At 42.3% G+C, this 256,843-nt stretch overlaps 5 protein-coding genes and 2 long non-coding RNA genes across 12 annotated transcripts; 4 read left to right on the top strand and 3 right to left on the bottom strand.

Moving 5' to 3' along the window:
* Positions 1-21,177: 21,177 nt before the first annotated feature.
* On the bottom strand, positions 21,178-60,525 carry RNF8 (ring finger protein 8). Of its 3 annotated transcripts, XM_060189727.1 has the most exons (10): positions 60,248-60,525; positions 54,363-54,491; positions 44,784-45,527; positions 39,093-39,155; positions 35,442-35,531; positions 34,132-34,239; positions 31,274-31,309; positions 29,623-29,827; positions 28,441-28,485; positions 21,178-22,630 (listed from the first exon to the last, which is right to left on the bottom strand). In XM_060189727.1, the coding sequence occupies exons 1-10, from the start codon at positions 60,356-60,358 to the stop codon at positions 22,614-22,616; spliced, it is 1,548 nt and encodes a 515-aa protein (XP_060045710.1). In that variant the 5' UTR covers positions 60,359-60,525; the 3' UTR covers positions 21,178-22,613. The 3 variants fall into 3 exon arrangements, with proteins under 3 accessions (XP_060045710.1, XP_016041369.1, XP_060045711.1); XM_016185883.2 differs by lacking the exon at positions 28,441-28,485 and having other exon boundaries at positions 60,248-60,524; XM_060189728.1 differs by lacking the exon at positions 31,274-31,309 and having other exon boundaries at positions 60,248-60,524.
* Positions 60,526-60,574: 49 nt separating this feature from the next.
* LOC132538083 (uncharacterized) lies at positions 60,575-75,755 on the top strand. The gene is made up of 3 exons (XR_009549491.1): positions 60,575-60,814; positions 66,782-66,891; positions 75,508-75,755. It is a non-coding gene; the product is annotated as an uncharacterized LOC132538083 (long non-coding RNA).
* Positions 75,756-76,395: 640 nt separating this feature from the next.
* On the bottom strand, positions 76,396-147,803 carry TBC1D22B (TBC1 domain family member 22B). Of its 2 annotated transcripts, XM_007517813.3 has the most exons (13): positions 147,585-147,798; positions 132,532-132,588; positions 121,401-121,708; positions 117,503-117,682; positions 116,909-116,979; positions 115,395-115,523; positions 112,247-112,312; positions 108,914-109,028; positions 97,663-97,769; positions 96,906-96,981; positions 94,008-94,135; positions 93,495-93,590; positions 76,396-78,463 (listed from the first exon to the last, which is right to left on the bottom strand). In XM_007517813.3, the coding sequence occupies exons 1-13, from the start codon at positions 147,638-147,640 to the stop codon at positions 78,335-78,337; spliced, it is 1,518 nt and encodes a 505-aa protein (XP_007517875.1). In that variant the 5' UTR covers positions 147,641-147,798; the 3' UTR covers positions 76,396-78,334. The 2 variants fall into 2 exon arrangements, with proteins under 2 accessions (XP_007517875.1, XP_060045712.1); XM_060189729.1 differs by lacking the exon at positions 121,401-121,708 and having other exon boundaries at positions 147,585-147,803.
* Positions 147,804-148,279: 476 nt separating this feature from the next.
* Positions 148,280-185,287, top strand: TMEM217 (transmembrane protein 217). Of its 2 annotated transcripts, XM_007517832.2 has the most exons (3): positions 148,280-148,369; positions 178,302-178,912; positions 185,216-185,287. In XM_007517832.2, the coding sequence occupies exon 2, from the start codon at positions 178,313-178,315 to the stop codon at positions 178,907-178,909; it is 597 nt and encodes a 198-aa protein (XP_007517894.1). In that variant the 5' UTR covers positions 148,280-148,369; positions 178,302-178,312; the 3' UTR covers positions 178,910-178,912; positions 185,216-185,287. The 2 variants fall into 2 exon arrangements, with proteins under 2 accessions (XP_007517894.1, XP_060045716.1); XM_060189733.1 differs by lacking the exon at positions 185,216-185,287 and having other exon boundaries at positions 178,302-179,362.
* On the top strand, positions 185,224-189,627 carry TMEM217B (transmembrane protein 217B). Its single transcript, XM_060189734.1, has 2 exons — positions 185,224-185,342; positions 188,687-189,627. The coding sequence occupies exon 2, from the start codon at positions 188,714-188,716 to the stop codon at positions 189,266-189,268; it is 555 nt and encodes a 184-aa protein (XP_060045717.1). The 5' UTR covers positions 185,224-185,342; positions 188,687-188,713; the 3' UTR covers positions 189,269-189,627.
* A 43,252-nt stretch (positions 189,628-232,879) lies between these two features.
* Positions 232,880-238,162, bottom strand: PIM1 (Pim-1 proto-oncogene, serine/threonine kinase). 2 transcript variants are annotated; one of them, XM_007517814.2, is made up of 6 exons: positions 237,645-238,162; positions 237,436-237,542; positions 237,267-237,317; positions 236,798-237,164; positions 235,101-235,277; positions 232,880-234,395 (listed from the first exon to the last, which is right to left on the bottom strand). In XM_007517814.2, the coding sequence occupies exons 1-6, from the start codon at positions 237,724-237,726 to the stop codon at positions 234,238-234,240; spliced, it is 942 nt and encodes a 313-aa protein (XP_007517876.1). In that variant the 5' UTR covers positions 237,727-238,162; the 3' UTR covers positions 232,880-234,237. The 2 variants fall into 2 exon arrangements, with proteins under 2 accessions (XP_007517876.1, XP_060045704.1); XM_060189721.1 differs by having other exon boundaries at positions 234,242-234,395; positions 235,223-235,277; positions 237,645-238,160.
* Positions 238,163-238,460: 298 nt separating this feature from the next.
* On the top strand, positions 238,461-239,705 carry LOC132538080 (uncharacterized). Its single transcript, XR_009549490.1, has 2 exons — positions 238,461-239,095; positions 239,254-239,705. It is a non-coding gene; the product is annotated as an uncharacterized LOC132538080 (long non-coding RNA).
* Positions 239,706-256,843: the final 17,138 nt, after the last annotated feature.

Raw genomic sequence — 256,843 nt, 5'->3', positions numbered from 1 at the left:
AGCCTAGCCTGGTTTTCTCTCAGTTTCTTAAGCATGCCTTGTGTCTTACAGATTCGTCTCCAGGGGGCCGGGCGGTAGCACAGCGGGTTAAGCACACCTGGTGCAAAGCAGAAGAACCTGCGGAGGGATGCGGGTTTGAGGCACGCCCCCCCCCCCCCCACCTACAGGGTAGTCACTTCATAAGCAGTGAAGCAGGTCTGCAGGTGTCTATCTTTCTCTTCCCCTCTCTGTCTTCCTCTCCACTCTCCATTTTTGTCTATGCAACAACAACGACAACAATAATAGTAACGACAACAATAATAGTAACGACAACACCAATAATGAGCCCCAGCAATAACCCTGGAGGCAAAAAAAAAAAAAAAGATTCATCTCCTGCCAGGATCACTCTTTCCCCATCTTTGCTTGGCCAATGCCCATATATACATAAACTCCTATTAAGTACTTTGATTTTGAAATCTTGAATTCCCAGGCTCTGAGCTCCTATAATTTTGTGCTCTTCCATTATCCAAATACAACAATGCTGTTGTTTACACATCACCAGCCCCACTCAGTTGTAAACTCTGTTTAGGGAAAATTATGTTTGCATTAAATTTCAATGTAGTTTACTATTTAATACAGTGAGTGGTAGTAGATACTCAGTTACCATTTATTGAATCTGTGAAAATATGGAAGATGAATGAAAATTAAGTGATATACCCAAAGTCAAAGAGCTAGGTAATCGAAAGTGAGCATTACAACCCAAGCTTCTTTGGTTCAAAATCTGAGTAGAAACCTGAAGCCTATTATAATGTTATGTGTCAAAAACAAAAACAAAAAAGTAAAATAAAGGGGGGGAGAAATTTTCAAAAGAAGATAAAAAAAAAGAATGACTTTACAAACTTGGAATAGACAAGGATTTTTCAATATTTATTTATTTATTTTATTTTACCAGAATACTGCTCAGCTCTGATTTATGATGGTGCTCAGGATTGAGCTTGGAATAATCAGAGAGTCGTACTTGAAAGGCTTTTTGCCTAAACATTATGCTTTCTCCACAACCCACAGGATATCTTTTCTCCTCTCTCTCTCTCTGTCTCTCTCTCTTCTTCAAGGGTTATTGCTGGGACTCAGTGCTGGCACTACAAATCCACTGCTGTTGGTGGATATTTTTTCCATTTTATTGGATAGGACAGAGAGAAATGAGGGGGAAGGAGAGAGACAGAGAGAGGAAGATAAACACCTGCTTCACAACTTGTGAAACATCCCCACCCCTACAGGTGGGGAGCTGGGGGCTCAAGCCTGGATCCTTGTGCAGGTCACTGCACTTAGAACTATGTACACACTTAACGGGGTATGCCACTGCCTGCCCCTTTTCTCTTTCTTTCTTTCTTTCTTTCTTTCTTTCTTTCTTTCTTTCTTTCTTTCTTTCTTTCTTTCTTTCTTTCTTTCTTTCTTACCAGAGCATTGTTCAGCTCTGGCTTATGGTGGTGTGGGGGATTGAACCTGAAACTTTGGAGCCTCAGACATGAGAATTACCATTATGCTATCTACCCTCCGCCCATGCCTGGCCCCTTTTCTTTAAGATTTATTTACTCACTTATTTATGAGAAAGAGAGAAAGGGAGGTAACCAGAACATCACTCTAGCACATATGAAGCTGGGGATCAAACTCAGGACCTCATGCTTGAAAATCCAACACATTATCCAGTGTGCCATCTGCTGGTACATGACAAAGTCCTTTCTAAAATAGCTGCTAAAAAAAAATAGACTTCACCGGGAGTCGGGCAGTAGACCAGCAGGTGAAGCGCACGTGGCGCCAAGCGCAAGAACCAGCGTAAGGATCCTGGTTTGAGCCCCCTGCTCCCCACTTGCAGGGGAGTCGCTTCACAGGCCGGGAAGCAGGTCTGCAGGTGTCTGTCTTTCTCTCCCCCCTCTGTCTTCCCCTCCTCTCTCCATTTCTCTCTGTCCTATCCAATGACAGCAACAACAACAACAAAAGGGCAACAAAAGGGAAAATAAATTAAAAAAAAAAAAAACTTCACCTGCACCCAGGGAGGTGGCTCAATGAGCAGAGCAGATTCTTAGCATAAATGAAACCCCAGGCTCAATCCCTAGTTTCATATATGAAAAACAGTGTTGTAGTCTCTCTCTCTCTCATAAACGTGTGTATGCTCATTTAATTTTTTATTTTTTTTTAATTTTTAAAATTTTATTTATTTGATAGGACAGAGAAATTGAGAGGGTAAGAGAGAAAGAGAGACATCTTAGCACTACTTCACTGCTTGTGAAACTTCCTTCCTGCAGGTGAAGACTGGGGCCTTGAACCAGGGCCCTTATTCACGATAATGTGCACTCAATCAGGTGTGCCACCACCCAGCCCCATGTCTTTCTTTTGAGCACTGCTCAGCTCTGGCTTATGGTGGTGTGGGGGACTGAACCTGGGACTTTGGAGCCTCAGGCAAGAGAGTCTCTTTGCATAACCATTATGCTATCTACCTCCGCCCCATGTTATTTTAAAATATTATTTATTTATTTTATTTTTTGAGAGAGAGAGACAGAGGGAAAGCACAGAGAGATACCAGAACACTGCTCAGCTCTGGCTTATGATAGCACTAGGGATTAAACCTAGGACCTCAGAGCCTCCGACATGAAAGTATTTTGCATACCATTATGCTGTCTCCCTAGCCTTCCAAGTTCTTTTTAATTTTTAAAGAATTACAAGAAATCATGCCTAAGAGTTACGAGAAAAGTTGAGAGTAATATCTCACAAAATAGAGAACATCAAATTTAAAAGTAGATTTTTTTTTTTTACTTTTTTTTTCAGTGAGCCAGATAGCCACTCACACATGCAGTCTCGCTGTTCCTGAGTTGCTTTTTCATTCTGAGACAGAGCAGTGGGGGTGGAGGAAAGACATCATAGCACCAAATTTTTTTCCAGTGTCATGGCACCTCCAATGTGGTACCAGTGCTAAAATCTGCCCACACACATGGCAAGGTACATCTAGGTGAAATCATCCATTATTTGTTTTTCTCCTACTTATTTTTAGTTTGCATGATCCCCTTGAGTTTCTTACATTTTTTTCTGCAAATAACAAAATGTTATTGGGGGATGGGGAATATTGGAGATCAAATACACAGATGGAATTTCTCACCACTAAGACCTCTATATACTTTTTAATTTTTTAATATTTATTTATTTTCCCTTTTGCTGCCCTTGTTGTTTTTCATTGTTGTTGTAGTTATTATTGTTGTTGATACTGATGTTGTTGTTGGATAGGACAGAGAGAAATGGAGAGAGGAGGGAAAGACAGAGGGGGAGAGAAAGACACCTGCACATCTAATTCACCGCTTTTGAAGCAACTCCCCTACAAATGGGGAGCCGGCGGCTTGAACCTGGATCCTTATTCTGGTCCTTGCGCTTTGTGCCACGTATGCTTAACCCGCTGCGCTACTGCCTGATTCCCGACCTCTATATTTTTATATTTTTGTAGCTGGACATTACTCTGTTATGCTATGGCTAGAATTTTGTCTACCCCGAAAATGTATGTGTGTGTGTGTATATATATATATATATATATATATATATGTTGAAGGTCTAGCAGTTCCACACAAAATATATCTAAATAAAAGATCACCGAGGAGGAAGAAGAGAAGGAGGAGATGATCAGAGGCACAAAGCAATTAAACTGGCAAATATAAAAGGAGAGTCATCTATAAAGGAAATCCCATAAGCTAATTTCTCTGAAGAAAAGCTAAAAGGTGGGAGGGGGGGTGACGGTGTGGGGTGATGGTGTGGGGTGACGTCAGCAGCACACCAGGTTAAGAGCATATATTATGAAGCTCAGGGACCTGGGTTCAAGCCCCCTCTCCCCACCTCCAGGGGGAACACTTCATGGGCGGTGAAGCAGGTCTGCAGTGTCTGTCTTTCTCTCTTCCTCTCTGTCTTCCCCTCCTCTCTCCATTTCTCTCTATCCTATCCAACAACAACAGCAATGACAACAATAACAGCAATAACAACAACAAGGGCAACAAAAATGGGGGAAAGAGAGAGAGATGGGAAAAAACACCTGCATGCTTGTGAAGCTTCCCCCTTGCATGTGGAGACTGGGGCCTTGAAGCTCAATCCTCAAGTATAGTATCCTCAAGTAGGTGCACCCTGCCTGGCCCCCAGTTTTGTATTTTTTTTAAATTTTTATTTATTTTGGGTAGAGACAGAGAGAAGTTGTGGTCCAGCAGGTAGTGCAGTAGGTATAACACTGGACTTTCAAGCGTGAGGTCCTGAGTTCAATCTCATTAATAAATAAATAAAATGTAAAGAGAGAAAAGTTAAGAGGGAAGGAGGAGCATCAGACATGATGTTTGCATAGCCATTATGCTATCTCCCCCACCCTCATGACAAGTTTATCTTCAGTATATTCTTCCTAGGAGACTTTACTCTCCATCATGACCCAATCATTGCCAACTCACATCTCACCTCTGAACTCTTGGGTGTATGCTGAGAAGCCATAAAGCCCCTGTGAGTGGGACCATGTTGTCTATGCCAGACCAGAGGGTGCCTGATTTCCTGATGTAGGGAGCAATTTCATAAGGTCACTTGAGAGGGACATTTCTTTGTGTCACAAATGTCAGCCACAAACCTTGTAAAGTACACATCACCCATGAATTTTTCTGCAACAATATTTGAGAGGTTTTGAATCAACAGCTCTTCTGAAACAGCACTTAAAGTCTCCCTGCTAGCAATTATTATTATTTTTTTTTATCTTTTTGATATACTGCTGTATCCGGTTGGCTAGAATTTTGTTCAATATTTTCGCTTCTATGTTCATCAGAGATATTGGTCTGTAGTTTTCTTTTTTGGTTGTGTCCCTGTCTGCTTTTGGTATCAGGGTGATGTTGGTTTCATAGAAGCTGGCAGGGAGTATTCCAGTGTCTTCAATCTTCTGGAAGACTTTTAAAAGTAGAGGTGTTAGTTCTTCTTTGAAAGTTTTGTAGAATTCATTTGTAAAACCATCTGGTCCAGGACTTTTATTTTTGGGAAGATTTTTGATAACTGTTTCAATTTCATTAGCTGTGATGGGCCTGTTCATATTATCCACTTCCTCTTTACTTAGTTTTGGAAGTTGGTAGGTATCTAGGAAATCATTCATTTCTTCCAGGTTCTCTAACTTGGTGGCATATAGTTGTTCATAGAAGCCTCGCATGATATGTTGAATTTCTGCGGTGTCTGTTGTGATATCTCCTCTTTCATTTACTATCCGATTTATTTGGGTCTTCTCCCTTTTTTGTTTTGTGAGTCTGGCTAAAGGTTTGTCGATTTTGTTTACTCTTTCGAAGAACCAACATTTACTTTCATTGATCTTTTGTATGGTTTTCCTATTCTCAATGTTATTTATTTCTGCCCTAACTTTAGTAATTTCTGTCCTTCTGGTTGCTTTAGGGTTCCTTTGTTGTTCTTCTTCTAGGTCTTTAAGATGTGCAATCAGGCTGTTTATTTGTGCCTTTTTTTGTTTCCTAATGTGTGCTTGTATAGATATGAACTTCCCTCTTAGGACTGCTTTAGCTGTGTCCCAAATATTTTGATAGCTTGTGTCTTCATTTTCATTGAACTCTCGAAACATTTTGATTTCTTCCTTGATTTCCTCTTTGACCCAGAAGTTGTTAAGAAGTGTACTGTTGAGCTTCCACATTTTGGGACTGTTACTAATCTTTTGTTGATTGTTAAGTGTTAGTTTAATTCCACTGTGGTCTGAGAAGATGCTTGGGATGATTTCAGTGCTCTTGAATAGGCTGATGCTGTCTTTGTGGCCTAACATATGGTCTATCCTTGAGAATGATCCATGTGGATTTGAGTAAAATGTGTATTCCAGTTTCTTGGGATGAATGACCCTGAAAATGTCCAATAGTTCTAGTTTATCTATCTCTTCATTTAGCTCCATTATGTCTTTACTGATTTTCTTCCTGGATGATCTGTCAAGTTGAGATAGTGGGGTGTTGAAGTCCCCTACTATGATTGTGTTACTGTTAATATATTGCTGTAGCTCTTTCAGTAGAAGTTTGATGTATTTAGATGGCTTCTCATTGGGTGCATAGATATTAATAATTGTTAAGTCCTCTTGATTGACTGATCCTCTGAGCATTAAGTAGTGTCCATTCCTATCTTTTTTTAATCTTATGTATTTTAAAGTCTATCATGTCAGATATGAGAATAGCTGTTCCTGCCCTTTTTTGTGGGCCATTGGCTTGAATGATAGTTTTCCATCCTTTCACTTTAAGTCTGTGTTTGTCTTGTTGCGTTAGGTGAGTTTCCTGTAGACAACATATTGTTGGGTTGTGTTTTCTGATCTATCTTCCTACTCTGTGTCTTTTAATAGGTGAATTCAGGCCATTCACATTTATTGATATCAAAGATTGAAGATATTTTAACGCATTCTTGTAGAGTTTTAGAGTGTTTTGATATATGTTCTATTTGTGGTGGTCTGGTTGTTTATAGGAAACCTTTCAGAACTTCTTTCAAGGCAGGCTTGGTGATGGTTGCTTCCTTCAACTGTTGCTTGTCTGAGAAGGTTTTGATGCTTCCATCTAGTCTGAATGACAGTCTAGCAGGATATAGTATTCTTGGCTGAAAGCCTTTCTCATTGAGCACTCGATAGATATCTTGCCATTCTCTTCTGGCCTGTAGTGTTTGTATGGAGAAGTCTGCTGCTAATCTTATGGGTTTTCCTTTGTAGGTGACTCTTTGTTTTTCTCTTGCAGCCTTGAGGATCCTTTCTTTATCCTTATTCCTTTCCAATCTAAGTATGACATGTCTTGGTGTCTTTAGGTCTGGGTTAATTCTGTTTGGGACCCTCTGGGCTTCTTGAATCTTTATGTCTTTGGTGTTGTCTAGACTAGAGAAATTTTCAGCTATTATGGCCTGGAGAACGCTTTCTTCCTCCCCTTCTCTTTCTTCCTCTGGTAAGCCAATAATGCGTATATTGTTTCTTTTTTTTTTTTTTCTTTTTTTTCTTTTTTTTTTTTTTTTGCTTGTCTCGGGACTCCTGATTATTTTACTGTGCAAATAGTGCTAACAATGATTTGAAAGCAAGACTAATCTTCGTTCCAGCTATATTCTGCAGTTTTAGCTTTGTCCTTCTACCTAATTTGTTAAACTACCAACACTGAATAAGAACTCCCTAAATCATCAGTGAGTCACAAAACAAGCTGATATTCAAAAGCTAGAGAACTATCTCAAGCACTCTTAACTAAAAGGCTCAGGGAATCTGCTATCTGTCTAGTGGTTTTTAGCTAACATCGGAGTAATTAACCATCATGTGCTTTTGTTCGTCCCCTACAAAATAAGTCTTTGTTGATTGTTGAAGGTCTTATAAGATAGGCTTGTTTCCAATGAAAGTAAAGCTTTCAAATCCATTTTCAAACTTTAAAATGAGTTTCTTCCTACACATTTCTCGTCAGAACAGAAAAAAGGGTCTTACTCCCCCATACCTAGAGAAAAGGCAGCAGGATTTTGCAATTGGCTATAACTAAAAGTCAAAGTACAAATTTTTTTTTTCGCGCCTCGCGCCATGTGCGCTTAACCTGCTGCACTAACACCCGCCCTCCCCCCACTAACAATGTTTTTTTTTTTTTTTATTTAAGAAAGGATTAATTAACAAAACCATAGTGTAGGAGGGGTACAACTCCACACAATTCCCACCGCCCAATCTCCATATCCCACCCCCTCCCCCGATAGCTTTCCCATTCTCTATCCCTCTGGGAGCATGGACCCAGGGTCATTGAGGGTTGCAGAAGGTAGAAGGTCTGGCTTCTGTAATTCCTTCCTCGCTGAACATGGGCGTTGACTGGTCGGTCCAGACTCCCAGTCTGCCTCTCTCTTTCCCTAGTAGGATGGGTCTCTGGGGAAGCTGAGCTCCAGGACACATTGGTGGTGTCTTCAATCCAGGGAAGTCTGGCCGGCATCCTGATGACACCTGGAACCTGGTGACTGAAAAGAGAGTTAACATACAAAGCCAAACAAATTGTTGAGCAATCATGGACCCAAAGCTTGGAAAAGTGGAGAGGAAGTATTAGGGAGGTACTCACTGCAAACTCTAGTATACTTCTGCTTTCTTACTTTGGTGCCATACTCCAAACTCAGTCATTTTCTGCTTTGCGTTTCTACTTCTTTTTTTTTTTTTTTTTTACATGCATAACGTTCCCCAGATTCCCATTTAGCAATACAACCCCCACTATTTCATTCATCATTTTTCATGGACCTGTATTCTCCCCACCCACCCACCCACCCCAGAGTCTTTTACTTTGGTGTAATACTCCAATTCCATTTCAGGTTCGACTTGTGTTTTCTTTTCTAATCTTGTTTTTCAACTTCGGCCTGAGAGTGAGATCATCCCATATTCATCCTTCTGTTTCTGACTTATTTCACTCAACATGATTTTTTCAAGGTCCATCCAAGATCGGCTGAAAACGGTGAAGTCACCATTTTTTACAGCTGAGTAGTATTCCATTGTGTATATATACCACAACTTGCTCAGCCACTCATCTGTTGTTGGACACCTGGGTTGCTTCCAGGTTTTGGCTATTACAAATTGTGCTGCCAAGAACATATGTGTACACAGATCTTTTTGGATGGATGTGTTGGGTTCCTTAGGATATATCCCCAGGAGGGGAATTGCAGGGTCATAGGGTAGGTCCATTTCTAGCCTTCTGAGAGTTCTCCAGACTGTTCTCCACAGAGGTTGGACCAATTGACATTCCCACCAGCAGTGCAGGAGGGTTCCTTTGACCCCACATCCTCTCCAGCATTTGCTGCTGTTACCTTTTCTGATGTGTGACATTCTCACAGGAGTGAAGTGATATCTCATTGTTGTCTTGATTTGCATTTCTCTGACAATCAGAGACTTGGAGCATTTTTTCATGTGTTTCTTGGCCTTTTGGATCTCTTCTGTGGTGAATATTCTGTCCAATTCCTCCCCCCATTTTTGGATGGGGTTATTTGTTGTCTTGTTGTTGAGTCTGGTAAGCTCTTTATATATGTTGGTTATTAAACTCTTATCTGATGTATGGCATGTAAAGATCTTCTCCCATTCTGTGAGGGGTCTCTTGATTTGGGTAGTGATTTCTTTTGCTATGAAGAAGGTTTTTAATTTGATGTAGTCCCATAGGTTTATACTTGCCTTAGTCTTCCTTGTAATTGGATTCGTTTCATTGAAAATGTCTTTAAAATTTATGCGGAAAAAAGTTCTTCCAATATTTTCCTCTAAGTATCTGATAGTTTCTGGTCTAACATCCAAGTCCTTGATCCACTTGGAATTTACTTTTGTATTTGGTGAAATACAGTGATTCAGCTTCATTCTTCTGCATGTTTCAACCCATTGTTTCCAACACCATTTGTTGAAGAGACTCTGCTTTCCCCATGTAATAGTCTGGGCCCCTTTGTCAAAGATTAGATGTCCATAGGTGTGGGGCCTCATTTCTGGGCTCTCAATTCTATTCCACTGGTCAGTGTGTCTGTTCATGTTCCAGTACCAAGCAGTTTTGATGACAATGGCCCTATAATATAGTTTGAGATCTGGCAGTGTGATGCCTCCAGTTCTGTTCTTTTTTCTCAAGATTGTTTTGGCAATTCTAGGTCTTTTCTGGTTCCAGATAAACATTTGTAGCATTTGTTCTATTCTCCTAAAAAATGTGCTTGGGATCTTGATGGGGATAGCATTAAATTTGTAGATGGCTCTGGGTAATATATTCATTTTGATGATGTTAGTTCTTCCAACCCATGAGCATGGAATATCTTTCCACTTCTTTGTGTCTTTTTCAATTTCTTTGAGTAGTGACTCATAATTTTCAGTATACAAGTCTTTCACTTCTTTGGTTAGGTTTATTCCTAGATATTTTATTGTTTTTGTTGCTATATAAAAAGGAACTGATTTCTGGATTTCAATTTCTTCTAACTTAGTGTTTGCATAGAGGAATGCCACTGACTTTTGAATGTTAATTTTATAGCCTGACACATTACTGTATTGCCTGATGATTTCCAAAAGCTTCTTGCTAGATTCCTTAGGTTTTTCCATGTATACTATCATGTCATCTGCAAATAAGGAGAGTTTGACTTCTTCTCTTCCAATCTGTATGCCTTTAATTCCTTGCTCCTGCCTGATTGCTATGGCAAGAACTTCCAACACTATGTTGAATAGTAATGGTGATAGTGGGCAGCCCTGTCTAGTACCTGATCTGAGGGGAAATGCTTCCAGTTTTTCACCATTGAGTATGATGTTGGCTGTAGGTTTGCTATATATAGACTCCACTATCTTCAGGAATTTTCCATCTATTCCTATTTTTTGTAGTGTTTTGATCATAAAGGGATGTTGTATTTTGTCAAAGGCTTTCTCTGCATCTATTGATATGACCATGTGGTTTTTGGTCTTGCTTTTGTTGATGTGGTGGATCACATTGATTGATTTACGTATATTAAACCAACCTTGCATGCCTGGGATAAACCCCACTTGGTCATGATGAACAATCTTTTTGATATACTGCTGTATCCGGTTGGCTAGAATTTTGTTCAATATTTTCGCATCTATGTTCATCAGAGATATTGGTCTGTAGTTTTCTTTTTTGGTTGTGTCCCTGTCTGCTTTTGGTATCAGGGTGATGTTGGCTTCATAGAAGCTGGCAGGGAGTATTCCAGTGTCTTCAATCTTCTGGAAGACTTTTAAAAGTAGAGGTATTAGTTCTTCTTTGAAAGTTTTGTAGAATTCATTTGTAAAACCATCTGGTCCAGGACTTTTATTTTTGGGGAGATTTTTGATAACTGTTTCAATTTCATTAGCTGTGATGGGCCTGTTCATATTATCCACTTCCTCTTTACTTAGTTTTGGAAGTTGGTAGGTATCTAGGAAATCATTCATTTCTTCCAGGTTCTCTAACTTGGTGGCATATAGTTGTTCATAGAAGCCTCGCATGATATGTTGAATTTCTGCAGTGTCTGTTGTGATATCTCCTCTTTCATTTACTATCCGATTTATTTGGGTCTTCTCCCTTTTTTGTTTTGTGAGTCTGGCTAAAGGTTTGTCGATTTTGTTTACTCTTTCGAAGAACCAACATTTACTTTCATTGATCTTTTGTATGGTTTTCCTATTCTCAATGTTATTTATTTCTGCCCTAACTTTAGTAATTTCTGTCCTTCTGGTTGCTTTAGGGTTCCTTTGTTGTTCTTCTTCTAGGTCTTTAAGATGTGCAATCAGGCTGTTTATTTGTGCCTTTTTTTGTTTCCTAATGTGTGCTTGTATAGATATGAACTTCCCTCTTAGGACTGCTTTAGCTGTGTCCCAAATATTTTGATAGCTTGTGTCTTCATTTTCATTGAACTCTCGAAACATTTTGATTTCTTCTTTGATTTCCTCTTTGACCCAGAAGTTGTTAAGAAGTGTACTGTTGAGCTTCCACATTTTGGCCCTGTTATTAATCTTTTGTTGATTGTTAAGTGTTAGTTTAATTCCACTGTGGTCTGAGAAGATGCTTGGGATGATTTCAGTGCTCTTGAATAGGCTGATGCTGTCTTTGTGGCCTAACATATGGTCTATCCTTGAGAATGATCCATGTGGATTTGAGTAAAATGTGTATTCCAGTTTCTTGGGATGAATGACTCTGAAAATGTCCAATAGTTCTAGTTTATCTATCTCTTCATTTAGCTCCCTTATGTCTTTACTGATTTTCTTCCTGGATGATCTGTCAAGTTGAGATAGTGGGGTGTTGAAGTCCCCTACTATGATTGTGTTACTGTTAATATATTGCTGTAGCTCTTTCAGTAGAAGTTTGATGTATTTAGATGGCTTCTCATTGGGTGCATAGATATTAATAATTGTTAAGTCCTCTTGATTGACTGATCCTCTGAGCATTAAGTAGTGTCCATTCCTATCTTTTTTAATCTTATGTATTTTAAAGTCTATCATGTCAGATATGAGAATAGCTGTTCCTGCCCTTTTTTGTGGGCCATTGGCTTGAATGATAGTTTTCCATCCTTTCACTTTAAGTCTGTGTTTGTCTTGTTGCGTTAGGTGAGTTTCCTGTAGACAACATATTGTTGGGTTGTGTTTTCTGATCTATCTTCCTACTCTGTGTCTTTTAATAGGTGAATTCAGGCCATTCACATTTATTGATATCAAAGATTGAAGATATTTTAACGCATTCTTGTAGAGTTTTAGAGTGTTTTGATATATGTTCTATTTGTGGTGGTCTGGTTGTTTATAGGAAACCTTTCAGAACTTCTTTCAAGGCAGGCTTGGTGATGGTTGCTTCCTTCAACTGTTGCTTGTCTGAGAAGGTTTTGATGCTTCCATCTAGTCTGAATGACAATCTAGCAGGATATAGTATTCTTGGCTGAAAGCCTTTCTCATTGAGCACTCGATAGATATCTTGCCATTCTCTTCTGGCCTGTAGTGTTTGTATGGAGAAGTCTGCTGCTAATCTTATGGGTTTTCCTTTGTAGGTGACTCTTTGTTTTTCTCTTGCAGCCTTGAGGATCCTTTCTTTATCCTTATTCCTTTCCAATCTAAGTATGACATGTCTTGGTGTCTTTAGGTCTGGGTTAATTCTGTTTGGGACCCTCTGGGCTTCTTGAATCTTTATGTCTTTGGTGTTGTCTAGACTAGAGAAATTTTCAGCTATTATGGCCTGGAGAACGCTTTCTTCCTCCCCTTCTCTTTCTTCCTCTGGTAAGCCAATAATGCGTATATTGTTTCTTTTGAAGTCATCCCATAGGACTCTGTTGTTGTTTTCAGCATCTCTTAATCTCTTTTTGAGATCTCTTACTTCTTCTTTAGTTGTCTCTAATTCATCCTCAATCTTGCTAATTCTGTCTTCAGCCTCATAGATTCTATTCTCTCTGCCCTCTACTGCTTTCTGGGGTTCATCTATTTTGTTGCCCTGCTCTGATACTGTTTTAGCTTGTTCAGCTAGTTGCCTTCTTAGCTCAGCAATTTCAGCTTTCAGCTCTCTAATAACCATGAGATTATTAGAATTTTCTTCCATATTCTCATTTGTTGTTCCTGCAGTTCTGATTACAATTTTTTCAAATTCTTTACTCACTCCTGTTATTATTTCCTTAGCTAATGTTTGGATGTTGAACTCGTTGTTTTGTGCTTCGCCCTCTGGAGGACTTTTAGCTGGACTCTTGTCCTGGTTCGAGTCTCCATTATTTTTTCTTGTTGTTTTAACCATTTTATATAAGTTAACAGTTTTTTCAATCCCTGAGTTGGAGTTCAGTGGTGTAAAAGCCTTTTTTTTCCCCTGTAGGCTATGGTAGCCTGAGGGCTTTTAAACTATCAATAGGCTTCTTGGCTTAATCAATGACTCCTGACCAAGAGATAAAGCAGGGTGTGGCAGAGATAATCCAGTGGTTATGCAAAGAGACTTTCACAGCCCTTCAGCTATGCCACCGAGGTATAGGTCTTCTCCTGAGTTTCCCGGTTAGATCTCTGTGCCCTGGTGTCCCTCCCTGTTGCTGCTCCAGATTCTGAGGGTAGTAGCAATGGAGACTCAGAGTTGTACTTGGTGAATCTCTGGGGAGTCCTTTCCTCCCTTCAGCTGTCCCCTTGTTGGTGGAGTATACTGGAGGTGGTGTCTCCACTGACAAACTGCCGAACTGTTAGCAGTCACTTAATCTCTCCTTAGGCCCCTCTCTCCTCTCTGTCACCAGCCACGCGTGTTTGTACTCACGGGTGATTTACTGGGTTTCTGTAGTCATTCTAGTCCTGTCTTGTTTCGGTCCGGGTGGTCTCCTTTGGTATTCCTAGTTGATCCGGGAGAGGAGAGGAGAGGAGAGGGATGCTAGCAATTATTGACAACCAATTTAGTGGATGTTGGAGTGAACTGTGGATCCTGATAGCATGTGGCACACTTAACCAAGTGTGACAGTTGGCCTTTGGGCACTGTCAAAGAGCAAAATTTCCAGTCCACCTAGTGACAGTTGGACACCTTAAAATTAGCCATCTGGGGCTACTTTAGTGACTCCTAATCATTGCTAAGGAAGATGATATCTAAAAGAATAGAAGGAAAAATTAAATTGTGTGTGGACAGTTAGCATTCATAGGTAGTACACAGCCATTCTGTGCAAATTCCTCTCCCCCTCCCCTTCCCTTCACTCACCTCCCTTCTTCTCTCCTCCCCTCCCCTCTCCTCCTCTCTCCATAGCATCTTCAAACTCAGCAATCACCAAACAGCTGGGATACTCAACAATTGCTCAGTATCTTCTCAGTTTTCCTTTTCCTGAGTTATTTCCGTGAACACTGTCACAGTCACTGTCCAAGGGCAAAAAACCTTAACTCCAGGCTTTCCTTTACCCCCATATCCAGTCAGCTGTCTTGATCATATATACATGCTTAAAAATATCTGTGAAAGTAGGACACCAAAGTAAAAACCCTGATGTGAGGGTAAGGGTGGATATTCGGCTTCCTGGGGTGGGTGGGATGGGACACAGTCTTTTGGTGGTGGGAATGCTGTTTACATTTACTCCTATTAATTTGTAGTCATATAAATCACTATTTAATTAATATGAGAGGGGAAAAATTGATTGTATGTCTCAAACTTTTTAAAGCACAGACTGAGTCTTTTTAATACATAGGCTGAGTTTTTGATACATTGACTCTCTCAAGAGCCTAGACCAGGAAGAACAGAGGCAACTGGTGGCACAGCTATATACAAATAATGTCAAAGGGCATAAATTATGATGATGTTGGGCATTATACAGCAAATCCTAACAAAGGGATTTTTCAAAGTTAACCCAATTACCAAATAATGTGATGATAACAATAACTATCTATTGTGTTCTTGAACCCTAAGACAGCAGAAACCTCACATTTCCACTATAGAGCCTATATTTCCCCCAGTCCTGGAACCTTAGGGTGGGGCTCACTTTCCTGCATGCTTCTCTCAATTCATACCAAATAATATTGCATCCGCTGATCCCAACCTAGTCAATGGAACGAGTACCACCTCTATTCCCCCTGCGAGGACTTCTTGTTCCTTTTCAATCCTACCAATACCAATGAACTCTTTTTTTTTTTTCCTTCCTTTCAATATCATAAAGACAGAGGAAGAGAGAGAAAGACAGCATTGATCCACTAGTGAAGCTTCCCTTGTCATGGTGTTCCCATGAGGTGCCCAGTAACTTGAACCCATGTCTTAGTCCCCTGCAAAGTGAGCTGTACTGGGTGAGCTATCTCCCAGTCCCTAGGTCCTACATATGTTAAGGAGACTACAGCAGTCTAGGAGGGGGTGCAGCAGTTAAAGCATTGAACTTGCATGCATGAGCTCCTGAGTTTGATCTCTAGCACTGCACATACCAGAGTGATGCTCTGATTCTGTCTCATTAATGACTAAATCAATCTTTTTTAAAAAATGCGGGGGGGGGGGTCAGGCTGTAGTGCAGCGGGTTAAGTGCACATGGCATGAAACTTGTCGACTGGGGTAAGGATCCTGGTTTGAGCCCCTGGCTCACCACCTGCCGGGGGTGGGGGTGGGGTCACTTCACAAGCAGTGAAGCAGGTCTGCAGGTGTCTATCTTTCTCTCCCCCTGTCTTCCTCTCCTTTCTCCATTTCTCTCTGTCCTATCTGGCAACAACAACATCAATAACAACAACAATAATAACCACAACAGTGATAAAAACAAGGGCAACAAAAAAGGAAAATAAATAAATAAATAAAATATTTTTTAAAACGTGATTCCAAAAAAAAAAAATGCAATTCCAGGTAAGGGACAGTTCCTTCCCTTATTTCCTACAGCAATTAAGAATTAACTGGAGGGGCCGGGTGGTGGTGCACCTGGTTGAGAACATGTGTTACAGTGCACAAGGACCCAGGTTCGAGTCCCTAGTCCCCACATGCAGGGGGAAGCTTCATGAGTGGTGAAGCAGGGCTACAGGTGTCTCTCTTCCTCTCTATCTTCCCCTTCCCTCTTGATTTCTGACTGTCTCTATCCAATAATAAATAAATATAATTTAAAAAAATCTAAAAAAAAATTAACTGGGGAGTTGGACAGTAGCACAGCGGGTTAAGTGTCCATGGCGCAAAGCGCAAGGACCGGCGTAAGGATCCCGGTTCGAGCCCCTGGCTAACCACCTGCAGGCGAGTCGCTTCACAGGCGGTTAAGCAGGTCTGCAGGTGTCTATTTTTCTCTCCTCCTCTCTCCATTTCTTTCTGTCCTATCTAGCAACAACGACATTAATAACAACAACAATAAAACAACAAGGGCAACAAAAGGGAATAAATAAATATTTTTTTAAAAGAATTAACTGTAGGGTAAATTAAAGGCCAGGGGAATGAGTTTATGAAGCAAACACTCCTGTTTTTAGGTTAACCCTAGAAAGAAAATGAGCAGATTCTATGCAAAGACAGGTTAGAAAAAGTACATTTACCTCGTATGGTCATTCACAAAGAGGAAAAGGCAACAAGAGAAGGGCTGGAGAGAACAAGGAGATTTAGGTCATTCTACAAAAGCAGCAGCCTCCAGTCAGAGAAACAGAAGACTGGTATCCAGTTATCCCAACCAAAGGGCAAAGTCCCCCACCCCGGCAGTCTGATTGCTGTGATGAACAGGCCTGGAAGAGAGTGAGCCCTTTCTAAGCTAATGTAATCAGATGGATATGGAACACCTGCCACTCACTGCAAAAACTAGCTGGCTGAATTCATCTGCGTAATAAAGCCAGACTCTGAAACAAACCCTCTTTACACAGCTTCTCAGAGCCCTGTTGTAGAGAACATACCTTTAATTAGAGCCAGACTGCACAGTGGTGCTGCTCAGCTAGACTGTGGTTTGGCCCTGCAAGGCAGAAAAGTTACCATGTCTTTTTCTAGGCAAGCAAAAATGTGGATGATGTTTGATATCAGGTAGTTCTTCAGGGAAAGAACATACTGTAGCTCAGAGAAATAATGCAAAAGTTTGTTAATTTTTCATTTCTTTGCATCTATTTTAAAAATAGAACATTGAGGGTTTTTTTTTTTTATTTTGTTTTGTTTGTTTGTTTGTTTTTGCCTCTAGGGTCCTTGGCACCTGCATTGCTCCTGGAGGCCATCTTTTTCCATTTTTATTGTTGTTGTTGGATATGTCAGAGAAAAATTAAGAGAAGAGAAAGACAGTGGGGGGAGAGGAAGATAGAGACCTGCAGACCTGCTTCACCCCTTGTGAAGCGACCCCCCTGCTGGTGGGAAGCCAGGGACTGGAACCAGGGTCCTTGAGCCAGTTCTTGCGCTTTGTACTATGTGCAATTAATCGGTTGCACAACTGCCCAGCCCCCCCTTTTTTTTTTTAGTTTTTTTCCCCTATTCTTTTAAAAAATTTTTTTCTTAATATTTATTTATTCCCTTTTGTTGCCCTTTTTTATTGTTGTAGTTATTATTGTTATTGATGTCATCATTGTTGGATAGGACAGAAAGAAATAGAGAGAGGAGGGGAAGGCAGAGGGGGAGAGAAAGATAGACACCTGCAGACCTGCCCGGGGCTGAAACAGGGATCCTTACTCTGGTCCTTGCGCTTTGTGCCATGTGCACTTAACCCGCTGTGCTACTGCCCTACTCCCCAATTTTTTAAAAGAGCAGCAGTAACTAATTATGTAGACCTCACGATAACATAGTACAGATATTCTAGAAAAGAAACAGGCTCAAAGAAGCTGAGTAACAGGCCCAACATAACAGAGTTATAAAGGACACAGCTAGGCTTCAAACACAGCTGGTCCAATTTAAAAAACATTTTTCTGGGAGTCAGGCGGTAGAGCAGCGGGTTAAGTGCATGTGGCACAAAGTGCAAGGACCAGAGTAAGGATCCATGTTCGAGGCCCCGGCTCCCCACCTGCAGGGGCGTTGCTTCACAAGCGGTGAAGCAGGTCTGCAGGTGTCTTTCTCTCCCCGTCTCCCCTCTGTCCTACCCAACAACAACATCAATGGCAACAATAGCAATAACAACAAAAAGGGCAACAAAATGGGAAAAAATGGCCTCCAGGAGCAGTGGATTTGTAGTATAGGCACTGAGCCCCAGCAATAACCCTGGAAGCAAAAAAAAAAAAAAAAAAACTAGAAAAACATAAAAAATTATTTATTCCCTTTTGTTGCCCTTGTTTTCTTGTTGTAGCTATTATTGTTGATGTTGTTATTGGTTATGACAGAGAAAAATGGAGAGAGGAAGGGAAGACAGAAAAGGGGAGAGAAGCGACTCCCCTGCAGGTGGGGAGCCAGGGGCTCAAACCAGGATCCTTCTGCTGGTTCTTGCACTTTGCACCACCTGTGCTTAACCCACTTCACTACAGCCTGACTCGTAGAAAAACATTTTCTAAAGTCTATATTGAAAGTGCCCCACCACTCCTCCCAAAATGCTACCAGTTCTGGTGATGCTGGGGATTGAACCTGGGTCCTCAAGACCCTCAGGCATGAGAAGCTTTTGAATGATAATTATGCTATCTCCCTGAGAGGGGGAGGTGGTATTTTTTAATTTTTTTATATTTATTTATTTTCCCTTTTGTTGCCCTTTTTTATTATTGTTGTAGTTATTATTGTTATTGATGTTGTTGTTGTTAGATAGGACAGAGAGAAATAGGGAGAGGAGGGGAAGACAGAGAGGAGGAAAGATAGACGCCTGCAGACCTGCTGGGGAGTCAGAGGCTCAAATCGGGATCCTTAAACCGGTCCTTGTGCTTGGCACCACGTGGGCTTAACCTGCTATGCTACCACCCTGCTATGCTACCATCTGGGAGGTGATATTCTGAAAGGGGAGAGCAAGTCACTCTGTCTGGTAGCCAAACACAAGAATGGTCCGTCTGAGCTCAGTCTCTATAAATGGCTTTCAGACTTTGGAGTTCTAATGTTTTCCTTTCAGAATTTTCCCTCTGGTGGTGTCTATACAAGGGTGTTTTACAGCTATAGTTTTAGAAGTGGGATGCACTTCCCCCAGGGAGGTAGCTAGCAGATAAAGCTTCGGACTCGCAAGCACAAGGTTCAAAGTTCAATCAAGGCATTGCATGTGCCAGAGAGATGCTCTGGTTCTCCCTTCTCCTCTATACCATATTCTTAAGGGGGGGGGGGGAATTGGAGTATTGGGGAGACAACATAATGGTTATGCAAAAGACCTTCATACTTGAGGCAACAGAGGTCCCAAGTTCAATTCCTACCACCTCCATAAGCCACAGCTGAACAGTGCTCTGTATCTTTCTCATTAAGTATTTTTTTTAAGTGGCATGTACTGGTTCCCAACATGGCAACCATTTGACCCTTTGGGACAGTGGTCATCCAACTCCTCTTGAGTGACATATGGCTCTTATCAACACTGGAGTTGGGAGTTACAAGATGAGTGGATATATATATATATATATATATATATATATATATATTAGGTCATAAAAATTACACAGCTCACACTCTATGTTCCCTAGCACCCAACATAACTTGTAGAGAACTTGACTACTATTTTAACCTCTTTGGTTTTAATTGGAACTACCAATAGTGGATTTCCAGATTATCCTTCTTCACTTACTTATCACTTTATAGGCTCTGCATACTTGCTACTTGTTTTACAAATCATACATATATATCCTGAGTGTTTTTTTTAAAAGATTTTATTTAATGAGAAAGATAGGAAGAGAGAGAAAGAACTAGACATCACTCTGGCACATGTGCTGCTGGGGATCAAACTCAGGACCTCCTGCTTGAGTCCAAAGCTTTATCACTGCACCAACTCCCAGACCACACTCTTGAGGTTTTTGTTTTTTTTTTTCGTATTTACTTCCTTTTGTTGCCCTTGTTTTATTGTTATTGTCGTCATTGTTGGATAGGTCATAGAGAAATGGAGAGAGGAGGGGAAGACAGGGGAAAGATAATTACGTGCTGACCTGCTTCACTGCCTGTGAAGTGACCCCCCCCCCACAGACGGGGAGCCGAGGGCTCGAACCAGGATCCTTACTCAGGTCCTTGCATTTTATGCCACCTGCGCTTAACCCGCTGCCCGACTCGCTTTTGAGTGTTTTTAAAGACTTTTCTTCTACCTCTTCATACTTTCATTATTTTTGTCTGTTTTTTTAAGAGCACTGATGAACTCTGGCTGATAGTGGTATAGAGAATTTAACCCGGGGCATCTAGTCACTCAGACATAAAAGTCTCTTTACTGGAGGTCCCGCGTGAGCGCAGCGGGTTAAACGCACATGGCGCAAAGCACGAGGATCCCGGTTCGAGCTTGCAGCTACCCACCTGCAGGGGGCTCACTTCACAAGCAGTGAAGCAGGTCTGCAGGTGTCTATCTTTCCCCACCCCTCTCCATTTCTGTCCTATCTGGCAACAAAGACATCAATAACAACAATAACCACAATGATAAAACAAGGGCAACAAAAAGGAAAATATTTTTTAAAGTCTCTTTTACCTATTTTGCTATCTCTCCAGCCCATATTATTTCTTTTTAATGAAAGAGAGATATAGAGGGAGTTAAGTGGTGGTGCACTGGGTTAAACACACATAGTACAAAGAGCAAGGACTTACACAAGTATCCTGGTTTGAGTCCCTGGCTCCTCACCTGCAGGGGGATTGCTTCACAAGTGGTGAAGCAGGTCTGCAGGTGTCTTTCTCTCCCCCTCTCTTCCTCACCCCTCAATTTCTCTGTTCTACCCAATAAAATGGGGGGAAATAAAAGGCGTCCAGGCACAGTGCCAGCACCAAGCTCCAGTGATAACCCTGGAGGCAAAATAAAATAAGTAAGAGAAACCAGAACATAGCTTAACCCTGACTTATGGTGGTGCTGGGGATTGCACCTTGGACACTTGAGCCTTAGTTTTGAAAGTCCTTTGCATAACCATTATGCTGTCTCCCTAGTCCAACAATAAGTGAGTGTATGCATGTGTTATTTTCTTTTGAATTAAAAAAAATATTTTTAAGATTTTTTATTCCCTTTTATTTCCCCCCATTTTATTGGGTAGAACAGAACACAACAGCCTTAAAGCTTCCTCCAGTGCAGTGAAGGCCAGACTCAAAACTGAGGCACATGCATGGCAAAGCAAGCACATTATCCAGCTGAACTATTTTGCTGACCCATATAACAGATGTATGTATGTATGTATATATATATTTTTTTTTTTCCAGTGTCACTTTATTGAGGAAATGTTCATTTACAGGATTGTTGCCGTCACAAGACTACATTTCCACATTCCTTCAAGAAAGCAAGCAGTACACTTCATCATTCAGGTCCAACAAATATTTTTAGTTTTATTTTTAAATATTTATTTATTTATGAGAAAGATCCAAAGAGAAAGAAGCAAACATCACTCTGGTACATGTCTTGACAGGGATTGACTCAGGACTTCATACTTGAGAGTCCAATGCTTTATTAACAGTACCACCTCCCAGACCACTAAAGTTGGTTTTGTTCCTTTGGTTTTTAATGCTTAACTTACATCTTCCTTGATTACACCATTTTTCAGTCAGTGATCTTATGAGAAAGATGAGATGATTAGGGACTCCAGAATCCCAGGATTCACAGGACAATCAACATAGGAAAAAAGTTTAATCCTCATAAAATTGACATAATAATTTGCAATCCGTTATGAAAACATGTGGGGTACAAAGAACAAATGATCAAAACAAAATAAGAAAGCTCCCTGTATGAAGTAAAAAGGGAGATTAAAACATTTTTCTGTCAGGAAGCTAATCACTAAATGACATGATGCAGTCTCCCAATCCTTGTGGAGAGTCCCTAGTTCTCAATAAAATTCTTCAACTTATCTATACCCATTACTGGCTACAATGAACAACAGAAGTTTTTCTAAGCTTCTAGCTATCAAACATCAAGTTATCTTTCTTTCTGTTTAAAAAAGGAAAGGCAGCCAAAAGAGAGATAATTTATTACTATTATTTTAAAGTATACCAAGCTCTCAAGAAACCACTGTTTGTGCCTTCTGACATTGAGTTAAACAGATTTGGGACTCAGCCTGTCCTGAAAATAGCTAAGCAGAGACCCACCTCTGGAATGAAAAAGAAACACAACAGTAGGAGGTTATGAGCTCATAAAAGAGCTCATCTGCTATGGCCATGATCTTGGTTGATACTGACTTGAGTTTATCTCCTGATACAGTTACTTTCTTGGTTGTAATTTATGAGCTGCCAGTGTTTGCTTGTGAGACTATCTGGGAGCTGGAAGGGAAGAAAGATAAACACAGCAAAACCCAGCTGAGAAACCAATAGGTTTCACATTTTATTTCCAGAAATTACATCTTGTTTCACATAGAGGTATGTCATTCTCTCAGACTGAGGCTACCTTAGTTTCAGGGGCAGCCACAAGTGTACACCTAACCTGTCTGAAACAAATGTTGCCAGAGATGCTTCTACCGTACCAAAACAGTAACAGTAACAACAAAATTAAAAGGCAGAACAGAACCCAGCTGACATGTAGTGATGTAGTCTATTGAGTACCCGATGTGGTCACCATGGTGAGCGCTGGTGGTGCTTCAGACAGTGGTGGCAGCAGGGCCGGCCAACATCAACGGTCGTGGTGGAGAGTTCCCTCACTGGTCTCTGCCCCACATGGCTGTAGTCCATGTTCTGTCCCAGAGCAGTCCAAGACCAGTCTAGAGTCCTTTGCTCTCATCGCCAAGCAGTCTTTTCAAATGCTCTTGTTATTCAGGACAGTCTCTTTGCTTTGGAGAGAAAAGAAAGAAATAGAAAGTGGTACCTGTCTTTCCCTATAAGGCCTCCCTGCTGCAACCCTCAGTCTCTTCCCCAAAGAGAACTGGAAAAAGAAACAAGTTAGATGACATCACTATGCTCAAGGCTTAATCCCCATTTCTCCCAGAATAAAAATCAAAGCTAAAGTCCCCCCAAACACCTGTTAGGCTCCACCAACTGCCCCCTCCTCAACCTCCTAGTTTTACCTCCTACCCTGCTCCCCACTGCTCACTCCACTCTAGCCATACTGCTTCCAACCTCTGAACATGCTTTCCACTCCCCTTCCTATTCCCTCTGCCTGGGACACTTATTCCCAGTTGGTAGTATCAACACTGCCTTCAGAACTTTACACAGATAAATCACCTTTGGTGGTGCCTCCTTGACTTCCTTCTCAGGAATGGCCAGTGCTCTTATTCGATCTCATCATTCCCTGACCTTTTCATCTTTGCTTCTCTCTTTTTCTCTCTCTGATCAGAGGACTGCTCAGCTCTGGCGATCGTAGTACAGTCCTGCCTACAAGTTCTGTGCATGGTCACTGTGCATCCCCAGTCCACATCTTTATTTTGTCACAGCACTGACTAACTCTAACCTCTAAGATTTACACTAAACACATACATGCACATGTATGTGCAGAAGAAATTCTTGACCAAATTTCCTTACCTACTACCCCATAGCATACTTTTCTCTCTGTAATCAGAAGATGTACCATTTGTCTGTTTGCTTTTGCTAGAGCACTGCTCAGCACTGGCTCATGGTGGTGTAAGGAATTACTAAACCTGGGACTTTGGAGCCTCAGGCATGAGAGTCTCTTTGCATAACCACTATGCTATCTACCCCTCCTATTTATTATGTATGTATGCATGTATGTATGACTCCAGGGTTAGTGATGGGGCTTGGTGCCTGCACTATGAATCCACTGCTCCTGGAGGCCATTTTTTCCCTTTTGTTGCCCTTGTTGTTTATCGTTGTTGTTATTATTGCTGTCACTGGATATGACAGAAAGAAATCGAGAAAGGAAGGGAAGACAGAGGGGGAAAGACTGTGTAGTGTAGATAAGAGTGTTTAGCAGTGAGGTTGGAAAAGTGAATAGGACTGGTCATGGGGGAATGATTTAATTTATAGAAAGTTATAGAACTTACAGAAAATTATTTGAAGTTGGGTTTTTTTTGTTTTGTTTTGTGAAGCGACCCCCCCCCCCCAGCAAATGGGGAGTTGGGGGCTCAAACCGGGATCCTTATGCCAGTCCTTGCGCTTCATGCCATGTGTGCTTATCCTCCTGTGCTACTGCCCAGCCCCCTATTTGCTTATTTTTATTATTACTGTGACACAGGGGTCTCACACATGTAATTCCGCTGCTCCTGGGTTTTCTTTCTTTTAATTTCAGATAGAGAGGGAGAGAGACTGGAAAGACACCACAGCACCACTGCACTGTCTGTGGAGCTCCTCCAGTACTGCCCACTGTACTCCCATGTGGCTGATTTCTGAAACCAGGTTCTCATACATGGTAAGGCCTGTGTTCTATTAGGTGAGCTATCTCCCCACGTTTTATTTTAAAAAAATATTTATTTATTTGAGAGAGAGAGAGAACACAATCATCACACTAGCACATGTGATGCTGAGGATCAAACTTGAACTTCATGCTTTTAAGTCCAAAGCTGTAGTCACTGCACCTACCACATTCTCCACTTGTTTTAAAAATGAATTCTGGGTGGGGGAGATAGCATAATGGTTATACAAAAGATTTTCATGCCTTAGGCTCTGAAGTTACAGGTTAAAGCCCCAGTACCACTGTAAGCCAGGGCTGTGCAATGCTCTGGTAAAAAATAAATAAAAATAAAATAAAATGAATTCTTCTGTCTGTATTCTGCATTCCCTTTTCTCTTGTTTTCCAAAGAACTGTGCCCTATTCACTATCCTGACTTCCCAGCATCTCCTTCTCTACAAGCTCCTTTCAATCAGCAACTAAACATAATAATTGTCATTAAAAAAAACAACTCTTTAAGATCTTATCTATTCCTTCATTAAATTCTCCAATTTCCTGCAAACTGGCTCTTGAACCCATGTATCACCCAAGCATGTACTAGCAGTTATCACATACACAAACACACACCCACACCCACACTCTCTCTCCAGAGAACAGTTTTCTTTCTTTCTTTTTTTTTTTTTTTCTTACTATTTAATTCTTCTAGTGGCATTTCACACTGTGACTTTTCACTTTTTTCACCTTATGGTCATTCATAAACACATTTACTGATGATCCATTGAACATTCTTCTAGAATGTTTAATGCACATAAACCTAGAATATGAATACCACACAGAGTAAGACAAAATTCCTTCCCTCAAGGAATTTATAAGTCTATGGGACTCACTGACAAACATCTCAATTTGTCAAGTGCTTTGAAACAAAGTAGGTAAATGTCTTAAATATTATGAGACCAATGTGGTTCAAAGCACATAATTCTGATGTCTTTTACTGCCTGATTCACTTTCCCCTCCATTTCCATGTCCCTCTACAGTCATTCCTCTTCTGCTGCCCATTTTGTAAAGGTTGATGTTTTCGGGGGGAGGCTTTGACAACAGCCTCTTAGCAAACACAATGGCTCATCCACTTACAGAGTTTGCGGTTCTCAAATCTGGCATATTATTTCAAGCCAGTCTTCTGGATTCCAGATTTATCTACTCAAAATCACCTACTGAGCAGCTCCAGTGATGCTCTCAAATGTTTTCAACACACTTCTCCTAGGAAACTGAACATCTCCCCTTAGAAAGAGTTTCTTGGGAGTCGGGCTGTAGCGCAGTGGGTTAAGCGCAGGTGGCGCAAAGCACAAGGACCAGCATAAGGATCCCGGTTCGAACCCCGGCTCCCCACCTGCAGGGGAGTCGCTTCACAGGCGGTGAAGCAGGTCTGCAGGTGTCTATCTTTCTCTCCTCCTCTCTGTCTTCCCCTCCTCTCTCCATTTCTCTCTGTCCTATCCAACAACAACAACAATAATAACTACAACAATAAAACAACAAGGGCAACAAAAGGGAATAAATAAATAAAATAAATATTATAAAAAATTTTTTTAAAAAGTTTCTTATTTTTTTAGTGAATACTTTCATTTGTCCAGCTGCCCTTCACATAAACCTCGGAATGATCATCTTCAACTTTGCATTCCTTACAGCAAATCAGTTGCACAAAGCTGGAGATTTATGTCTGGACAACCACTTAAATTCATTAACTTTCCCTACCCCTGCTGCTACTTCTTTGGTCTGATTACCATTGTCATTGGTTAGTGTTGTCTCTTCTTGTTCCTACCACCATTTATTCCCTTCACTGGAACCCTATTAACTTACCCAGAAATATATGAAGCAAAACACTCACGTTTACTTAAAAAGGGGTGTAGCTGGGCCGGGTGGTGGAGTACCAGGTTGCGTGCACATGCTACAATGCGGAAGGACCCAGGTTCAAGCCCCAGGTCCCCACCTGCAGTGGAAAAGCTTTGAGAGTGGTGAAGCAGTGTTGCAGGTGTCTCTTTCTCCCTATCACCCCCTTCCCTCTTGACTGCTGGCTGTCTTTATCCAATAAGTAAATATATATATATATATATATATATATATATATATATATATATATATTTTTTAAAGGGAGGGATATAGCTTTTTGTATGAGGCTCTGGGTTTAATCCCTGACAACACACAAACAAAAATCCAACTTTAATTTTCTATAAGTTCCATAACTTTCTATAAGTTAAATCATCCCCCATGTCCAGTCCTATTCACTTTTCCAGCCTCACTGCTGAACACTCTCTACACTACACAGTCTGGTTACACTATGCTTCTGGCTCTTTCACCTACAAAATATGCCCACATCCCCATCTCCCCTTGACCCTTAACCACGCAACCTCCCTTTTTTTCTCCATTGAAATTCCTTCTATAAGGTAACCTTGGGTTCTCTTTTCCTCTTCTCTCTCTCATTATAAATAAATGGAAGGGAGTCGGGCAGTAGCACAGCGGATTAAATGCAGGTGGCGCAAAGCTCAAGGACCGACGTAAGGTTCCTGGTTCGAGCCCCTGGCTCCCCACATGCAGGGGAGTTGCTTCACAGGCAGTGAAGCAGGTCTGCAGGTGTCTATCTTTCTCTCCCCCTGTCTTTCCCTCCTCTCTCCATTTCTGTCTTATCCAACAACAACATCATCAATAACTACAACAATAAAACAACAAGGGCAACAAAAGGGAATAAATAAATATCAATAAATAAATAAATAAAAGAGAAAAGATGGGGAGAGAGAAAGGGACCCTGGATTGAAAAATAATTATTATAAGGGACCAACATGATTTAAAAAAATTGCTTATTATCTTTATTTATTAGATTAGATTTATTACATTGAGGCAGCCAGATATTGAGAGGGAAGGGGGGGACAGAGAGGGAGGGAGACAGAGAGACACCTGCAGTACTGCTTCACCACTTGTGAAGCTTTCCCCCTGTAGGTGGGGACCAGGGGCTCAAACCTGGGTCCTTGCACACTGTAACATGTGCGCTCAACCAAGTGTATCACCACTGGGTTCCCAAAATGATTTTTATATAATTTGTACTTTTTTTCTGAGCACAACCTAAAGATTCAGGGAAAACAAAAACTGAGAATGTTAATACTCTTTGCCAATCAACATCTAATGAGAACAGAATAAACAAAGGAGGGAAGCAATTGACAGAAGACTTTGTTCCTGTACCTCACCAGCTCCCAAGAGATCATCTACAGGGAATGTAAAAATAAATTCACTCATTCAGAAGCCTCATGCCAATATTCCAGAAACTCACAATTACTCATGCAACAATCACCGACTTAACGTTCCAAATCATCTCTAAGACAGGACCTGACATCCTAACACTCTGCTCCTCCTCTTCTCCTCCTCCATATAATCAGACTCCACAGAGTTTAAAAGGGATCAGTGACTAATCAAGAGGTATTTCTCCTCCCATGAGGATATGGATCCTCATGACAACAACCAGCCAGGGCAGAAGAGGGGCTGCTCTCAGTGAGGTCAGAATCCCTTGCTGCCACAGGCAGACAGGTCTCTCTCCCTGAACCTGTGATAAGAGCAACCTTACCCAGAAGGAAAATGGTTCTGCCCACAGTTATCTATAGCTTGCCAACCCTACTTCCCAGGTTCTAAATTTGGTCCTTTTAAAATTCCCATGCACTGGGGATTAGCCCAGCTTTCAACTAGCAAGGAAGGTCGGTATGTGAGCTGAGATTCTTCTCAAATCCCTACACTGCAGCCCAGTGAAGCTGCTGATGGCTCTGGCACATATTTTTCTAAATTGGGTCTCAAAACCTTCTCTCTGTCTCTAGGGAAAACCTCAAAGCTGCAATCACCGTGATAAGTGCAGAAACTGAGACTCGTGCCAGAACTGGTCATAGCCAATGAATGCAATAGGGAGGCTGATTCAGTTTACTGTGTAAGCTCCTGGTATTCCCAAAAAGGCAGAACAGGCACCCACTTTAGCCACTGGGGAGGAGAGGGAATTTTGATACTATTTACTCTGTAGAATTAACTCTGTGTGAGGGGGATTCAGAGGTGAGTTTAGGACATGGGGTTCTTCTTGCCCTTTCCAGTGCAGCATGACATCATCTACTATCATTGTGAGGAGGAACCTAGTCAGTAGGTTGGGTGAGCAAAGTCCATGGGTGTCTCCATTTCCACAGAGACCCAGCTCAAGAGATCATTCTAAATGTTTTTCCAAGTTCACTGTTCTTCTAAGAAAGGAAAAAAGGAAGAAAGCAGTACGCATTTACAAACCCTCTAATCTTGGCTGCCATTGTGTTGCTCTGGCACCAAATGGATCTGTTGAGGAAATGAAAGAGGTGTTTTGCTTGTGTTGATTCTCCTGCTTGAAAAGTTATTCTCCTGTGCAGCCTTTTTAAAAAAATGGTTATAGTTATTATTGTTATTGATGTCGTCGTTGGGTAGGACAGAGAGAAATGGAGAGAGGAGGGGAAGACAGAGAGAGGGAGAGAAAGATAGACACCTGCAGACCTGCTTTGCTTGTGAAGCGACTCCCCTGCAGGTGGGGAGTGGGGGTGGGGTGGGGTGGGGTGGGGAGCCCGAACCAGGATCCTTATGCCGGTCCTTGCACTTCACACCACATGCACTTAACCCACTGTGCTACCACCCAACTCCCTAACCTACCCTTACTAATCAATTTTCTTGTATTTTGCTGCAGAACACATCCTTTCCCCACAAAAGATATTCAAGTCCCAAGTGGCTATATTCTGTCGTCAACAGAGTGAGTCCAAAGTATAAAGAAATCACTTAATTAAATGAGCAAATATTCAGTATGGAAGTGTGGTTTATTATGAAAACCTACCCATTCCTACCCCAATCTCTTAATCCAAATTTTCTCAGACTGGGAGATCTGTTGGTAAATATACTAGGATCACTAAAGATGGGACTAAAATTATCTCTTTGACCCAACATTATGTCCACATTGATAATTGTGTTGTGAGTTATAAACAGAACCTGTATGTATGAGTTTTTTTTTTCCAGTCTCCAAGTTATGATTTTTGACATGTACTCATTCTATTAATTAATTCTATACACACCCAATCCAAGGTTTCTGCCACTCCTAGACAGCAACTAAGCTGTCTTGAACACAGTACCATCTAGTGGCCAGTACAGCAAACTGTATAACCACATGCTTTCTGATTATATTTTTTATTAAAATCCCACCATCCCCACTCTCGCAACCAACATATATTTAAGCCTCCCAACTATGCTCCTCCTGCTCAAATAAGTGACTTAAATTTCTCACCTCTTCTTCAAAACACACATTGCTTTTAATTCCTTTTATTTCTACCTATTTCTTCCATCTCTTCCTTACCTCAAGAGTTATTTATCCAACTTTCCCCCTAACCAAAAATCTATGCCAAAATCTACACAGTCTCTGTTGAAGAGATTCACTTTCTTTGTTACATCACTCACCTTTTCGTTCCCTAATGAGACCAATTCGTCGTTCTTTCACTTCTGAGCTTAGATTACCCACCATTTTATCAATGCAGTTGTCCAGGACTAATGAGTGGGTTTTGGACTTAATATCCTTCCTACAAATGGGGCATTCTATCTTCCGCTTCATCCATTCATTGATACAGTAGGAGCAGAAACTGTGGGCACAGTTCAAGGTGACAGCCTACAAAGGGAATAAAAACACACACACACACACATATATATATATCAGAACTGCCATGCTTACTTTGCTATGAGCAAGGACAAGAGTTGATCTCCATGACCAAATAAAAAGCTAAGTGTGCTCTCCAGAGCCCTCCCCCCACTAGGGAAAGATAGAAACAGGATGGGAGTATGGATCGACCTGCCAACACCCATGTCCAGTGGAGAAGCAATTACAGAAGCCTGACTTTGCACCTTCTGCACCCCACAATGATCCTGGGTCCATACTCTCAGAGGGATAAAGAACAGGAAAGCTTCCAATGGAGGGGATGGATACAGAACTCTGGCAGTGAGAATTGTGTGGAACTGTACCCTTCTTATCCTATGGTCTTATTGATCACTATTAAGTCAATAAAAATAAATAAATAAATAGCTATCTATTTATTTTTCTTTCCTATCTGGAAAGGCTACAAAGGGTATTAGAATAGTTCTTTTTTAAAAATGATTTTTATTTATTTAGACAGAGACAGCCAGAAATTAAGAGAGGAGTGGGAGATAAAGAGGGAGAGAGACAGAGAGACGCCTGCAGCCCTGATTCACCACTTGCGAAGCTTTCCCCCTACAGGCAGGGACCGGGAGCTTGAACCCAGGTCCTTGGGCATTGTATCATGTGCGTTCAGCCAGGTGTGCCACCACCTGGCCCCTTTAGAATAGTTTTGGAGGATGGGAAATTACAAGATTCATGTTGTGATTTTCTTTTTTTTTTTCTTCCTCCTCCAGGGTTATTGCTGGGCTCAGTGCCTGCACCATGAATCCACCGCTCCTGGAGGCCATTTTTTTTCCCCCTTTTGTTGCCCTTGTTGTAGCTTCGCTGTGGTTATTATTATTGCCCTTGTTGACACAATTCGTTGTTGGATAGGACAGAGAGAAATGGAGAGAGGAGGGGAAGACAGAGAAGGGGAGAGAAAGATAGACACCTGCAGACCTGCTTCACCGCCTGTGAAGCGACTCCCCTGCAGGTGGGGAGCCGGGGGCTCGAACCGGGATCCTTACTCCGGTCCCTGTGCTTTGCGCCACATGCGCTTAACCCACTGCACCACCGCCCGACCCCCGTGATTTTCTTTAAGTTAAATTTAGAGACTTGGATCTCAGGAAAGCTGATTTATTTGTTTTCTTCTACCAACTCAGAGCACACTGCAAATAGGATTATCATTCAGACAAATGTAACTGGATACAAGTAAGACTAAAGTAAGACTAAGTATATAAACCAAATATATCACAAATTCTTATGAAAAACAAATATGGTTCAAGAGGAGGAATGGCAGGTAAAGTGTAGAACTTGGTTGAATGCATGAAGCCTTATGTTCAATTCCTGGCACTGTATATGATGATGTAGTGCTCTGATTTGTCTCTTTCCTTTAATGGTGAATTAGAACCTCAATTTTAATATACAAAAATGAGCACTTACTGAATATTCAGTATATACAATGGTAAGAAGCATCATCTATAAAAAAAGGAAATGTAAAAGACAACTTAAACCTGGGAAAGGGCTAAAAATAGAAAATGCAATAGGTTTACTAATAGTACCTGAGCTCCTAAATAAATAAGTTTACTAAAGTCATAGGCCCCTTGGAATATACCTAAAATAGATTTCCTAGCTTCTTCACACATGAAGTCCCTTAGTTCCATCTGTCATACTCTTATCTTTAGGTTCCTAATTATTAAACACCTGGTCCTGCTTTATTATCTTACCACTTTTGTTTTTAATTTAATTTTATTTTATTGCCACTAAGGTTATTGCTGGGGCTCAGTGCCTGCACCATGAATCCACTGCTCCTGGAGGCCATTTCCCCCCCCTTTTGTTGCCCTTGTTGTTGTAGTCTTGCTGTGTTTATTATTGTTGTTGATGTTGTTCGTTGTTGGATAGGACAGAAAGAAATCGAGAGAGGAGGGGAAGACAGAGAGGGAGAGAGAAAGACAGACACCTGCAGACCTGGTTCACCGCCTGTGAAGTGACTCCCTTGCAGGTGGGAAGCCGGAGGCTCGAACCGGGACCCTTCCGCCAGTCCTTGCGCTTTGTGCCACATGTTTAACCCGCTGTGCCACCACCCGACCCCTTATCTTACCACTTTTAAGCCACCAAGTTATAGATGCTACCATGATGCTATCCTGGCCTCCCAGGGCAGACAACCTCACCAAGGTGTTCTGGAACCCCATCTCCCCAGAGCCCTAACCCACTAGGAAAAGATAGAAACAGGCTGGGGGTATGGATCAACCTGTCAATGCCCATGTCTAGTGAGAAGCATTACAGAAGGCAGACCATCCACCTTCTGCACCCCATAAAGAATTTCGATCCATACTCTCAGAGGGATAAAGAATATGGAATCAGTGGAGGGTAGATAGTATAATGGTTATGTAAACAGACTCTTATGCCTGAGGCTCCAAAGTCCCAGGTTCAATCCCCCACACTACCACCGTAAGCCAGAGCTTAATAGTGCTCTGGTTAAAAAAAAAGGGGGTATGGTCAGGCAGTAGCACAGCAGGTTAAGTACACGTGGTGCAAAGCGCAAGGACCTGCGTAAGGATCCTGGTTCGAGCCCTCGGCTCCCCACCTGCAGGGGAGTCACTTCACAGGCGGTGAAGCAGGTCTGCAAGTGTCTGTCTTTCTCTCCCCCTCTGTCTTCCCCTCCTCTCTCCATTTCTCTCTGTCCTATCCAACAACGGAATGGCATCAACAATAACAATAATAACCACAACAAGGCTACAACAAAGGCAACAAAAAGGGGAAAAATGGCCTCCAGGAGCAGTGGATTCATGGTGCAGGCACTGAGCCCCAGCAATAATCCTGGAGGCAAAAAAAAAAAAAAAAGGGAATCTTCCAATGGAGGGGATGGGATACATAACTCTGGTGGTGGTAATTACATGGAATTGTACCCCTCTCATCCTACAATCTTGTTAATCATTATTAAATCACCAATAAAAAAATAATAAGACACACACACACACCTCCCTACCTACCAAAGCATTGCTCAGCTCTGGCTTATGGTGGTATGGGGGATAGAAGCTGTGACTTCAGAGCCTCAGACATGTCTTTTTATAATCATTATACTGTCTCCCCATCCCACAAATGTATGTATGTATGTATGTATGTATGTATGTATGTATGTATTTACTTATTTTACTAGAGTACTGCTCAGCTCTGGCTTACAGCAGTGCCAGGGACTGGACCTCAGAATTCAGAACCTTGAGTATGAAAATATTTTAATAACCATTATGCTATCTTCTCCACCCTATCACCTATTTTGTTATTTTTATTTATATCTTCTAAAATACAACTTTTTTCTTGGGATCAAATGTCTTTATTCTTGCTTTTAGGACAGCAATGAAAAATAAGACAGAAATTGTACGTATTTTCAAGTAACAATTTGAGCTCAGAAAGCTAACTAGGAGATATATTTACTAAATGAAATAAATTCATATGAACAGGACTGAAATCTGTCTGATCAAATGAAAACCTCTTGCCAGGGAGACTGGGCAGTGGTTCCAACCAGTTGAACCCACACTCTACCATGTACAAGGACCCAGGTTCAAGCCCTTCTCACTCTCCTAGTCTCCACCTGCATGAGGAAACAGTGAAGCAGTGCTACAAGTATCTTTTCCCTCTAAATCCCCCCTCTCAATTTCTCAATGTCCTATTAAATTAAATAATAGGTAACAAACCAACGGACAAAAAACACCTCTTGCCAAGACTGACTTCAAAAGGTGACCAGTAGAAAAGATCAAGCAGAAGGCTATAAAAAGTTGCTTGTCTCTTATGTATTTTTGTAGATGCTCCAGATTGGTTAACCATACAGCTGTCGTTTATAAAGTATTGGAGATTGAACCTGGGATGTTCTATAGGCTGTACTATACTCACTCTCAGTACTATGCTCAGAGTAGAAAATAGCCTTACAGAATAGCTTCCCCCACCCCATACTTTGAAAATATAATGCTTTTTGGCTGCTGTACTCCCACCAATGAAGAGATAAAGGCTTTATGGCAGCTCAAAACGTTAATTATAACCTATAAAATTCAAGAACAAATAAAATAAAAAGCAAGGTGATGAAAGAGAAAGACTGCAAAAACATAGGTGGGGGAGGAAGCATTTATGGTTATGTAAAAACACAGGAAAAATGGCAACATCTAGAGGTCACTTTGAAGTCAAACAATTGATTTCTGAAAGAAAAATCAGGATGTTTTCCCATAGGAGAGGCAATCTATATAGATATCCCAGATTCTGGACATGGTTGGGAAAGTAAAAAGGCTTGATTCACTGTTCATAATTACCTCAATGAAGTATTCTGAGCAAATAATACACTGGAGTTCATTCTCTAGCACGTCATTCATATGGCTAAGAACTTCTTCCTTCTGTGCTTGTACCTTTTCCTTTTCTTCCTGCAAAAATATATACAATCCTACCTGTCATTTGAGAGAACCAAGAAGAATGCAAAACAGGGCAGGGATCAGGGTTAATTGTCTAGACTATCATTCAGAAGGAGTCTAAATTAAAAATTCATTCTGGCACAGCAATTTAAGAACTAAAGGCTTTCCTTAGGGATTACTGTTTCTCAGTATTGCTCCATAATACAGGGCACTGTCTCCCATCTTTTCTCTCCCCACTTTTTCATTATTTGCATGAGTTTCTATTTCCTTCCCCAAAATTAGTCAAATGCAAGAAACTGATGATGGCACATTAGCCCAATCACCCCAAACCAGACTGAGATATATCCAATAGCTAACTATAGTTCAAACATAATATAAAATCTTTACAAGCAACTAAGAACTCACTGGACAAGAAAGACATGAAGAACAGTCCACAGAGTCAGGAAGCGTGAATTAATTTAGATGGTTCCTTGTAGTCTTTGCAACTGCCTTTTCTATAAAATAAGGATAATTCCTATATCCCCTGGAGGTTTAGAGACAGTTTCCTGAAATACCTCTAGTTCCAAGCCCTATAATGCTTGCCCATTTCCACTCCCGCTGACTTCCACTCCTGGGAGACACATGGGGTGGGGGGAGTACTAAAGGGAGGTTGAGGTCTAAGGCCCTATGGTAGAGTAGGCTGCAAGTTTGGTAGAAGGTAAAATGTATTGCTACCTATCTTGTGGAAATATGGAAATACACCCTCATGATGTTGATATACAATCCTGTATATCAACATCCCCTCAATAAAGTGATGCTGAAAACAAAAAATTAAATATTAAGTATTATTCTACTGGTGTGGAAAATAATTTCATAAATACTCTGGCATGAACTATTTTTATTTTTACTGTATCACACTTTGACCTATGCTAGTGAAACACTATGAAGGAGCATCTGCCACAGACAATCCTAACATATATGTAACAGAAGACAAAACACAGACTAAAGGACTAGATTGCAGGATGTGTTATATTCCCAACACTGCACTTCTGAATGAGAGAAGGAAATAAAGGTTGTGTTACACAGAACCTTCCACGGCCTGAGTAATTTTACAGATTATTTTCCCTGAGGTTGGGAATAGTCATCATTTCTCTATTTATCATAGCAACCCTTGCAATGCTGAAAATGCTGAGTTGCAAGTACTAAATTCTAAACCTTCATCTTCTTTCTAGTACCTTGGTCTGTTCCAGTTCTTTGTTTTTGGCTTGAATGATTGCTTCAAAGTCCTTCTTGCTACGATTTAGCTCTTCCATTAGAACACGATGCTGTAAAAAGATAGCAGAATCATACTTTCAAGAATATACTGAACTGTTCTTTTTAGATATCTACACGGTCCACTTCCTCCCTGCCGTAGTTTTGGTTGAGGGAATCAATGAATTCCCAATTTCAAAATGTCTTAGTTCCTATATAATCACTCCACTTAACTGCTGCACCCCTACTCTTCACCCCAGAAGAGATATATAAGGGAGATCAGCAAAGCCATTAATACTTCTGGAACTAACCCAACCTCACTGGTAATCCAAGTCAACTGAAGAACTTGCACTGCTTCTAGAGTCTAAGTTTGTAAGTTTGGCTTAGGGTCTAGCAATGTGTATTTTTTTAAAAGTTACCTAAGTGATTCTGCAACAAATGCTTAAAAATCAGTAATTCTGAAGTTACCAAGCATGGGGAGCAGCTTTTAAGAAAAAAAAACACAAGGGCAACAAAATGGGAAAAATGGCCTCCAGAAGCAGTGGATTCATAGTGTAGGCAGGAAAAAAAAAAAAAAAAGAAAGAAAGAAAGAACCAGGAGGGCCGGGCAATGATATACTCAGTTAAGCACACATAGTACTATGCACAGGGACTGGCACAAGGATCCAGGTTCGAGCTCCTGCTCCAAGAAGGTCTGCAAGTATCTTTCTCCTCGGTTTTCCCCCTCCTCTCAATTTCTCTCTGTCCTATGAATAAAAACATAAATAAAAATAAAAAAGGAATAAAATGGACACCAGGAGCAGTGGATTTATAGTGCCTGCACTGAACCCCAGTGATAACCCTGAAGACAAAAATAAAAAATAAAAAAAGATTATATATATATAAATAATCAGGAGATGGCTGGATGGTGGCTCACCACTATGTGCAAAGACTCGAGTTTGAGCCCCTGCTCCCTATCTGCAGGGGGAATGCTTCAGGAACAGTGAAGCAGGTCTGCAGGCTGTCTATCTTTCTCCTTCTCTATATCCTCTTACTCTCTCAATTTCTCTCTGCCCTATCAAATATAATAGAAGGAAGGAAGGAAATATGGAAGGAAGAAGTCAGAGAAGGAGAAGAAAGAGAAATGGAAATCAGGAAAACTGGCTGATATTTTTTCTTTTGTTTTGTGCTGGGAATGAAACCCAAGGTCTCATACATTTGAAGGCATACCCGCAGCTAGAGAACCATTTTTATGAAATAAAATACATTTCAAAAGGGAAAATTAAAAAAAAAAAAAGGGCAACAATAAATATAATAAATATAAATTTTTTAAAAAAAATCTTTAAAAAAATACATTTAACCTACTTATCCTACAAATCACATATTCAAAAGGCAGTATATAAAAGAAAACAACTTCAAGGGCCAGTTAGTGGTGTACCAGGTTGAACACACACATTATAGTGTGTGTTCAACACCAGGTTCAAGCCCTTGGTCTCCCCCTTATAGGAGGGATGTTTCACAACCAGTTAAACCGTGCTACAGGTGCCTCTCTTTTCCTCTACCTTTCCCTTCCCTCTTAATTTCTCTCTGTCTCTATTCAAAGTAAGTTTATTAAAAAAAAAAAAAAAAAAAAAAAAAGAAGCTTCAGAGAGACCACCATAGTGGAACCAAACCAATTACAGTTACAACTGAGAAAATGGTTAAGTCACCCATACATATTGTTACAGAGACAGGATCTAAAAGTACCCCTATCTTAAGACTAAGGAATGGAGAGTGGCCAAGGACCCCAAGCTACCTAACACTGTGCTTTCCTGCCTGTCTCAGGAGTTGGTGAGAGTTGTGGATGCTGGTTAGCCAATGATTCCTTAAAGATTTCTAAGTACACGAATGTTACTATTTCTAGTTTCTTTTTTTCTTGTTTGTCTGTCTGCCTGTCTCTATTTCTAGTTAATTTCAAAACAATATATGGAATATTAATTTCAAAATGTTCTAGAAAATCATTTTTACGCCTGAGACGTTAAGGTTCCAGGGTTTATTTATTTTTATATTTTCCCCTTTATTGCCCTCATTTTTATTGTTTGCTGTTGTTATTATTGTTGTTGTTATTGCTGTCATTGTTGTTTGATAGGACAGAGAGAAATCAAGAGAGGACGGGAAGATAGAAGGGAAGAAAGACACCTGCAGACCTTCTTCACCTCTTGTGAAGCAACACTCCTGTAGGTGGGGAGCTGGGGGCTAGAGCCGGGATCCTATGCCAGTTCTTGCGCTTTGTGCCATGTGCGCTTAACCTGATGCTCTACTGCCCAGTCCCAAGATTCTAGGTTTGATCTCCTGCACAACCATAAGCAGAGCAAGACCAAGGAAGGGGGGGAAAAAAGGATAAATTCTGAACAAATTCTAATGGGATCAGTCACTTCTCAAAGAGCTCTGAGCCACTGTACTTACCTTCTGACTAAACTTGGATGAAACTACTAAGCATAACACATAAAGGAGACAAAACAGGTTTTAAAAATATAAAAAGACTTCTATGGGCTGGGTGATGGCTCAATCAATTGAGCGTATGTGTGACAGTGTGCAAGGACCCAAGTTCAAGCTCCCGGTCACCACCTATGGTGGGGAAGCTTCACAATCAGTGAAACAAGTACTGCAGGTGTTTCTATTTCCCCGTCTATCTATCCCTTCACCTTGGTTTATGTCTCTATCCAATAAATGGAAAAAACAAACATACATACATATATGACTTCTAAAAACACTCAGATAAGTGAGGTAGTCAAGTGAGTAAATTACAGGCAAACTTGTAAGAGAATTTTACTTCTATCAGCTTTCACCTGTCTGTTAAGTCAATATGTATAAACTATTAAACTACATATTCTCGGGGGCTGGGCGGTAGTGCAGTGGGTTCAGCACACATGGCACAGAGCACAAGGACTGGCTAAGGATCCTGGTTCCATCCCCCAGCCTTTACCTGCAGGGGGAGGGCTGCTTCACAAGTGGTGAAGGAGGTCTGCAGGTATATATCTTTTCTTCCCCATCTCTGTCTTCCCCTCCTCTCTCGATTTCTCTGTCCTATCCAACAACAACAGCAATAACAACAATAACAATAACAGCAAAATAGCAGTGGATTCGTAGTGCAGACACTGAGCCCCAGTGATAACCCTGCAGGCAAACACAACAAAACAAACAATAACAAAAAACTACATATTCTCACTTTGACCAAGACCACTTAACTGGAATATTATTGAATGATTTTTCTGGATGGCTTCAGCTCAGGAATGGTGAGGTGATTATGGCCAATGCAGGTCCTGATGGCCAAGCCACAGCTTGAATGTTCCTTCTGTAGCCCTCACCTTTTTGGAAGTGCAGCCACTTCCCCTAGAGAGTTTCCTAATTGCTAATAGTTCTATTCCTTCTTCACCAGAGCACCTTCTGTTCAAATGAAGATGTCAGTTTTCATGCTGAGGTCTGGCATGTCTGTGAGGCTCCAAATCTCCAACCTTATGGTGTTAGCAGCTGCCACCTGCTCTGTCTACAGACTGGAGGTATCAGAGAAATGTGGGCTAAGCAGCACAGGAAGCCAGTGTCCACACTAAACTGGGTGGCCCTTCCCAACTCTGCAACCGACTTTAATTTCAATACAGTGACAAGAGATAAATTACCTCCTGCAGGGCTTGGGCCAGCTGTTGTTTCAGATCCTCTTCTCCTTGCTCTTTCTCCAAATCCTGCAAAACAAAATGGAATAATTCCCTCTAAGAGGAGAAAAAATGAACAAAATCCAGCATCAAGCAGAGCAGACAGGCTAGCATGAGCATCTGGAAAACAACAGGGGACAGGAAACAGGTAGAAAATCTCCCATTTCACTCCAAACTACTGGCAGTAAGGGATGTGAGCAGGTAACAGCTCAAATACTACACATCTCAGGGTGGTCACCTTCAATTCACTATTTGAGTTGCTATGGAGAAACTTTGGGCTAATATTCCAAGTCTTCTTCACTGACTGAAGCCGCAACTCAAGTTCACAAAAGGACGCAAACTGAGAGCTGCTGAGCAATCAAAAACTTAAAACTCGACTATAATTCCCCAAGCTGGCATGAGGAAACATCATGCTTCTTCCCTTGCCTCTTATCACTGAGTCTGCATTATCATGTTCAGCCCATAAACTCCTCCTCTACCTCCATTCTGATGTGAATGTCTTTTATATAAATATTATGCAATATCCAATACCTTCTTTTTAAAATATTTATTTATTCCCTTTTCTTGCCCTTGTTTTATTGTTGTCATCATTGTTGGACAGGACAGAGAGAAATGGAGAGAGGAGGGGAAGACAGAGAGGGGGAAAGAAAGAAAGTTGCTTCACCTGTGAAGCAACTCCCCTGCAGGTTGGGAGCTGGGGGCTCAAACCGGGATCCTTACCAGTCCTTGTGCTTTGCGCCACATGCACTTAACCTGCTGTGCTACTGCCTGATTCCCATCCAATATCTTCTATAAGAAATCTCTAGGCCCCGAAAACACAAGTAGAACCTGAAATGTAATTGGCATATTGCACCAAAGTAAAAGACTCTGGGAGAATACAGGTCCAAGAAGGATGACAGAGGACCTAGTGGGGGTTGTATTGTTAAATGGGAAACTGGGGAATGTTATGCATGTACAAACTATTGTATTTACTGTTGAATGTAAAATATTAATTCCCCAATAAAGAAATAAATTTAAAAAAAAAAAAGAAATCTCTAGGCCCTTTCCACCTTTAAAATGTGTCTACTAGTAGAGGAGATAGCATAATTGTTATGCAAAAAGACTCTTAAGCCTGAATTTCCAAAGTTCTATCCTGCACACCACCAAAAACAAGAGCTAAGCGGTCCTCTGGTGGAAAGAAAAAAACAAACAAACAAAAAGACTGTCTACACCTTTAATATGCCAAGTAGAATTCTCTTATTTAAATATATTTTACTTAAAATCATTCTGATAAGGGTGGGGAGGTAATATAATAACTATGCAATGAAACTCTCATGCCTCCAAAGTCGCAGGTTTAATCCCCCAATTATCAGAAGCCAAAACTGAGCAGTGCTCTGGCAAAAATAAAAACAAAATAAACAAACAAAAAACAAAAAATACTAACTGTTCTGACTGGGCTAGCAAAATAACTTATTTGGCTAGTTTGTTGCTTTGCCATGTATGTAACTGAAATTTGAGCACAGCCCCTACCAAATAGAAGGAAGTTTTTGGTGCTGAGGTTTCTCCTTCCCCTGCCTCTCTGTATTCCGGTTTGTTTGTTTGTTTGCCTCCAGGGTTATCACTGGGGCTCTGTAAGCACTATGAATTCACTGCTCCTGGAGGCCATTTCCCCCATTTTGTTGCCTTTGTTGTGGTTGTTATTGTTGCTACAGCTGTTGCTGCTGCTGGATAGGACAGAGAGAAATCAAGAAAGCGAGAGAAGAGGGGAAGACAGAGAAGAGGAGAGAAAACTAGATACCTGCAGACCTGCTTCACTGCTTGCAAAGCAACTCCCCTGCAGGTGGGGAGGGGGCTCAAACCGGAAGCCTTACAACAGTCCTTGCGCCAGCCCTTGAGGTTTGTGCCACGTGTGCTTAAACCACTGTGCTACCGCCTAACCCCCCCCCCCGCCCCCGCCTCTCTGTATTCTAAAAACTCAGCCCAGAGTGGAGAAGTCCTGGAGATGGCAACAACAGCAACACCCTATTCTGACTATATTATGTGTATAATACATCTATATGTTTGCAAAATTTTTGACTACCTCACTATTTTCAGATACAGGTCCAAGAAGGATGACAGAGGACCGAAAGGGGGTTGTACTGTTATATGGAAAACTGAGAAATGTTATACATGTACAAACTATTGTATTTACTGTTGAATGTAAAACATTAATTCCCCAATAAAGAAATTAAAAAAAAGAACTATTTTCAGTTAGTGTTTTGTGTTCAAAAATTAGAGATTTAATCTTATATATGACTTTTATATATAGTTTTTAACAGAGATGCTTAAGAAAAGTTGTTATGGATCATTTGCTCATCTTAAAAATGAGACAAGGTGAGAAAGAAAACCTTAAATAAAAGTCTTATTATGCAGGAAAAAAAATCTTTTCTCATGATACATTTCACAGTAGTAGAAACCATTTATTGAGTATCTGAATAACTATTCAAACTCTAAGTTAGAGTTAGGCAATGTAGGTGCTCAAGAAAACCCATGTGAAGCACCATGATTAAGGATAGGATCAATTCTCAGGACTTGGTGGCAGGGAGAAATACAGTTAACAAAGAACCTGATGCATTTTACTTTAAGCATTTTATATGTGACCTTTTCATATTTGGAAATGTGTTCTCTGGGAGTCGGGCGGTATCGCAGCGGGTTAAGCACATGTGGTGCAAAGTGCAAGGAACGGCATAAGGATCCCAGTTCAAGCCCACGGCTCCCCACCTGCAGGGGAATCGCTTCACAGGTAGTGAAGCAGGTCTGCAGGTGTCTGTTTTTCTCTCCCCCTCTGTCTTCCCTTCCTCTCTCCATTTCTCTCTGTCCTATCCAAAAACAATGACATCAATAACAATAATGACTACAACAATAAAACAACAAGGGCAACAAGGAGTAAGTATTAAAAAAAATTGACTTCAGAAAAAATAGTCTAGGGCGGTAGTGCAGCGGGTGAAGCGCAGGACCAGTGAAAGGATCCTGGTTCGAAACCCCAGCTCCCCACCTGCAGGGGAGTCGCTTCACAAGCAGTGAAACATGTCTGCAAGTGTCTATCTTTCTCTCCCCCTCTGTCTTCCCTTCCTCTCTCCATTTCTCTCTGTCCTATCCAACAATGACAACATCAATAACAACATCAATAACGACAACAATAATAAAAAACAAGGGCAACAAAAGGGAATAAATAAATACATAAATAAATAAATTTTTTAAAAAATAGTTTCTCTGGTGGTCTGAGGGTAGCACAGTGGATAAACCTTTGAACTCTCAAGCATAAGGTCCTGAGTTTGACTCCAAGAATTTTGCATGTGCCAGAATAATGCTTGCACTACCCCCAACCCAAATCCTGCTTCATTAATAAGTAAGCTGCTTTTTAATTTTTTTTAACTTGTTCTGTCTTTCTTTACCATTTTGGCATGCAAAAAGATTTTATTGCTATATCTTGATGCATGCTCAGAGCAACCAAATATTACAGTAACTCTTGTTCTTGTATACGTTAGCCTTTAAAGAGGTCTGCTACGGTGGAGGTACCATCCACAAACTATATAGAGTTATGCCTTCCTTTATTAATTTCAGGAAGTAGTCCAGACTAGGTAAGGAAAGCAAAAAATACGGGGGTCGGGTGGTAGCACAGCAGGTTAAGCGCACATGGCGCAAAGCACAAGGACTGGCGCAAGTATCCTGGTTCGAGTTCCTGGCTCCCCACCTGCAGGGGAGTCACTTCACAGGCAGTGAAGCAGCAGGTCGGGGGGGGGGGGGGGAAAGCAAAAACATACACATAAGCAAGTAACATATTCCCAAAAGACATATTTATATTTAACCCATAACCTTTGCTAATACTACCAGTTCAGGAGGGAGGTTGAGAGTAGAATAAAATTTATAAACTGCTTAGAAGTAAGTTAATGCTGTTCCTCTCCCTGAGCAAAGTAAACAAAAGTTTGGTTTATTCACTTCAATCCTGATTGGTTCTTTTTAGTTCTAAGTCAACAGTGGGGAATTCTTGACATTCAATATTACCTGAGCAAGAAGGTAGAAGTAAAATGTGTGGGTCTTGCCTGATGGGAACTGACATTTTGAGCAGGGACCAGGATGAGCTCTAGCTTGGAAGCTTGTGTAAGAGTTCATCATTTAAACAAATGACTCAGGGGTGGGTACATATTTGGTGTTACTGAGACATAGCTAACACTGTCATTATTTTGCCTTTCTGTTAAAGTCACTAGAGAAGCTGGCTTATTACTCAACCTAACAATTAGGTCATGGTGTACCTGTGCCCTCCCATGCTGACTGCTCAGGACAGAAGCAAAAATGTTTTCTTTTTCTTTCTTCTTCTTCTTAACACACACACACACAAACACATTTTTTTTTTTTTGCCTCCAGGGTTATCACTTGGGCTTGGTGTCAGCACTGCAAATCCACTGTTCCTGGAGGCCATGTTTCCCACTTTTGTTGCCCTTGTTGTACTTGTTATTGTCATAGTCGTTGTTGTTGGATAGGACAGAGAGAAATCGAGAGAGGACAGGAAGAAAGAGAGGAGGAGAGAAAGATAGACACCTGCAGACCTGCTTCACCGCTTGCGAGGCAACCCCCTGCAGGTAGGGAGCTGAGGGCTCAAACCCAGAACCTTGTGCAACAGCCCAGCTCCTTTTTTTTTTTTTTTTTTTTTTTAAATTAGAGAGACCAGAGCACTTCTTAGGCTCTGGCTTATGTTGGTGCTAGGGACTGAACCTCAGGTATGAGAGTCTTCTGCATAACCATTGCGTAGTCTCCTCAGCCCATAAATACATTTTTTTCCCTAGTCTCCCACCTTCCTAGGTTAGCTATAAGAGTAACTAACCAACACAGTTAACAAGTTGCCAGTTAGAATAAGGAGGAGTAACTGAACCATACTTGCCTTGGGATTAATTGATTTGGCTTTGATCAGAATAAAGATACCTCCTCACTTACAGGGGGTAGCTTCACAAGCGGTAAAGCATGTCTGCAAGTGTCTTTCTTTCCCCCCTCTCTACCTCTCCATCTCTCTCAATTTTTCTCTGTCCTATCCAGTAAGATGGGGGAAAAAATGGCCACCAAGAACAGTGGATTCAAGCCCCAACGATAACCCTGGAGACAAAAAAAGAAAGATAGCTCGTAAGGACAAGTATTAGCTTTGGCTTTGGGGCATCTTGACCTTCATCTAACCTCTTTCTGAATACAGATCAGTTTTGAGATGCCTCAGCTAGATATTCTGAGATCAATTATATCCAGGCTGGCTCTGCTAGTCACCTTACCACATTTTGGCACCTCAACTCTAACTCTAGATCTGATCATCAGGCTGAAGCCTTAATATTGTACTCAATTTTTCTCTCTCTTACTTTCAAAGATCAATTTATAAATTCATGAGAGAGAGAGACACCAAAGGATCTCCAGCACATGCAGTGCCAGGGATCAAACTTGAGACCTCATGCTTAAGAAGAGTCCATTGCTTTTCCAATGTGCCACCTCCCATGCTGCTCAACCTCCTTTACTTAAAAGTAAAAAAATTTTTGTTCCCTTTCTGTCCTGTCACTGGTGCTCAGCATTTTGTCCCTGACTCAAGAGAGCTCTGGTCAGAAACCCACAAAGGTCCTCCCCACCCCTGAGAAGCAGTCTTAGACTGTCCCTCCTGTGTGATACCTGGAGATGTTTTTCCTCTTCCTGGAAAGTTTTTTCCAGCTGCTTCACTCTGGCCAGCTGCTGGGCCTGCTCTGTACACAGTTGAGACTGTAAGTCCTGCAGCTCCTGTTCCATTTTCACAATTTTCTTTGAGTTCCCTTTTTCGGTCTGCTTTTTCACATTCTGAACAGCTACCTGCTTTTCTTGCATCTGTGTTTTCAGCTTCCGAATCCTGGACATGGTAACCTTAAAGATCTCTAAGCTGTTCTTGTTCTGAGATGCTATAGGCTTTGAAGCTTTCTGATTCCTAAAATGGCTAACAACTATTGTGGAGCCAGAGTAAGGATGAGCCCCTGTGGTCTTCTCGCTTGGTTCAAGAGAAGTCAACTTAGGATCCATATATTCAAAAGGTTGACTGGTCACTTTGCTGTTCCTGTGTGACTTCACTGGTGGACTGGGTTCACAACACAATTTATTGATTTTGACTTTCAAGTTTGAGGGGTCTTCTGCACCAGGACACTCTAATTCATCTAAATTAAATTTCCTTTTAGTTTTTAAGCCCTTGTTTTTCTCCATCATCTGGTCATTCTTTGGGGCAAGACACGGGCATATTCTCTCCCAATCTTCTTCAGTTACATCATACTCATACTCTGCGTTCTCTTTGTTTTCCAGAGGCACCCCGAGCTGGATATGGTCTCCCTTGTGGATAGAGTAGACCTTTAAAGGTTCTAAGCGTTCTCTATTCAGCCAAACACCATTCAGACTCTGGGAAAAAGGAAAGAAAGATAAAATAAGCTTCATGATTTTCCCCCACTTAATGGATTTCTCTCCGGCTGCTGCAAAATCTGCCTTTTCAGAAAGGAATACCCTTAAAAACAAACAGAAAAAACAGTTGCATAAGCAATCATCCTTACAAACAGCACTATGGTTTTATTATTATTACTTTGCTTTCAGAGTTATCCCTGGGACTCGGTGCCTACACTACAAATCCACTGTTCCTAGAGGCCATTTTTCCCATTTTTGTTGCCACTGTTGTTGTTGGATAGGACAGAGAGAAATCAAGAGAGGTGGGGAAGACAGAAAGGGGGAGAGATAAATACCTGCAGACCTGTTTCACTGTTAGTGAAGCGACCCCCTTCTCCCCACAGGTGGGGAGCCAGGGGCTTGAACTGGGATCCTTGTGCAGGTTCTTATACTTCAAGCCATGTGTGTTTAACCCACTGGGCTACTGCCCGGACCCCATTATGGTTTTATTTTTAATCTACTGTTCACATTCATGCCTCTATAGACAACTGCCTAAGAGGCAGAAATCATCTTGCTACATTCAGATAAATGTAATAGCATTATAAAAATCTGAAACTGAGGAGGTCAGGCGGTGGTGCAGTGGGTTAAGTGCACGTGGTGCAAAGCGCAAGGACTGACTAAGGATCCCGGTTCGAGCCCCCGGCTCCCCACCTGCAGGGGAGTCGCTTCACAGGCGGTGAAGCAGGTCTGCAGGTGTCTATTTTTCTCTCCCCCTCTGTCTTCCCCTCCTTTCTCCATTTCTCTCTGTCCTATCCAACAACGAACAACATCAACAATGGTAATAATAATAACCACAACGAGCCTACAACAACAAGAGCAACAAAAGGGGGAAAAAATGGCCTCCAGGAGCGGTGAATTCATGGTGCAGGCACCGAGCCCAGCAATAACCCTGGAGGGAAAAAAAAATCTGAAACTGAGTGAATCCTACTAACCTAAACTGGGGACAATGGTCTAGGACTGGAAAAACTGCCATGAATGAGGAAGCAGCACTTAGTGAAGAGGCTTGGCCAGGAAAGTCACTCAAGCAGTTTATGGATATGGCCCTTGAAACTTGTTGAATGAGCAAAACAATTCTGAGTACTTAAAAACAAAGAAGTGGGGAGTCAGGCGGTAGTGCAGCTGGATAAGCACAAGTGGTGTGAAGCGCAAGGACTGGTGGAAGGATCCTGGTTCAAGCCCTCGGCTCCCCACCTGCAGGGGTGTCACTTCACAGGTGGTGAAGCAGGTCTGCAGGTGTTTATCTTTCTCTCTCCCTCTCTCTCTATTTCTCTCTGTCCTATCTAACAACATTAACAATTACAACAACAATAAAAAAAAAAAAAAAACAAGGGCAACAAAAGGGAAAATAAATAAATAAATATTTAAAAAGTCAAAAAACAAAAACCAAAAAAAAAAAGAGAGAAGAAATGGGGCCAGGCAGTGGCATACCCAGTTGAGTGTACATGTTATTATTATGCACAAGATCCTAGGTTTAAGCACCTGCAGGGGGAACACTTGACAAGCGTGAAGCAGATCTGATGTTGTCTCTCTATCTCCCTATCCCCTCTTTATCTCTGTCCTGTCATATAAAAAAAAAAAAAGGAAAGAAAGAAGGGAGGGAAGGAGGGAAAGAGGGAGGGAAGGAGGAAGGGAGGGAGGGTGAGCCGGGCAGTGGCACACCTGGTTAAATGCACACAGTACTAAGCACAAGGATCTGAGTTTGTGTTCCCCATTCTCAACCTGTAGCAGGGATGTTTCACAAGTGTTAACACAGGCTCTGCATGTGTCTGTCTATCTTTCTCTCTCTCTCTCTATCTCCCCTGTCCTCTCAATTTCTCTCTATCCTATCAAATAAAATGGAAAAAAAAAAAGGGGGGGATGGCTGCCAGGAGCAGTGGATTTGCAGTGCTAGCGCCAAGCTTGGCGATAACCCTGGTGCAAAAACCAAAACAAACAAAAAACTAAACAAACAAAAAAAGAAGTCCCTATACCTTGCACTGGGATCAAACTACAGGTGAGATGTAAGCAAATTAATAGCACCAGAGGTCCATGGGCAATGCAGCAGAGAGGTTGTTAACAGGTGAAGCTCTAGACTGACTGGACAGACTGGTTCACAGATGGACTGCAAAACACCTCGTGCTTATTCCGCATGACAGTTTATTTGACCAGTGTCCCATTTTTGTCCATAAGATAGAGACAAAGTACTTACCTCATACAGTTCCTACTTGGAATAAAATATACATGTACAACACTTAGCACAATTACTCACACAATCAATGCTCAGCATATACTTTTATGGTTGCAATCAAACCACAGCTAAAAGCATGGACTCTGCCGAGGTTTATGTGGCTCCATCACTCTGCGATCCCCCCTCCCAGCCACCCCCACCCCCTTTTTGATCATCACCCCTGCCTCATGCATATGTTCAGTTTTACTATTCTAGACCGAGTATACCAAGTACAAAAGGAGAAGCTATGAACACAACGGTTAGCAGCCAGCTGAGGGAAGGAAAGTGTGAGGGTATATGTAAACAAGTATGGGATGATAGAGCATAGTCTGTAAGTACAAATGAGCGTCATGTACAGCTGGGTTAAATAAGAGATGCTAAATGAAAATGATGGGCTCTAAAACAGACCTGAAGCAAATGTAGGACTTTGAAATGCAGGAATCTGAAGAGACAGCGAGCATTTAAATCTTATCAAGAATTTAATTTGGGGGGAGAGGTCAGAGATGAAACATATTTGAATTGGTACTAAAATTTTACTTTTTTTTTTTTTTTTTTTGCTAACTACAACTACCTAATTTCAGCTACAAAACAAGGCCTGAGCAATTCAATGTAAGGGATAAGGGATTTGGTCACAGGGCACAGAAGGAATAGAGATAGGATCTCAGCTCTAGTTGGTATTGGGTCCTTGTTCCTGGTTTTATATTACTTGGCTCAAGCAGGGGAAAAGAAGAGAGAGACGTACATGGATACATACAGACAGGTGGGCTTTAATGTATTTTCTTGCAGAGTCAGAGAGCTATTCCAAGGTAAAGTACCAGCATCGGTATGTGCATGGCACAGGTTTAGATCCTAACACCACATGAGCACTACTATGGCACTGAAGGAAGGTTTGGTGCTATGGTGTCTCTTCTTTTCTGAATTAAAAAAAAAAAAAAAAAAAAGGCCCAGAGCAGTGAGTTCACACAGGTGAAAGGCCCTGGATCCACCATCACCAAACACACACACACAACTCTCTCTCTCTGTCTCTCCCCCCTCCCTCTCCCTCTCCTTGAGATTTGGGCCTAACCTGGTTTACCTGGCCAGTCTCTCAACCTTTCAGCCTAAGAAAGAATGAAGAGTAAAGAAATCTGCTGACTTCTGAAACAAGGGGAGAAATGGAGTGTAGTAAATTTTGGATTATGGGGAGTCGGGTGGTAGCACAGCAGGTTAAACAGACGGGGCACAAAGTGCAAGGGCAGGTGGACTGCAGGGGAGTCGCTTCACAGGCGGTGAAGCAGGTCTGCAGGTGACTATCTTTCTCTCTCCCTCTCTGACTTCCCTCCCCTCTTCATTTCTCTGTCCTATCCAACAACAACAACAACAAAACAACAAGGGCAATGAAAGAGAATAAATAAATATTTTTACAAAATCTAAAGAAAAAAATTTTGGATTATGTATAGGAAAAAGGTCTCAAGGAAAGTAATATGACACAGGAAATCACCTAATGCCAATGTATAGATATTGAACATATTTTATCTAAGGTAAAGATAAAACTAAACAAAGATGCAACCTGGGAGGTGATGCAAATGGCTAAAATAAAACCAGCAAATATGAAGTACCAAGTTCAACCCCCAGCACTGCATGTGTCAGTGTGTGATGTTCTGATTCTCTCGCTCTCTCCTTTCTCTTTATTAAAAATAAATAAATCTTTTAAAAATTAAATAAATAAGGGTATAGGGCCTAGAAGGTACACAGTGGATTAAGCACTGGACTCTCAAGCCTGAGGCCCTAAGTTTGATCCCCTGTATTCCATATGCCAAAGTGATGCTCTGGTTCTCGTTCTCTCTCTCCCCTCTACTTAGTGTTAAATAAAATCTTAAAAGGGGAAGGGAGCAGGTGGTGGCATACCTGGTTGAGCACATAAGTTATAATGTGCAAGGACCTAGGTTCAAGTCCTTGTTCCCCACCTGCAGAGGGCAAGTTTCATGAGCAGTGCCTCTCTCTCTCCATTTCTATCTCTTCCTTCCCTCTTGATTTCTTTCTCTACCCAATAAATAAAATATGAAAACAAAGGAGGGAGAATAGAGGAGGAGAGAAGGAGGAGTGAAAGAAAGGGAGAAGGAGGTGGGAGGGAGGAGGAGGAGGAGGAGGAGGAGGAGGAGGAAGGGAGTAGTGGTTATAGAAGCAGTTCAAGGTTAGAAAACGAAGAATCCTTAGAAGCTACAGCAAACTTTCAAGACATACTGCAGCCCTCCACTAGTTCTTTTGCATTGACTCGTCTCCTTCAAAACCCTTCAGGACTAAAAAAACTCAAAATTTTCTCAACAAACTTTATCCTTGGATCTCTCTGTTTACCCATTTGTCACATTCTGGCGACACCTATTGGTATAATTTGAACCACAGTCCTGAGCTAGGTCTGTTAACAAGGTAACTATAGAAAAAGACGAAAATCTCATGGTTATTCAAAAGAACAATTGAGTACTACCCAGAATATGATCTCAAATGAAAAAACTCAGATTCTGTTCTGGCATTTCTTTGATATAGGTTCACATAAATCACCCATCTAAACAATGTCAGTGCAGTAAAGTGATAATTATCAAAGAAAAAGTCTGCTAGATGCTTCTTAGCTATCAATATGTGTGTATGTGTGTGTGTGTGGGGGGGGGGGGGCAGTTACTTCACCTTGACATCTCTCCAGCATTTTCAACCAGTTGTTGAGGACAATGCAAACTCAAAGCCAAAAAAATCAGTTTTCCTAATGATTTATGTTCTTCAGTGGTTCTCAACCTTATTTAGTGAAATCACCCAAAAGATGTTTAAAATAAACAACAGAGGTGGAAGGAAGATTTAAGCAACAGACTTTCATGCCTGAGGCACCAGAGGTTCCAGGTTCAATCCTCACCACCACCTAAATCAAAGCTAAGCAGTGCTCTGAGTAAACAAATGAAAAAGCAATACCTGAGTCAAACTCAAATCGAATTAATCTCAGGTGGGGGGTTAGACATTAGGGTTTTTTAAGGGAGTGGAGAGAATACACATATGAGCAACGTTCTGGCATATGAGATGCTGGGAATTGGAATTAACCAAATTCAGGATAGTCTTTTGTTATGTTAATAAGACAACATCTGGAATGGCCCCTACCTCACCCTAAGGGTAGGGGCTCATTGTCAGGATAACCTGTCTAATGGAGGAGGATAGGACCACCCCTCAACCTGCATGATGAATCCACTGCTGTGGGAGAAGGGCTGGAAGTGGAACTGATCATCAATAACCAGTGATTTAATCAGTCATAACCAGTGAAACAAAGTCTCCAGAAGGCCCCCAGAAGGTCCTGGTTCAAAAAGCTTCAAAGCTGTTGTAGATAGAAAGTGGCGAGCCTGATAATTTAGGAGTTCTGCACCCCTTTCCTGTACTGTGTTCTATCTATCTCTTCTAGAATCCAGATGTTCATCATATGTCCTATCATAATCTTTTAAAAATAACCTGCTAGGGTCAACAAAACAGCTCATTTTGATAGTGTGACATTCTGTCAGGTGCACAACCCAGATTCAAGTCCAGCTTCCACTGTACTGAAGGAAGCTTTGGTGCTATGGTCTCTTTCTCTCTGCCTCTGTCTCTATCTAAAATAATAATAACAATAATAGAAGCTGGCAGGCTGGGGAGGTAGCATAATGGTTATGCAAAACAACTTTCATGCTCAAGGCTCTGAGTTCCCTGATTCAATCTCCGGCACCACCATACAACAGAACTGAGCAGTATTCTGGTAAAAAATAAAACAAAATAAAATTAAAGTGAAATAAAATAAAATAAGGGGCAGGGCAGTAGTGTACCCAGTTAAGCACATGCATTACCATGCTGTGAGGACTGGGTTTAAGCCCCTGCTTCTCACCTACAGGGAAGAAGCTTCATGAGCAGTAAAGCAGGGCTGCAGGTTTCTTTTTCCCTCTCCCTCCCTCTCTATTCTTCCTCCCCTCTTAATTTCTATCTGTCCTAAAGAAAAGAAAGAAAGAAAGAAAGAAAGAAAGAGAAAAAAAGAAAAGCCAACAAGTGTTGTTTTCGACGGGTTATGTTGTTTTCGCCGGGCTGGCTTCACGGGCGGGTAACAGACGACCCGGGATTCATGGCTGGGTCGTAGGCAGTATCTCTTTATTCATGCAGGACATAGCACAATCTAAGACGAGCTAAGTTAAACTCAAAGTACAGTACTGTAAAACTCACAATGCTGTCTTTATATATACTTGCGAAGTAGGGTGGAAACAGGATGTGACATAGAGAGGGTGGAGAGAAAAGTGACTGGTGAAAATCAGAGTGTGACAAAGAGGGGGCAGATTAGGGGAGAATCCTATCACTGAACCACAAATGCCCTGGAGGGAGGGTGGAACTTGTTAACAGTGGTTATGTAAATAGAATGAAGTGGTTATGTAAATAGAATAGTGTTAAGCAGGGGGGATTTAAACCAAATGAAACAGAAGGGGTCTCATGCATACCAACAAACAAGAGCAGTGGATTCATCATTCAGGCACCGAGCAACCCTGGTGGCAATATAAATAAATATATAAATAAATTATTAAACTAAGAACAGCTCCCTAAATTCTATAAGTTGTTGTATCTAACAGAATCTGAAGGTAGGAAGGTTATGGGAACCTCTGGTTTATAGTCAGTTGGTCAGAGTACAACCAAGATTTAACACTGTCATTTGAAGTCCAAGGAAAAGGTCCTTGGAAACTCTATAATCTACAGCTGGCTAGTTAGGGCATAAATATCAACCTGGGCATGTGATGCGTGTATAAAGTGGTGGGTGGTACTTTTTATTTATAAAAAAGAAACACTGGCTAAACCATAGAATAAGAGGGGTAAAACTTCACACAATTCCCACCACCAGAACTCCATATCCCATTCCCTCCCCTGATAGCTTTCCTGTTCTTTAACCCTCTGGGAGTATGGACCCAAGGTCATTGTGGGATGCAGAAAGTTAAAGGTCTGGCTTCTAGGGACTGAGTTCTTTACCCATGGAATCTGATACTATCTCTAGGTATATAGTATTAGAATAAAGTTAAGCCAACAGAGCATTATTTGGTGGTGCTGTAGGAAGCCAGCCCTACCTGCATATAGGAATTTGTCCTAGAACCATTTTAACACCATTTCTTCTAACATGCATCTTTAAAATCCTTTCAACCAGAGCAATGTGAAATACTGCCTAAAGACATTTCATAATTCCTAACCCATAACTGCTTAGGTCTGAATTTCTTTCATGGGGCCGAGTGGTGGCATACCTGGTTGAGCGCACGTATTACAATGCACAAAGACCCAGGTTTGAGCCCCCGGCCCCCACCTGCAGCGGGAAAACTTCACAAGTGGTGATGCAGGGCTGCAGATGTCTAGCTTTCTCTTTCTCTTCCCCTCTCTGTCTTCCCCTCCTCTCTCCATTTCTCTCTGTCCTATCCAACAACGACAACAATAAAACAACAAGGGTAACAAAAGGGAATAAATAAATATTTTTTAAAAATAATTTTTTAATTAAAAATGAATCTCTTATCTCATAGTCTACATACTCATTATATTCCTGGGATATATATATTTCTAATCACTGGGTTTTATACATTACTTTAACTCCCAAAGTATTTACACCAGACCAGTTGAATCTAAATCTGTTTCAAGGAGAAAAACCCAATCAAAGGAACTCTTCTTCAGGAAAGCAATATGTAAAATATGATAAAAAGAGGGATTGCATGGAAAGTTCCTTAGCTCTGACAAAAGGAATGCGGAAGGGAATGAACTCAGGACAGTCACCTAGTCTCTCCCTCCTCCCCACAGCCTTCTGTGTACTCCAGAACCTTCAGCAGATTCCCAACGCCTCAGAACATTTAATTCACAGAGTCAGATGCCCCAATAATAAGACTGATTTCTATTACATGATCTATGGTCAGAATTAAAGTATTCCTTTCAAAGTAACTAACTTCAAATCACTGAAATTATTTTGGTCTGGGGGGAGGGTAGATAGCAAAAATGTTATGCAGAGACACTCTCATGCCTAGGGCTCCAAAGTCCCAGGTTCAATCCCCAGTAGAGACATCATAAGCCTGAGCTGAGCAGTGCTCTGGTGGGAAAAAAAAGTTCGGCCTTTTTTTTTTTTTTTTGGTCACCAGGGTTACTGCTGAGGTTAGGTGCCTGCACATGACTCCATCACTCCTGGGGGCTGTATTTTCTTATTTATTTAAAAAATTATAATAGAGATAGAAACGAGAGAGAGAGAGAGAGAGAGAGAAATAGGTAGATAGAGATAGATAGAGAGAGAGAGATGGAGCACTACTCCACTCCAGAGGGGAAGCTTTATGAGTGGGAACCAGAATTTAAACCCTGGTCCTCAAGCATGGTCACTTATGTGCTTTACTGGTTGTACCACCAATCACCCCTTATTTTGATTTATTGAATCTCTGGCAGCATACAGAAATGATACAGAAATGGCTGTTTCTGAGGAAGATAATGGGATGACTAGGGGAGAAGGTACAATTTTGTACCTTACCCATTGCAAAAATAGTAATTAAAAAAGCTCAATTTGAAGATAAACAAATATTCAATAAAAGGTATTACAATTCCATGAATTCTTGTACCTTGTTGTCCATAATTGTCCACTGGCCCTCAGCATTCTGTTTTAAAACACAGTGATTTCGGGAAATCATCAGAGGGCAGATTTTTGATACCAGCTGGTATGTGACTCCAAATCCTCGCCCTATAGTCACCTAGGAAGATAACAATGAAAGAGGCAAAATTAACCATTTCAAAAAAGGTAGGAGGAACCTTTACAATTCTGCAGAAGTGTACACATCCCTTGACTTACAAACCCAAACTCCCATGAATCCCAGTTTGTCAGTTATTAACTCCTTCAGCAGCCACAGGAGCCACCAGCTAGAAAAAGGAAAGAAGTTATAAGAAGAAACAACCAACTAGCGTGAACTATAGAAGGGCAGGGTGCCAGGACCCTGAAAGGTCATGTGGTTCAGCACCTATGAGATAGAGAGATTCTTTCCACACACCACTGCCATCCTAAACACTGCCAAAAAAATTAGAATCTCTATATTAGACAATTCTGTCATTTTTCAGTAGCTCTGATTTGTTATCTTTCTTCCTACAAACTCTATTATTTGGCCGTGGTTTTGCCTGCGCTTTATCAGAAGATTGCCAACCCTCTGTCCACATGACAGTTATAAAGTCCTACCAATTCTTGTCTTATCTTTTCTTTTTAAGGATTTTATTTATTTATTAATGAGAAAGACAGGAAGAGAGAGAAAGAACCAGACATCACTCTGGCACATGTGCTGCTGGGGATCAAACTTAGGACCTCATGCTTGAGAGTCCAAACTTTATTACTGCGCCACCTCCCGGACCACTTCTTGTCTTTTCTTAGCCCTATGTTCCCTGTTACTTCTACCTAATTTGCATGGCATAGTTTTGATTCTTTTGCTATTCTAGTGGTCTGTGAAGGTTACTATTTTATCGTTTTTTTTATTCCTAGATGCAATATCAAAAGAAATTTAGTAGTTTCTAATACACAGTCGAATGCAAGTATCGCTTTCCAAATTCTAGATATTATCACTGGAGCATATAAACTACATTAGCTTTCACAGCAGATCTATCATACTGCCAGTGTATTCTCCAGCTTAGGAATGATTAAATTTCTAGATCTAATCCTCCCCCAAAAATTGCTATGCCAAGTCATATCTCTTCTGTCCTATATTTTGACTAGTTGGTAAAAATTGGGATTCAAGGGGGTTGGGTGGTAGCACAGAGGGTTAAGCGCACATGGCGCAAAGCTAAAGGACCAGTGTAAGGATCCCAGTTCAAGCCCTCGGCTCCCCACCTACAGGGGAGTTGCTTCACAGGCGGTGAAGCAGGTCTGCCAAGTGTCTGTCTTTCTCTCCCCCTCTGTCTTCCCCTCCTCTCTCCATTTCTCTCTGTCCTATCCAACAACGAATGACATTAAGAACAACAATAACCACAACAAGGCTACAACAACAAGGGCAACAAAAGGGGAAAAAAATGGTCTCTAGGAGCAGTGGATTCACGGTGCAGGCTCTAAGCCCAGCAATAACCCTGGAGGCAAAAAAATAAAAAATAAATTGGGATTCAAGCGATTCCTACTAAATTTCATATTATATAATATTATTATATTATTAGTTCAGCCTATCACATAAGCCTGTCAAGAACTTTCTAAATTAAAAAAAATTAATATTTTATTCCCTTTTTGTTGCCCTTGTTGTTTTATTGTTGTAGTTATTATTGTTGTAGTTATTGATGTCGTCGTATCTTTTAAAATGGAATGTTTGGTAGGCCCAGGAGGTGGTATAGTGGATAAAGCCCTGGTCTCATAAGCATAAGGTCCCAAGTCTTAGGCCTGCATCACATGTGACAGGATAATGTTCTGGTTCTCTCTCTCTCTCTCCCCTCTTCTTTCTCTTTCATTAATAAACATTTTACAGGGAGTCGGGCGGTACTGCAGCAGGTTAAGCGCAGGTGGCCATGCAAAGTGCAAGGACCGGTGTAAGGATCCCAGTCCCAGCCCCCGGCTCCCCACCTTCAGGGGAGTTGCTTCACCTTGGGGGCCTCACATTTGCACGATTCCACTGATCCTGGGCTGAGAGAAGTAGCACAGTTCTGTTCTACCACCTGTGGAGGCCTTCATCTGGTGTTGTAGGGCTCTAATGTGGTCCTAGGGCTCAAACCTGGGGACTCAACCACAATAAAGTGCATGCTCTGTTGGTTAAGCCACCTGAAAACTCCTCTAATCTGTTTTTCCATCAAATTATCTAGATTAAAGAGTTAAGTACTGGGGGTTGGTTGCACATATCACCATGCAAAGGACCTGGGTTCAAGCCCCCAGCTCCACACTGCAGTGGTGGTGAAGCAGGTTTGCAGGTGTCTCCCTGTCTCTCCCTCTCAGTCTCTTCTCCCCTCTTAATTTTTCTCTGTCCTGTCAAGTATAATAGAAAGGAAAAAAATGGGGAGGATGGCCACCGAGAGCAGTGGATTCATAGTGTTGGCACTAAACCCCAGCAATAAACCTGGTGGGGAAAAAAAAAAAAAGAAGAAGGAGGAGGAGGAGGAGGAGGAGGAGGAGGAGGAGGAGAAAAAGGAGGCAGCGGCGGAGGAGAAACAGCTAGCTACTTTATAAAAGAAAGAGACTGGAAAATGTCAGGGATCAAACCCAGGACCTCAAGCATGTAAGCCCTGTGCATCATCACTGAGTCAATACCTTAGCCCCAGTTTAAGAAGTTTAAAGAGTGGCTGGGAGAGAGCTTACCCAATGGGGCAGACACCTAACCATACACAAAGAAAGCCCTGGTTACTACACAGGAGCACCACAACAGTGGAGAAAGCTCAGCAGACGGTGGAGCAGTGCTATGGTAATCTCTCTCTCTCTCTCTCCATATATATATATTTGGAGGAGGGTGTAACTCAGCAGCCATACAATCATGCATATACAAAGTCTGGGGCTTTAAAAAAACAAAACACAAAGTCTATCAACTCTGACAATTTCCTACAGTATTTCCCTTTAGTGAAATGAAATGCACTTGATTTTATTAATATTTGTGAAATCTAAGACGGTGAGACACATGGGAAGGCTAGGAATGGACTATATTCTGCTGTTATAATCAAGAGTACCGACATAACTCCTAAAATCTTGTGCCCATCTGCTTGTGCTATGGTTTGGGGGCCATTACAGTAAGACTTTATTTCTTGACTTTGATCTCTCTTCATGCATAGTGCAAGCTGTGTTTCTTTTTCTTCTTCTTTTTTTTAAATATACTTATTTATTTATTCCCTTCTGTTGCCCTTGTTTTTTTTTACTGTTATTGTTGTAATTATTATTGTTGTTACTGATGTCATTGTTGCTGGCTAGGACAGAGAGAAATGGAGAGAGGAGGGGAAGACAGAGAAGGGGAGAGAAAGATAGACACCTGCAGACCTGCTTCACCACTTGTGAAGCGATTCCCCTGCAGGTGGGGAGCCGGGGGCTCGAACCTGGATCCTTACGCTGGTCCTTGCACTTTGTTCCATGTGTGCTTAACCCGCTGCTCTACCGCCCAACTCCCTTTCTTCTTTTTTTAATTTGCCTCCAGGTTGTCACTGGAACTCAGTGCCTGCACCAGGAATTCACTGCTCCTGCTGGCCATTTTTTTCCCCATTGTTGTTGTTGCTGTTGTTGGATAAGACAGAGAGAACTCCAGAGAGGAGGGGGAGGAAAGAAAGACACCTACAGACATGCTTCACTGCTTGTAAAGTGACCCCTCTGCAGGTGGGAAGCCAAGGGCTCGAACTGGAATCCTTACACCGGTCCTTGCACTTCATACTATGTGTGCTTAAACGGGTGAGCCACACTGCCCAGTTCCTGAAAGCTGTGTTTCAACTACTAACCTCACCTTCCACCAGACCTTTCCTCCAAACAGGCCTCTGAATAGCAAGTATTTTCCCACTATGAATTCACTTACTCAGCTTTGAATGAGTTTCTTCCCAAAGAGATGCCCCAACAGAAAATTATCCAATAGTTTAAAATATGCCCAGGAATGCTTTTTTTAAAGTTTATTTTTCATTATTTTTGCCTCCAGGGTTATTGCTGGAACTCAGTGCCTGCATTACAAATCCACTGCTCCTGGAGGCTGTTTTTTCTCTTCTGTTGCTCTTATTGTTTTATAGGTGTTGTTATTGTTGTCGTTGTTGAACAGGACAGAGAGAAATGGATAGAGGAGGGGAAGATAGAGAGGGGGAGAGAAAGATAAGACACTGCAGACCTGCTTCATCACCCGTGAATTGACTCCCTTGCAGGTAGAGAGCCCGGGGCTCAACCCGGGATCCTTACGCGGGTCCTTGAGTTTTGCACCATGTGTGCTTAACCCGCTGCCCTACCGCCAGGCCCCCTCAAAAAAAAAAAAAAATATATATATATATATTTCTTCCCCCCTCTAGGATTATTACTGGGGCTCCGTGCCTACACTACGAATCCACTGCTCCTGGAGGCTGTTTTTTCCCTTTTGTTGTCCTTGTTTATCCTTGTTATTATTATTGCTGTCACTGTCATTGTTGTTGGATAGGTCAGAAAGAAATCAAGAGAGGAGGGGAAGACAAAGGGAAAAAGATAGACACCTGCACACCTGCTTCACTACCGCCCAGCCCCCATAATTACTCATTATTTTTGTAGAGCTTGGGGGCTCAAGCATGTAAAACTTCACCACTCTGTGAACTTTTTCATTCAAATAGAGCAGAGAGACACCACAGCACAGAAACTCCCTCTGGTGCCAGGGCTGAAACCTAGACGGGGTGCAGTGATATGGCAAGCACCCTATCTAGTGAACTATATCCCCACCCCCACTAACAACCCTTTATAGCCACCTAATGTAGCAAAACAGAACTCTGGACCTGAATCCCTCCTGATTTAAGGAGTCCGTGCTCTAGGACAGTACTAAAAAGTCTGCATCTTGACACCTGATCATATAGTCTGCACAAGTTCCCTTTCCCCCATTCAAGCAATAAATTTTGAGGGCAGAAGTCATTTACTATTGAGCACTCTTAACAGCATGCCAAACGATCTACATATTCAACACATCCCTGAGAGAATGAACTAAGACTGTATCACTTTGCAGAAAGACATCTAAATTCTTCAAGAAGTCTAGTTCATCCCTCGTGAAAATGATTTCCAAATGGTTCCCAGCCTCCCAAATTTGGCTCCTGATTCAGCACGCTTCCCCAAGCTGGTAACACTCTGATTTTTCCATCGTCCTCTGGAATCACCACCTCACTTCAGCGGTCCCTAACTTAAACCGTGCCTTAGCGCTCCTGTTTAAAGGATGCATTTATGATCACATTAGCAAACATGAGTGGCCACTACTAGCACGGTGCACTAGCCCGACCCACCTCACAGGGTGGGGGCCACCGGGCAGAACGGAGACTCACAAGATGAAAGATGCCCCCCCCCAAAAAAAAAAAGAAAGAAAAAGGGCTGATTCTCCTCAAGACAAAGACACTTTAAAAAATGTCTGAAAACTTGCAACAGTTTTAAAAATAAACTCGAGAAAGTCTACACCACTCTTGGAAACCCTTCCAAGCACCCCCCTCCGCTTCCGGGAGAAGTTTTGTGAATCCTGGAAGCTGAGGCGGCGTCCAGCGTCCCCTGCACGCGGCCGAGCTCAGTCAGTCGGAGCCGCGTACGAGTGTCGAGCCCCCAGCCCTTCACGACACGACCCTTCAGCTCCTCCCGCCCTCACCACCCCGACAGCTCGTCAGCTCCAAGCCGCCCGGCTCCCGCCCCTTCCTCGCGCCGCCCCCACACCCGAGTCCAGCTCCAGCTCGCACCCCAAGACCCCGGGACTCTCCAAGGAGCCATCTTCCCCGACGCGGTGCCCGCCCGCACCCGAAAGTCCCGCCTCAGAGCTCCCTTCGCCCGCGCCCCGCTCCGAGTCGCCCTCCCGCCCCGGGCCCGCCTGCAGGAGGCTCCCTCCCTCACCTCGCCTCCGTCCTCCAGCAACAGCCATTCGGCGTTCATTCCGACTCGCCGCAGACACCAGTTGGAGCCAGGGGCGCGGCCCCCCATGACCAAGGGGTTGGGTTCCCCCATGGCCCGCACGGCTCTGGGTCGCGGGTCAACACGGAGCAAGACCTGAATCCCCGCTCCCGCCGCCTCCCGGCTTCCTCACAGGCGCCATACCCAAACAACAGGCAGGAGCAATCGCTACGCGCTCGCAATCGATGCGATCCCGCGCTCGGGCTCCGCAGCCTGTCAGCCCCACCTACTTCCCCCCGCGCCCACTCTCCACCCCTCCCCCGCCCGCTAGGGCGAGTCACTGCGCCTGCGCGTGCCCCCCCCAAACCCAACTATTGGCGCAGGTGTAAGGGGTATTAAGCGCTAGCTGGGGCGAGGCTGAGGGTTTGAATTTCTCTCTGGGGGCGGGGCGGTAGCGAGCGCAACGGGTTAAGTGCACGTAGGCGAAGCGCAGGAACTGGCGTCACGGAACTGTGTTCGAGACCTCGGCTTCCCACCTGCAGGCTTGTCGCTTTGCAAGCGGTAAAGCAGGTCTGCAAATGTCTTTCTCTTCCTGTGTTTTCCCCTCCTCGCTCAATTTCTCTCTGTCCTATACAACAAATGGAAAAAAGATGGCCGCCAGGAGCAGTGGATTCGTGGTGCAGGCACTGAGCCCCAGCGATTAACCCTGGAGGCAAAAAAAAAACAACACAAAACTCTGTTTATTATTATTTCAGAGTACGGCTCAGCTCTGGCTTATGGTTATGTGGAGGATTGAACCTGGGACTTAGGAGCTTCAGGCTTGGGAGTCTGTATAACCGTTATACTGTCTTCTATTTTATTATTAATATTTACCAGAGCATGGCTCAGCTCTAGTATGATGATGCAGGGGCCTGAACCTGGACTTTGGAGCCTTAGGCATGAGAGTCTAACCTATCCTTCACAATCTCTATTGACCTACCTCCCCTTTCCTAGCTGCCACAAACAGGAACCTCTTCTAACTTTTTTTTCCCTAATGAGTGATTTAATATTGATTTACAAAATTATAAGATATTAGGGCAGAATAGGATATGACAGCCTCTCTTCAAAAAATGGTAACGATTGAGGCAATCGTTACCATTGCTAGTTTATAATGAGGGTAAAGTCCTGGAGAAGCCCACAAAAAGGCTTACAATAATGTTCCTGATGAAAATGACTAGTGATGGTAGAGAGGGGTCTGTTGAAGGTCTAGGCCCATTGTATCTATGCAGGAATCCAAGGACTGACTAGGACGCAGGTGAGGAGGTGGTTTGATAGTGACCCAAAAAGCCATCATTAAGTGAGCCAGTCTCGTGCCTTTTATCAGCTTTTGTAGTCTCTCCTTTAGCAGCTCTGGTTTATGGTGGTGTTGAGGATTGAACCTGGGACCTTTGGTCCCATTCATGTATGGAACTTTTTTTTTCTTTTGAATGACCATTATGGTCTCTCCCCAGCTCTCCTGTTTCTTTTTTCTTTTTTAGATTTTTCAATAAGTTAACCCAGACATTTTTTTAAAATAATATTTTATTGAGAGACAGAAAGAAACCAGAGGACTGCTCAGCTCTGGCTAGTAGTGCTGGGGCTTGATCTGGCACCTTGGAACATTAGGCAAGAAAGTTGCAGAACAATTACACTCTCCCCGCAGCCCCAGCTTTTTTTTTTTAATTTTGCTTTTGACAGCATCCTGGTGATTTTGGTCTTGTTTCAAACTATAGCTCACTTACAAACAAACAAACAAAAAATAACTTTAAGCTTGGGGCTGGGGAAATGGATCAATTGGTAGAGTTTGGAACTTGCATGCATAAGGTTCCCAGTTTGATCCCTAATACTACATGCGCCATGGGGTACTACTAATACTACATGGGGTATTCTCTCTCCCCCTCAACTCTCTCTTCTTTCTCTCCCCCCTTCTCTTCTGTCTTGATGAGTAATAGATATCTTTTTTATTTTTTATTGCCACCAGGGTTATTGCTGGGGCATGGTGTTGGCACTACAAATCCACCACTTCCAGCAGCCATTTTTTTTTCTTTTTTTTTCTTCCTTGTTTTATTTGACAGGCCAGAGAGAAAGTGAGAGGGGAGGAGAGATAAATAAGGGGAGAGAAGAATGGACAGACACCTGCAGACCTTTTTCACCACTGGTGAAGCATCTCCCCTGCAGGTGGGGAGCGGGGGCTAAAATCTGGATCCTCACACATGGCAGTATGTGCATTTAACCAGGTGCGCTACCACCCAGCCTATGATAAAAATGAATATTTAAATAAAAAAGGGAGCGGGTGGTGGCACACCTGGTTGAGTGCACATGTTACAGTGCACAATGACCTGGGTTCAAGTCTCTGGTCCCCACTTGCAGGGGCAAAGCTTTGCGAGTGGTGAAGCAGGGCTGCAGGTCTGTCTCTTTCCCTCTCTATCATTCTCTTCCCTCTCAATTTCTGGCTGTCTCTACCCAATAAATAATAATAATAATAATTTTTTAAAAAAATATTTATTTATTTATTCCCTTTTGTTGCCCTTGTTGTTTTATTGTTGTAGTTATTATTGTTGTTGTTGTTGGATAGGACAGAGAGAAATGGAGAGAGGAGGGGAAGACAGAGAGGAGGAGAGAAAGATAGACACCTGCAGACCTGCTTCACCGCCTGTGAAGCAACTCCCCTGCAGGTGGGGAGCCGGGGTTCGAACCGGGATCCTTATGCTGGTTCTTGTGCTTTGCGCCACCTGCGCTTAGCCTGCTGCACTACAGCCCGACTCCCTAATAATAATAATTTACCCCAGCATAAGCTAGAGTTGAGCAGTGCTCTGGTTAAAAAAAAAATTTTTTTTTTAAATTTAAAAAAAAAAGTGAAAAAGTGTAAACTGGGAGATAGCTTACCTGGTAGAATGAACACTTTATCACTCACAGAACCAGACTTGGAGTCCCTGGCCATCACATATCATCACCATGCATTTGGGAGACTTCACGAGTACTGTGTTAGCTCTCTTATCTTTCTCTCCCTTTATCTAAATATGAGTTCACCTGGAACCAAGGAGTCATGCAGGCGTGGAGCCCCATAAGTAACCCTGGTGGATAAAATAAACAAAATAAGGGGGTTGGGCGGTGGCGCAGTGGGTTAAGCGCATGTGGCACAAAGCGCAAGGACCGGCGTAAGGATCCCGGTTCAAGCCCCCGGCTCCCCACCTGCAGAGGAGTTGCTTCACAGGCGGTGAAGCAGGTCTGCAGGTGTCTATCTTTCTCTCCCCCACTCTGTCTTCCCCTCCTCTCTCCATTTCTCTCTGTCCTATCCAACAACGAATAGCGTCAACAAGGGCAATAATAATAACCACAACGAGGCTACAACAACAAGGGCAACAAAAGGGGGAAAAAATGGCCTCCAGGAGCGGTGGATTCATGGTGCAGGCACCGAGCCCAGCAATAACCCTGAAGGAAAAAAAAAAGAAGAAAAAAATAAAAAAAGATAAAAAAAAATAAGAATACCCACTTTGGGGACTAGGAGATGGCTCACTAGATAAAGCACGTAATTTACCTTGTGCGGGGATCTCGCCTTGAACCACCTGACCAGCACATGGAAGTGCAGTGTGGTAGTGTCTCCTCCCCTCTCCCCCCTCCTACTTTCTCCCTCCCTTCCTTCTCCCTCCCAGATTTTATTTATGGGGACCAGCTGGTGGTACACCCAGGTTAAGCAGATATAACCTTGCATGAGGACCCCTTGCATGTCTCTGATATCTGATTACTGTAAAAAATGGCGACTAATCCCTAGCACTGCAAAAACGGTATCATCTGTTTTCCATCTACACCATGCCTCGGCCTCGCGTGAGCTTAATGTACAGCTTGGCGACACGAGAATCCGGCATGAAGCCCAGCCAGTCTATCTTGGCATTACTCTCGATCGCACCTTGTCATTTCACGAACATCTCATAAAAACTGCAGTAAAGGTGGGCGCGAGGAATAACATCATTGCAAGACTGGCCAGCTCTTCATGGGGAGCAAGCGCTTCCACACTACGATCATCTCTGGCATTATGCTATTCCACTGCAGAATACTGTGCCCCAGTATGGTTCCGTAGCCCCCATGTCCACTTGGTCGATTCCAAATTATATTCCTCCATGAGGATAATTTCTGGAACCATCCGTTCCACCCCGGTTCCATGGCTGCCAGTTCTTAGCAACATCGCCCCGCCAGATATTCGTCGGGATGCGGCATCATCTAAGTTCATTTCTCCACCGGACCTGCCAATATACGCGGATATCTTCGCCCACCCTGTCCAACGCTTGATGTCTCGCCACCCAATCTGGTCCCCTATGCCTACACTGAACTTCTCTGTTCCAGACTCTTGGAAACAGAGTTGGCAGTCAGCTGAGGTAAAGAACAAACACCTCATCACAGACCCCTGCGAGCGTCAACCCGGCTTTGACCTAGCACGTTATGATTGGGCCCTCCTCAATCGCTATCGAACAGGCCATGGCCGGTGCGCCGCTATGTTCCATCGCCGGGGAGCCAGAGACGACCTGAACTGCCCCTGCGGCTCCAGACAGACTATGACCCACATAGTCAACGACTGCCCCCTCTCCAGATTCAAAGGATGTCTCGAAACTTTACATCAGGCTCAACCTGACACTGTTGACTGGCTACGGAAGAAGGGCAAACGCTAGAAGAAGAAGAAGGACCCGGGTTTTAGCCCCAAAGATAACCCTGGTGGCAATTAAAACAAATTAATAAATTAAATAAAAACATTTTATTTATTATGCTTAAGGGCCTGGGTTCAAGTCCCCTTCCCCCACTTTCAGAGGGAAAGCTTCACAAGTGGTGAAGCAATGCTGCAGGTGTCTCTCATTCTTTTCTTCCTCCATCCCCTTTATTTTTTTAAATTTTTGTTAAATATTTATTTATTCCCTTTTGTTGCCCTTGTTTTATTGTTGTAGTTATTATTGTTGTTGTTATTGATGTCGTTCGTTGTTGGATAGGACAGAGAGAAATGGAGAGAAGAGGGGAAGACAGAGAGTGGGAGAGAAAGACAGACACCTGCAGACCTGCTTCACCACTTGTGAAGCGACTCCCCTGCAGGTGGGGAGCCGGGGGCCTGAACTGGGATCCTTCCGCCTGGTCTTGCACTTTGCGCCACGTGCACTTAACTGGCTGCGCTACTACCGGACCCCCCCTTTTTTTTTTAACCATAGCATTGCTCAGCTCTGGTTTATGGTAGTGCAGGGGATTGAACCTGGGACTTCGGACTCTCAGGCATAAAAGTCTCTGCATAATAATTATGCTATCTACTCCCCCCCTTTTTTTCATTCTCTTTCTATATGGGGGGGAGGAAGAAGGTCCAGAGTGGTGAAACCCTGGCACTACACGTTGTGAATATTTTATATTAACATAATAGAAGAACGTAGCGAATATTGGACATTATATGAATAAATATATACATATGTTCAGCTCTATATTTACACTATGTTTTATTGCTAAGAGTGCATGGTCAAAACAGTTTGGAGGAAGTGCCTTCTAAGACTGGCAAGCCCATCCATTCTGTATATTTCCTTGTGTGAATGGTCCTCCACTTGGGGTGACTTTGTACACCTTACAGTAGGACATATGCAATGTTTGGAAAGGTTGATTGTTGGGGGCGGGGCTGTAGTGCAGTGGGTTAAGCACACTTGGCGCAAAGCACAAGGACAGGTAAGGATCTGGGTTCGAGCCCCCAGCTTCCTCGCTTCACAAGAGGTGAAGCAGGTCTGCAGGTGTCTATCTTCCTCTCCTTCCTCTCTATCTCCCCCTCCTCTCTCGATTTCTCTCTGTTCTGTCCAACAACAATGATAGCAATAACAATAACGATAAACAAGGGCAACAAAAAGGGAAAAAAACAGACTCCGGGAGCATTGAATTCGTAGTGCAGGCACTGAGCCCCAGCAATAACCCTGGAGGCAATATATAAATAAAAGTTGATGGTCATGACAGAGGAGAGATGGGACTGACTTCTATCTAGTGAGTAGAAGCAAGGGATCTAGCAAAACATCCTACTAATCACACAATAACTGTCACAGTAAGAATTATCCAGTCAAAAATGTCAGTTAATGAGGTTGAGAAGCTGTGCTTCATATCCACCTCAATAGGAGAGAATGGGATGGAGGAAGCAACATGATGGTTAGGCAGAAAATTTCATGCCTGAGATTTCAAGGTCCCAGGTTCAGTCCCCACCACCACCATAATAAGCCAGAGCTGAGAAATGCTCTGGTCTTACTCTCTATGTCTTCTCTCTCTATTCCATTCTCATTAAAATAAAATATTTTTAAAAGGAAGGGGAAATGGAGAGAAAAGGACAACAGGATAGATGATGAAACGTAAGTCGGATGTTATCTAGAGTTGTGAATCTGACACTTGTCTTAGGACATTTGATTAGTGGAATTGAACAGAGCTGAAGAATGCTTGAAAACAGAAAAGGAAAAAAACAACAACATTGGTCTGGAGCAGTGAAACCCCAGTGATGATAAAAAAATTTTTTTTTTCAATAAGGGCAACAAAGGGGAAAAAATTAACCTCCAGGAGCAGTGGATTTGTAGTGCAGGAACTGAGCCCCAGCAATAACCCTGGAGGCAAAAAAAAAAAATTAAGTATCTTCTGAGGTGATTACAAGATTTCCCATCTTATGTGTTCTTACATAACATGAGATTGATATTCCCTTCCACTGCAAGTCAGTATCTGTATTTCCTTCTCTTGAAGCTAGGTTGGAAGTTGACTCCAAGAGAAGAGAAATATGCCGTAAGAGACAATACAGCTTGCAGGTGAAATTTTGGATATGCTCTTGGAACTTAGCATGAAGAAATGGAGAGAATACATGTAGGACTTTTGACTGGCAGCTCCACTGGAGTCCCAGCTGACATCCAGTACCAAGTGTCAGAACTGGCAATAAAGATAGCTCTAGATGACACCAGCTCTCTGCCAATGAGTCACCCCCAAATTTTGAGTCTTTCCAGTTGGGGCCCCAAACATCACGGTGTCAATCCAAGCCATCCTTGTGTTCATCTAAACTCCTAACCTACAGTCTGTGGGCATAATACAAGGATTATATATGTCACATAGTTTTGGAGTGGTGTATTATATAACAACTTGCTCAAAAAGCATGTAGGGGAGCTTTTTGACAATCGTTGCTTGTGTGCTTTATACATTTCTTTGTGTAATGTAAGCTGCTTTAACATATAAATCCTAAATTTCAGGGGTTTACCACAATGGAAACAGGAGAAGATACATTGTTTTATATTTGTCTTCTCCCAAAAGTGGCATATATTCCTGCAACCCACATCTTATTGGTGAGAAATGACCACCTGACCTCAGCTGTGGTTAACAGGTCAATTCCAGAAACAATTCTACACTATGAAAAGAGGAACATAATTTTTGGTCTGGCAGACATTATAACTAATGAGTTAAAATAGTGATCATGGGAATCGGATGGTAGTGCAGCGGGTTAAGCGCAGGTGGTGTAAAGCACAAGGACCGGCTTAAGGATTCCGGTTTGAGCCCCAGGCTCCCCACCTGCAGGGGAGTCCGCTTCACAGGCAGCACTACTTCCCCACTCACAAAGCTTTCTGTCTGCAGGTGGGAACTGGGGGCTCAAACCTAAGTCCTTGCACATTATAACATACCTAGCCCCTTTTATTTTCTTCTACCACAGCAATGCACAACTTTGGCATATGTTAGTACTGGAGACTAACCTGGGACTTCAGAGCCTACGGCATGAAAGTCCTTTGCATAACCACTATGCTGTTTCCCTCACCCTATTTTTTTTCTTTATTTTATTTTATAGGACTGAGAAAAATTGAAAGGGGAGGAGAGGTAGGGGAGAGAGAGACACCTGCAGCATTGCTTCACTGTTTGTGAAGTTTCATCCCTGCAATCTATTTTATTTTATTTTACTTTATTTTTTTACCAGAGCACTGCTCAGCTCTAGTTTATGATGGTGCAGGAGACTAAATCTGGGACTTTGAGGCCTCAGACATTAGAGTCTTTTTGCTTAATCATTATGCTATCTCCCCCACTCCCAACAATCTTTTTAAAAGAGATTTATGGGAGAGAAACATGAGATCTCTGACAAATGCAATGCCAGGGATCAGACTCAGGACTCCATGATTGCAACCCCAACTCTTTATTAACTGTACCACCTCCTAGGCTGATACTTCTTTTTCTCTCTCTAGAATAGAGGGGGGCTAAGAGAATAGAATACAAGTGACCACATTTTGCTCATTCCATGGCTTTTGTGATGTCAGTACTTAATTCAGTGATAAACTAGAGGCCATGAAAGCATGGTAGGTGAGGGGTGTGGAGTTTGGAGCCAGGCTGCCTGGGTTCAAGTCCTAGCTCAGCTATTTATTATTGATAGATGTGAACTTGACCTCTCTGTTTTCATCTTAAAAATTTTTTAATTGGGAGTCAGGTGGTAGCGCAGTGGGTTAAGTGCACGTGGCACAAAGTGCAAGGACCAGCGTAAGGAACCTGGTTCGAGCCCCCGGCTCCCCACCTACAGAGGAGTTGATTCACAGGCGGTGAAGCAGGTCTGCAGGTGTCTCTCTCTCCCCCTTTCTGTCTTCCCCTCCTCTCTCCATTTCTCTCTGTCCTATTCAACAACAACATCAATAACTATAACAATAAAACAATAAGGGCAACAAAAGGGAATAAATAAATTTTTAAAATTATTTTTATTTACTGGATAGAGACAGGCAGAAATTGAGAGGAAAGGGGGTAATAAAGACAGAGAGACACATGCAGCACTGCTTCACCACTTGTGAAGCTTTCCCCCTGTAGGTGGGGACTAGAGGCTCAAACCCGAGTCCTTACTCATTGTAACATGTGCGCTCAATCAGGTGTGCCACCACCCAGCCCATTTTCACCATTTTAAGACTAAGGTGATTCTCATAATAGTAATTAATATGAAGGATTGTGATGAAAATTACTTTTGTTAATTCAGACAAGATAGTTATCCTGGATACATAGTAAGTACCAAATAATTTGTTTGCTGCTTACAGAAGAATGATGTGTGAGCCTCTACAAAAGCTACCTCCTGCAAGTATACACTCTACTTCCTATATAATTTGGATACTGTCTTGTCCAAAAGATGTGAAAGCAGCATGTTTTCCATTCTTTAAATTGGTGGTTACGAGGCAGGGGAGGTAGACCAGTAGGTAGAACATTAGACTTGCATGAGGCCCAGGTTTGATGCCTGCCACCGCATATGTCAAAGCAGTACTCCAGTGCTCTGTCCTCTCACAAAATAGTGAAAGAGAAAAAAATGGCATTATATCAAAATAAATTGACGTGTGGCTAGGCAGTGGCACACCTGGTAGAGCATACATATGTTAACAGTGTAAAAAGACATGAGTTCAAGCCCCTAGGTCCCACCTTCAGTGGGGAAGCTTCGTGAGTGCTAAAGCACTGCTGCAGGTGTCTCTCTTTCTCCGTCTCCCCTTTCCATTTCATTTTTTCTGTCTCTAGCCACAATAAATAAATATGAAAAAAACTTTAAAAAATAAAAGTAAATAGGGAGTCGGGCGGTAGCGCAGCGGGTTAAGCGCACGTGGCGCAAAGCCCAAGGACCGGCATAAGGATCCCGGTTCAAGCCCCCGGCTCCCCACCTGCAGGGGAGTCGCTTCACAGGCGGTGAAGCAGGTCTGCAGGTGTCTGTCTTTCTCTCCCTCCTCTGTCTTCCTGTCCTCTCTCCATTTCTCTCTGTCCTATCTAAATAACAACAACAAGGGCAACAAAAGGGAAAATAAATAAGTAAATATATTTAAAAAAAATAAATAAAAGTAAATAAAAATAAATTTATGGTGCAGCCTGCAAGGTGGCACAGTAACTATAGAGAATGAGAATTTGAGTGCAATTCCTAGTATTGCTTGTGTCAGAATGATGCTCGGCTCTCTTTTTTAAAATCATCTTTATTGGATAGAGACAGCCAGAAATCGAGAGGGGTGATGGGAGATAGGGAAAGAGACAGAGAGACACCTGCAGTCCTGCTTCACCACTCGTGATGCTTTACCCCTGCCGGTGGGGGCCTGGAGCTTGAACCCTGTCCTCTCTTACTCTTAATAAATAAATAAATAAATAAATAAATAAATAAATAAATAAATGTTAAGTCGTCTAGGAAAGAGAGCAGTAGATAAAGCATTTGATTCTCAAGTATGAAGTCCCGAGCTCAGTCTCTAACAGCACATGTGCCAGAGTTTTCTTTCTCTTCTTTCTCATAAATCAATCAATCTTAAAAAAATAAATAAATATATGTTTATGGGGCCGGGTGGTAGCACACCTGGTTGAGCACACATGTTGCAATGCTCAAGAACCTGGGTTCGAGCCCCAGTTCCCACCTGCAAGGGGAAAGCTTTGCAAGTGGTGCAACAGTATGGTAGGTGTCTATCTCTCTCCCTTCTCTATCGCCCCCTTCCCTCTAGATTTCTGCCTGTCTCTATACAATAAATAATTTAAATTTATTTATTCCCTTTTGTTGCCCTTGTTTTATTGTTGTAGTTATTGTTACTGATGTCATCATTGGTGGATAGGACAGAGAGAAATGGAGAGAGGAGGGGAAGACAGAGAGGGGGAGAGAAAGATAGACACCTGCAGACCTGCTTCACCGCCTGTGAAGCGACTCCCCTGCAGGTGGGGAGCCGGGGGCTCAAACTGGGATTCTTAATGTTGGTCCTTGCACTTTGCACCACCTGCACTTAACCTGCTGCCCTACTGCCTGACTCCCATCAATAAATATAATTTAAAAATAAATAAATGTTTAAGACTTAAAAATATATTTGAGATAGGTAGATAGAGGAAAGGGAACAGAATCGCACTTTGGCATATGTGGAGCTGGCAGGGGTTGTGTGTGGTGAAACTCAGGACTTCATGCTTACAAGTCCAGAGATCTACTGCTGCATAGCCTCTTGTGGACTGGGGGTTTGAATTCATGTCCTTGTGCACTGTAATATATGTGCTCTATTCTTGGGAGTACAGAACAACTTTTCAGTAGTCTGCTGACTGTAGTTATCTTGGGAGTGGGGTGCATAGATGGTTTCTCTCGAAATGCAGGGTGGTTGGGGGAGATAAATACCAGATGGAGGGAGTCGGGCGGTGGCACAGCGGGTTAAGCGCACGTGGTGCAAAGCGTAAGGACCTGCGTAAGGATCCTGGTTGGAGCCTCCAGCTCCCCACCTGCAGGGCAGTCGCTTCACAAGTGGTGAAGCAGGTCTGCATATGTCTGTCTTTCTTTCCCCCTCTCTGTCTTCCCCTCCTCTCTCCATTTCTCTCTGTCCTGTCCAACAACAATGACATCAATAACCACAACAATGTTGATCAACAAGGGCAACAAAGGGGAAAATAAAAAAATAAAAAAGCTTAACAACAACAACAACAAAAACAGATGGAGTGATCCAGCTTATTTGTGTGGAGAAATAGGTGTGATGACTACAATCTCATTCATTCAACCTTTTCTCTTCTCATTTACTTTCCCCACTCACACTCTAAATGCTGAAGGAATAGGGGAAGATGGCTTTAATTTGAAAGGGAAACTTTTTTTTTTTTTTTTTTTAACATTTTACTTATTTATTTATGAGAAAGATAGGAGAGAGAAAGAACCAGGTATCACTCTGGTACACGTGCTGCCGGGGATTGAACTCAGGACCTCATGCTTGAGAGTCCAATGCTTTATCCACTGCACCACCTCCTGGACCACACTTTTTATTTTTTAGAAAACCAGTAGATGAAGTAGAAAAGGAACCATTTGCTTTTGATAGCTTGCCTGTTAAGTACTATTTTCTGTAAATATAAAGTCTCAAGTACCGAGTTGTAAGATATTTCTGATATCTTTAATCAAGTTTGTTATAGTTTGGAAGTACTTATAATAAGGCATCAAATTTATTATATTCTTGAGGAATGTGTGATCAGTAATTAAGGTGGATATTTTTGAGGTACTTGAAATTAGTACAGCAGGAAACCTGCCTCATTCCTTTTTGTCTGAACCCTGAGCTCTTTTTTTCCTCCTGGGTTATCACTGGGGCTCAGTGCTGGCACTACGAATCCACTGCTCCTGGCGGCCATTTTTTCTTTTCATTTTATTGGATAGGACAGAGAGAAATTGAGAGAGGGGAGGGAGATAGAGGAGAAGATAGACACTTGCAGACCTGTTTCAACACTTGTGAAGGTAGGAAACGGGGGCTCAAACCCAGATCCTTGCGTGGGTCCTTGCACTTAGTACCATGTGCACTTAACTGGGTGAGCCACCATCTGGCCTTCCACACCTCTGTTTTATAGTGGTTATAGAATTAAACCAGGGATATTATAGAGCATCAGGCATGAGAGTTTACTGCATAAACCATTTTGCTTTTTCACCAGCCCCCTTGTTTTTGTAAGTTCTCATTGTAGAGCTTATGATTTGAGTCTGAGTATCTATTTTTCCTTTCCTCAATGGCAGTAGTGTCCTAATTTAAATATGTATATTTATTCTTTAAATAGATATATAATTTATTGATGTAATAAAGACAGAGAAATTGAAAGAGAAAGGGGAGATAGAAAGGGAGAGAGACATTTGCAGCCCTACTTCACACATCCCGAAACTTCTCCCCTGCAGGTAGGGATCATGGGCTTGAACACAGATCCTTGTGCACTGCATGTGTGTTCAAATATGTGTGCCACTGCCCAGTCCCTATTTATTTAATTATCAATTTATTTTTATGAAAGACAGATCCAGAGGGAAAGATACAGAGACCAGAGCACTGCTCAGCTCTGGCTTATGATAGTGCTGGGGACTGAACCTGGGACCTCAGTCTCAGACAAGAAAGCCTTTTACACAGCCATTATGCTGTCCCCCACAGCCCAGAATCCTGATTTTGAGCCAACATAAAGCTATCAGACTAGACTAATCCCCACTATCCCTCCTAATGTTTAGATGTGACCTACCATGGGATTGTTCTGGCTTGTGAGTTTACAAAAGGAGGTATAATTAAGCAGCTTTATGGAGTTTTTCTTCAAACGCTGCTAGCACATTTATTTCATCTTTTTTTTTCCCCCTTGTCATCATCATCATCATCACCATGGTTATCAAGTGGTGACTGCATGGCTCCACTACTCCCAGTGGTGCTTATTTACTATTTCCTCTAGAGAGTGAGAGACAGAGAGGAGAGACACAGAGATACTGCAGCATCACTTGAGACATCCCCCCACAGGTGCTCCGTTTGGTGGCCCAGGGCTTGAACTCAAGTCCTTATACATGGTTACAATGTGTGCACTCTATCTGGCAAGCCACCTGCCAGTTCCACTTGCTCTTTCTTTAATCTATCCTGTTGTTGGCAAGTGGATGTAGTAACTGAGGTGCTAGTCACCAGAGCATCACTCTGACACGTGCAATGCCTTGGATCAAACTTGTGAGCTCATGCTTAAGTCCAATGACTTACCCACCGTGCCACCTCCCAAGCTGCCCAACTGCTTTTGTTTCTGCATACCCAAGGCCTTTGCATGTGTAATTTTCCCACTCTGGTCCACTTTTTCATTCAGACAGACAGTGAAAGAGAAAAGTAGAGAAAGTACAGCAATGGAAGTTCCTCTGGTGTTGTGGCACTCCCGTGCGATGCTGGGGTTTGAGCCTGGGCTGTGCACATGTCAAGGCATGTGCCCTTCCTAATGAAAGATCGCTTTAGTCTTCAATTGTCTTTCTTCTATTTCATTTTTTGGTCCCAGGCCTTTTTGTGTCTGTGTGATTATACCATTTATGGTGGACTTTTTATTTCCTCCTCTTTCCTTCTCAGATAGAGACAGATAGGAGTGTGACAAGAGATATAGAGAGACACCACAGCATCATTCCATCATTTGTGAAACTTCACCTATGCACGGTGCTCTCAAGAGGTGCCAAAGGTTCAAAATTGGTTCCTCAAGCATGGTAAAGTGTGTACTCTACCATGTGAGCTATCTCAACCCTTTCAATTGCCCTACTCCTTTTTTTTTTTAATTATTATTATTATCAGAGAACTATTCAGTTCTGGTTTATGGTGATGTGGACTGAAACTGGGATTTTTGGGGCCCCAGGCATGGAAGTCTTTTTGTATAACCACTATATTTTTCCTGCCCTTAAAAAAAAAAAAGATTTATTACTCAAAGGTTCAGAGGTTGGGGGTGGAGAACCAGAGTGTTACTCTGACACATGTGATGCAGGGACTGAACTCAGGACTTCTTACTAGAGAATACAAGTGCCACCTCCCAAGTCACTCAATTGCTTTGCTTTGCTCTTCTCTCTCTCCTCCCTCCTTCCTTTCTTTCTTCCTTTCTATTTTAGGCTTATTATTTATTTGATAGAGACAGAAACTCATAGAGAAAGAGAAGGTAGAGAGAGAGAGAGAGAGAAAGAAAGACACCTGCAGCACTGCTCCACAGTTTGTGAAGCTTCCCACTATAGGTGGGGGACTGGGAGTTTTAACCCAGGTCCTTGTACATGGTAATGTGTATGCACTACAACCCCAACTACCTTTCTTTCTTTTTTGTTTATTATTTTCACTTTTGTTGCCCTTTTTAAAAAAATTATTGTTGTAGTTATTATTGTTGTTACTGATGTCGTCATTGTAAGGACAGAGAGAAATGGAAAGAGGAGGGGAGGGGAAGACAGAGAGGGAGAGAGAAAGACAAGACACCTGCTGACCTGCTTCACTGCCTGTGAAGTGACACCCCTGCAGGTGGGGAGCCAGGGCTTGCACTGGGATCCTTAAGCCGGTCCTTGCGCTTTGCACCATGTGCACTTAACCCACTGTGCTACCGCCCGACTCCCCCAACTACCTTTCTTAAAACAGGCTTTTAAGGGAAAAAAACCCCATCTCCCTACCCCCACCCCCACTCCAAAATAACTAAAATAAAAACAAACAAAAAATCCCTAAACAATGCTGGAGAGGGTGTGGGGTCAAAGGAACCCTCCTACACTGCTGGTGGGAATGTCAATTGGTCCAACCTCTGTGGAGAACAGTCTGGAGAACTCTCAGAAGGCTAGAAATGGACCTACCCTATGACCCTGCAATTCCTCTCCTGGGGATATATCCGAAGGAACCCAACACATCCATCCAAAAAGATCTGTGCACACATATGTTCTTGGCAGCACAATTTGTAATAGCCAAAACCAGGAAGCAACCCAGGTGTCCAACAACAGATGAGTGGCTGAGCAAGTTGTGGTATATATACACAATGGAATACTACTCAGCTGTAAAAAATGATGCCTTCACCATTTTCAGCCGATCTTGGATGGACCTTGAAAAATTCATGTTAAGTGAAATAAGTCAGAAACAGAAGGATGAATATGGGATGGTCTCATTCTCAGGCAGAAGTTGAAAAACAAGATCAGAAAAGAAAACACAAGTAGAACCTGAGATGGAATTGGTGTATCGCACCAAAGTAAAAGACTCTGGGGTGGGTGGGGAGAATACAGGTCCATGAAAGATGATGAATGACATAGTGGGGGTTGTATTGTTAAATGGGAAACTGGGGAATGTTATGCATGTACAAACTATTGTATTTACTGTTGAATGTAAAACATTAATTCCCCAATAAATAAATAAATAAATAAATAAATAATCCCTAAACAGATCAGTTTGAACACATTTTGGTTCCTTATGACTTTACAGTCTACTGGGGAAAAGAATATGTGGGCAGGTCAGAAAGTCTATCCTATAGCTGTCAATCTGATTCTCCCTTCATTGGCCCTGGGTTGGATTTTCCTCTGTGAACAATGGGAATGGGAGTGTGAACCAGACATGTCTTGGCTTTTGCCTAGCACTTAAACTCTACTCCATTTTCTAGCCTCCATTAGATTACAAGCTTTATTATTATTATTATTATTATTATTAGATAAGTGAGATAACCTAGTCTAACATAATGCTCGATATATGGTAAAGCATGCTCTAAAGGCCAGCTATTAGGACCTATGTCACTCATCACTGTGACTCCATAGTCCTTTCACAGAGCAGGTGGGCAGTAGGTGTTGGCTGATGTCCTCTGAGACTGCCCCTCCATCTGTATGACCTATGGAAAGATCCCTCATCTTCAGCGGTGTCTGCAAAATGACCTAAGAGAAAGAGACTCTTTAACTTCCAGGCTACACAAATCCATGGGAGAAAAATCAGTGGAGGAGGAAATACACTATTTATTTACAGTTCTTTCACTTTATCCACAATTTCCCATACAAACATAAAAACTAAAAAAATAAAACCACCACTTGGGAACACAAGTGTCTTTCTTTCATTAGTCTGGTTAAGGGAGGGTCACAAGCCCTCTTGTTCTGTGAAGGAGACTACTGAGGCACACTGAAGGGAAACAGGAATAGGGGAGGGAAGGATGCCTGAGAAACAGCTCCTGACGAGAAATGTAACAAGCCAGCCGATAGGGCTTCAGTGGCAGAAATTCAAGGGTGTCACCCACTGGGGACGCTGCCTGATTTCTCAAGAGGAGGGCAGCTGCTTGCCACTGTTCAGTACCATCCCCCCCCCCCCCAAGCCCATGGCCAAACACCAAGAACTGAACCTGGGTCACATACTTCATGGGCTATGTGGGGTGTGACGGTGACAGTGGGGGACCATGGAATGCCTCTCTTTGAGCTTGAGAAGAACCTCAAGCCCCAGGGACACACAGGAGACCCCTTTCCTTGGCACTGATGTGTCAGTCACAGCTTCTGTCTTGAATACAATGCTGACTGGAAAATGGGAAAACAAAAGCCTTCCCCAGAGTTGGGGTTGGGGAGCAGGGGCTAAAACATGCAAAAGGGCTTTTACCTTTGGGGCCCTCTCTCTGGGAGGCTGCTAGGACTGTAGGGTGGGGTCTTAGTCTGCTGAAGAGGGGGAGGAACAGGGCAGCTGCTCTACAAAGGCTTGGGTGGGGTGGAGGTGAGGAAGGGAGGGGAGGACTGGGGAGATGGAAGAACTCTGAGACACTAATGCTTGGGATGGCTGCCTCTGGTTTTCAAAGCAACTGCATCTGCTTGCTCAGTCAGCTGTGCTCAGTCTGGCAGACTCCAGTTTGCTTCCCTCACAGGAGGGCACCCAGCCACCCACCTGGAGGCGCTGAAGCTGCCTGCCTGTCTATTTCATCTGTGCTAGTGACCTAGATTGCTTTCACATGTTGATACACGTTATAAATATAAAATCATATCTGCTACAAAGAAGACAGATTTGTACATCTTTACCCATATACATAAGAACACAATTTACACATAATATCTTGGAGTGGATCATCATGGAACAAAAAAAGGGTTTGGAGAGGGGGAAAAAAAAAGCCCTTCTCCCTCCCCTGCCCTGATCCTCTTTAAAGGATGCTTATATACTTGGTCATGGGGCGCATTCTCAGCTGCTTGTGATGGGGTGAGTCTGGACAGACATGGAAACATTTAAAGAAATTCTGATAGGTATGCAAACCCACAGGCATACACAAATGAAAGGAACACACACAAACACCTGATGAGAAAAGTAAAAGTAAAAATTCCTAGCCCTTAGGTATAGGCCTCCTCCCAGAGTTATAAGCTTCAGTGCCTCCTCTGCTGAGAATAATGTTCTTAAAAAGCTGCCTCTCACTGGCTCAGAATAGGGCAGAAGGTGAAAGGCTAGGAAATCAGGGGGGAGGGTAATGAGTATTCTGAAAACGTAAGGCGTTCTTTTTTTTTTGACCTGTGATCAAATCAAACTATGTCACAAAAAGCAACAATATCAGTCGGGGCTATGAGGCAAGAGACAGCCAGTCCACATAGGGACAATGTGAATTGAGACCCTGAGCCTTCCCCTCTTTTGTCCAGTTCCTTTTAAAGGGGGCAGACAACCCTGTACCTCCTTCTCTGTCCTCTCTCAGAGCTGGACCCATCAATATGGCATGGAATACTGACAGTGGTCCAAGAGACCCATCTGGAGACATGGAGTGGTGGACAGGCACGCCAAAAAGTTAAGACCTGGGCGGCGGATGTGAGCTTTTTACAGCAGGAGTGGTTCCTGGTCGAGGTCCACGGCTCTCACAGTGGCCACAGTGATCAAATTGCCATCAGAGATGGGGGCAGTCTGGGTCCCCACAGGGAGACAGCACCTATCGGCGGTAGTGATTTGGGGCATCAGCAAACATGTACTTGAGTCTGTAGGCTTCAGCGAGAAGCAGCCCAATCTCTTCATTGCCCCAGTGTATCGTAGGTAGGTTTTGTAGTAGCATGAGGAGACCCTGGAATGAAAGAAAGGACTTTCATCATGGTGGGACTGGAGACTAGCAGACCCCACTTTCTCCTGAGATTCATCCCAATGGCCTGGTCTTCTTCCTCCCAAGCAGCAACACAGCCCTCGGCCTCTAGTTCACTTTCCAGAAGGCTTGAAAAAACTCTCCTGGTCCAAGAATACCTGCCTCTTTAAAATATTATAAACAGTGGATCCCAACAGTATAAAACAGAACGTTTAAAACAAAACAAAAACAACAAGAAACATAAGAGATAACTATAAGAAGATATTTATTAAGAGGACCTAGTGGGAGTTGTATTATACGGAAAACTGGGAAACGTTATGCATGTACAAACTATTGTATTTACCGTCGAATGTAAAACATTAATTCCCCAATAAAGAAATTTAAAAAAGAAAATATTTATTAAAAATTTATAACACCTATACAAGACAAAAGGTTAGTAAACATTGTTACAAAAAAAAGTGTCTACAAATTAGTAAGAAAAAGCAAAAAAGGGGGAGTCAGGCGGTAGTGCAGCCGGTTAAGTGCAAAGCGCAAGAACTGGCATAAGGATCCTGGTTCAAGCCCCGGCTCCCCATCTGCAGGGGAGTTGCTTCACAAGCAGTGAAGCAGGTCTGCAGGTGCCTTCCCTTCCTCTCTCCATTTCTCTCTGTCCTATCCAACAACAATGACATCATCATCAACAACAATAATAACTATAACAATAAAACAAGGGCAAGAAAAGGGAATTTAAAAAAAAGAAGCAAAAAAGGAGCCAGATGGTGGCGCACCTGGCTGAGCGCACATGTTATAATGTGCAAGGACCTGGGCTTGAGCCCCGAGTCCCCACCTACAGGGGGAAAGCTTTTCGAGTAGAAAAGCAGGGCTGTGGGTCTCTCTCTGTCTCTCTCCCTATCACCACCTTCCCTCTCAACTTCTGACTGTCTCTACCCAATAAATAAATAAAGATAATTTTAAAAAAGATGACTGGTACAAATCTATAATATACAAGATATCAGTGCCTCACCCATGTGCTATGATTACTCTTATTCATTTTTTAATTTTATTATTTTTACCAGAGCACTGCTCAGCTCTGGTTTATAGTGGTGCAGGGTAGTGCACCAGGGACTTTGGAGTCTTAGACATGAACATCTTTTTGCATAGCCACTATGCTGCTATCTCCCTTGCCCTATGGCTATTTTTAAAATTCTTTTTTTTTTTTGGTCTCCCAAATGGCACAGTAGATAGAGCACTGAACCCTTAAGCTTGAGGTCTTGAGTTTGATCCCTGACATTGAATGTGCCAGAGTGATGCTCTGTTTTTTTTTTTCCTTTCCCTTCTCTCATAAATAAATAAACAATATAGCAATAAACAAACACCTTCAGTTGACTGAAATACTCTAGCAATGTTTTAGTTTTGAATATAGATGTCTTGCACAACTTTTTATTGGATTTCTTCTTTCAGGAATAGAAATTTAGCTGGGCACAAAGTTATCTATCACATATCAATCAATTTTGGCCAACTCTTTGACACAGGAGGTGGCATAGTGACTAACACACACTTGAAGCATGAGTTTTGGAGTTCAATTCCCTGCAGTAATGCTCTGATCCTTTCTCTAATAAAATAAATAAAAATTTAAAATCTTCAAGAAATATAAGTTCTGGGCAATTCTAGCACAGTGTAACTTCTGGGTTCTGCCTTAGACTTTATCCCTTCTGAAAAAATTAATATGAAGGGAGGAGTGGAGACATCATCTAATATTAGTGTTATTTGTTAAAGACAAAGACAGAAGAAACTAGAGCCCCTCAAAATTTCAGTAGGGATCCACCAAACTCTCTGAATTAAAGAGTTGAATCCCCAGCCACAAGTATCAGAGTGATGGTATTTCTCATACATATATTTCTGCCCCCCTTGGAATACACTCCCCACCATGCACTCCCTGACCCAAACTGGCACCTTAACTCTTCTCTCCTGCTTTCTATTCCTTTTTCTAAATAGCCCTCCACCACAAACTGAAAAAGTTATCACCTTGTTTTGCCAGCATCCTTCTTAGAGAGTTATTTTTAATGAATATATTCTAGAGCAAGATATGACAGATTAAATGATGACTGTAATTTTGAAGTAGTAATGAAAACAAACAATGTTTTGAGATATTTACAACAAATTAATATATAAAATGCTTGCAATTAGTGATAGAGAAGGCCACAATTAATACTACTATGATCTGTTGCCTCCATCTGTTACTGTAGGAAATGTTGTGAGTCAGAGATATTGAATATAAAACTGTCATTATTTTTTCACTCACATCTAAGGATCCCTTAACTTCTACATATGGGCCCTTGATTAAAGACCCTTATTCTTATAATTTATAATTTTCTTGAGCCATACTACAGCCTACATTCTTATATGTACTTCCCTTCCCAGGCTAATTTAATACTCTTATTAATATTAATAACTTTAAAACTTAGTCATTGGAAACCGTGTGTGTGCGTATACACACACACACACACACACACACACACACACACACACACACACACACACACACACACACTGGAGTCTCATGTCTGTGCAATACCACCACTACTGGAGGACTCATTAAAAAGAAAGAAACAAAGAAAGAAAGAAAATACATCGAAAGATGTTACAGGAAGGAAGAGAAACAGAGAGAGAAAGAGAGATGCCATAACACCTGTCATGCATGGTACTACCATGTGGTGCTGATAGCTTGAGCCCAGGTCCCCATGCATGGTAGTATGTTCTATTGGGTGAGCTATCTACCCCTCATACCTCAAAAACTTTTTTTGTTGGAATAGTAATTCATCCTGTTTTCTAAAAAAAAAAAACCAAAAAAAACCCCTACATACATATATATTTTTTAATCTTTTTATTAGATAGGAGAAAAATTGAGATGCAGTGGGGAGATAAGAATGAGAGACACTGGGAGTCCGGCAGTAGCGGAGCACGTTAAGCGCACGTGGCACAAAGCGTAAGGACCCGTGTGAGGATCCAGGTTTGAGCCCCCGGCTCCACACCTGCAGGGGAATCGCTTCACAGGCAGTGAAGCAGGTCTGCAGGCGTCTGCCTTTCTCTCCCCCTCTCTGTCTTCCCCTCCTCTCTCCATTTCTCTCTGTCTTATCCAGCAACGACGACATCAACAACTATAATAACTACAACAGCAATAAAAACAAGGGCAACAAAAAGGAAATAAATATTTAAAAAACTTAAAAAAAAAAAGAATGAGAGACACCTGCAGCACTGCCTCATTGCTCATGAAGCTTCCCAGCCCTACAGGTGGGAACTAGGGGTCTGGAACCTGGGTCCTTATGGGTGGTAATGTGTGAGCTGAGGCAGGTGCACCACTGCCTGACCCCAGTCATTCCTGCTTTCAATAAACTTGCTGAGTGAGGTCCAATTGCTATCTTAGTTTGATAGATATCACTTCACTGACTGAACCAACACTGCCTTCTGTGGATTTGGGTGGGAGTTGGGGGTGGGGTGGGGTTTGAAAGACTTGTTTAACCTCATCCAGAATACAAACAAGACTACCGACCAAGGAGCCTTATTGATGCTCGAAGGGCTTCAGCGATGGTCCTACCTGTTAACACAGGCAGTGAGTGGTTCCAACTAGACTTCAATAATTGAATTAATTGCAGGAAATCTTAGAACTAGATGGTCCAGAGGGGTAGGAGACAGTTCATAAAGAGCATGCCTTACCATGCATGAGACCCCGGGTTAAGCCCCAGCACAACATGGGAGCACCCTAGCATCAAAGGAAGCTCCATGGATGGAGGAGTGGCCCTATGGTATTCCTCTTCCTTTCTCAAAATGGAATTAAAAAGCACGAAAAAGTTGGCCTGGGAGTGGTGGACCTGTACATCTACAAGGCCCTGACGCCATATATTTGGGTCTAAGCATCACCCTTGGGGTTTTTGGTTCCAAAGTTCTGGGATAGGACCCAGCAATCTACACTTTTCACAAACTTTTATAATCCCTATAGTCACCTAGGTTTAGGGTTACTACTAGAAAGAATTTAAGGGTTCTTGAAAGAATAAAGGCACAGGTGGGATGCAGACCTAACAGAGAGCGGGTAAGGGAGATGACATAATGGTTATGCAAAGAGACTCTCATGCCTGAGGGTTTGAAGTCCCAGCTTTAATCCTTCTACACCACCACTAGCCAGAGATGAGCAGTGCTCTGGTTGAGAGTTAGAGTTAGAGAGAGCGAGAGAGAGAGAGAGAGAGAGAGAGAGAGAGAGAGAGAGAGGGGAGAGGGAGACTGAGTCAGACCTAATTGAGAGCCCAAGGAAGATAATCCCTTGACATCACAGGATGCTCTTTTATTAAACAAATTAAGGCAAATGTGTAAAACAGAATTCTTCTCTTTCTTTCTTTCTTTCTCTTTCCTTCTTTCTTTCTTAATTTTGTTTATTTGTTAATGAGAAAGATAGGAGGACAGAAAGAACCAGACATCACTCTGGACATGTGCTGCTGGGGATCAAAGTCAGGACCTCATGCTTGAGAGTCCAATGCTTTATCCACTGCACCACCTCCCAGATCACTAAAGTAGAATTCTCTACAGTCAACTATTTTTAATGATTTCAGTTTTTGTACAAACATAAACTCATGTAATGTGTAAAAAATACAACAAGTAAGAAATGTAGAGCTATACTTATTAATATAGAATATCCCCTATATTTTACAAAGTCATAAAGATTTCAAAACAAGATGCTGGGTGGTGGTGCACCTGGTTGAGTGCACATGTTACAGTGCACAAGGACCTGGGTTTGAGTCCCATCCCCACCTGCCAGGGGGAAAGCTTTCTAAGTGGTAAGGCAGGGCTATAGGTGTCTCTCTTTCTTCCTTTCTGTCTCCCCGTTCCCTCTCAATTTCTTACTAACTCTATCCAATAAATAAATAAAAATAAAAACAATAAAAAGATATTGCAAAACAAAATGGTTTGTTAATTGGTTATATACATACAATATGTTTATTACAATGTATGTGATCACAACATAGTCATGTGTATTTGTCTGGCTCAATTCCAGGTACTTGATTTCTTTTTTCCTCAGTGGTGTTTTCTAATTAAAAAAATTTTTTTAATTAAAATTTTTTTCCTTTTAGTTGCCCTTGTTTATCGTTATTGCTATCACTATCATTGTTGTTGGATAGGACAGAGAGAAATGGAGGGAGGAGGGGAAGACAGAGAGGGGAGAGAAAGACAGACACCTGTAGACCTGCTTCACCGCCTGTGAAGTGAACTCCCTGTAGGTGGGGAGCCGGGGGCTTGAACCGGGATCCTTACGCTGGTCCTTGTGCTTCACGCCATGTGCGCTTAACCCACTGTGCCACTGCCTGGCTCCCTAGTGTTGTCTAATTTTTGATAAAGGCAATGTAGACCTGTGTAATTACACAAATGAATACACAAAACCTACTAAGAGGGTGATTGCTCTAGAAAAGAATATTCTTTGCTGAGATAGATTATACTTAAAATTTCTTTCTTTTTTTATAAATAATTTAAAAAATTTAGTTATTTATTTCCTTTTGTTGCCCTTGTTGTTTTATTGTTGTAGTTATTGTTGTTGTTATTGATGTCGTTGTTGGATAGGACAGAGAGAAATGGAGAGAAGAGGGGAAGATAGAGAGGGGGAAAGAAAGATAGACACCTGCAGACCTGCCTCATGGCCTGTGAAGCGACTCCCCTGCAGGTGTGGAGCCGGGGGGCTTGAACCAGGGGCTTGAACTGGGATCCTTATGTTGGTCCCTGTGCTTTGCGCCACCTGCGCTTAGCCCGCTGTGCTACCGCCCAACTTCTATACTTAAAAATTTTTAATTCTACTAGCTTTGCTAGAAACCTCCCAGAAGTCTTAAAAATAATTCTATTCCCAGTCAAGTTAACTAGTCTACCTTCTCTTTCACCTTCCTCTAAGAGTAGTGAAGTTTAGCTGGGAGGACCTATCCTGCCACCTTGTGGGTATGTCTAGAAACTACCTATCCTTATGCCAGTGCTCCAACAATGAGAGAGCCTGCCCAGTACATTAGAGGATGAATATGGAATGATCTCACTTTTAGGCAGAATTTAAGAAACAAGAACATAGAGTAAACTTGGATGGTTTTGGTGTATTTCACCAAAGCAATGGACTCTGGGGAAGAAAAACAGAGAGAGGGTTTTGGGGAGAGGAGACTTTCAGATCTGGTACACAACGACAGACCTAATTTGGGATGAGAATGCTTTGCAGACACCTGTCTTGGTGAGATGAGAAATTGTATCCATGTGCCAACAACTGAACTATAAATCATTAACCTCTCCATAAAAAAGCAAGCAGGCAAACAAACAAAACAAAAAACCACATTGGGTAGGGATAAAGAAGTCAAAACCGAATAATCGTGGCTTGGGGAAGATGTCAATCATAAACCAGGTGCTTTTATCTGGGGATAGAGAAGTGACACTCACTTCCAGGGCAGATAATGACTGGATGCTACAAAGATAGCTCACAAGAGCCCTCAGCTTAACAAGCAGTTCTCAGATGAAACACTACCACCAGGAAGCAATGGCCTGTGGAGGCAAGCAGTAGAGAGCAGTTTCAAATTAATGGAAAGGGGCAATGGCTTTCATAGAAAAACACTTGAAAATGGGCTGAGACAGAAGAAAAGAGCTTGGCCCAGATATGTGCTGAGAACTCACAGAACAACAGAAAAGGAATTTGGTAGAGGAGTAATTTGAGCCATGTGTATATGGGGAAAAGACATCAATTAGATATGTGAGCAACGGGGAGGGATAGTTGGTGGAAACTTTGATATGGGAAAGAAAAGTATAGGGGAAACCCATTTAAAAATATTCAGCAGATGGCCATTGGGCCACAGCATAATGGTTATGCAAAAGACTCTCATGCCTGAGGATCTGAGGTCCCAGGTTCAATCCCTAGTCCCACCATAAGCCAGAGCTGAGCAGTGCTCTGATCTCTGTCTCTCATTAAAAAACTGTAAAACAAACAACACAAAATGAATGTTCAGCAGATGGAAGAATTGGAGAGGAAGAGGGAGAACAAGAAGAATAGGATTAATTATTAATTCTAGTTATCATTTGTTGAGCACTTACTACATACCAGGCAAGGCTCTAAATGTTTCACATGGATACTGCTTTAACTCATTTCACCCTCACATCAGCTCTGAAATCTATACTATTAACTCCATTTTATAGAAAATGTGGGCGATTTAAAGGACTTTCCTAGAGTCACAGAGTAGGTCTAGGCTAGGATTTGAACCCAGAGAATTTAGTTGTAAAGGTGTATATGTGTGTGTGTGTGTCCACTACAACACATGCTACCAGACCTAACATAGAAGTAACAAAAAGAAGTCACAGAAAAGGTGGTTAGTTTTACTTAGTGATACTGGGAAAGTAAAGCCAAAGATAAGACATGTAATAACAGCAAAAGAACCCAGAAGTCATAGAAAACACACTACTAAATAAGACACTTTACATATAATCATTTATTGACATTGAAATATTCTTTGCAAATGTAAAGTGCATTCATGAGTGTAAAAATACATTCCTAGTCAAATAAGCACTTTAAAACATATGCCTCCTTGGGAGTCGGGTGGTAGCACAGCGGGTTAAGCACATGTGGCACAAAGCGCAAGGAACAGTGTAAAGATCTCTGTTTGAGCCCCCAGCTCCCCCACCTGGAGGGGAGTCGCTTCACAGGCGGTGAAGCGGGTCTGCAGGCGTCTCTCTTTCTCTCCCCCTCTGTCTTCCCCATCTTTCTCCTTTTCTCTCTGTCCTATCCAGCAACAATGACATCAATAACAACAACAACAAAATTCTTTAATTAAAACAGATCCCTCCTGTCTTGTGAACTAATGAAGTGGCAAAAACATTTCCCTTGCTCCCAATAAAAGATCTCAAAAGCATGCTCCTTCTATAAACTTCTGGGAGAGCCAACTTTACTCATTGGTTTCCCCCGCATCAAAGCACTTAGTGCATTTGGCATGTGTTCTCTCGGATTCATGTTGAGTCCCTCTCTAAGGCTTGTTTTTGTTATCATATTCAGGAATTGTGCCCTTTCTTCTTTTTTTCTAATTTTGTTATTTATCAAATTTTTATTATCTTTATTTATTAGATAGAGACAGCTAGAAATTGAGAGGAAAGGGGGGAGATAGACACCAGCTCAAACTGGGATCCTTGCGCTTCGCGCCACATGAGCTTAACCCATTGCGCTATTGCCCAACTCCCCCATTTTTTTTTTAAATTATCTTTACTTATTTATTGGATAGAGACAGACAGAAATTATGGGGAAGGAGGGGGAGAGGGAGGAAGGGAGGGGGAGAGAGAGAGAGCGAGATCCCTGCAGTACTGCTTTACCACTTGTGAAGCTTTCCCCCTGGAAATGGGGACCGGGGGCTTGAACCTAGGTCCTTGGGCATTGTAACACATGCGCTCCACCAGGTGCGCAACCACCTGGCCCCGTGGACCATCCATCCATTTTTATTTAAAAACAAAATCTAGTTTAAAGGAACTCTCATCAGTCCTTCGACAGCTTCTGGAAATTAGTTCTGAAATATTTGAAGCCTTGTTGGTGCCTGTCCAGACATTTTTGTGGGGGCTGCATGCTTCTCTGGGCTCTCATTGGTGTTGCTTTTCTTAAGCTGACTTTGTAGACTGTGGAGTGACCAGGCATTTGCTCAGATCCCTGTTATCTCTGACTTGGGCGCTTTTCCTAGAGACACTGTGCTATAGTAAAACAGTCTTCAGGCTCCCTACGGATCACTACTTTGTTCTGTATACATTTAAAATGAAGTACTTTATTTACTATTCATTGGATAGAGACAGGGAAAAATTGAGAGTTATGGGGTGATAGAGAGATAGAGAGACAGAGAGATACCTACAGCACTGCTTCACTACTTATGAAGCTTTATCCCTGCAGGAAGGGACTGGGGGCTTGAACTCGGTTTTTGTACCTGTGCACTCTTGTACACCAAGGCACCAAGGGTGCCACCACAGGTCTCCTTCTGTACACATTAAAATGAAATATAAGGGGTTGGGAAGACAGCCTAATGACACTATAGAAAACTTTCATGCCTGAGGCTCTGAGATCCCAGGTTCAATCCCTAATACCACCATGAGCCAAAGCTGAATAGTGCTCTGGTCTCTCGCTTTCTCTCTGTATTTTGTGTTCTCTCTCTCTCATTAAAATAAATATTAAAAAAAAAAAAAATTAAGGGTTAAACAGAATGTAATGTGTTCATTTCTTATCCTCAGTGATTCAGGAAACATGGCCATGAGTCCTGGGCAGAGGTTGAGGGCTAAAAGTCAAATTCAGGGGTGGGTGACAGACACTGATTTAAAATCTCCAGACAGTGTTCCCCGTGTAGCTGTCCCTGTTCTGTATCTGCAAACTGCTTGGTCACATGTGCTCTAGAACACGGACTTCTGGTGTGATGTGCACATCTGTCTTGAAATGTTGGGGAGGGGGTTGCAGAAGCTTGCTTGATCCCGATGAACCGGCCAATAATGGTGACCCTGCTGCAGTGCAGAGGTTGTCTTTATATATATATTTATGAGAAACATAGGAGGAGAGAGAAAGAGCCAGACATCACTCTGGTACATGTGCTGCCGGGGACTGAACTGAGGACCTCATGCTTGAGAGTCTGATGCTTTATCCACTGCGCCACCTCCCAGACCACGAGTGCAGAGGTCGTGAAGGCCACTCAGATCTCAAGTTCAGGCACCTGAACCCAGACTTGCCCTATTAAGTTCAAACTTCTACTGTCAGTGAATGTCCTGGCCTTTGATAGGATGAATGGGATTAAAGATGCTGTGTACATCAATGCTTCTGGAATCTGTATCATCCCTTCTATCTGTGGTCACTGGCTGCTCCCCAGAGAACTCACAGATGAGGGAGTTTAGTGTTCTTCAAGAACTCCCCATTCTGCTGCTGCTCACCAATGTGGAACTGTTGGCTTGTATAAATTCTCTGTCCTCTATTTTTCTGAGTACCCACAATTTGGTACAACTCATCCTCTGGAATGCACAGTGACTTTAAAAATTTGATGGAGGTGTTTCCCTTATCCTTCCTAGAACTCTTTTCTTTTTGTATTTTATTTCTTCTTAAAGATTTTATTTATTAATGAGAAAGATAGGAGGAGAGAGGCAAAGAATCAGATATCACTCTGGTACATGTGCTGCCGAGGACTGAACTCAGGACCTCATGCTTGAGAGTCCAGAGCCTTATCCACTGCACCATCTCCCAGAGTATGCAACCATTCTGTATATATATATATTTTTTTGCCTCCAGAGTTATTGCTGGGGCTCAGTGCCTGCACTATGAATCCACTGCTTCTTCCTGCAGGTCATTTTTCTCATTTGTTGTCCTTGTTGTTGTTATTGTTGTTACTGCTATTGTTGTTGTTGGATAGGACAGAGAGAAATCGAGAGAGGGGAAAGACAGAGAGAGGGAGAGAAAGATAAGACACCTGCAGACCCGCTTCACCGCTTGTGAAGCGACCCCCCCTGCAGTTCTAGGTGGGGCCTAGAACCCTTTTCATGTTGGCTGTAGTTATGTGATGGTGCGCTGACCCACAAAGGGCTGACCATCCGCTTCCCCATTTCCAAGACTCACTCATATTTGTCCTTCTGGGTTTGACATTAACTGCTTTGGGTAGTCTCTCCTAAAACACGACACCTGTGACATGCCTTAAGGGTGTACTTTACCACTGGGCGTCAGGCTAAAAACATGTTTTCCAGTGATCTAATTATTTTTTAATTAATTAATTAATTAATTTTACCAGAGCACTGATCAGCTCTGGCTTATGGTGGTGTGGGGGATTGAACCTGGGACTCCAGAGCCTCAGGCATGAGAGTCTCTTTGTATAACCATTATGCTATCTACCCCCACCCCAGTGATCTAATTCTTTTTTTTTTTTTTCTTCTTTTCCTCCGGCAGGGTTATTGCTGGGCTCAGTGCCTACACCATGAATCCACCGCTCCTGGAGGCCATTTTTTCCCCCCTTTTGTTGCCCTTGTTGTAGCTTCGTTGTGGTTAATTATTATTGCCCTTGTTGACGCAATTCGTTGTTGGATAGGACAGAGAGAAATGGAGAGAGGAGGGGAAGACAGAGAGGGGGAGAGAAAGATAGACACCTGCAGACCTGCTTCACCGCCTGTGAAGCGATTCCCCTGCAGGTGGGGAGCCGGGGGCTCGAACCGGGATCCTCAACGCTGGTCCCTGCGCTTTGCGCCACATGCGCTTAACCCACTGCGCCACTGCCCGACCCCCCCCAGTGATCTAATTCTATGGCTCTCCCAGTCATTTATTTTTGTTGTGATTTTTTTTTTTTTTTGGCCATCCACTCTCACAGGTGTGATTTTGCTATTTAATGAGAGAAAGTAGACCCTGCTTTGCAATTCCCTAGTTCACCTTGCTTGCTTTCTGTTGTTGGGTAAAGGCTTCCCTCCTCATTCCATCTCCAGACCTAGAAGTATAGGTTAGGGGCCAGACACTAGGGTGCCAGGCTTTAGAGCTGGGGCCATTGATGTGAAGAGAACAGGGTTTAGGTATCCTTCCATTTCAAAACTAAGTCCAATCTCCTTCCCACAGTCTGCTTGAGTCATTCTTGTAGGACTTTTTCCTTCACCTCATGACATACAAGCTCTCTCCTGCAGGTGGGCAGCGTTCATTAAATCCCCTCTTTCTTAGAAAGACATGTGTGAGGTGGCTTGCAGTCCCCTAGGAGGGCTTTATCTACTGTACCATCTCATACTACTCCCCTTCCCCTTGTTTTTAAGATCCATTTTTATCTACTTTACATGAGACAGAGTTTCACATGGGGGTAAAGACTGAGAGAATCAGAACCACTTGGTATAATGCGACACCAGAAACCAAGCACATGAGTCCTCTGCTCCACCAGTTGGACCATTTCCTTAGGTCCCCTACTTGTACTTCTACAACTACTTCACATGGTTTCTCGTTGAGTCACTGCAGCTTGTAGCCCCATGTCTTCCATAATGGGCTCACTTGGCTCTCTGGGACACCTGTGTTCACTGACAGAGCTTCCTTTGCTGCAATTTTAATTACAGGTGGCTTTTTAGCAGTTAAGATGTATTTGCCACCTTTCTCTACAGAGTTTAAGGATTAGTATCTCAGAGCTTTACACAATACTCTGTGCCCTTGTTCCTCACATCAGTGTCATGTTCTGGCTCCTATGTTAGAGTAGACACAACCTGGTCCTCTAACATAGGTAGGCTTGTTTTTTCTTTTATTATCTATAGAGTTACAGACTTGTGGGAGTGGGAGGAACTGATTATCCAGTTTAATTGTCCATTCTATTTTGCCTCAAAAAAAACCTTGACTATTGAATGACTAGGACTAATTGAGAGACTTAACACAAGAGGAGACAAAAAGTCCCTTGCTGTGTTGTGGTTTGGTGCAGAAAGACCTCAAACACATCAAATAATCTAATATGTTACTGAGTAAAGAAAATCCCTAACACAGCTTACAGCTTTGAAAGTCACCAGCTATTTGTCCTATGTTCTGTCAATATTGTGATTTGCTAAAAGCCATTCCAGGAATCACCTCTACTCCTCTGAACTAATCTGGGAAACACTTTTATCACATATGACAAGGTCCTCTGAGTCTGGCTCATGGTAACTCAATTAGACTCCGTGCTCTCGCTATCTTGCTCTACCTCCAACACATTATCAGAATTGATAGCTCACTCTGGCACTCAGCCACTCTAGTTCCTTGTCCTCATTTGTATCAGGACATCACATATTCAGCTTGTTGGCAGAAGCTAGGGCTCTTCGACAGTGGCCTGCAGCCTTGACACACAGCTAGCACCACCTCCTATTCAGAGGAGTCACCCATTTACTCTTTCCTTTTTCTTCCACATCCCTTACTTGGTTGAGCTAGATGCTGCTGCTCTGAGAACCCCTTTGTTATAATTAGGACCCTAGAAAACGGGCTTCAGTTCACCCCCACCTCCCATTTTTGAAAGAACTATATGCTCATTAAATAAAACCCTCCAAACACTCCTCCAGCTCAGAGACATAAAAGCAGACAAACACAATCCACTGCTGCCACCAAGGCTAACAACCATGAACATCCTCTAAGTCTTTCTCTGTGTAGACTGTAGGGCCAGGCCATGTGCCTCCTCAATCCATACTTCCCTTCCCTGAGTTTCTTGGAGCAGCTGCCTGCCATCCCCCCACCTAATACATGTCCTTCTTGTCATTCTTATTTATTTATTCCCTTTTGTTGCCCTTGTTGTTTTATTGTTGTTGTTATTGATGCCATTGTTGTTGAATAGGACAGAGAGAAATGGAGAGAGGAGAGGAAGACAGAGAAGGGGAGAGAAAGACACCTGCAGACCTGCTTCACTGCCTGTGAAGCGATTCCCCTGTAGGTAGGGAGCCGGGGGCTTGAACGGGGATCCTTATGCCGCCTTCTTGTCATTCTGCCTCCCATCTCCACCTGGCTTCTAGATGCTTTGCTCTCCTGTATCCCCTTAGCCTTTTTTGCTCTGTCCACCTCTTCTCCCCGTGGTTCTTCTGGTAGAACTGTCAGGCTGGGGCCTGAGCCTCTTCTCTCCTCTCTCCACACTCGCCTCCCTAGTGATAGCATCCAGTGCCCTGGTCTTAAGTACCACCTATACAAAGGCTCCTGAACATTTATGTCCAGACCTTACTCTTTCAGACTCCAGATTCATAAGATTTACTTTCCTACTCCACATCTCCATTTGGGAGTCTGATAGTATTTGAAATTCAACAGACTCAAAATCTTGATTTCCCTACACAAACTCTCTATTCTTTACCGTGCTGTTTTACAGTTTATAAGAAAACTGTACCCATTTATTGGGGAAACTGACGATCCTTCCTAGCCGACTGAATCCACATGGATCCCAGTCACTTTCAAAGCCAGCAACAAGCAGACATCAGGCTCAACCTGACGCTGTTGACTGGCTACGGAAGAAGGGCAAACGCTAGAAGAAGAAAACTGTAAAGTTAGTCAGATGCATCCTTTCCTGTTATATATAATTTATAATACAATCTTTTTTTTTGCCTTCAGGGCTATGAATCCACTGCTTCCAGCAGCCATTTTCCCCCCCTCTCTATTTCATTTGAGAGCACAGAGAGAAACTGAGAGGGGAGGAGGAAGATAGAACGACAGACACCTGCAGACGTTTCACCATTCACATAGCATTACTGCTGTATGTAGGGAATCCGGGTCCTTGAGCTTAGTACTATGTGCACTTAAGTGGGTGTGCCACTGGCCCCCCTTGCCTCCTCTTCTTCTTTATTTCTTTGTCTCTATCCAATAAATAATATAAAATAATAAAAATTCAAAAATATTATCACTTTTTAAACATTTCCAGTTTGACTATCTACTTGTTTAAGTCTGTCTCCAATGAGTATGTAAGCTCCATGAGAATAGAGACCTGTATACCATAACTTCTCAATATGCCTTCAACATTACCTTGCACATGGCAAGCATTCAACAGATGCTTGTCAAAGATTGAATGAGAGGCCTCTTAGACCTGCCCACGTGTTCTGCAGTCTTTCTGGCACTCAGACCCTTTTCCCATTGAAGAACTCTGGACCCCAGAGACTTCCTGCTTATTAGAAGGGCTAACCTCAGGGGTTCGGCAGTAGTGCAGTGGGTTAAGCGCATGTGGTGCGAAGCGCAGGGAGTGGTGTAAGGATCCTGGTTCAAGCCCCCAGCTCCCCACCCGCTTCACAGGCAGTGAAGTAGGTCTGCAGGTGTCTATCTTTCTCTCCTCCTGTCTTCCCATCCTCTCTCCATTTCTCTCGGTCCTATCCAACAACAATAATAACTACAACAACAATAAAACAACAAGGGCAACAAAAGAGAAAATAAATACAAATAAATAATAAAAAAAAGAAAAGGAAGAATAGCTAACCTCTTCTGTGTACCCCTGGCAGCCAGGTTCCTGCTGTGACACCCTGGATCAGAACAGGCCCACTAACAAGGTGTCTTCCAGTCTGATGCTCATCCCTAGTCCAGGTTGACCTTCTGACCACTCACCTGAAAGTCCTCTTCATCCAAGATCTCTTTCCTCCACTTGATTAAGAAGGCTGCACACACATAGAGATGAAAGTGGGAGAACCCTTCTGGTTCAGACTGGGGAACAAAAGACAGTTAGGTTTCCAAGCCCCTACAAGAAGCTGCCTCTATTCCTGTCAGCTCCAATCTTGTTTGGATGGGCAGAGGCATGAAAAGGGTCAGCAGCAGCCCTGCCTATGAGGTTAAGGCAGGCACAGAAGTAGACAGTAGGTTGGGGGAACTTCTCTCTCTCTCTATCTCTCTCTTTTTTTTTTTAGCCAGAGCACTGATCAGCTCTGGCTTATGGTGGTGTGGGGGATTGAACCTGGGACTTTGGAGCCTCAGGCATGAGAGCCTAGTTGAATAACTATTATGCCACCTACCCCCGCCCGGGTGGGGAGGGGACCTTCTGAGAAGCTGCACTCCACACCAGTGTAGGATGCTGGGTGCCTTGGGGACAGTCTGGTATGGAGAGGACATAGGGTCTCTTCATACCTGGTATGTGTCCCACAGGCGTATGGTACAGCGAAGGGGAAGCTCCCGCATGAGCAGGTTGTTCATCCACCGAAAGGCAAACTGTAGGTATTCCACCTCGTACCTCCTGAAGTGATTATGTACCTGCTCTGAAACAGGAAGTGTCATTGGCTTTGGGGGTAAAACCCAAAGGACTGAGCTCTGAGAACATGAGTCCATGTCTTTGTAGCCCATCCTTCTGGGGAAGTCAGTCAGAAAGGGGCCAAACTGGTGCTGAACTTGCCTGTCCTTTCTGTTTTAATTTGCCATCTCACAGCCATACTGCATGGTTAATGAACATAGCTCCACACACAGCAGAGCCATTTTTAACCTGCCACAGTGACGTTCTAGGTGCCTTTTTTCCTTCAAGGGCTGCTCTGTCCATAAAGCAGAAGACAAAAAAGTTCACCAGACTGCATGACCTTATTACTCATCAAAGAAGGAACAAGAATGGAAAGGAACCTTGGGGGTTATCTTAGCCATCCTCCTGCTGGTGAGGATTTCCTCTTCAACATCCTTGACAGAAGGCAGCCAGCAGGGACTTAAAAAATACTGCCAGTAAAAGAAGTTCGTTGACTCCACTCAGGGCAGCCTTTCCCACAGATGCACTAAGTGATCCACCAGAAAGTGCTTCACCTTATTCAACAGAAACTAGCTCAGGCCGGGGGGGGGGGGGGGGGGCAGTGAAGAGGTAGTGCACCAGACTTTCATGGCTGAGGCCCAAAGGGTGCCTGGCTGAGTCTCTGGCACTGCCATATGCCAGGACTAAGCAGTGCTCTAGCACCTCTTTCTCTCCCACTCTCTCAAATAAATAAAAATCTTTATAAAGAAACCACCTTACTTTTAATTCAAACCTCAGGAACAACCCCAGACAAACTGGATGCCTGCTCTGCATGACAGCTCGTCAAAGAATGCTTAGTAGGGCTTTTAAAGTTACTATCCTCTTTAGTTTCTGAATTTATAAAATGGGGGATCATCACTCTGATCTCAGAAGGTTTTGAGGACAGTAAAACAGGAAAATAAAAGTGAGAGGCTGAGAGGTGGCACAATGGACTGTGCCAAGTATGATGCTTGGGTTCTCTCATTCTTCCTCTTCACTCTAGTAAATAAATACATCTTCCTATCTTTCTTCCTCCCTCTCTCTCTCTCTAAAGAAAAGAAAGCAAAAGTGCTGGCACAGTAAGCATTTAATAGATATTTTGAAAAAAATAAATAGCCAGGATTTAAGGAAGAAATTTTTTTTTTTACTTGTGGAGCTGAGAAACAGCTCACATGATAGAGTGCACGCCTTGCTGTGCATGAAGCTCTGGATTTGAGCCCTGGACTATAGAGCCACTGTGTATAGCACAGGGGGAGAGCCACAGGGGAGAGGTGCCGTGGTGTCTCTCCTTCCTTTCTCTTTCTCACTTTCTATTTCCCTTCCAAGCAAAAATAAAGAATGGAAGATTGGACTGGGAAGGATGCTCAGCAGTATTGTGCATGTGCAAAGCCCTGGATTCATTTTCATGCCACATGTAAATTAAATAAGAGCGAGCTGGGTGATGGTGCACCCAGTAGAATCCATATGTTGCCATGTGCAAAGGCCCAGGTTCAAGTCCCTAATCCCTACCTGCAGGGGGCAAGCTTCACTAGTGGTGGGACAGTGTTTCAATTGTCTCTGCCTCTCTTCCTCTCTATCTCCTCTTCCCCTCTCAATGTCTGTTTCTAGCCAATAACTAAATAAATACTTTAGAAAATTAAATGATGGGGTCAGATGGTAGTGTAGTGCTTTTAGAAAATTGCAGTTGTGCGCAGCTGGGGAGAGGTGGCTGAATGGTAGAGTGAAGGACTTGCTTGGATCAGGCACTGAGCTCGCCCCTCGGCACTGTATATGCAGAGTGATATGCTGTTTCGCTCTCAATCTCTGCATTTAAAAAAATATTATTTCCCCCTAAAATGTAGCTATGTGACAGATGGTTTGTAAGAGGAAAAATATAGAAAAGGTAAGTTCTTATAGGAGGGAACTGTGAAAAACAGGCCTTTCACTAACTGGCATTTCTACCACCACTTAAAAGTTTCTTTAAGATTCTGTGAGTTTCTATACCAACTAATAAACCTCATTTCCTGGTTTTCTCAACCATGGCTTTTCTGCTTCATCTAAATATTACCTTCCCCTTTCTTCCCCCATACCCAAGCAAAAATTCCCAAATTCTCTTTCCATGAACACCTTCCCATGTTTTCTTCTCATTCCAGCTTCCTTAAGATTTCAGTCTTCCTAGGTCACATGCTTGCTTACAGTTCTCTATATTTCACATGTGGAACGCTTATTTTCTATCTTATCACCCCAACCCAGCTGTTAGTCCCATGACTGACCTACATTCAGCTCTCTGCTTCCCTCACTGGGTCTTGGTGCACGTATGTGTTGCCACCAGCAGAGGCACACAAACACATGCCATATGAAAGCATGGCCTTTTGTATAGTGGATGTTTAAATGTATGTATCTCTTTTATTGCTTCTTTGAATAATAGAAATAACGTTTGTCATGGCTGGAAAAAGGACCAGAAAGCTGGATCAGGGAAGAGAGTAGCTCCCAGATATGGCTAGACCAGACCAGTGGCTAAGGAAATGGAAAAAGGTGAATTTGAGAAGACACTAACAGAGAACTGACAGAATCTGGTATTATGAAACTAAGATTAAAAAAAAAAAAAAAAACCCTTTAGAAGCCAAGTTCTCACCTCACTTTCTAGCTAAGATGTAGAATGATGCTGATACTATCTACATCACAGAGTGAATTGCAGTTTTGACTAGGAAGAGACCTGAGAAGACCCACAAAAGCATAGCTGGCCTGTGCCAAAAGCAGGCTGTACCAATGCTGGAGAATTCCTCTTCCCCTGAACCTACCATCAATCCGGCTGACAAGCTCTTCCAGTGCCTTGACCTTCTTCTGGATTCCTGGCTGTGCAAAGGTGTAGTTATCCTGCAGATGACAGAGCTCAGCATGAAAAGGCACACCAAGCAATTGTGCTACCAATCCTTGAGTTCACTCAAACATGTCAGAAAGCACAAACTATTTTTCTAAAGTTGGCACCAGAGTTTCAGGAAACAGATTCTATAGAATAGCAGAGTGTGGGGGAAAGCTTTACAGAGAGCTGCACTTTGGAGGTAAACTTCATGGCTCTTTCTGGGTGCCCATCAGAAAGGAGGGGTACACTGACAATAAAGTCAGGGCAGCATGAGGACTCGCTTACACTCCAGGGAACACTGGAGCATGGTCTTTTGAATACTGTAAAGCAGGGACCTGGTGGTGGTGCACTTGGTTGAGTGCACGTTACAATGCACAAGGACCTGGGTTTGAGCTCCTGGTCCCCACCTGTAGGGGGACAGCTTTGCGAGTAATGAAGCAGGGTTGCAGGTGTCTCTCTCTCTCCCTCTCTACCACCCCCTTCCCTCTTGATTTCTGGCTGTATCTCAATAAAGATAATACAAAAAAAAAAAAAAAAAAAGACTGTAAAGCAAATTAAAATGGTAAAAATGGATGCATCAAAAAGAGAAGAGCATGCTGGGTGGGGCCTCCATCTGTATAGAAGAGAAATAAAGACCGAAAAGACCTACAGGGAGCCCCTGGCCAGACATCCTGCAAAGGGCAGGCGCAGCTCACCTGGATGCCGTCCAGCAGCTTGCTCATGCACCAGAAGCTGTCGGCTTCAATGCTTCGCAGCATGTCCTGAGACAAATTGGTCACATCAAAGTTCTCCACATCCTCTTCTGTAAAACAAAAGGTGAAGAAAGTCCAGAGGCGTTTTCTAAAAAACGGAGAGAGAAAGATAGAGTCTAGTGTCTTCATTGGGGTCCTTAAGATTAAGGGAGAGCCAGGCTAACCTGACAGCCTGGGTCTGCCCTCCTCCTCCCCTTGTCAGGTGGGCAAGTATGTCTCAGGAAAGTTCTTAAGAATCCTATTAAGACACTGAACAGACTATTTCTCATACCAGTTCTGCTGGGCCCAACATACTTTACTCTTCCTCTGATTTGTTCACTCCGTTATAGAAAACAACACTGCAGGCCTTCCGCTCAATGATCTATAACAAGCCCCCTGGAGATGGTTGGGCAGAAATTCTTTTATTTCAGAAATTCATCCAGCTGAATTCTAACACACTCACATTTATATATAGTGGGAACTACATAGCCCAGAGTTCATTTTAAAGCTGGAATCCTCAAAAGGCAGACCATCCTCAAAAGGCAGACCCACTGTTTCACTAAGAAGTGACGATGGCCCAAATCTGTGGGAATTTTTATAATTTAATTTCACCTGCTTGGTAGTTGCCAAGATGGATTCTTCAAAACATTAATCCTATATGTTACTCAAAAAAAAAAAAAAAGGTGTGTGTGTGTGTGTCCATAGACAAGTATAATTGAGAAATGCTGTGCTAATATATTTGGAGATTCACAAAGATCACTGCATGTAAGGAGTTTGAGGGATTATTAGAAATCCTGCATTAAGTAACTATTTAGCTTAGGTTATCCAGCATTTCCAAAACACGGTTAGTCATTGGACCTCTACTAAAAAGGACCATCTATTAACCTCTTGTGGAGACTCCACATGAAGTAACAAAACTGAGCTATTCCATTCCCGAAGTCAAATATGTATTCTTCTCTACTACATACAGAATATTCTCAAGGACATACCACATGCTGGGACACAAAGCAAGTACCAATAAATTCAGGAAGGCTAAAATAATGTCAAGAATCATTACTGATTATAAGAGAGTTAGGTGATAAAGCAACCACTATGGTGGTGGGCACTGTGTGGAGCTATGCCCCTGCAGTTTTACAGTCTTGCAAACAATTTTCAGATCACTAATAAAAATCTTAAAATAAACAAAAATGGAATCAGTCACATACCTAAAGCTAGGGGAAAAAAAACCCCTCAAATATAGGAAGATTTAACAGCATGCTACACATAACTACTAGGTTAAAAAGGAATACAAAAGGAAGTTTTTAAAAATCCTAGAGACAAATGAAAATAAGGACATGAGCTATCAGAATCTGGGGTACAGTAGAAGCAGTAGTAAGATGGAAGTTCAGCAAGAAAGACCACATTAGGAAGTAAAAGAGGGGCCAGGTGGTGGCGCACCAGGTTGAGCACACGTTACAATGCACAGGACCCAGGTTTGAGCCCCTAGTCCCCACCTGGAGGGGGAAAGCTTTGCGAGTGGCAAAGCAGTGTTGCAGGTGTCTCTGTCATTCTATCTCCCTCTCCCCTTTCAATTTCTGACAGTATCTAATAAATAAATAAAGATAATAAAAAAAATTTTTAAAAGGAAATAAGAGAAATCTCAAACAATCTAATCTTACACCTAATGGAACTAGATAAAGAGCAAAGAAAACCCATACTAAGTAAAAAGAAGGAAATAACATGAATTAGAGCAGAAGTAAATGAAACTGATAAAATCAAAAATCAAAAAGTTGGTTATATGAAAGGGTACAAAAATAACTTGAGAAACCCTTAGCCAGATTTATTATGACAAATAGTGAGGACTTTACTAAGTAGGATCAGAAATGAAAGGAGAGAGCAAAATTATAATAGAAACCAGAAAAATACAAAGACTCTTGAGAGTCTGCAATGACTATGAACAACTTTACCCTACTAAACCGGAAAACCTACAAGAGATGGACAATAAAATGAATAAAAGTGTCCTGCAAAGTGGATCAGTGGACGAGATGCTAGACTTTCCCAAGAATGAGTTCAATCTCAGCATCACATGTGCCAGAGTTCTCTCTCTTCATCCTCCTTATTAATAAAGACATCTTATGAAAAAACATAAACCACATAAAGATGATAGATAGGTAGACAGATGGGGGGGCAGATGGGGAGGACACCTGGTTGAGTGCACACATTACCATGCTCAATGACCAGGGTTTAAGTCCCCCATCCTCACCTGCAGGGTTAAGTAGTAGGGTTAAGTAGCCATCTCTCTGTCTCTCTCCCTGTCTCACCCTCCCCTCAATTTCTCTATGTCTCTATAAAAAACAAAAACAAAAAAAGAAAAAAATGGCCATAGAGAGCAGTGGATTAGTTGTGCTGGCACCAAACCCCTGCGGTAAGTAACCCTGCAGGCAATTACAAAAGTAAATAAAATGAAAACGGAGAATACATACAATATGCTAGAATATAAGGAGTATTCTAGAAACTCAAAGAAGAAGGAGGCCCTGTGATGTTCCCTTCCTGCCACAGACAGTTGCAGGAAGCAAGCTCTCTGCCCAGCAAGACAGGTCACCTGAACGTACAGGCCCTTATATGGCTGATAGAGGTCACACATGGAAATGTCCAGGTCTTCCAGTTCTGCACCAAAGGTAGTTTTTCTCTGCAGCCCCCACAAACTTGTTTTGAAAGCAGGATGTTCATTGCTGTTCCTTGCGCTGCAGAGACAAAGCCATTGGCCACACTGTGTACAGATCTAACTTTCATTTATGAGGATTATTACTAAGATGAATAGCTATACCTTCTCCTGGTAACATGTAACTGCTCTCAAGATCTCATCCTGTATAAACAGTGTTTTTTAATGGATATCCAGGTCTGTAAAAAAATCTTTTGAGAGTGATTTGTCATAACATTTGTGATCCTGACAATAACCTAAGAGTACAACTTAAAAGACTGCCACAGTTAATATATGTAAGTACTAACCACTGCCTGGTACACAGTAGGCACAATACAGTTTATTTTAAATGCAGTGTGTTACAAACTTCTAATGACATAAGAAATCATGCCATAGAGTTAAGGGGTGGGGGGAAGCAAGGAACAGAATTATTTATGGCATACACTCAACTACCAAACATACAATATTTATGTGTGTTTATGTGAGCACAGAGAAAAGACAAATACATCAAAAGGTTTACAGTGTTTATCCCCCTGGTGATAAGGATAAAAGATTTTTATTTCTTTAAGCTTTACTATACTTTTCAAAATTTCTATAATAAGCATAATTTTTATAGTGAGGAAACATGCACATTATTTTTTTGGGGAAGAAATGTTGCTACCATTAGCTATACCTGATTTTTATCACTTAATAAAAAAGGGAGAAAGAACATTTGTTAAAAAAAAAAAAAAACAAAAAAACCTTAGATTGTAGAAACTAAGGCTGCAGATAAAATATAAAGCCTATCGAGAGATGATGAAATAGCTCACTTGGATGGTGCACTGCTTTGCCATGTGCATGACCCATATTCAAGACTGGCATCGTATAAGCTTCAGAATTGTGGTATCTTTCACTCTCCTCCCCCCCCCCTGGCTAATAAACAGATAAATAAATAAAGTTTATTAAAAATAACAAAAGTAAGCAGAGAGTAGATAGCATAATGGCTATGCAAAGACACTCTCATGCCTGAGGTTTCAAAGTCTCAGATTCAATCTCCCATACCACCATAAACCAGAGCCGAGCAGTATTCTGGCAAAACAGAAGAGAAGAGGGGAGTCGAGCGGTAGCGCAGCGGGTTAAGTACACGTGGTGCGAAGCACAAGGACCAACATAAGGACCCTGGTTTGAGCCCCTGGCTCCCCACCTGCAGGAGAGTCACTTCATAGGCAGTGAAGCAGGTCTGCAGGTGTCTATCTTCCTCTCCCCCTCTCTGTCTTCCCCTCCTCTCTCCATTTCTCTCTGTCCTATCCAACAACGATGACATCAATAATAACTACAACAATAAAACAACAAGAACAACAAAAGGGAATGAATAAATAAATAAATATAAAAAAAGAAAAGAAAAATAACAAAAGTTTTTCCAAGGAAAACCATATTTCTATTTTCCTAGCTTAAGCCATACACACATACACACACACACACACACACACCTAATTTATTTAAATGATACTGGCTTTTAAAATCTAGATCTGAATATTCCATTTTCTTTTTTAAAATCAGAGAATTGCTCAGCTCTGACTTATGATGAACAACTTCTTTTTTGTCTCTGTATCATACTGTCTCCCTTCCTTCCTTCCTCCCTTCATTCCTTTCCTTATGAGAGGGATAGGAAAGAGAACCAGACATCCCTTTAGTACATGTGCTGCTGGGGATCAAACTCAGATCCTCATGCTTGAGAGACCAACACTTTATCCACTGTGCCACCTCCCAGACCACTGTCATACTATGTTTCTAAGATCCTTGCTGTGCACACCTCTACTTCACTATTTCTTTTGGTCTTAATCTGGAAGAAACTCTAACCAATGAGGTGTTTTTCTGACCAAAGCACTGCACAACTTTGGTCTTTGGTGATGCTGGGGATTGAACTTGGTTACAAGCCCAGTGTGCTACCACTGCACTATCACCTGGTCCCACTTGAGTTCTTCATGCCAATATGTTGCCATGGAATAAATCCAGGGCCTCATGTATGCATGACACCACTAAGTGGTCTCACCAGTTCAATTTTCCATTCTTTTTTTTTTTTTTCTTTTTAAGACAGAGACAAGAGAAACACTATAGCACTGCTCTACTCTACCATCCTGTTGCTGTTTCTGGTGCTCCCAAGAGGTGCTGGGACTCAAACCTAGGCCTAATATACTAGGTAAGATGCCACTCTCCCTAAGTATACACATTCCAAGCCTTCTGCTGTCTGGGGGACCAAGGGACCAATAGACAAGAGACTAAATTCTCTTTGGTTCCTCAAGTTGGAACTTAAATAGGGGTTGCTGCTTCTCCCAAGTTCTCCCTTTACATTTGACCTGCCCATTTGCTTTTTTGTCTTCTCAGTGTGGAGAGTGGGAGAGTTCTGCCTGCTGGGAAGATAGAGTTCACACATTCAGTCAAATACTGTGAGCTAGCGTGAACAGGGAAAAAGCAGGAGATGAAAGGAGACCAAATGCTCTATGAAGGGCTCTATTCAGCATAAACAGTCTGTTCAGAAGGATCATTAGACATTCCACTTGAGAAAATTCAACATATAATTGAAGCTGTAATGGGAAGCCTTGCCAGAAATGCAGTCTTAAATGGAAACAGAGTCTTTGGTTGTTGTTACTGAGTACACAGAGCTCAAGAGAAGCCAGAACTCAGACTAGTGGGAATGAGATTTGAAGGGATATATATATTTATTCCCTTTTGTTACCCTTGTTGTTTTATTGTTATAGTTATTATTGATGTCGTTGTTGTTGGATAGGACAGAGAGAAACAGAGAGGAGGGGAAGACACAGAGGGGGAGAGAAAGACACCTGCAGGCCTGCTTCACTTCTTGTGAAGCGACCCCTCTGCAGGTAGGGAGCTGGGGGCTCAAACCAGGATCCTCACGCAGGTCCTTGTGCTTTGTGCCACGCGCGCTTAACCCGCTGTGCTACTGCCTGACTCCCTGAAGGGATATCTTATGGCTATTTTAAGAGAAAAAGCATCCAAAAAGAAGAAACACAAACACTGTTTAGAAAAAAAAGGGGGGGGGAGGCCAGGGGTGGACCTGGTTAAGCGTACATAGTAGTAAACACAAGGACCTGCACAAAAATTCCATTTCAAGCCCCCAGTTCCTCACCTGCAGAGGGAGTCACTTCACAAGTGGTGAAGCAGGTCTGCAAGCATCTCTGTTTCTCCTTCTAAATTTCTCTCTGTCCTATCCAATTAAAAAATAAATAAATAAAAATAAAGTAAAATAAAAGGAAAAAGGGAGTTGGGAGGTAGCGCAGCGGGTTAAGTGCATGTGGCTCGAAGCGCGAAGACCAGCATAAGGATCCCAGTTCAATCCCCCGGCTCCCCACCTGCAGGGGAGTCGCTTCACAGGCAGTGAAGCAGGTCTGCAGGTGTCTATCTTTTTCTCCCCATCTCTGTCTTCCCCTCTCTCTCCATTTCTCTCTGTCTTAGCTCACAATGACGACATCAATAACAACAACAACTACAACAACAGTAAGAAACAAGGGCATCAAAAGGGAAAATAAATAAAAGAAAAGAAAAGAAAAAAATGGCCCCCAGGAGCAGTGGGTTCATAGCGCAGGCTTGCAGGGGGAAAAAAAAAAAGTCAGATTGCCTACTCTGGATTGGATAATAATGAACTTGTGTGGTGACTCCTCTCAATGGCTTATTTTTTTAAGAAGTCCACATTCTGGCCTTCAGATCAGCCTCATAAATGCATCAAAAACTTCCTGTCAATGTTGGTAAACTGGTAAGAGTAGTCTGTGTATTTATTGCTTTAGGCATTTCTCAGGAGCCATCCATGAACATATCCAGATTCTGTGGTCGGTTGGGTCAGAACAATTCAGTCCAGCTGGTTAGTACAAAAGGATTCAAGGTTTCAGACTGACAGTAGCCTTTCTGTTTCCCAAAATCTCTAACTTATATGACTCCTATCTTTGCTTTTATAAGAACTGAACTTACAAGAATTTTCATATAATTTTTGGCCATTAAAAAAAAAAACAACTGAATGAGAAAAAGAAAAAAACTCTTTCCAGTTAACTGTCTAAATAACTCCAAAATATAGGAACTTAAGTAGTTTATTCAGAAAAAGTTTTTAGGAAAGGTGTCAACAAGGGTCAGGAGAGAGCTCATCTAGAAGAGCACACATTTTATCATGCATGAGGACATAGGTTCAAGTCCTAGGTCACCATATGGGAGACCATGCTAAAGGAAAGGCACATGAATGGCTCACTGTGGTACATCTCCCTGTGTCTCTACCTTTGTTTCTCACTCTCTATCTGGAAAAAAGAAAACAGAAGAAAAAAAGGAGCCCACTATGAGCAGTGGGATGGTGTAGGCACAATGCACTAATGAAGTCCTGCTGAAAGAAAAGAAAACAAGAAAGGGAGAGAAGAGGAAGGAAGTAGGAGAAAGGCGCCAATAAGCCAGCTAATCGCCCCTAGAGCACTTTTTTAAAAAGAATTTGTTTACTTTGTTTATTTATTTAATTTCCCTTTTGTTGCCCTTGTTGTTTTATTGTGGTTATTATTGTCATTGTTACTGATGTCACTGTTGTTGGATAGAGCAATTAAACTGTGCCAGGCACTGTGGATACATCCTTAAAGCAGACAAAACCCAGTTTTCTCCCCCCCCCTTTTGTTGCCCTTGTTGCTTCTCTTTGTTGTTGTAGTTATTGTTGTTGTTATTGATGCCGTCATTAGATAGGACAGAGAGAAATGGAGAGAGGAGGGGAAGGCAGAGAGGAGGAGAGAAAGACAGACACCTGCAGACCTGCTTCACTGCCTGTGAAGTGACTCCCCTGCAGGTGGGGAACCAGGGGCTCGAACCAGGATCTTTAGGCCTGTCCTTGCACTTTGTGCCACGTGTGCTTAACCCGTTGCGCTACCGCCTGACTCCCTAGAACACTTTTCAAGTGGTTTATGGGCTATATAAGCATACTGGTGAGTGATATTCATCTGCCATTTTCAGACAAGTATTTGATAGCAGCAGCTGAAAAAGAATACCAATATAATAGAACACCTACATAAAGAGAGGACAACGGGGCTCCTTGGCAATCACCTGGGAAAGCCAAAGCACCTAGCAACAAAGGAGAGTTGGTCTCTTCCTGAGAGGTCAGAGGCAAGGCTTCTGAGATTCCTACAGAGCAGAGACACACAGAAGTGGCTCTTTGTCAAGAGATTCACGTTCCAGAATGTGAGAGAAGACATGCTATTTCAAAGATGCAGAGAAGCAAGTGACTATGGAGCTCTTTGTGACACTGTGCCTGTCAATCACAGTAGAGACTGAAAAGGTAAATATTAACTCAGAATGACGGGTGAACATCGGCTGCACATTACTCAGTGTGCGGTAGTCTGGTTTACACATGTCATGACACTCTGGCTAAGATTGATTTTTAAACAAGAACCAACATATTAACAATTTCATTTTCAATTATCCTGAGGGCTCCCCATTACTTTTATTTAGCAAACATTAACTCAGCTTCTTGTTAACTCAGTCTCTTGCCACTAACTGCAAAGCCCCCAGACTACATGAGTCCAAATTTATATGAATTACATGAATATTCAGATTATAGGGGCCAGTTTTCATTTTATGAATAAAGCTGCTATGAGCACTGCTGTTCAGGTCTTTTGGACAGTACATAAGCCTTCCTTTTCTTTGAATGAGTAAGAATACAAAACTGGGGAGTCGGGCAATAGCACAGCGGGTTAAGCACACATGGCGTAAAGTCCAAGGAGCAGTGTAAGGATCCCAGTTCCAGCCCCCGGCTCCCCACCTGCAGGGGGGTCACTTCAGAAGTGGTGAAGCAGGTCTGCAGGTGTCCATCTTTCTCTCCTCCTATCTTCCCCTCCTCTCTCCATTTCTCTCTGTCCTGTCTAACGACGGCATCAATAACAACAATGAAAAACAACAAGGGCAACAAAAAGGAAAAAAAAAGAATACAAAACTGGGTTTTGTCTGCTTTAAAGATGTATCCACAGTGCCTGGCACAGTTTAATTGCTCAATAAATACTAACTGAATAAGTAGTAGTATTAGGGGGCTGGAGATGGCGCACTTGGTTAAGTGCACATACCACCATGTGCAAGGATCTGGGTTTGAGCCCCATCTGCAAGGAGGATGTTTCATGAGTGGCGAAGCAGGTCTGTAGATGTTTATTTTTCTCTTTCCCTCTTTATCGCCCCTCTGTCTCAATATCTCTGTCCTGTCAAATAAAAAAGTAGAAAGAAAAAAAAATGGCTGCCAGGAGCTATGGATTTGTAGTGCCGGTACCAAACTCTAGTGATAACCCTGGTGGCAATAAGATAAATAAATAAATAATGGTATTCTATCTCCATCCCTCACAGGAGATAGATCTTTGAGCTAACGCAGCACAGTATTAGAATACTATCATTTACTGCCCTCTAGTGGCCAAGCCAAGCAAAGCTGAATGATTCCTAAATAATTTATAGACTTATGAACACTTCATTTTCACATTTGCCTGGACATATATGAAATGTTTATTTTGATGCCAAAATTAAAATTTTGGAAATGAAAAGATGCTTCAAATTGTCTCTGGAGTCATAAAAATAGCTCACTGGGATAGTATACTGTTTTACCATGTGGGTGACCCAGGTTGGAATCCAGTCTCCACTGCCCCGAAGGAAGTTTTGGTATTGTAGTCTCCCTCCATCCCTACCTCTCTATCTGAAGGGGGGGGGGGGGAATCTCTGGTCTAAAAGAATCATACAGTCTGGCTGTAGGAATCAGAAAGGAAAGACATACAATAATTGGTTGGTACTGAACTACTGCAGAAAGATACAGGGTTATGGAGAGAGTACTATGGTGGAGTTGAGGGGAGAAGGCAAACAAGAAATCTCAAACTTCTAGGAGGAAGAGAGGTCTTGAAGAAAGCATGAGGATAATAAAGCAATAATAAAGCAATGCTGCAGGATAGCTTCATTATCTGTCTATTTATTATTTATTATTAAACATGTCAATTCCAGGTTGCTAAATTTACGGCTACAACAAGGAACAGACTATACAGATCAAGCCTTGCACAAGCCAGAGAACCTGATTTTAAGTCATAGGGGATGAGATCCTACTGAAGGATTTTAGGCAGAGAAGATGCATAGGCAAGTATGCGTCTGAATGGTACGGTAGCCAAGTTTGACAAGGATGAAATCAAAGCTGAGAGAACACACTTGGTCATCTCAACTATGCAGACCTGCTGGAGGAAAGTCATAGAAGAATGGAGAAGCAAGTAGACTCAAGAAAAACATAGTATATAAGATCATCAGAACTTTGTGACAGATCTACTGTTGAAGATTATGAAAAAGAAACATGGTTCTAGCTGGCATGGGAGTGGGAGTGGGGGGAGGGGACAAGTGAGCTCCTCATCAGGGTCTTGGGGTAATGGATGTTGTGCTCTCTGGCTGCCTCAAGTAAGCCTGTCCACATACTGCCACCATCACCTCTGGGGCAATGTTAGGCCAGAGACAGCTGGGGCCTGCCATGAGGGAACAGAGCTGTGCTAGGCTTGGGCTTCCCTCTAGTTTGGGGTGGCCTGGTCACGAGGCCCAGCTGCCTTCATTCATGGTAACCGAGTTCCTGTTTGCACACTCTGAGGCCCTGATGGCCCTGGTGGCCTCTCAGAGCTACTTGTCACCACCAGGAAGTTCTGAGGCATCCTGAGGAGAAGTCAGTGACATCAGGATGGGCAAAAGGGCGGCGAAGATATAGAAAAGATGTTGGAAGATAGTCAGCACTGGCAGGGTCAAAGGGGATCCGGATGTGCCTAGAGGCTGCCACTGTAACTGTTGCACTATCTCCTTGTCACTCCTCACCCCACCCTCACCTCTCTGGCAGAACTGTTTTCATGGAAACAGAAACTGTTTCATGGAACTGTGTCACTCCTAGATTGTTTTTCCATGGAGACAGAGAGAAATGAGGACATCATCATAGCACTAGAACTTCCCCTGGCTCAGTGGTACTCTCATTTGGTATCCAGGGCTTGAACCTGGGTTATATATATGGTAGGGCACATCCTGCCTGGTGAACTCTCTCTCCAGCCCAGTAACCACTTTAAGACTCACTGTCTGGATGCATAATTTTTTAAAAATCCAGCTTTTGTGAATGAGGGAGGGTGAGATAAACTCAAAATAACCCTAAGTTAATCATCAATTAACCCACGAAACCTCCTCTTTATGGTAGAACATATGCATATCAATTTAGTCATCTTGTGACAAAGCAGTGTGTGTGTGTGTGTGTGTGTGTGTGTATCTCCCTCTCCCTCCTCCAGCCCATAAGCAGTTATTTTTAGTTGAGATCTATGACTATCTCAAAAAATATTGAGATCTATGACTATCTCAATATCCAGTACCACCATAAGCCAGAGCTGAGCAGTGTACTGGTTAAAGTTAAACAAACAAACAAACAAATAAAATCATTATCTCTTTTAGCAAGACATGCCTACTCTCTTAGGGAAAACAGACTACAGATAAAAAAAAAAAAAAAAAGAGTAATAGCTTATTCATCTTGGTACTGATGCTTCTTACCCACATATTCTGAGAGGAAGACGACAAAGAATGGAGTGACCAGGTCATTAATTCCCTGGACATACCCACTGGCAGGGTGTCGGATGGCCCAAATGAAAAGAATTCTTTCAAAGATCTAGAAAAATGAGAAAGAAGACATGACTGTTAAATTATGGGAATACACTTCCTCCCTTTACCTACCTCACAACTTACCTCAGGGTTAATGTGGAAATTTTAGTACATTTCTACTACTGTGAGGCAGAGGAAGTACGCATGTGCAAATAATTTTTTAAGGCATCAGTTCTTTTTAGGCAGAGGGATGTATTTCTAACCCTTTACTTATTTTTTCATTACTAGTCACAATGACAGAAAATTGGAAAAAGGAAGAGAGAGCAACACAAATGGCTTAGAAAGGTTTGTAGCAGTGTTGTTACTAAAGACCTCCAAAACCTCACTTTTAGGTATTTTCCAAAGCAAGATACCTCAACATCTATGTTTTGATTCCTTTTTTTTTTTCTTAATTTTTTTTTCTAGTTAATACAAGATTTAGGAAGGAAGTATTTTCTCCACCATTCTTTTGCCTTCTCTGTGCTGAGACAGAACGAGATCTAGATCTACACTTAGTGCTAACCCAATCTGACTAGGAAACTGTCTACAAACACAGAAAGTCACTTCATATATCAGGATATAACTTGTTTTCTGGGGGTGGGAAGACAAATAACCAACATCAGTGGATTCCTTTTTTTTTATGCCTCCCTTAGAGTCCAGCCTCGCCCCATTTAGCTACGACTCACCTGTTTCCATTAGACCCTCTAATCTACTACTTTCCCATTTACCCTTATAACACAGTCCCCAGTTTTTAAAGATTTTTAAAAATATTTATTTTTCCCTTTTGTTGCCCTTGTTTTTTTAATTGCTATTGTAGTACTATTGTTGTTATTATTGATGTTGTTGTTGTTAGGACAGAAAGAAATGGCGAGAGGAGGGGAAGACAGAGAGGGGGAGAGAAAGACAGACTCCTGCAGACCTGCTTCACCGCTTGTGAAGTGACTCCCCTGCAGGTGGGGAGCCGGGGGTTCTGAACAGGATCCTTTTTTTTTTTTTTTTCCTGACCAGGATCCTTACACAGATCCTGCGCTTCATGCCACGTGCACTTAACCTGCTGCCCAACTCCCTATATTCCCCAGTTTTATCCTGGTGATAATGATTCCTGAGTCTGACATAGTTTTTACACTGACTTTGACTAAGCTGTCCCAAGTCCCAGTGAACTACACCAAAGAGATGGCAGAAGTGATAATGACTACATGTAGGTAGGATAGGGAATTAAGAGGGTTTCCATAGGACATGCGCTTTGGGGCAGACTGAAGAGACCCTCTCAGAGGTCAGGTGTAAGGGAGTCCTGTGGTAGCACAGCGGGTTAAGCACACGTGGTATAAAGCACAAGGACCTGCATAAGGATCCCAGTTCGAGCCCCCGGATCCCCACCTGCAGGGGAGCTGCTTCACAAGCAGTGAAGCAGGTCTGCAGGTGTCTGTCTTTCTTTACCCCTCTGTCTTCCCTCCTCTCTCCATTTCTCTCTGTCCTATCCAACAACATCAATAACAACAACAGTAATAACTACAACAATAAAGCAACAAGGGAAACAAAAGGGAATACATAAATATATATATATATATATATATATATATATATAAAAGGAGTAGGGGTAAGAACTCCCAAGGAGAATAATACAAAGGAAATAGCTGTATGGTTTGGAAATGGTTAGGTAACATAGCAGAAAAGTGGAGAACTGTGGTCCGGAAGGTGGTGCAGTGATAAAGCTTTGGACTCTCAAGAATGAGGTCTTGAGTTTGATCCCTGGCAACACATGTGCCATAGTGATGTCTGGTTCTTTCTCTCTCTTCCTATCTTTCTCATAAATAAATAAAATCTTTTTTTTAAAAAAAAGTAGTTAAAAAAAAAAAAAAGGAAAAAGAAAAGTGGAGAACTGAGAGACACAGTGAAGGTTTTTTTCCCCAGCCTTTGTGTTGAGTCTGCTTCCCAGGGTGTTCAGTAGAATTGTTTCTTTAATCTCTACAGGCTCCCCACTACAGAGTTGGGTCTAATACAGATGCCTCTTGACCTCATTTGAAGGACACTCTTCCCTCAGCCCCAGAAAGCAAGTGAGTAAGTCTGGGGAGGTAGAAGGGACAGTTCACTTCCAGAAAAAATTTTGTTTTCATAGGCATGACTCTAATACCAGATATATAATCTCTAATACCAAACATGCCAGAGTATTGTTCTGTTGTCTTTCATTAAATAAACACATATGTACACACAATCTTTAAAAACCTAGGTATTTTCATATCCATGCTCATAACAGCATTATCACAAGAATTAAGAGGTGGAAAAAACTCACTATCAACAGATGAATGGATCAACAAATATAAACTAAAATGGGATGTTATTCAGCCTTAAAATGAAGAAAATTCTAATGTATTCTACAACATGGATGAATCCTGAAGGTGTTATGCTGGGTGAGATAAGCCAGCCACAAAAACACAAATACTGTGCAAGACATTTATTTGAAATACATATAGCAGTTAAGTTAATAGAAATAGAAAGTGGTAGTCTGGGAGGTGGCGCAGTGGATAACGTGTTGGACTCTCAAGCTATGAGGTCCTAAGTTCACTCCCCGGCAGCACATGTACCAGAGTGATGTCTGGTTCTTTCTGTCTCTCCTCCTATCCCTCTCATTAATAAATGAATAAAATATTAAAAAAAAAAAGAAATAGAAAGTGAAATGGTGGTTGGTGTAGAATGGAAGGATGATTGTTTAGCGGGTACAGTACTTCAGTTTGGAAGGATGAAAAAAAGTCCAAGATGGCCAAGATGATTGGTTGTACAGTGATGTGAATATAATTCATGTTGCAAAATCACAGCCTTCAAATTGGCTAAAATGATATATCTTAAGTTATATCATACACAAATTCATTAGTCTCAGCTTGAGAAAGGTGAGTAAACACAGAACTAGAAATTTTATAATGTGGGTTCTAGACTTCATTCCTCAGGTATGAAGGTAAACAGGTAACCTCAAGATTGGGGAGATCCCTTAGCTTCTCAAAGTACTACTTGGCCCACAGGCTTGTTAGGAAGAGTATATATGATTGCACAAGAAAAGTGTTCTGAAAGAGCCAAAGCTTCACATATGAAACACAAGCTATGATCACAATTAGTTATAAACTTGCTCACGGTTAGAGAGGACTATAGCATTCAGTCACAAACATAAGCAACAGACACACATGACGCAGAGGTATGGGGTGGAGTGAGATGGCGCAGGGAAGGGAGTCAAAAAAAGTTAGGTATATCCCTTACCTCCTGCACAAGTGGTTGCTGGAACAAAGGAATGAGAGGATTCGTTCTTGGAATGTCAATGTGAATCTGAAAAAGAGAAGCCAAAAGTACAAATGCTAGTTTGTTCTGTTGTCTTAAGAATTGGGTATCGGGAGTTGGGCGGTAGCACAGTGGGTTAAGCGCACGTGGCGCAAAGTGCAAGGACAGGCGTAAGGATCCCGGTTCGAGCCCCCGGCTCCCCACCTGCAGGGGAGTCGCTTCACAGGTAGTGAAGTAGGTCTGCAGGTGTCTATCTTTCTCTCCCCCTCCTCTCTCCATTTCTCTCTGTCCTATCCAACAAAGACGACATCAATAACAAGAGCAATAATAACTACAACAATAAAAACAAGGGCAACAAAAAGGAAATAAATAAATATTAAAAAAAAAATTGGGTATCAGGGCCAGAGGTGGCACTCCTGGCTAAGCACATACACTATAGTGCAAAAGGACCCAGACTCAAGCCCATGGTCCCCACCTGCAGAGAGAAAGCTTCATAAGTGGTGAAGTAGAGCTGTAGGTGGTCTGTCTCTCTATCTCCCCTTCACCTCTCAACTTCTCTCTGTCTCTATACAAGAAGAAATAAAAATTAGGGGGTCGGGCAGTAGCCCAGTGGGTTAAGTGCATTTGGTGCAAAGCACAAGGACCGGAGGAAGGATCCCGGTTCGAGCCCCCAGCTCTCCACCTACAGGGAAGTCGCTTCACAGGCGGTGAAATATGTCTGCAGATGTCTGTCTTTCTCTCCCCCTGTCTTTCCCTCCTCTCTCTATTTCTCTTTGTCCTATCCAAGAACAATGACACCAATAACAATGATAGTAATAACCACAACAAAACAACCAGGGTAACAAAAGGGAAAAAAATGGCCTCCAGGAGCAGTGGAATCATGGTGCAGGCACCGAGCCCCAGCAATAACCCTGAAGGCAAAAAAAAAAAAAAAAAAGAAGAAAATAAATAAAAATTAAAAAAAAGAGTTGGATATTAAGATAGTGAGAACACAATTTATCATTAGAAAGAACTGACTGACTGATACACACATACTCAATAAGTCTAGTTAACCTGTCCACTGGGAATGTTTCCATGTTAGTGTAATGAATAGTGAGAAAACTGCCCAAAATAAATTAATTACATCAGAGAGCAGCTTTACAGCCCAATAGAATCAACTGCTTTTTTTCTATTACTAAGGAGTCTGTTCCACTCTGAGTTAGAACTTATTTAAGAGAGTTAGTCAAAATAAGTATCCTTCTTCCAGAATCTAAGGGCTAGAAGTCCTAACAACCACAACATGCCAGGACAGGTGCTCAGAGAAGGATCTGCTCATGTAGCCATGAGGGATAAGAAGTGGAGAAAAAGCCAGGGGCAGTTGACTTTCCCGAACTCATTCAAATGTTCTGACTTCTATAAACAAAAAAGGTCACTTTGACTGGTTTCTGCTTTGAGATTCTGCAAGGCCAGTCTAATAATCCCAAGGACTATGTCAGCACCTGAAGAGTCTACTTAAGGTCTTGGGGTCTAGTGTATACAGCTACATGCCCCCATTCAGTTCCCCTCTTCTGGAACCATCAGATCACTCCTGATCCCCACAATACCCCCATCCCAGGGGTCAAGGACCACTTACTATGAGCAACAACAGAGGAGACAGCTCCTTCAGACAGACAGACAGACAGACAGACAGACAGGCAGGCAGGCAGGCAGGCAGGCAGGCAGGCAGATGTGAGTACTAAGCAGGCACTGCATCTGTCAGTTCGCACTGACATCACAGCCCAGAAGGACCGGACCATTCCTGAGTAATTTCATGCCTTACCTTATAATCCATAATCTTCACAAACTCCCAGTCTGGCATCTCAGAACTACTGAATAACAATCTGTATTTTATCATAATTGCTTAGCAGGATCTGACTAAAATCTCAGGTGATTTGTATGCATACTAATGTTTGGGAAGAGCTGTGAGTGATGACTGCCAAGAAAAATCTGTTTAAACCTGGAAGCAACTCAGGGGTCCAACAACAGACGAGTGGCTGAGCAAGTTATGGTATATATATACACAATGGAATACTACTCAGCTATAAAAAATGGTGACTTCACTGTTTTCAGCCGATCTTGGATGGACCTTGAAAAATTCATGTTAAGTGAAATAAGTCAGAAACAGAAGGATGAATATGGGATGATCTCACTCTCAGGCAGAAATTGATAAACAAGATCAGAAAAGATAACACAAGTAGAACCTGAAATGGAATTGGTGTATTGCACCAAAGTAAAAGACTTTGGGGTGGATGGGTGAGGAGAATACAGATCCAAGAAGGATGACAGAGGACCTAGTGGGGGTTGTATTGTTATATGGAAAACTGGGAAATGTTATGCATATACAAACTATTGCATTTACTGTTTAATGTAAATTAATTCCCCAATAAAAAAAATTTAAAAAAAAATCTGTTTAAAATGGCTAAAACAGTGACCTGGGAGGACACAATGAAGTGTGGGGCTCTCAAGCATGAGGTCCCGAGTTTGATCTGTGGCATCACACATGCCAGACTAATGCTCTGGTTCTCTCTCTTTTTCTCTCACTAATAAATACATCTTTCTAACGGCTAAAATCAGATTGCTGAACTAGAAAGAGGGGTTGAAGTTTGAGAAGTAAATTTAATTTCTTTTTTTTTTTTTATTTGCCTCCAGGGTTATTGCTGGGGCCTGGTGCCTGCACCACGAATCCATTGCTCCTGGAGGCTATTTTTTCCTTTTGTTGCCCTTGTTGTTTTATCATTGTTGTGGTTATTATTGTTGCTGTTATTGATGTCATTGTTGTTGTATAGGACAGGGAGAAATCAAGAGAGAAGGGGAAGACAGAGAGGGAAAGAGAAAGATAAGACACCTGCAGACTTACTTTACCACATGTGAAGCGACCCCCACTGCAGGTGGGGAGCCGGGGGCTTGAACCAGGATCTTTACGCCGGTCCTTGCCCTTGGTGCCATGTGCACTTAACTCACTGCGCCACTGACTGACCCCTATAAATTTAATTTCTAACAAGTACATCATATTCTAAAGACTTAGAAAACCTGGACTCTGACAACATTCCCAGAAGACCCATATGAAAATTATGACCAGTCAGTAAAACAAAGCAAGACATGAAGATCATACCTGTCTGTAGGTATCCTGATGATGTTCCTCATTCCGAGAGTCATAATACTGCTCAATGAAGCCAAAATACTCCTCCCGCTTCCGCTGCAGAGTCGGTTTCCTCCTTTCTGTGTTTGCTGGGAGATAGCCCTAGAGACAGGACTACTAGTCAGACAGGAACACACAGGGATTGATTGAACACTTAGTTTTTATTTTAGTCTAAACAGTGGCTTGGAAGTCATCAAAGAAATGGAAAGAAAATAGCCTACAGGACAAAAGCAAATCCCTTTCTTGTCTTGGTTACCTGGTGTTTGCCCTTTCCTCATTCAATGAGACACTCACTGAGACAAGGCCAACTTTAGTAGGGCTGTTTTCTGCTGTGGCCTGCACTGCACTGCACTGCACTGGGAGCTTATACTACTGGTGAGCATTTCAGAGCTCCCACAGTTGGCACAGTAGATTAGTGAATGTGGGTCAGGGGACCGGGCCCAAAGCAGAGCTTCTGAGGGCTGTGTGTGCAGGCATGGCAGGGTTTCTACAGGGAGACAGCCATCTCCATAGCACCTCAAAGTACTGTGCCACCCATATCTGTGCCAGTTACACACGCTTTTCCATGGTAGTAACCAAAATTACCAGCTCAGGAAGCTGAGTGGAGTCTGTGGTAAGGCAGTTATGGCAACTGGACACAGAATACCTGGCAGCAGCTCTCTTTCTAGCCAAAGATCTAGGCCAGTTTTCTTTCTTAGCCTTGGCCTAAGTCCCACTCTCAGTCCTTGCATCTCCTGCTTCCTCTCCATTCTCACCAGATCTACTCCTAATGGCATTCAAACTTACTAGAAGTGGCAGAGGCAGTGATTATATGGTTGCAAGACTAGGGGTGAGAAGCAGTGAGGAGACCCTTCCTCTCACATTTTAAAATTCCACTCCATTCTGAGTGCTTGGAGAGCAAGAACTGTGGCTTATTCATTTTCATCTACACTCTCAGCACCTGGCACTATGCCTGGTGAACAGCAGGCCTTGAATAAATCCTTACTAGATGAATGAATGAAAGAATTTTAAAGGCGCAGGAAATGTAGGCATTCCTATCACAGTGGCTGGCACAGTACTCTGTACTCAGTGAAAGCAGAATGAGTGTAGGCTTCCAAGAGAGGCCCATTGATCAACTCTTCACAGTTGCAAAGTGGGTTTCCACCACACTGCTTATTTCTAATGAAAAAGAAGTGAAGCACAGGGAGTGTGGGAGCCTGCCCAAACAAGTGCTAGGATCCACCTTGCCTCACTACATTCTTCTCCCTCAGTATTGAGAAAGCGAAGTTGTGACTAGACACACAAGTGTATGCTCTTCTGTGTGTATAAGGATGAACTCTTAAAGAAGATGTTTATGCTCAGAAGTAAGGATTGTAGTTCCACAGGTATGTCACTTCCAGCAGGACTAAAAAAGTCTATAGAGTAAAACTAATGTGCCCAGACTAACCTCATCAGGTAAGAAGGGCTGTGTGAGGCTCACGCTTCTCTACAGTGTAGATAGAACTCACCGACAGGAGTCTCCAGGTTACAGGCCGAACCTCCCTGGGAACCCCTGGCCAGCTACACTTCCTCAGTTCATCTGAAAACAAAAAAGACTTTGGTTGGATTAGCTCTTCCCACAGATGCCCTTAACAAACCTCAATGCCTGATGCCTTCTCCCATTCAAGAGAGACAATTGCCACCACCAACATCACTACCACCATTTACTACTGACAAGCACAATGAAAAAGCCCCAATAACAACCCTGAGCAGCCAAGTACCACTTGGCTCTGCAGAAGGGATCCAGTCAGCTTGAAGATTAAGGTTAGAGGAGAAGAGAAAGACTGGTGAGTGTGGATTTCAGTAGAAGTTGCTTTGAGGTAGGAGAGACCAAAGCCAGCGTCATTGCACTATGGTCTACAAGCCTGTATCCAGTCCCATCTAATTGGGTCCCTAGTTTTTAGTAACATATTTCTGACTTAATACCTGCATGTCACTGCAATGGGCACCAGATGAGAAGATGCTGGAAAAGTAAAAGAAGGAAGAATAAAGAGCAATAGCTTCTAGGAATTCCAGTTACCAAGAAGTCCTATTTTAAAGGCCCAGGGCTCATGGGAACTCACCTAAGTCAGTGTTGTGGCTAGAGAGAAGCTGACGAAATTTTTCTAGGCGAGTTTTTTCACGGACAGTCATTGGGGGTGCCCCAGAGGCATTCTGGTCCGAGATCCGAGCAACAAGGGGGATGATGGGTCGGAGAGGGAGTGACTGCTGTTTGTGGAGTGGATTCCTCAAGCAATTATCACCTGGGATCAGTGGAAAGAGAAAGAAAAGATGACAGACTGTGCCCCGTGTAAACTACTAGCTCTCCAATAAAATGATTAGACAGCAAGAGAGAAAACGGGCTATGTGAATAGCATCAGATTTTGAGTAACTTTGGACATGACTCCACCCAGATCTGCAGCTGCAAGGTCTGTGTGCTGCCTGAAGGCACCCAGGTGAGCAGTAGCCAGGTGGTATAGACCCAGCTGTGCTTTCTGCTTCTGTCCAGGGGAAGAATCAAAACACATCAAAGCACCTGGTATATTAAGAGAAACTCCAAGTGCTTTGGCGACTTTGAGAAACTAGTTTTGTGAGTCCAGAGGGAAATCCAAGGTTTTCTTTCTACCTTAAGCTAGAACTTCTTGATGCCCAGTGGTGAGTTTGGGATCACAGGATTCAAGGCAGTGTTTGCCTTTTCTTTCCGTGTCACAGAGCATATGAGAAACAGTGGCACTATGAAGCAAACTACAATTAAAAGAAGCGGCTGCTCTCCTGGAACTCTAGGACTCACTCTGCTGCCCCAATGCCTGAGAGAATCAGTATGCTTAACTCAACTCCAGAACTAACAGAACTCCAACAACTAACGGAACTCCTGTTTTTGGCCACTAGTGTGCCCTGCACAGCAGGTGAGCTAAGGATCAATCTAGTTGGCTATACTTAATCTATGCTACTACACGTTTCAGCAAAATGAATTAGGTTTTAATTCTTCCAGGATATGACTGAAACACCAGGAGCACACAAATTCAAACTGAACTCTAGGTCTGGTTCTGGACATTTCTAAACTAGATGGGTGGGAAATAAACAACATCGGACTAACACTTCTTAAATGCTCACTATGCATAGATTTGTCACTTTTTTTCCTTTTCTTTTCTTTTTTTTTAGTCACTGGGGTCTCACTGCTCTGGGATGACTTTTTCAGATCAAGAGAGTATCTTTACTGTAAGATACCACAGCACCAACGTTTTCTCCAGTATAGTGTATGTGAAGGGGAGAAGGGAATGGCAACTGGGCTCAAATCTGGATTGTGTTCATGACAAAGCAATGCACCAGCCAGGTGTGTCATCTTGTCACCCATGGTGGTCACATTTACATATGACTTTTCATTTGATCCTTACAACATATGGGGATAGTTTATTATTATTTTACAAATGAGAAAACTGCAACTCAGCATGGCTAAATGATCTGCAGGTGGGAGCTGAAATACCACCTTAGGTTCTGATTCCAAAACCCTTACTATCTAAAGCAAAATTCAGTGTTAAATTCTCACTATCCTTTCATGACTGTTTCATATTCTTTACTTATCTGGGCCTTAGAAGTCACTGTTACAGGGGCCAGGCTTTGGCATACCAGGTTAAATGCACATAGTGCAAAGCACGAGGACTGGCGCAAGGATCCCAGTTTGGGCCCCCAGCTCCCCACCTGCAGGGGTATCACAGTGAAGCAGGTTTGCAGGTGTCTATCTTTCTCTCCTCCTCTCTGTCTCCCCCTCCTCTCTCAATTTCTCTGTTCTATCCAACAGCAGTAGCAACAGCAACAACAACAGTAACAACAATGGAAAAAAGATGGCTTCTAGGAGCAATGGATTTGTAGTGTAGGTACTGACCCCAGCAATAACCCTGGAGGCAAAAACAAAAACAAAAAACAGTCACAATAAAATATGGATAACACTAATCAGTGAGCACAACTAGGTTTGCAGAAACAAATGCCATCGGGTACTTGGCTGGAATGCCCAGTATAACTCTGGCCTAGAACAGGTAGATCACACACTAAAAAGTTGAGACTAATGTGCACCTCTGCTGCAAGTTATTAGCAGATAGAGAAGACTGCAGGAGGAAAGAAATCCTCACAAAGAGAGCCTTCTGGTGTTTCTTGCTACACAAGGACAGCTCACTAGGGATTGTAGTGGGGGCCATCTCACACTGGGAACCTCTGGAGACCCTCAATCTTGGTATATAAGCACTTTCCATGGTCTGTAGCTGTGGTCAGCTAGGCAGTCAACACTGGGTTGTTGTCTGGGTCTTGAAGTGAAGAGTCATTGACACACACACACACACACACACACACACACACACACACACCCTGTACTGGAGAAAGCTTTGATGCTGTGGTATTTTTACTTCAGTCTCTCTTGATCTGAAAAATGTTAGCCAGAGCTGTGAAATCCCAGTGACAAATCAGTGATGGAAAGTGACTCTGGAATGGTTTTAAAGACCTTATGACTAATTTCATGATCACACACTTAGCATGAAGCTGAACAGTAAGTTCTCTTAGAAAGTGAGTCAGAACAGCTCCCGCACTCTGGCAGCTTGCAACTTCCTTTTCCTTCTTTACCAGTCAGCTGTTTAACTTTCACTAGAATGATGGCACTTCTCCCTCCAGCTCAGAATAACTGGTTTCCACAAAACCCTCTAGAGCACCATTAAACACTGCAATGGATACTTAAAAGAGTGCATCTATTAAAAACTACCATTACCTCAAGCAGTTACTGAAGCCAGTTTTCTTTCTTTTTTAAAATATTTATTAATTTTTTAATTTGATAGGACAGAGAAAAATTGAGGGGGGAAGGGGAGATAGAAAGAGAGGGAGAGGGAGTTGGGTGGTAGCTCAGCAGTTTAAGCGCATGTGGCGCAAAGTGCAAAGACTGGCAGGGATCCCGGTTCGAGCCCCCGACTCCCCATCTGCAGCGGAGTCACTTCAAAGGTGGTGAAGCAGGTCTGCAGGTGTCTATCTTACTCTCCCCCTCTGTCTTCCCCTCCTCTCTCCATTTCTCTCTGTCCTATCTAACAACAATGACATTAATAACAACAACAGTAATAACTACAACAATAAGAAGTATACATGGCAACATGTATACTCAAGCAGGTGTGCTGCCACCTGGCCCCTGAAGCCAGTTATCTAAAAGAAACAGAAGGGGCATCCTTTCCTTCCCTCACCCAACCTGATGGGCAGGGAGCTCTGACCCAGAGTCTTCAGGCACATATTGCTATTCTTTGGTGCTAAGAATGCCAACCAACAGTATCAAATAGTCGTGAAAATCAGTCACTAACAACATTACATATATTCTTAAACCAGGCCAGGGCCTAAAGCAATGTGAACCACGTAAGTTTTGGATATTACTATCGGGAAAGGAATGTGAGAATGACAGGTACTACTTGGGTCTGGAAGGCTACTTAGACACAGATCCCAGGTCCCAGGTCCAAGTAGCCATCAAGGTGTGAAGACCAAGCACAGCCTATGACTAGCTAGTCTATTAATGTCAGCTCTGGCTTAAGCTTATTCATCACCCAATGGAAGAAATGAATGATATTCTGAAGAAAAAAAAATTTTTTTATTGAGAGGTTAATGGTTTACAGTACAGTAGTTAACACACAGGTAAAATTTGTCATTTCACCAAGAAAGTTGTCTGTAAAACACTCCCCCCCAAAATTAGGTCCATAATCATGTACCAGGACCTAAAAGCCCCTTCTCTTCCCAACCCCCTCTCTGCCCTCCTTTCCCAGAGTTCTTTGCTTTGGTGTTTGGTGTAATACATACCACTAGTCCATGTGTTTCTCTTTTCTGTCCTTGTTTCTTAAGTTCTGCCCATGAGTGCAATCATTCCATATTCACCATTCACTTTCTGACTTATCTCACTTAACATGATTCTAAAAATGTACCATATTGAAAACACTGAGGTTATGGATGAGAGCTGGATGAACTTACTGGAATTTCTGGATAGCTGAGCATCACTGCTGGACTTTATGACTTTGTAGCTGGCAGGGACATCAGATGTCGTTGACTGGGACCGTTCTGGTTTCACCCTTAGCTTGCTGTGGTTTTCCAGGACTTGGGCTGCAGTTGCCAAAGCAACTTTTGAGTTCAGAGTTTGGAAAGAAGGGGAAGAAAAGTCCTCCTCCTCATCATCGCCAATGTCCCAAGCATCACTGGTGTTCCGGGCAAACTCATGAAAACTGGAGGCTTTCTTACTCTTTAAAGGAACTGCGTTGACTTTTGACCGTTCTTTAATGAAGCTTTAAGAAAGGAGACCCCATTACCAAAGAATGACCTGACACATCTGACCACCTTCACTTGCTTAAGATAATATTAACAGTATTATACACTATATCATAATCATTACCTTCTTTAAACAAAATACATCCATATCCATTTTCTGTCTAGACCAGCCAAACAGCAATGCAGCAAAAATAGCACTGTTCATCAAATAATCCATGTGTTTCTTCATGTTCCCAAACCCTTTGCACTTAGCAAAGTTACACAATTACATGACCATGAATGCACTCAGGAGACCAAGCCAGGCATAAAAGAACAAGGGTGAGTTCTCTACAGTCTCTGGAGTAAGACTCCAGAGTTTGCCACCTTCCTGTCTGGATAACAAGGTGGACTGCTTTCTTCTTTTTTAATTTTTTAACTTTAGAGCTATATTGAGTAATGGTTTACAGTGTAGTCTTTTTTTTTTCCCCCACCATTCCCATCACCAAACATCTGTGTCCCCATCCCCTGCCTCCATAGATAATTACTATAGTTCTCCCACAGTCTTAGATATAAGTTGACTTTTTTTATATATTCATATGTTCAATTTTCTATATTCCACATATAAGTGGAAATTCTGTAGTTGAAGGTGGACTGCCTTCATTTCCAGTTGACTTCATTTTGGACAGGTAACATGAGCAAGAAATAAATCTTTGTTTTGCCAGCCAACAGAAATTCTAGTATTAATCTATTATGGCAACATAACCCAAACTGTCCTTAGAAAAGAACACAAATTACTGGTAGAACAAAAGATAATTTTAGATAGTTCAGAGATGTAGGACTAAACATTAAGTTCTAAAATGCACACACTGTTCCTTTCTAAGTCCTTCCTTAGCCTTGAGGAGATGGTCTCAGACTGGAGCTGCTCTGTTTTTTTTTTTTAATATACATATATTTTATTTTTAATATTTATTTTCTTTTTTGTTGCCCTTGTTGTTTTATTGTTGTAGTTATTATTGTTGTTTTTGATGTCATCGTTGTTGGATAGGACAGAGAGAAATGGAGAGAGGAGAGGAAGATAGAGAGGGGGAGAGAAAGACACCTGCAGATCTGTTTCACCGCCTGTAAAGTGACTCCCCTGCAGGTGGAGAGCTGGGGCTTGAACTGGGATTCTTATGCTGGTCCTTGTGCTTTGCGCCACATGTGCTTAACCTGCTGTGTTACCGCCCGACTCCCTGGTTAATTTCTTTTTATGATGACGCTGGCAAGTGGTTTTCCATTTGCAGAAGTGATAAAGCTCCTTTTTAAAAAATAAAAATATAGGAGGCCAGGCAGTGGTGAAATGATTAAGCACACACATTACAGCACAAGGACCTTGATTCAAGCTCCTAGTCCCTACCTGCAGGGGGAAAGCTTCATGAGTGGTGAAGTAGGACTATAGGCATCTCTGTCTTTTCCCTTCTCTATCTCCTCCTCCCATCTCAATTTATTTCTGTCTCTCTCCAATAATAAATAAATAGAAAATATATAGACCAAGGATACATACATACATACTCTTTTTTTTTTTTTTTTTTTTTAGTCAGAGAACTGCTCTACTCTGCTTTATGGTGGTGCTGGGGATTGAATCTAGGATATCAGAGTTTTAAGCACTAATGCCTTTTTGCATAATCATTATGCTATCTTCCCAGCCCTTTTCCTTACTGCTTATCCATATGCTTACGTATTAGTAGTTTTGCTATCATTATCCCCATTGATAGATGAGGACTAAGACTTACTGAGGTCTAAGTAGGCACAGGAGTCTGGGCTCAAGTGTAGGCTTACCTGACCATATAAAGCTACAAAATCCAACTATTCTACCTAGAAACTTTTGGTTGCAAAAAAAGAGGGTTGAGACCTAGTAGGATCTTCAGCCTAGAAAGAGGAGCTACCAAGATAAAGGAACATGTAACACCACAGTGATAGTCCCTGTCTACAAAGATTATTTTGGGGAGTCAGGTGGTAGCATAGCAGGTTAAGCGCATGTGGCGCAAAGTGCAAGGACTGGAGTAAGGATCCTGGTTCAAGCCCTTGGCTTCCCACCTGCAGGGGAGTCGCTTCACAGGCAATGAAGCAGGTCTGTAGGTGTCTATCTTTCTCTCCCCCTCTCTGTCTTTCCCTCCTCTCTCCATTTCTCTCTGTTCTATCCAACAACAACAATAACACCAACAACAATAATAACTATAACAATAAAACAACAAGGGCAACAAAAGGGAATAAATAAATAAATATTTTTTAAAAACCAAAGATTATTTTGGTATGCTGGTTGTCAGATTAGGAAGGAGTCACATCCAGGGATGTGTTCTCTTCCATTTTGATAATAAAAATCAAATAGTATACATCCATATACATCAGATTAGTGCTTAAAAAGCAGTTTTTACAGGATAAGCTCATTCCCAGATGGCCTCTAAGAAAAAAGCAAAGGATGACACAGGGTGAATCCTCAACGGACTATATGGTTTATTGTTGCAGATTTGGGAGCTCTGAAGGGGGGAGGAAGCATTACTAAAGAGACATAGGGGATCTAAGTGCCTATACTGGAATAAGAGGAAGGTTTGGTTGAGGGTGAAATGTACCCATCTTGGGGAAATGTAGAAATGCATCTTGGTGACAACAAAAATCCTATAAATTAACATTTTCACAATGAAGAAAAAGGAAAGTTCTATCAGTTTAGAAAATAAATAAAAGGCACTTCCACAGATATTTAATCCTCACAATTCTGTGAGGTGAATTTTATTGTCACTTTTTTTTCTCTTTTTTTGATGAGGAAACTAAGACTCAGAGAGATTAAGTAGTTTGTTCAGGATGATATAACTAACAGGTGTTGAAGAAAAGTGGATTTTAAAAATGCAGTTGAAGATCCCTCTCTTTACCATCAGGGCACTTCTATCAGGAATCTCATAAGCCCTTTTTTTAAAAAAAAATATATTTATTTATTTATTTATTCCCTTTTGTTGCCCTTGTTGTTTATCGTTGTTGTTATTGCTGTCATTGTTGGATAGGACAGAGAGAAATGGAGAGAGGAGGGGAAGACAGAGAGGGGGGAGAGAAAGATAGACACCTGCAGACCTGCTTCACCACTTGTGAAGCAACTCCTCTGCAGGTGGGGAGCCGGGGGCTCGAACCGAGATCCTTACGATAGTCCTTGTGCTTTGCGCCCCGTGCGCTTAACCCACTGTGCCCAACTCCCCATAAGCCCTTTTGTGGACCTCTCCTGAGGTCCTCAAAAAGTACCATTGCTACTTTATCCTCCCTATAAAGTAGGAATGGTAAGGACTACCCCACTCTCTGAAGGGAGGTTGGGTCATCCTACTCTGCCAATTGAGGAAAATTGGTCCTATATATGAGTCAGTCTAGAATGTTCCCAGCTGTGACCATGAACAGAAAGCTCAAACTGACAGAGATGTGGAGGTTATACAGCCTCCTATGCTAAATATGAAGATATGAAAGAAAATAAATATGGGTTGTAGTGATCAGCAAACAAAAGATCAACCTTTCTATAATTTCATTAATGCTACACTGTTTTAATATGATTACTCATTTAATAGACATATAGTACAAAAGGATCTAGAAAAATAGTAGCCGGGGAGGTAACACAGAGGCTTCTTGCAAGCATGAAGTCCCCAGTTTGATCCTTAATATCTTATACATCAGTATGATGCTCTGATTTTCTTTTCTTTTTTCTTTTTTTAAATTTTTTAACCAGAGCACTGTTCAGCTCTTGGCTTATGGTGGTGTGGAAGATTGAACCTGGGACTTTGGAGCCTCAGGCATGAGAGTCTGTTTGCATATCTATTATGCTAACTATCTTCCACTCTGACTTTCTTTATAAATAATAATTAAATAAATTTTTACCAAAAATAAATAAAGAAATGGGGGGAGGGTCAAAAAGATAGCATTTGTTTATTCGAAAAAGACTTTCATGACTGAGGCTCAGAGGTTCCAGGTTCATTCCAGGTCCTACCAAAAGCCAGAGCTAAGCAATGCCCTGATTAAATTAATAATAATAAAACAAATAAATTTTTTAAAAAGAGGAGGTGGAAGAGGAAGAGGAGCAGAATGTTTGAGACTGATGTGAAACTAGTAGGGAAATTTAATTGTAAATTCAGTGACTTCAATAACTAGTATGACTTCATGTGAACTAAGTTTATAACTTGGAGCCAATTCAGAAAAAAAGTTAAATTCAGAAGCTTGTCATATCACCAGTTGGCTAGCCGATGGGGTCACTCTGTGGTAAGGCTAGTTTTATCTGAGCTATAAAAATGACTACAGGCAGTAGTATCGCTAATGGTAACAATTGACAAACTGAAGTCAATATACATGGACTGAGAATGACTTACTGTGCCTGTGCAGTTTAGATGATTGAAGACCCAATGTAATGGCTTCTGCTGTGATGAGGATTAACCACACAATAATTAATGGTCGTCTGAAGTGGAAAGATAATCATGTAGCATAGAAAGTAATAAAAATGTCCCAACAAAATAAGGGCAATAAATGTTTTATAGCAACAATCTGGAAGTGTAAAATGGTCCACTGCAGAACTAGATGTTGTACCATGTTATATTATTTTAATATGAAACCTCTGTGTACATGAAAAGGGGAAGCAATTTACTCAGTGACAATTATATTCCTTCCAAATTGCAGTGCTAAGCAAATATTTTCTATTAAAAATATCATTGCAAAATTGTAGCCATATGTCAACAACTGTACTATAAGCCATTATCCTTCCCCCCAATAAAGTGATTTCGGAAAAGAGAAAAAAATCATTCAGACAGATAGCTAACAAGTAATTAAAGTACCTAACAAATACAAATGGTGGTATTAATAAGCCAATACAGGAAAGAAAAAAAAAAAAGCCATCACTGTGGGCCAAAAGCTAGTTCACCTGGTAGAGGCATGTTCCTTGTATGTTCACAGACTGGATTCTAGCCCTGACACCACATGACAGTGCCACGGAACTTGAGGAAGTTCCATGCTGTGGTGTCCCCCTCTCCCTTTCTCTCTGTCTTTCTGAAATAAAAAGAATGAAAATGTCACCTAGGAGCAGTGAAATCATGCATATGTAAGGGTCTAGGGCTGGAAAAAGAAAAATAATATGACTGCAACTCTGATAAATGATAAGTGCAAATATCTGTGGCTTCATAGGTGAGAAAACAAAAATATATAGTTTGTTTTGGCAGTCTGGAATGTGGTGATATTCCTTAAGACCTGTCTGAAACACAGTCAAAGAAAACAGTTGACGACAGATGCAGACAAGGGATGATGACCCTGACCCAAACATAAAACAGGGTAGGTAGCATATTCCACAGCCTTATGTGTAGATTTGTAGACTTTTACACTTATAAACTAGCCATATTCCTACCCAAAGCCATTATGAAATATGTGAGGTCCATTACAATCAACAAAACCTAGTTGGCAACTGAACTGGCTAGAAGGAACAGAATACTCAACTGATACTTAAACTGTAAAGATCATGATTTTGTTAGGGCAGGAGGCTGCAACTCTTGTGGCCTTTCCCTCAGGTTACAAGCTGGCTGTAACAATTTTCAGCATCCTATTTTCACACTGCCGGCCCGGCTTCAAAAGGAAGAAATTTGGAAGTGGGGGCAAAAAGAGGCTTTCTTTACAAAGTAACCTCAGAAAGCTTAAAAGGAAAACCCTTTTAATAACCCTATTTCAGGAGTTTTTGTTTGTTTGTTTTTTGTTTTGTTTTGCTTTTATATCTCACTGGTCAAAACCAATGAGAGGAACCCTCTATAAAGCAGTGACTAGAATTGCCAAGGGATTGTAATAAAGGGCATAAATTAGTTCTGGCACCTACTCTAAGTACACTTTCTGTTTCCTGTTCAATACCTGAATAGAAGTCTTGAGCTGGAGTCCAGTGGTAGCGCAGCGAGTTAAGTGCATTTGGTGCAAAGCACATGGACCGGCATAAGGATCCCAGTTCAAGCCCCCAGCTCCCCACCTGCTGCCCACCTTAGGGAGTTGCTCCACAAGAGGTGAAGCAGGTCTGCAGGTGTCTATTCTCTCCCCCTCCTCTCTCCATTTCTCTCTGTCCTATCCAACAATGATGACATCAACAATAATAATAACAACCACAACAATAAAAAAATAAGGGCAACAAAAGGGAATAAATAAATATATATTTTTTAAAAAAGTCTTGAGCAAGGAAGCAGCAGGGGACTATTAGGTAATCTAACCTGTCACATGGAGCAACAGACCAGATTCTATTTCAGTAAAATCAGGGAATCATACAATTCTTTCTTCTTGTTCTCCTCCTCTTTTTTCCTTCTGCCCTCTTGCTCACCTTTTTGTCCCCACCAGAGCACTACTCAATTTTGGCTTATGGCAGAAGAGGACTGAAACTGACACTTTGGAGCCTCAGCCATGAAAGTCTTTTTGTATAACCATTATGCTATCTCCCCCATCTCAATTCTTTCTTTTAAATGGCAATACCCCCCCCCAAGAAAACAAACAAACAAACAAAGAGCTCTTACTTTATGGAGAGCAAATATAAAGTATAAACTGAGACATTAAAAGTCTACTGTCTAATTAAATGTCATGCTTTCAAAGCTTCGTAAATATTTCCTCAGCACCTACTACCTACCTGTTGTTCTGGTAGTAAAGGTATAGTGAATGTAAAGTTCTTGCCCTTGTAGAGCTAACAAACTAATGGCTTCAGATAAAAATTATTCACCTGGGAGTTGGGCAGTAGCACAGCGGGTTAAGCGCACGTGGCACAAAGCGCAAGAACCAGCATAAGGATCCCAGTTCGAGCCCCGGCTCCCTACCTGCAGGGGAGTCACTTCACAAGTGGTGAAGCAGGTCTACAGGTGTCTATCTTTCTCTCCCCGTCTCTGTCTTCCCCTCCTCTCTCCATTTCTCTCTATCCTATCCAACAACGACATCAATAATAAATACAACAATAAAACAAGGGCAATAAAAATAAATAAATATTTTTTTTTAAAAATTATCCATCTTCCAGAAAAAAGCTACAGTTACATTTCATACATTCATTCAGAAGACTGTGCTTACAAATTGGTCAAACAGCAAAAAAGAAAGAGTGGCCAGGATTATAAGAAATACTCAGTTATTAAAAATATTGGCAGTGCATATTTGGTTTACCATTTCTTTTATTTTTTTTTGCCTCCAGGGTTATTGCTGGGGCTTGCTGCCTGTACCACAAATCCACTGCTCCTGGAGGCCTTTTTTTCCCCCCTTTTGTTGCCCTTGTTGTTTTATCGTTGTTGTGGTTATTATTATTGTTGTTATTGATGTTGTTGCTAGATAGGACAGAGAGAAATGGAGAGAAGGGGAAGACAGAGAGGGGGAGAGAAAGACAGACACCTGCAGACCTGCTCTACCACTTGTGAAGCAACCCCTTGCAGGTGGGGAGCCAGGATCCTTATGTTGGTCTTCGTACTTCGCACCATGTGTGTTTAACCTACCGCGCTACCTCCCAGCCCCCTAGTTTACCATGCCTATAGGTATTTAAAATACTTAAGTGCCTATCATCTTTATTTCCCCATCAACTGTGAAGGAAGAATGGGTACAAATCATTACAGGTACCCCAGGAGAATGAAGCTCTATCTAGGTCTAAGTCTCCTGTGCCTCTCAAATCATTCCAGTTTCACTATAAACTACAGTTTTCCTGTAAATAAGTGTAACATTCAGCACATTCAGAGATAGAGGTCAATTTTTTTTAAAGAAAATCTGAGAAGGCAACCACCTTTCCACTTAAATTCACTGTGACGTAAGAGAGAAAAATGTGGTAAACCAAAAACTGCAAGTTCATCCCACCCCCAACATCTTGAATTTAACCAGGGTCTCTGATGTGTCAGAAAATAATATATTAGGGTTGAGATATAGCTTACCTTGTATAGTACATCTCACCATGCACAAGACCCTGGGTTCAAGTAAGTACTGGCACCATATGGGTATACCACTGAGGGACCAGGGAACCTCCACAGATGGTGGAGCAGTGCTGTGCTGTCTCTCCTCTCCCTACTCGTCTTCCCCTTTTCCTCTAAATAAAAAGGGAAAAAATTTGGCCCAGAAGGCCACTCAGCAGTATTGCCCATGCAGAAGACCCTTCTTCATTCCCTAGTACCACATAAAAAAGAAAAAAGAAAAAAAAATTTTTTTAAACCAAAGCACTGCTCAACTCTGGCATATGGTGGTACTGAGGACTAAGCTGGGACTTGAGTGCCTCACGTATAAAAGTTTTTTTTTTTTTGCCTCCGATTATTGCGTCTACATCACCACCTGTGAGACAACACCTTCCCCTGCAGGTGGGAAGCTGGGGGCTCCAACATGGTACCCTGTCCTTGTGCTTCCCACCATGTGCACTTAAACCACTGCAGTACCGCCCTACCCCTGTAGAAAAGTTTTTTACATAACTCCCCAAAGAGTCCCAAAAGAATACAATGTCTACTATTTATAGGTTAGTGTTTAACTAACCTATAAATTATTTATCTACTATTAATCTATTATCTGTTATCTACTATATCTAATCTACTATATAATCTATTATCTATTATAATCTATTAATCTATTATCTACTATTACTATTAATTATCTACTATTTATAGGTTAGTGTTTAACTAGAGAAATAGTCTGGGGGCTGGGTGGTGGTGCACCTGGTTGAGTGCACATGTTACAATGCACATGGACCCAGGTTTGAGCCACTGGTCCCCTAACTGCAGGGGGAAAGCTTTGCAAGTGGTGAAGCAGTGCTACAGATCAGTCTCTCTCCCTCTCTATCTCCCCATCCCTTCTTGGTTTCTGACTGTCTCTATCCAACAAATAAATAAAGATAATTAAAAAAATATAAGAGAAATAGTCCGTAGGGAGTTTTTAACTTTAATATATGGCTGGATTCCTTGAGTGTATCAAAGAGGAAGACTCAAAAATAGTAGCCCTACGGTAATATTCTTTTTTAATCGTTTGTCTGTTGCTCTACCCATTACACCATCTCCCCAGGTCACTGATTGTATATATATATATATGTATATATATTGAAAATATATATATATGTATATATATATATATAATATATACATATATATATATATATAGAGAGAGAGAGAGAGAAAGGGGGGGAGGGAGAAATTGGGGGAGTAGTGCAGGCACCAAACCCTAGCAATAACCCTGGAGGCAAAATAATAATAATAATAATAAAATAAAATAAATTAAATACAGAGAGAAAGAGAGATACCTGTAGCACTGTTTCACCACTTATGAAGCTTCCCCTTTGTAGGTGGGCTTGAATCAGGGACCCTGCACATTGTAACATAAGTGCTCTACCAGGTACACCCCACCCGGCCCAATCACTGGTTATTCTATTTGCTACATTTCTCAGAATATAAGTAAGGAAAAAGTGGCGCGCGCACACGCACGCACACGCACACACACACATATATATGTTAAGCAATGAACCCCAGAAACCAGATGTCTTGCTAGTAGAAGGTCATCAACCATCTATTTTTGGGACAGTATTTAACCAACAGAGACCTTTTGACAAGAACAGATAATCCAATACTAAGTGTTACTAGTTTCCAATGTGGAAAGTGATGACCTCCCACGTACTAATGCTCTAAAGATGTTCATCTGCTGATATAAAATAGAAGCTTAAAAAAGGTCAAGGTGGAAACACTTCAACAAAGTATAAGATGTTGTGGTCTGGGAGGTGGCACAATGGATAATGTGACTCTCAAGCATGAGGTCCTGAGTTCAGTCCCTGGCAGCACATGTACCAGAGTGATGTCTGGTTCTTTCTCTCTCCTTCTATTGCTCTCATTAATAAATAAATAAGTAAGTAAATAAATAAATAAAATATTTAATTAAAAAAAGCATAAGATGTTCAGGGGTGCTAGAAGAAGTGCATGCATGAAAGAAAAAAAGTATTTTAAAATTTGTTTTTCAGATGAGGAACCTTGTGGTGCACCTTGCTAAGTGACATATTATAAGTGCATAAAAACCCATGTTCAAGCCCCCAGTCTTCACCTACAGGTGGAAAGCTTCATGAATAGTGAGGCAGTGCTGCAGGTGTCTCTGTCTCTCTCCCTCTCTATCATCCCCTTCTCTCTCAATTTCTCTCTGCCCCCTATCCAAAATAAATGATAAAAAGAAAGTACAAAAGGAAGATCTCTTATTAATTTTTGTGTGTGTGTTTTCCAAATGCATAGCCAGGGGATGAACCCAGGGCACTGTGCATAGGCAACACTGCTGAGCCAACTCATGGCCCAATTTTTAATCCATATTTTTGAAAGAGAGATGAGAAAGGGAGGTGCATCAAAACACCATTCCATTATCTATGAAGTTTAGTTGGAGCTGTCCATGGTGCTCCTATGTGGTGTCCAGGATCAAATCCACCCTCACTCATGGGAAAGCATACACTCTACCTACTGAGCCATCTCCTAATCTGAAAGAAAATAAAAATCTTAGGGGCCAGGTGGTGGCACACCTGGTTAAGTGTGCAATTTATAGTGCACAAGGACCCAGGTTCAAGCCCCTGGTCCCCACATGCAGTGGGAAAGCTTCACAAGTGGTGGAGCAGTGCTGCAAGTGTCTCTCTGTCTCTTTCACTCTCTATCTCCTCCTCCCCTCTCAATTTCTGTCTCTATCTAATAGTAAATAAATAATAGTAAAAAGATTAAAGACCAAGAAGGATGACAGAGGACCTAGTGGGGGTTGTATTGTTAAATGGGAAACTGGGGAATGTTATCCATGTACAAACTATTGTATTTACTGTTGAATGTAAAACATTAATTCCCCAATAAAGAAATAAATTTAAAAAAAAGATTAAAGAAAAAATATCTTGACATACTTTTTGGTGAGTCGAGGGTCCAGTGGAGGGTGCTGTGCTCCATATACAGGCTGGATGCTGGAGACAAGAAAAAAAAAAAAAAGAAGAAAGTTGTCAGGAAACTAAATATGATAGATGAGTATCATCTGCATTATGAAACTGAAGAAATTCTAAGAAACATGTAATTTCTACAAACAATCATATCCAAACCTAAGGGCAGTAACCTTAGAAAAATATTTGAGAATGCTCATCTTCCCTCATGAAGCTTTATTACTTTATGTAATTTGATTTTTAGGGATTTCTATCTATATATAAAGAAGTCAATATGGAAAGGCAACAGATGCCCCCCCCCCCAGGAGTTTCGCTGTAGCTGGTGCCTGTACTATGAATCCACTGCTCCTGGTAGCTATTTTTCCATTTTTGTTGTTGCTTGTTATTGTTGTTGGATAAGACAGAGAGAAATTGAGAGAGGAGGGGAAGACAGAGGGGGGAGAGATAAACACCTGCAGACCTGCTCCACTGCTTGTGAAGCAACTCCCTTGTATGTGCAGAGTGGAGAGGTGGGGGCTCAAACCAGGATCCTTGCGCTGGTCGCTGTGCTTTGCACCATGTGATCTTAACTCACTGCGCAACTGCCTGGCCCCCACAACAGACTTTATAGTTGGTGAAAGCAGAATTCAAATGCCAGCTCTGGGATTCAATATCATTTGCACTAAATCATATGATCAATTTGAACCCATCTCCTCATCTGTTAAAGGGGAATAGTCCCTACCCCAAAGGAACACCTGAGCAAAAAGAACAAAAAACAAGACTATATATCTAACGAAGAGTGAACCAAGACATTTTTACACACTGTTGGTGGGGATATAGATAAATACAGCTACTTCAGTTTAGTCTTATATAGGAAGAACAAAATATGCATACCCTATGGCCCAGCATTTCAGTCCTATAGAGAAACACATACTTGTATATATCAGGAGTCATATGAAACTACTGATAGCATTAGAATTCCTTACAGTCCCAAGCCCAATAAGAATAAACTAAACTGTAGCATTTTCTTATAGCTTTCTGGGTTAGTATCATGTATATGCATCACCCTTTTAAAAATATTTTTACTTAAAAAAAGATTATTTTTACCTATTTGGGTAGAGAGAGAAATTGAGAGGGGAGGAAGGGGAGGGAGGGAGGGAGGGAGGGAGAGAGAGAGAGAGAGAGGGACCTGCAGCCCTGCTTCATCACTGGGAAAGCTTTCCCCCTGCAGGTGGGGATTGGGGGCTCGAAGCCAGGTTGTTGTGCACTGTAGCAGGTGCGCTCAACCAGGTGTGCCACCACCCAGCCCCTTGCATCACCCTTTAAAGATGTATACTAAGCCGACTTATGAAGGTTATGAGGTTTGAATGTATAAAAGGCCCTTAAGCATAATTCTTGGCAGCTGGTAATACAAGCAGGTAATGAGAGAGATGTGCAAACATCAGGCACTAGGTGCCAAAGAATTGTTGGTTTTCTTCTCCCGTCTCGTTTTTGTAAGTTGACTCTCACCCAACATTTCGAAAATAGACAAAGTTTACTAAATATTTTGGCATTTATCAACTATTTTGTTTGGTGTAGCAGGTGTGATACTAGAGTTGCTTTTAAGTAAAAAAATGTAGCCTTTCAATGATTTTTATACTGATTTTCTACTAAGAATTTCCTCGAGTACCGGAAACAGCTGCTACTGTGATTTTTTTTTTCTTTTTCCCAACTATAAGAATCTCTATTCCAGAAGGCCAGGTGGTGGCACACCTGGTAGACTGTGCATGCACAATGCATAAGGACCTGGCTTCAATCCCCTGGCCCCCATCTGCAGGGGGAGAAGCTTCCTAAGCAGTGAAGCAGTGCTACACGTATCTTATTCTCTCTTCCTATCTTCTCCTTTCCTCTCAGTTTCTCTGTCTCTATCAAAAAACAAATAAATAAAATCATATATATCTCCCTGTCTCTGAAAGTTATTAGTAATTTGTTATAATTTATAAATAAGCTATTTCATTACTACTTTATAAATACAAATGACACTACATTAATATGTTTATACAGTTATCTAGGAAAAGAAAAGGAGAAAGAAGATAAGTGGGATCAAAGAATAAACGGTAAGTTTGGCTTTAAAGGAAGAAGGCTCAGACAAAATGAACACACAAATACACAAAAAAGTGGAAGGCTATTGATCTATATTTTCACATACACAAATTCTCTAAAATGAGTACATATGAACTCTCTACATCCATAGGCCTCACTGTAGTGAAATAAAAAGATGAGAAGATAAATTCTGCAGGAAGATCTCAACAGGCCGGTTAGGTTAGGTGACCAGGTAGAAAAACAAGATCCTTAGAATCTCACCTTTAAAGAGTACCTGCCAGTAATCTATGCAGAAATAAAACAATCCTAATTGTGCAGGCTTAAGGGACAATGGCCATCTATTACTATCCAGGAAAGGGATCTTAATACCAAGGTAGACTATTTAAATATATATATTTATTTATTTTATTTATTCATTAATGGATAGAGACAAAGAAATTAAGAGGGGAGGGGGAGATAAAAAGGGAGAGAGACAGAGAGACACCTGCAGTGCCGCTTCACCACTTATGTATCTTTCCCCTTGCAGGTGGGGACCAGGGGCTTGAACCTGCATACTTATGCATTGTAATGTGTGTGCTTAATCAAGTGTGCCACCACCTGGCTCCAACTAATTTTTTTTTTTTTTTTAAGAAAGATGTTAGCCCAAAATGCTGGGCTAACAGCTAGAAAGGTCAAGATAAGCAACAGACTTCATCAGTATAGTTATCAAAGCCAAAGTTGAATTTGTTAACATTCTTGAATTAAATCACCATGTAGCTGTGACTGAAACATTTTGTACAATTAATCAGTTTATTAAATCTCAAAAAGAGCAGAAAGAAAGATGAGCAGGCAAAGAGACCAAGATGATCAAAGAGACAAAATGAAGGTAGACTGACCAAAATCTGGCAATTGAGGAACTCAATTTTCTGTTATTTATTTTATCTTATTTTTTATTTTGGATAGAGATAAAAATTGAAAGGGAAGGGAGAGATAAGAGACACTGGCAGTACTGCTTCACCACTTATGAAGCGTCCTCCCCCTGCAGGTGGGGGCAAGGGGCTTGAACATGTGTCCCTGTGCACTGTAACTGTAAGGAGTGCATGCCACCCAACTCTCTCCTGGTATTTATAATTAATCTACCACCCTGTACTATTTCTACTCTACCCAAAGCCAAACTCAACTCTACAGCAGGCTGCCTTCAATTCCACCACCCATATATACTTAATGACAAAATCAAGTTCTTCTCTTTATTTCCTTTTCAAAGGTATATCCATCTTGAAACATCCCCTTCAAATTCCATGTCCTATCCTCTGAAAAGATTTTTCTCTGACACTACCCCCAGTTTTCATTAGTCCATGCTTTTCCAATTACATAAAAGAGAGTCTATCTTGCCCTTAAAATTATTTTACATGACATACACTTTAATTAGGTAGATATTTAGATCATAAGACAAAAAAAAAAAAAAAAGATGACATTATATGCTTTGGGACTGTAGGTGATTATGCTAAGCAAAAAGAAAGACCCAACACTGGCCGCCAGCTATAGACCAATTTCTCTCCTCTCCGTGTGTTACAAACTCCTTGAGAGGCTGCTTCTGTCACGTATTTCTCCTCTTACAGAGAAATTCCTATCACCCGCCCAAGCTGGTTTCCGCCCAGGAAGATCTACCTGCGAACAAGTCCTGGCCCTCTCAACTTACATTGAAAATGGATTCCAGAAGAATTTAAAGACGGGTGCTGTCTTTGTTGATCTCACAGCAGCCTATGACATGGTCTGGCACCGAGGTCTCCTAGTCAAGATCTCAAGATGCCTGCCTCCATGGGTGGCCAACACTATATCGTTTCTTCTCCAAAACAGAAGATTCTGGGTGCATCTGGGTGACAAGTCTAGCAGATGGAGACTTATTTCAAGTGGCCTCCCCCAGGGCTCTGTTCTGGCTCCTATGCTATTTAATAGTTACATCAATGACCTTCCAGAAACTTCTTCAAGGAAGTTCATCTACGCCGATGACATCTGCTGTGCAACTCAGGCATCCAAGTTTGACATCCTCGAGGAAACACTCACGAAAGACATGTCTCTGATATCTGATTACTGTAAAAAATGGCGACTAATCCCTAGCACTGCAAAAATGGTATCATCTGTTTTCCATCTACAGCATGCCTTGGCCTCGCGTGAGCTTAATGTGCAGCTTGACAATACGAGAATCCGGCATGAAGCCCAGCCAGTCTATCTTGGCATTACTCTCGATCACACCCTGTCATTTCACGAACATCTCATAAAAACTGCAGCAAAGGTGGGCGCGAGGAATAACATCATTGCAAGACTGGCCAGCTCCTCATGGGGCGCGAGCGCTTCCACACTATGATCATCATCTCTGACATTATGCTATTCCACTGCAGAATACTGTGCCCCAGGATGGTTCCGTAGCCCCCATGTCGATTCCAAATTATACTCCTCCATGAGGATAATTTCTGGAACCATCCGTTCCACCCCGGTTCCATGGCTGCCAGTTCTTAGCAACATCGCCCCGCCAGATATTCGTCGGGATGCGGCATCATCTAAGTTCATTTCCCACGTCTACGCTCGACCGGACCTGCCAATATACGCGGATATCTTCGCCCACCCTGTCCAACTCTTGACGTCTCGTCACCCAATCTGGTCCCCTATGCCTACACTGAACTTCTCTGTTCCAGACTCTTGGAAACAGAGCTGGCAGTCAGCTGAGGTAAAGAACAAACACCTCATCACAGACCCCTGCAAGCGTCAGCCTGGCTTTGACCTAGCACGTTATGATTGGGCCCTCCTCAATCGCTATCGAACAGGCCATGGCCGGTGCACCGCTATGTTCCATCGCTGGGGAAGCCAGAGACGACCCGAACTGCCCCTGCGGCTACAGACAGACTATGACCCACATAGTCAACGACTGCCACCTCTCCAGATTCAAAGGAGGTCTCGAAACTTTACATCAGGCTCAACCTGACGTTGTTGACTGGCTACGGAAGAAGGGCAAATGCTAGAAGAAGAAGAAGTGAAGAGATGAAAGACAACTAATGGATGGTTTCTCTCATATGTGGAGTCTAGAGATCTGATGTACATGAATTTGCAAAAAAAGAGAGAAAAGGAGGAGGAGAAGAAGAGAGAAATAAAGAAATAAAAGGAATCAGAAGCAAGCAAACTGTTTCTAAGATTTGTGAGAACTGTGGTGGTTATTTTTGGGAGGTGGGAGGGTGGGCATACAGAACCCTGGTGGTAGGTGTGGTGTGAAACTATACACTGTGATCTTATAACCTTAATTAATCACGAACAAAAAATTAAATTATAAAGACACATTATGGTTAGCTATCTCTTTGGCCCTTACAACTCTTAATCTTCTTTTTTTTAATATTTATTTTATTTATTTATTCTCTTTTGTTGCCCTTGTTTTATTGTTGTAGTTATTATTGTTGTTGTCGTTGTTGGATAGGACAGAGAGAAATGGAGAGAGGAGGGGAAGACAGAGAGGAGGAGAGAAAGATAGACACCTGCAGACCTGCTTCACCGCCTGTGAAGCGACTCCCCTGCAGGTGGGGAGCCGGGGTTCGAACCGGGATCCTCATGCTGATCCTTGTGCTTTGTGCCACCTGCGCTTAACCCGCTGCGCTACAGCCCAACTCCCCTTCTTTTTTTTAAGAGGAAAAAAAATGGTTAATCAGCCTGGGAAGTGGTGTAGTGGTAACATGCAAGACTTGCAAGGATAGGGTTCTGAATACAATCCCTGGCATCACATGTGCTAGAATCATATACTATGGCTAGTGTCCCCCCACCACCACCACCCCCCCCCCCCCGGCTCAAATCAATCTATGAGAGAGAGAACACTTTGGATAGACTACTGAAATCCTAATTTTCTATCTCCTCACTATCTCAAAGTGGGTATACTTTTAGATATATTTATGTCTTCATGTGCAACATGTGAAAATTTTAAGGCTTTGGAATTTTCCATAAATTAAAAATGAATATATATATATATTTTTTTTTATAGAAAAATAAAAAAAAGAACTTTCCTTAAAAACTGTACACCAGTGGCTTAGAAGGTAGCACTGTGGATAAAATGTTGGACTCTCAAGCATGGGGTCCTAAGTTTGGTCCCTGGCACTGCATATACCAGAGAGATACTCTGATCCTCTGTCTCCCTCTCTTTTTTATAAATGAATAAATCTTTAAAAAGAAGAATAGGAGGAAGAGGAGGAAGAAAAAGGAGAAGGAGAAAGAAAAAATACACACATCCCTATATTTTGCTTATCTCACTCAACAATGTATTTTCACCTAATTCCACTTTTATAAAAGTAACATATGCTTAGTAGAAAAGCTAGCAAGTCAGTAGGGTACAGCATACACACCAGGGGAAACTATGATGCCAAATAATGTTCAGTTTCCAAAACGGTGATGGTGCTTTATTCTTTTCCATAGTGCCCTCACTACCTGGCAGAGCTGACACCCACCAGCAGTCACTGAACAATACTTACTGAGTAAAGACTGGAATCCTATAAAATCCAGGCCTCTGTCTCTTCTCTGTCTAGACCTAACAGCTAGAGGCAAACACAGTGCACCTCAGAACAATCACACTGCACGTGCAGAGGAGAGAGAAAGGAGAGAGCGTGCACGTGCACACTGCAACCCAGCCCCAGGGGCAAAAACACCTCAGTCGCCCTCTGGTATTCTCTTTAATAAAATCAATACCACAGATGTACTGCTGGCAGTGCAAAAGCTTTGGTAGGAAATATCAACAGGTATTTGCTTAGTACTGAAAAAGTTGCTACAGCAAAGGTTGGGATAGAGCTATCCAACTTAAAGCCAAATGTGTTGGCAGCCAATTCAGGCACACACTCCCATGATGGAAGCCTTCCAGAACTGGGGACTTCTGCTGTTTCAGTGATAATTTAGTATCTTCTAGTTACTCTTAGTCAGCAAAATATTTCCAAGCTAAGAATATGTTGTAATTGCCTGCCCAGACAATTACACCATAATTACTATAGATTCATTAATGTTATGAAGAATGACCAAATGAGATTTTAGTTTAAAATGTACAAGTTCCTAAGTAGCCCAAGGGATTAGACAGTTTTTTTAAAAAACATGCTCCTACACATAGGTTATGAGATTACTTGAGAATTTTATTTTTATTTCTCTTGTCTATTCTGTTTAGAGAGAGAGAGAAGAGAGAGAGGGAGAGGAGGGAGAGAGAGAGAGAGAGAGAGAGACACCAGAGTACTGTTCAGCTCTGGCTCATGGTGGTGCTGGCAATTAAACCTGGGACCTCAGAGCAGGATTAGATACTTTTGTTGACTTTGTTTAATGCTAATAAATTAATAGTCATGGCTTTTAACAAGAAACGTTTTTGCTTAAAAAAAAGGGGGGGGGGGTGGCAGCCCTTCCCAGGAATATTGACATGAAAGTGTGGGGAATGAGCCAAGCTTTAGCACACATTTGTCTCTCCTATTCTCAAGTCTCATCCATATCTTTTCACTGGAAGTGTCTACATGTTTGGACTGGGTGAAGTGCTTTGAAAAGGATGTCTTACTCTTAGCAAAGACTGAGAGAAGAAGGACGCAGCAATAGAAAGAGCAATTAGTAAACAAATAAACAAACACTGCTGTTCTACAGTGCCATTTATGGAAAGATACTTTCCTTCTCTGACTTCAGTTTCTTCACCTGTAGTGGGGTTGGGCATGAATTCTAAAATCTCATAATTTGATCACACTCTATAGTTTGCTAATCTAATTCAACAATGTAGGGTCAGATGGTGATGTACCTGCTGGAGTGCACACATTATCCTGCTAAGGGCTCAAGTTCAAGCCCCCAGTCCCCGCTGCAAGAGATAAAGCAGTGCTACATGTATCTCTCCCTCTGTCTTCCTCAGGCCAAAAAGTAGCTACCTTCAGCACTATTTCCCTGTACTCTTAGCTCTTACCCTACTCAATCATATTTGATGTGAGTGACAGAGCAAATGAAAAATATCTAGTGAACACTCAGTTTCAGAGCTGGCAAGAACCGCTAAAGCTCACTTAATCCAAATCTCTTGTTTTGTAGAAGAGAAGATCAATCACAGAATACTTAAGAATGCTGTCTTAAAACGAGTTTATTTCTGAGTATTTGATGCCACCATCTTACTGGTCTACCTAAGTCAGAAACCTGGGAGCAACACCTCCTTGGTTCCCATTCTCTTGTACTCTCCAAATTTTAAGATTTACCAATTCTTAATTTTTTCATTATCTTTATTTATTTATTGGATAGGCAGCCAGAAAATGTGAGGTAAGGGGATGGTAGAGAGGGTGAGAGACACCTGTAGGCAGCACTGTTTCACCACTCACAAAGCTTTCCCCTTGCAGGTGGGGACAGAGGGCTCAATCCCAGGTCCTTATGCATTGTAACTAACATGTGTGCTCAACCAGGTGCTTCACCACCCAGTCCCGATTTACCAGTTCTTATAGATATTCTGACTTCTACTCACCATGGCCATTGCCCTAGTTCTAGCCACCACCACCTCCCTCTTTGCTGCCTGCAGCAGCCTCCCAGCTATACTGGATCTGATCTCCAATATGGAGGAGAGAGAATACTGGAGGTAGGGTATTTACAAATGTGTGAAGTGGGTGTTGGAAGCATGTCTGTCTAACAGCTGGAAGGCTTTCCTGGTGTTTAGAGGGCAAGAGTCCGGGATATTAAATGTTCTACAATCTAGTACAACACAGAATTAGCCCACTCAAAAATACCACTTGTGTATCCCCACCCAAAGCGACTAAATACACAGGTTCATGTCATTCTCTTCAGGGCAGCCAGAATGGTATTTTTATAAATGCAAATTTGATCACGTCACAGCTCCCAGCAAACTTCTAATGGCATCCCACTGCTCTTGGGATAAAGATCAAAGTCCTTAATTTAACTTGTCTTTCCAACCATGAAAAGCCTGGGAGACATAAGAGAATTTAGATTTTATTTTAACTACAACTGAAAGGGGCAAGAAAAAAAGCAATTAGAAGACCAAAGAGGAGGCTATAGTAGTAGTTCAAGCAAGAAAGGACTTGAAGTTTGGTCCAAGGAAGCCAGGAAGAAGTGGTAAGAATAGATGCTGATGAACTAGATGTGGCAGGAAGAGGAAAGAGAAATTCAAATACATCTGGATTTTTGAGGTGAACTTGGTGAACGGTGGGGCCATTAAACAAAATGGAAAGTACAGCTCTATGGGAGTGGGTAGATGTGGAAACCCTTAGTTTTGCTCGGGCATGTTAAGTGTGAGACGCCTACTATATAGCCAAGAGGAGATGCAGTAATTGTTCACCCAGCACTCACTAGGGGTTCCAGACTATCAATGTCTTCCAATTTCAGTCTCAGAAACTAAAGCAAGGGTGAGAATCAAATAAACATAGGAGTAATCACAACCATCACTTGTGTAATAGCTAATTTATTGGAAACCTTCTAAGCCCTTTCTTCTATAGTTTATCTCATTTAATCCTTAACAGTCTTATCAGTAGATGTTGGCCCCATTCTATGGGAGAGGAGACCAAGGCATAAAGCAGTTAAGTAACTTGTGTAAAGTCACACAGCTCAGAAAGCTGTAAAGCTGGGAATTGAACCCAGGCTATAGGATTCTTTCTGTCTGGCTGGTCTTTTCAAGCTATCTTTGACATATAACACTGTATGCGTTTGAGGTGTACAATGTGATGGTTTTATACATTTATATAGTGCAACATGATTACTACCATAACATTGGCAAACATTTCTAGCATGACATATAATTACCACTTATTTTTTTTGTGGTGTGAACAATTAAGATCTAGTCTCTTAGCAACTTTGAAGTTTATAGTACAGTTATAGCTGTAATCACTATACTGTGCATTATTTATCTACCAGATGCAAGTTTCCAGACCCTGAATTAAAAAATATATTTAATTTGATTTATTTGATAGAAGCAGAGAGAAATCAATACGGAAGAGGGAATATAGAGCAGGAGAGAGAAAGAGAGAGAGAAGAAGGAGGAGGAGGAGGAGGAGGTGGAGGAGAAGGAGGAGGAGAAGAAGGAAAAGAAGAATGGGAGAAGAGAGGAGAGGAGATGGAGGCCTGCAGCACTACTCCACTACTTATGAAGTTTTCCCTTTGCAGGTGGGGACCAGGGGCTTGAACTTGGGTCTTTGCACATTATAGCATGTGTGCTCTACTAAGTGCACCACCACCTGGCTCCTCAGAGGCTGCATTCTTTTTTTTTTTTTTTTAAGATTTCATTTATTTATGAGAAAAACAGGAGGAGAGAGAAAGAACCAGGCATCACTCTGACATGTGCTGCCGGGGATTGAACTCAGGACCTCGTGCTTGAGAGTCCAAAGCTTTATCACTGTGCCACCTCCTGGACCACAGAGGCTGCATTCTTAATCACAATGGTATGTACTACCTTTTATCTTTCTAGGCATCTATTTTACTCAAGGACTATTTGATGTACTAAGTACACAGGACTCTAACAAATAACTGAGAGAACTTGAAAGGTGTTAATCAATTTATGATATGACCCAGCAATTCCACTATTATGTATAATCAAAAGAATGAGAAACATATATTCAGAGGCCTGTGCAAGGTAGCTTGAGAGGTGGGACACTGAACAAAGCATTGGACTTTCAAGCATCAGGTGCCAGATCTGATTCCCCAGTATCACAGATGCCAGTGTGGTGCTCTGGTTTTCTCTCCTCCTTGCTCATAAATATATAAACAAATCTTTAAAGTAAATAAATGTGTTAATATATTAAAAACTTAAAAACTGTGCATGGATATTTATAGCAGCATTATTCTCAATAGCCAAAAAAAAAAAAATGGAAACAACAAACATCCGCAGATTAAACAAAATAAGGCAGAACAAATAAGGTAAATCCACACAGTGGGATATTGGTTAGCTATGAAAAGGAAAAAAGTATTGATACATGCTGTAATATGAATGAGTCTTGAAAGCATTATGCTTATTAAAATAAGGCAGTCACAAAATATTTTATATCACATTATTCCAATTATATGAAGCATCCAAAATAGGTAGATCTACAGAACCAGAAAGATGAATGGGGCATGGGATATAGTAACCATTAATGAACACAAGAATGATGAATGCTTTTCGGAATGATGAGAATGCTCTGAAATTAGTAGTAAAGTGTACAAAATCATCTGTACTATTAACGACTTTATTTAATGCCACTGAGCTGTACTCCTAAAAGGGTACATTTTTAGGGCAGGCAAGATAGCTCACCTGGAGGGTATTAGCTTTGACATGCATGGGATACAGATTCAAACCTATTCCCACTGCTCAGGGATGGGAGGGGCTTCCCTCCCCTCGGTGCCTATTTCTCTATCAAAAAAAAAAAAGAAAGAAAGAAAGAAAGAAAAGAAAAGAAGGGCCAGCAAAATAGCTGGTTTGGATAGTGCTCATGTCTTGTCATGGGAACAACTGACCCAGGTTTGAGCTTGCCCGCCCCCCCACACACACACACACATACTGAGGAAAGCTCTGGTGCTGTAGTCTCTTTGTTTCTCTATTTGAAAAAGCTGGCCTGAAGTGGTGAAGTTTTGGTGATAAAAAACAAACAAAAAACAAAAAAAGGAAAAAAAAAAAAAAGGCCTAGAGCAGAGTAGCCTTGGTGATAAATAAATAAAAGGTACATTTTATGATATATAATTTTATGATATATAAATTATATCTTAATAAAGCTGATACTTTTTAAAAGAATGTTTATTTCAGTTTTTTAAATTTATTTAATTTATTTATTCCCTTTTTGTTGCCCTTGTTGTTTTTATTGTTGTAGTTATTATCGTTGTTGTCGTTGTTGGATAGGACAGAGAGAAATGGAGAGAGGAGGGGAAAACAGAGAGGGGGGAGAGAAAGACAGACACCTGCAGACCTGCTTCACCGCCTGTGAAGCGACTCCCCTGCAGGTGGGGAGCCGGGGTTCGAACCCGGATCCTTATGCCGGTCCTTGTGCTTTGCGCCACCTGCGCTTAACCCGCTGCGCTACTGCCCGACTCCCTCATTTTTTAACCTATGGCCATTTTATAAAACATAATGCCTATTTGTTGTCATTAAGGTTGTTGGACTGTGACCAAAGAAACTAAAAGTGGGCAGGGGTAGAAAGCATAGTGGTTATGCAACAGACTCTCATGCCTGAGGCTCCAAAGTCCCAGGTTCAATCCCCCGCACCACCATAAGCCAGAGTTGAGCAGTGCTCTGGTAAAAAAAAAAAAAAAAAAAAAAGACAAAAAAAGAAACTAAAAGTTACCTGCGACTGCTTTGAGTTTTTACCTTTCAATATGCAAAGAGCACTAAACTAGTTTCACTCCTATGTAGTTTATGGTCCTACACAGTCAGCTGTATCATTTCCCCAAGCAGGAGAAAGTTTCTTTTTGCTAGGACTAAAAAAATACAAATGCAAGGTGGAGGGTAGATAGCATAAAGGTTATGCAAAGAGACTCTCATACCTGAGGCTCCAAAGCCCCAGGTTCAATCCCCCGCACCACCTTATGCCAGAGCTGAACAGTGCTTTGGTAAAAATAAATAAATAAATAAATAAATAAAAAACACAAGTGCAAAAATTCTATTCTCAAGAATATGTCCTAACATTTTTCTTAAATCAAAGCATTTGCTATCTAATAGAACTTTCATTTTCCCCCATAAACAGAAGTTTCTGAGGGCTCCCCTGATAAAAGCACACACAGAACAATATTTCTTTTCAACAGGCAAGGTACTAAAAACTATAGCGTAGGTAACATATGGTTATGCAAAAAGACCTTCCAGCCTAAAACTCCAAAGTCTCAGGTTCAAGCCCGGCACCACCATAAACCAGAGTTTAATAGTGCTCTGGTAAACTGCAATCTGAATTGTGGCAACATTTTAAAGCCCTAGATAATCAATGAAGATGAATACCAAGCACTGAGACAAGGATCAGATAAGAATTCTTCTAAGTGTTTACTTGTCTAATAACAGCAATACTATTAACTATTATTACTTTAAGTTTATAAGATTTTATTTATTTATTAATGAGAAAGATAGGAGGAAAAAGAGAAAGTACCAGGCATCACTCTGGTACATGTGTTGCTGGGGATTGAACTCAGGACCTCATACTTGAGAGTCCAATGCTTTATCCATTGTGCCACCTCCCAGACTACCTATTAACTGTTATTTATTGAGCAACTACAATGTGCTAAATACCACTGTTATGGGTTATTTCCAAAATAGAATGCTTAGTTCTCATAGTATACCTGAGCAAAGTATTTTTATCATTGTTTCATTGATGAGAACACTGAGACCCAGAGACACCAAGTAAATCATGTTTTTGGTAAAGTCAATAATAACCCAAGTCTTTCTCAAGTCAATGTTCTTTCTTCCTCCACCCTAGAAAACTCATCAAAATGAAAAGAAAAACCAGAAATTTGAAGAAATGGAAAAGACACCTTTTCCTATCTCACAGAGGTAGTACTTTGAAAAAGTTGACTGTTCTTACAGTACAGTAGTGGAGGTGTAGAAAACAAGAGTGTTCATAATAAACAGCACTCAATAGATACAAAAGACCATGTCATGTCCACGTTCCATATACTGCTTCCTGACTTAACAGTGTTTCCATTGACTCTGATTATAAATTTCAGATATCAAAATGTAATGATTTCACTATGGAAAATCCCAGAGAATAACAGTTGGAGAGACTGCAGAGTTCACTAGAACAGGAAGGAAACAGAATCAGTTGGCAGGAAGTGTGCTTATCTAAACACACAGAAATCTTTAGTTATTAAAATTGTAATTCCACAGCATTTTAATCTACGGCAATCTCTACATTCTCTTGCATTAACTTCATAATGTACCACTTACTAAAACAAACTCTCAGTCTCTTCCATATCTGTGTAGGAGTCTAAATAAAATAAGGGTGCCATATAGCCACTGCTGACCCTCATTTCTGTCTTACACTGACAAAAAAATAAAGAAAGAAGAAAGAAAACAAAAAAGCCGCCACAAATTAAAGAGTTATCTCAGAAGGGGGAAAAAAAAAACTGAGTCAATTAGTAAAGGTAGCATGTGAAACACACCAAACATGAATTTCATCACATGTAGACTGTAGTTGGCTGAAATTCTAATTCAGGACTACAACATACACTCCTTCTATACTAGGGATTCTGGCCAAAACAAATTGAAACTGTAAACTACCAGCAGACTGACGGAGGTACAACTGCTAAACGTCTAAACATACACCAAAAAGGGGGTGACAGCAGTTTAGAGGATCTGCTCTCCAAGGAAACAATTTAAGAATGAAAGAATATACTATATGTATGCGCAAGAAGTACATTACAACACAAGCGGGAAGAGGTCACTTGGGGTTGGGCAAATCCGTAGGAAATAATGAAGATATTTCGATTTTTGGATCACTCCTGATGGGAAAGGGTCAACTCAAGGTAAAGTCAAGTCGAGCTTGAGAATTTTTCTTCACTTTTCCAGTCCCCCTCCAAGTTCCCACTAGAACCTTTGGGGGAGTCCAGGAGAGATTCCAAGGCGCTCTGCTGGGTGAGCGAGGGAAGGGGTCATCCTCGTGCAAACAACCACTCGTGCATGGTGAAGACCCCCCAAAAGGACTTCTGTTTAAAGAGAGAGGCAGGTCGGAGGTCGGCCTCCAAACCTAGGGCTACGCGCGGCTCCTGGCTCCTCACCCAACTCCACCGCCCCTACTCCAAGTCTCTGGCCCCGACCCGGGGGCTGAGGGCAGCCCCTCCCGCGCCCTCAGCCCCCAGACCCAAGCCGGCTCTTAGCCCCAGCCAACCCCAAAGCTCGTCGCCTCTCCTGTCTGACAGCTGCCCTGCCGCCACCAGGCAGTCCCAGATCTCCCAGCCTAGGTTCCCCAAACCTTCTGGGGTCGGCGGCGCCCCAGGCCCGCAGGATTTAGAGCCTGAGGTCTGGAAGGGTTTGGTCCAATCCCCTCTTCCTCTCAGCGTCCTGGGCTCACCTCCCTGGCAGCTTGGCGCTCCTCTTCCAAAACTGCTTACTGTTCTCGGCGGCCATTGCTCTGGCCTGGGGAAGGCCTTGTAGCCGGGCCAGGGGGGGTACAGGTGAAATGCCCCCAGGACCCCGCAATCGGAGGGCCAGCCCAGGCCGCTTCCCCGCTGCCGGTCACCCGCTCCCTGATACTGGGGGCGCCATCTTGGATGTGGGCAACCCCTAACCCAACTCCGCTGCCATTGGCGCGCTGTTCAGGTCGTCGTCGGATAGACCAATCGAAAGCCAGAACCCTGCAAGCCGCTGAAGCCGAACAGTTACGTCAAGGGCTGGGCACACAGGTGGGTTGTGAAGGCGGAGCTTGGATGATCAGAGAGGCGGAGCTTAAAGTTCCTGCTCCCAGGGAGGGAAAGAGACAGGTAAAGAAAAAGGGCCTATGGGCAAGAGGAGAGGCAACAGTTTTGAGGGGTAGGGTGGGGAATGAGATTCTTGAGTTTTACTTTTTTTTTTTCCAGAGTGTATTATTCATGTACGTAAATCTTTAATCTAAAAATTAGGATCCATGTGTTGATTGAAGAACAATTTTAATATTTCCCAGTTCAGTGTCACTGATTATAACCGTCCTGCCTCCACCGTTGCTACTGAACCACTGTTTTGTTTGTTTGTTTATTTTTAATATGTGAAAGAAGATCAGTATGGACCCAGGGTTGCTAATTGTTCAGTATGTGAGTAGCCGTTGGTTCTTAATAGTCTCAACTATTCGCCATTGACTGAGCATATAAAAGGACTTGTGCTGTGAGTGAAATTCAAATAATCTAATACCTGTTTCAACCAGTAACTGTCACTTTCTGACCATCAGAACCCTGCCAAACAGTATTTAGGAAATGTTATATTCTTTTTCTTTTCTTTCTTCCTTTTTTTTTTTTTTTTAAGATTTATTTATTTATGAGAAAGATAGGAGAGAAGGAACCACACATCATTGAGGACCTCATGTTTGAGAGTCCGATGCTTTATCCACTGTGCCACCTCTTGGACCACAGGAAATGTTATATTCTTATCCATCTGATTTAGACTGTGATATAATATTTTTGGGAGAACATAATATATGTAACAAGTAAGTTTGAATCATGAAGATCAGGATTGAACCCCCCCCCCCCAAAAAACAACTATAATCCTCAGTGTCTCTCATCCTATTATCAATTCCTCACCCTTGAATTTAATTTAGACTCAATGAGATTTAATATCACTATTTTGAATCCTTTTAACATTAGTGATTTTTGCTCATTTGAATTTCAGTGGTTTATAAGACAATGTTGAGTTGGGGGGGGAGTGCCAAGAAGCATACAAAAGAGTAGTTTTTGTCTCAACAAAAGACTTATAGAAAAGAAAAATATTGTTGCAGTGACCAGTTGTTCTTCCCACATGTTGGAAAATACTTAAAGGATTCTGATTTAAAGGCTGAACTTTTTTTTTCTTTTAGTTAGTGATTTAATATTGGTTTATAAAATTACAAGATTAACAGGGGATGGTGGGGGAGATAACATAATGGTTGTGCAAACAAACTCTCATGCCTGAGGCTCTAAGGTCCCAGGTTCAATTCCCCACACCACCATAAGCCAGAGCTCAGCAGTGCTCTTGCAAATAAATAAATAAATACATAAATAAATAAATAAAATATAACAGGGGAACTGTTCCACACCATTCCCACTACCAGAGTTCTGTGTACTCATTCCTTTCATTGGAAACTGCGGTGGTGGCCCAGCGGGTTAAGCGCACATGGCGGAAAGTGCATGGACCAGCATCAGGATCCCAGTTCGAGCCCCCGGCTCCCCACTTGTGGGGGAGGGGTTCCCTTCACAGGCAGTGAAGTAGGTCTGCAGGTGTCTTATCTTTCTCTCTCCCTCTCTGTCTTCCCCTCCTCTCTCAATTTCTCTCTGTCCTATCCAACAACAATGACAGCAATAACAACAACAATAACAATGTAGATAAACAACAAGGGCAACAAAAAGGGAAAAAATTATGAAGGTGGAGATGGGGGCTTGAACCCAGGTCCTTCCTTGTACATGGGGAAAAAAATTTAAAAAAAGAAACTGCAGTGATTCTCCCAAGGTCACAGATATGGATTGAGTATTATTTCTATAACGATCTATCTATCTATCTATATATTATCTATCTATAGTTTTGCCCGTTTTTTCTATGGTCCTGCCTTCTCTTCTTTACTAAGCCATGCTTACACTGCTTACACTTATTACTACTTCTGAATGTCATTCCTTGTTTCCTCTTCTTTCTCTGGGTCCTGATGGAATTGAAGTTCAGAGCCCTGTAGTCATCGTCCCCAATCCATACCCCCACCCTGTTTCTGTTTTTCCCTAGTGGGGTAGGGCTCTGGAGAGGTGAGGTTCTGGGATACATTGGTGAGTTTATCTGCTGAAGGAGTTCAGGATGAAATCATGGTAGCATCCATAACTTGGCGGCTAAACAGCAGTATGATATGAAGCAGAACAAAATATTTAATAAACATGAACCAAAAAAAAAAAAAATAGGAGTAGAGCAGATGGGAATTGGGATTTTAAGGTGAAAAGAAACTAGGAAGTATATTTTATGAATATTTATTTATTTTTATTGAATTATTATTGGATAGACACAGAGAGAAGTTGAGAAGGAAAGGGGAGATAGGGAGAGAAACAGAGAGACACATGCAGCCCTGCTTCACCACTTGGCTTTCCCCCTACAAGTGGGGACTAGGGGCTTGAACCTGGATCCTCAAGCACTGTAATGTGAGTACTTAACCAGGTGCGCCACTGCCTGGTCCCTATTTTATGATTTTTAAAAATATTGTTGGGAGTCAGGCGGTAGCACAGTGGGTTAAGCGCATGTGGTGCCAAGCCCCCGGCTCCCCACCTGCAGGGGAGTCGCTTCACAGGCGGTGAAGCAGGTCTGCAGGTGTCTATCTTTCTTTCCTCTTCTCTGTCTTCCCCTCCTCTCTCCATTTCTCTCTGTCCTATCCAACAATGACATCAATAACAATAATAACTACAAAAATAAAACAACAAGGACAACAAAAAGGGAATAAATAAATAAATATTAAAAGTATATATTGTTATAGGGTGGGGGTAGATAGCATAATGGTTATGCAAAGAAACTCTCATTCCTGAGGCTCTGAAGTCCCAGGTTCAATCCTCCACACCACCATAAGCCAGAGCTAATCAGTGCTCTGGTAAAAAAAAAAAAAACAATAATACATAATAATATGAAATAAAATATTTTGTTTGTTTATTATTGGATAGAGACAGAGAAATCGAGAGGGGAGGGGAGATAGAGGGAAAGATAGAGACACCTGCAGACCTGCTTCACCACATGTGAAGATTTCCCACTATAAGTGGGGACCAGGGGTTTGAATGTGCACACTATAATGTGAGCACTGAGCCAGGTGTGCCACTGCCTGGTCCCCTGGAAGTCTATCTTATGTACGTTCCTAAAGCCCCATGACTTTGGTAATTTTTGCTGAATTTGATAGCTAACATGAAGGTGAGCTGGGAAGGTATAGTCAGAGTTGAGAATAGGACTAGAAAGCTGGGTCAGAGCAAAGAGTAGCTCCCAAACTTGAAGAAAATATATAAATACCATTAACTGTTTATCCCATAAATCTGACCTAGGGCCCATATCTATTTATATTTAGTGCAGAAGCTTGCATAACCTCTGAATCCCAGGTAGTCTATGTTCATAGTCCACAGTCACAGCTGGGAACATTCTAGGCTCTACTTATTTCAGAACCAATTTTCTTCGAATGGCAGAGTAGTCTGGCCCAGCCTCCCTTCAGAGTGTGAGGCAGTCTTTACCATTGCTAATGTATAGTGAGGGTATGGTCCTGATGAAGCTCACAAGAGGGCTTATAATGATGTTCCTGATGAAGTGACCTGTGATAGTGGAGAGAGGGGTCTATTAGAGGTCTAGGCCCATTGAATTTATGGGCTTCAGGTTATGAAGTGGCCTGGAAGTGACCAAAAAGGTCATCATTAAGTGAGCGAATCTCTTACCTTTTTTTTTTTTTTTTTTTTTTTAGCTTTTGTAGTCCCTTATTTACCTGACAAGCCTGGGCTTTCTGCCAACTATTAAAGCATTGAGTGTCATTTGTTATATCTAAACCGGTGTTAGGTTTATGAGATCTGGCCTCAAGTTACAGAGGAAATAAATACATCTAGAATCTTAGTGGGGTCTAAGTTAACCTTGAGTTTTACTACATTTACTTGTTCGGTGATTCTAATAAACATTGTCATAGAGACAATAACTGTCCTTTAGTTGATCATTTTTTTTTGACAGTATATCTCTTGGCCAATAGTATACAGTCTTTCTTCTAAAGATTATCAAGGAGTGATAATAATGCTAATGTTGTCAGAAGAGAATAAGAGATATATCTGACTTTCTTTTGTGTAGTTAATTGAGTAGATAGAGTGATTGAGGGAAGTGAAGTAGGGGATAGGAGAGGAGAGTGCCTAAGCTCAAGTAGTATTTGCCTAGCAAACTTATGGTGCCTTCTTTAGGCCTTTCTGCTAGATTGCTGAGCTAAGTAATCAAAATCTAATCACAGAGGACTATTAAGCACTTTTACTTTGAGGTATATAGTTGCCCTTAACTTATGGATATGTACCCAGTCCCCTAGGCCTCAGCCTATATCTAGGATCTGTAACTTGCTAGAGAAAGCACCATCTGAAGTGCCACTAAGTAGTCCCATGTGTTAGAAAACTTCTCACCAGATTATTGGGGTTGGGAGGTTAACATCACTGTCTTGGCATCTCTGGATACAATTTGAGCAAAATACAGTAACAGCATAACATGGCATGGTGGCACTTGTTGTATTAATTTAGTTGAGATGAGCAGAGGCAGTATGCAGGGTAACTGACTGAGAGGAGAGGCATCAAGAAATACAAGCAAAGTCCCAGAGGTTCCAGGACTGGGAGAAATATGGACTTTAAAGAGAATGGGGGAGGTTCCTTGTAGTCTTAGGGTTTGAAAAGGCAATAAATAATTATTATTATAACCAAGTTAGTTGGGAGCTTGTTTTTGTTCAAAAATTCCATGGTTGGGATTTACTTTACTGTACTGGACTTCATTGTGCTTTATGTCATTTAATGATATCTACTACTAATATATATTTTTTTGCCTCCAGTGTTATCATTGGGGCTCAGTCCCTATACTATGAATCTACTGCTCCTGGCAGCCATTTTTTGACCTTTTTTTTTAATAGGACAGAGATAAATTGAGAATGGGAGGGGAAGATAGAGAGGGAGAGAGACAGAGAGACACCTGAAGACCTGCTTCACTGCTTGTGAAGTAATTCCCCTGCAGGTAGGAAGCTGGGGGCTTGAACTGGGATCCTTACGTGGGTCCTTGCGCTTCTTACTATGTGCACATAACCTGGTGCACCACTGCCCAGCCCCCCTAAGAACAATATCTTTTTTTTAATTGTTGTTGTAGTTACTATTGTTGTTGCCATTGTTGTTGGATAGGACAGAGAGAAATGGAGAGAGGAGGGGAAGACAGAGAAGGGGAGAGAAAGACACCTGCAGACCTGCTTCACCACCTGTGAAGTAAAAACAATATCTTATATAATGACAGGACCAATGATCCTGATCTATATGGTCTAAGGTTCTAGGTACTTAGTATTAAAACATCAACATGGTGTATTGCACCAAAGTGAAAGATTCTGGGGTGGGTGGGAGAGGAGAGTACAGGTCCAAAAAAGGGTGACAGAAGACCTAGTGGGGGTTGTATTGTTATGTGGAAAACTGAGAAATGTTATACATGTACTAACTATTGTATTTACTGTCAAATGTAAATCATTAATCCCTCAATAAAGAAATTAAAAAAATACAACAAGTAAAATAACTTATTTAGAACTGCTTAAACAATTTAAGGCCAAAGTCAGAATTCAATTAGTTTACAAATTTAATACATTAAACTATCAGACTAAAGAAATGTATACTCAGACTAAAATGTAAGCATTTATAGAACTTGAAATATTCAATGTATTTTCCCCTGACATTTTGAATTATAGTAATTTATAAGATTGCAAGTTAATAGGAGTTTAATTTCACATCATTCCCATCATCAAAGGACTGTTTCCCACCCCTACACCCATATGGTGAGCCTGAAAGCCCCCCTCCCCCAAAAGCCCTTTACTTTGGTGCAGTACATCAAACTCAGTCCAAGTTCTACATTGTGTTTCCTCTTACCGTTCTTATTTTTCAGCTTCTGTCTATGAGTGGGGTCATCCCATATTCGTCCTTCTCATTCTGGCTTATCTGACTTAACATAATTCCTTCAAGCTCCATCCAAGAAGGAGTGAAGAAAGTAAATTCATTGTTCTTAATAGCCGAGTAGTATTCAATTGTGTGTATATACTCACACTACTTGTATATACTTTCAGCTACTTGTCTGTTGTTGGACACCTAGATTGCTTCCAGGTTTAGCCAAAACTTTTTTTTTTTCCTGGCATTTTGGACTTTACTAGAACTGATATCTTGAACTGCTATAGAAGCAGCTATTATACTGATCTTGTTTCCAGCTGTTAAGTGGTTGTTCAGTGTTTGTTATCTTAAAGGACTCATCTGAAACTATCTCTACCCTGTGTCCTGCTTTATACTTGTCCATGTCACAGCAGCCTCTGACTTCCCAGCCTACACACAGAGCTTTAGACACATGCCAGAAGCTGCTCCCTATTGACTTGGCATTTCACCATGTGGAAAGCAGAGTATAATTTGTGTTTCTAGAAATATCTCAAAGTATTCCTTTTCTTAATAGTTTCTGAAATGTTAAGTAACACTGATTCTTAGGGGGATGCTGTTAGCGTTATTCAACCCAGAGAAACCTTATCACGCTTCCTTTTTTTTCCCTTTCCTTTCCTTTTCTTTTCTTTTCTTTTCTGTTGTTGTGGTCATTATTATTGTTGTTGTTATATATGTCGTTGTTGTTGGATAGGACAGAGAGAAATGGAGAGAGAGAGAGGGGGAGAGAAAGATAGACACCTGCAGACCTGCTTCACCGCTTGTGAAGCGACTCCCTTGCAGGCGGGGAGCTGGGGGCTGGAACCTGGATCCTTATGCCTGTCTTTGCACTTTGCACCATGTGCGCTTAACCTGTCGCTCTACCACCCGACACCCCCCCCCCCCATTTCTTTTTTCTTTTTTGCCTCCAGGGTTATTGCTGGGGCTCGGTGCCTGCACCATGAATCCGCTGCTCCTGGAGGCCATTTTTTTCCCGTTTGTTGCCCTAGTTGTTGTAACCTTGTTGTGGTTATTGTTGTTGATGATGTCGTTCATTGTTGAATAGGACAGAGAAAAATGGAGAGAGGAGGGGAAGATAGAGAGGGAAAGAGAGCGACACCTCCAGACCTGCTTCACCGCCTGTGAAGCGACTCCCCTGAGGTGGGGAGCCTGGGGCTCAAACCCGGATCCTTACGCTGGTCCTTGCGATTTGCGCCACGTGCGCTTAACCCACTGAACTACCGCCCGAACCCCCCTCCCCTTTTTGCTTTGTACGTGTAAATTGGTTTCCTAAAACTTAAAACAATCACCATATAGTGATAACATTTAAAAAAGATTTATTAAATATAAGTGAGAGAGTTTCACATAGGACAGAAAGGATAGAGAGAAAAAACAAACCAGAACACTATTTGGGTATATGTAGCACCAAGGATTGAATCAGAAACTTCAGGCATGCAAGTCTGATGCCCTACCAGTTGTACTATTTTCCCAGACACTGCTGACAACTTTTATTTAGTCTTTGTTAGTGAGGCTAGGAATGTTGGGCTTTTTTACACCAGCGTCAACATGACTACCCAAGTCTAAACCAAACATATCCTTATAGCAGTCTCATATTAAACTTCCCTGCTTCTACTCCTAACCCCTGAGAGTCTTGACTCACACAGCAACCCCATTACACTTGACATAAAACCGGAGGTCCTTAAAGGCCCTACATGGCTTAGTTTTACTCACATGTCCAGAAGAATTTTGTTACACTCTCTTCCTTAATTTGCCCGAACCATACTTTCTTTTACTATTCCTTGAACACTCTTGAGTATGTTCCTACATCAAAGCCTTTGCATTAACTAGTTTCTCTGTGTGGAATTCCTTCTCACAAATAGAAAAATTGCACCCTCATTTCATTCAGGGAATAGACAAAATGTCTACACTCTGGGGAGGCCTGCCAGGACCACCCATCTTAAATAGCTGGCCTCACTGTTTAATGTTTGCTTTGAAGCACTGCCACTGCCTGCTGTATTAGATATGGTTTTGCTTCCCCTCTCCAATGCCTGGAATGTAAACTCCACTAAGACAAGAATTTTGTCTGTTTTCTTCTTTGTGCTATCCCTAGCACGGGGAATAGTGCTCAGCACATGGTAGATTCTTAACATTTACTGAGTGACTGAATGAAGAATATAAACAACATTTTATTTTCTTCACTGAGGCCTTGAACAATCATAGTCTGATTGCTTCTGGTGGACTTTTTTTTCTTAAAAATCGCACACATACACACACACTGGGAGATTGCTCATCTGATAGAGCACACGCTTTACTATGCATGAGGACCTGGATTCAAGCCCCTGGCCAATCAATACATGAGAGCACCACACAGAGGAGAATTTTCATGAGCAGTGAAGCAGTGCCGTGAGGTCTCTCCTTTTCTCTCCACCTCTGTTTCCCTTTATGTTTTTTGCAGTCTATCTGAAGAAAACAAAAAATATCCCACCAGGAACAACTCCAGTGAGTCCTTGGTGACAAGGGAAAATAAGATACATATGGAGAGAAAAACATTACAGCACTGCTCCGCCATTCATGTAGTTTCCCCTGGTGCTCCTATGTGGTACCAGGAGCTCAAACCTGGATCCCTTGGCTCGTGGTTAACTGTGTATTGTGCTAGCTGAGTTATCTCCTGGCTTCTAGACGACTTCTTGTCTCTTGATTCCATTGCTTATATATGACTTTTTATTGGAAAAGATTACAGAAACCATGTTTGGTAACCTGTAGTCTCAGCTGAAGAACAGTCTTCCTCTATTGTGAAAGAAAGATCAGTCTCTTCCAAGCATCTGCAGCTTGAAATGATTCCACCATTATCTGGAATGTTGAGGGAGAGAGGCTGCCCACCTAGATAGATCAGTGCAATCAAGCCTGTCTGCTAAATGTGTGATAGCCACAGGTGATAATCCTTTGTTTGAGTGTGTGTGTGTGTGTGTGTGTGTAGAAGGTCTTAGTAGTAGGCACTGCTGACTCACTATTCTGTTGCTTCTTAAATTTGAATGTATGTTCTGATCATATGGAGATTATTTTAAAGATCTAATTTCAGGCTTGGTGTGTCCGGGTGGAGCCCACAATTCTGCATGTCCAGCGACTTCCCAAGTGATGCTGATTCTGCTGGTCTGTGGATCTCACTTTGTAGATTTTATTACCAGCACAGTATGGCCTGTGATCTTTGAATCTCTATCTATGGTTTGATTATTTTTGAAACTTTAAGTAGAGCCCCTCAGTGCTGTTCCTCTGCAAACTTTTAATCTTGCCCCCCCCCCCACTTATTTTCATTTGTAGGACATTAAAACACACTTAGTTAGCTGGGGACAAAGCACAGTTAAAGGAATGAACTCTGAGTGGATTCATGGAGAACTCAGAAGAGGCAGGCGTATTTCACTCTTTATAGGCAGTTCTCTGGAACAATTAAGCCCTGAATAAGAGATGAACCAGAAAATCAAGAGAAAGGAGAACTGGAGGAAGGTGATTTCCTAGCAGGAGAGCTGAAGAAGATAAAAATCAAGGGAAAAACCTTTGGACTTAGTTACAAAGAGACACTGGTAGACTTTAACCTCAGCAAAGGAATGGAGTAAACGTGTAATTAAAGGACATTTAATAAAATGGAAAAAAGAAAAAGAAAAAAAAAAGAAAGTGTGATTGGCAAGATAGCTTACATGAAGTAAACTTGCTTTTTCATGTTCACAACCCAGGTTCAAATCCAGTCCCCTGTGCACTAAGTGAAGCTTCAGTGCTGTAGTATCTTTCTCTCTGTCCATCTGTCTGAAAAAGGCAACCTGGAGTCATGAAGTCTAATGACAGCAAAATAAAGAAGGGGAGGAAAGAAGAAGGAAAAAAGATCAAAAAGCAGTATTCACATGTGTTGAAGAATGTTGAACCATGAAAGGCATGCCATGATCAAGTGAAGATCAAAGAGAGCAAGAGAACTTTTTCAAGGCCTAAATAACCACTCGAAAGAGTCAAAAAGAGAGGATCAATTTTATTAGAGAAGGCAAAGTCAAAAGACTGAAGAAATAGCAGGTTATTGAAGTAAAGATAGGAAGATAATTTCTTTCCTAAAAATTTAATCTAAGAAAATAATTCAAAGAGATCAAGCAGTGGTACACTCAGTAGAATGCATACATTACCACATATAGGATCTAGGTCCCAGCTGCAGGAGTGAAGCTTTGCAAGTGGTGTCTCTTTTTCTCTTTCTCTCTCCCTCTCTGTCTTCCTCTTTTCTCTCAGTTTATCTCTGTTTCTATATAAAATACATATAAACAAAATAAAATATAAAAGAAAAAATTTTCAAAAGGAAGGAGGAAACTGTCTATACAGATATCCTTTGCACTGTAGCCAATAGCAAACAGGACATATGAATACAAAGGTTTAAGTGTGAGATAGTTAAGCAAGTTGTGTTGTATGGTTTCTAAGCTTAAATCATGCTGTGTCATTAAGATGTACAGTTTTGAATGTGACATAGTATATTTAAAAATTTTAGTTTTTATGAAAATATATCAGCTTTTTCAAGTACTTGGAACAAACTTGGAAAAATAAGCAAATTTTGTTAGATGATTAATTACTTATCTTTTAAAATTTCTATAACCTTAATGCTTTCATTTTTTTTAATGTTATGAAATTATATGTCACACAATGAACCAGAGGTGGAACGCTTTTTTATAAAGAGCCAGATTGCAAATATGTTCAGTTTTGCAGGCCCTACAATCCCTGTTATATAAGAGAATGACAATCTGCCACCAAATATGTGTATTGCAAAAGGTTAATTTCATAGAATGGACCCTGAAGGCAGAATAGAAATTACCTTTGAAAGACAAGAACAGGGGTGATGGGTGGTGGCACACCTCGTGGAATGCAATCTTACAGTGTGCAAGGGCCGAGGTTCAAGCCCCCAGTCCCCACTCATGCAAAGGGTAAAAGCTTCATAAGCAGTGCTACAGGTGTTTCTTTTTCTTCCTCTCCCTTCTAGGGAAAATATCAGTGATGAAGACAGAACTCAAGTCTGCATGCTTTCCTTAATCTGTGCTTTTTTTTTTTTTTTTTTTGTAATCTTCCTCACTGATTTCTCCCCAGTGTACTCTGCTTTAGCTAAATTATTTAGGGATGGTGTGTAAGACTACATGGTGGGCTACTCAGCATTTGTATGACTCTCCCATGTGTACAGGAACTGTACATAATATTGGTAAATTTCTCTTTATTTTATTTTATTTTATTTTTGCCATCAGGGTTATCGCTGGGGCTCAGTACCAACACAACAAATCCACTGTACCTGGCAGCCATTTTTTCCTTTTCTCTTATTTTATTTCATAGGACAGAAAGAAATTGAGAGGGGAGTGGGAGACCAAGAGGGGGAGAGAAAGATAGACACCTGCAGACCTGCTTCACTGCTTGTGAAGTGTGGGAACAGGGGCTCAAACCCTGATTCTTGCTTGAGTCCTTGCACATAGTACTATGTGAACTTAACTGGGTGCACCACCCAACCCTTGTAAATTTCCATCTTGTCTATGATCAATGTGCTTCATGCTTTTAATTAGTCTAAACTCTCAAGAACAGAGAAGGGTTCAAGATGATTTCTTTTGTGCTTGGACAGTTCTAACTACTCAACTGTGTCATTGTAGTATGAAAGCAAGTAGCATGGCTGTGTCCCAATGAAACCTTAACTATGGACAAGAAGTTTTGAATGTTAGGTTCAGAGAGCTTGCCATGCATGTGCCAACCCCAGCACCATTCGAAAAGTACTATAGCCATTGGGTAAATTCTGGTGCAGTGATGTCTTTCCTTCTCTCTCTACTTCTATCTCTTGTGTGTATCTGAATGTAAAAATTGACCCAAGAGTAATGAAGTTGCCCACACTCAAGGCCCTGACCCAGGAAGAAAGAACAAAGAAAGAAACTTAAATTTTTTTTTTGTTCTTATATTATCTTTATTTATTGGATAGAGATAGCCATAAATCAAGATGGAAGGGGGTGATAGAGAGGTAGAGAGAGAGACAGAAAGACAGTTGCAACACTTCTTCACCACCACAAAGCTTTCTCCCTGCAGGTGGGGACCAGAAGCTCGAACCCAGGTACTTGTGCATTGTAACGTGTGCTCAACCAGGTATGCTGCTACCTGGCCCCAAAGAAAGAAACTTTAAAAAATATATATTTATTTATTCCCTTTTGTTGCCCTTGTTGTTTTATTGTTGTAGTTATTATTGTTGTTGTTACTGATGTCATCATTGTTGGATAGGACAGAGAGAAATGGAGAGAAGAGGGGAAAACAGAGAGGAAGAGAGAAAGATAGACACCTGCAGACCTGCTTCCCCGCCTGTGAAGGGACTCCCCTGCAGGTGGGGAGCCAGGGGCTCGAACCGGGATTCTTAGGCCGGTCCTTGTGCTTTGCGCCACCTGCGCTTAACCCACTGTGCTACTGCCCAACTCCCGAAAGAAACTTTCAATCTTGTGTGATTTTCACATGTCACAAAATATCGTTCTTTACAATATTTAAACAATTGAAAACTGTAAAAACTATGCTTGGCTTATAGGCCATGCAAAAATAGCATGCCAGATTTGTCTCTCTGGTGGTAGTTTTCCAACCCTTGCAATAAAGAACATATAAGAACAAGATTAAGAAACTAAACATTTCTATGTTGCAATTAAAGTCCCCTTCTTGCTCCTATTTCCTGCCCTATTTTCAGTGGAAATCATAATCCTGAGTTCTGAGTTCAGCCTTTCATGCATGTTGTAGCCTTTTACTACATATGTGCATATCTATAAACAACATGTTTCCATGTTTTGAAACTTTATAAATAGCATCACACTGTACATATGCTTCAGCAAATGGCTCTTTTAAAATTCAGCTTTCTGTTGATATGTAGAGCTCTAATTTATTCATCTTAGCCGCAACGTACTGTTCCACTACATGACTATCTTTCTATTGTCATATCCAGTTATTTTTATTTTGAACAACAGTTAGCATTCTTTTTTTTAATATTTATTTTATTTATTTATTCCCTTTGTTGCCCTTGTTGTTTTATTGTTGTAGTTATTATTGTTGTCGTCGTTGTTGGATAGGACAGAGAGAAATGGAGAGAGGAGGGGAAGACAGAGAGGAGGAGAGAAAGATAGACACCTGCAGACCTGCTTCACCGCCTGTGAAACAACTCCCCTGCAGGTGGGGAGCCGGGGCTCGAACCGGGATCCTTATGCCGGTCCTTGTGCTTTGTGCCACCTGCGCTTAACCTCTGCTCTACAGCCCAACTCCCAACTGTTAGCATTCTTTTACACATGATGCTGTGCAATTTTTTTCTAGTATACTATTTATTTGCCATCAGGTTTACTGCTAGGACTCAGTGCCAGCACAATGAAACCCACTGTTTGTTGGGCTGCGCCGCGGAGAAGGGAGAGAGGAGATCTGGAGCGAAAAGGAAACACAAATCTTTATTTGTGCTGGCACCTCAGAGTTGGGTGCGAGAGAAGCAGGTTGGGCCACATGGAGGTAGCGAAAATGGCCACCTCACGCAGTAACCTTTCCTGCGTCTAAACACCGAAGTGAAGCGCCAGCAAGAGAGAGAGGTGTGGAAGGAGAAGGGCTTTTATGGGAGCAGTTCTCTCGAGAATGAGAAGGGGGAGGAGTAGCCACAGCACTCCAGGGTAGGATAACAACTCTAGTGAGAATGGGAAGGGGGAGGAGCAACCAGAGCATCGCAACCATTGGGGGGGGATAGACAATGCCCTGAGGGCACAACATGGCAGAACAGGCACTCCGAGAATGTCCCATCTCTTGTGGGAACTAGCAATAGCCTGAGGGGACAACATGGCAGATGTGACTGCATCTGTACAATTTCCTAGCAACTGTTCCCAGTGGCTATTTTATTTTATTTTATTTTATTGACAGGACAGGGACAAATTGAGAGGGAGAGCATATGGGATGGCGGGGTTGGGTGGTGGTACACCTGCTTGAGCACACATGTTACAATGAGCAAGGACCTGGGTTTGAGCCTCCAGTTCCTGCCTACAAGGGGAAAGCTTTGCGAGTGGTGAAGCAGTGTTGCAGGTGGCTCTCTCTCTCTCTCTCCCTCTCTATCACCCCCTTCCCTCTCGACTCTGGCTGTCTCTATCCAATAAATAAATAGAGATAATAGAAAAAAAAACTTGGAGAGATAAGTCTGACCTTAGGAGAACTGCTGTCATCTACAAAGGAGGGAATGGGGATGCAGAACTTTGGTGGTGGGAATGATACAGCATTATACCCTTGTTATCTTGTAATTTTGTAAATCAATAGTAAATCACTAATAAAATTGAGAGAGGGAGAGAGAGAGAGAGCTGTAGCACTCTTTAAACTGCTTGTGGAGGCTCCTCTGTAGGTGGGGACCAGGGACTTGAACCTGAGTCCAGTTCTTGTGCATGATATCTGGTATAGTCTTTTCAGACTATAGTTGTTGTTTAACTATTAGCAAGTTGAAATAAATGTAATTGTTGGTTTTTTTTTTTTTTTTTTTTTTAGAAAGGACAGGCAGAAATGGAGAGAGGAGGGGAAGACACAGAGGAGAAGAGAAAGACCCCTGCAGACCTGCTTCACTGCCTGTGAAGTCACTCCCCTGCAGGTGGGGAGCCAGGGATTCGAACCGGGATCCTTAACTCTGGTCCTTGTTCTTTGCACCACTTGTGCTTAGCCCACTATGCTACCACCTGACTCCCAGGAATCTTTAATGAAACAGAATAGACAGGAACATTGTACACCTTAAACTTGCAGTGTTACATGTCAATAATGTCTCAGTAGGAAAAGGATAGGAGGGGCCAGGTGGTGTCACATTTGGTTGAGCGCACGTTACAGTGTATAAGGACACAGGTTTGAGCCCCGGGTCCTCACCCGCAGGGGGAAAGTTTCACAAGTGGTGAGGCAGAGCTGCAGGTGTCTCTCTGTCTCTTTTCCTCTCTATCACCCCTTCCTTCTCAACCTCTGTTTCTATCCAATAAATAAAGACAATAAAAAAGTGTTTAAAAAAAAGGAAAAGGATAGGAAGAAATCAGACTGGTTTATATGTAATGAAGATGTTTTCAAATTTACAGACACACACACACCACTACCACCATATACACATGTTGGTAGCCTCAATTCTGCATCGCTCCCTGTATCCGTGGTATCTTGTTCAACCTTCCCATTCTGATTCTAGAATTCACCTTTGTGACTTTCTTTGGTCACTGAGTATTAGAAGCTTGGAAAAACACTTGTGTGATTATGCTTGCTCTCTTACTCCTTCCCAGGTACTGTAACAAAAAGACCGCAAACTGGGCTCACTGATATACAACAGAAATTTATTTCAGAGTTCTGGAAACTTGGAAGTTCATGTTAAGCATGCTTGAGTTCTGGTGAAACTCTCTTATGGGTTGCAGTTTACCAAATTCTTGTGTCCTCATGTGGTGGAAGGAATGAGGGATCTCTCTGGGCCCTCTTTATAAGAGCACTTAACTCATTCATGAGGGCTCCACCTTATGACGTAGTCACATCCCATCTCTTTAAAATGTTATTTATTTTATTGGATAGAGGCAAATATCAAGAGGGAAGGGGAGGGAGTGAGTGAAAGAGAGACATGCAACACTTTCTTTATGAGTAAACTTTACATGTGGTCCCCTGCAGGTGGGGACCAGAGGCTTGAATCTAGGTCCTTGAGCATGTGCACTTAACTGTGTGTGCCACAGCCCAGCCTCCAAAGACCTCATGCTCTAACACTACCCCTTTGGACATTATATTTTCAACCTAGGAGCTGAGTAAGAGGGCATAAACATCCAGTCTTACATCACTCTCAGTGTTGCCCTCTGCTATGGCCATTAGAACATGTCTAGGCTAGCCTAGTAGACAATGAGAGACATGGTGCCATTGGCCAAGACTCCCTGGGCTGTTACTAGATCAGCCAGCAGTCAGTTGAGCTTTAGACAGAAGAATGGCCTTAGCCAGAATCAACAGAACTGTCTAGCCAACCAGCAATTGACACCACACACTTGAGTGAGTCTAGATGAGGTCAGCCCAAGTCAGTCTAGCTCCAGATATATTGTTCTAAATGCTGTTGATTGTTATTGTCAGATGAGGTTTTGTGATTGTTTATTTAACTTAATTGTGACTGAGACACAGGAATTCTCTAACTCTTGCAAGTCTAGAAACTATTTAGGCCCTTTCTGCTTTTGTCAGTCAAGAGTCAGTATCTATTGCTTGTTCTAACAGAGAAAGGGTGAATTCAGATTACAGAGGGCAAAAGGAAAGGCGATTTGAGTTTGCAGAGACTGTCATGCTTATAGGGAGAGGGATGGAAGCAGTTGGATTCATTAGGGTATACAGATATCTTAGGAGACAGTAGTGCTGTGAACATGATAGAAATTGGCAAGTGAAATAGCTCTTTCGGATAATGTGTGCTTTGCCATGCACATGATTCAGATTCAAACTCAGCCCCATCACACTGAAGGAAGCTTCCGTACTGCAGTCTCTTTCACTCTTTCTTTCCTTCTTTCTCTCTCTCTTTTTTTTTAAATTTACTTTTATTTATTTGTTTGTTTATTTTACCAGAGCTCTTCTCAGCTGATTTGTGGTGGTGTGGGGGATTGAACCTGGGCCACTGGAGCCTCAGGCATGAGAGTCTATTTGTAGAACCATTATGCTATCTAACTTGTTTTGTTCTTTCTCTGCCTTGTTGCTTCTCTATCTCTAGCTAAATCAAGACAAAATAAACAATAATAAAACATAATATAAATTTACTTTTAAAAAATTTTAAAGAATTTATTTATTTATTCATGAGAAAGATAGGAGGAGAGAAAGAACCAGCCATCACTCTAGTACATGTGCTGCCGGGGATCAAACTCAGGACCTCATGCTTGAGAGTCTAGTGCCTTAGCCACTGTGCCACCTCCCAGACCACAATTTAATTTTTTTAAAATAAATTAAGTTTTTATTTATTTATTTTCCTTTTTGTTGCCCTTGTTGTTTAACATTGTTGTGGTTATTAATGTCGTTGTTGTTGGATAGGACAGAGAGAAATGGAGAGAGGAGGGGAAGACAGAGAGGAGGAGAGAAAGACAGACACCTGCAGACCTGCTTCACCGCTTGTGAAGCGACTCCCCTGGAGGTGGGGAGCCGGGGACTCGAACTGGGATCCTTACCCAGGTCCTGGCGATTTGCGCCACCGCCCGACTCCCAATTTAATTTTTTTTAACTTATTTTATTTATTCATTTTGTGTGTGTGTGTGAGAGAGAGAGAGACAGAGAGAGAGACAGAGAAAGAGAGAGAGAGAGAAGAAATTTATTACTCCAGGGGCTCGGTGCCTGCACTACGAATCCACTGCTCCAGGAGGCCATTTTTTCCATTTTGTTGCCCTTGTTGTTGTTGTTATTATTAATATTATTGTTATTGTTGTCATTATTGTTGGATAGGACAGAGAGAAATTGAGAGAGGAGGAGAAGACAGAAAGGCAGAGAGAAAGATAGACAACTGCAGACCTGCTTCACTGCTTGTGAAGCGACCCCCTGCAGGTGGGGAGCCAGGGCCTCAAACTGGGTTCCTTATGCCAGTTCTTGCACTTTGCACCATGTGTGCTTAACCCACTGCGCTACCACCTGACCCCCTGGTGTCTAAATTTTTTACTTTCTTGTTTTAATTTAACTGTGTTTTCTCTCTCTCTTTTAACACACACACACGCACACGCACACACACACACACACACACACACACACCTGCCTATATGATAGTTGTGGTAGCTAGGTTTCATAGTAAAATGAGCCTGTCTCTATAAACCCCTGCCCCTTGATATTTACACCTTTGTGTAGCCTTGTCCCTATAGTCCCCTCCAGGGTTAGGGTATATTTCCAATCAAATAACGGATGTCACTCCTCAGAGACATTAGAAAGTACTGCAGCGGGAGTCGGGCAATAGCATAGTGGGTTAAGCGCACGTGGGGTAAAGCACAAGGACCTGCGTAAGGATCCCAGTTTGAGCCTCAGGCTCCCCACCTGCAGGGGAGTTACTTCACAGATGGTGAAGCAGGTCTGCAGGTGTCTATCTTTCTCTCCTCCTCTCTGTCTTTCCATCCTCTCTCCATTTCTATCTGTCCTATCCAACAGTGATGACATCAAGAACAATAATAATAACTACAACAATAAAAAACAAGGGCAATAAAAAGGGGAAAAATATATATAAAAGAAAGTACTGCAGTTTCCATTTTGAGAGCTTGTTTGGAGGAGGTTCTAGCAGGGGAGCTCAGCTACTTGTATACCCTCGACCGAAGACCGGTCCGTCTCTATTCAGGGAAGGCCGTCCTCTTCGACCTAGCGCGCAGCTTCGGGAGGGACGCACATGGAGCGGTGAGGGAGGAAGGGGACACCCGCCTAGCCAACCAGATCAGCCGAATCAACCCTGGCGATCAATGGGGTGACAGATGTCGCAGCCAGATCGCCCTCACATCCACAGTTTCCACTTTGAGAGCCCCCTCCCTTTCACCACTTGTTCTGGGGGACACCAGCTGCCATGCTGCAGGGACACTCAGGTAGCTTGTAGAGAAAGACTTGGCAGGTGGGGAACTGAAGTCTCTTCCAACAGCCAGTGAGAAACTGAGGTTCCCTTTTTGCAACTGCAGTAGTGAGTTTGGGTGGAAGTCTCTCAGAGCAGAGCCTTGAGATGACCACACTCCCAGCCAAGAGCTGGACTGTAACCATGTGACAACCAGAGCCAGAACCACCCAGCTTAGTCACTCTCAAATCCTTGCCTCTCAGAAACCACGAGATAAGAAATGTTATTATAAGTGCCTAAGGCTTGAGGTAATTTGTTACAGAGAAATAGATAACAGCTGGGGTGGGGGATAGTTGTTATATAATTTAAAAGAACAATTTTCTTTTAAAAATTTTATTTATTTGTTTTCCCTTTAGTTGCCCTTGTTGCTTTTCATTGTTGTTGTAGTTATTATTGTTGTTATTGACTCATCATTGTTAGATAGGACAGGAAGGGAGAGAGGAGGGGAAGACGGAGAGGGAGAGAAAGATAGACACCTACAGACCTGCTTCACCGCCTGTGAAGCAACCCCCCTGCAGGTGGGGAGCCAGGGGCTCAAACTGTGATCCTTATGCAGGTCCTTGTGCTTTGCGCCATGTGCGCTTAACCCATTGCACTACTCCCTGACTCCATAAATTTTTTGTTTTTAAGATTTATGTTTCAGGGGCCAGGCAGTGGAGTACTCAGTTAAGTGCACACATTATCATATACAAAGACTTAATTTCAAGCCCCAGCTTCCCACCTGCAGAGGAGGGGGAGAAGCTTCACGAGTGGTAAAGCAGTGTTACAGGTGTCTCTGTAAGAATTCTCTGAATTCCTTTCTGTCTCCCCTCCCCTCTCAATTTCTTTTTGTCTTATCTAAATAAATATGAAAAACATTTATGTATGAACATGAGAGAAAGAGAAGTGAGATAAAGAACCAGAGCATCACTCTGGCTCATGTGATACCAGACCTTGAACTCAGGAACTCATGCTTTGAAGTTCAAAACTCTAGTTAGTGCATCTCCTTCCAGCCTACATAACATCTTTCTATCATATCTATTCTTAGCTACTCAGACATACGCCCCAAGTATGCTGCTCAGATGGTGGGTTGCCATTGCCAAGCATTATTTTATGAAAAGAAAAGCAGGTCAGATGGGACTAAATGATGGTGCACGAGTTAAGCACACACACTATCATGTGCAAAGACGCAAATTCAAACCCTAGCTCCCCACCTGCATCAAAAAAGCTTCACAAGGCCCGGGAGCCCTGCACTGGAGGAGCTGCATGGATGGTAGAGCAATGCTAAGATGTCTCCACATCTCTTTCTTCTCCTTGCTAAAATGTTAGAGAATGAAAAGTCTAGGAGTGTGTGCAAGGTCCTGATGACACAAGATGATGATGATGATGATAATGATAGGAAGTAATGAAAAAAACTGCCAATGCCCCAAGAAAAGAGCAGTCACATTTGGAACACAGTGCAAACATTTAAAAAAACTGAAGACAGTGGTCTGGAAGGTGGTACAGTTGTAAAGCTTTGGACTCTAAAGCATGAGGTCCTGAGTTCGATCCCCGGCAGTACATGTGCCAGAGTGATGTCTGGTTCTTTCTCTCTCCTCCTGTCTTTCTCATAGATAAAAATAAATAAATAAATAAATAAATAAAGCTTCACAAGCAGTGATGCAGTGTTGCGGCTCTCTCTCTCCCTCTCTCTCTCTCTCTTTCTCTCTCTCCCTCCCCATCTCTCTCAATTTATCTCTTTCCTATCAAAAGAAAGGGGAAGTGGTTCGGGAGGTGGTGCAGTGGATAAAGCACTGGATTCTCAACCATGAGGTCTCAAGTTCAATCCCCCGGCAGCACATGTACCAGAATGATATTTGGTTCTTTATCTCTCCTATCTTTCTCATGAATAAATAAATTATTTTTAAAAAAAAAAGAAAAGGAAAAAAGAGGGAGAGAGAGAACAATTATGCCTGTGGCTCCAAGGTCTCAGGTTCAACTTCCAGCACCACCATAAGCCAGAACTGAGCAGTGCTATGAAGAAAGAAAGGAAGGAAAGGAGGAAGAAAGGAAGGAGGTTGAGTCACTTTCTTAGGGCTTGAGAGATAACTTATGTGGGAGAGCTTTGCTCTGTGAGACCCAGGTTTGAATCTGGCCCCCATTCACACTGAAGGAAAAGCTTTGATGCTGTGGTGTCTTTTCTCTTTGTCTCTGTGTTACTGTCTGGAGAAAAAAATTGGCCAGGAGTAGTGAAGTCCCAATGATGATAAAGGAGAGAGAGAGAGAGACCTCTGTTTAAACTGATGACATCGGAACTCTCTGTTCCCTGCAGGCAGATGCACTCTTAATTGATATGTTAATATTTATTTATTTTTATTTATTTATTTATTTATTTAATTTGCCTCCAGGGTTATCTCTGTGACTCTGTGCCTGCACCCGGAAGCCACTGCTCCTGGAGGCTGTTTTTTCCCCTTTTGTTGCCCTTCTTTTTTTTTTTTTTCTTCTTTATTGGAGAATTAATGTTTTACATTCAACTGTAAGTACAATAGTTTGCACATGCATAACATTCCCCAGTTTCCCATATAACAATACACCCCCCACTAGGTCCTCTATCATCCTTCATGGACCTATATTCTCCCCACCCACCCACCCACCCCAGAGTCTTTTTTACTTTGGTGCGATATGTCAAATCCATTTCAGATTCTACTTGTGTTTTCTTTTCTGATCTTGTTTTTCAACTTCTGCCTGAGAGTGAGATCATCCCATATTCATCCTTCTTATTTCATTTAACATGAATTTTTCAAGGTCCATCCATGATCGGCTGAAAACGGTGATGTCACCATTTTTGATAGTTGAGTAGTATTCCATTGTGTATATATACCACAACTTGCTCAGCCACTCATCTGTTGTTGGACACCTGGGTTGCTTCCAGGTTTTGGCTATTACAAATTGTGCTGCCAAGAACATATGTGTACACAGATCTTTTTGGATGGATGTATTGGGTTCCTTAGGATATATCCCCAGGAGAGGAATTGCAGGGTCATAGGGTAGGTCTATTTCTAGCCTTCTGAGAGTTCTCCAGACTGTTCTCCACAGAGGTTGGACCAATTTACATTCCCACCAGCAGTGTAGGAGGGTTTCTTTGACCCCACACCCTCTCCAGCATTTGCTGCTGTTACCTTTTCTGGTGTATGACATTCTCACAGGAGTGAAGTGGTATCTCATTGTTGTCTTTATTTGCATTTCTCTGACAATCAGAGACTTGGAGCATTTTTTCATGTGTTTCTTGGCCTTTTGGATCTCTTCTGTGGTGAATATTCTGTCCAATTCCTCCCCCCATTTTTGAATGGGGTTATTTGTTGTCTTGTTGTTGAGTTTGGCAAGCTCTTTATATATGTTGGTTATTAAACTCTTATCTGATGTATGGCATGTAAAGATCTTCTCCCATTCTGTGAGGGGTCTCTTGGTTTGGGTAGTGGTTTCTTTTGCTGTGAAGAAGCTTTTAAATTTGATGTAGTCCCATAGGTTTATACTTGCCTTAGTCTTCTTTGTAACTGGATTTGTTTCATTGAAGATATCTTTAAAATGTATGTGGAAAAGAGTTCTGCCAATATTTTCCTCTAAGTATCTGATAGTTTCTGGTCTAACCTCCAAGTCGTTGATCCACTTGGAATTTACTTTTGTATTTGGTGAAATAAAGTGATTCAGTTTCATTCTTCTGCATGTTTCTTTTTTTTTTTAATTTTTTTTATTTAAGAAAGGATTAATTAACAAAACCATAGGGTAGGAGGGGTACAACTCCACACAATTCCCACCACCCAATCTCCATATCCCACCCCCTCCCCTGATAGCTTTCCCATTCTCCATCCCTCTGGGAACATGGACCCAGGGTCATTGTGGGTTGCAGAAGGTAGAAGGTCTGGCTTCTGTAATTGCTTCCCCGCTGAACATGGGCGTTGACTGGTCAGTCCATACTCCCAGTCTGCCTCTCTCTTTCCCTAGTAGGGTGTGTCTCTGGGGAAGCTGAGCTCCAGGACACATTGGTGGGGTCTTCAATCCAGGGAAGCCTGGCCAGCATCCTGATGGCATCTGGAACCTAGTGACTGAAAAGAGAGTTAACATACAAAGCCAAACAAATTGTTGAGTAATCATGGACCCAAAGCTTGGAATAGTGGAGAGGAAGTGTTAGGGAGGTACTCACTGCAAGCTCTAGTGTACTTCTGCTTTCAGGTATATATTTTGCAGTAGTTTATAGATATGTGTGAAGATATGCTCTCTCTCACAGAAACTGGTGTATATCTAGGTTTTGGGACTTTGTTAGAAAGTGAACCACCTGAGATGAAATTAGAGTATACTATGAAAGGAAAGGTCTCACCCGAGTAATGAAGCTGAAGGGTTGTCATTCCACATGTGAAGTCTCTGGACACAGTCTGAAGTGAAGCATGTTGAGGTGGCAATCATTACGTTGGTTAGGTTGTGATCGGCGGATGCAATATTATTTGATATGGATTGGGAGAGGCATATGGGAAAGTGGGCCCTATCCAAGGGTTCCAGGACTGGGGGAAGTAAGGGCTCTACAGTGGAGATGTGAGGTTCCTGCTGTCTTAGGGTTCAAAAAGACAATCGATAGTTAATGTCATCATCACATTATTTGGTATTCTGCATGTTTCAACCCATTGTTTCCAACACCGTTTGTTGAAGAGACTCTGCTTTCTCCATTTAATAGTCTGGCCACCTTTGTCAAAGATTAGATGTCCATAGGTGTGGGGCCTCACTTCTGTGTTGCCCTTCTTTATCCTTGTTATTATAGTCATTATTGTTGGATAGAACAGAGAGAAATGGAGAGAGGAGGGGAAGTCAGAGAGGGGGGATAGAAAGATAGACACCTGCAGGCCTGCTTCACTGCCTGTGAAGGGAACTCCCTGCAGGTGGGGAGCCAGGGGCTCAAACTGGGATCCTCACTCTGGCCCTTGTGCTTTACACCACCTGCGCTTAATCCGCTGTGCCATTGCCCACCCCCCGTTAGTATTTATTTATTTATCACCACCAGTGCCTTCCCACTCTGGGCTGACTTTTTCAAGTAGATAGAGGTGGAGGAGAGGGATAGAGAAAAAGAGAGAGAGAGAGATTGGCACTGAAACCTCCCTGAGTGCAGTGGGGATTAAACTCCAACCTGGGAAAAGAAAAAAGCTCCAAACTGGGAAATTCCAGCCTAGGGAAAGCAAAGCAGTCACTCTGCTGGGCGAACTATTTTTCCAAAATAAACTAAATGTCCTGTCAGCGATTCTGATCTTAGTATATAATTTACCCTGCCCATTTCACTTTCTCCCTGGCCTAGAATCCTAAACTTTCGCTGTATAGCTTTACTTTCCTTGTATAGTTTTACTGGATCTAGATGTAGTCCTAAAAAGTCTGTGTTACTACAGTCATTCATTTTGACATACATCCCATCAGGGAGTCTGGCCATGAGTCACCCAGTAGAACACACACATTACCAAGTTTGAGGACCTAGGTCATGTTCCTGGTCCCCACCTGCAGGAGGGAAGCTTCCTGAGCAGTAAAGCAGTCCTGTAGGCATCTCTTCCTCCCCCCACCTTGCAAAAGAAAAATGGAAAAATAGGGCGCCAGGGATGGTGCAGCGGGTTAAGCCCACCTGGTGTGAAGCGCAAGGAACGGCCTAAGGACCCTGGTTCAAGCTCCCGGCTCACCTCCTGCAGGGGAGCCGCTTCACAGGCAGTGAAACAGGTGTCTTTCTCTTCCCCTCTGTCTTCTCCTTCTCTCTCCATTTCTCCCTGTCCTATCCAACAACAATAACAACAATACTAGTAACAACAATAATGATAACAGCAACGATAAACAACAAGGGCAACAAAAGGGGGAAAACAGTGGATTCCTGGTGCTGGCACTGAGCCCCAGCGATAACCATGGAGGCAAAAAAATAAATAAATAAAAAGATGGGAAAAATAGATGGCCACCAGGAGTAGTAAAGTCATCATGCAAACACTGAGCCCTGGCAATAACCCTGGTAGTAAACAATGAATAAACATAGCATCCCCGGGGGCTGGGCAGCAGCGCGGTGGGTTAAGTGCACATCGCGTGAAATATAAGGACCGGTGTAAGGATCCTGGTTTGAACCCCTGGCTCCTTACCTGTGGGGGAGTCTTTTCACAAGTGGTAAAGCAGGTCTGCAGGTGTCTATCTTTCTCTTCTCCTCTCTGTCTTCCCCACCTCTCTCAATTTCTCTCAGTCCTATCCAACAACATCAACAACAACAACAACAACAATAAACAATAAGGGCAATGAAAGGGAAAAAATAGCCTCCAGGAGCAGTGGATTCGTAATGCAGGCACCAAGCCCCAGCGATAACAAAAAAATTAAATAGATAAATAAATAACATTCCATTACACAAATATGTAGTAATTTTTTTAAATCTTCTAACTTTCTGTTAAAATTTTTTATTATCTTTATTTTTTTATTTATTGGGTATAGCTAGGTAGAAATTGAGAGGAAGGAGTAAATAGAGAGGGAGAGAGACAGAGAGACACCTGCAGCCCTGATTCACCACTTGTGAAGTTTTCCCCCTGCAGGTGGGGTTGGGGGCTTGAACCTGGATTCTCGTTCACTGTAATATGTGCGCTCAACCAGGTGCACTGCCATCAAGTCCCTTGTAGTAGTTTCTTCATCTTCAATCCATTTTTACTGAAGTAACTGTTACTAATTAATTTCTTCTTTTCTGGTTACTAACTGGTCTAATTCTATAGATCCTTATTTGCTAATGGCTTTACAGGTTTTGAACAGTTTTCCTACGTCTTTTCATAATGACTGCATTAGATTATGCCTATTCTGCTAGACTTGTGATCATGCTTTGCTAATGCTCTGCCTTACATTGTCATTTACTGTGAACTGCTAGTGAGAGGCAGACCAATAAAGACTTTGACTTGATGGGTTTACTGCACACAGAGAAACCCTTGCTTTCAGCCCAGAGGAATGTTGGGAGGGTGGAGGAGGGATGGTGGGAGGGAAGGAATGTCAGCTTATTGTTGAATGTTGCCTTGTTAGGATCACTTTTGCTGCCCTGGGATCCCTGGCAAATGGGGGGAGACTGGATCATGACCACCGGGATAACCAGAATCCCCTGCACTTCAGCATTCTTTAACACTCTTTTCACAAAAGATTGACTCTAATCCTCTAGCCTTGAATATGGGCTTCCAGGCAAGATCAAGAACAAATTCCTGGGATGGCAAGATAACTCACTTGGATAGTGTGCTGCTTTGCCATGGACATGACCCAGGCTGAAGCCTGGTGCCTACTGTATTAAAGGAAGCTTCAGTGCTGTGGGTTCTCTCTCTCTCTCTGTGTGTGTGTGTATGTGTTTCTAGAATAAATAAATTCCTCTCACCCCCAGTAAAGACACAGGAAATATCTCATAGGGCGACTTTATCTTTATTCAGCTACACCATTTCAGGTAAGCAGAAGGCAGAGGATAATGTTTGTGCTAACATCATGGGGGAATGTGGTTGTCTCATTTTGTTCTTGAATTTTGATGGGAGGTTAGAGGAAAAATCTCTCAGGCAAGTCAAGCATTTATTCTAAGAGTAGGAAAGCAAGGGAGAGTATGTGCATAGACACATGTAGGCCTCAAAAGATAGTGGCAGCAAGCTCTCAAGGAGAGGCTCTTTTTTTTCTTCTTTATAGGACAAAGGAACTTTGGGGTGTTACAGTGATCAATGACAGTTTGAGCAACAGATCATAATTTATTTTTCTTTGCTCTTTATAGTTTTCTCTGGGTCCCCATGTTCCCATTACAGTGTTTCTTGGAGGCAATCTCCTGTACACATCCACACACTTACCCATATTGCAGTTGATTGGTCAACCACCTGATCACTTATTTTCTTTTGTGTGTATTAACCCTTTCATAGTGACCCAGAGTCCCTTGCCCTCCCTGTCTCTAACACAAAGTTGAGTTGCCTTTTTGCCTTTTTTTTTTTTTTGGGGGGGGGGTCTAGGTTCATCTCTGAGGATTTTGATCCCAGCAGGTCTCAGTTAAAGGACCTATCTCCAAACATAGCCACAAGTTTCTGGGGATTAGAATTCATCAAATAAATCTGGGTGTAGGGGAACAACCCTTGACAGTTCCTATGGTCCAGACATTACACCTATATAGGCAGAAGGGCTTTTAAAAATATTTATTTATTCCCTTTCGTTGCCCTTGTTTTATTGTTGTTGTTACTGATGTAGTCATTGTTGGATAGGACAGAGAGAAATGGAGAGAGGAGGGGAAGGCAGAGAAGGGGAGAGAAAAACACCTTTAGACCTGCTTCACGGCTTGTGAAGCGACTCCCCTCCAGGTGGTGAGCCGGGGACTTGAACGAGGATCCTTATGCTGGTCTTTGCGCTTTGCGCCACGTGTGCTTAACCCGCTGCCCTACTGCTGGACTCCCAGGCAGAGGGATTTTACAGATATACTTCAGGTAAAGGATGTAAAGGAAAAAGTAGAGTCTCCTGGATTACTCACACCCGATACCAAAAGCCTATACGACTGGAGAATGCTCTCCAGCTAGAAACAGAAGAGCAGAAGGACATCAGAGAGAATCCAGGTATGAGAAGGGGCTGATGTACCACTGCTGACTCTGAGCCTACAGACAATACAGGCCTCTAAGAATAGAAGTGGCAAGGAGTTGGGCGGTAGTGCAGGCAGAGGGTTAACCGCATGTGGCGTGAAGCGCAAGGACTGGCATAAGGATCCCGGTTAGAGCCTCCGGCTCCCCACATACAGGGGAGCTGCTTCACAGGCGGTGAAGCAAGTCTGCATGTGTGTCTCTCTCCCCCTCTCTGTCTTCTCCTCCTCTCTCCATTTTTCTCTATCCTATCTAACAACGACGACAACAATAATAACTACAACAACAATTTAAAAAAAGGGCAAAAAAGGGGGAAATAAATAAATTTAATTTAAAAAAAGATTAAAAAGGAAAGAAAAGAAAAGAAAAGAAAAGAAAAGAAAAGAAAAGAAAAGAAAAGAAGTGGCCCTCAGCTGACATCTGGCAAAGACATGGGGCCTTTGAGGAACTGAGTTTGGCCAAAAACCTGCGAGTAGATTCTTCTACAAAACTTTCCAATAAGAGCTCAGACAGCTAGGGACACCTTGATTTCTGCCATGGGAAACCTAAAGCAGAGAAACCAGCTGAGTCTTGGTGCAGTCAAAACACCCAACCTGTAGAGAACCATGAGATAATCAAGCTGGGGTAGTTTAACATGAGTTTGTGGTGATTTGTTATAGCAGCCACAGCGGAAAAAAAAAAATCAATAACCAGCTAGAGAGTCAGCAGCTTCAGATATGCTATACTAGAAATTAAACCTACAAATGCCTTACATTTATTTATTTTTTGTTTTTTATTCTGGACAGAGAAATCAAGAGGGAAGGAGAGTGGTCTGGGAGGTGGTGCAGTGGATAAAGCATTGGGCTTTCAAGCATGAGGTCCTGAGTTCAGTCCCTGGCAGCACATGTACCAGAGTGATGTCTGGTTCTTTCTCTTTCTCCCCTTGTCTTTCTCATGAATAAATAAATTCTTAAAAAAAAAAAAAAAGACGGGTGGAAGGTAGCATAATGGTTATTCAATATACAAAGAGATTCTCATGCCTGAGGCTCCAAAGTCCCAGGTTCAATCCCCCGCACTACCATAAAACAGAGCTGAACCAGTGCTCTGGTAAAAAAAAAAAAAAAAAAAAAAAGAGGGAAGGAGGAGATAGATAGAGAGGTCTGCAGAACCCTTCAGTACTTGTGAAGCATCTCCCCTGCAGATCAGAACCTGTGCACTGTAATGTGTGAACTCAACTTGGTGCACCAAAACCTGGTCCCTCAAATGCCTTATACTTAAAAGACTTGTTTGTTTTGACTGCCAGAGTTTTCACTGGGGATCCATTTGTACCATTCTACCACTCCAGGTGGATTTTTCTTTTCTTTTCTTTTTTTTTTTTTCAGATGGAAGGTTTGAGTCAGAGAGGGAGTGAAGAGTCAGAGAGAGACACCACAGCACTCCTCCAGTGCTCATGAGGATTCCCCTGTACAGGTGCTCTCATGTGATAGCCAGAGGCTTGAACCTGGGTCTTTGTGCATGGTGAAATCTGTGCTTTACTGGGGGAGCCATCTTCCAGACCCAGACTGATTTAATGAGATACCAGAACACTGCTTCAACATATATGGTGCTGGGGATTGAGGCCAAAGCTTTTTGTCTAGGAGTTCTGTCCACTGAGCTACCTCCCCAGCCACAACAAGTTCCTTTAGCGTAGAATGATCCAAATAACAAAATGAATATCAGTAAAATTGACTTAGTAAACAGTAAACTTTTTTTTTTCTTTTTTTACCAGAGCACTGCTCAGCTCCTGTTTGTTGTGGTACTTAGCCTCAGGCTTTAGAGGCTGTTTGCATAACCAAAATACTATTTCCTCTGCCCTAACAGTTAGGAAACTTATTACTTGAGATGAGTCAGATTCTTGAATCAGAAAATTAGCAAATCAACTTCCCAAATGGCAGAAAAGATTAGTCTGTTCAGGTTGAGTTGGAGCTAAATTCTGAATGACTGTCAGTTACTATGACTAATTCCTCTTGTGGTGAGTAAGTCAATGTATGGGAGTCAAAATGCACAAATGGTATAGACACACACTCTTCCCTCACCACTGTCAACAAGAAAATCAATACGTGTGGTTATAGATATACTAAAGATCATGAAATTCTAAACAGGGCTTAGCACAAAATAAGCTCTTAGTACATTATTGTTATCACGATCATGGTTTATTATTATTCCATGTTAGCTAACTAGCTATTCCTGAGAAGTTATTTATTTCATTTATTTATTTTTGCCTTCAGGGTTATTGCTGGTGCTCAGTGCCTGCACCATGAATCCACTGCTCTGGAGGCGATCCCCCCTTTTTGTTGCCCTTGTTGTGGTTATTATTGTTATTGTTGATGTTGTTTGTTGTTGGGTAGGACAGAGAGAAATGTAGAGAGGAGGGGAAGACAGAGAGGAGGAGAGATAGATAGACACCTGCAGACCTGCTTCACTGCCTGTGAAGCGACTCCCCTGCAGGTGGGGAGCGGGGCTTGAACCGGAATCCTTAAGCGGGTCCTTGCACTTTGCGCCACGTGCGCTTAACCCGCTGCGCCACCGCCCGACCCCCGAGAAGTAAATATTTTAACTGAGAGTTTTGTACTGGCATAGTAGGTAGCTCGAGAAATGTAATCCTATACAAAAAGAGCCTGTAGAATAAAAAGAACAAATATTAAAATTTTAAAAGTCACAACAAAGAATACACAAAACCATACCAGTGGTATTTTATTGGTACATAAATTTCCACGTTGTCTCTATCTAATGAAATGGAAACTTCCAAAACAAGTACCTTGACTTCCAAAACTGTCTCAGGCAGGCAAATAAAATAAACACAGTTATATGGAGTAAAGCAATAGGGAGTAGTGGTGACTACAGCAATAGTACCTTCTTCAGCCTACCTGAAACCAGTGTAGTTCAAATTCCCTTAAAACATTGCAGTGTCATTCAAACAAAAACATGTTTGAGGACTATGATACAATTTTTTGCTCTTTAAATTCTCTAGCCTTACTGAATTCCCAGGTTGCATATATGACAACCACTAGGAAGTTTTACACATCGTTGTGCCTAGATCCTACCTAGAGAATGTTTTGATTGGCTTGGGCTACGTCCTGGGCATGGCTCATTTATCTGCTCACTGATACCCACCCCTAAGTGCGTCTTCCATTCTTCCCACTCCTATTTTCAACCCATCTTACACAGTCTTGCCAAAACTAATATTCCCTGACTTCTGTAATTCTCTCTGTGATTTCTCTTGGGGGGAGGGGGCAGAAATGTTGGTGATTCACCACCTTGGCCAGGACCAGGGCCACCCCTCACATGTTCTGTCTCCACAGGAGGTCTTGACATGAAACAGAAGCGCTGGTGTGGGATGACCGCTAAAATCGGCAGTGTGTTAGCGGGGTTTTTTTCCTTGATGGCCACCAAGATGTACCTTATCTTTGAAGTGAAGTACTTAGGAAAGGGCAATGCCACAGACACTCCCCCAAACGGTACAAACAGCCTGATAAATCAATTCATCGCCTTATGGAGTTTGGAAATCGTCCTCTTTCAATCTTGCGTCACCATTGTCATCAGCTGCTTCCTCATATATTCAGTGTATGCCCAGATCTACATGGGTGTGATGTTATACATTACCTGGATCCCTTTGTTTGAAGTCACAAATATTGTGGTACAAGTCCATACCACTGCCAACTGCAGACTGAACGAGGTCCGAGCTATGCGCTGGTTTGGCTTGATATCCCGTATATTCTTTCATTGTTTCTGGATGTTCTTTACCATACAGGAAGCCCACATAATCTACAAACTCCGAAGTAAGGGCAATATAATTTCCTACAGAAGACGTATTTCTGCAACCAATGAAGAATATTCACGACGGTTGTCAAAGATCAACAACTATCACCGCCGCTGTAATGACCAATTCCAGTCCTCTTCTCACCCCTGAAAGGTAGACCTCTCAGGTCCTCATGGAAGTTCTGTTTCCATATCTTTCTCATTTTCTGAGTTGTGAAGCAACTAGAGGCCCTCCTTTCATCTTTTTGAGGGAATATGGAAAGAAAGGTCATTATAATCACAACTGCAATAGCCTGTTCACTGAGGATGTTTATTTAAAGGACATGGTGAATAACATGCACTCCTTGAGTTCCTCCTTTTCTGGTCAGACCATCTTATTGGTCAGAATGAAGACAGCAAAGGGGATGAAACAAAGCTGGGTTGCAGTTAGGCAAGCCTCATCTTTTGGTGTAGCTTCACCGGCTTCTCAAATTTAACTCTAGGATTGACAGTTCTGCACTTGTATCTCAAACTGTTGTATCATAAAGGATATTTCTATGTTTTTTTTCCTCTATCACCTGTGCTATAACTCACATGAGTAAAGGAATAAAAATAGAGAAAATTATTATTCAGTTTCTTCTTTTTAAAAATGTAATGTTGGGCGGAGGGTAGATACCATAATGGTTATTATGGAAACAGATTTTCATGCCTAAGGCTTCAAAGTCCCAAGTTCAGTCCTCCACACCACCACATCATAAGCCAGAGCTGAACAGTGCTCTGGTTTAAAAGAGAGAAAGAGAGAAAGAAAGAAAGAAAGAAAGAAAGAAAGAAAGAAAGAAAGAAAGAAAGAAAGAAAGAAAGAAAATGCAATGCTTGGGGCCAGGTGGTGGTGTACCTGGTTAAGTGTTGTATGCTTTACATTGGGTTCTAGTTCTCCCCCGCCAAGAGAATTGGATCAGTCCTGCTAATTTCGCGGGCCGCTTGGCCCCACCCCTAGGAACCCCGAGAGAGGGTTCCAAAGTGGGAGAGTGTCAGAGTTCCAGAGTTGAAGAGTTGGAGAGTTTCAGAGTTCCTGAGTTCGAGAGTAAGAGAGAGTGCTTGCGCCGCTGCAAAGAGACAGCAGAGTTCTGTTTGGTGATTAGTTTGTCTTAGTTTATGAATCGTTGTTCCTGAATAAAGAAATACAGCTTCCCTGCCCAGCCGTTGTCTCTGGTCGTCTCTGTTACCCACCCGTGAAGCTAGTCCGGCCAGCTGGAGCTGTCCGAATTTTTAACAACAGTTAAGTGCACACATTATAGTGTGCAAGGACCCAGGTTCAAGCCTGTACCCACCTGGAGGGAAAAATTCACAAGTGGTGAAGCAGGGCTTCAGGTGTCTCTCTGTCTCCTCCCCTCTCAATTTTTCTCTGTCACTATCCAATAGCAACAACAACAGTAACTTGGAAAAAATGCAGTGGCAGTGACCTGGGCAGTGGTACAGTGGACTAAGCGTTGTACTCATAAACATGAGGTCTTGAGTTTGATCAACAGCATCACATGTGTTACAGTGATGCTTTGATGTCCCCCCCCCCATTCTCTTTCTCTCTCTCTTTCTCCCTCCCTCCCTCTCTCATAAATGAATCATTTTTTAAAATGCAGTCATCCAGGAGGTGATGCAGTGGATAAAGCACTGGATTCTCAAGCATGAGGTCCTAAATTTGGTCCATGGTATTCTCCTCTCTTTCTTTAATAAGAAACTAAATACATGTATTTTTTAAAAATATGCAATGCTGGGTGGCTGGCCAGTGGCGCACTTAGTTAAGGGCACGTATCATCATGCTCAAGGAGCCAGATGCAAGCCACTGGTCCCATTTTGTGTGTGTGTGTGTGTGTGTGTGTGTGTGTGTTTGAAGATTTTTATTTATTCCCTTTTTATTGTTGTAGCTATTATTGTTGTTATTGACGTCGTCGTTGTTGGATAGGCCAAAGAGATGGAGAGAGGAGGGGAAGACAGAGAGGGGAAGAGAAAGATAGACACCTGCTGACCTGCTTCACTGCCTGTGAAGTGACTCCCCTGCAGGTGGGGAGCCTGGGCCTCAAACTGGGATCCTTATGCTGGTCCTTGAGCTTTGCTCCACATGCGCTTAACTCGCTGTGCTACTGCCCGACTCTCTCTCTCTCTTTTTTTATTCATTTTTTTTAATTTTATTTTTTAAATTTATTTTTTTATTGGGGAATTAATATTTTACATTCAACAGTAAATACAATAGTTTGTACCTGCATAACATTCCCCAATTTCCCATTTAACAATACAACCCCCACTATGTCATTTATGGTCCCCATTTTCATGGGGAAACCTTCATGAGTGGTGAAGCAGTGCTGTAGGTGTCTTTCTTTTCTCTCTCCCTCTCTAGCTCCCCCTTCTCTCTCTCTCTCTCTCTCTCTCTCTTTATCTCTTTATTGGGGGATTGATGGTTTATAGTCCACAGTAAAATACAATAGTTTGTACATGTGTAACATTTCTAATTTTTCCACATAATAATTCAACCCCCACTAGGTCCTCCTCTGCCATCATGTTCCAGGATCTGAACCCCCCCAACCCAGAATTTTTTTTACTTTGGTGCAATACACTAACTCCAGTCCAATTTCTGCTTTGTGTTTCCTTTCTGTTCTTATTTTTCAACTTCTGTCTATGAGTGAGATCATCCCATATTCATCCTTCTCTTTCTGGCTGATCTCACTTAACATGATTCTTTCAAGTTTCATCCAAGATGAGGCAAAGAAGGTGAATCCATCATTTTTAATAGTTGAGTAGTATTCCACTGTGTATATATACCACAGCTTTCTCAGCCACTCACCTATTGTTGGACACCTGACATTATTTGTTCTTTTCTGTATCTATCATTATGCTGGGAACACTGTAAGATACAAAAAAATGTTGCAAGCTGTGAGGCCTGACTCTGAGGATTTTGCAGTCTATGAGAAGAAACTAAACCACTGTGAATAGACCAATTGATCAGCTGTATAAGATTTCATATTATCATACAACAATGAACTTCACATTTAAGTTCAGGTCCAGAAAGCTTAAGTTAGTAGCTTAAGTAGTTTTAGGTTTAGTAATTTAAGTCAGAATGGAAGCCAAACTGAACAAGCTTCTACTTCAAACATTAAGTGTGGGATTATGTGAAAGCATGGTAGAGCATAGGGGAACTCCCCCATCCTTGAGATGGAGGTCTGAAAAGACACCCCACCTGTCAGTCTCTCCCTTTCAGGGATGGAGCTTGGAGGGAAACGCTTTCTTGACTCAGTTCCCCCTTGTCAGTCTCCCAGGCTTCACAGAGGCCTGCAACCTCTAACACTTAACTCATTCCCCTGCTGCAAACCAAATGGTTGCCTGCTTGAAAGTTCACTATAAGTTCACCATCTTTGATCACATACAAAATACACTTCATCACTGCCTTCCCAGTAACTTAACAATGAGACCCACACACACCTTATTTCTCCATTCTTTGATCATCATGCTTTACATCAATGCTCTGCCCTTCTCTGCTTTATCTCACTCTGCTGGTTTAACCACCATGTTTTTCTTAATACCTTTAGATAATAACTCTTGCTTCATGGAAACTAACTGCTTTGACCTTTTGGAATCTCATCAATTCCCGTCATTCCTTAGCCCTCCCCACCATAGGGGTACTGACCTTTTGGAAACTTATGATTACTGACATATGTGAAAATGTTCTTTGTTCCACGCTATATAAGCCCTCTCTTTTCTGAATAAAATTGTAAGTTCATACCTGAATTTCTCCTGGCTGTCCCTTCTGCATCACACACATCCCTTGAATTGGTGATGGGGAAGCCAGCGGCTATCTCGGTTGTGAGGCCACCCACGTGAGCACCAGCAATTCAATCAGGGAGATTATAGTGGTTATGCAAAAGAGTGTGGTCTAAGAGGTAGTGCAGTGAATAAAACACTGGACTCTCAACCATGAGATGCTAAGTTCAATCCCTAGCTGTACATGTTCCAGAGTGATGTCTGGTTCTTGCTTTCTCCTATCTTTCTTATTAATAAACAAATAAAATAAAATAAAATAAAATAAAATAAGAAAGACTTTTGTGCCTGAGCCTCTGAGGTCTGTGTTCAGTCCCTGGCACCTTCATAAGCTAGAGCTAGGCACTGCTTTGGTAAGATAGGTAAATGTCCTCACTTAGCTTTAACCATTTGCTTATATTGGGATCCTTAATCAGGCAGGATACAAAGTGAATCATGGACTGTTTCTGGCAGATGTTTCTGGGTGGTGGTGCACCTGGTTGAGCATACACATTATCACGTGCAAGGACCTGGGCTCAAGCCCCAGTTCCACCAGTGCTGAAGCACTGCTGCCAGTATATCTCTTCCTCTCTCCTATCTCCCACTCCCTCTCAAGAGACTGGCATACTTTAATGGTGTTTCTTTAGTCACTATCAGGCCAGGCCACCCCATCACCTGGGGCCCTAATAGGGGAGTCCTGGGATTCCCACACAGACATGATGGGCCTAGACCTCTAACAGATCTCTCTCGCCACTGTCACCGACCATCTCCATCAGGAACAACATAATGGACCCCTTTGTGGGCTCCTATAGGATCTTGCCCTCAATGTGGATCAAGAAGGGTAGGTAATGGTCCCTTCTCCAAAGGGAGATTGGATAACATACTCTACCTACCACCTGAGGAAGATGGGTCCTGAAATTAGCGCAGCCTGGAATGTTCCTAGCTGTGACCACAGAATGTGAGCTCAGACCTATAGGGATGCAGAGGTTACATAGGCTCCTGTTATGAATATGGGCCCCAAATCAAATTGATGGTTTACATTTAACAATATTTATGTACTTTTCCCATATTTGGGAGATACTGTCTTCCCTGATCCAGCTTTCTAGTCCTTTTTTTTAAACTATGACACAGCATCTCTCCAGACAATAATGTGGGTCCACCTAAAAATTGGATGTCAGGCTCAGGCAAAAACTAGTGAAGTCATGGCCCCCTTAGAATATACCTAAAACAGATCTACTAGCTTTTTCCAAAACAGAGACCCCAAATCTTCATCTGCAATATTCTTGCCTTTAGGTTCATGACTAGTCAACAATGTGTTACGCTTTATATCTTAACTCTTTTTCAGCCACCAGGTTCCAGATGCTACCATGATGCCAACCTGACTTCCCTGGGCAGATGACCTCACCAATGTGTCCTGGAGTCCCACTTCCCCAAAGAGAGAGACAGGCTGGGAATATGAATCAACCTGTCAACAACACCTATGTTCAGTGGGGAATCAATTACAGAAGCCAGACTTTCCACCTTCTGTACCCTGTAGTGAACCTGGGTCCATACTCCCAGAAAGATAAAGAATAGGAATGCTATCAAGAGAGGGAGTTGGGTATGTAGTTCTGGTGGTAGGAATTGTGTGGAATTGACCCCTCTTATTCTATGGTCTTGTCAGTATTTCCATTTTATAAATAAAAAAATAAGAAAAATAAAATAAAAGGGGCAGCAGGTAGATAGCATAATGGTTATGCAAAGAGGCTCTCAAGCCTGAGGCTCCAAAGTCCCAGGTTCAATCCCCTGCACCACCATAAGCCAGAGCTGAGCAATGAAAAAAAAAAAAAGCAAGATACCATTGGGTAGATACAATTATCTGAAGGTGGGGTCATTAAGTGAGTTTCTTTCTGGGCCATGGGGCAGTGAGATCTCATATCTATTTACTAAGTAGAAGGATAACCCTAAGAACCTAAATGTGGTATTTCTAGGCTCCCCTACCCACTGGGTGGCCATTTTTATTAAAAGATATATTCATTTTAATGGATTATAATAAAGACTAGTAAGTATATCACAAAAATAAAATAGAAAAATTTGATAAACTCTGATATAAGTTTATCCTGGCGAAATCATCTCCACAACCTACTAAACATGTGTATTCTTCCAAAGTGTAGGCATAATTCCGTCTCCTGCTCCTTCCTGCACCATCCCCACCATGATGCTGATTTGCTATTCTATACATTCTTTTTAAAAAAATGTATTCCCTTTTGTTGCCCTTGTTTTATTGTTGTAGTTATTATTGTTGTTGTTACTGATGTCGTCATTGTTGGATAGGACAGAGAGAAATGGAGAGAGGAGGGGAAGACAAAGAGGGGGAGAGAAAGACAGACACCTGTAGACCTGCTTCACTGCTTGTGAAGTGAACCCCCTGCAGGTGGGGGGCTGGGGGCTCAAACTGGTATCCTTCCGCCAGTGCTTGCTCTTTGCCAAGTGTGCTTAACCCACTGCGCTACCGCCCGACTCCCCAGTTTTTCTTTTTTAAAGTTAAAAAGGAATTGGGAGTCAATAACAATAACAATAATAAGTACAACAACAAAACAAAGGCAACAAAAGGGAATAAATATAAAAAAATTAAAAATATTTTTTAAAAAGAAAAGCTGGCAACTTTGTTTCTTCCCCAGAGTAACTGTTGCACCATTTTATATTCTCACAGGTGGTATATGAGAAGTCCAGTCTTCCACATCTTTGGCAGCAGTCAACAGAGTCCACAAAGTTTTCATTATACCCATTTTAATGACTATATAATGATACATATTGTGGTTTTAACTAACATTTCCCAGGTAATAAATGATGTTAAGAACTTTTTTGTGTGTTTATTTAGTTAGCATCCTTATGTCTTTTTTGGTAAGGTGCCAGTTTAAATATTTTTCCCATTTTGAAAATTAGATCTATTTTTCTTTTATTGGTGAGTTTTGAAAGTACTTTATATTCTTTTGATACAAGTCTTCCATCAAATATATAATTGTAGAGGTTTTTCCTGTATTTTCATTTATTGAACTCCTTCTTGGACATCAGAAATGCTTTATTTCAATGAAATTCAGTTTACCAATTTGCTCTTTTATGAAGTCACACAGAATGGGGAGGATAGTGTAAGAGGTGGTCATGGTGGGAATGGTGTTCATACAACTATCTCAATACATAAGCAATTATACCCATGTGCCAGCAACTATCCTGTACAACTATCTTTCTCTAGGAAAATGATTTGAGAGAAAAAAAATTGAGATGGTGTTGGGGGAGGCTGCTCAGTGGGACAAATACAATGTGAAACACTGGCTTCATTCCCTGGCACTGTATGACATAGCATTTCTTTGGCTTGTCTTTTCCCTTTTAGATAAATAAATAAATAAATAAACCTTTTTGAAATTTGTTTTTTAAAAAACTTATTTGGGGCCGGGTGGTGGCACACCTGGTTGAGCACATGTATTACAATGTGCAAGGACCTGGGTTCTATCCCCTGGGCCCCACCTGCAGGGGGAAAGCTTTATGAGTGGTAAAGCAGTGCTGCAGGTGTCTCTCTGTCTCCTTCTCCCTCCCCTCTTAATTTCTAGCTGTCTCTATCCAATAAATAAAGATTAAAAAAAAGTTTAAGAGTTTTTTTTAAAAAAAGGACTTATTTACTAGAGAGAGAGATCCAGAACATCATTCTGGTATATACAGTATTAGGGGTCAAGTTCAGGAACTCATGCTAGAGGGTCCAACACTTTATTCACTGTACCACCTCCCGGGCTATTGTATTTTACAATATTTTATTTAAAAACTTACACATTTAGGGGCCAGGTGGTGGTGCATCCAGTTGAGTGTACATGTGAGCATATGCAAGGACCTGGGTTCAAGCTCCCTGTCCCTACCTACAGGGTGAAGGACTCACAAGGGGTGAAGCAGAGCTGCAAGTGCCTCTCTCTCACTCTCTATCTCCCTTTCCCACTCTCATTTTCTCTTTGTCTATATCTAGTAAAATATTAAATATATATATTTATTGACTAGAGATATAGAAATAGAGAACCCAGCATCAATTTGATACAAATATTTGTTTATATTTACCAGAGCACTGCTCAACTCTGGCTTATGGTGGTGTTGGGGTGAACCTGGGGCCTCAGAGCCTCAGGCATGAAAGTCTTTTGCAGAACTATTATGCTACCTCTCCAGCCCTGATATAAATCTTTTAAAAATAGTATTTGAGATGTACCTTAAAGATGTTATGCTACGGGCCAGCTGGTGGTGCACCTGGTTGAGCATACACATTACTACACAAAAGGATCTGGGTTCAAGCTTTTCCCACCTGCAGGTTTCACAAGCAGAGAAAGAGTATTGCAGGTGTCTCTCTTTCTCACTCTCCCCCTTACCTTTCAATTTTTCTCACTGTCCTATCAAATAAAATAAAGTTCAGACAGGAACAAAATTAAATATATATATATATATATTATGCTAACAAGTGGGGGATATAGCATAATGATTATGCAAAGAGACTTTCATGCCTGAGGCTCCAAAGTGTTAGGTTAAATCCCCACACAACCATAAACCAGAGCTGAGCAGTGGTCTGGAAAGAAAAGAGGAAAGAGAGGGAAAAGAGAAAGAAATTATGCTAAGTGAAACAAATCAGATAAAAAAATACAAATAGTCTATGACCCTACTTATATGACATATGCAGAGAAAGAAAGTAGAATGGAGGTATATAGGGGCTGGGGCAAGGGAAAATAAGGTGTTAGTGTTTGAAGGGTACAAGGTTTCCTTGGGCAAGATGAAAAAAGTCTGGAGATGGGAGGTGGTGATGGTGGTTGCACAACAGTATGAAAGCATTTTATACCACTGAATTGTACACTCAAAAGTTGTACACTAAGATCTAGATATATTGTGATCATTTTGCAGTATACATACCTAGAATGAGTATAGTGCATATGTCAATTGTATTTCAAGTTTTTAATTGACTGAGAAAAAAAAGGAGTTGAAGTGGTAAAATTCACATATATTTCGCTACAATTTAAGTAATTAAAAAAAAAGACCTGCTATGAGGTTCAATCCCCAACACCAGCATAAACCAGAACTAAGAAATGCTCAGGTCTAAAAATAAATAACTGGAGGCCAGGTGGAGGTGCACCTGGTTAGGTGCACATGTTACAATGTGCAAGGACCTTGGTTCAAGCCCCTGGTCCCCACCTGCAGGGGGAAAGATTCACAAGTGGTGAAGCAGGACTGCAGGTGTCTCTCTCTCTCTCTCTCTGTATCACCCCTTCCCTCCCAATTTCTGGTTGTCTCTACTATCCAATAAGCAAATAAAGATAATAAAAAAGTTAAAAAAATAAGAGTCAGCAAGATAACTTGCCTTAATAGTAGACCTGCTTTGTCACATAAGTAACTCCACTGCACTGGAGGAAGCGGTGGTCACCCTCCCCACCCATCCCACCTCACCTACACTCCTTCTCTATCTGAAAAAAATTGGTCCAGAGGAGTCAAGTGCCAGTTACAATGACAACAACAGCAGAAATGAATATTTTAGAAAAACAAAACAACCAACCAACCAACCAAACAAAAAACTGCTACTGGCAAAAGAAAAGAGAATTTCACTTGAGACAGAAAGGAGATAGAGATAAGGACAGAGACAGAGACAGAGAGATAGGCCTAAGCACTACTCTGGTACATGCGATGTGAAGGATTCAACCAGGAGCTTCAGCCAGGCAAGGCTGATGCCCTACCACCTGAACTATTTCCCCAGTCACTGAGTTGAATCCTTGAACACCCTGCTGTTATCTAAGAACTGATCATTGGTTCCACATACACTATGTTAGAATTGGGTTAAGGACCTTCTTTCAGGAGCCCCGAACTGACTCTATTAATAGAGTGTTATTCTGGATCCAGGTACTTCCTAAACCACACAGGCTGACACAGGCAGAAGCACATTTAACCATCCAGTGGCACAGTTGCAGCTGGCACAACAGAGACAGGCATGAGTGACATGTATCCCAGGCCAATGATGCCCTTATCTAAAACTGTGGTCACCTATGGCTAGTTAGGCCACAGGAGGGACCAGACCCCATGTCCCTTGACTTCTAAGCCACTGCCTGTCCATATACAACCCTATCTCTCAGCTCCTCCACTGACATCTAGATTTTTTTCTTTTCCTCTACAGGAAACAGTCCAGTAAAACCAGTACAAAATGAACAACAAAATGCTTTCCTCCATAGTGGGCCTTTTCTCTGTCCTCAGCACCATCCAGTTCCTCATCTTCGACGTGAACCAGATTTCCTACATTGGCAGCGACAACAGGTATAACATATACCTGGAAACAAGGTCCTGGTCATTCCTTGAATTCATGGCCCACAGGAAGGCCATTAGCATTGGCCTCTCGATCATCACCATCATAATAAGCATCTCACTTCTCTACTGCCTCCACGTGAATCACTACATAGGTCTGCTGTGCTATGCCCTGTGGATCATTGTCTATGAGTTTACCAACTTTGCCCTAGTCCTGCTCATCATCGGGAGTATTCGGGACCTCTTCAGGGAACTGAGTTACCTGCTCTTGTTCTTCCAAATCTCCCGCATGCTTCTGCATTTCCTCTTCCTTCCTTTTGTCTTCAAGTACGCCTACCAACTTTACAATGAGTGCAAGACCACCATTCAAATAGGACGCCGCAAGCGCTCCTCCAGCAGTATAGTTGACCAGTGGACACCTGTAGGGCCAAGGACCCTGTACCGCAAGTCAAACTGAACTGCGCCACTGAGAAGAGAGAGAGGCACAGTGCTCCCCAACATGGAGTCCCGCTTTCCCTGCCTGCCTTCTGTTGGATTGTGTTTGCCTGTGGGGGGTTCTGATTGTAAAAGTGATTCTCTGGGGAGGGAAGGTTAGCATGTGTGTGTGTTGGCAGCTTGCTTACAGTGTTTAGTCCTCTGCTGCCTTTGTGCTTACTTTCTCATCTCACTGCTGTGTGCTGTTGATTCCTTGTCCCTTCCTCTCTGCACACCCTTAGCTTCTAGATTTTCTCTTGTGAATTGCCCCAAAGATGTGGGGTTCTGCGGAGTCCTGCTGGAGCTGGACTACCCAATAAACCTGTCTGTACTGATGGAGAAGTTCTGTCTCTGTCTTTCTGCCTAGAGTGGTGACATCCTGACAGCAGCAACAACAACAATAAACTAAATTGCCAGGTAACTTTGCTCTCCAATGTAACTGCCACAAACCAGTCATACCATAGCTATTGAATTGGAATTGAATTTAATTGGGGCCAGGAGGTGGCGCCCCTGGTTAAGCACTCACATTATAGTGCACAAGGACCCAGGTTCAAGCCCCTGGTCCCCACCTGCAGGGAGAAAGCTTCATGAGCGGTGAAGCAGGGCTGCAGGCGTCTCTCTATCCCCCCCCTTCCTTCTCAATTTCTCACTGTCTTTACCCAATAATAAAAAATATTTAAAAATTAAAAAAAAAAAAGAAATTGAATTTAATCTTGAATTAAATTTGACATATGGTCCAAAACTCAGTTTCAGCATATCCGTCTTAGTATATTTACTGCCTATACTTTTTAAAAAATTGCCACCAGGGTTATTGGTGGGGCTTGGTGCCTACTGCTGAATCTACCACCACTCCCAGCAACCATTTTTTCCTTTTTTTTAAATTTCTTTCTTCCTTTCTCTCTCTCTTCTTCCTTCCTTTCTTTATTTCTAATTTTTATTACATAGAGAGAAATTGAGAGAGGAAGAGGAGGTAGAGAGAGAAAGATAGAAACCTGCAGACTTGCTTCTTCACTTACTCATGAAGCATATCCTCTGCAGGTGGGGAGCGGAGGCTTGAACCCAGTTCCTTGTGCTTGGTAACATGCACTTAACCAAGTGTGCCACCACCTTGTCCACACTTTATAAAATGAAATATGTATGTATTTGTTTCTTTTTAAAAATATTTAATTAATTAGCTTATTTATTTATTTATTTATTTTTGCCTCCAGGGTTATCACTGCATGATGAATCCATTGCTCCTGGAGGCCATCTTTTTTCCATTGTTGTTGTTGGTGTTACTGTTATTGTTGTTATTTCTGCTGTTGTTGTTATTGGACAGGACAGAGAGAAATTGAGAGAGGAGAGGAAGACAGAGAGGGAGAGAGAAAGATAGATACCTGCAGACCTGCTTCACCACTTGTGAAGTGACCCCCCTGCAGGTGGGGAGCCGGGGGCTTGAACCTGGATCTTCGTGCTGATCACTTGAGCTTCGCACCATGTGCACTTAAACCAGCCCCTGATTTATTTTTTAATGAAAGAAAGATACAGAGTTAAAAGGAGAGAAAGAGAGAGGGAGAGAGAGGGAGAGAGAGAGAGAGAGAGAGACCAGTAATGAGAAGCAAAATTCTAAAGCAATATATACCCCTACTATTGAGAACTGGTATGCCATGATTAGTAACAAATGGAGAACAGCTTCTACTGAGCTCTGAGAGCTATTTACATTCCCCACCCTGTGTGCTCCCCATCACACCCCACCAGAGGACTGGTCAGTTCTGGCTTATGTTGATGTGGAGGACTGAAATGGTTAAATGGTTAAACACATAATCATTATGCTATCGCCCATGTTCCCCCCCCCCCATGTGTGCTTAATGCTAATGTTCCCTGTCTCTGTGTGGTATAATGAAACTGAGAACTAGGGCACTCAGGTCATGTGATCGAGGCTATGTAACAAGATTTGCATCTAGACCATCCAACTTTACAGTGTGCATGTGATTCTCTGCCACAGTCTTCCCAAGATGAATAACAGGTATCGGATGGGAATGAAGTCAAGGGACACTGTTTTGACCACATTCCTCCAAACTATGAGAACAGTGACAGTAGTCCATGTAGATTGAACTTGCAGTAAGCACCAGATACTATTCTAACAATTCTTTTTAGAAACTATTTAAAAAAATTTTTTAAAATATTTATTTATTTTCCCTTTTGTTGCCCTTGTTGTTTTTTTTAATTGTTGTTGTAGTTATTATTGTTGTTGTTATTGATGTCATTATTGTTAGGACAGAGAGAAATGGAGAGAGGAGGGAAGATGGAGAGGGGGAGAGAAAGATAGACACCTGCAGACCTGCTTCACTGCCTTTGAAGGGACTACCCTGCAGGTGGGAAGCCAGGGGCTTGAACCGGGATCCTTTTGCCGGTCCTTGTGCTATGCACCTCATGCGCTTAACCCGCTGCGCTACTGCCTGACTCCCTTAGAAACTATTTTTGTTTAAGATAGATACAGACACTAATTGAGAAAGAAGGGGGAGATAAAGACACTGACAACACTACTTCATTTACATAGCCTCCCCTCTGCAGGTGGTAACTAAGGGCTTGAACACAGGTCCTTGTGCACTGTAATGTGTGCACTCAACCAAGTATGCTCCCATAAGGCCCCTAATCTAACAATTCATTTTTTTTAAAAAATGTTTTTTGTATTATCTTTATTTATTGAATAGAGAGCTGGAAATCAAGAGGATAGAGGTGATAGACAGAGAGACACCAGCAACACTGCTTTACCACTCACAAAGCTTTTCCCCTGAAGGTGGGGACTAGAGGCTGTGACCCAAGTCCTTGCACATTGTAACATGTGAGCTCAAACAGGTGCACCACCACCCAGCCCCTTCTAATCTAACAATTATTTTTTTGTTTTGATTTTTCCCCTTGTTTTTTTTTTAACTGTTGTTGTAGTTATTATTGTTGTTGTTGATGTCCTTGTTGGATAGGACAGAGAGAGATGGAGAGAGTAGGGGAAGACGGGGAGAGAACCTGCAGATCTGCTTCACTGCCTGTGAAACGACTCACCTGCATGTGGGGAGCCAGAGGCTGGAACCAGGATCCTTACAGTGGTCCTTGTGCTTGGTGCCATGTGCGCTTAACCCACTGCACTACCGCCTGACTCCCCAATCTATCAATTCTTAGAAGTCACTCAATTTTGCTCAGTTATTCCCACCTCCCTCTAAAGGATAGATTTGGATCCAGGTCAGTTTCCAAACTGTCCACCAGATGGCAGTCAGCAATAAACTTTAGCTTAGTCCAGTTTGCCTTCTAAACTATAGCTCCTCAGCATTATTGATTTGGGACTTAGCGAGCCTCAGCCTCATGGCTGAAAACCAATAAGGTATGTCCCCAGCCTAGCTGAGCCAGATACAATGCTATGCACTCCTCTACACCAAGATTTCACAAAAGTGTCAGTACCTCTGTTTCCTCTTCCTGATCAGTCATTCATCCTCTGTTCCTTCTAGAACCCTCTATATTCCACTGAGACTCCCCAGCCTCATATGTTTTATTTTTTCTTCTCTCATTTATTTTTATAAGAAAGACTCAGAGAAAAAGGGAGACCAGAGCACTTCTCAGTTCTGGTTTATGGTGGTGCCAGGGATTGAACCTACAAACTGATTCTTCAGGGATGCAAATCCTGTGCTCTAGCAGACTTGCCTCTTACATACCCAGTACACTTGAGTATCATTGCCTTTGCTGTTCCTTCCACCTGGAATGTCCTTGCCCCAGGTAGTCACTGACTTCCTCCATTGTTTCTTTCAAATAGCTGTTCAGAAGTCACCAGGTGATCCTTGCCTAGCAAGCAAGGTGAAACATCACCTACTTACTCCAATCCTTAAGAACCTACCCCCACCCCTGATGTACTTTTCTTTATTTCTTTTTCATATATATATAGTTAGTTAGTTAGTTATGAGAAATTTAGGAGGGGAAAGAGAAAGAATCAGACATCACTCTGGTACATGTGCTATTGGGGATTGAACTTGGGTCTTCATGCTTAATAGTCCAGTGCTTTATCCACTGCACCAGCTCCTGGACCACCCCACTCTGCTTTTCTACACTCCATCAAGTTACTTCCACCCTGAAAAGCATGAGCAACATGTTTTCTTTAGTGCTGCTTTCCCGGCACTCAGAGCAACATCAGGCATGTGATAGGAGTGAAGGGACACAGACCTTCAGCATCACAGAATGGCTCATTATTTCTTGTGTCCCAAATGGTGGTTGGGCTGGTGAGTGGTTAATAGCCTCCCTCCGACCTGGGGGTGGGGGGGCCGGGTGGTGATGTACCAGGTTAAGTTCACATAGTATGAAGCACAAGGACCCGTGCAAGAATCCTGGTTTGAGCCCCCAGCTCCCCACCTTCAGGGAGGTCGCTTCCCAATTGGTGAAGTAGGTCTACAGGTGTCTATCTTTTTTTTTTTTTTTTTAAATTTTTTATTTAAGAAAGGATTAGTGAACAAAAGCAGGTGTCTATCTTTCTTTCCCCCTCTGTCTTCCCCCTCTTCTCTCCATTTCTCTCTGTCCTATCCAACAATAGCAAAAGCAACAACAATAATAGCAATAACAACAATAACAATGGGGAAAAAAGATGGCTTCCAGGAGCACTATGGATTCATAGTGCAGGCACCAAGTCCCAGCAATATCCCTGGAGGCAAAAAAAAGCAGAAGGGAGGGAGGGAGAGGAAGAAAGGGAGGAAACAGTGGAGTTGTGCAGGCATTGAGTCCCAGTGATAACTTTGGTGGTGAAAGAAAGAGTGGAAGCATGGAAGGAAGGAAGAAAGAGAGAGAGAGAGAAAGAGAGAGAAAGGAAGGAAGGAAGGAAGGAAGGAAGGAAGGAAGGAAGGAAGGAAGGAAGGAGAAACCACAGCATTGAAACTTCCTGCTGAGTGTTGGGCTTGAACCTGGGTCACAGACATGGCAAAGCAGTTCACTGTCCAGTGAGCTATTTTGATAACCCTGTGGAGAAGATTCTAAGTGGTTGCAGGTGGGAGAATGCCCACAAAGACTAAAATTTCACTTTCCTTTCCTCTTCCTGCTGCCTTCTCTAGTCCTTTTCTTTTATACCCTCGGTTGCCACTAGAAACACTCCCTCAGCTCCCAGCAACGACCCAGCAAGCCTAAAACATGCTTTTCCAACAGTACCAGGGTGTCTAGGGAGGGCAGTGCTCTGAGACCTGTCACACGCCCCTGTGAAACCCTTTGGCCTTCCTCTTGTCCATCTCCATGTTCAATGTTTGCTGAGTGTCGACCACTTACAGACTTTGAGCTGGGAAGAACAAAATACTTTAGAACGCAAGATACAATCCATATTTCCAGGGGCTCCCATGCAGTGAGGGGATAGGTAACGGTAACTCCATATATTTGGATCCAGCATGATAGGTACAGGGGGGTGGAGGGCTAGAAGAAGCAGGGCAGAGCAACCAGACAAATCCCAATTCTTAGAGGGTGAAGAATGGGGGTGGCAGGCAGTGGCACACCTGGTTAAGCGTTCACATTATAGTGCACAAGGACCTGGGTTCAAGCCCCTGGTCCCCACCTCGCGGGGGGAAGCTTCACAAGTGGTGAAGTATGTCTATGGGTGTCTCTCTTCCTATCTCCCCCTCCCATCTCAATTTCTCTGTTTCTATCCAATGATAAATATTTTTTAAAAGAAGTTTATGAGAGTGTAAAAAAAAAAAGAATCAAGGAGCAGTAGTCAGATCTTCCACCATCTGTACCCTATAAGGAATTTTGGTCCATACTCCCAGAGATGGATAAAGAATAGGGAAGCTTCCAATGGAGGGGATGGGGCCTGGAACTCTGATGTTGGGAACTGTATGGAATAGCACCCCTGTTATCTTATAACCTTTTTAATCATTATTAAATCACTAATAAAATTTTAAAAAATCAGGGAGGTGTTCCTGTAGGAGATGCTTAAGTTGAGTCCTGGAGGGTCAGTGAAACATCTCACCTGCATAGTGCACTGCTTTGCCATGTGCATGACCCAGGTTCTAATCCAGCCCCCACCACACTGAAGGAAGCTTCAGTGCTGTGGTGCTCCCCACTTTACTTACATATTTATTTATTTATTGGATGAAGACAGAAATTGAGAGGGAGGAGTCGGGCGGTAACTCAGTGGGTTAAACACATGTGGAGCAAAGCGCAAGGATTGGCTTAAGGATCCTGGTTCTAGCCCTGGCTCCTGCAGGAGAGTCCCTTCACAAGCAGTGAAGCGGGTCTGCAGGTGTCTCTCTTTCTCTCCGCCCTCTGTCTTCCCCTCCTTTCTCCATTTCTCTCTGTCCTATTCAACAACAACATCAATAATAATAATAATAACAACAATACAACAATAAAACAACAAGGGCAACAAAAGGGAATAAATAAATATTTTTAAAAAAAGAATTGAGAGGGAAGGGAAAGGGAGAGAGACTCACCTGCATCACTGCTTCGCCACTTGTGAAGCTTCCCTCTGCAGGTGTGGACTGGGGGCTTAAAGCTGGAACCTTACACATTGTAACATGTGCTCTCAGCCAGATGAGCCACTACCCAGCCCCCTCTCTGTCTCTAATTGATGATGATGATGGTGATAATTTGTGGGCAGGCGATACAGAATAGTGGACATACAAACAAGAATTCCATGCCTGTGGTCTGGATAGTGGCACAGTGGCTAAGGCACTAGACTCTAGATCATGAGGTCCTGAGTTCAGTCCCTGGCAGCACATGTACCAGAGTGATGTCTGGTTCTTTCTCTCTCTCCTATCTTTCTCATAAATAAATAAATAAATTAATTAATTAATTAAAAAAAAAGAATTCCATGCCTGAGACTCCAAGGTCCCGGGTTTAATACTGGGCACCACCATAAGCCAGAGATGAACAGTGCTCTGGTTAAAAAAAAAAAAAAGTTTAGGGGAGTCAGATGGTAGTGCAGTGGGTTAACTGCAGGTGGCACAAAGCGCAAGGACAGGTGTAAGGATCCTGGTTTGAGCCCCCGGCTCCCCACCTGCAGGGGGGGGGTGTCTTTTTACAAGTGGTGAAGCAGGTCTGCAGGTGTCTATCTTACTCTCCCCCTCTCCATCTTCCCCTCCCCTCTCCATTTCTCTCTGTCCTAGCCAACAATGATGACATCAATAACAACAATAATAACTACAACAAAAAAGGGAAACAAAAGGGAATAAATAAATAGATTTCTTTTAAAGTTTAATCATTTATATGTATAGAACCTCACTAATGTGTCCTGGAACTTCACCTCCCCAGAGTCCTATTGGGAGCCCTATTGATGGGTCAAGGTAATATAAAAACAGGCTGGGGTATGGATCGATCTGCCAACATCCCTGTCCATCAGAGAAGCAGTTACAGAAGCCAAACCTTCCACCTTCTGTACTCCATCTAGAATTTTAGGCCTTAGTCCCAGAGGGATAAAGAACAAGAAAACTTCCAATGAAGGGGATGGAATATGGGACTCTGGTAGTGGAAATTGGATGGAATTGTACCCCTGTTATCTTACAGTCTTGTCAATCATTATTACATCAGTAATTAAAAAATTATATGTAGGGGGATGGGCAGTGGTGCACCAGGTTAAGTGCACATAGTAGAAAGCGCAAGGACTCATGCAAGGATCCTGCTTCTAGCCCCTGGCTTTCCACTTACAGGGAGGGTGACTTCACAAGGAGTGAAGCAGGTCTGTAGGTGTCTTATCTTTCTCCCTCTCTATCTTCCACTCCTCTCTCAATTTCTCTCTGTCCTATGCAAAAAAAAAAAAAAAAAAAGAAAAAATGGCCACAGGAGCAGTGGATTTGTAGTGCAGGCACCAAACCCCAGCAATAACCCTGGAGGCAAAAAAATAAAATAAAAATAAAAAATAAAAACAATTATATGTATAGAATCTGACCAGAAAGTGTCATTTACTCTAGAGAAGGGAGAAGAGGAGACAAAATGGAGTGGGAGAGGGGGTTAGGGGGGCCCAGGACAGGAATGCTGTAAACTCTTGTGGTCATTTCCATCTCAGTGAAGGAAGGGGCTCTGTGCAGAGGATCAAGGTGTCAAGAGGAAGCGAGACGACATGGACTTCCCCAGAGAAAAGTAGGTGTTCCTTCTTCCCACAGCTCCTAGAAGGCACTGACTCTTCAGTGCCTCTCACTTCTTGACTGCTGTCACCTGCAAAGCCAGGCTCTTTGAGCAACCAGATCCCACAGAAGACAGACCTCCTTCTGTGGTGACTCTTCCCAATGATTTCAAAATGTGTAAAAGTTTCCATCTGTTTCTACTTATTTTTTCCTCACTGGATCTCCATCACCCACTACTTCCTATCCCCAGAACTCCTGACACCAGTTACTACTGTTCTCAGACATCAAAGCCCTTAGTGGCCTTATCTTCTTCTCTTGGGCTCTTCTATTGGCCTCTCCACATGGAATGATACTGTTTTTCCTGCTTTCTTTCTTTTAAAAAAAAAATTGTTGGGAGCTGGATGGTGGAGCAGCAGGTTAAGCACACATGGTGCGAAGCACAAGGACTGGCTTAAGGATCCTGGTTCGAGCCCCCGGCTCCCCACCTACAGGGGAGTCACTTCACAATCGGTGAAGCAGGTCTGCAGGTATCTCTCTTTCTCTCCTCCTCTGTCTTCCCCTCCTTTCTCCATTTCTCTCTGTCCTATCCAACAACAAGGACAGCAATAACAATAACAACAACAGCGATAACCAGCAAGGGCAACAAAAGGGGAAAAAAATAGCCTCCAGGAGCAGTGGATTCGTAGTGCTGGCATGGAGCCCCAGTGATAACACTGGAGGTAATAATAATAATAATTAAAAATAAACCAACAAATATATAAGTAAATAAAATTGAGAGAGAGAGAGAATATGCATCTCTTTGACACATATAATGCTGAGGACTGATTTCAGGACCTAATGCTTTCTCTGCTATGCCACTACCCAGGCTGTCCCCTCCACCCCCTTTCTCTTTTCCTGTCCCCCTCTCTCTCTTTCTCATTTTTAAAAATGTGTGTGTGTGTGTGTGTGTGTGTGTGTGTGTGTGTGTATTTGATAGGAACAGATAGAAATCAATGGGAGATAGAGAGGGACAGGGAGATCTGCAGCACTGCTTCATCACTCATGAACCTTCCTCCTGGAGGTGGAGAGTGTAAGCTTGAACTCAGGTCCTTTAAGCTTGAACTCAGCTCACTTTACCAGATGTGCCACCACCTGACCCCTTCCTTCTTTCCTTCCTTCCTTCCTTCCTTCCCTCCTGCCTTCCTCCCTTTTATTTATTTATTTATTTTGTTATTTTCCCCCAAATTATTTTGTTGGGAAAATAATGGTTTATAGGGCAGTTGTTGACACGTAAGTATAGTTTCTTATCTCCTTGTGAGAGGTATCTGCACACCCTTCCCACTTCCATCACCATCCCAGTTCCCTCTTTACCACTTCATCCTGGGTTCCCAAAGTTTTCTCTTCTCCCCTTCTACTACTCCAGCTCCCCTTAGTCCAGAGTACTTTGCTGTAATCAGTCTCTCTTCCTCCCTCTCCCCCCACCCCCAACTCTCCTCTCCTCCTTTCTTTTCCAATCAATTTTCCCCACCCTGAAAGTTGTTAAGGAACAATCTCCAGCCCCCAGAGGCACCCTGGAGTAAGGCTGCCTAGAGACCAGCTCAACTCCTGACTCAGGGGACACCCTTCTCGTGTTCCATTGCAGAAACCCTGGGCAGCTTCCTTCCCTTCCTCTCTTGTCCCCTCTCCATTGTTAGTAAGATAGAAACTGGTTTAAATGCTTAAGTTTTGTTTTCATAAGTGAAACAGGGTTGACACAGGCCTCTAATCATAATATTTCATAAGACAGAACTCTGTGTGTTGTGTGTTCATATGATGGTGTGTTTGTGTACGTGGTTCTCCTTGTCTGTGTTTACATACACTTCTTTGTATGTATTTGTGTCTGAGTTTCTGTGTGAGTGTGTGTATGCAAAAGGATGAGCTAAATCCTGCATTATATTGTTGATCTTTCAAAAAAAAAAATCTCTTTTGTAGTCAGGTTGCGTCGCGGAGGAGAGAGAAGAGACCAGGAACTTGTGGTGGAGCAAGAACACAAATCTTTATTCACAAAGATGCCCCAGAGTTGGGTATGAGCGCAGGAGTTTAGGCTACGTGGAGCTAGCAAAATGGCTGCCTCCCACTAAGCCCACCAGCCCTTCTCCGGGTCGGGATGTGGAAGAGAAAAGAGAATGAAACTGGAAGAGCAGCAGGTTTTATAGGGTAAAAACTGGAAGTGGCAAGTTGGAAATGGAAATGGCTAGGAAAGGGGGCGGAGAGAGGCAAAAGGTATGCTGGGAAGGTGAAAGCGTCCTTAGCAACTGTTGCGATGGTTTTAACTGAATTAGCAATACCCTGAGGGGATATGTGGTGGGGATCTTTTTTTTTTTTTTTTTTTAATTTTTTATTTAAGAAAGGATTAGTGAACAAAAGCATAAGGTAGGAGGGGTACAACTCCACACAATTCCCAACACCCAATCCCCATAACCCACCCCCTCCCATGGTAGCTTTCCCATTCTCTATCCCTCTGGGAGCATGGACCCAGGGTCGTTGAGGGTTGCAGAAGGTAGAAGGTCTGGCTTCTGTAATTGCTTCCCCATTTTTTTTTAATTTTTTTTATTTATTCATCTATTATTGGATAAAGACAGAAATTGAGAGGGAAGGGGGAGATACAGAGGGAAAGAGACAGAGGGACACCTGCAGCTCCATTTCACCACTCATGAAGCTTTCCTCCAACAGGTGGGGACCAGGGGCTTGAACCTGGGTCCTTGCACACTGTAGTGTGTGTGCTTAACCAGGTATGCCACCACCTGGCCCCGTGGTGGGGATCTTTCAGGCAAAACAATGATTATGTAAACAGAGCAGGGGGGCTGGCTTTAAGGCCCAACATTTTGTTTTTATGAGAGATAGAGAAAGAGAGACCAGAGTACAACTCTGACATGTGCAGGGATTTGAATCCAGTGCTCTACTGTTCAGCTATGTTTTTTGTTTTTTAAAATTAAGTCTAACTGGGGCTAGGTGGTGGTACACCTGGTTGAGCGCACGTGCTACAATGTGCAAGGACCTGGGTTTGAGCCCCCACTCTCCACCTGCAGAGGGAAAAATTTGCAAGTGGTGAAGCAGTGCTGTAGGTGTCTCTCTGTTTCTTTCTTGCTTCCCCCCCCCCTCCCCTGGAGGCTATTTTTCCTATTTTGTTGCCCTTGTTGTGGTTGTATTGTTATTGTTGTTATAGCTGTTGTTGTTGTTAGACAAGACAGAGAGAAATTGAGAGAGGAGGGGAGAAAGATAGACACCTGCAGAACTGCTTCACCGCTTGTGAAGTGACCCCCCCCCCCCCCCCGCAGATTGGAGCTGGGGGCTCACACCTGGATCCTTACGCTGATCCTTACTCTGGTCCTTGCTCTTTGTACCATGTGCACTTAACCTGCTGTGCTACCATGCAGCCCCTGTTTCTCTGTTTCTCTCCCTCCCTATTTCCTCCTTCCCTCTCAATTTCTGACGGTCATTATCCAATAAATTAAAAAAATAATAAATTAAATAAAAAGTAAAATAAAATAAAAGGTAAAGATAACAAAGATATTTATTTGTAAAAAAAAAAAATAAGTCTAACTTATCTCTATCTCTCTTGGGTGCTAGGGAACTTTTTTGAGGGGTGGGTCAGGGTGGAGCTAGTGGGAGGAATACCTTTCACAGAGTTTTGGAGGATGTAGTTATAAAAAGTGCTCAAGCAACTAGACACCCTCTAATTCTGCAGACACCTTGCAGCTCCTTTCTAAGGTTTATCTCAGCTACCTGCATCTTCTGCCCAGCTGAGCCTCCTGCCTGCCCTGGGCCTCAGCCCCAGCTTTTCCCACCTCACTCTCCCATCTGAAGGACTCTTATATTTTCTGACCTGATTGAGATTATTTTATTCAACATTTGCTCCTTGTATACAATATAATCATCCTCTTCCCTCACCCTCTGACACTCTGGGACATATATGTGCTTCCTAAACTTGTGCATTCACATCTGCCTTCTTCCTGCTCTCCTTCTTTCCTGTCTATCACCAGATCTTTGTTGATCACTGTGGTAAAAGTTTAGGCAAAACTGCAAAGCATGATGTAGTCTGGGCTCTGAATCAAAAAGGAGGTATGTGAGGGAGGGAGTAACTACACTGTGAGGTAAACTAGGTGACAGAATTAAGTACAAAGAGCTACATTCCCTCGGTTTTTCATTGATTCACTCAACAAATATTTATTGAGCATGTGCTGTGGATCAGGCCCAGCTCTAAATTTTGGAGCTACAGGGGTGAAGAAAACAGATTTCTCATAAAACTTACAACTGACGGAGGAAAGACAAGTAGTTAGCAAGTGAGCTATATATATTTAACAATTTCAGCTGGTGATAGGACCTCCTCCTCTTTTTTTTTTAATAAAAGCAATCTCACAGTATTTAAACATCTGGTAATAAAATAAGGGTAATCAAAACAATATGAGCAAGTCTTTTAGGCAGCCATAATGCTGATCCAGAGTTTTCTAGGTATTGTTCCAAATGAATTATCACAATAATGCTATGAAGTAAAAATACAACTCCCTCCCATTTTTACCCTTTTGTTTTGGGTGGGGGCACCAGAGCTATCACTGGGGCTCAGTGCCTGCATGACTCTGCCATTCCTGGCAGCCATTTTCTCCTTTTTCTTTCTCTTTTTGATACAGAGTGAAAGGTAGATAGATAGACAGACAGACAGACAGATACCTATAACACTATTCCACTGTTCATGAAGCTTCCCTGGTGCAGGTGGGGTCTGGGGACTTAAACCCCAGTCCTCCTTCATGGTTATGTCACTCAAGTGAGCCACGACCCAGCCCCTGTCTCCCCACCTCCACTTTATAAATGATGAAACTGAGATCCAGAAGGTTTAATTCATTTTTCTAGAATTACAGATAAAGTGGTTCTACTGGGATTTGACTGCCCCAACTCTAGGCAGCCTGGCTCAAGTCCCTGCAGCTAAACATAAGCAGACAGTGTGTGGGGCTCACTAGGGAAACAGAAGAAAGTTCCCTAGTGCCCTGGGTTTAAATCCCAACACCAGTAGACCAAGGGATCCACTGATCTATCTTCATGAATTAAAAACACTGAGCAGAACCTTACTCTAAAACCTATTTAAGTCTCTTGGCTCTCACATGGTTTTTGACAGCGGCTCCTGATAATCTGTGCCCAGGATCGATGGTGTGAAACATTCTGTAGAGACAGTGATTGTCTCAGTTTGGCTCTGCTGTCAGCTTCTCAGTGCATCTTTATGTCTCAGAGGGAGAGTCAGGGGCAAAAGACAGATAATGTAGCACTTCTGCTTTTAATCACTACAGTATGAAATATTCAGTAATAATAAGTACTTAAAAGGAACTCAAGGAAGCTAGCCAGGATTACTGCAAAATCCCTTTCCACCTAATGAGATAGTCTGGTTAGTTTCTAGTTTTGTATCTTTGGTTCAATAGAAATCTTTCCAACTGGTACATAACCATTTGACGCAGAGTCTAGGTTTCTCTGTAATAAATCCCTCTGGCAGATAGATGCAGGAATTGCAGATTTGCTCCAGGCAAGAGTGGAGCAAATGAGTGAGTAAAACTATCCTGATGGGGAAGTCTTTTCCTGTAGCTCAACCCTGATGGAAAGTGTCACCACAGGAATCACACTCCTAGAGGGGGTTACCGTATCTTCTGACAAGGACCTGCCAACCATTTCTGGCAATAATGGTGGTATACTGGAGATGGCAGGCAGGATGCCGTCTTTCTGAAATACTGAAATTAGTAGCTCAGGCAGTTGTGGGGAGGCTGAGTGATTAAGCAAAAAATCAGAGATTGATTCTTGGTTTAATAGATTTCTTTTATGAACCAAAATATTAATAAATCTCTCTTGGACCTAGAACCACATATTTTCCCCCTGAAAAGTATGTTTTCTAGCAAAGTCTTGCTAGGGGCTGTGTTATTGAGGAATGAATTGAAATAATTATGTGGACATATTATTTAATGGCATACTAGAAATGGTGTACTAGAAATCTGAAGACCTGCAGGAGATTTTAAATTCCAACTTTTATTAAAACTTTTTTAAAAAGTTGTGAAATTCTCGGGGGCCAGGTGGTGACACACCTAGGTAAGTGCACATAGTACTAAGCTCAAGGATCCACTCAAGGATCAGGGCTCAAGTCCTCAGCTTCCCACATGCAGTGGGGAGGCCTGACAAGTGGCGAAGCAGGTACACAAGTGTCTATCTTTCTCTCGCCCTCTCTATCTCCCCCTCTTTTCTCAATTTTTCTCTGTCTTATCCAATACAATGGAAAAATTCAGGACTGGGTGGTGACACACCTGGTTGAGCCCATATCTTGCAATGCACAAGGACCCAGGTTCAAACCCCCAGTCTCCAACTACAGGGGAAAGCTTCACTAGTGGTGAGGCAGGGCTGCAGGTGTCTCTCTGTCTCTCTCCCTCTCTCCCTCTCTCTCTCTCTCTCTCTCTCTCTCTCTCTCTCTCCTCTCAATTTCTGGCTGTCTAATAAATAAAGATAATTAAAACAGTGTTGGGAGTCGGGCAGTAGCCCAGCTGGTGAAGTGCAGGTGGCGCAAAGCCAAGGACCAGTGTAAGGATCCTGGTTCGAACCCCTGTCTCCCACCTGCAGGGGAGTCGCTTCACAAGTAGTGAAGCAGGTCTGCAGGTGTCTTTCTCTCCCCCTCTCTGTCTTCCCCTCCTCTCTCCATTTCTCTCTGTCCTATCCAACAACAATGACATCAATAACTACAACAGTAATAACTACAACAATAAAACAATAAGGACAACAAAAGGGAATAAATAAATATATATATATATATACACAAAAAGAAAAAAAATATTTAAAAAAGTGTTAATATAGTGTATTGTGTGTAAATGAGACTGTCTATTGTACCATTTCTCTTTTATGAATTCTCAAGCATGGTTGGCAGTGCAAGAACTCTAAGATTAGCAAGTTAAATAAAATAACTGTACAACAATAAATAAATAAACTCAGTCACCACATGGGAAAACCACAGACAGCACTGGAAGAAGTTGTAACACGTTGAAAAGGTTGGCTTCTAGAAGCCATCAATAGTAACCTGCATATTTGAAGTTTTGGGTTCACTCTTCAATGCTGCATAAAATAGAATTCGAGATAGCACAGTAGGGGTACCAGACCAGCTTAATGGAATCAGAGTAGGCTTCTCTTCATCTGAAAGAAATCTCCCATCTTGTGGTCCGGGAGGTGGTACAGTGATAAAGCTTTGGACTCTCAAGCATGAGGTTGCGAGTTCGATCCCCGGCAGCACATGTGCCAGAGGATGTCTGGTTCTTTCTCTCTCCTCCTATCTTTCTCATAAATATATAAAATCTTTAAAGAAAGAAAGAGAGAAAGAAAGAAAGAAAGAAATCTCCCATCTTCTGGTCAATTCAGCAAGTGTGCATCTGACCTAGACTTTGTTCTAGACCTTGAGAACTGCTGACATAAAGATAAATGAAGCCTACTTTCTGGCCTCCAGAGGGGTCCACAAAGTGTGTATATATGTGTATATGGTAGAGAGGGGAGTGACTAAGAACATTCATTGTGATCTGGTACAATAAGTGGTTGAGGTAGCACCAAGGGAATGATGAAATCTACAGTTGACTTACAGTTTAAAAAAAGAAAAAAACTTCTTAGAAGGCCAGCATAATAGTTATGCAAAAAATTTTGGGGGCTAGATGGTAGCACACCAGGTTAGTATGAAGCACAAGGACCCATTCAAGGATCCCAGTTCAAACACCTGACTCCTCACCTGCAGGGGGGTTGCTTCACAAGCAGTGTTTAAACTTTTCTCCCCCTCTCTATCTTCTTCTCCTCTCTTAATTTCTCTCTGTTTTATAAAGAGAGAGAGAGAGAGAAAGGTCTCCAGGAGCAGTGGATTCAAATTGTCAACTCTGAGCCCCAGCAATAATCCTGGAGGTAAAAACAAAAAACTTTCAAGCCTGAAGCCCTAAATTCAGTGCCCAACACCATCATAAGCCAGATCTGAGCAATGCTCTGATTTAAAAAATGAAGGAAGATGTGGTCCAGCAGGTGACACAGTGAATAAAACATTGAACTATTAGGCATGAGATCTCAAATTTGATCTGCAGTAATGCAGGTACCAGCACGATGTGTGGTTCTCTTTCTTTCTCTCCTCCTATCTCTCTCATGAACAAAATTAAATGTTAAAAGAGAGAGAGAGAGAGAACTGGGGAGATAGCATAATGGTTATGCAAAAAGACATTCATGGCCAAGGCACCAAATGTCTCAGGTTCAATCCCCAGCATCATCATAAGCCCGAGTTGAGTAAGGCTCTGAACACACACTTTCTCTCTCTCTCTTTCTCTCTCTCATTGTATCTCTCTTATTAAAAAAATTAAAATAAATATATTTAAATAAACAAATAAAACACATACCAATTTCAAGACATCCATCCCAATCATTAAAAAACAGTACTTTAATCAGCTGGGGCCCTATTTGAGGAGTCCTGAGATTCCCAAACAGACGTGATGGGCCTAGAACTTGAATAAATAAATCCCTCTCTCCATTGTTACTGACCATCTCTATCAGGAACAACAAAACAGACCCCTTTGTGGGCCCCCAGAGGACCTTGCCCTCAACTTGGATCAACAATGGTAGAGAATGTTTCATCTTCCGAAGGGAGGCTGGACAACATACTCTATGCTACTCCTGAGGAAGATGGGTCCTGATATTGGGGCAGCTTGGAAGGTTCCTTCTCATGACCACAGAATGTGAGCTCAGATCTACAGGGATGCAGAGGTCACATAGGCTCCTAAACTGAATATGGGCCCTAGATTACATCAAATTGATGATGTTTACAGTCAACAATATTTATACCCCTGTCCCATATTTGGGAGCTACTCTCTTCCCTGATCCAGCTTTCTGGTCCTTTGTCCAGCCATGACATCATCTCCCTAGACAATAACTTGGATCCACCTGCATATCAGATTTCAGGCTCCGGGAAACAAACAAACAAAAAAAACTAGTATAGCCACAGGCCCTTTGGAATATAACTAAAAATATGCCTACTAGTTATCTACAAGATGGAGACCCCCCCCCCCCAACTCTTTATCTGCACTATTCTAGCCTTTAGGTTCATGATTAGTCAACAACTTGTTTGGCTTTATATGTTAACTCTCTTTTCAGCCACATTTGCAAGTCTTGTGCTCTACCTGCTGTGACACAAAGTAGGTCACTATGGAAATTTTTTAAAAGATTCTACATATCAATGAAACAATACAGTATTATCTTTCTCTATATGATTTATTTCACTTAGCATAATACCTTTGTAGTTCATCCAAATTATCACAACTGACAGAATTTATTTTTTTAAGGCTGAACAGAACCGGGGAGATAAGCATAATGGTTATGCAAAGTGACTTTCATGCCTGAGGCATCAAAGTTTCCAGATTCAGTCCCCAGTAACACTGTAAACCAGAGCTGAATAGTGTTCTGGTTAAAAAAAAGGGAGGAGAGTCGGGCAGTAGTGCAGAGGGTTAAGTGCACCTGGCACAAAGCACAAGGACCAGAGTAAGGATCCTGGTTCGAGCCCCCGGCTCCCCACCTGCAGGGGGGTCTCTTCACAAGCGGTGAAGCGGGTCTGCAGGTGTCTATCTTTCTCTCCCTCTCTCTGTCTTCCCCTCCTTTTTCCAATTCTCTCTGTCCTATCCAACTACAACGACATCAATAACAACAATAGTAACTAAAACAATAAAACAACAAGGGCAACAAAAGGGAAAATAAATAAATATTCTTAAAAAAATTTTAAAGGCTGAACAATATTTATAGGGTATACATATATAATAACTTTCTTGTCCATTCATCTATCTATAGGCTCTTGGGTTATATTCATGTCTTAGCTATTACAAATAATACTACTGATATTATGAACACAGGGACAAAGATATCTTGTCAATGTAGTGTTTTCATTTCCTAGGCACGTATTCCCAGAAGTGGAATTGCTGGATCATGTGATAGTACTATTCTAAATTATTGACTAGTCTTCACACTGTTTACCAGAGTGGCTACATCAATTTGCAGTCTCACACACAGTCACAAGGATGCTTTTATCATCACATCCTTGACAACACTTGTTATTTCTTGTCTTTTATATAATTGTTTTTCTAACAGGGGTAAGGTGATAGCTTGTTGTGGTTCTTGCTTTCATTTCGTTGGTGACTAGTGATACCTTTTCACTTATCTATTGACTGCTTAAATATCTTCTCTGGAAAAAACTGTCTACCAGTATTTTTTTTTCTTTTTTTTTTTTTCTGGTCAACCAGTATTTTAAAAAACGCAAGAGAAGTGATCAGGGAGAGCTAGAGTCCATGGTTTCCATGCATGAGGTCATGGGCTCATTCCCCAGAACTACCTATGACCAGAGTGTTGCTCTGGTGTTCTCTTTTCCTCTCTCATAAAATAAATAAATCTTTAAGTAAAAAAAAAAGTGAAAAAGAGTGGTCTGGGAGGTGGCTTACTAAGTAAAGCATTGGACTCTCAAGCACGAGGTCCTAATTCAAACCCCAGTAGCACATGTACCAGAGTGATGTCTGGTTCTTTCTCCACCTATTTTCTTTATGAATAAATAAATAATAAATGTTTTAAAAATAAAATAAAAATAAATTAATAAAAAAGAAAAAATAGAATGGAATAGACTATGATGAAAAAGATACAATGTCTTTTGTACTGTGTACTATTATATAAAGATATTGTTTCAGTTTTACATATATTTTGCATATAGTTTGCCAACAGGGGTTTAAATTTTATTCATTTATTTGGATGAAGATAGACAGCAATTAGTCTATAGAGAAGGGAGAGATAGAGAAAAAGTGAGAGAAAGAGACACCTGTAGTACTGGCTTTACATATTGTGGAGCTTCCCCACTCCAGGTGGGAGACAGGGGTTTGAACCTGAATCCCTATGCATTGTAGCATGTGTGGTCAACCAGGTGTGCCATTACTCAGCACCAACTGGGTTTTGTTGGGGCTTCCCAGCATGAGCAAAGTGTCCAGATTTGTGTTCCCAAGTGGAAAAAATATCTGAAGGACCACTTAGCCCAGTCTGTCTTTCTGTACATGAGGAAATTTGGGCCCTTCAAAGTTACGTTACTGCTTCAAGGTTCTTGAACCATGATATCTGGCTCCAACCTCAGGAACCTCCAGGACCACCAGTTGACAAAAGTCGTTTATCTGGTTCTCATTTTTAGTCACCAAACACTTTCTTGCATCACACCATCTCCTTAATTTTCTAACTAACTTGTTTTAATTTAGCATTTTTTTTTTTTTTTTTTTAGCTCCACCGCCCTCAGACGTCTCCCGTGAGTGCGGACCTGGCCCCTTTCCCCGCCACTATGTTCTGCTGGGATCCAGCACCATTGCCAGGGTCGCCGCCAGCACTTTTTTTTTTTTTTTTTTGGTAAAGTTATTGTATATTAGGCCCTAAGGACAGAAGACTGGACTTAATAAGCAGCTTCTGTGATAGTGTGATATATTCAGATGACTAAATATATTCTTCATGCATATTGGTCTTCATTCACATTTCCTGGCTCACAACTTCCAAAAAGCCATTGAGAGTGGTAAAACGCGTCTGCTTTATGAGTGAGGTAACTTTTGGAAGCACCTAGGACCAGAGGTAGTGACCAGAGGAAACACCCATGTGCTTATAGAGCTAAAACTTCCAGTGCAGGCGGTAGCGGGTGGGAGGATAGCATACTAGTTATGCAAAAAGACTTTCATGTTTGATGTTCCAAAGTCAGGTTCAGTTCACCACATCACCATAAGCCAGAGCTGAGTGAGTAGTGCTCTAGTCTCTCTCTGCCTCTTGTTTATAAAAGTAAAGCAAATCAAATATATGGAACAAGGAGAAAGCAAAGGAGGGAGAAGAGAAAGAGAAGGAGAAGAGGGAGAAAAAGAGGAGGAGGAGACTAAAAGAAAAGAAAGGAAAGAAAGATTCACAAGTGGTGAAGCAGGGTTGCAGGTGTCTCTCCTCCCTCCTTCTCTAAGTCCCCCTCCATTCTCAGTTTCTCTCTGTCTCTATCCAATAATAAATAAATAAATATTTTTAAAAAGAAAGAAAAGAAAAGGAAAAAAGAGGGGCTGGGTGGTGGTGCATGGGTTAAAGACACATATCACCATGCCTGGAAGACCCAGATTCTAGATGCTACTACCTGCCTGCTTGGGGGGACACTTCACAAGCTGTGATGCAGGTCTGCAGGTGTCAGTCTTCCTTGATGCCTCCCTATCTTCTTCTCTTCCTCTCTCAATTTCTCTCTGTCCTGTCAGATAAAATAGAAATAAAATAAAATAATAATAATAATGGCTGTCCTGAGCCATGGATTTATAGTGCTGGCATGGCAGTATGCCCCAGTGATAACCTTGGTGGTAATTTAAAAGATGGGGGGGGGGGAGAAGAAAAGAAAGAAAGAAAGAAAGAAAGAGGAATAAAGAAGAAAAGAAACTTCCAACATTTGATATCTTGGGAAAGAAGCAGGACTAGATACTAAGTTGAACTGCCAATGACCAGTACTATAATGAACTATGCCTAACCAGTGAAACCGTGATGAACGTCCAGAAAGAAAGACTTCACAGAGCTTCCAGGTTGGTGAACATATGGAGATGCTGGGAAAGTGATATGTTTGGAGAGGGCATAAAAGGATATATTGTGTTTTCTGAGTTCTATGACTCACTCTAGCAAATGAGTCAAACCTGAGGAGGAGATCATGGAAACCTCTGGTCAGAAGCTTGGACATGTGACCAGAGTCTAAAGTAGAAGGCAGTCAGGGTATACTGAACACTTAAGTCATGCAATCAGATGCTATTTTTACATACATAGTTCAGAATTAAATGGAATTCTTGGACACCCTGCTGTAGGTATCTAAGAACCCATTCATGGCATGGGTCCTAGAACCTTAACCAGCTTACTAACTGGCACTATTAATAGATACAGAAGTATAAGCAGATTCTCATTTATACAAAGATCTGTATTACGCATACTTTTTCTAGCTCTAACCTATGAGAAAGCATTAAAACAGTGACAATCAGGTACAGTTGAGTACATTTAGAGCCCAGATTTGACTTTAAACACCATTATCCATTCAAAGGAATAAAAGTTTTGGGGAAAGTAGTTGATTCCAGAGCTGGGGAGGGGAACATAAGGTGAGCCTGAGCCTGGAGCATGTCATGGTAACAGGAAAGTGCTCAGAAAAGAATTTGAGTGCTTCAAAAGAACATCCCTTTCTCAGTCTGAAGTAGTGAATCTCTGGAAACAACAGGAAAAGAAGAAAAAGAAATCAACCTGAGTTCCCAATGGCTAATAAAATAGATAGCAGAAGAGACTCTCATGCCTCAGGCTCCCAAGTCCCAGGTTCAATTCCCTGCACCACTATAAACCAGAGCTGAGCAGTGCTCTGGTAAAAGAAAAAAAAAAGGGAAGTCAGGCAGTAGTGCAGAACAGCATGAGAATCCCTGGCTCCCTACCTGCAGGGGAGAAAATTCACAGGCGGGTCTGCAGGTGTCTTTCTCTCCCCGTCTTCCCCTTCTTTCTCTCCCCGTCTTCCCCTTCTCTCTTCATTTCTCTCTGTCCTATCTAATAATGACAATGTCAGTAACAACAATAACAATAAAACAAGGGCAACAAAAGGGAAAATAAATAAATATATATAATTAAAAATAATAATAATATAGATAGCAGTAGGAGTGGTCTGGAAGGTGGTGCGGTGGATAAATCACTGGATTTTCAAGTGTAGGGTCCTGCATTTGGTCCCCAGCAGCATATGTGCCAGAGTGATGTCTGGTTATTTCTCTCTCTCTCTCTCTCTCTCTCTCCTATCCTTCTCATTAATAAATAAATAAAATCTTTTAAAAAAGTTCACCCCCTCCGGCTTCCCACCTGTAGGGGAGTCGCTTCACAAGCAGTGAAGCAAGTCTGCAGGTGTCTTTCTCTCCCCCTTCTCTCTTGATTTCTCTCTGTCCTATCCAACAGCAATAACAACAATAATAATAACAACAATGAAAAACAACAAGGGCAACAAAAGGGAAAAAAAAATAGCCTTCACGGGAATTGGGTGGTAGTGCAGTGGGTTAAGCGCATGTGGCGCAAAGCACAAGCACCAGCATAAGGATCCCAGTTCGAGCCCCCAGCTCTCCACCTGCAGGGGTGGTTGATTCATAAGCGGTGAAGCAGGTCTGCAGGTGTCTATCTTTCTCTGCTCCTCTCTGTCTTCCCCTCCTCTCTCCATTTCTCTCTGTCCTATTCAACAACAATAATAACTACAACAATAAAACAACAAGGGCAACAAAAGGGAATAAATAAAATAGATAAATATTTTTTTAAAAAAATAGCCTCCAGGAGAAGTAGATTCCTAGTGCAGGCACTGATCCCCAGCAACAACCCTGGAGGGAAAAAAAAAAAACTTATGAAAAAAAAAAAAAGATAACCGTAGAACCAGGAGATATAGTTCACCCAGCAGAGCTCACACCTTACCATGCTCAAGAACCTGTGTTCCAGCAATGACACTACAGAAAGCCCCCATGACAGCAAGTTAAGCTCCATAGATGGTGCAGTGGTACTGTGAAGCCCCCACCCCTTCCATTTCCTCAATCTAAAATAAACAATGAAAAGTTGGCCTGGGAGTGATAGAATCACACATGCACGGTTCCCTAGTACCACTGAAAAAAAAAACATGCACGGTTCCCTAGTACCACTGAAAAAAAAAAGGGGGGGTATCCAGGTGGTGACACATCTGGTTAAGCTCACACACTACAGTGAACAAGGACCTGTGTTCAAGTCCCTAGTCCCTGTCTATAAGGGGAAAGCTTGGGATGCATTGGATCGACCTTCTCGTGGTGCATCTCGTGAGTACCCATTCATTGGGGAAACTGACGATCCTTCCTAACCGACTGAATCCACATGGATCCCAGTCACTTTCAAAGCCAGCAACAAGCAGCTCCTGACAGCTTTCAACCTGATGCTGTTGACTGGCTACGGAAGAAGGGCAAATGCTAGAAGAAGAAGGGGAAAGCTTCATGAGAGCTGGAGTAGAGCTGTTGGTGTCTCTCTAGCTCCCAATCCCCTCTCAATTTCTCTGTCTCTATCCAATAATAAATAAATAAATAAAATTTTTAAAGTGTGTTTGATTTTATAATCCTCTATAAGGACATGGGTTCAAGTTTCTAGTCCCTGTCTGCAAGAAGAGAGCTTCACAAGCAGTAGGACAGGCTGCACGTTTCTCTCACTCCCCCTCTCTCCTTCTCTCTATCTCTTTCCCTCTTTATCATAATAATAAAATAAAAATAAATTTTTAAAAAGCACTGAACTGTGGCCCATGAGGTGGTGCAATGGATAAGGCATGAGGTCCTAAGTTCAATCCCCAGCTTCACATGTGCCAGAGTGATGTCTGGTTCTTTCTCTCTTTCCTCATATCTTTCTCATTAATAAATAAATAAACTTTTTTTTAAAAAAAGCACTGAACCCCAGAAATAACCCTGGTAAAAAGAGAGAATGTGTGTGAGAGATTTTATAACTCTCAAAATAAAATGGATGTCAATGAGAGTATAGGAAAGTAATTGCACAAACAAGTGACTTCCTTAATTGAGTATCCAGATGAATAGAAATATGGTTTCAAAATTCAATAGTGGTTGGGTAAGCTTAAATAGTTATACTTTCAGTTCCAGTGGGAACTGGAACTCAAATTACCCACTTGAAGTGGAAAAGTCAAGAAATAGAAAGCTAAAGCTCTGGTTTTAGTCACGTCTCTGTTATTCAATAGTCTTGTCACCTTCAGCATTTTTAAAATGGAGAGAAGACCATCTATCTTACCTACCTCATGATTCTTCAAAGAATACACCACATGAGGAAGTCGGGCAGTAGCATAGCGGGTTAAGCGCAGGTGGCGCAAAGCACAAGGACCAGAGTAAGGATCCCGGTTCAAGCCCCCGGCTCCCCACCTGCAGGGGAGTTGCTTCACAGGTAGTGAAGTAGGTCTGCAGGTGTCTATCTTTCTCTCCCCCTCTTTGTCTTCCCCTCTCTCTCCATTTCTCTTTATCCTATCCAACAACAACGACATCAATAACTACAACAATAAAACAACAAGTGCAACAAAAGGAAATAAACAAATATAAAGAATAATAATAATAATAAAAGAACAGGTGGCGCAAAGCGCAAGCACCGGTGTAAGGATTCCGGTTCGAGCCCCCGGCTCCCCACCTGCAGGGCAGTCACTTCACAGGAGGTGAAGCAGGTCTGCAGGTGTCTATCTTTCTCTCCCCTTGTCTGTCTTCCTCTCCTCTCTCCATTTCTCTCTGTCCTATTCAACAACAATAACATCAATAAGAACAACTATAACTACAACTACAACAGTAAAACAACAAGGGTAACAAAAGGGAATAAATAAATATTTTGAAAAATAGTTATTTTAAAAAGAATACACCACATGAATGAATTGGTCAAAGGGGTATGGCAAAAGGTTATGCACAGGAATTTTTATGGCTGAGGCACTGAGTTCTCAAGTTCAATACCCACACACCAACTATAAATCAGAGCTGAGTGGTGCTTTGGCAAAATTAATACATAAATGAATTTAAATAATTAATTAATAAAAGCTTCTTATGTAAGCAGAAATATGCATAATGATCAAACCTTTATCTACCGTGTCTTCTTTTTTTAATATTTATTTATTTACTTTTGTTGCCCTTGTTGTTTTACTGTTGTAGTTATTATTGTTGTCATTGTTGTTGGATAGGACAGAGAGAAATGGAGAGAGGAGGGGAAGACAGAGGGGGAGAGAAAGACAGACACCTGCAGACCTGCTTCACCGCCTGTGAAGTGACCCCCCTGCAGGTGGGGAGCCGGGATCCTTAAGGCCGAGTCCTTGTGCTTTGCGCCACCTGTGCTTAACCCGCTGCGCTACAGCCCGACTCCCCTATCTACCGTGTCTTCTTAAGTAACCTCCCTTGACTGACCTTCCCCTTCTACTATTGCCTGTAGCACCCTTTTCCTCAGGTGAAGTTATTTAAGGTGATAACTCACATGGCTCAGGAGGTAACCCAGTGGATAAATCATTGGACTTTCTTTTTTTATATGTATATTTAAAATTTATTTATTTATTATTTATTCCTTTTTGTTGCCCTTATTGTTTTATTGTTGTAGTTGTTATTGATGTTGTATAGGACAGAGAGAAATGGAGAAAGGAGGGGAAGACAGAGAAGGGAGAGAAAGACACCTGCAGATCTGCTTCACCACTTGTGAAGTGACCCCCCTGCAGGTGGGCAACTGGGGGGTTAAATCGGGATCCTTCCTCCAGTCCTTGCGCTTGGTGCCAAGTGCATTTAATCTGCTGCGCTCCCACCCAACTCCCCCTTTTTTTTTATTTTACCAGAGCACTACTCAGCTCTGTTTTAGTGTGGTGTGAAAGATTGAACCCAGGACCTTGGAGCCTCAGCCCCCCCAACCCCACACCCCACACACACATACACTAAATCTGCTGGTTCACGTCCTTGTTCCCCAACTGGAGAGGGAAAACTTCACTAGTAGTGAAACAGTGCTACTGGTATTTCTTTTCTCTCTCCCTATTTCCCCCTTCTCTCTCAATTTTCTCTTTGCCTTTATCCAATAAATAAATAAATTAATTAATAATATATTTTTAAAAAAATTGATAGCTGGAAACATTTTAAAAATAGAAAAATTGGTCCAACCCTTGTGAAGAGCAGTCTGGAGAACTCTCAGAAGGCTAGAAATGGACCTACCCTACCTATGACCCTGCAATTCCTCTCCTGGGGATATATCCTAAGGAACCAAACATACCCATCCAAAAAGAGTTATGTTCATAGCAGTACAATTTATAATAGCCAAAACCTGGAAGCAACCCTGGTTTCCAACAACAGATGAGTGGCTGAGCAAGTTGTGGTATATATACACAATGGAATACTACTCAGCTATTAAAAATGGTGAATTCACTTTCTTCACCTCATCTTGGATGGATCCTGAAGGAATCATAAATGAGATAAGTCAGAAAGAGAAGGAATGATCTCACTCATAGACAGAATTTGAAAAATAAGAACAGAAGGGAGAACACAACACATAACTTGGACTGAATTTGGTGTATTGTATCAAAAGAAAAGACTGGGGTTGGGGAGAGGGTTCAGGTGCTGGAACATGATGGCAGAGGAGGGCCTAGAGGGGGTTGAATTGTTATGTGGAAAACTGAGAAATGTTACACGTGTACAAACTACTATATTTTACTGTTGACTGTAAACCACTAATCACCCCAATAAAGAAAAAAAAATGAAAAATCGAACGGTGTGTGTGTGTGGGGGGGAGATAACATAATGGTTATGCAAAGAGACTCTCAAGCCTGAGGTTCTAAAGTCCCAGGTGCAATCTCCTGAACCACCATAAGCCAGAGCTGACCAGTACTCTGAAAAAAAAAAGGAAGGAAGGAAGGGAGGAAGGAAGGGAGGAAGGAAGGAAGGAAGGAAGGAAGGAAGGAAGAAAGGAGGGAGGGAGGGAGGAAGGGAGGGAGGAAAATGAGAGAAAGAAACTTCTGGCATACAAACAAATCTGTTCCTTGGGTGGGATAGATAACATAATGGTTATGCAAACTGACTCTCGTGGCTGAGGCTCCCAGGTCCCCAGGTTCAATTCCCCACACCACCATAAGCCAGAGCTGAGCAGTGCTCTGGGGAAAAAAGAAAAAAAAAAAAGTCTGGTTCTTGCAAGCCTGTACCTAACACTAGCAAATAAATTGCACCCTTCTAGTCAGCAAGTGTCATGCAGACTAATGCATTGCCAGTTAGCAAGGAGAGCCCACTGCTTACCCTGTCCTTTGTTGGCTGGAAACCTGCCAGCCACTATTCTCTGACAGTTCCAGCATATGTGCACCAGTTGCTGCATAGGACAGAGGCCCAGCCTCCTTTAGATCTGAAGACCAATTCATGGCAACCTAATGACTACTGAGCCCTTGAAACATCTCCCTGCTTGTTACCCAAACTGGCTCAACCACATTGGCAAATATCTGCCAGGCATTTCTCATCATGAGCCAATGGTCAGTGACCAGGCCCACCCAAGCACAGGTCTCTTGTTTGGATTGGCACAGATCACCAAAACATGATGAAAAGCCAAAGGAAGTCACCAGCACTGGTAAGGACAATAACTCCTGAAATTCAGAAGAGTCATATAAACTTCCTAAAGAAGACATTAAAGATGACTGAAAAATCAGAGAAAATGTGAGATAAAGTACAAAAAAAAAAAAAAAAAAAACTAATGGAAATCATAGAGTAGCAGCCTGGGAGGTAGTGCAGTGGCTAAGGTCCCAAATTCAATCCCCAGCACTGCATGTGCCAGAGTTATGCTCTGGTGTGTTCTTGATCTCTCTTTCTCTCTCATTATTAAGTTAATTTAAAAAGAAAATAGATAGGGGGAGGTAGCCTAACAGTTATGCAAAAAACACAAAACTTTCATGCCTGAAGCACTAAGGTCCCTGGTTCAATCTTTAGCACCACCTTAAACCAGAGCAAAACAGTACCTGGTTAAAAAAGTAAAATAAACTGGGGTTGGGGAGATAGCATAATGGTTATGCAAAAACTTTCATGCCTGAGGCTCCAAAGTTCCGGTTTCAATTCTCCACATCACCATAAATCAGAGCTGAGCAGTATGCTGGTATTAAAAATAATAATAGGGAATCGGGTGGTAACGCAGTGGGTTAAGTGCACATGGTGAAAAGCCAAGGACTGGTGTAAGGATCTCAGTTCAAGCCCCCGGCTCCCCACCTGTCAGGGTATCGCTTCACAAGCGGTGAAGCAGGTCTGCAGGTGTCTATCTTTCTCTCCCCCTCTTTGTCTTCCCTTCCTCTCTCCATTTCTCTCTGTCCTATCCAACGACGATGATGTCAATAACAACAATAATAATAACTACAACAATAAAACAAGGGCAACAAAAGGGAATAAATAGTGGAGGGTAGCTAGCATAATAGTTATGCAAAGAGACTCTGGTGCCTGAGGCTCTAAAGTCCCAGGTTCCATCCCCCACACCATCATAAGCCAGAGCTGAGCAGTGCTCTGGTTAAAAAATATATAATTTACAAACTGTTGTACTTATTGTTGAATGTAAAACATTAATTTCCCAATAAAAAAGTAAAAGTAAAAAATATATCATAATATTAATAATAATAATAATTGTCCAGAAAGTGGGACAGTGGATAAAGCATTAGACTCTTAAGTATGAGGTCCTGCGTTCAATCCAGGAAGCACATGTACCAGAGTGATGTCTGGTTCTTTCTCTATCTCTACTTCTATCCTTGTTAAAAATAAATTAATAAAAATATTTTAAAAAGTAAACAATTAAAATGTCAGGGCAATAGAGCTCCCAGTTGAGGATACATGCTATATAATGCACAAGGATCCATGTTCAAGACTCCAGTCTCCACCTGCAGGTAAAGAAGCTTTATAAGTAGTTAAACAGTGCTTCCTTCTCTCTCTCTCTCTCTTTCTCTCTTTCTCCCACCTTCTCTATCTCCTTTTCCCTCTTGGCTTTTCTCTGTCTCTATCCAATAAATAAATAATTAAATAAATACACATTGATTTAACAGAAAAATTATGAAGAATAGATTAACTGGATTAAAAATGACTGGAGAGGCATCCACCAGCAAAAAGACAAAGTCCAAAGGTCAAAATGGTAAGCATAAGGATAGAATAGAGGAAATCATAAAATAAAAATGATAATAGCAATAAATAAAAATAACAAATACTAATAGAGGTTCTGAGTGGTGGCACACTTGGCTAAGTACACGTTACAATACACAAAGACTTGGATCCAAGCCTCCAGCCCCTACCTGCAGGTAGGAAGCTTCATGAGTGGTAAAGCAGTGCTGCATGGGTCTCTCTCTCTCCCTTTCTATCTCTCTCATCTTTCTTTATTTCTTTCTGTCTCTATCCAATAAATAAATACATAAAATAAAAAGCAATATATATACACATATGTATTATCTCTCATTGATAAATAAGTCAATTGATATAAATAAATAAATAAATAATAAGGCTGAAAACCTGGAAGCAACCCAGGTGTCCAACAACAGATGAGTGGCTGAGCAAGTTGTGGTATATATACACAATGGAATACTACTCAGCTGTAAAAAATGGTGACTTCACTGTTTTCAGCTGATCTTGGATGGACCTTGAAAAATTCATGTTGAGTGAAATAAGTCAGAAACAGAAGGATGAATATGGGATGATCTCACTCTCAGGCAGAAGTTGAAAAACAAGATCAGAAAAGAAAACACAAGTAAAACCTGAAATGGAATTGGTGTATTGCACCCAAGTAAAAGACTCTAGGGTGGGTGGGTGGGGAGAATACAGGTCCATGAAGGATGATAAATGACATAGTGGGGGTTGTATTGTTAAATGGGAAACTGGGGAATGTTATGCATGTACAAACTATTGTATTTACTGTTGAATGTAAAACATTAATTCCCCAATAAAGAAATAAATTTAAATAAATAAAAAAAGAAAAGAAAACACAAGTAGAACCTGAAATGGAATTGGCATATTGCACCAAAGTAAAAGACTCTGGGGTGGGTGGGTGGGGAGAATACAAGTCCATGAAGGATGATAAATGACATAGTGGAGGTTGTATTGTTAAAAGGGAAACTGGGGAATGTTATGCATGTGCAAACTATTATATTTACTGTTGAATGTAAAACATTAACTCCCCTAAAAGAAATAAATTAAAAAAAAATAAATAAAAATAATAAGGCTGGGGAGATAGCATAATGGTTATGCAAAAAGCCTTTCATGCCTGTGGCTCTGAGGTTATAAATTCAATCCCCAGCACCACCATCAACAAAAGCTAAGCAGTGCTCTGATTTAAAAAAAAAAGGGGGGGCAGGGGTAGATAGCATAATGTTTATGCAAACTGACTCTCATTCCTGAGGCTCCAAAGTCCCCGGTTCAAACCCCTGCACCACCATAAGCCAGAGCTGAGCAGTGCTCTGGTAATTTAAAATAATAATAATAATAATAAATAAAAGACTATTTGAAGACTTCTCATGTGGGAAAGTGATCAAACTTCTGCAGAGTGGCAGGAAGGACTAAGAAGGAGAAGGTAGCAGAAAAAAAAAATGTCCACTTTGAAGCAAGGAAGATTGCTCTATCTTGCAAGAAAGATGAACTCAGCTGAAAATGCTTATTAGTGAGGATGTGGTGGGGCAGGTCCCTGGATCAGGGAGGGAGGTCTAGACAACAGCTCGAGTTGTCTATGAGTCTGTAACCCACTGTTTTGTCTGAGTTCAGGAATTGACATATTACAGCTATATAGTATTTCGGCCACCTCCTATGTTAACTAAGCATTTGAGGAAGGATGGAGGATTCTGACCTCCACTGGTAATGTGGTTTCTCTAGGAAGAATTTCAAACAAATGATACAGAAACAAACTTTTGAAACATGACCCTATGGAAGCTGGGGGAATTGTCAGTTCCTTTTGCTTATCCTTAAACTTCTTGAAGCATCCCAGCTGCTCTCCTAGGACTACTATTCTGGGATTTGGGGACTAAGTCTGTGTTTGCCTTTATTAAGTTTTCTAAATTTCGATGGTTGGGGAAATAACTCAACTGGCGGGGCAGTGGACTTGCATGCCTGCTGTTCCCGGTCGCTGTGCATGCACTAGGGTGGTGCTCTGGCTTGTCTCTTTTTGTCTCCTGTCTCATATGAATCAGTTTCTCTCTCCACACTTTCTTTTCTCTTCCACCCCTTCTCCTTTCCCCTTCTCTTTTCCCCTCCACTACCCTCTCATATAATAAATAAATTTTACTTAAATGAATAAAATTTTCTTTTAAGGGAGCCAGGTGGTATCATACCTGGTTAGGTACACACATTACTGTGCAAAAGGACCCAGGTTCAAGCCCCTCACAAGTGGTGAAGCAGGGCTGCAGGTGTCTTACTGTCTCTTTCCTCTCTACCTCTCCCCTCTAAATTTCTCTCTGTCTCTATCCAATAATAAAAATGAAAAAAAATTATTTAAAAAATATTATTATGGGTGTGTCTGGGAGGTGGTGCAGTGGATAAAGCATTGGACTCTCAAGCATGAGGTCCTGAGTTCAGTCCCAGGCAGCACATGTACCAGAATGATGTCTGCTTCTTTCTCTCTCCTATCATTTCTCATGAATGAATAAATAAAAATCTTTAAAAATATATATATATTATATGGGCTGGGGAGATAGCATAAAGAATATGCAAACAGACTCCAATGCCTGAGGCTCCAGGGTCCTCTGTACCACCATAAGCCAGAGCTGAGCAGTGCCCTAGTAAAAAAAAAAAAAAAAAAAAAAAGGCTTTATTTTAATGAGAGATACACAGAGAGAACAAGAGACAAAGAGACTGCTCAGCTCTAGCTTATGGTGGTATTGGGCACTGAAACTGGAACTCAGGCAGGAAAGTATTTTTGCATGTTATTATACTATCTCTTCCCCTTACCATGAATATATTTCTTGAACTTCAGATTTTAAAATGGGTCTGACTGAACAGAAAGGAAGAAAAATAAAGAGTTGACTTCTCTGAATCAGATTTTCCCTGTCCAGCTTCAAGATTTTTGTCTGAAGTGAATGAATTTGCCCTTATATCTCAAGCCAGCATTCTTGTCTTAGACCTACCTCTAGTAGCTATCTGTGTCTCTACAATACAGACAATAGCTCTACAATACAGAAAATAGCTCAGCTGATAGAAAGTGGGACTTGCATGCCTGAGGTTCCTAGTTCAATTCCCAGTACTTTATGTGCTGCACTGTGCTCTGGCTTTTCTCTCCTTCTCATGTGAAACTGTTTCTCCCTGTATCTTCCTGAGTGATTGAAATATTTTTTAAAACGAGGTTTTTAGCACTTAACTAATTTAGTTTAGCATTTTATTATGTACTTTCTTTTTATATTATTATTATCATTATCATTTTCTTCTCTTTCTTTCCCTTTATTTCTTGCCTCCAGGGTTATTGCTGGGGCTCAGTGGCTGCACTACGAATCCACTCCTCCTAGAGGCTATTTTCCCCCATTTTATTGTCCTTATTGTTCCTCTTCTTGTAGTTGTTACTGTTATTGTTGTCATAGCTGTTGTTGTTGTTGGATAGGACAGAGAGGAGTGGAAGACAGAGGAAGAGAGAAAAATAGATACCTGCAAACCTGCTTCACCACTTGCTTGCAAAGCGACCCCCTGCTGGTGGGCAGCTGGGGGTTCGAATAGGCATCCTTATGCCCGCCTTTGTGCTTTGTGCCTTGTGCCATGTGCACTTAACCACTATGCTACGGCCCAGCTCCCTATCATGCACTTTCTTATCTGTCCCCCAGTTGCTGCATGTGCCTTACACCTGTTTTTTCATAAGACTGCAAATCTTGACCTTCTTAGTTTCCCTGATGTAGTCTCTTTCTCTCTTTCTCTTTCATAATTCAAGCTTCACTGCTCTACACCAATTTTTCGTATAGAAAACAGAGATGGCATTAGAGAGAATGACACCACAGCACTGATGCTTCTCCTTTCAGCACAGCGGGGGCCAGGTCCCATGTATTCCAGGGTCTCCATGAAACCAAGAGCAACAGTAGTGTGCTGCATGAGGAAGACTTTCAACTTGGAAACAGATCAAACTTAGTCAGAAATCTATTCTGACATTTATGATTCCTATGATGTTGGTGAATTAAATTTTCAATAAATCTTAATTTTAAGGATTAATTTTAATTATTTATTAATTAGAAGAGAGTGAGGGAGAAGGAACCAGAACATCACTCTGTCATATGTAATACCAGGGGCTGGAACTGGAAACCTCATGCTTTTAAACCCAGCATTTTTTTAAAGTAGATTTAAAAAAAAATTATTATTTATTTTCCCTTTTGTTGCCCTTTGTTTTATTGTTGTTGTGGTTATTGTTGTTGTTGTTGTTGATGTCATCATTGTTGGATAGGACAGAGAGAAATGGAGAGAGGAGGAGAAGACAGAGAGGGGCAGAGAAAGAGAGACACCTGTAGACCTGCTTCACTGCCTGTGAAGCGACTCCCCTGCAGGTGGGGAGCCAGATCCTTACGCCAGTCCTGCACTTAACCTGCTGTGCTAACGCAAGACTCCCCTAAACTCAACATTTTATCCACTGTGCCATCTCCCAGGCAATCCTCCCCTCCCCTCCTCCCCTTTCCCTTCCCCTCCTCTCATTTCACCTCCCCTCCTCTCCTCTCCTTTCTTCTCCTCCTCTGTTCTCTTCTTTCTCTTCCTCTGTTCTCTTCTTTCTCTTCTCTTCTCTTCTCTTCTCTTCTCTTCTCTTCTCTTCTCTTCTCTTCTCTTCTCCCTTTTCAACGTAGCACAGGTTCTTGGAGCATAGGTGGTACCTGGGTGGGCATGTACTACATACTACACATACAATACAAACTACATTACAGTACATAAAGTACTGGGAATTGAACTAGGAACCTCAGGCATGCAAGCCCCACTTTCTACCAGTTGAGCTATTTTCCTAGCAACTGAAACCCTGTTGCCTGCATTGTAGAGACATATATAGCTACTAGAGGTCTAAGACAAGAATGCTGGCTTGAGGTATAAAGGTAAGTTCATTCTTTTTAAATTAATTCTTTTAAAAAAATAGAAGCAGAGAAAGAAAGAGAAGAAACACCATATCACCACTCCAACATCCATGGAACTCCACAGGTCATGCCAAATGGTGGGCCCTTGTGGTGCTGAGGCTAAAACGCAGGATCTTGTACATGGTAATGCACTCAATCTACCAAGTGACCCCAACTCTTCAGTTTCTGAGTGTTGGTTTTCTCATCTCCAAAACAGAAATGAATATATACTTGTGAAGTATCAGTCACATGTTGGGAGCCCAGTTCATGGTTACTCTTGCAAATGAACACATGCTGTATGACATTATTTAAAGGAGATTCTAGAAGAGGCAAAAATTAATGTAATGGTGACAGAAAGTGAAGGAGGGGTTGTATGAGGTGGGGGAATTTGGGGTGGGTGTGGGTGTCGATGAGGAGGCTGACTGCAAAAGGCCAACAATGTAACTTTGGGGATGGTAGCAGTGTTCTTTATCTTGGTTGTGGCTACACAGGTGTGTACATTTCTCAAAATACATCCAACCATGCATTTCAAATGTGTGCTAGTTTAAGTCTGCACACAAATCACTTCTTCAGTAAAAAGTACCCAGAACACTGCTTAGCTCTGGCTTATGGTGCTGCAGGGGATTGAACTTGGGACTTCAGAGATCTCACTTTTAAATGAATTTGTGACTGGGGATATCATTTAGTGGTAGAGAACATGCTTCACGCCTCTGAGATACCTCATGTCCAAGTCCTGGAACACAAAACTAAAAGAGAACAAATGAATGAGTTTGTATTATAAAACTGGATAGATATATTATAAGGGACATGAGAGGAAAGATGCTGGGACTAAGATATAATGAAAGTGGACTGAAAGTTACCACCTCCCACCAACCAAAACCCAAACAGCATACAATGGAATGTTTCAGAGTGAAAATGAGGTGTGGCCATACAGGTTCAATTCCCTTCACCACCATAATAAGCCAGAGCTGAGCAGTGGTCTGGTATAAAAAAAATTAAATAAATATCAATAAATAAATTGGGGTAGGGGCACAGAAATTTGATAGTAAGTGCATTATGGAACTGTACCCCTGTAATCCTGTAGTTTTGTAAATCACTAGTAAAATTTATATTTAAAATGAACTTTATTCATGCATAATACTCTTAATGAAGTCCAAGAATACCTGTAACTAAACTCTACAAATGTTGAAATCTTTTCCTTTTTTAAAAAAATTATTTTCTCTTTTGTTGCCCTTGTTGAGAAGCTCACTTCTACAGGCAGGTGACACTTGAGAATTCTTTGAATTTAGCAAGGACATTGGAAACAATCATGGAAGTCTCTTTCAGGAAAATGCAATCTGAATCTGAAGCAAAGTTGATTTAGCTAACTCTCTAGACTTTCATCAAATGGAAAGAATTTCCACCTGCAGAAGGGATTCTTTTTCTCTTTCTTTCTTTCTTTTTTTTTTTTTTTTTTTTGCCTCCAGTGTTATTGCTGGGGCTCGGTACCTGCCCTACAAATCCATTACTCCTGGAGGCCTTTTTTTGTCGTTGTTGCCCTTGTTGTTGTTGTTAGTATTGTTGTTTTTGTTGTCAGAGAAATCTTTTTTTTTTTTAAACCAGAGCACTGCTAAACTCTGGCTTATTATGTTGGTGACAGGGATTGAACCTGGGGTCACAGAAGCCTCAGGCATGAAAGTTGATTGCACAATCATCCTGCTATCTCTTTAGTCCTCTACAAATTTTAGTAGCACATGCTTATAAATTAAGAACTTGTTTGAGGGTCAGGGAGATAGCAAAATGTTAATGCAAATGTATTTTATGTCTAAAGCTCCAAAGCCCTAGGTTTAACACCAAACATCAACATAAACCAGATCTGATCAGTGCTCCAGTAATAAGTAAATAAGTTATAAAATTTGTAGAGTTTAGTTTGGGATGTTAAAAAAATAATGGCAGGGGAGATGGTGTAGTGGTTATGCAAAAGACTTTCAAGCCTAAGCCTCTGAGGTCCCAGGTTCAATTCCCTGCACCACCATATACCAGAGTTGAGTACTCTGGTTAAAAAAAAAAAAAAAAAAGATCAGGTGTTACACCTAGTAGAGCATACATGTTACAGTGTGTAGGGACCCTAGTTCAAGCCCCTATTTCCCACTTACAGGGAGAAAGTTTCATGAACAGTGAAGCAATACTGCAAGTGTCTTTCTATTTCCCCATTCCCTATCAATTTCTCTCTGTCTCTATCCAATAAATAAATAAAATATTTTAAATTAATTACTATTTACATAAAAAGACTAAATAGAACATAAAATTTGATTTTCCTTCATAAATCACTTTATTGGGGGTTTCATGGTTTATAATATAGTTGTTGACACACGGGTACAATATCTCATCACCCCATAATATGTGTGTATGTCTGCAAAACACTCTCAACCCCAATTTAATTTTAATTTTCACCATCATGAAGTAGGGCCCTAAGGACCCCTCCATATGCTTTCTTCCCTTAACCCTCCTTCCTTAGAGTTCTTTACTTGGTGCAAAAAATACATAAATAATCTCCCCCCATTTTGTTTTTTTAGCAGTTCTAGCTTATGATGTAGCCTGGGATTGAACCTGGGACTATGGATCCTCAGGCATCAGAGTCACTATGTGTAACCATTATGCTATCTCCTTAGCCCTAAATAAAAACTTCTTTAAAGAAAAGCATGCAACTAGCAAGGTGACTCAGTGTTTCAAGTGGCAGAGCATCGAACTTATATGCTACAAATTCCTGGTTTGATCCCTGGCACTCCATGTATCACAAAGTACTCTGGCTTATCTCTTTCCCTCTGTGTTTGTGTCATGCTAAACTCTTTCTCATATGTACCAAATAAAGTAAATCTTTTTTTAAAACTTAAGATAGCTTGGTGTACTGCACCAAAGTAAAAGACTCTGGGTGGGAGAGGAGGGTTCATGTCCTGGAACATGATAGCAGAGGAAGACCTAGTGGGGGTTGAATTATTATTGTTGTGGGGTAAGTGTCAGAGACCACCTGAGACCAGTTCAGTGAAATCTGAGAGTCTTTATTAAGCCGGCTAGTGACTACACTCAACAGCTAAAAGCACTCTTCAGAGTGCAGAAAGCAAGCTAGGTTACAGAAGCCAACCATGCAGTGGTGGTTAAGACCATCTGTTACTGCAGTCAGGACAACCCATTATGGAAACAATCCATAATCAACAATTAATCAATAATTTCAGAACACTAAGATCTACTTTTTTTTTTTTTGCCTCCAGGGTTATTGCTGGGGCTGGGTGCCTGCACCATGAATCCACTGCTCCTGGAGGCCATTTTTTTTTCCCTTTTGTTGCCCTTGTTGTTGTAGCCTTGTTGTTCGTTGTTGGATAAGACAGAGAGAAATGGAGAGGGGAGGGGAAGACAGAGAGGGGGAGAGAAAGATAGACACCTGCAGACCTGCTTCACTGCCTGTGAAGCAACGCCCTTGCAGGTGGGGAGCCGGGGGTTTGAACCGGGATCCTTATGCTGGTCCTTGAGCTTTGTGCCACATGCACTTAACCCGCTGCCCTACCACTCAACCCTCAAGATCTATTTCTTGATGGCAAGTAAAGCAGTTGCACAGGTTCAAGTTCAGGTCAAGATGGAGTCAGGTATGCTAAGGAAGTAGGGATCCTGTCACATTATGTGGAAAATTAAGAAATGTTACACATATACAAACTATTGTATTTTATTGTTGACTGTAAACCATTAATCCTCAAAAAATAAATTAAAAAAAAAAAAACCGAGATACAGGTCCAGGAGGTGTCACCGTGAATGAGGTTTTGGACTCTCAAGCATGTGATCTCAATGTTGATCCCTGCATTGCCTGTGTCACAGTGATGCTACGGTTATCTCTCTCTCCCCTCTTTAATTATAATCATGATTAATATCTATTTTTCATGTAAGAGAATGCTAAACATAGGAAGTTGGGCGGTAGCGCAGCGGGTTAAGCGTAGGTGGCACAAGCGCAAGGATAGCGTAGGAATCCGGGTTCAAGTCCCAGGCTCCCCACCTCCAGGGGAGTCACTTCACAAGCGGTGAAGCTGGTCTGCAGGTGTCTATCTCCCTCCCTCTCCCTCCTCTCTCCATTTCTCTCTGTCCTATCTGACAAAGACGACATCAATAACAATAACATACACAATAACTACAACAACAATGAAAAACAACAAGGGCAACAAAAGGGAAAATAAATAAATAAATAATACAAAAAAAAGAGAGAATGCTAAACATAAAATTCAGGCTAGAGGGAGGTAAAAGATAGATATGTGGATATTATTATATATATTGAGTGAGTTCACCACAGTGTAATAAAATATACAGCAGGTTATGCTTGGACCAGTGAAGATTTGTGAACCAAGGATTCTGTACATCGGATGTCCTGTTACAATAAATAAAAATAAAGGCTGTCCTTTCGGCTTGACCCTAGTTCTTATTTTTGCACTTCCTCCCACAGTGAGAATAAGGGGTCACTGCAACCCAGCTTTGGCAATCGGGGTTACTAGCGCAAGGCTGAGCAGGAAATGAACTGGGGGGGATGAGGCCATATCTGCTTTAGCACTGTTCTCGATAGGTCCTTTGTGGTAAGGGTTTCCAAGAACCAGCAGAGCAGTTGAAGGAGCTGAGCAACATTTACAAGAAATGGGCTCCGCCCCGCCCCTAGCCACCCCTCCTCTTTCTCCTTCCTTTACCACCTCCAACTCCTGCTCTGCAGCCTGGTTCAAGTGAAGGGTAGCATGTATTAATTAATATTTACACAGAAAAGAACTACTGGCTGACTCTGCGTACCGGGGAAAAGCTACCCTGATCCTGGGCTGCAAAGCTTGGGGCCACTAATCCATGCAAATAATTTCTTCAGATAGTGTAGTTTTAAGGAACATGGACTGCTGGGTCCAAATTCTGAACTAGTCACTTCTTAGATATGGGACCTTTTATGTGTTAATTAACTGCTCTATGACTCAGTTTTCCCCATCTGTAACTGAGGATAAACAATAGTCTCTGTCTATTCTTTAAATATATTTATTTATTTATTTATTCCCTTTTGTTGCCCTTGTTTTATTGTTGCAATTATTATTGTTGTTGATATGTCGTCGTTGTTGGATAGGACAGAAAGAAATGGAGAGAGGAGGGGAAGACAGGGGGGGAGAGAAAGACACCTGCAGACCTGCTTCACCGCTTGTAAAGCGACTCCCCTGCAGGTGGGGAGCCAGAGGCTTGAACCCGGATTCCTACGCCATCCTTGCGATTGGCGGCCACGTGCGCTTAACCTGTTGCGTTACCGCCCGACCCCCAGTAGCCTCTATCTTATAGCTTGTAAGATTTACACCATTTAGGGACTGAGCAGTGGTGTCCTTGGTTGAACACAAGCATTACCATTCACAGGGACCTGGGTCTAAGCCCCCAGTCCCCTTACCTGTAAGGGATAGGGGGAAGCTTCATGAGTGGTAAAGCAGTGCTGCAGGTCTCTCTCTCTATTTCCCTCTCTCCTCTCAATTTCTCTCTGTTCTATCCCATATAACAAAAACAAAATAAAGAAAGGGAGTAAGGTGGGAGTCGGGAGGCAGCACAGCGGGTTAAGCGCAGGTGGTGCAAAGCGCAAGGACTGGCTTAGGGATGCTGGTTCTAGCCTCTGGCTCCCCACCTGCAAGGAAGTCGCTTCACAGGTGGTGAAGCAGGTCTACAGGTGTCTATCTCCTCCCCCCTTCCCTTCCTCTCTCCATTTCTCTCTGTCCTATCCAACAACGACGACATCAATAATTACAACAAGGGCAACAAAAGGTAAATAAATAATAATACACAATAAGTAAATAAATAAAAATTATTTTAAAAAATTAAAAATAAGGGAGTAAGGAAGGAATGGAAGGAAGGAAGGAGGGAAGGAAAAACAGGATGAAATTTGGACTAGGTGTTTAAAAATAACATTTACAGAGTTTAATGCATGCAACTTATAAGACAGTGCTGAGTGGGTGCGAGATATAGCATAATGGTTATGCAGACAGATTCCCATGCCTGAGGCTCTAAGGTCCCAGGTTCAGTTCCTCACACCACCATAAGCCAGAGCTAAGTAGTGCTCTGGTAAAGATTTAAAAAATAAATGAAAATAGGGAGTCGGGCAGTAGTGCAGCGGGTTAAGCGCAGGTGGCACAAAGCACAAGGACTGGCATAAGGATCCTGGTTGGAGCCCCAGGCTCCCCACCTGCAGGGAAGTCACTTCACAAGCGGTGAAGCAGGTCTGCAGGTGTCTTTCTCTCTTCCCATCTCTGTCCTCCCCTCCTCTCTCCAGTTCTTTCTGTCCTATCCAACAACGATGACATCAGTAACAACAACAACAACAACAAAAAAAAAACAGGGCAGAGGGTAGATAGCATAATGGTTATGCAAACAGACTCTCATGCTTGAGGCTCCAAAGTCCCAGGTTCAATCTCCCCTGCACTACCCTAAGCCAGAACTGAACGGTGCTCTGGTTAAAAAAAAAGGGGGGGCAACAAAAGAGAATAAATTAATATTTTTTAAATAATAAAATAAAATAAAAAGATGGGTACATTTTAGGGCCAGGTGGTGGCACACCTGGTTGAGTACACATGTTACAAGGCATAAGGACCCAGGTTCAAGCCCCCATCCCCACCTGCAGGGAGGAAGCTTCATGAGCGGTGAAGCAGGGCTGCAGGTGTCTCTCCCCCTCCCCCCAATATCTGGCTGTCTCTATTCAATAAATATAGATAACAAAATTTTTTTTCTAAAAAAAAGAGTGCTGGGCAGAGTAAGTAGGTGCTGAATGAGCTATTATCACCAAGTGTTATGGAACGCGCAAATGAATTGATGGCAGTAGAGTCAAGTGCAGGAGTTAGAAAACGTTTTTTGCTTTTTGTCTTCCTTGTTTCTTGCTGCTTACTGTGCCTTTGTGTCTGCTGTCCTGCCTTGCCTCTGAAAATTGAGATCAAGGACTTTCTGCTCATTGCCAAATGGAAGTATGCCCAATCTATCAAGATCAAGGAAAACTAGGATATATGAAGTTTAGAATTTGATGCAGGGGCAGGGTGGTGGCATACCTGGTTGAGTACACACATTGCATTGCACAAAGACCCAAGTTCAAGCTCCCAGTCCCCACCTGCAGGAGAAGCTTAATGAGCAGTGAAGCAGTGCTGGAGGTCTCCATCTCCCTCTTCCCTCTCAATTTTTAAATAGAAGAAAATAAAGATTAAGGGAGTCGGGCTGTAGCGCAGCGGGTTAAGCGCAGGTGGCGCAAAGCACAAGGACCGGCATAAGGATCCCGGTTCGAACCCCGGCTCCCCACCTGCAGGGGAGTCGCTTCACAGGTAGTGAAGTAGGTCTGCAGGTGTCTATCTTTCTCTCCCCGTCTCTGTCTTCCCCTCCTCTCTCCATTTCTCTCTGTCCTATCCAACAACAACAATAACTACAACAATAAAACAACAAGGGCGACAAAAGGGAATAAATAAATAAAAATAAAATATTTAAAAAAATATTTAGAAAATAAAGATTAAAAAAGAACATTGCAGGGGGCTGGGTGGTAGTACAGTGGGTTAAGTGTACATGGAGCAAAGTGCAAGGACCCGAGTAAGGACCCTGGTTCGAGCCCCTGGCTCCCTACCTGCGGGGGGGGGGGGCTTGCTTCACAGGTGGTGAAGCAGGTCTACAGGTGTCTATCTCCCCCTCCTCCCCTCCTGTCTCAATTTCTCTCTATTCTATCCAACAACAACAGCAATAACAAGGGCAGCAAAAATGTGAAAAATAGCTTCCAGGAGCAGTGGATTCATAGCGTAGGCACCAACCCCCAGAGATAACTCTGGAGGAAAAAAAAAACAAAACAGAATTGGCCCCTACATTCAGTTTCCATTTCCTGTTGTAAATAAAGTTTGATACAGGATATATCTTTTTTAAAATTTTATTTATTGGATAGAGACAGCCAGAAATAGAGAGGATGGGGGTTATAGGGAGATATCTGCAACAGTGCTTCACCACTCACAAAGCTTTCCCCCAGCAGGTGGGATCTGAGGGCTTGAACCCGAGTCTTTGTGGATTGTAACGTTTTTGCTCAATCAGGTGTGCCACCACCTGGCCCCCAGAATCTATCTTTATACATTGGTCATCAGATGGAAAACGATGATTTGTTATCGCCAGGCATGGCAGTAAGTGCTGGAATGAACCAGGTCTGTCGATTTAAGCTTTTAAAATGATGGGGAGGATGAAAGGGAGGAGGGAGAGGAGGGAGAGGAGGAGGTGGCTCAATGGATAAAGCCTTGAACTCTCAAGTATGAAGTCCCAGGTTCCAATTCCCAGCACTACATTTACCTGAATGATGTTCTCCCCCGTCCTCCACTGCTTCCTCCCTCTCTCACATTAACAAATAAATTTGTAGATAAATAAAAGGGAAAGGAAAACTTTTCCTGTGAGACTAGATAGTGACTATTTTTGGCCTTGCTGACCACCAGGTCTTAGTCAGCTCTCCTCAGTTTTGCACCCAAATAGCAGCATAATAGGCTTCTTCCATGAGGCAATGTGTTCCATCAACTTTACCAGTATCAACAGAGAATGGGGAAGCTGCCAGGTCACTTCAAGGAAAAGGGTGGGGCTTTGTTAGATTATTTCGTTAGAAGTTTGGAGCAATTTCTAATTGTTCTAATGTCAACTTTACTGGAAAGGATGAGGCATGCAATCCTTGTACTCCAAGAGGTATGGAATGTAAGTTTTTGTGGTAGTAAGAGTATAAAGGGGAACTCAAGAAAAAAAAAAAAATCAGCCCCTAGAACCAAGAAATCCTTCCTTTTTCTGCTATAGTCACATGGGAGCTGAGCTAGGGCTTGGGATCTAGTCCACTTTTTTAAAAAAGAATTTATTTTTATTTATGAGAAAGTTAAGAGGAAAGAACCAGACATCACTGGTACACGTGTTGCCAGGGATTGAACTCAGGACCTCATGCTTGAGAGTTCAATGCTTTATCCACTGCACCACCTCCCAGACCCCAATCTAGTCCAATTCTAAGGGTAGACAAATGAAGAGCATTCTGGCTTGGAACCTGGCAACCTGGCAAGAGCATCTGAGCCAGTGTGCATGAACCATGGGGGAGAAGAGCAAAATCCACCTGAAAGGGAAATGCTAGAACTGCTGCTGGTGCTTGTAAAGGAAAAGGAAATAGACCAGTGGTACACTCTTATGTATTCAGGCTATGTGTACTAAGTAGACTCACGAACTCTCCCATCCAGTTTAAACATTCACATGAAGAATAAGGAGCTCAGATTCCTGGAAAGAAACCACAGACTAAAAATACTAATTATCTCAGGACAACAGTAAGAAAGTGGCAGAGCTAACATTTCACCTACTTCCATTTTAATTCTGTTAATAAACACATCAGAGGGGAAAACCCCGCCTGTCACTCAAAAGACAAATATCCACCAGCTCATTCTTGTTTGACTAAACCCCATATTGAGGGTGAAAGGAAATTGAAATTGTCTGAGATTAATACAGGTACGTAGTAAACTTTGATGTGTCATGGGCACGTGCTCAAAAAGCCTTACTAGTGGAAGGCAGCTGAAAAAAATCCACTGACATGTGAAGCAAGTTTAGTATCACTTAGGCCAGCCTTCTTTAATAGAACTTTCTGCAGTAGTAGAATAATTCTGGAGTTGAACTGTCACTGGCCACAAGTGACTATTTAATACTTGAAGCATGAACAATGTCACTGGGAAATTGTCACGTGCTCTAAAGGCACAGCTCTCGAGAATTATTTCATTGGACCTCTCTGGCCAAATCTTACCCACCCAAGATTGGTCTCCTTCTACCCTCTGGCCATACTTGTATTTCAGAAAGAATTATTTCAGTATTCTTAGAGGGAACCCGACTTGGGCTGAAAGTTCTTTTACTTTCTAGCGCAGATTTTGGTACATAGTAAGTGTTCGTTAAATGCACATTAGTCTTCGCATGAATCATACTTAGAAGCCACAGGTTAAGACAAAAGGTTTTTATTCAAAAACATCAATTATAAAAAAAAATAATAACAATAAGATCTCTTTTATTCCCCTGTACAGTATTTCACTCGGCTAAAACCAGCAGGCTACATGCTGCTCAAACAGCCCCAGAGAGGATCTGGAAGGCACACCATCCAGAACTGCCTTTCATATATCTATGCTATATACACAAGTCAGCAACGTCCCTCATCACCCCGCAGAGCCCCACATCTACTTGGGTCGAGCAGGTGAGCGGCCTCGGTGGTCAGGGAGCTACAGGAGCTGTCCTTCCTGAGTCCCATCACCCCACAGAGTAAGCATCGTAGCCCTACCCAAAAGGACCCCAAGACAGAGGAGGAAAATAGGAAAGGAAAACTATGGCAGCAGCTGTGGAAGCTTGGAGAAGGGAACCAAATAAATAAATAAATAAATACATAATATTGACCTCCAGGTTAGGATGCGCACCTTAAAAAAAAAATTAAGGTAAAATAACTTAAAGGCAAAAAAAAAAAAAAATCAGATCAGCTACAATCTTTTTGTACACTACCATGCCAACTGTACACACATTTACAGTTTCTGTTGATTTGCATTGTTTGTGCATTTGTGTGTGTGTGTGTGTGTGTGTGTGTGTGTGTGTGGTCTTGGCTTTGAAACAGTTACATAAAAACCAAAAAGGAAGACCAGTTCACTAGAGGGAGTTTTACTAAGGAGGCAGAAGGGCAGGTGGCTCAGCGTTTTGGCCCTGTAGCCTCTTCCATGGCACCTTTCATATGAAGGATGGGGGGTAGGGGGTTGGGGGGGGGGGGGACAGAAACAGGGAACCACACCCAGGCAGATTTTTGGAGAAGCAGCAGGTAAAAGAGGCAAGTTCAAGTATTTCTCCCAGCACAGCCGTAGTCCCCACAGAAGGCACTCAGAAGAGTCGGAAGAGGTGACAGGGACTTAAAAATGGTGCTAGCCCTATCCCACCCCAACCCGTTTTCCCCCTACCCAACCCATCACGGCATTCAGCAGAACTCTGAGATGAAGGGACAGTTCCATGGTAGGGTTCTGACCCATTCCCACCCCCCACCCCAGGACTTTGCCGAGTCCAGCATTGGACACCTATGATAAGGAGAGCATGTAGGGGGGAGGAGTTGAGGCCCCAGGCGCCTAGACGGGGAGTCTTTCCTCCCACTATTGGGAGGCAGCCTCCAGGGGCCTGGGAGGGGGGTCTGGAATGAGTTGTAAATGTTGTTCCATATCAAGCATTGTCCTGCTTGCAAGAGAAGTGTCACTGGTACTCAGGAAGCTGGAAACTGAAGCTTCCCCTCCCTGAAGCATCTGGCAGGGAGGGGAGGACCTGCTGGAAAAGTTGCTATTTGCTAGGTCCTGGCAACAGGCTGTGGAGGTGGATCTCAGCAGTTTCCTGGGGCAAGAGGACATCTTGCATCCATGGATGGTTCTGGATTTCCTCAAAGGATGGCCGGTCTGATGGTCTCAGGGATAAGCACCATTTAATGAGATGCTGACACTCTGCAGAAAGCAAGACAGACAAGGGTTATGAATGACTCAACTTGTTTATGCAATGCAAAGGTCTTTCCAATTTGCTTCCCAGGGGCCTACAAGTCTGAGGCACAACAGAGACTGTACCTTGCACTTTCTAGAATGTCTATTCTTCAAAGAAAAGGTCATTAACTAACATTTAATTCCATCAGACAGCTTTGTGGGGGTGAAAAAAAAAACCCTCTCTTAAACCTGTGGTTTTTAAACTTCAATAGCTGGGGCCTTTTTCATGACACCCACTCACCAGAAATAGGATGATGACAAGAAATTCTGATGAGACATCACTGAGCATGATGAGGTAGGTGATTCAATTCACCTTCCCACCTTACAAATCTGAACACCACCCACAGTGAGGTCACCAGGACTACAATATTTACAGAGCCTGCCCTTAAAGGGGAAAGCCCTCAACTTCTCATTCCCTGACAAGAGTCAAGAACTTTGTTGGTACTTATTATAAAAAGTATTTCTTTTCATATGTGTTCTTTTCCCTGATCTCTCAAGGAGACTCAAATGTAAACTATCCCTGGGGGCTTGTTCTCAGGTGTGATTCACTGACTGACTTGGGAGTCTACCACAAAGCCAAGGTTAGAATGGCCTCACCAGAAATCAAAAACTGTCCACTGAGAACAGCCTAGGAACTTCGACTTCTACTTTACCCAGCTTCCCAAAAATTACCTGAAGAGACCCTCTGCCTGAAGAAAACTTGGCCCCTGATGATCTCCTCATCATGCTCAAAGGGAATATCTCCACAGACCATATCATACAGCAGAATCCCCAGAGACCACACAGCAGCGGACCTTCCATGGTAGCGATGGTAGCGGATCCACTCTGGAGGACTATACACTCGGGTCCCTGTGAGTCGGGGGAATAAGAAGGAAAACACACTTTTAGCAAAAAGATAAAACACAGTGCCAACTGATTGGCATGCTGAATAACCTTAAAAACCCCAGAAGCTGGATGAACTCCATCTTCACCCATCAGCTAATAGGAGTTGATGAGCAGCTTATGGAATCTCTCCAACTCAAAGTGTTACCCACATCTCTCCTAGTCCAGACCATAAACTGAAATCCTTTGCAAACTGCTCCAAGAAATAAACACCAGCCTCAGACCTGAAGCCTGAGGCCTGTATGTGGTAGGACCACCCACAAATTGGATAAAGGGATGTCTGCATACTCATAGGAAGGATCCCACAGACCACTGGATCCTGCCATGCCCAAAGTCTCATCTCAGATATGGTTCCCTTCTGCCCTCCCCTTTAGAAAGTACGTACACTATCCTAAGTGTGAGGACCCTTTGGGAGTCTTTCTTTCCCCCTTCTCTGAGTGCAGGGGCAGATACCAGCAGCCTCCACACACACCAAAGGTAAACAGAGCTGCCAGGCTGGTTTCAGACCACGTGATTCCTGTTTACAAACTTTGGGTTGTAAAAAAAAAAAAAAGGAGGGCCCTGCCACGGGTGCCCACCAGGGGGCAGCAAAGACTCAAAGGGAAAAAAATGAGAGGACTGGCCAGCCATTAACTGCTAAAAGAGGAAAAAAAAAAAAAAAGGCAGCCCAACCCAGCGTCCTCCAAGGGCAAATAAACACAAACCACAAGCCCCAGTCACAAGTTTTGAAAGGCTGTCGTTTGTTAAGCTTAGAGGCCCAGATGATGACCCCACCCTCCTTTGCTTTGATCTCAGGCTCTCCATTCCTTCTATTCTGAAAGAACCCGCTCCAAGCCCCTCCCTAGGATAGGTTTTCATCCCCTCCGAGGAGACACCGAACTCATTTTCAAAACCAGCAAGAGATCTTATTTCACAACATGCACTCCCTCCTCCCTCACACACGCACCCCAACAAAATGAATTATTTAGTGAAACTGTTTCTATTTCTTATCTAACCCCCAAGATCAAAGGGTAGGGGAAAAAAAACATGCAGCTCTAAAAACAACCTTACGGAAAACTAATCCCCTTATTGAACAACACACACACACACCCCAAGAAAAAAACCACCAGCGTCAATTTTCATCTCTCCTGCTCCCCCCTCCACCCCACGCTTTCACTGGCGGTGAAACTGGGTCAGACTTGAGAAATCTGGGCTACGGCCGGTTGTCCATAACCTCTTATTCACCGGGAAAAGCGTGGAACCCACTGAAATTCCACTTAAAAAAAAAAAAAGTGTGATCATGCCAGAAGCCTGACAGGTTGAGCTGGCTGGAAAATCTCCGGCGTAGTAAAGCCGGCGGGGAAGCTCTTCCGCCCCACCCCTGCGGAGCATTGAGCCAGGCGGCCCGATGACCTTTCCAAAGGGCCGGGAGGGAGGGGAAGCGGGCCGGGTCACCCCCCCCACACACACACACACCCCTGCAGCCCGGTTGGTCCCGGCCGGCTCACCGTCGAAGTCCGTGTAGACCGTGTCCTTGAGCAGCGCTCCCGACCCGAAGTCGATGAGCTTGAGCTCGCCGCGGCTGAGGTCGATGAGGATGTTCTCGTCCTTGATGTCGCGGTGGAGCACCCCGCAGTTGTGGCAGTGCCGCACGGCCTCCAGCACCTGCCAGAAGAAGCTGCGGGCCAGCTCCTCCTGCAGGGCCCCCCTCTCGGTGATAAAGTCGAAGAGGTCTTGCACCGGCTCGGGCCTCTCGAGGATCAGGACGAAACTGTCCGGCCTCTCGAACCAGTCCAGGAGCCGGATGACGCCGGGGAAGCCCGAGCTCACCTTCTTCAGCAGGACCACTTCCATGGGCACCCGGGTGCCATTGGGCTGCGGGGGCGGGCGAGGCGGCCGCGGTGAGGGCGGGGGTCCCGGCTTAGCGGCCGACACCCCGCCCGGGGTCTCGCTCCCTCCCTCCTCCCGGCTACTCACCAGCTCCCCCCAGTCAGAAATCCGGTCCTTCTCCACGTGCTTGATGGCCACCTGGAAAGCCCCCAACAGTGGGTTAGACCCCATCTCGGGGGTGGGAGGGCATGCACCCCCTGCACCCCGTGCACCCCAGCCTGGCCGGGCGCCTCCCCGCCGCGGGGCGGCCACTCACCGGCAAGTTGTCGCTGACGCGGATGCCGGAGTAGACGGAGCCGAAGCCGCCGCTGCCCAGGAGCGGGCCCACCTGGTACTGCGACTCCAGGGGCTCCTTCTCTTTGCCTAGGGGAAGGGAGAGGGGGCACGGGGGCTCAGCGCCGGCTCCCCGCCCAGGGGCTTCGTCGGCCCGCCGGCCCGGGTGCGGGGTGGGGAGGGGGCGCTCACCCGGCGCCAGCTTGCTAGCGTGCAGGTCGCTGCAGGGCGCGGCGCGCAGGTGGGCGAGCGAGTTGATCTTAGACAAGAGCATCCCGACCTCCGGGGTGTCGGCTGCGGGGCCCGAGCGGGGGCCGGGGCCGGGGCCGGGGCTGGGCTGCTGCCGGCGGCTGAGCCTCGGGCCGGGGCTGAGGCTGCGGGTGGCGGTGCGGCGGTGGCTGCGGCGGGCGTGGAAGGCCGAGGGCGAGTCGGAGGACGTCTGGGGGCGCTGGCGGCGGGCAGACTCGCCGGCGGGGTCGGGCTGCGCCGAGGGCGGCGAGGCGGGAGGCTCGTGCGACAGCGCCGTGGCACCGGGGGCTTGGAGCTGCTGCTGCTGCTGCTGCCGCTGCTGTTGCCGAAGCTGCTGTTGCCGCTGCCGGTCCCGCCGCCGCCAAGTCTCCTCGGGCCTCCTCCGCCGCCGCCGCCGCCGCTGCAGCAGACGCCCGGCTCGCCCAGCCGCCAGGAGTAAAGGGGCGGAGCGCGCCGGCGGGGAGGGGGCCCGCGGGCGGGCGGGGCGGGGGCGGGGCCTCTCCGGGAGGCCGAGGCCGCGAGCGGCGCTGCCGGGCGGGTGCAGGGAGGAGAGGGGGTGGGGAAGGCGGCGGGACACGGCGACTCCCCTCAGCCCCCGCCCCGCTCTCTGGGTCGCCGCGCCCCGGCCCCGCCCCCGCCGGTGCGCCCCCAGCCAACCAGGAGCCGCCTCATCTGCATAAGCCGCCGCGCCCCGCCCCGCTCTCGCGGTCAGAATGGTCTCTACGCCGCCACGACGTGGCGGGAAGGAAAAGGCGCCAAAATGGAGGGGGAGGGGCTCGGGGCTTGAGGGGAGGCGGGAGCCGGGTGTCGGGCCGCGAGGGAGGAAGGATGGGGAGGGGCGTATCGATTCAAACCCAAACAATAACAAAGCCATCAAAGGCTGCCCGGGGCCGGCTCGGCGGCTCTGTGTTTTCGGAGGTTTTTGGGTCAAGGGCTCGAGCCGGAGAGCAGAAGGAGCAGCGCCGAGGCGACTGGGCCTGGCGGGGCGGCCGAGCGGGGTGGTCTCCGTGTGACTCAGCCCGGGACCTCCTGGGCGGCTGGGGCGGGCTGACGACAGGCTGCGGGCTCGGGCTCGGTCCTCGGGGGTTGTGTATTGGGGGGGCGGACCTGCAGGCTGTGAGTCACGGCGGTGTCACGGAGCGAGGGGGTGTCGAGGAGGGGCTCACGGGGATGGGGGTGTCTCGGGCCCGCAGTCCAGCCTGGGGGGCCAGTCGGCGAGGGAGGGGTCCTGATCACTGTCGCTTTCGAGCCGGTAGAGAATAAATAAATAACTCGTTCTCCCGAGTCGCCACCAGATTTCTATTTTTAAAGAGCAGGGAGGTGCCAGCGAGTCCTGATGGCTAAGAAGAGATGAGTGTCAGAGTGCCCGGCAAAAAGGAAATCACGAAACAAATGTTAGTATTGTGATGCCAGATGCTGTCTCAGCTCCTTCTGTGAGGGCGGGAGAGAGGAACATTTCTCATCGAAAAAGAAACGAAGGAGGGAGGGTGCGCTTGACTTAAGCAGTTAGCACGTTGTAGTCACCTTTTCATCAGCCTCTTTTCCCAGCCAGGCAATAATAGCAATTATCGGCAGCCGGGAATCCGGTCTCAAAGGAAATCCTCTTCTTCTCCCTGGGATCTCCTCTTCGTCCCCACCGCCCCCCCACCACCACCCCGTGGAAAAAATACGGAAAAACCGACTGATTCGACTTGCCTCCTTTGTCCTTTTAAAGACTTGAAAACGATGTGTAAAATGAGTGGATTAAATTCTATGCAATCCATAAACTGAACTGTCAAAGTGACCTGTGTCATTGAAAATAAGCTATATCCCATTTTCACTTTTTTCTTCAAGTTTTTGCCATTTAAAGGGGAAAAAAAAATGAAGAGTTGCTAGGATTGGACTGCCACAGACATTAATTAATTTAAATATTTCATTGAAAGTTTTCTGCAGTGCTTGTGTTATAAAGATGTCCAGATATTTCACAACTTTAATGAATGTATCTAGTAAAGCATTACATATTTTCTTTTTGCTTGTGAACTATGACCTAACATTTGTTTTTGATGACTAGAAGAAAAACCAAGGGACAAGAGTTATTTCCTTATTTTACAGATATGAAACTGAGACATAAGTAGGATGGCATAGGGTCATACAATCAAGCTTACTCCGATGAGATGAAATGGCTCCAAATCAACCCCCAACTATCCTGAGTTTTCCTCTTATAACAGTTAAAATTGTCCTTTGTACTGAGCTAAGATATCAGTAAATGCCTCTGATCTCCATTCCCCCTGTCCTGTTTTTCTTTTTTCAAATCCTACCAGACTATTCCCACTCAATTGGCATTTTACAGGCTGTCTTTGCAGAGGCAGTGAATCTGCTTTGAGAATGCCCACTTATCTTCACTTTTATTTAAAGGCTTTCCACCCTTCAGAACACATTTGTAGTTTCACCACAGATTTCTAAACTCCAAGCATTTTCTCCTTGTCCATTCCACTCATCTGACAATCATGTATGTGTGGTTTCAAAGAAATCACAGGGTGGGGCATAGACAGAATGATGGTTATGCAAAGAGACTCTTATGCCTGAGGCTCCAAAGTCCTAGGTTTGATCACCTGCACCACCATAAACCAGACTGATCAATATTTTGGTTAAAAAAAACAAAAAGTAAAAAAAAAAAAAGTGTGACCAGGGAAGTAGTACCTTAGAGAAGGCACTGACCTCTAAAGCATGAGGTTCCATATTTAATCCCCATCCCCAGCATCACATACACCAAAGTGATATTCTAGTTCTTTCTGTCAATTAAATGCGTCTTCAATCATGTTATCTTTTCAGTTATTTATACTTTAATTCCATATAACTTAAGAACATACTCATTTGTTGATGGACAGTATCTAAATAGGTCTGTCTCACCAAAAAGGTAACTGTTTCAGAAAACTTATACAAAATTTAAGGGAGGTTAATCAAAACAAAAGTTAGGCTAAAAGTTAGGCTCAGTAGCCTGCTTTCAAATCTGGAACTAGTAGTAGTTATGTGACATTCATTAAGTTACTTAACCTTTTTAAGCTCTTTAGACTAACCTTTCTAGACTCTGAATGGAGATAATAATAGCATCTACCTCAAAGGGCAGTTGTAGGAAGAAAACAAAAATTTTCATATAAAGCACATAGCATAGAACAGGATAAACCTGTAATAAATATTAACCATGATGATAATAGTGGCATTTGTGATTATGACAGTGGTGGAAGGAAAGAATTTGGCGATGGTCTTGCATCTGGGAGGTTCCAAAGGTGAAGTGCTAGATACATTTTCATCATCATGGGAGAGAATGTGGTTTAAGACATTTGTATACATTAAATCAAGTTCAACCTTTCCACTTTCTCAGGATCTCTGTAGGGCTAAATATTTAATTAGTTTGAGCTAAAGTGATTAACATTTAATATGTCTGCTTTATATGGTGGGTGCTTCACAGCTGGAAATTGCAAAACCTGGAACTTGCTTGGCAGAGTATTTAAAGCTGATTTTAAAGCTAATTTTTAAATATTCAAGTGTGACTTGTGTTAAAATTACTGGATGTTTTAAAAGTAACTTTTTTATTTTCAAGTTTCTTGATTTGTTTGTCTTTAATTGTGACAGAGATGGAGAGACAGTCCAGCTCACCACCTACTACTTATGGTGCACTATTTGTTTTTGTTATGATATTCCACTTGTTTTTGTCTTCCTTTCCTCCCTCCTCTCCATCCTTCTGTCCGTCTTTCCTTCCTTCTTTCCTCTCATTTTTTATTTCTTTCTTTCTTGTTATGTGGTATGACAATCAAACTCAGGGCCTCAAATACACAAGGCATGCATTCTATTCACCTTCTTGCCCCACCAAAATGTAGTGCTGATAATAAAAATGAGCTCTGTCTATGTAGTGTCAAATGAGTCTAATAAAAACAATCAGAAATATTGGGACCAGGCAAGCACTCGCATTATGTGGTATAAAAAAGGATCCAGGTTCAAGCCCATGGTTCCCCCTGAAACACCCCACCTACAGGGGAAAAGCTTCATGAGTGGTGAAGGAGGGCTGCATATGTCTCTTTCTCCCTCTCTATCTCCCTTCCCCTTTCAATTTCTCTGTCTCTATACAGTTAAAATGAAAACTTAGGAAGAAAAATCAGGAAAATTAGATGATAGGTGCTGTGGGAAATATAAGGACCATATTTATGTGCATAGACCTCTGAAAAAAAGAGAATTTGTTTATTTTAATTTGAACAGCCACATTAAATCCTAGGTGGCATCCATTTTCTACCTGATATTAATCAAGTCATTGTCAAAATAACTTAAGCAGTTTCTCTAATATCAAAAGTTTAGAAATAAGATCAAAAGGGATATCTATATACTACTCTCTCTCTTTTATTATTAATCTCATATTAGGCAGACGGGGGGGGGGGGGACAGTGGGAAGGAGATAGAATATCAGAACCAGAACCAGTTAATGTGATGCCAGGATTTAAACCAGGAGCCTTAGAGATATGATATGAGTTCTGTTCATTGCTAGCTAACCTATCTCCCCAGCTACTGTATACTGGTTTGTTTGGTTTCTTTTTAGACAGACAGAAGCAGAGGGTATGAAAGAGACCACAGCGTGGAAGCTTCCTTCATTGTGGGGGCCTCAAAATGTCATCCATGCCTGAGGCACCAAAGGTCCCAGTTTCAATCCCTAGCACCACCATGAACCAGAGTGCTCAAATAAATAAATAAATAAATAAATAAAGTTTTTGTTAAGATGTGATATTTGTTTCAAGTTTATAACTCTTTTTTTCAACTTTCAGCTTCCTCAGTGAGGTTGGGGGAGTGGGCTATTTGCCAGGAAAGTATATTTAAAAGTTATTTCCAAGTTATTATTTACCAGAGTATTGCTCAACTCTGGTTTATGGTGGTGTGGGGGATTGAACCTGGTACGTTCAAGCGTCAGGAATGAGAATCTTTTTGCATAACTGTCTCCTCCACCTTTTTTTTTTTTCTTTAAGAAAAGTAGTTCAAGCATAGTTTTGGAATTTTACAAACTCAATGCTGACAATTGGAATAGAAATAATTACTGTTGGGAGTTGGGCAGTAGCGCAGGTGGCACAAAGCACAAGGACTGGCATAAGAATCCTGGTTCGAGCACCCGGCTCCCCACTTGCAGGGGAGTAGCTTCACAGGTGGTGAAGCAGGTCTGCAGGTGTCTTTCTCTCCCCCTCTCTTTCTTCCCCTCCTCTCTCAATTTCTCTCTGTCCTATCTAAGAATGATGACAACAACTACAACAATAAAACAAGGGCAACAAAAGGGAATAAATAAATATTTTTTAAAAGAATGCAAAGAAGTACTTTAGTATGCACAAAAACCTGGAAACTGATATAAAATACCTTATTAGAAGACAAGGAAGGCACAGAACTTTGGTGGTGAATGCTATATGGAACTATACAGCTTGTAATCTTACAATCTTTTTTTTTAATTTTTATTTATTTATTTCCCTTTTATTGCCCTTGTTGTCTTTTTATTATTGTTGTTATTGATGTCATCGTTGTTAGATAGGACAGAGAGAAATGGAGAGAGGAGGGGAAGACAGAGAAGAGGAGAGAAAGATAGACACCTGCAGACCTGCTTCACCACCTGTGAAGCTACCCCCCTGCAGGTGGGGAGCCCGGGGCTTGAACTGGGATCCTTACTCTGGTCCTTGCGCTTTGCGCCACATGCGCTTATCCCACATAATCTTACAATCTTGTAAAATACGATCAATCACAAATAAAAAATAAAGGGGGTACCAGTAGCCCACTGGGTTAAACGCATATACTGCAAAGTGCAGGGACCAGCGAAAGGATTCTAGTTCAAGCTCCTGGCTCCCCACCTGCAGGGGTTCGCCTTGCAAGTGGTGAAGCAGGTCTGTAGGTCTCTTTCCCCCTCTCTATCTTCCCTTCCTCTCTCCATTTCTCTCTGTCCTCTTCAATAATAGTAACAGCAATAACAATGGAAAAAATGGCCTCCAGCAGCAGTGGATTAGTAGGACGGCACCAAGCTCCCAGTGTGAACCTTAGAGGCAAAGAGAGAGAGAGAGAGAGAGAGAGAGAAGGAGAGTGAACCAGAGCATTACTCTGGTATGTATGAATCAGCCTTAGCAATTCATGCTTATAAGGCCAGTGCTTTAGCCACTGTGCCATTAAGGGCAGAAACTATCACCTTTTCATTGAATGTAAAGACTAAGTGCTGAAAATCAGATGACACAGTCAAAAGACATTTAAGTAGTCCAAATTGACACAGCATCAAAGATGTGCTAAGCACTGCATATGTACCCTCATATAAATTATACCACATGAGCAGTTTTACTGTCCTCAAGGGTTTACATATAAATAAACAAAACAGGTAAGTAATTTGTCCAAAACTACATAGCTAAGTGGTTGAGCTATCTTTCAACCACTATGCCTTTCTGTTATCCCAAGCAACACACATTGAATTGAAGAGATTTAACAAAGTATTTTATGATTAAGTTATAGTCAAGGGTATCATCCACAATAGCAGAGGAGGCTGGAAAGGTCAGGGATTGCTTCATGGAGGTTGAAACATTTAAAATGGCTCTTAACAGATGAGTAAGATATGAGTACATAGAAGAGAGGGGAATGGGTAACGTCAGGAATTGAAGCAAAATATTATGTGCTGTCTTCTTTTTATTCTCCATACATAGTACATAGGAAATGGATAAATAAAAGAGAAAACCAAAGAGAGAAATCAGAAGGCCATCCTGATGCAAAAGGTAAAAGGAAGATGAAAAAGATAGCAGACTTTATCTCTGTTCTAACTGAAGAAGAGACTAGGAAAATCCTCTATTCAAATGATTTTATGGAATTTACACTCTAGGAATAGCAGTTTGAACTGCTAGCTGAACACATAGGGAGTTCAAGATTCAAATGGCAAAAAGATATAAATTAACACAATTAGGTGAAATTTACTCAATAGTTCGGAGAAACTTACGTTTTCAGTGTATAGTTCCTCTTTCCCAGCTGTTTTGGTTCTCTTTTTAAGTTGTGCACTGCTCAAACATGGGTTTCAATGTATAACTTTGGCAAAGACTGTCACTGCCTTCAGTACAACTTTATTCACTCTGAAGAACTAGTGATCTGTGCTGTCCTCTTTATAGGAATGGTGTTACTTTTCCCTGGATAGCTGAAGCTTGCTTCTGCGTTCAGTGATGCCACATTACTAGAGAGTCACCTACTCTAGATGGGAATCAAATTATCATTGGCAGTCATCAGACTTATCTCTGAAGTCATTCTCATGAATGGGAATTGTGCTGACAAATACCCAGTTCTCTTGTGTGGGGCTGAAAAGACAATGCAGATTACATATTTTAACCCAAATTACACTTTCCAAGGTCAGTCTAGTTTTTTTTTCAATTAACTCAAGTTCACTGAACTTCTTGCAGCTTTCTTCCATCACTCCACAGAAATTATTTATACTAGTAATCTGAAATGGTCTTTATGTCTTGTTATTTAAGAGTTCACTGTCATCATATCATTATCTTTAAGAGAAGCAAGCACAAAGAGTCCACCATGAAAGGACCCATGTTTCCCCAAGGAGACTATAGTCTCTTCAAGTGCAAGGACTGTTGCAAATTCTGTGTTGTGAATTCTTCTTCTTCTTCTCCTTCTCCTTCTTCTTCTTCTTCTTTTGAATATTTATTCCCTTGTTTTATTGCTGTAGTTATTATTTTTTTTTTATTTAAGAAAGGATTAATTAACAAAACCATAGGGTAGGAGGGGTACAACTCCACACAATTCCCACCGCCCAATCTCCATATCCCACCCCCTCCCCCGATAGCTTTCCCATTCTCTATCCCTCTGGGAGCATGGACCCAGGGTCATTGTGGGTTGCAGAAGGTAGAAGGTCTGGCTTCTGTAATTGCTTCCCCGCTGAACATGGGCGTTGACTGGTCGGTCCATACTCCCAGTCTGCCTCTCTCTTTCCCTAGTAGGGTGGGTCTCTGGGGTATTGCTGTAGTTATTATTGTTGTTGATGTCATCGTTGTTGGATAGGACAGAGAGAAATGGAGAGAGGAGGGGGAAGACAGAGAGGGAGAGAGAAAGACAGACACCTGCAGACCTGCTTCACTGCCTGTGAAGTGACTCCCCTGCAGTTGGGGAGCCGGGGGCTCAAAATGGGATCCTTTTGCCAGTCCTTGCATTTGCACCATCTGCGCTTAACCCGCTGCGCTACTGCCTTTTTTTTAACCAAAGCACTGCTCAACTCTTGTTTATGGTGGTGCAGGGGACTGAACCTGGAACTTTGGAGCCTCAGGCATGAGAGTCTGTTTGCATAACCATTATGCTATCTACCCCTGTCCCTGTTGTGAATTCTTTGAGACTATAGAGCTCCCTCTGAGAGATACTGAACATCTTTGTTTTTATGTTTTTTTTTAAACTGCAGTTTTATTTTATGTTTTTAAAGATTTTATTTATTAATGAGAAAGATAGGAGGAGAGAGAAAGAACCAGACATCACTTTGGCACATGTGCTGCCAGGGATCAAAGTTAGGACCTTGTGCTTGAGGGTCCAAAGCTTTATCACTGCAACACCTCCCGGACCACTGTCTTTTATGTTTTTGTTTGTTTAAATCTCTGAACTTGACTGCTCTGCACTGAAAATTTCAGGTAGAGACAGAGATGCAGAAGGAATAAGAAGACACCACAGTGCTCAAGCTTCCTTCAATGTGCTGGAGGCCAGGCTTGAACTTATATCACACACATGGCAAAGCAGCACACTATCCAAGTGAGCTATTTATTGCTTGTTGGAATAATCATGATGTATTTTTCCTATGTTTTTCTGTGTGAAAATGTGTCATGACTTTTCCAACAACCCACTATTTTGTCAGCCCTCTAAATTTTGAAAAGACTAAGTTGAGGCTGGAGAAATAGCTCAGCAGGTGGAGCACTGACCTTGTGTGCCTGCAGTTCCTGTTTCCATCCCTGCATCACATGTACCAGAGTGATGGTCTGACTTATCTTTCTCTTCCTCTCTGCTCATGCAGAACTATCTCATATATTATAAATCAATCTTAAAAAACAAAAACATGGGAGTCCAGGGGTAGCACAGTGGGTTAAGCGCACGTGGCGCAGAGCGCAAGGACCCGCAAAAGGATCCGGGTTTGAGCCCCCGGCTCCCCAACTGCAGGGGAGTCCCTTCACAGCTGGTGAAGCAGGTCTGCAGGTGTCTGTCTTTCTCTGCCCCTCTCTGTCTTCCCCTCCTCTCTCCATTTCTCTCTGTTCTAACAACGACAACATCAACAACAACAACAATAATAACTACAACGAAAAACAATAAGGGCAAGAAAAGGGAAAATAAAGAAATATTAAAATAATATTTAAAAAAAAAACAAAGAGAAAACTGAGGGCTGGGAGAGATAGCCCAATGGTTATGCAAAAAGCTTACACACCTGAGGCTCCCAGGTCCCAGGTTTAAGTCCCAGAACCACTGAGACCATAGCTGAGCAATGCTCTGCTAAAACAAAACAAAACAAAACAAAACAAAACAGACTGAACTGACTTGTAGTCCAGGAGGTTGAACAGCAGCTAGAGCAACAGACTTGTGTGAGGTGTTGAGTTTGATCCCCAGCACGGTGTGTACATGAGTACTCTAGTTGTCTCTCCACTCCAACTCCTTTTTTTTTTTTTCTCTAGAGCACAGATCAGCTATGGTTTATGGTGGTGTGGGGGATTGAACCTAGGACTTCGGAGCCTCAGGCATGAGAGTCTCTTTGCATAACCATTATGCTATTTACGCTCTCTCTCTTCCTCCCTCTTTCTCTATGTCTCACTCATAAATAAGTAAATCTTTTAGTTTTTTTTTTTTTTTTTTCCTGCAAGGTTATTGCTGGGGCTCTGTGCCTGCACTATGAATCCATAGCTCCTGGAGGCTATTGTTGTGGTGGTGTTATTATTATTGTTATTGATGTCATTGTTGTTGGATAGGACAGAGAGGAATGAAGAGAGAAGGGGAAGACAGAGAGGGGGAGAGAAAGACAGACACCTGGGAGTAGAGCGGTAGCACAGTGGGCTAAGCGCATGTGGTAAGGATCCCGGTTTGAGCCCCCGGCTCCTTACCTGCAGGGGTGTCGCTCACAGGTGGTGAAGCAGGTGTGCAGGTGTTTTACCTTTCTCTCCCCCTCTCTGTCTTCCCCTCCTCTCTCCATTTCTCTCTGTCCTATCCAACAACAGTAACTACAACAATAAAACAAGGGCAACAAAAGGAGATAAATAAAAATTTTTTAAAATCTTTAAAAAAAAAAAAAAAAAAAGATAGACACCTGCAGACCTGCGAACACTTGTGATGTGACCCCCCCTGCAGGTGGGGAGCCAGGGGCTTGAACCAGGATCCTTATGCTGGTCCTTGCACTTTGCGCCATGTGTGCTTAATTTGCTGTGCTACTGCCCGACTCCCAAGTAAATCTTTTTTAAAAAATAATAATGAACACCAAATATTAAACACTGCATTGAAGACCTGGGGAAACAGCCTAATAGTTATGCAAAAAACTTTCATTCCTGAGGCTACAATGTCCCAGGTACAATCCCCAGCACCATAAATCAGAGCTGAGCAGTGCTCTCATCTTTTTCTCTGTATTTCCCTCTCTCTCATGAAAAACAAACAAAAACTAAATTGAATAAATCCAAAAGAGGGGCCAGGTGGTGGCATACCTGGTTAAGTGCACACATTGCAGTGTGCAAGGACCCAAGTTCAAGCCCCTGGTCCCCACCTGCAGGGGTAAAGCTTCACAAGTGGTGAAGCAGGGCTGCAGGTGTCTATCTCTACCACTCCCCTCTCAATGTATCTCTGTCACTGTACAATAGTAAATAAATAAATTAATTAGCTAATTGGGGCCGGGTGGTGGCTCACTTGGTTAAGCACTTACATTACAATGCACAAGGACCCAGGTTCAAGCCCCTGGCCCCCACCTGCAGGGGGAAAGCTTCACAGCGGTGAAGCAGGTCTGCAGGTGTCTTTCTCTCCCCCTCTGTCTTCCCCTCCTCTCTCCATTTCTCTCTGTCCTATCTAACAAAGACGACATCAATAACAACAACAATAACTACAACAGCAATTAAAAAAAACACAAGGGCAACAAAAGGGAAAATAAATAAATAAATATAAAAAAACTTAAAAATTAATTATCTAATTAATTAATTAGTTAAATGAAGTTAACCCCCAGCACCACCTGCAGAGGGAAAGCTTTGCGAGTTTTGCGAGTGGTGAACCGTACTGCAGGTGTCTCTCTGTCTCTTTCCCTATTTATCACCTTCTTCCCTCTTGATTTCTGCATATCTCTAACTAATAAATAAAGATAATTTTTAAAAAAAAAAAGGGGGAGTCTGGCGGTAGCGCAGTGGGTTAAGTGCACGTGACGCGAAACTCCAGGACCGGAAGGATCCGGGTTCCAGCCCTGGCTCCCCACCTGCAGGGGAGTCACTTCACAGGCGGTGAAGCAGGTCTGCAGGCGTCTGTCTTTCTCTACCCCTCTCTGTCTTCCCCTCCTCTCTCCATTTCTCTCTGTCCTATCCAACAATGACGACATCAATAACAACAACAACAATAACTACAACAATACAACAACAAGGGCAACAAAAGGGAATAAATAAATAAATAAATAAATATTTTTTAAAAATTTTAAAAAGGACTTTTAAAGATCCCTGTTCGAGCCCCTGGCTCCCCACCTACAGGAGAGTTGCTTCATAGGCAGTGAAGCAGGTCTGCAGGTGTCTATCTTTCTCCTCTCTGTCTTCCCCTCCTATCTCCATTTCTCTCTGTCCTATCTAACAACGATGACATCAATAACAATAATAACTACAACAACAAAAAACAAGGGCAACAAAAAGGAAAATAAGTAAATAAATATAAAAAATAAAGTAAATAAAAAATAAAATGAAGTTAAAAAATAAATACATCCAAAAGAGAAGAAATATAAGAGCTTGGGGGCTGGGTGGTGGCGTGCATGGTTGAGTGCACAAGGACCCAGGTCTGAGTCCCCGGTCCTCACCTGCAGGGAAAAACTTCACGAGGGATGAAGCAGTGTTACAGGTGTCTGTCTCTCTTCCTCTCTATCCCCCCTTCCCTCTCAGTTTCTGGCTGTCTCTATCCAATAAAGATAATAATAAAAAAATTTTTTTAAAAGACAGAAGTTTAAATTAAAAAAAAAAAGAAATTTAAGAGCCTATGAATTTCTCCTGCTTTAATCTTTGTCCATGCTACTTTTTATCTTGTAATAAAAAGACAAGTAGCTGTTTGCTCTTTAAAAAAGATAGACTTCAAAGCAAATCTTTGCCTTTCTCAAAATATCATTGTTTTTTGTGTATGTGTTGATTTTACTGCTCAAAGCACTTTTCATTCAAAGAGATGGATGGATGGACTGACAGACAGACAACAGACAGATTGATAGTCACAGCACTGAGGCTTCCTCTGTTGTCACAACATTCCATGTCATGCTGAGGTTTGAACTTGGGTCTTTTCATGGCAATGCAGTCACTTTACCCAGTGAACTATCTCTCTGGCCCCAACAACATTTTGTTAAAACAACTTTTTTGTTATCTTTATTTATTGGATAGAGACAGAGAGAAATTGAGAGGAAGGGAGAGGGAGAGAGATAGGGAGGAAACTATAGCACTGCTTCATCACTTGCAAAGCTTTTCTCCTGCAGGTGGGGACTGGAGGCTTGAATAAAGGTCCTTGTGCATTGTAATATGTGCACTCAACCAGGTGTACTCGGCCCCCTAACAGCATTTTATAAAGGAAGGTTGCTAGACTCCTATAGAGAAGTAAGCATAGTCTGTTTTATGCAGACTATATCTGATATTATTATTATTATTTTAACCAGAGCACTGTTCAGTTCTGGCTTATGGTGGTGCGGGGGATTGAACCTGGGACTTCGGAGCCTCAGGCATGAGAGTCTGTTTGCATAACCACTATGCTATCTACCCTCCTCTATATCTGATATTATTGAGCATTTACTCTTTACTAAATTCTATTCTACTTTATAATTTCATTGTTATGCAGAAGGCTGTGTGTGTATATTAGGTAGATATTTAAATAGCACATGTATATACATAATTTTCTTTAATCCTGAAAGCATGGCTACACCTAGGATGGCAAACAAATTGTCTACAGTCCACAGGTGACAGAGTTGGTGAAATAGCTCACTTGGATTGTATGCTGTTTTGCCACCACATGGAAGGAAGCTTTGGAGCTATGTTCACTTTCATGTTCTCTCTGCCTTCTGTATCTATCTAAAATGAATAAATAAACGGCTAAATAAGGTCCATAGGTGATGAAGGCACAAGTTCTAATTCAGGGAATTTATGCTGATTAAGAGATAAACAATGTGTGTCATAGCTCTTTGTTTGTTAGAGGTCACAGTAAGGGCACGGAGGTCCGTGAGCTAGATTAAATAAAATCAGGGAGCAAGGTGATGAATGGAAAGACAATAGAATAGAGTCAGTGGATGATTTCCTTCACTATTGTACCTAAGAGGAATGAATGGGGATTGGAACAATTTTAAAGTTAACAGTACAAGTGAGTGCTGGCAAAAAGGAATGGCTGTGGAAAATGAGAGCTTGTGGCAGCTACGCATGTGAGGGAAGAGTTAGCTTTAGAGTGAGGGAAGCTGCAACCTCTATAGCAGTGAAACAAGAATTTCTTGTGTCTTGCAGTAATATTGGCAGAGTCAGTCAATTAATCAATAAACATTTGCTAAACAACTAGTGCAGACATGGTACTGTGCTAAGTACTGCAGAGGCAATTAAAGGTAAAACACATGACTGAGGTGCGGGCTTAGCACAGTTGGTTAAGCTCAAGTGGTGGGAAGCTCAAGGACCAACTTAAGAATTCTGGTTTGGGGAGTCGGGCGGTAGCGCAGCGGGTTAAGTGCAGGTGGCGCTAAGCACAAGGACCAGTGGAAGGATCCCGGTTCGAGCCCCCGGCTCCCCACCCTCAGGGGCGTCACTTCACAGGTGGTGAAGCAGGTCTGCAGGTGTCTGTCTTTCTCTCCCCCTCTCTGTCTTCCCCTCCTCTCTCCATTTCTCTCTGTCCTATCCAACAACAATGACATCAATAATAACTATAACAACAAGGGCAACAAAATAAATAATTAAATTTAAAAAAGAAAAAAATTAAAAAAAAAAAAGAATTCTGGTTTGAGCCCCTGGCTCCTCACCTGCAGGGGGGAGTCGCTTCACGGGTAGTGAAGCAAGTCCGCAGGTGTCTATCTTTCTCTCTCCCTCTCTATCTTCCCCTCCTCTCTCCATTTCTCTCAGTATTATCCAGCGACAACAACAGCAATGGCAACGATAAAAATAACAACAAGGGGAGTCGAGCAGTAGCGCAGCGGATTAAGCGCAGGTGGCGCAAAGTGCAAGGACCTGCGTGAGGATCCCGGTTCAAGCCCCTGCTCCCCACCTGTAGGGGAGTCGCTTCACAGGCGATGAAGCAGGTCTGCAGGTGTCTATCTTTCTCTCCCCCTCTCTGTCTTCCCCTCCTCTCTCCATTTCTCTCTGTCCTATCCAACAATGACAACAACAATAATGATAATACAACAATAAAACAAGGGCAACAAAAGGGAATAAATAAATAAAGATAAAAAAAATAATTACAACAAAGGCAGCAAAAAATGGGGGAAATGGCCTCCAGGAGCAGTGGATTCCTAGTGCAGGAACTGAGCCCCAGCGATAACCCTGGAGGCAAAAAAAAAAAAAAAGACATGACTAATTCTTGTTTAAAGATCTTAAATCATTTTAATATATCCATTACTGATAAAGAGGAGAGGGGGGCCAGTTTGTGGCACATCTGGTTGAGTACATGTTACAATGCACAAGGACCCAGGTTCAAGCCCCAACGTAGTCCCCACTGGCAGGAGGAAAACTTTAATGGGTGGTGCAGGTGTCTCTCTGTCTCTCTCTGTAACCCTCTTCCTCTTGATTTCTAGCTGCCTCTATCCAATAAATAAATAAAGATAATTTAAAAAATTGTTAAAAAGAGAGGGAGTGGGAGGAGGGAGAGGGAAAGAGAAAGAGGCATGCCAGAGTATTGCTCTGGCATATGTGACATGAGGAATCAAACTTGGGACCTCAGGCTTCTAAACCCGGAGCTTTAGCTATGGCACCACCTCCTAGACTGAAATTTAAGGTTTTTTTAAACCACATTTTTTTTTTACTCTTTTCCAGAAACACTCCTCTTTAATTTTTAATATTTATTTTATTTATTTATTCTCTTTTATTGCCCTTATTGTTTCATTGTTGTAGTTATTACTGTTGTCGTCAGTGTTGGATAGGACAGAGAGAAATGGAGAGAGGAGGGGGAAGACAGAGAGGGGGAAAGAAAGACAGACACCTGCAGACCTGCTTCATTGCCTGTGAAGCGACTCCCCTGCAGGTGGGGAGCCGGGGCTCGAACCTGGATCCTTACAAGGGTCCTTGCGCTTTGTGACACTTGCGCCTAACCTACTGCGCTACTGCCTGACTCCCAGATCTTTGTATTCTAAAATGATTTTTCCCCTACAGCAGTTTTAGTCTGGCTTATGGTGGTGTGAAGGGTTAGACCTGAGACCTTGCAGCCTCAGGCATGAGAATGTCTGCATAACTGTTATGCTATCTTCCTCACACTCCTAATAAGATTAAAAATATATATGAGATTGGACTGGAAGGAAATTTAAAGGTCTTATCTAAATCCTTTAACTTTATGACCAAAAGCAAACTTCACGGGGCCAAGGAGGTGGCGCAGTAGTAGAACATCATGCCTTGCATGTATCAGGTCCTAGGTTTCTATCCCACCTCTCTCTCAATCTCTCTTTCTCTCTTCTCCTCCTCCTCCTCCTTCTTTTCTTAACTTACTTTTTAATCACTGGGGCTTAACTGTTCCAGATCACTATTTCAGAGAGAGAGAGAGAGAGATAATGAAAGAGACCACAGCACCGAAGCTTCTTCCAATGTGTGTATGTGGGGGAGGGGGCTTGAGTGTGAGTTGTACACACAAATTTAACAAAAAATCTGGGTGCCTAGGAGGAGGCACAGTGGGTAGGATGTTGGACTCTAAAGTATGAGGTCCTGAGTTTGATCCCCAGCATCACATGTGCCAGAGCAATGCTCTGGCTCTCTCTCCCCTATGTTAAATAAGTACATGGATCTTTTAAATGGATTCTCTCTTCTCTTTCACATTCTTTCCTTAGACAAAATCTTGGAGGAAAAAAAATATAAGCTCAGAAGAGATTTCTCCAAATGCCCCTTGCATTTTTAGAGCAATGCTAGAATCCAGACTTGATGGCTACCCCAGGCTCTTTCTATTTTCTTCTATAGACATAATTAGTAATTCAAGGCAGCTCTTTCTTGCCAAATAGCAAATTAATGGTATAGGCAATACATTGCTTCTTACCATAATGTGTTTACAAGCAAAAGGTCTAAATGCTAAGAGTTTTTCTGGGGAATTTTCTGGTGCTAAGGGACTTTCCCAGCTGTCTCTTTAGCTGCTTCAGCATGAAAACAGAAAATGTTCCCTTCTCTGTGCTCTCCAGGCACCTGGGCCGCCTCACTCACACAGGTCACGTGATCTGGCTACATCCACTTCAGTAGTTCTGAAAGTGTGTGGTCTCCAGATTAGTACCTGGAAACTTGTTAGAAATGCAAATTCTTGGGCCCACTCTAGACACCTGAAGCAGAAACTTTGGTCATAGGGCCTACTGGTCTGTGTTTTAACAAGCCCTCTTGGTGAAGCTGACTTGCTTTTGAGTTCCTTCCTTCCTTCCTTCCTTCCTTCCTTCCTTCCTTCCTTCCTTCCTTCCCTTCCTCTTCCTCCCCTCCTTTTATTCCCTTTCTCTCTCTCTTTCTTTCTCTCTCCCTTTCTTTCTTTCTTTCTTTCTTTCTTTCTTTCTTTCTTTCTTTCTTTCTTTCTTTCTTTCTTTCTTCTTCCCCAAAGGCACTGCTCAGCTCTAGCTTATTGTGGGATTGAGGATTGAACCTAGGAGCTCAGCCAGAGCCTCAGGCATGAGAATCTTTTTGCATAACCCCTATGCTATTTCCCTTCAAGAACCTCTTGTCTCTCTCCAGAGAGACTGTGGTCACAATTTTTATTTCTTCAACTCACTACCTATCCTTCAGCAAAGTGGATGATAAATTAATTCAGGAATCTTAATTAACTACAGGCATGAATGTAATAAGGCAGAGCCTCTCATATCCAACTCTTCATGTAATCATGAATATCTCCAGGTTCATTTTATGTTATTGCCACAGTAGTGTTCCCCTTCCATCCCTCCCCCACCTACTACCCAGTTCACAAAGCCCTAACTTCCCAGTACCTTGGCTTATATATTTGGAAATAAGACCTTTAGAGAGGTATATCCAAATAACATAAAATCACTAATACATGTGCGCCCCAATGCTCATATTTGTGTTATTTACAATAGTCGAGGACTGGAGACAGTCTAAATGCCCCTTAGTGGATGACTGGCTGAAGAAGCTATAGGCATTTTTTTAAAATTTTTTATTTATAACCCTGACAAGACCATAGCATAAGAAGGGCATAATTCCAACCACCAGAACTCCATATCCCATCCCCTCCCTTAATAGCTTTCCTATTCTTTAACCTTAAGCATGAACCCAGGGTCATTACTGGGTGCAGAAGGTGGAAGGTCTGGCTTCTGTAATTGCTTCCCCGCTGAACATGGGTGTTGACAGGTTGATCCATACTCCCAACCTATCTCTCTCTTTCCCTAGTGGGGCAGGGCTCTAGGGAGGCAGGGTTGCTATAGGTTTTTCTTTTGGTTCTCAGCTCCGAGGAGGACAAGGTGTAATTTTGTTTGGTCACCCCAAATCTGGCTTGACACCACCTGCCTCCACCATACCGCTGAAGTTCAACCCCAACAAGATCAAAGTCATATACCTGAGGTGCTCCGATGGGGAAGTCAGTGCCACTCTGTCCTTCCCCTCAAGATTGGCCTACTTGGTTTGTCTCACCAAAAAGTTAGTGATGACATTGCCAAGGCAACTGGCGATTGGAAGAGTCTGAGGATGACAGTGAAACTGACCATCTAGAACAGACAGGCCCAGATCGAGGCGGTGCCTTCTGCTTCTGCCCTCATCATTAAAGCCCTCAAGGAACTACCAGGAGATAGAAGCAGAAAAATACTAACCACTGTGGAAACATCACTTTTGATGAAATTGTCAACATTGCTCCACAAATGAAGCACTGATCTTTAGCTAGAGAACTCAGTCTGGGCAGTGGCACACATAGTTGAACATACACATTATAGTGAACAAGGGGCAAGGTTCAAGGCCCTGGTCCTCACCTGCAAAGGGCAGACTTCATAAGCAGTGAAGTAGTGCTGCAGGCATCTCTCTTTCCTTGTCTATCTCCCTCTTTCCTCTCAACTTATCTCTGTCTCTATCCAAAATAAAAAATAAATAATACATTTTTGGGGGGTTAGGGAAGGTAGCATAGTAGTTATGCAAACAGACTCTCATGCCTGAGGCTCCAAGGTTCCAGATTCAATACCCTGCACCATCATAAGCCAGAGCTGAGCATTCCTCTGGAAAAACAAACAAAACTCTGGAACCATCAAAGAGATCCTGCTTAGTCTGTAGGCTGCAGTGTTGATGGCTGCCACCCTCATGATATATATATATATATTTTAACAAAGCACTGCTCAGCTCTGGTTTATGGTGGTGCAGGGGATTGAACCTGGGACTTCGGAGCCTCAGGCATGAAAGTGTTTGCATAATCATTATGCTATTTACCCCTGCCCTGCCACCCTCATGATATCATAGGTGACATCAACAGTGGTGGTACGGAATGTACAGCTAGTTGAGAATTACAAAGGAAGATGCTTCAATAGAGTTATTAGACAATAAAAAAGGAAGTTATGAGACATATATTCAGTGGAATACTACTCTGCAATTAAAGAAAGATGATGGGAGTCAGGTGGTAGCGCAGCAGGTTAAGCGCAGGTGGCTCAAAGCACAAGGACCAGTTTAAGGATCCTGGTTTGAGCCCCTCCCCCACTCCCCACCTGCAGGGGAGCTGATTCACAAGTGGTGAAGCAGGTCTGCAGGTATCTGTCTTTCTCTCCCCCTCTTTGTCTTCCCCTCCTTTCTCCATTTCTCTCTGTCCTATCTAACAATGACAACA

Source organism: Erinaceus europaeus, chromosome 4, assembly GCF_950295315.1.
Source record: "Erinaceus europaeus chromosome 4, mEriEur2.1, whole genome shotgun sequence".
Classification (NCBI taxonomy): Eukaryota; Metazoa; Chordata; class Mammalia; order Eulipotyphla; family Erinaceidae; genus Erinaceus; species Erinaceus europaeus.
The sequence above is the reverse complement of the archived record's forward strand: the minus strand, read 5'-3'. Positions and strand labels throughout refer to the sequence as shown.

What these genes read in the sequence shown, in the direction of transcription:
- RNF8 (XM_060189727.1), bottom strand. Translation starts at nt 60,358, where the DNA reads ATGGGGGAACCCAACCCCTTGGTCATGGGGGGCCGCGCCCCTGGCTCC. An exon ending in TGGCCCAAGCCCTGCAGGAG is followed by an intron (nt 35,532 to 39,092) that starts GTAATTTATCTC and finishes ATCTTTTTACAG; the next exon opens with CATCGTGTTCTAATGGAAGA. An exon ending in GCTCAGAATACTTCATTGAG is followed by an intron (nt 31,310 to 34,131) that starts GTAATTATGAAC and finishes CTTTTTTTATAG; the next exon opens with ATGATGCTTCTTACCATTGT.
- TBC1D22B (XM_007517813.3), bottom strand. Translation starts at nt 147,640, where the DNA reads ATGGCCGCCGAGAACAGTAAGCAGTTTTGGAAGAGGAGCGCCAAGCTG. An exon ending in AGCGCCAAGCTGCCAGGGAG is followed by an intron (nt 132,589 to 147,584) that starts GTGAGCCCAGGA and finishes TCTTGTCTCCAG; the next exon opens with CATCCAGCCTGTATATGGAG. An exon ending in AGCTGCTGGACGGCATCCAG is followed by an intron (nt 96,982 to 97,662) that starts GTGAGCTGCGCC and finishes TGTCATCTGCAG; the next exon opens with GATAACTACACCTTTGCACA.
- TMEM217 (XM_007517832.2), top strand. Translation starts at nt 178,313, where the DNA reads ATGAAACAGAAGCGCTGGTGTGGGATGACCGCTAAAATCGGCAGTGTG.
- TMEM217B (XM_060189734.1), top strand. Translation starts at nt 188,714, where the DNA reads ATGAACAACAAAATGCTTTCCTCCATAGTGGGCCTTTTCTCTGTCCTC.
- PIM1 (XM_007517814.2), bottom strand. Translation starts at nt 237,726, where the DNA reads ATGCTCTTGTCTAAGATCAACTCGCTCGCCCACCTGCGCGCCGCGCCC. An exon ending in GCGTCAGCGACAACTTGCCG is followed by an intron (nt 237,318 to 237,435) that starts GTGAGTGGCCGC and finishes GGGGCTTTCCAG; the next exon opens with GTGGCCATCAAGCACGTGGA. An exon ending in TTTCTGACTGGGGGGAGCTG is followed by an intron (nt 237,165 to 237,266) that starts GTGAGTAGCCGG and finishes CCGCCCCCGCAG; the next exon opens with CCCAATGGCACCCGGGTGCC.